The sequence below is a fragment of the Condylostylus longicornis genome, unplaced genomic scaffold (assembly GCF_029603195.1).
Source record: "Condylostylus longicornis isolate FDR11 unplaced genomic scaffold, ASM2960319v2 ptg000004l, whole genome shotgun sequence".
Taxonomy (NCBI): Eukaryota; Metazoa; Arthropoda; class Insecta; order Diptera; family Dolichopodidae; genus Condylostylus; species Condylostylus longicornis.
The window spans coordinates 21,195,637-21,408,534 of record NW_026577973.1 but is presented as its reverse complement, the minus strand read 5'-3'; the positions used below and the strand labels follow the sequence as shown (position 1 = coordinate 21,408,534).

At 24.7% G+C, this 212,898-nt stretch overlaps 2 protein-coding genes across 2 annotated transcripts; one reads left to right on the top strand and one right to left on the bottom strand.

Moving 5' to 3' along the window:
• Positions 1-38,322: 38,322 nt before the first annotated feature.
• Positions 38,323-211,337, bottom strand: LOC129614268 (protein Wnt-5). Its single transcript, XM_055528795.1, has 10 exons — positions 211,205-211,337; positions 155,120-155,671; positions 96,302-97,919; positions 89,039-89,123; positions 67,768-67,948; positions 56,819-57,176; positions 52,553-52,768; positions 41,705-41,807; positions 41,415-41,582; positions 38,323-40,049 (listed from the first exon to the last, which is right to left on the bottom strand). The coding sequence occupies exons 2-10, from the start codon at positions 155,227-155,229 to the stop codon at positions 39,862-39,864; spliced, it is 3,027 nt and encodes a 1,008-aa protein (XP_055384770.1). The 5' UTR covers positions 155,230-155,671; positions 211,205-211,337; the 3' UTR covers positions 38,323-39,861.
• LOC129614275 (metacaspase-2-like) lies at positions 71,276-74,802 on the top strand. Its single transcript, XM_055528807.1, has 2 exons — positions 71,276-73,502; positions 73,808-74,802. The coding sequence occupies exons 1-2, from the start codon at positions 71,320-71,322 to the stop codon at positions 74,223-74,225; spliced, it is 2,601 nt and encodes an 866-aa protein (XP_055384782.1). The 5' UTR covers positions 71,276-71,319; the 3' UTR covers positions 74,226-74,802.
• Positions 211,338-212,898: the final 1,561 nt, after the last annotated feature.

The following is a 212,898-nucleotide window of genomic DNA, read 5'->3' as shown; positions in this document are numbered from 1 at the left end:
TTAATGAAAACATTGGAATAAAATCTTTATATCAGTTATAATAAAAGAATGTTATCTATTTTAGAAGGTATAATATTCCGTTATATTTTCAATTCTTGTTATATCTAAATATTTTGCAGAAATCCAGAAGAAAGTTTAGTAATATAAAAGCTGTATACGAAAGCTTATTCATTATTATTATTATTATTAAGGGTTCTTATTGTTATTAAGGATTTTAAAATTCAATTTAATTTTTATATTTCTAATTTTTTTATGTACAGTGAGAGAAGAGTAATTTGAAATTTTAATTCCTTTTATGTATGTATTAAATAATAATTAATACAAGTTTTCTAAATAAATAATATTTTCTATATTATTTATTCTTTCTTTATATAAATTACACTTACTAATTATAATAAACTCGCTTAATACAATTCTCGTATTCAAATTACAATTTACAATTTTTCATTGTAATTTATTATTGTAAAATAATTTGATACTGATTTTAACAAGGTTAAAAATCAAACTTGAACAATTCTTATATTACTTAAACTTTCTTTAATTTTTTGTTTGATTATTTAGAAAAAAATTAAGTATCTCGATTCCTTTCCAGATGATATGGTATACAGTATCTACAGTATCCTTTTAACATTATTTATAATAGATTAATCTTCGATTTATCCGCCTACATATATATATATATATAGAGAGAGAGAGATTGTTTAATTTGTTACGCATATAGTACAATGATGGAGCTATAGAAGTACATCTGACTTCATTAGATACATGTTCCTGCTAATAAGCGAATTATCAGAACGAATGTGTTTTATTACTGAAAAGATTAAGAATAAATGATCTAATCAATTTATGTGAAAAGGTATTCGAAAGCGATCCAATTTTGATTAAGTTCTTTGTGACTACAGACTAAGTTCTTTGTGATTCTATAAAGAACGCTTGAAAGAGCCTTTCCATATATTCATAGTTCATAGTAGCTTTGCAAATTTCAACTTCCAATTAATGTTTGTATGTTGCATTTTAACATTTTATTTAAATTCTTAATAAGATTAATAATGTTCACTTTAAATAAAAGGAGCAAAGATACGTTAAGCACTAGTATTTGTGTTAAGGTTGAAAATCACAAAAACCCAACTTCGAACTTACTTGAATATAACAAATATGAGTACATGCAAAATTACAAATTTGATAATTTCAAATATTTAAATAAATATTCCGTTAAGTTCCTGCGCTTTCTTTTACGAGCGACAAATACATCATAAGTTATATAGAGAATAAACTTTCTTCTAAATTTTACGTAAAAACGAAATGTTTAGCTACATAATCGTTAGCAACATATTTGTTTACTTAAATATTATACAGAAATAACTCAAATTGTAAATGTCACTCATCTTTCTTACAGATTTTATTCATTACAGATTTTGTTTTTTACAGTTTCTAAAAAGCTTCAAGGTGCATATATGTATGTGTCGCAATATACATATGTATGTACATATTATGTACATAATTATTATTAAAAATGCTACTTGTTGCTTCACCTTTTGAATAAATTTCTTTTGTTTATTTATCAATACCTATAGATGTAGGCTGTTTAGATCCCATAAAATATAAACAATATAACAGTAATTAAAAATAGCAAAAAAAAAAAAAAAAAAACAAAACAGCAAAAAAACAATTGGAAAATAATCTTCTTTAGATGGAAGCTTGTTACGTCGTATATATGTGCCGATCAATTTAATCACTCGGAAAAGTTAATTATTGTGTGTATAGTAAAAGTTATTTTCAGTTTTCTTTTAAATAAGATTATTACATAATACATAAAAAATGAAATTCTTATTTATTAAACATATATGGGTATTTGCATAACTATATTTTCGAGATAGGATAAAAAAAATTTTAATTTTTTAAGGTAATCTAATTTTTAGGTATTTAGTCAAAAAAATCATTTTAAGGTTTTCCGTTGAAAAATATGTAGATAATAGAAGGTATGGTAATTTAAGTTTAATGAGTATTGTATCTTGAATCAAAAGAGTTAATGGATTCTTTTAAATAAACGAGCAAGTATTATAATAGGTTTAAGGAGAATGCACTGTTCAGCCCTTCAATTTTGCAGCGTATTTCAAAGCGTTTTATATTTTTTTTTTTTCATTTTATTTTTATTTGATGGTTTTGTTCAAAGATAAAATTTGTAATTGCGCTCTAAAATTTGTATAATGAGCTCTACCTTTTAAATCAAATAATTTTAATATGTTTGTGGTATTATTTAATTAATATTAAAGAAAGAATTTGGAGAATCAGAAGTTCCTTTCCTTAATTAATTTTCAAATCTACCATAGTTCCATTATTATATATGCCCAGCTCGATTCACGTAAGAATGGTAAGTCCGATATGAAAATATGAACCAAAATGATAGCTCAATAAATTCAAATACTCATTTTTTATAAAATTAAAAATTTCTCATTAAATTTTTTGAATATACAAACAATGTCATGCATTATTGTATGTGTAGCTTTTTTATTTAATAACTTCATCAGACATACTTATTTACCCCTTTTTTTCATACAATATTAATTGTACTTATCAATCACGTTTTTTAAAATTTCTGTTTTAAAAAGTTTAAATATTTTATATAAACAAAAGTACTTAACAGCTTTGTTCATATGATTGCAGCGCTACTTTATCACATAATATATATGTATAACTAATTACGAAGTGATTTTAATGAGAAATTTTGTTAAAGAAAAACTTTTGTATGCGAGCATATATTTCAATTAATATTATGCTTATATACAAAAATAAAAGATTTCATGACAAGGATTATAAAAGAAAATTTTTATTAGCATTATTTTAAGGTTTCTTAAATGCACGTTTGTATGTAATTATGTGTAAGGAAAAGTGAAAATAAAATATTTCCTAAGGAAATTTGCAAAATAAATTAGATTATCATTGTTAAATCACAAAATATAACAATAAAAGAGAAAAGAAGAAACAATTTTACCACATCTTAATTATTAGATTTGTCGTAAAAATCTTTCTACCGTACAAAATTTCATGATTTCTCGACAAGATAATCATTTTTAGTGTCCCAAAGGGAAGATAATTGATTTTAATATGAATAGCTTTAATATGATTCAAAAAAAGAAAAAAATAGGCTTCCCAATTGAAATAATATATTATATACAATTTTTATAAGATGCAGATAAATATGGTAACCACAAAAAGAAAAAACAATACCCAAAATCATACAGTCTTTATCATACAAATTTAATATCATCCCATCAGGTGTAGGCCCGTAATATAAATAGCGTCCAGAAAAAAAACAAAAACAAAAATTCTATAATAATTTTTATTTTCTTCCTTATTTTCTTTCAACGTCAGACCGTATAGAAAATTAAATTCTAAATAATATCTATTGTTCTTTAAAATTTATACACAAAATCATTTGGTTCCTATTATATTTGTGTAATTGTATGAAAATATACTATATATTGTATCATATTACATCTATTAAACTATATGTATATGACTTACGTATGAGTAGATATATGAGTGTATTTGTCGGTGATGATGTGTATATTTCGTACGATATTACGTTATGTCTAGAATTTTGTGGAAATCTGTGTTCTTTTAATAGTATATAACACTCAAAGAGTCTTACATTGTACTCCCAACTACATTATCCGTTATAAAGAAGCAGTTGGGAGAATTGGTTATACATACTTATTCCGGCAAGTTTCTTGTATTTTTGAAGGTAAAATAATTATCGGTAAATTTCTTGTATTTTTGAAGGTAAAATAATTATCGTGCATTAATATTCATTAACTAGTTTGATTTTAATCTTGTAAAAGCGAATTTTCATACAACACATATTCTGAACGACTTTTAATATCATATACTGAACAACTTTTAACTATGAATTAGAATTTTGTGGAAATCTGTGTTCTTTTAATAGTATATAACACTCAAAGTGTCTTACATTGTACTCCCAACTACATTATCCGTTATAAAGAAGCAGTTGGGAGAATTGGTTATACATACTTATTCCGGCAAGTTTCTTGTATTTTTGAAGGTAAAATAATTATCGGTAAGTTTCTTGTATTTTTGAAGGTAAAATAATTATCGTGCATTAATATTCATTAACTAGTTTGATTTTAATCTTGTAAAAGCGAATTTTCATACAACACATATTCTGAACGACTTTTAATATCATCTACTGAACAACTTTTAACTATGAATTAGAAATTAATATACGAACGCAATAACTGGCCTTATTTGATATTATTTTCTTATTAATAATTAGAATTATTCAAAATACAGGTGTAAAAGCGAAAACTTTAACTAAGCTACAGTCACATTAAACAATAAAAAAATTCATTTTAATAAAAAAAAGTACTTATATATTTTGTTTTATGAAATTAGGCAATCAAAAAATCTTTATAAATAGACATTTTTTTTTTTGTAAATGAGTCTCACTTCTCATAATAGAATATTTTTGATTTTATTAAACTTAGGAATACCGAATTTTTTTAATATTTTTAAATAATATTAAAAACAAAATTTATTTTATCTTGTAGTCACATATTATGTATACAATGAAAAGATTCCCTTTAGGACATTTTATGACATGATTATTAAATAAATTAGAACCAAACTAGTGCTTTTCAAAGGAGCATTTTTGCCTTAAACAAAGGAAAACATTTGTTTTTAAAGAACGATCTGTTAAATAACTAAAAATTAATTGGTTTCATTAATATACCAAAATTGCATACTTTGAGGGTGAACAAGAAAAAAAAAGTCGATAGAGGCATTAATATAATGACCGAATTCAGCGATTAAGCAAGTGAGTTAAGAGAAATAATTACATTTCTTATGTTAATTACAGATTGTTTTATTGATTTTATAGAAATTTGGAAAAGATTGCATACCGAGATAAAAAGCATCAAATATTCAAGTTTTACTAATTTCATGAGGCGATAATTTTAAGAAAGATGTGGGAAAAAAATTTTGTTCTAGCGAAATAAATTAGAAAAAAGAAAAAAAACAGGTTTTATATAACGATTAATTTCCATGACGTTGATGCTAAAATTTTTCTAATTCCGATGCAATTAAAAAGCTAAATTTTTTGAAAAGGGGAAAATGCTACATTATTTTGTATTTCTATGTAATTTCGGTTTTCTTTCTTAAGATTTGAAAACAGACACACGGACGGACTGAAAAATGAACGGAAACTTTCAATTTTTTTTTGTTTTTGGAAAAGTTTTAATAAAAACTTTGCATAAAGAACAAAATAATATACAAAACTAAAAAAGGACCTTTTTTCATCAAAAGAATATCAACAAATAGAAATTATTTGAAAATAATCTTTAAGTTTTCTTCAAAAAGATCTTCAAAATTGACAAAAAATTAACCTTATAAAATTTTATCTTTATTGTTATTAAAATAGAAATATCAACAAGAGAGAAAATTGAAAAATCAACAACTACCAACTATGCTGTTTTTGTGTTTTTTTTTTAAATTATATCCTTAATTGTGTATAATAAATATAAATACACTATATAATTATGCTGTTAGTTCATAAATTATGGTATCCTTACCTAAAATATCTAGGATTGAGTTTTTTCCTTTATTTTTATCTTAAAATAGTTAACATTATCATAGAACAGTTTTTAAAAATTAAATATTAAAATTATATAAAAATTATACCCAAAAATTATCCTTTATATAACATCCTGCTTACATTGTATGCACATATATATACACACCTGTATTGTAATTATTTCTTTAATTTCTGTACAAAAGTCTTCAAAGCAAAATTATCTATAGGAATATATTCTAAAAAGTCTTTGAGATTACAGTTGTGGTTTCAGGAAATTATTTTTTATTTGAAACAAAATTAATTAAATTTAATGAAAAAATTTTTTGCTCTAAATTTGATTTTTTAATTTTCAAAACATTTTCGAACAATGGAAACTAACAATATTATTTTTAATTTAAGAATCTCAGACTACTGTACATTTTTGAGAAATTCAGTTTGCATACCAGTGAATTAATGTAAATTTTTTACAACACCGGTTAATTCTATTATCTTTTTTCCACAAACTTATAAAATTTACCACTTTCGATTGTTGAAAATTTTTATAATTACCATTAAACTAATTTAATTTATAAAAGTCATTCACCCGTTTTGCATATTAAAAATTAAAATAATAAATTTAAAATTCAGTTTATTTTAATCAATAATTTTTATAATTACATTCTATAAGGAACAAACAATTATAGTTCCTACAGGCTACGAATTTAAATAGTCTAATTACTAAGTTTCACATATTATACGAGTATATGCATATACTAGTACACACTAAAATACTTGTATGAATATAGCTGCATATAGTTGCATGAGTGCACATTTTTTAGTAGTTTATTCACAACATTTAAAATTCACAGACATGATAGTTATGACATGTAAAATATGAGTTTTAATGTGGATAATCACACATTTATATGAATAAAGGAAATGCAAAATGGAAACTTAAATGGATTTTCCTTTATACACCGCGGGTATTATCAAGATTTAACAAAATTAAGGGGGTTTTTTTGAAGAGTTTAATATTTTTGTTACGGCATGAAAAGTAAGTCAATTTTATAGTAATAGTTAATGATTACAAGAATACAAAATTCTTAAGTGTTAAATTTTTTAATATTAATTAAGGTAACTTGAACCTTCCGTAATCCAGAGCCCAAGTTGTATTTATATTTTATTTCGTAACACAAAATCCTTTAGAATTTCTTTGATACAGGGTTTGAGTCTAAGAAATAGTCAAATTGTTTCCTAATAGTACCATTAATCTTGTTTTGTAAAATCCATCAAGTTTCCATAAATGATTTTAGATATTTAAGAATAATGTGACGGTATTTTCAATTCAACCTTAGAAGCCTTTATTTAACACTATAATGAAATGAAAGTAAGTGCATGTGGACAGTGCACGTGAACATTTACAAATTTAAATATTATTCTGAACGATATAATAATGATATATATTTCTAAATCTATATTATTTTTGTAGTACTGTTCGTTTGATCAGATGATTTGGAACTTAATTTATGCACGATATCCTTAATATTTGCCGATAGTTAGCAAAAAATAAAAGTTATCAGGTGCGTTAAAGAAAAATATGAAAAATATTCAGGATTTGCTGAAAAGAACCACACTTTTATGCTTTTAACCGTACAAGTACTAAAAATTTTAAAGCACGCGAGTACTTGTATCAATTCAATTAAAACGACTTATTTAATTGATAAGTACGAAATTACAGAAAATTCAATCATTAATTTTTATATTATAAGTTTGGTTTTAGAGAAAAAGTCGCGACACATCCGGTCAATGGTTTTAATAATAATATAACCGTTATTGATTAATAATTATTATACAGTGGGACACCTGGACTGGTGTTAAAACAAAATTCTTCTAAAATATTTTATTTTGAAATGTACTTCTCTGATGACCCTTCATTTCCTATTAACTTGTTCTATTTAGGTGGTATATACAATGACGTTTTCAGGTAAAAACTTTAATTGAAAATTTTATATATAATTGTTCTGTATTTTAAATTTTCAAAGGTTTTTTGTTACTCAGTTAACGTTCACTTATTCAGGAGTTTAGTTGCTCTTGTTTCACGCAAATATTTTTATTTCCGGCGCAAAAATTCATTATGTTTATAAAAATCTTAGTTTTTTGTTTATGTAACAGTAAAATTGTTTTCACTTATTCGGTATTCAATCAACAACATCAAGATGAAATTAAATTGAATGATGTTTCATATGCAATTGGTTTCCCGATAGACAAAACTTCTAATGGTGATGGAATTATTGCAAAGATAAAATTAGATCAGAGAGGATTTTTTCATTTATTTAACGTTCATTGTATGTACAAAAAATTCTGTTAGCTTAATTATTTTTTTATTTTAATTAAATATAATTTGAAGGCACAAACTAAACTAACACAATTTTGAATTTAATATTATTGATTTTAGATTTAATATGCTTTTTTGCTGCCAAAGGTAAATGGCCATTTATACCACCAGGAATGCAAGTTCAAGTTAGTGAAGTTGGAAGAACATTTTTTACTCGGAGTGATTATTTTATTAGGACATTTTGTAAAAAATATTTTACTGTTGATCAATGCTACAGACCTACAAATATGAGTAATATAAATTTTTTTCATCTTTTATAAGAAATATTTGTGTATATAATATTTAAAATAAAAATAATCTTAACTATTAACAGTAATTTAGACGAAAATTGTTAAATTATTTTCACGAAATTTATATTTCAAAAATAAGAAAAATTTTCTTTATTTTAATTGTATATTTCAGCTCCTGCTCCCACTGCTCCCCCTGTAATGACATCAGCTGTCCCAAGGAATACAGATATAGAAACAGTAACAGCAGCTCCAGAAACTGAAGAACCAACTACAATTTGCACTTGTTCTTCCTATAAGAAAACAAAATCACGTCCATCGTCAACAAAAGTAAATAAGGATGTATTTTATTTTGATAAAAATCAAATTGGTAATGTCAGTTCGGAAACTATAATTAATACAATAGAATTTTTACAAAGTTTTTTACCTCCCACAACAATTGCACCATCACGCAATGGAAAAAGAAAGAAAAAGACTAAAATTACTATTAATGTAAGCCCCCAGGAGGATTTTTCATTAACCTAATACATATAAAGATTATTCACATGTCTACTTAGAAAAACTTTTAATATAATTCAAACTTTTACCAACATCTTCTATTCATCATTTTTATATATTTTTTGTATTCATTCGAAACTCATGCAAAAAAAAAAGAATTTTTTATAGACTTTTTGATACAAGGACATCCATACCACTGTAATATTTATGTATGTATTTATATTGAGAAAAAAAACTTATAATAATATTTTAATTAAAAATGAATATTCAGAAAATTCAAATATTTTATGTTTTTTGAAAGAGAAAAGAAAACATTTTTTAGAAATTAAGAAAATTCTTGCAAAAAAAAAAAAAAATTATAATGAAACTAATTCAAATAAAATGGATTAATTGAAGACTCTTTTTAAATAATTTTGATATAAGAAAAACCCTTCAAGCAATCTTAAATTAAATTAAGAAAAAAATTTGACTCTTGGGAACTTATAAATGTGCTTAAATAAAATATAAAACATAAACTTATAAAATATACTTGTTTTAATTATGAAAGTTAGTATTCAGGAACGAAATCTCAATACAATAAATAATTGCTCCCTCAGCTCTTTGATGGACACATCAGGCAGCATACAATAACAGATTACGTCAAATTTCCCACGTTAATTGAGTTTTTAACAGAAGTTCTGTAAAATTCTTCCTGTTAGAGAAGCACAAAAAATTGTTTTTAGTTAGAAATTGAAATTAAAGGCAAATGAGTTGACGACTTAAGGAATATGTAATGAATTGATCAAGATCAAGGCCTGCAAAGAGAAAATCTTTACTTTGGCTATATGAGCCAATAAAAGGTTGTTGATTTCATATACCTGGATAACCTTTTAGTGCTTTTTCAATAAAATTGAAAAAATAATCGTCGGTCAATGCACCCCTATCCTTGGCAAGTTGACATTAATATTATTAATTTGTAATTTGGATATTATTTGAGGATACTGGAAAATACCCTAAAACCAATATTAAAAAAAAATTTCATTAAATCGTCATCTAATCGTTCATTCTAAATCATCTAAAAACAATCGTTTCATTATTTTATAACTTTTGCAATATTTGTAAATCAAACTACTTCTTTATATAAAAGAAATATTGAAAATATTTTTACCTTCAAATTATATTTTGGGAATTTATTGTTTTCTTGTCCATTATACTTTGAAACTTATCAACTTTATTCAGTTATTAAACTCCTACATTCTGCCAAAGTACTGTAACTTATAATGACATAATATTCCTGAAAGTAATAGTGTGAACTAAATTCTTTGAACAAATTGTAAAAATTGTCACATTTTCTAAAAAATAGTACACTGTCTTAAATATTTATGGTAACATTTGTGCATTTTCCAAATTCATTTTTATAAATACATTAAAAATTACAATTTAAAGCATTTTTTATCTAATATGCACCATATTCGAAATAAGAGTTCTAAAATATTTTACTCATATATAGATAACACTTTATTTATTTATTCATTTAAACGTTATATTCTTGCCATTAAAATTAATATATTAAAGTTTAAATATAAATCGTGTATGAAAGCAAAACTCGCCAAATTCTACCAATTTTGTACATTATCAGCGGAACTTTAGATTTTTATTTTTCATTAATCGACTGTAGTACTTAAAATTTTCACTTTATACATATATTTTTTTAATAATTAATAAATTGTTATTTAGAAACATAAACTAACTACAATTAGATATATTTATTTTTAATGGTAAATTTATGCAAGTGTTCTTCAAGTGGTTTTGTAATTATATAATATTACCATAAAACCCACTCAATCCTTTATTTGTAATGTTTCATTTAAAAATTCCTTAAATTTATCATAATCAAAATTTCTAATTAATTTTCCATTCAATTTTGTTATATTTAATTTACTTGAATTTTTTATATTATCATAATTGGCTTTTCTCCCACAATTAATTTCTTTTACTATAGATATTGGTTGTGTAGGTATTCTGTAAATAATTTAAAAGAAAAAACAATTATTTGAAAAATTAAAATTTGCATTTTCAAATTTATATTTTAAAATCTTACTCTGTTCCATTAGTTTGCATTGAATTGTTGAATATTTTTAAATTTAAACCTGCACCAAATATAATTAGCACTATAGCTAAACAAATTAGAAATGGAATCATTATCCTTTTAACCCACTTGTTACTAAATTAAAAAATTTTTGGTAATTTAAATATAGTATAAAATTATATTAAATTTCAACTATAATAATATAATAATTACCTATAAAGAAGAGATTTCTCTTTAAAAGTTTCCGTAACATTAAATGATTTTTTAGTCATTTTCATATCACTTCATTTTTGTCAAATGAATTAGTGCAAAATTTTCATTAAATTTATGCTATTGATTCGCGTATTCGAAAACTTACACAATATATGCAATATAAGGGCATTGTTCAGTTGAATTGTTGAATATTAGTACACTGTGTTTTTTTTTATATCTTATCTCTTAGAATAGAGATTTTTGACAAATGAATGCTAGTTTACAATAACGAAATACTTTTTGTGTTTGTACCATAGACATTGTAATAAAACGGGAAAAAATATAGTTGACCGTGTCAACTCTAAGATACCAGAAGGAGCCAAGCAATTTTAACGACTTTTATCAAACACATTGGCCATACTAATACATTTGCTTGTGTGAAATTTCAATATCACAGCTTTTTATAGTTTCTAAGATATAGTCAAAAAATTTTGAACTTGTATGGCAGTAACCAGAAGGAGCCAAGCAATGTGCTTGTGTGAAATTTCAATATCACTGCTTTTATAGTTTCTGAGATATAGCCAAATAGCTTTTGAAGTTATATGGCAGTTACCAGAACCAGTACCCCGATCATGTTGAATTTGAATATGGTTCTGGCACTTACTATAACAAATCATTTGCGAAAATTTGGTGGAGTTAGCTCAATTAGTTTTTGAGTTATCGTTGGGACAGACGGACAGACAAGGCTAAATCGACTCAGATCTCCACACTGATCAAAAACATACACTTGAGTCTATATCTCAGAGCATTATTTCTTAGCGTTACAAACGGTTAGGCAAACGGTAGCGTTACAAACGGTTAGTTTACACATGTTTAAATTTACCGTAAACTAAGCATTCTTCAAAAATTTTACTTAATAATAGATTTAAATACCGGAAACTTTTCAATTTTTCATTTATCACTTTAAAAACAAGTGTCCCTCAATTTATATATTAATATTTTAAAAGTCATTAACTTACAGTGCATACACTCAATTAAAAATTTTTTATATCAGTTTATTACAGAATGTACGGAAACTATAACACGAATCAGAACATTATTTCGTTCATATCCTATTCGAGTTTCTTAATTAAATTTCAGTGTATAATCATCTAATTAAAAATATATTAAATAAAAATATAATAACTGAATTTTGTTCCATAATTTCTGTATGTATATATATATATTTTAACATTTAATATAAGTAATTAAAATAGTAATTATATAGTTGAATATTTCAAGAGAAAAGCATATTTCTGATTAAATTATTGACTCTTATCAAGATCTCATATACAAACTATATTCATAATTTATTCGAATTGCTTGCTTAATTATTATAAATTTATTAGAATTTATGCGATAAATGAGTTCAAATAATAACACTGTATAGTATTATTTATATTTAATTCTACTATATAGACATTCATATTTACAAAGTTTGATTTATGAGACTAATATAAATTTTAACATAAAATGCAAAATAATTTATGATATTCAATTGATATTTATAAAGGCTGACGAATGACGATGTTGAATAAAATTAAATATTTTGGTAAATATGGTCTTTTATATACAGTGTGATTCAGAAAGTTATACAGCAACATATACCATTAGTATATCGAAAATGGTAAAACTTTTGTTCCGGACTGGTTGCCAAATCTTAAGGGCTTCCGAGTTCCAGGGATTTTAACGAATTTTCATGAAATTTTTACTTATCCAGGTTTTTTTGACTATGACTTCCGTTCTGAAAAAGATGGGGACTTCAAACAAACATTTTCAGAAAGGCCTAGTAAAGGGCTTAAAATAAACATGTTGCTTGATTCTATATTTTATGTATCTTCGGAATTCAAAGCATTCGAGCTTTAGGCAAAATCAAATTTTTCCCTTGTTTTATTTTCTCAGTTTTTTTTAACTGGATAATTCGTCAGAAATTTTTGAAAACCTTGAAATTTTTTTTTATGGAATTTTTCCCAGCTGTTTAAACTTTAATTTAAGTCCTCAAACATTAAAAAAATGTTTATATTACAGAAGATGTAGTACAAGAACAACATATATTGTGAGTCACAAATTCAATTAAAATCAAACCAGGTGTTGATAAAACTAAAATTAAATTCAATTTAATATTCCTTTATCAAAAAATTTTACAAATTTCTCAATACGAACACCAAATTCTCCTATGAAGCTCACCAAATTCTTAAAAAATTTATGCTTTTCTTTTAAATCTATTTCTATTCAATCGAATATTTCAAAATATTTGATTTACTGGAATTCCTCTTTAGTTGCATCAACCGTATGCCAATTTAGTTTTTGTAGAAATATGTTTGAAATTTATTAATTCCATCACATTATTTATTAATTATTTATCAGTTTCATAATTTTAGTATCATACCATTTACATACTCCATTTTGTTCAAAAAAATTAGATTTTCCTATTAAAAAAAATTTTTTTCAATTAAAATAAATGACAAAATTTATATGGCATGCCTTTAAAAATTCGTCCGAACTGGATAATTTTAATAACTTCAGATGCCAAATGGAGTCTGGATTCCGAAAATATTTTTTTCAAATTTTTAAAATGCACCCAATCTGAGAAAAATGCATTTAAAAATTTCAAACCATATAGGTACCATTTCTTATAAAAACTGGCAAAAATAAAAAACCTATCCATTTTCTTTACCAAGAAAAGTTTCAAAAAAAAATTTTTGATTACTAGATTTTTTTTTGTTTTTCCCAATACAAAGTTCTAGTTTTTCTTTTCAAAAATTTCAAATTTTTTAAATTAAATTTTTTATAAAAGTTTCTATACAATTTTGTTTCAATTTTATTATTATTTGCTACATTTCAATGAAAACGAAAAAATTAAAATTTTTTATCAAAACAACGTGATGTTCATCCCAAATTAATGACAGTTGATAATTACAGCGGTTAAAATAAGTCAAAATCAAAAATAGTGAAAAATAGGGGCTTTAAAATCTTTACATAGAAATGGCTTTTGCGTTACATCTTCTGTAACATAAAAATTTTTTTAATGTTTGAGAACTTAAATTAAATCTCGGAACTCGGAAACAATTGAGATTTCGCACCCAGTCTGGAACAAAAGTTTTACCCATTTTTGATCTTCTAACCAATGGTATATGTTGTTGTATAACTTTCTGAATCACCCCGTATATAAACTAACTAAGAGCTAAACTTTTATTTAATATCGGATAAAAAAATATTATTTGAAAATTCAAAAGTTATTTTTGATTTTTTAAAGAATTTTGTCCTGAATTTACATTGAAGATCATTGGTTGCAACAAAGTCGTGTGAAATACCTAATGGATATTAGATAAAGAACAGAAGTTTGTCTTAAAATAGGAATACAAAAATTTTTACTTAAATTGGTTTTTTTCTGTCACACCTCTTTTTACCAATATTACATTAAGAATTGTAATAAATATAATAATAAATAATGTAATAAGCGATTTAGCAGTAAGTTCGGTGATCGGTGACCACCTATTTTATTTTTCCAGTTTTCTCTGTTATCTTAATTCTTTTTAACCCGGACAAGAGCCACAATCAAAAATTATTTTATTAACAAATTAAATGCAAAATTTCAGCCTTACATACTTATTCAACAATTTCGTTGCAAATTCGTTTTCAGCACAAAAAATCTAATTTTCAAAGTTTTGAACCCTATGTACCTACTTACCTATGTATTAATATTAATACTTACCCTATGTACCGTACTTACCCTATGTATTAATATTAAATTAAAGTTTGAGTGCTACAACTAATGTACCCATATTTACTTAATACTTATACATATATTATAAATAAAATTCATTTAGTTTTATTTGGAATATTTTGTAATAAAAATTTTGGCATAACAAATAAAACATACTCACTTTCTTGCAAAGTTTTATGTAGCCCAAAAAAGAAAGAAAAATTTTAATCTTGAATTTGTTCATAGCTCAACATTATATTGATTCTTTTAAATAAAGGTAATCTCTTATATATAGTAGTAAATGAAAAATTACAAGCATCAAAGAACTCTGATTTAAGAACCCTAGAAGTAAATACAAATTTTCCAAATATATATGTAAGTACATATGTAGAAATTGCATAATTAGTATTTAAGGAAATTATTCAAGTTCTTATTGCTATAAACTTCCAAGATATTTAATATTAACAAAATGTTTTCTAATTAAGAAATTGCTCCATTTAATAAAATTGAAGTTGTTAACCTCATATTAATCACTTCAAGTTTTTTATTTTCATATTGAAATTTATTCTTCTTTAAAATTTCTAATTTCTACTCTTCCTGATTGTTACAAATTATTTTATTTATTTTATTTGATATTATGGTTTTTAAATTTTTTTCTTTTACTTTAAATTATAAAACAATTTACAATTTTAAAATTTATAAATATTTTGCTTATTGGGATAGTCATAAATGGGTTCAATTTTTTTAGATGATTTTGATGTTCTTTCAGGTAAAGGTGGAGGAGTGTTATGTGGACACTTTTCGTAATATATTCTTGATTGTTCTACTTGTAATTCTGCCTTCTTTTGATACTGCATAAGCTCATATAAATCAGGAATAAAGTAACTTTGATTTGTCATAAGACTAGAGTCTGAAAATCTTCTAACTCCATTTAAATTACTTAGAATGCTGAAAATATTTTAATAAAAATAAATTATATAAATAATATATGTTATCATAAAATTATAAATAAATATAAAGCTTGCCGTCTTAAATTTTAAATTGCATCTCAAACTTTCGAATTTTCTTGAAAAAATTTTTAAGAATTTAAATTAAATATGGAATTGAATCTAATACAAAAATTAATTTCGATAAAACTAGTGCTATGTGTAAGGTAGAACTTATCGTTTGAACAACTGAAAATACGATTCTTAAATAACAATCTTCAATATAAATTGTTATTCTCATTAATATACAAAAAATTTTTTATGGAATACAACACTTTTGCATACTTTTCGGAGGAAAAACGGAAATTAAAAAAAATGTTAACGTGATGGTTGAATTCGAAGATTGATTGAGTTAAAATAAAGTATTGTACTTTTTATTCTTATCAATTGGAAAAGCTTGCAGTTTAGTTAGATATAAGCTGCTGAAAATTAAAATTTTACTAATTTCGTAAGGGGGTAACTTGGATTAGGGAGAAAGTGAAACAACATTTTCTTCCAACAAAATAAATTATATATAAATCTCCAGAACGTCTTAAAATATCAGACTCCTACAACTTACCGTTTAAGAGAAAAATTCTGTTTAAAATTAGAAACGGGTATTGTAATGTTTCACTATTCTTTTTTACGATATTAGAAGCACATTGATACTTCTCTGCGTCTGCGGAATTTAAAAAATTTTCGTGATTTTTAATACAATAATTTGTTAAAAAATTGATTTGATGGGCTCATGGCGAGCAAAATTTTTCTTCTAGAGAAATGGGCTTCTCGCAAAAATCTATTTGTATATAAAAAAAATTTAGCTTTCTATCTCAAATGGTATAGAGGTTATCTAAACAGATCCACGATCGAACGGACAGAGTGATAACAAATGTAAAGGGGTTTTAAAATTTCTTCTTAAAAAAGTCATAATGTACAAACCTTTTATTTGCAATTTGAGTAATGAAACGTTCACCGAATTCAATATGTTTATTAAATTTTTCATCTGTTAATTTACTTGATTTCGGAGCCACCATAATACTTTTCTTATCCTTTTTAATTAATACAACTCTTGAGCTTCCTCTTAATAACGTCGGTTTACATCTTATTAAATAAAATGTAAGAATTGCTCCAACTCCAGTCAAAAAAAAAATACCAAATATTAGCAAGGACAAAATTAATGCATTTGCTTCACAAATTTTCGGCTTCTTATTTGAATCTGAATCTGAAAATTTCATATAAAGTGGTTGACAGTTGAATGGTGGAATTTCTCTATCATTTCTTTTTATTAAACAAAAAACGTAACTAGAATTTTCTTTTAAACCACCTATCTCCAAGGTTTTATTTATATTTAATTCACAGTTATTTTCAGAACCAACTTTGGCAGATCTTTCAAACCATAGAATATCCATATTGTATACTTTTTTATACAACGTAACAAGAACTTTAGTATTTGATATAGGTTTTACTACAAATAAAAGATCAGAATCGGCAACTTGACGATGGGTTGACGAATATTTATCACAATTTTTACATTGATTTTCACATTCGATAGTTATAAGGTTGTCATCATCGCCATTTGCGGTTGTTGTCGTTGACATAGTTGACGTTGTAGTAGTTGACGGTGTAGTAGTTGACGTTGTAGTGGTTGATAGTGTACTAGTTGACGTTGAAGACATTTGCTTAGTTGTAGATGTTGTTTTTTCAGTTTCTGGGTCTATAGGTGTAGATATTTCATTTGAATCGCATCCCAAATCAACTTTACTTATCTCTTTGTATATACAGCATTCAGGTGAATGACATATTACCTTTACACTGAACTTGCTCCTGTTTTTCTTATAAAATTCAACAAAATTTTTCAAATTACAATCACATTTAAATCTATTAGCGTTTAACACAATCTGCTTTATAGATGGTGATTTAAAAAGCTCAACTGGAATATTTACTAGTGGATTATTATTTAAATCTATACTTTTTAATTTAGTATTTTTTGAAAATGCTAAAGCATGAATTGAAGTTATTTTAGCGTGTTCTAAGCATAGCGTTTGAAGAGCACCCACATTTGCAAAAGTAAATTCATCGATAAGATCAGCTAAATTATTGAATGACAATTTGATATTTTCTAAATTTTCTAAATTAAGTGTATTTTCGGCCAATAGATTTTTTGGATCATTTTCTTCTAAACCAAATACACCGAAAAATTGAAAATCTTTTATTTGTGTATTTAAAGGAGCAAGCAAATTTTTCGAATTATATAAAACAGTGGTATAAATATGTAGGGAACTTAATTTCTTTAATCCTTTAAATGTTAATTCTGAGAAGTTAGTAATTTCACTTTTTTTAATAGAAATTTTTTCTATATTAACACTGATCGATGACCAATCATTTGGTGGAACTTTATCTTGAAGGGTATCCACTTCTAATTCTATATCTTTTGTCTGGTTCTGAATTAGGAGTAAAGAAATAACATTTTGCACAAATGAAATTTTTCAGAAAAACAAATCCAATTTTTAAAAAAACTATTTTTATCATTAAAAATTCCTAAACTTACCTCCATCTGTAATTCAAAAAATTGTTGAATTTCTGATATGGTCGCATTAGTACAGAAAACTTTATTCAAACTTCTTATTACGCATGCATCTTCGTTTTTTTCATTTCTGAGAAGAAAAATATAAAAAGGAAGTTGGTATATGTATAAAATAAGTAGATGTAAACTTATTAGTTGTCTGTACACTTCAGCAAGATCTCCGTGTTCTCACTCACAAAAAGTTCAGTTCCCGAGATTTGGTACATCCTAAAAGTTAATCCATTCGTGACTTAGCGGGAATAAATTCAAATAAAAAAATTTTATCAAAATCGGTTCAGCCGAACTTGATATGCATACGCAAAAACAAACAGACCGACAAACCGTTAGACCCTAATATCTCTAAAAATAGTTTATTTATTATATTCTGTCATGGAGAAGTGCGTTCCCACCGAAAACTGGATATGTTTAATGATACAATATAAATGTTCTATATTTCTTTAGAAATTAGCCAAAATTCGATATATGGATATGAGTGCTTGCAGTACTTTTTCGTTTTATTTTTTAATAAGAAAATTTTAGGCTGGCGTCATCGGGTTTTGAAACAATAACAATTTTATAATATTTGTTTTAAATTTTTTCAATATCGTTTTCGAAAAATTACTAGTTTTTATATTTTGTAAAGAACTTACTTTAATAGTTTACTTTTAAAAATGTATTCTAAAATTACTTGTAAGAAATATCGTTTTTTCCGTTTTCTATTATTGAAGCCTTTAAATTGTAAATATTTGCTATGATTAACATTAAGATTAAAGTAAATATCCTTGGTATCTTCAACCGATTAAAATTCATATTTCATGTCCTTAAATAAATTATGTACGTGGATCACAATTGCTATATATAAAATATGTTTTTTATTGTACTTTGATTTAAATTATATAGGACACGTATAAGAAAATATTACAAAATCGGGAAATTACTCGTATATTGAATATCAAGAGTAGAATTTCCCGAATCACAATGCAAAATTTAACTAATTTACGAATAATGACGGACAAGATATTTATATATTTTTTATTTTAATTATTGATATGAATTAAACTTATCGTATATAGTAATTAAATTTTTTATATTAGTTATGTATATATAGATTTTCCATCTAATATAGATAACTGTAATATTAACTGATTTGTTTTTCATTTACTTGTGCGTTTACGATAATTTTATAAATAGAATGAGTACGCACAAATCATCGGATACATACGTGCATATTTTCTAATCTGTAATACAAATAAATAGATTATAAAGAACTTCTGTGGCTATGTTGTATTCTGTGTCAAAATTGTTAACTATATATGTATGTGTCAAATAAAAGAAATTATTTTACTAGCAAAACTACTTTGAATTACCAAGTTCTTGAAACATTTGCCATAAAACAGTATTGTATTTCGCCTAATCTGGAATAATCCATTCGATCAGACATCGTAGCACTGCTCGTGAAAGACCTTTAAGGTTACATTCTTAATAACTCTTTACTTTAACAACATTTTATTAAATTAGTTTTAATTTTTGTATATTAATCAACCTATACAATACAAAATAAATTTAACAAATTAAATACAGAAAAAATCACACATATGCACATTTATTTTTATAATTTAAACTAAATTTACAAACTAATTTGCATACGGACCCCATTTTATTTCAGCCTTGTTTGTTTTTTCTCATTTGTTTCTCAATAAGTATTTCTAAACAAAGTTCTCGCCCATTTCAAATAGCACGAATAGCCTATTTAGTAGGATAAGCATAGATAGCCTCATTTTTAATAGAATCAGATGATTTTGATATTCTTTCTGGTAAAGGTGGAGGATATCGATTAGAAAATTTCTGAAAGTAGTTTTCAGTTTCATTTAATTCTGCTTTTTTTGGATATTGTATAGCCTCATAAAAATTCGGATTAATGTAACTTCGATCAGTCATAAGACTAGAATCTGATAATCGCCTTCGCTGTTTTATTTCTCTTAGAGTACTAAAAATATAATATTATGAAATTTCAGAATGTCTTCTGCAAATTATATTTAATATTACCTTTAAAAATCTTTAAATATTCTTACAAAAAAATTTTATTTACAATCATACCTGTTATTTGTCATTTGGGTGGAAATACTTTTTCCAGATGTCGTGCTGCTACTTAACTTTGCCGCACTTATTTTACGATAGTTATTAATTAATACAACTCTGGGACTTCCTTTCAATAGTGTTGGATTATATCTCAATAAATAATACATTAAAATAGCTCCAATAATAGGTGAAATTATAATGATGAAAATTAATATAAAGTAAATTAAAAAATCTACTTCACAATCATCAGGTTTTACTTCAGGATCTAGATCAAATATTTTCATGTGATATGATTGACAATTGAATGGTGATGTTTTGAAATTATTACTTTTTATTAAACAAAACATGTAACTAGAGTTTTCATTTAGATTACCTATATCTAGTGTTGTATTCATATCAAATCTACAACTAGACTCAAAATCATTTAAAGATGATAAAATATATTTTTCGTATACTGTTCTGTTAAACCAAATAATGTCAATATTTTCAATTGATTCAATTAATTTAATGCGAACTACATTGTAAGAAATTTTTTCGAATATAAAAGATGCGTCCAAATCTTTCATTGTAAGATATGAATCATTCGAATTATTAAAACTCTTATTTTTACAAGTGATATTTACCAAATTATCATCGTTATTTGGGAGTTCCGTAGTGGTAGGTAATGTAGGAGTTGACATAGTTGTAGATGTTGTTGTTTCAGTTTCATTTGAATCACATTTTAATTCAACTTCACTTATTTCCATATCTTCCAAATACTTGGGTTCATTACATACAAGTTTTGTTTTATCAAATTTAGTTTCTTTAAATTCTTCATAAAATTTAATAAATTCACGCAGATTACAATTACATTCAAGTTTATTGTGCTTTAAAAGAATTTTAGATAAATTATCGGAGTATATGAAAAGATTGCCAGGAATTTGTTTTAATAAATTATTTTGCAAGTTCACCAGTTCTAGTTTACGATTATTTGAAAACGCTAAAGAATGAATTGATTTTATTTTATTAGTAGATAAAATTAAATTTTTAACTTCTTCGGCATTTTTAAAAGTGAATTCATCGATAAAATCTTCAAAAGCATTATATGAGAGATCGATCGTTTGTAAAAGTGGAAATGAAAATATATTTTCTGCTAAAAGATCTTTTGGATCGCTTTCTTCAGGTTTATATTGACCAAAAAATTTAAATTCTTTTATATGTGAACTAATTGGAGCGAGTAAATTTTTTGATTTATATTTTGCATCGTTAGAAATGTATAATACATTAAGTCCTTTTAATCCTTTGAATGTTGATTCAGTAAATTTAGAAATTTTACCTTTCTGTAAATCTATTTTCTCTATATTCGCACTAACCGATGACCAATCAGTTTGTTCATCTTCATCTTTACAAATATCAATTACCAATTCTATTGGTTTAGTTTGATTCTATTTTTATAATTTTAGAAAAGAATAAATTTTATTGAAAATCATGGGAAACATAAAATTGGGATAGCAATAAGTTTGAATGTTACCTTCATTTTAAGTATAAAAAATTCTTGAATTTCCGATATTGTTACTGAAGTACAAAAAACCTTGGTTTCATCTTTTAATTCGCATTTCGAATTTGCATCTCTTTTTGTTTTTCTGTAAAACAAGAAACAAAAACATTTTCTCTTATTCGAGCAAGTATTACCACCTTACTTTCCTACTTAATGTTTACACGATAAAAGCTACAATTTAAAATCTCAGTCTGATTAAAGTCGTAAATCTCTAAACTTTGTTTCATGGCAAATGCTAATCAAATTAACAAGTAAATTTTTTTTAAAAAGAGCCGAAAATTAATTTAATGTATGGAATTTTTGAGCAGCGATAAGCTAATTTTTATTTTGAAGTTAAATTTTGTTCCCAACTGTTAAACTTTTATTCTAAAAGTCTAAGATTATTTCAGTCTAATATGTAAACAGTCATCAAATTTTAAATTTAACGTTTTAAAAAGATTTAATCATAGATTTTGTCGTATAATGTAAACAGTAATTTACAGATTGTAATTTTCAACATTTAATTGAGCTGAATTGGACATAATTTTATTAATTTTAACATTCATGGGTACACAATTATTAGGAAGTTTGTACAAAGTCACTAGAAAACTTCTTAAATAATATTTCAGAAAACAAAACTTTCTCTTATGAACCATTTATAGTTAAAATTTTATTATACAGTTCAAAATGTGGCTTCGAGCTATTTCGGTCTAGATTATTTACTTTAAAAGGGAGCGATCCAATTCAACTTTTAATTTGAATAAGGTATTATTATAAATTTTATATTTTAAAAATTAAATCACAAATCAATTACTCGTTATAAATTCCAATTATCCCATTTGATTTTGTTGCATCTGTTAATTTCATTATTCCTGTTATGATCAACAGTAAGGTAAATATCAATTTGCGCCCTTTAAATCTGTATAAATATTTTATATCCTTAAAGTACATTTCTATACTTTATATGCTAGCTATCTTCAACTCCCTTTATTTTGTGCAAAATTTTCTAACTTTTTATGCAAAACTGGCAAAATTTGACTTTTTAAGTTGTACATCTGTGCATACGAGTACATTATCGTTTTTCAATATAGTCCGCGTATACATTTCAATTTCAAAAATTATTAAAACTCTATTCAGGTCAAATGATAAAATTGAACTGATTGTTGATGATGAAGAAAATTAATATTATTTATTTTTAGTTATTTGTTTAATTAGATCTCAACTAAAAGTTTATTATAATTATCATATGATAATTTTATTTTTTATATATTTTCCACATGGCAGATAACACACGGGCTATCGATTAATTTATTTTTCTAATTGTTTCAGTAATATCTATTTGTTTATAAGTTTTATTACTTTCAACTAATTTAAAAGTATTTGCCCGAAATTGCCTTAGAAATTTAAAGTTTAAATGGAACGGAAATTATGAATCTTAGATTTGGAGAACTTGTTTTTATGTTGCACACATTTAATGAAAATATACAGTTAACTGAACTGATCAAATCTGCTGATCACACCTACAAGACTAATTTGTAGGCACGACATTATTGGAAAATTTTATATGTGCAATTTTACTTCAGTAGGCAGATTGTGCGACAAAAAGTCTTACTTTCCTTAATATATTCTTAAATTACTTACATATATGTTTTAATATTAGTTTATTAACTTTACTTAATTATTAATGATTAAAAATTCATTTTATATTCCCATTAAAAATATTTTAATTACACAATGCTTTCACAAATTTTCACAGAGTTCCTTTTACACTTTTAACGTTTCCATTTCTGTATATAATTTTTTATTTTAAATTTGATAACAACTGTCCTTCTATACCTACACGTCATATACACACTTGCATTAAAATTTATAAATTGCTTGCTTATTTGGGTATGCATAAATAGCCTCATTATTATTATCATATAATTTTGATCCTCTTTTAGGTAATGGTGGTGGAGAAGTACATGGAAATTTTTCAAAATATATTTCAGTTCTATCTGATTCTATTGTCTTTTGATATTGTATAGCCTCATATAAATTTGGAACAATATAACTTCGACAAGTTGTAATACTTGAATCAGAGAATCGCCTACGTTGATTTATTTCACTTGAATTACTAAAAATAAATAAGAAAATTTTAAAGGTATTTAAGGTATACATATTATATATATAATTCAATAATTTTATAATTCAAAAATCGTGAATGTATCAACTATGAAAATTGTTAAGAAACAAAAATTAATTATATATGAAATACCTTCTAAATGAAACACTTGTTGTAGCACTTTTTCCAGATCCAGTTCGTTTACTTGATTTATCATCACTTTGTTTTCTATTTGATTTAGGAGCCACCATGATACTTTTTGTATCTTTATTAATTATCACTACTCTAGGACTTCCCTTCAATAATGTTGGTTTATATCTTATTACGCAGTACATTAATACAGCTCCAAATATAAAGGAAACAATTACAAAAAATATAAGTAAAAAGAAAATTAAAGGATCTATTTCGCAAAAGTCAGTTGATACAGGACTGTTTTCAGTTAAAGATTTCATATGATATGATTGACAATTAAATGGTGAAATTTCTGTATTATTTCTTTTTATTAAACAAAACACATAACTAGAATTTTCGTTTAGGCCGCCGATTTCTATGTTTTTACCTAAATCTAATTCACAATTAGCTTCAAAATCATTATTCGTCAACATGTAATTTTCAAGTTTTGAATGCAATAATTCATCATCAACATTAATTTTTCCAGTTGCAGTTCTATTAAACCATAAAATATCCAAATTATTCAAGGATTTATCTAATGTGACAAAAACTTTATTATTTGATATTGTTTTTACTGTAAATGATACGTCAGCATCTTTAACCTTAAGACGTGATAGTGAATTATTAACACAATTTTCACAATTTTTATCACAGCTTATATTAATAAAGTTTTTGTAATCATTATTTGGTATTGTAGAAATTGTAGTTCCAATAGATGTTGCCATAGTTGTTAATTCAGTCTCCGGATCCAAACAGATACAATTTTCATTTGAATCACATTTTAATTCAATTTTACTTAATTCTGTGCCACTTAATGTTTCAGGTGAATCACATACTAATTTTGATGCTTTAAATTTAAAACTATTTTGCTTGTAATAATCAATAAAATATTTTAAATTACAATCACATATAAATTTATTATTAGTCAATGCGATTCGATTTATGTTGGCTGATATAAAAAGTTCACCTGGAATATTTACCAATAAATTATGACTCAAGTCGATCAATGCTAAATTGGGATTTTTTGAAAATGCTGAAGAATGAATTGAAGTAATTTTAGTATATCTTAAATATAAAGATTTAAGGCCTGGAATTTTTGCAAAAGTAAATTGATCGATGAAATTTGCAAAATTGTTGTAAGTAAATTCAATAATTTCTAAATATTCAAAACTAAATTGACTATCTGCCAAAAGATTTTTCGGATCATTTGGATCCAAATCTAAATTCACAAGACTTTCAAACTTGAAATGTTTTATATGTGAGCTTATATCAGCAAGTAAATTTGATGCATTATATTTTACTTCATTGAATATATGTAGTATACCCAATTTCCTTAAACCCTTAAAGGTTACATTTGAAAAATATGTTATTTCTCCTTTTCTTAAAATTATTTCTGCTATGTTTACACTGACAGCTGACCAATCCAATATGGGAAATTCATTTTTACAAATATCAATTTCTAAATTTACAGTTTGAGTTTGATCCTGTAGAAAAAAAAAACATTTTTTTTTTTAAATTAATGTTTTACGAAAAATTCTGGAAGAAAATTATAAAAAAAATTTAACAATTTTTAATGTTACCTTCATCTCTAGCTCGAAATATTCTATGATTTCTGATATTTTTGCTGAAGTGCAAAGAACTTTGTCCGAGTTTTTTAACTCACATATCGTTGATGGAATTCTTGCCGGTTCCGTCATACGATAAAAACTATAAACCAAGAAAATTGTAAAAGAAGATTTTTTGGGAATTGAAAACAATACAAATAAAAATATGCAATTTCTTACACAAATGACTTTTTGGAGAAATTTTATAGAAAAATATTAAATAGATTTGATTATTTTCTAATTCAAAAGTAAGTGAGGGGTTAGCCGAAAATTTAGGGAAATTTTCCGGACAAAAAATTTTTGGACTTCAAAATATTTTATGGTGTTAATTATTTTTTCTGTTCTCTTCTACGACTTGTTTTTAATAGTTCTAATAATAAAAAATTATAATTATTTCTTTGAATAGGTAATTCCAAATTTAATCGGAATCAATGTAGAGGAACTAAAAAAATTTTTTAAACGTTTGATCTAGTTCCATTTTATTATCATATAAAAAAATATTTAAAAAATTAATTGTATACAATGCAAAAGAAGTAACCATTTTTAATAAAGTTGGGTCAAATCAATGGTAAGTATTTCAGCAAGTGAAAATTCTGCTTTTAAATACGGTCTATGTATACCTATCACACTATTATTTTCGTTCATATACAAAGCTATTTCTAGGATTGCATATGTTTAGGATGATGCATATGCAGTCTTTGGAATTAAGCAAAAATTAACATAAAGAGGGGTTAACATAATCCTTGATTTTAAGAGTTAATTGTGTGAGTTAAGAAAAATAATTATTTTTTTAATGTCATGGAATTTACCGTTAGCTTTTTGTGTTTATAGAAATTTGAAAAAGCTTGCGGTTTCGGAAATATAAGGTGTCAAAAATTCGAAATTTACAAATTTCAAGAGGCGATAGCTTGAGAGGGGGTAGAGTTTAAAAAAAATTTTCCTCTAACGAAATAAACTATTTGTTAATGTCTAAAAGCCCCTAAAATTTCAACCTTCTACAGGCTGGGGTCTAGAAGAAAACCGAAATCAAAAATTTGAAAAAAAAAGACTTTAGATAACGGTAAATTTGAACGGCCATTTTGTTTTTCTAAAGTTTAACTATAGTATACCGCGCTAGGGGAAGGAAGCAAGCCGCTGCCATTCTGCGTTTGCAAAATTTCAAAAATGCTTATGGTTTCATTGAAACAAATATTTAAAAAAGGGCATTTTTAGGGTTTTCGGGTGGTTATAACTTCTAGAGGGGGGAGATAAAATTTTGTTCTACGGAAATAAGTTTATAATAAAGGTCTATGTAGATGTTAAATTTCAGCTTTCAAACTTCAAGGGTGTAGAAGTTTTGTAAACAGACAAACGGACGGACGGACGGACGGACAGACAGAGTGAAACCAATAAACAGTTTTTTTCAAAAATTTTTTGGAAAAGTGCTAAAAACAAAAGTAAGCAAATGAAAATTAAAAAAAAAAATATTTTTATTTATTAGAAATAAGCATAATCGGCCATTATATTTACATGTCGGCTATCTGGAATATGTACCACCTGTATGCGGGAATTTAAGGAAAAATTTTACTAAACAGGGTAATAACATACTGTTAAAAAAATTCCAGAAATCTTCTCACATTTTATTGCACGAATTTTCTGAAATATGGTTAACACTTCAAATTTTAAAAATGTATATGCATGAATGTATGTGTTTGTTTTTGGAAATTTGAAAAATAAGATTTTAATTTTGGAATTACTATTTCAAATTCATTAATTTCATTAGCTTATTACATGGGTGTATTAATGTGAACCATATGAAACATTATTACAAAAAAATTCTAGAGTACCAAATAACTGATTTGTTTGATTTAATAATTTGGACTAAAATTTATTTTAATGTCTCCATCTCTTCTATATTTGCTTTTGGATGAGCTCAAATCTAAATCGTAATGTGCTCAAATCATAACCGTAATCCTTCACAACAAAATAATTAACTTCTGCCGTATTTTATAGAAGCTCCGTCATTCTATACGGAACTGAAATATTAGCAATTGTAGTAGAGTTAATGAAATCACGCTCAAACTTTACCAATTTTAGTTTGAAATTTTTTTTTTGTATTTTAATCAAATTTCAATTTTATACACTAATATAAAATCACGAAATTACTTAATAGAATTTTTTTCATCTTCATCCTTTGGTGATTTTGATTTGAAAACACTAGGTATCACATTTGGTATGATTAAAATTAAAGTAAAACAAATTATTCCTGGTATCATCAAACGATTCGTGCATTTCATGTCTTTAAAATATCTACTCCTTCCAGATTTTTCAGAAGATTTTGAAAGATTTAAATGATGAATTTTCATAGTTTTCTTTTTGATCATTTCTTTTTTTGTAATTTTGAAATTTTTACCAATAAATTTAAGATTTTATATTACAAATAAAAAAAAAAAAACAATTTTTTCACTTTTGAATTTTTAGTTTTTCAATTGAATAAAATTTAATAACAGTAGAGAGTTAAAGGAGTATATTAAGTTACCGAATTAAACAATGAAATTAAACTAATTCGAGGGATTGGTAAGCCAAAGTATTTATAGGTGTCTTGTGTATTTTGTTTTCTGTAAAATATTTAATTAAAAATTATCATTCAATTTTCTATTTATTTATCGATTGATGGAAAATAGAACTGATATGTTTATATTTATTTACACCAAGATTTCAAGAGCATTTTTTTTATGCGCGGTATTGGAATTCCGATAAATAACTTATAAAATAATTTGATTACAATTTTGATCCTTACACACCAATTATTAATTTATTTAAATGATTGTAATAGTACGAGTACCTATAATAATTTTATATTCTAATACATTAATTGTTCATTGCCGATAAGAATGTTGTATTATCAGAACATGTTAAGTGATATACGTTCCACCAGCCTTGGTGTTATTAAAAAACGAAAATATTTCTAAAGCATTTATTTATTTATATGAATTTCAATTAAAAAAGTAATATTTAATAAATTTGTTTTTTTTTGCCTTAAAACAATAATTTGTCTTGAAATTTTTTTTTAAAACCACAAAGCCGCGAATTATGCTAATGAAGAAGTTAGATTATTAAAAACTACTACACATTAGACGTAATTTAATTTACAATTTTTTTTTGGCTCATGCATAAAATATGAACATTAAAAGTTTTTTATAAATGTCGGATTAATTGAACATATTACGTTTTGTGCAAAAGCTTATATTCGCTCACTTGCTAAACTCGGTACAGAGAAAAGAACAATAGGTACATTTCTCATTGTTTTTTTTATATATTGCATTAATATTATTTTTATATTTATATTGCTTAGAGAGAATCAAAAAGTGGTACAACTTTCGTACAGAAGAGGTTAAACAAACACTAAATAAATGTTACAAAACTTTTAAAGTGCTGCTAATACTCGTATTAAATGACAAAATTACTTTATCTTCAAAAAATGTTATTTGCTGAGCAGATTTAAAAACTTGTTAGAAAAAAGTAAAAAAGATTATTAAAGACTTTATTAAATGAGTACCTCCTCTTCCTGTATTTAAACCTATAAAATTAAGACAAGAATGTACCAGAAATATTTTGGCGTAAACTAGGTGTAACAGAAAATGCATTATCTGTACATATTTTTAAAAATTTGTCCGTTTTCGTGAAGAATCGACTTTACCACATTATGCAACAGCTGTAGAATATATATATATTTTCTGACCTTAATTTTAACATTTAAAATGCAATAGAAGTTGCGTGTGATTTCTTAAAGAATTTACTATAAATAACAGAATAAGACGACTTTGTATAATAATTCCACTTTAACAGACTGGATACATTTTGGATACATTTTTTTCTCGAAACTGGGTACATTTTATTTTTACCTAGTGGGAACACTGTTTATAGCTTCTGTTGTAAAGGTGAAAGGGGCTTAAAACAAAAATATTTTGTGGGACTAATAAATGGCCTAAAACCAAAATATTAAAATATTTTGTATTTTTTGTACTTTCGAAATGTACAGCATTCTACAATCGACTGAATTTAGATTATTATTGTAATACAAGTAAATTTTAGAGAAAAAATGTTTATGCTTTTTAATCATACATAAAAGCGACATATTTAAAATATTCTTAGAGTTATACCACTTTTAAAACTTCAATATGCTTCAATATACTATAAATTTATCTTTATTTTCTCTATTAATATTATTTGATTCACGTTATTTTAATTTCAATTATATTTTATGAATATTTTGTATATTATGTAGAAAATGTGGAAAAATTTTGAATATTTTAAAAAATATTTTTAACACATTTTATATTAAATAACTGTTATTCTTATTGACAACACTATAAATATCAGGTTCCTTTTCATCTGAAGGAATAGCTGGCAATGGGTCGTTTGAGTTCCTTTTGTTATTCTTCAGTGGTCCGATTTTTCCAATTTTTTCATATAAGTTAGCATCATAAATGTCAACAGTTCCAAAAGATAAATTCGATTTTTTCATAGAGTTCCTAAAAATTACAAAAAAAAAAATTGGGAAAAATTATTTTTTTAGTTTTATTGAATAAATAAGAACTGAAGTTATTAATATTATTATTTCTAAGAAGAGTGAAGAATTCTATAGAGTGAAAATGCATTATTTATAATTTTTATTGACCGCACTCCTAATTTTAAAGCGGTTACGTAATTTAATCACAAACTTAAAAATAGGCCTATAATATTCGCTAAGTTTTATAATTTACAATTTACATGTTCTGTTAAGGAATTCTATTTCATTATGAATTACTAATACAACGTGTAGTTGTTTAATTAATAAGTAATGCGCCTATTACACTAATAATCTTAACTTAGTGGAAATTTCTTCATACAACTGCAGAATTAATGGGTGACGTAATCAAAGGAACGAGTTAAAGGCAGAAAAATTACAAAATTTTTCTTCTCGAGCTGGACTCGAACCAGTGACCTACCGCTTTCTAGGCGGATTCTTTACAAACTGAGGTACAGAGATATGAAGAAATTGCCGACGAAACGTTCTTCACATTGCTTTGTACTATAATCAACATGATTTCTAAGTATTGTTTACGTTGAGATGCTACATGCAATCTACTGTTTGAAACACAATTATAATTCTATCTCATTTCCTTATTTGGTAAAACGAAGTTATTTTTTGCTAGAGTAGTCGAAATATTATAAAGTTTGATATTCTATATTAATAAAGAAAACTAGTGAAGCTCAGAAAACTCAATGACTTATTGCTCAAAAAATTTTAAATCTCATACCTTAAATTCATTGTATTTGATGATAAAGAACAGGTTTCTTCTTTAAAAGCAAATATTGATTGACGACCTTTTGGTAAAATCATAATGTTATCTGAAGATGTGTTTGATGGGCTTATAACTCTTTTGCTTCTTCCACGAAGTAAAGACGGTTTACTTTTTATAATACAATAAACAATAAATGCACCACTTACTATCGAAATCAATGAACCGATTATAATTGATATTATAGTAATATTATAGTGTTCCGACATTGTCCATAATGGTTTTGGAATCAGTGGTGTAAGAGCTTTTCTATAAAAAAATGTCCTGCAATTCAATGGTGACACCATAAAAGAATTGGTCAATTTTAAACAAAAAGTATATATTGATCCAATATTTAAGTGGCTCAATTCTGTTGTATTTGAAAAGGATCCATTACAACCCAATCCATATTGATCATAATTTATACACATTTTATTAAAATTTTTTGTTCGATTGGAAAACCAAATTAAACTTAAATCAGATTGTATTCCTATATCCTGAATTTCAACATGCACTTTGAAATCATCAATTTTTTCAATTTTAAATGGTGAATAGTTCAAAAAAATTTTTTTTGTTGAATTTTTTAATTGATTTTTGCATGTTAATTCAATGATTTCATCTTGAGCATTTTTTAGAGTTGTAATCTCTTCGGTGTATGGAAGTACAACTGGTAAATTTGTATGGCCAGAACTTTGATTAATATTTCCATTTCCGCAAAAGTTTTCTTCGAAAAGATTTGTTCCTATACGCTCTGTTGGAGACGAACATTTTATTTTTGTAATGGTAACATTAAAATTAATTATTGTTTGTTTTAAATTGCAATCACAATGCCAATTATTGAAATTAAGTTTAAGAACAGAAAGTTTTCGAATCGATTCACCAAATATATTTAGAGTAATTGTTTTCAAGTAATTATGTGATAAATCTAGTATTTCTATAGTTTTCGAAAGTGATTTGAAAATACGAGATGGTAAAAAATTTATTTGACAATTCGATAAATTCATCATTTTAATTTTTTCCAATTGACTAAAAGCCGACCAATGAATATTAGAAAGATTATTATTACTAAAATTAAGATATTCTATTGCGGTAAGTGGATAATACGAATCAGTAATTTTAGTAATATTTTCCGAACCAATTTGTAAATTCAAAACATTCACTGTAAATAAAACCGGCCATAAAAAGTCTATTGAAATTTTTTGGATAGGTGTCTTATGCTGGATAATGCTTAAATATTTTAATTTATTCATTCCTTGTAACATATTTCTGTGTAGTTCTGTTATTTGAAGATCCTGCAATTCCAATTCAATTAAATCCTTTAAATTACGAATTTCGAAGAGTGTAATATTAGATGAAAATATTTTAAGAATTGTAACATTTTTTGAACCAAAAAAATTCTTATTTAATGAGCTATTTTCAAACGTATAATTCGAAATTCCAACTTCCCAATCGTTACACGAATTGTCCTAAAAATATTAAAAATTATTAGTAATTCGTTAATAAAATTTACATTATATTTAAAATTCAAAAATTACATTTATTAAATTAATTTGCTCTTCCAGTTGATTGAATTGGCCATTTTTACAACAAATTTTACAATTACTTATGAAACAATCATTAGTTTCATCTACAGGTCCAACATACCTAAAAATAGAAAGTAATTAATAAATTATTTTAATAGTAATCCCTGTAAATTGTAAAACTTATTATTAATTGCCGACCGCATTGAATACAATAAGGGTGGTTATGAGATGGCAACAAATTTTACAACTCGAGTTTTCGGCTGGAACGAACTTCTCCATAGTAACAAGGCGGAAATAAACTATTTTTGGAGAGTTGTCGGTCTATGTGAGCACGCGTGTATCTCAAGTTCGGCTGAACCGATTTTTATTATATGTGGATTGATCAATTTTTGTAGTTCATCAGGCCAGCGGAACTGGACTTTTTTTCGGGCCAATTTTAGATTTTTGCCCATATAAAGAGAAATAATCAACCAATTTTCTTGAAATTTAATAATTTAAATTTGGAGTATTAAAAAAATAAACATATAAATTTTTTGGAACGATCGGGGCTCGGAAACCAAACTGGGGGCATTTTTTACAATATCTACCGAACGAATTGGCGGAATTTCTTGAAATTTAATTTTTGAGCTCTGTTTTCTGTTACTTTATTTCTGCTGTTACAAAAAATAACTGGCGAGCTTTTCAGGGAATTCTGAACTCTACTAAGAGCCAAATTTACATTTTTCTAGGTATGTTAACTTAAAGCATACTAACGGCTTAAAAATTGAAAAGAAGTGTTTAAAAGAAATTTTTATAATCGTCTGTAACATTTTCACTTAACTAGACAATACATATTGCGGTCAGCCATATCAGTTTTTTTTTATTTAAACATAAATGTTTAAATAAAAAAAATCTGGGCGAAATGTTTTTATATAATGGGTTACTGTCAAAGGTTATCAAGTCTTTTAAAAAAAATTATGTTGTGCGTAATTCATTGTTTTCTAAAATATTGATGCTACTTAAATTTTAAAAATTTACACAACACATCAAACATTTTTCATAATTTTTTTTTCACGTGGAGTTCACTTGAATTAAAAAATAGAAACCTGTCCAGTTTCCATTAAAGAAAATTCATGAACAATATTTAAACGTCGATTTACTTTAAAGTTTAACAATATAAATCGAATTTTTAATATTTTTAATCAAAAAATAATTGAAAATTAATCATTGAAATCAACATATTCGTCATTAAAATAAGTGGTGGTGCTTTGTCTATCAGTTTATTGTTACTAAAATAAATGTCCTTTATATATTTTAGCACATGCTTCTACTCTAAGTATAATCATATACCCGAGCCGATAACGATAGAGAAGTTCATTATCTCTATATATAAAGATATTAAATAATAAATTTGATTATAGATCATAAAAAATTTTTGTAGAATAATAAAATAATTTGAGGATAAAATATACACACATTAGAATTATTCTATAATACGTCATAAAAATTAATGTACATATTTATAATAAATAAGTGATAATTTAATATTGTAATTGCAATAATAGCGAAAATTCTATAGACTGTGTTTTTCAGATTCTTATGGAATATAAGTGTTTTTATATTAAGTAAAAAACATTTCTAACATTCTAATAACATTAAAATAATTTTTTATTCCTTTGTTAAGAATGTTAGCCATACATTTTTAATTTTTAGACTGTAAGACCGAATTTGGCTTTTAAAAACATTTTTATTTGTTAAACTTATAAATTTATTAATTTCAGTTATTGCTAGAATGGAAACTCAAAAATTTGTTTTTTAATTCTAAAATCGTATTTAGAAGGGCAAATAATTTATAATTATTTTTCTATTCGTTAATTTTTCATTAGTTTTGAAAAATTTAACCAAACTCACTTTTCTTGCTTTAATTGTGATTTGCATATATCGAAAACATTTATTGCAATAACCAAAGAATTAAATAAAATCGTCACTGTTACTAAATACAAAAAATTTTTAAACATTTTCTCACATTTTTATTACACAAGAATATTAATTCATTATTTAAATTGAAAATAACTTTACAAACAAATTTATAGAAATAATTTTTCGGCGTTAAAATTTGAATTTTGTATATATATAGAGAAAGCACCTCTTTTATTAAAAACTCATATCGAACTAGTCCAAAAAGCAAAAACATAAATTTATTCATGAAACATTCTAATATTGTTAAAATAATGTACAAAGTAATCTGTAAACAGTATCACTTGAAAATTACATGTTTGGCATATTTATTACACATGCTATTTTCAATGATAAGATAATAAGAGTGATAAAAGGATTTCCTTATGATAAAAAAAAAGGAAATTAATCGTTGCATTTACAAAAAACCATGGGATGTACAAGTTTTCCAATAATATTTAAAATTTCAAATGACATCCATCAAATTTATCACGCTGATATTCCAAACTCAATCGTAATACTGTGCAAATTATAGGCATATAAAGTTGCAACAGCTCAATGTCCAACTCCATTTTTTTAAAGTAAAGTTTTAATGAGTTTATAACAATTTTCTAATTTTTTTTGAAAATTCTCCTGATTTTTTTTTCAATATATATTTGGTACATTTCATTCACTGTCACTTTTTCAAAACGTAATATTTTAAAAGGAATTTGAAAATTTTATTAAATATTGAAATTAATTTTGAACACCAATTACAAATGAGAGTACATGTTAATAACACGTTACAAAAATGGTAGACAAAGCATGAAAATAATATCTGTACCCAAAATATTCCAAAAAATATTTTGCCTTATTTAAAACTTGTATACAAACATTCTATAAAAAATATTTCGTGTGAACACATACGAGTACTATGTATACATACAAGAGGAGACTTTAATACACCGATAATTTATAAGATAAAATTATTTATTTCTATATTTAGAATTGTATAATTAAATTGCATATGTTTTTGACAAAATCTAGCCAAATATATTTTTGATTAAAAACCAGATTAGTCAATTGAAAGTCAAAAATTTGAATAACACTCACACAAAATGTTTTAAGCTTTAAATTTGTTAACAGTTTTTCAATATTATTTCAATATTTAAAATTTGGAGAATTCAAATAATCTTGTAACTTATTTTTGTGCTAAGTAATTCATTTTTTTTTTTACTTCTGGTTACAGGACCCTATTTTATTGAAGGCTAAAAATTCCGGTAAACTTTTATCATCTTTCACATTAAGGTATTCTGGTCCTTATTAATATAGAAAAAAAACTGCTTTCTAACTTCGGTAGTGTAAATAAAATTACATTATTGAAAACAATCGACTATATTTTTGCAGTATTCTTGTAGAAATTGTGCAAGTGTCAATCTTATGTTCATTATAGTATTTTTTTATTGAAAATATTGCTCATTTTAAAATTCGGCTATAGACTCGATATTCAATTTGTTTGGATTCAATAGTAAAATGCAAGGAAGTTGACTTAGCAATAAATTAAAATTGAAAAGAAAAAGAGTTCTAACTAATAAATTGCTTTTCACGAAACGTATACATCTAAAAAATTTTGATAATGTTAAAAAAATATACACAACAGAAAAATAATAAAAAGAACTTATATTTTGAATCGGAAATATACACAAAATGTATACAAAAAATATTTATCTGTACAAACTACAACATAATGATATTTCGTAGACATTAACTTCAAAGCAAAACCTACTTTTGTAGTACATTACCGAAAACTACAATTTGTAGAAATATATCTTAATGGAATAAAAGAATATATTGTGTAAATATTTATGTAATATATTTAAAAGAAGCCCCTTAAATTTCAATCAAACACATATAGCGTTATAAGCATACCAAACATATGAATTAAACCGGAATTCTAACAATATAGTAATTGAAAAACAGCCTATAATATTATTTACGTTTTCGTTCGAAAATTAAATATCTACACTTAAAGAATCCTATACAGTGTTGTTAGTTTCAACTTGTTTTTCAGTAGCATTTTGTCTTAAAAAAAGTAGTACTCGTATGGAGAGCTTTAGCGTAGTTATTTGGTGTTATCATTAACATCAAACAAAAAGTAGGTACATTTTTTTTCTGTCGCTTTTTTTTAATGTCATTTTCAAGTGTGTAAAGCGCGAAATTAAACATTAACAATATAAATTTTTTTTGGAAAATAATTTTGAATTTTAGAAAAACAAAAACTATACATAAGAAAAGTACTTTTAGGTCTCCGTCACCTTTTTTTTTGGAAACTACATTTGTATAAAAAATTAAAAACCTTTTGAAAAAATGTGTCATTCATAAACTGACACACGCTTGTCGAATTCATTTTTGTTTGAAATTGATTTCAAATCAAATTTCGTTTATATAAAAAATTACATTTTTTCTCAATTTTTTAAATTCTAAGAACAACAAGTGCTGAATCGAATTTTGTAATGAATTACGATTTTACGGAATTATATTCAAAACAAATTCAATAAATTTCATATTAAAAATGATAACTTTTCTTTAATATGAAATTTTAACGTTAAACGTTTTTTTCGTCATATCGTTTTTCAAACTAAGTTTTAAATTTAATTTTTTCTTTGTTGTTCAATTGGTTTTTGTAACAATACAATAATGGCATTTTCATAACAAATGCAAATAATGACATTTTCTGTATAAAGGCAAAAAAGTAGTAAAAATGGCTTGGCAGTAGTATAGTAGTACGAAATGCCAAAATGTAGTAAAATACTACAATTGTAGTAAAATTAACAACAATGATCCTATAATTAATTCGAATAAATATTAAATATAAAAACATTATTCGGAAGTTCAGTATCGATTTATTATTTTATTTTAATAAATACAACCTTAAATAAAAAAAAAAAGAGAAAATTAAAATCAAATTAACATTATAAATTAATATTAGAAACTTGTAAGTTGTGTTCAGCTTTTTATGACTTAATATTTAAATATATTTAAAATTTCTTATATTTAAGTAACATTCACTTAAATCGCTTACAATTTAATACAAATAAAATTAATTTTTATTTGTTTTTGTTATTTACCTCTTATGTTTGTTTTTGTAATTTATTTATTTATTACTAATTATATTTATTATCTATTTGCAAATATTCATACATATCATGTATACATTTTAAAAAAAAGTATATAATATTATAGAATATTTCTTTAATCATAAAAACTGTATACATATATATGTGTATATATATATATATATGGATAGAAGGTAAATACATAGATTTTAAATAATAATTATATTAGATAGATTGTTTGTGCTTACATTTTAAAAATATATTAGTGAACAAAGTTTGAGTCAAGTTTTTTTTTTTTATTTTGTAGTACATAATAATTATATGTATATGTATATAATATGTATGTATACACATCATAATATTATAAAATTTTTGTTTTAATTTATAAAAACTGTTTATATATATTTTTTTTTAAATAAATTTTTTGTTATAAAGTAAAATACAATTTAAATATTAATACGAACAAAAAAATCTATAAAATTGCATTGATCATTTAGAAATTAGAACTAAAACTTAAAATTAAAATTTAATATTGTATAAAATTATGAGTTTATACAAAAAAAAAATACAAAACAATTAAAAATCACTGGATTTGTCTTATTTTCGATTGTTTATTTCTTAAATTTGATATTTATTTTATTTAATTTGTTTTATTATTATTATTTATTTATTAATATTTTATTACTATATTATGTACTTTAATTTATTATAATTTTTTTTTATTTTTCCTTTATTTTTAATTGTGTTTATTTGTTCTTTCCTTAAGTATGTTTGTTTTTTGTTTTTTATAAGTTATAATTTGTATATAGTAAGTTTCTACACATCTATAAATATATTATATTATATATTAAAGGTTTACAGATAGTTTACATTATTTTTGTTTTATTGTTTAAAAAAAAATTACAGGAAGTTTTATTTTGATTAATATATTTAATTTTTCTTTAATTTATTTTTAACAATATTCATTAACCCTTTCGACCCAGCTTTCGAGTAGTGTAATTAGTACATGTTTCACATTATCTATATATGTATATACAAAAAAAAACTGTCTCTGATGACAAAAAGTCGCATTAAAATTTAGTGTGCTGAATCATAAAAAAACGAAATGGTACAACAGAGAACCAAAAACAATGGTACTTTTAACTTTTAGGGATATTTGGACGTTACTGGTACATATGTGTGCCAGCTGTGTCGAAAGGGTTAAAACAAAGGTAAAAACAGAAAATTCGAAATGCAATCTAATTTATTTTTCGAAAAAGCAACTAAAATTGGGTAAAAGAATGATTTTTTTTTTTTGAAAAATATTTTGTGATTAATTTTTCGTAAATTGTATTGCGCATAATTTTCCGTAAATGGAATCCTTAATTATTTGAGAATTGAAAGATAAATATTTCAATTGCATATATGATTAAAATTTTCATTGAAAATTGTTACTGGGTATTTTTACTTTGAAAATGTAATTATAACCACAAATATTAAAAATTATTTTAAGATTTTTCAATCAAAAAATCAAAACAATTTTTGCAAACATTTCGTAACAGGCTTATGTTCAATTCCGACACAAACAATTTTGTAATTTCGATATTAAAAATTAGTGATTGATTAAATTTGCTAAAATAATTTTTGTATTTAGACGAAATTGTCGACTTTTATTAAATTAATATTATATTGTAGCTTCATCCTTAATATATTCGCATTTGAATGCTAGATATAATCCGATAAAATTCTAGCGTTCATATTTCAATTTAAGAAAATTATTTGAAAAAACGATTGCATCTCTAAAATTAAAGATTCTTAAATTTTTTTATTTTAATTAAAATTTTAATTAATTTTTCCAATATATTTTATTGTACTGAAAATTAATTTTAACTATATTGTTTGATATTTTTATTAATATATAATTTTCCCTTTTAAACTTCTTTAATCTTTTACTGTTGTTCTTTTTTACTATAAATTAATTTTTTTATGCCTCTTTATTTACCAATAAATTACAATATTTATTATATTATATAATATTAGGTGTAAAACTAATTTTTGCAGTTATACATTAATTATTAAAATTATTAATATTGTTACATTAATATTAAAATTTTTGAGTATTTTTTTTGTATTTTTTTGTCAATTTTTTTCCTCTTATTTTTTTGTAATATTTTATTTTATTGAACGAAAAAATTTTATTTTAGTATTTGTTTTTCATTTTAAAATATAAATTTATTATGTATTTATATTTAAATTTTGTTTTATAAATTAAAAAAAAAAAACGCTACATTTTTAAAGAAAAAAAAACTACTAAATAATTTGAATTTTATTTATTTACACGTGTGCTCTTCAAGCACTTTAACACAAATTTCGCATTTAACCTGGCAACACCAATGGAATTTACAATTACAACGTTCTTTAACAATTATATTTTTTGTATTATATCCTCTTCCACAACATAAAATTCCGCATCCATCAAGTCCTGATGAAGTTTTATTACAAACTCTTCCATGAGTACCTAAAATATAAAATAATTATTTATTTTATTTTATTTTACATGCTTAGCTCAAGCGCATATTACAATATAATATACACATCAATTTACATATTTAAACTTATTTTAGATTTAAAATAAAGATAATGCAAAAAATTACAGATATTCTAAAATTACAATACATGTATTATTATTAATTAATCGTCTAGAATCGTCTTATAAATTAAAATCCTCTAGAAAAAGGATCAATTATCTATAAGAAAATAAGTGTTTTTTTTATAGTGTCCTTTGAAATCAAGTATCTTCTTAAACTTGTTACACAGGTTCAACATTCTACTGACAGGTTCGTTTTTCCCATAATTAGTTTTATGAAATGGAACTATAAAAAAATCAGGAGAAAGAGACCTAACATTAGAATCGATGATGATCTTATTAAAAATATTGGGAGAGATCAAATCAGATTTCATATGTTGAAAAATTAATATCACGGTTTTTACTTAAAGTGGGTAAGTTAATCAATTTAAGTCTGTCCTCATAAGGAGGAAGAAAAATGGGATCCTTCCATATTCAAGATAGGAATGAACCGGAGACAAATATAGGGACTTCAAAATTTAATAAAACAATATATTAATAATATTACTTAAAAAAATGGGTTTTAATTATAATTTATAAATACCCGAGGAACTATATATAATATGAACAGTATTAACAAACACAAGTAAAAACGTTCCAATCAGTATAAACCGACCGAATTATACTCTGCACCTTGGTAATCTGAGTTTAAAATTTGTTTTTCAAATATCTAGAATTAGCTTTTATTGTTGTATACCAAGTATTCGAACATGTCAAACCACTAAAGAAACTGCAAGAATATGTCTGACCTAAAATTGGACATGCAATTGCCAAGTTTCATGAATCTAACTTTATTGATTTCCCAAATAATTAAAATTTGCTTTTGGAGTTGTATGGCAGCTACCTGAATTAGTCAAGTCATTCAAACAAAACTTCATGAACATTATCTAACCTGAAATTTGACGCCTTGGCGCAGAATTACCGTCAATGGAACAACTTGTGAAAATTTGGTGTCGATTGCGTTATTCGTTTTTGAGTTATTGTGCGATCGGACGGACATAGCTAAATCAACGCAAAATTTTACGCTGAGCAAGAATATATATACATTTTCATACCAGAGGCGACTTCTTCATGCAGTTACAAACTCCATACCAAAGTGAATTATACCCTTCGCAAAGATGCAAGGTATAAAAATAACAACAAGGATTGTGAATTTCGTTTCTGAAAAGGGAAAATTATTTTCCCTTAAATAATTTCTCATAAAAAATTTACTAAAACAAAAACCATTTACGATTTAACTTTATCATATACACTTACCAGGCCATTGAAGTTGTTTATTATTTCTACACCAATCAGGACTTTCATCTAAATAAACTAAATCATGTGCTGTTGGTACTTTATATCGTGGATCTTTGATTTGTAAACGACCACGTTTATTTAATTTTACTTCGGTTGCTGCATCAAATTTTTCACGCAAATAATCACCTGAGACACAAACCAATTTATTAATATTAAAAATTATTTAAGGTTTTTGTCAAAAATAATAATAATTATTTAAATATGTATAAAATACGATAATACAATTATTTTACGATATAATTACATACCAATTTCACGTATTGATGACAATTGTTGCCAACATGTTATCATACTGCATGAACCAGATACACCGTGACATTTACATGTAATTCTTGTTTTTTTAATAACGGCCTAAAATTACAAAAAAAAACAAGAAATTGAGCTCAAATTCCGATGCTACAGAACTGAATGTAATTATATTTATTAAGAAATATTAATTAACATTAAATAATTATAAAATATTTTAATATTATTAAAATCAAAACTAGCGAAAACTTCTGTTTCAAGAAAATTAATTAATGAAAACAACTATAAACACCGCTGGGCACATTTTAATCATAAATATTAAATTAGAATTAAAAAAAATAGAGTGCTATAACAATGATTTGAAGTGACATAAATTTAATATAGGCATGTTTGGGGAAGAGGTCGCTAAAAACTATATGAAAACATTATTTCCTATAATATTTTGTTTCCGAAATATTTTTATGTATAAAGGATATGTAAATAACATGCACATTATTCCTTTCACAATTTTCATATAGAATAAACAATTTAATTCCCTATACCTATCACTATAAAGCAGCCAAAACAAAAAAAAAATCCTCTATATTTTTTTTCTATATATAATTGGGAAAAAAGGAAAAATTAAAATAATTGAAATAAATAACGGTTAAAGACCTTAATATAAAGTAATGAATATTCCCCATTACTTTTTAGAAGGCAAAAAACTCTTCCACTTCAAATATTTGCACTACATAATTATACACGTATGTATGGATGTGAATATACCCATTGTGTCAAATATATGCATATGTGAGTGTTTGAACAAAAATAAATGATTTCTTCCAAAAAATACACTTGTAATATATTCACACTTATATCCATACATACATGTATATTTCTTATTTTTATGCATTTATTATATGAAGTACTACTTACTGTACAACTGATCTTAAGAATTCAATATAAAATATTTATATTTTGCACCCTAAAATAATATTTTGATATATTGTCCTATATTTTTTTTTGGAAATTTATATTCAAATATTTTAATTTTAATTTTAATAACAGAAATTTTAAATATCTATCGTTTTAGTACTCATAAATACAATATAATAGTACATGTATGTATGCAAGTAGCAGTTGTATAATATTTTGTACTTGTATATTATAATATGAACATACATACATCCACATATTATATATTAATTCATATTTTAATGATTATCCTTAAGTACTAACCTATTTTATTTTGTTCATAAATATTTGTGTGCCTAAGCAATATGTAAAATGAAATGATGCCAATGATATAAATCCCCAATTAGATAAAGTACATTTTTATGCAAAGTATACATTTTAATAATTTTGGATTTTAAGTGATTAGTAATCAAAAATCTGAAAAATGTTAAGTAAGTGCAAGAAAAATCTACATTATAATTTTCACTACAGTGTCGAAAATTTATTACTTCTGTTAATTAGATTCAAGTTTATAAAATAACAGCGTTTTTACTGTAGTGGTAACAAAATTTTTAAAAAAACCAAATTATTGGAATTTATATTTTACAAAATTTAGTTTGTAAATTTTGAATATAGGGGTTTCTAAAAATGTAATTTTGAACGCCAGAATTGCTAGAGTTTTAAGATTAATTGCACAATGAAATGTAGTGCATTTAAAGTTTTCCAAAGTTTGGCATTAAGAACTGCATTCTGAAAATCATTTCTTATTTGTATTTGACTTGCTGTTGATAAATAGAATTATAAATTGAGTACGGGCAAACAAAATTGGGTTCTTCATATTTTTTTTAAACTAACTGCAACGCTTTTAAAAGTTTCATTTACATATATAAATTAAATGTGTATATCGACAAATGTCTGCTCTGGGACTGCCGACAAATGTTCGCTACCTTAATTTGAGATTGGCGCTTTTTGGATCTCATTTAATTCGGGAACATAATTCTCATGGAGTTGGAAAATTTGAGTGCTAGCAACTCTTGTTCGAAAATTTTAAATTGTTATTTGAAAGGATATGAACATAAAATAATAAGAGGGTTAATACCGCAGGAAGAATTCAAGACCATGACGCGATAATTTCTCCTTCCCCGTTATTAGAAAGAAAAATGCAATAATACTAAATTGAAATTGTATTCTATGGAAATGCCAAACACTTTACAACTCATCACAAGATAACATTATCCACGAATTAATCAAGTCAATTAATTGCATTTATTTGAATAAAAATTTTTATTTAATTTATGTAATTTTTAACTTTCTTATAATATATTATATGTGTGTATATATATCTATCGGTGTATTATAAAGACACTACCACTATTAATTAATAAATAAGGAAAAACCTAACTATTTTTTTTATCACTATATAGAGCAACGTGCTATCGAATTTTTTTCTTTCTAATTGACCTACTAAAATTATATTCCATTCAAATATTTTATTCCAATTATGCAAACCATACATACATACACATACTAATTAAGTCAAAAGCCAAGATAAAATTTTACAATACAAGTAGACGTTTATTTTTCAATTTATTTACCAAAAAAAAAAAATTAAAAGAAATAATAATGAATCTCGAAAAACCCCTAAAAATTCACAAAAATCACATCATTTCATCATAAAATTTGAACTACATATATTTACATATATATATTTTTATAATATTATATAATATATATTTGTTTGCATTATGCATGTTTACAAATATATATATACATTCGGTGAATGCATCGGCAAGTGCATAAAAATACTCATATATGCCAAAAAACATGCTCATATTACACGTTCGGGTGCTATTATGAATATTTAATTTTGACAAATATACATAAGTTTTTATTATTATTTGTATATAGTATATTATGTTTGTGTATATATGTGTGGATTTACATATTCATATGTTATACCCATTCATTGCATATATATAGGCACATATAACTTTCTAGGTCATTTTGAAACTTATTTTTCATCATTTCTAAATGTTATTCATTTATGAAATGTGTTCAAATTTTTTTTTATTCATTAATAATAGGGTAAACATAAATTTGAATGAATCCTTTATCTTCTAAGTTTTGATAATTTTCTGTACAGTAGATTTATTTATTTTTTTCTCAAGTTAATTTTGAATCATAAGTTTTTGTTGATTTGGATTAATTTTGTTAAAATAAAAGATAATTTTTAAGTGGTAGGACATTAGTATGTGATATATTCATTATGTATGTATATAAATGTATACATTTGGATGTATAAAATGGTGCCATACTACTATACAACGGCACCATTAAAAATTCAAAAATAGAAAGGTAAAATTGCATTCATAATCTTAACAAATTCATAAATTAAAATTTTCAAAAAATTTTAAGTAGTATAGTAAATTTATTATGTAGTACTTATTGTTCATAGTATTCTGTTATAGTAATTTATTGTAAATTAGTATATTCATATACACTATACAAATTTGAATGATTGCTTTCAAATTCAAAAGTAAAAAAATTTATATTTTAGCACTCTAGTTCATATATATAATATATAATAATTTATTTTATTCAATTATTTTATAATTTTGGAATTCAAGCCAAATATTTAAGTAATGGCGAGCCATTGTTCATATTTATTATAAATAATTGAATAAAACCAATTAAATTATTCAAGCAGTAAAACTGCGTTCACAAGAGCTTTATGTTCTGCTGTGATCATTCGCTTGGAATAAATAGTTTACTCTCACAGCCACGGCATTTTTAAGTCTTTTTTCACCAGGCTTTTGTCAGTCAAAAATATCTGACAAAAATAAACTGAAAAATTATTTTGGCATACACTTCGACCTGACAAAAAACTATTCAAAAATTGCCTCGACACCCGTTCATAGAACATATTTTTATTATTTTGAGAGACTAACGGACAATATAGTGAAATCAGGAAAAAATTTTGCGCTAGAACGGAATTTTTCTGAATTTGAGATACCTGTTAAAATGATTCTTATATTTTTTTTGTATATGCTAAAATTTGCCGCGATAACGGGAACCATTTTAATAATTTTCTTTGTGACAGTAATATGTTAAGCCTTTTGGCTGACATGGTAGTAAGAGTCTTAATTTTTTTTAATACTTGAAGAAATTTCTCTATTATTGCAGCAAATTTCTAAAATAAAAAATTACATTTACACTCGCATGATTTTATATCAAAATTTCTCAAACCAGCTCAAACTATATATAGCGGTTTCTTTTGTCGAGAAGCCAATAGAATTGGAAATTTTTGTAAAAAGTAAGACAAAAAATTTTATTTTATTTAATAATCAAATTTCAATTTTTCTGAAATGTATTCAGGACAACTAATTTTGAGTCACTTCATTGAATATGGGCTATGAATGTATGGGCTCCAAATAGTCAAGTATACAGTTATGGTTTCTTAGCATATTATTTCATGTATAGCGAAAAGTCTAATCATTATTAGTTGATTCGTTTTCCAGAATAATTTGTACACCATGTAAAATTTGTAATGTTATTACTCTACTTCTTTTAACTGCACATAAAATTGAATATATAAAAGAATTAAATAACACTCCTATCATTTATAATATTTCATAATATAACAAGTATGTACAAACTATAAATTTGAATTTTGCCATTAACACAAGTGCGTGTAAAATAATTTACCACTTCATAATAAACATTCAAATTCAAATTAAAACTCATAACAAACAATATTCATTTTCAATTTTTTACATACAATTCAAACAGAATACGCAAATATTACTCACACATGCTTTACAACAATATTATGTTTAATATGTTGATGCACTTATGTAAATTCACTTAATTTTCAAAATATAAGTGCATCAATTAAACATCCTTTAATATTTTTTTTTTAATTGTATACATACAAGTTTATTTATTGGATTTGTTACTATTATTTTTGTTGCATGCATTTTCAATTAATTTAATAGTTCTTAATTTTGAAATTAAAAAATTTGTATTCAATTCGAAAAAAGGATACAGGATATAAGATGAAATTGATTTCTAATTGAAATAATTTACCAGGAATATGTAAATATATTATGTAGATATGTAAATTTAAATACACAATATTGGTAATTTGTATATACTAAAATAGGCTAAAACAATTTTACTATTGCATTTTTCTGATTATTACATAAATATTTTAATTTTGGTGATTATTTTGCTGTACATACATGCATCAGTTAATTCATTACATGTTTATAATTGTATAATAAATATAATAACTTGAATATTGTGATTAACAGTCAACTAAAATTGGATAAGACTAATGATTTGTAATGAGGCACTTTTCCCTCCAAAAAGTGAAAATACTGCTTGTAAAGGCGATTATTACTACGTTATTCAAATTAGTTTCATTTTATGCGAACCAAAATTTTTTTTTATAACACTCTTGCATATATTTAGGATAAGTAAAAAATTACTGAAAGAAGCATTGACATATTGATTGATTTGGAAGATTAAGTGATAATAATAATATTTTTTTAAAGCAGGATATTTACCGTTAGCGTTCTGCATTTATAGAAATTTCGAAAAGCTTTCAGTTTCAGAAATATAAGATAACGAAAATTCAAATTTACTGAAAAATTTAAAGGGGATCGAGTTGGAAAAAAATTACTTTTTTCTAACAAAATAAATTATTCACGGTAGAATAAGCTCACCACTACTTTTTTCCGTTTTTTTCGGAAAAAATTCGAATTTAAAAACCGTACAAAGTCCTAAAAAATTAAATTTAAGGGGGGGGGGGGGGGCGATAGGTAAAAATTTTGCTTATACGGGAATAAGTTTCTTGTAAAGATCAATTCATATATAAAATTCTTCGGCTTTTTATATTCAAGGGTGTAGAAGTTCTGTAAATAGGCACACAGGCAAACGAACATATGGACGGACGAATAGACGGACAAACAAACAGAGTGAAGCTAATGCCACTCCTTTTTCAAATTTTTTTTTTTGGAAAAATGCTACAAAAGGTATATAAATTAAAAGAATTTCAGTTCTAAAATAATAATATGACGGAGATTTAAAAATAAAATGATTTATTGCAAAAGTTTTTTTAGAGAAGAAAATTCAGAAGTCAAAAAGTTTTCTTTTATTTAAGAACGAATTTCAAATGTATGAAATTTTTGAGTACTTAAAATAAAACTTTAGAGATACGTAAAAATTTCTTTTGTTTTTTTTTTTTTTGGAAATATTCAAAATGTTTATGGTCGATTGTAAAAGTTGTGACATCAACATACGTTATTTTTATAATATTATTATCTAACATAAAAATTTCTTTGTCAAAATTCCAATCGGATAAAAATATTTTGTTTATGCATTCATCCTTACCAAATTTTGGTACTTACATGCATGTATATAGAAATTTCAATTAGAGAAAAACAAAATTACAAGAAGAAAGGAGAAATCATAACTGATTCTTATAAATGAATTAGGGTTAAAAACAATAATATACTGCGGTCTAGACTTATCTGGCAGCTGGCATCATCACCTGACATTGTATATATGCATATGAATAAAAAGTTTTCAAAGAAATTTGTATAGAAAATGGCAAAGAAAAAGGATTTAAAATCAAATGAGTTATTTTGGAACTTGTAAAATAAAGAAAATAGTTTTTATTTCATAATTTCTTGCTATGTAACCAATTGCAGTTGATTAAGAACTTAAAATATCAACGATAAAAAATCAAAATAATGAAATTTAGAGTTTTTAAAATGTCTTCAGTTACACAAGATATTGATAATTTGGATTCTTTTATTCCAATTCCAAACAATAAATTTAAAACAAAAATATTTATTATTTTATTTCGGAAGCTCGTGACAAATCTGTGATACACATTTGTAACTATTTCTATCAATGCCTTTCTCTACTCGAATGCCTTTCAGGCTAAGGTCATGTACGTTAGTATAATACAAATAAATCTGCTATCAGAAAGATTTTTAGAGAGGCAACATTTTTATGATTATGCAGGATAACAAGCCACAACATGAGCTATAAAATTATGATATGTAGCTTTAGAATTTGTATTGAGCTGCGCCTGCGTAGGCAAGATGAGTTGAGAAAGAACTTTAAAATTCATTAAAATGAAGAATCCTGTAAAGTTTCAAGCTTGCAGCCACAGTTAAACCTTATATTCTGTTAAGCCTCTCAAATTCCTTGAGTTCATTAGGTGAATTTATTTTAAGTGGATGCTATCTGAGAGAATGAATGCTTTGCCTTTAAAAGGAGATACTTTTGAGACTCAAGGGTGGCATTGCATCGTCAAAACAGTTTACAATTTAAATCAATTTAGCTGAATTTTATATTCTCAAAATAAGTTGCGAAACTTGTCAAATACTAAAAGTTATTCCTTCCAAATTTGGTATTGTATAAACAGACACTCAAAAATGAAAAGCACATTACATTTTAATAATGTCTTAAATACTTAATGATGTAACAAAGTACATATACCATTGTAAAAGCTCATAAAAAATTGAGAAATGCATAACATTTTTTTTATGATCTTTGCAGATCCTGCATAATTTTAAGAAGAAAGTCAAAGGAAAAGGTATATAAAAAGAAAATTTTCTCAACAATAATTTTTTTTTTGCCTTTCCAAAAAGTTGAATTTTTTATTCATTTTTTTTATTCCTTTTTTGGATAGTTTATTGTTTTTGCTGCCTTTGACACTAAGTTAGAACTTAAGTACATACTTCATTAAAATGAAAAATAAAAACAAAAGTAACTTTTTAGTTTTTTTTCTTCAAATAATTTTTCTTAATCTCATACAAAATATCTGTAAGTATAACGTATGCATTTTGAGTGCCAAGATTTTCTTTTTTGTCTTAACAAAAATTTCATTTGTTCGGCTTTGTAATTTTTATGTGTGCATTTGAAATGAAAATTTTTCGAAAATATTATTTAAATTTGTTTATAATTTTATAGGAAATCACACTCTATTTTTTTTGGCTTTTTAAAGTAGTTTATAAATTTGCAATTTTCAGTTTAAATTGCTTACAATTACAAAACCAATTACAACATTTAAAAAGAACATTGAAAATATTTTAGTACGAAGTTTTAAATAAGTTCCGCAAAAGATTTCCAATTATGCAATTTTAAGGACACTGCGCACTATATTTTAGGGAAATCTGGCCCCTCAAGCTCAGGTCTACAAGCAAACTATTAAAATATTTACTACTAGTACATAAATACAAACAAACATTTTAATTGGGTAAAAAATAAGTTAAAAAATTAAGGATAAATTTTAATTTTTATACAAAATTCAGAAAATTAGAAATAAACAAAGCATTTATTATTTGAAATTTCAATTCCAATTGGATATTGAATACCTTTATTTAAGCTTTAAAAGTGCAAGAGCTCAAGCAAATTTTGAAATGTTAAAGATCGTATTTGCGATCCTCTTTAACATTGGCTTATTTCTTAAATTATAAAGCAATTTGTACTATTCAGTTACATTATTTTCTAATAAAAAACAAAAATATTAAAAATTTCTTCTGAAAATTATGACAAATTTTTGTTCTGGAAATACATACATACATATATAGTTGTAAGTTACATACATACAAATTTACGATAATACATGAAACATGCATACATGTCGTACAAAGAAAAACAATTCTAAAATCAATTTTATACTATTGAACAGCTTCTGAACGAAACAAATTGCAACAATTTCCCTAAATTGATGGTGCGGATTATTTTCACATTTTTAACCACAAATTAAAAGCAATTTTTTATATAACATATAAAAACGTTGTTTCAGGACACTTTCAATATCGAAATTTTTGTATGTGTACAACATTATGTAAAAGGATAAAGAATGCGATGACAATTTAAAACAATTTTCTTATAAATTGTTTTTGTTTTACTTTTCCTAGATTTGCTTTTTTCAATTTTTTTTTTTTTTAATAAAGAAATATCAAATGTCGTAGACGACCGTGCGACATATAGTATAAGAACAAGAGTACTTATATAAAACGTTTTTAACTTGTATAGTTTTTATTTAAAAATGAATAATGCAAACCATCTATCATCTACGTTATACATACATACATGTGCATATGTGTGTCTGCAATATTATAGAATAAATAGTATTCAGAGAACAGAGAGATTTAAAAGTATTTTTTTTTTCCATAATATTAGCAATATAATTTTTGTAATAAAAATGAAATTTTTTGAATAATAACTTTAAGTGAAAAACTTAATAAATTTATATGTCAGGGTTATAATATAAAATTTTTTTTCAATTTTAAATCTTAAGCATTGTAAATTTCAATCAGAGTCATGTGAAAATGACTTTGAAGCTCATGTATTTTTGTAAACATTTCTAATATAATTTTTAAGAATCTTGTGCCTATATTATGTCTTGCATGAAACTAAATTATGTACATAAAATTTCTTTTTAAATTGAAATGCTTGCTATTAATTTTCTTTTTCAAAATGAATTGCATATATCTATGATCCATTTTTTAGGATCCATTAATTAATTTCCATGTAAAACATGGATAGTTTGGAATTTAATTCTATTCTTTAAATTTCAAATTATTCATGCCATTAAATGATTTAGTTTTTTGTATACGCATTTGCAGGGTGACTCAGAAAAGTATTGGTAAGAGGATGAAAAATAGGTAAAATTTTTCAACGGTACCAAATATCAACGGTTTCCGAGATTTGTACAAGGATTTTAAGGAATTTTCAGAAAATTTTGTTATACCCAAGTTTTTTTCTTATTTAATTCCCGTTCTGAAAAGATGGAAGCGGATTTTGGCAGGATTAATCGGGCATTTAAAATAAGTTGTCACATTACTTGGTTATTCATATACTTTAGGAGATACTTACTTTAAGCATTTAACCTCTAGAGAAATTCAAATTTTTCTCAATTCTTTTTCTTTCTTTCTCCCGACAATTTATTATAAAATTTTTTAAAACTCTAATTTAAGCCATCAAGCATAGGAGCAAAAGTTTTACCCATTTCTGATTTTCTAACGAGTCCAACCAATAGTAGTATACTAAAACTAAATTCAGTATTAAAGATAATGCTCATTAATTCATAATTTTAAAAGATAATTGATCTCCATTTACACTAATGAAATTTTTAAATAAAAAAAGCCACTATATCTAATTTAATTGTGAGAAATTAATATTAAGAATTATGTAATCATTTGGAATACAAAAAACAAATACTCATTTTGCCTAAATTTAGGCGTTATGAAAGAAAATCGAATATTTTAATAAGTAATCATAAATTTAGGTAATTAATTACATTAGTATGAGTATTTCATGCATACAACAAGTTTTTAAAAGAAAAATATCTTTTCAGTTTATGTTTACTCCCTTTGTTCACAAATCATAAAAAAAAAATATTGAAATTTTTATGCCCCTTAGCTTTAAGATTCATTTTAACAGTTTAATTTTATATTCTTTGTATTTTAATTAAAATTTATATAAAGCTGTTTTTTCGCTCTCTCTCTCTCTTTCTTTATGTTATTTAATTTTTTCAATGCGAAATAAAATTACAGAAAAGAAAAAGGCGAAAAAAAGCAAAAAATAAAAAAAAATGAAAAAACTTTGTTCATTTATACACTTTACTAATTAATAATTTAAAAACAACAGGTAAAAGACCAACATATAACAGTACCTACACCTTTGCTCTATAATTCATATCAATGTAATGTATTTCAATATAAAATACACTATATGCACATAAGTACATACAAAATAATATTGTATAAATATACTTATGGTAATATCATCTGAAAGACTATGAGAGAGAATAAAAATAACGACAATCATAACAAAAACAAAAAAAGAGAAAATTTTAAGATTAAAAATATTTTAATTCAATTTTATCTCACCCTTCGACCAGCTTCATTATTATGCAAATTCATTAAACTTCGAGCTTTCGCAGACATTCCATTTTTAAATCGTCCACCTCCGAATTGTGTTGATGGTGCACCAAAACTTGTGCTACTCCCAGCATTACGTTGACTTTTTTTACTACCATACATACCAGAATAATGATGATCTATAGCAAAAACTTTTGAATTCATTATCTCTCGATTAATTTTCTCCTAAAATAAATCAAAATAAGGTATAAGTATGGTATAATAATATTAGGTCTTAAGAAGATTCAATTCAATTTAAATTAAAAATTCTACTTTTAATTAAAAAAAATCTAATGCTTTAATTACATAAAAAGATAATAAAATATGTTTTTTGTTTATAAAATTAACAAAGTTTTGTTATGTACTCGCTTATGTCACCTTTTAATAATTAAAAATATTTTGAAAGTAAGAAGATTTCAAAAAGAATTCTTGTGGTAATTGACTCTAATTTTATATTGCTGAAGATTTGCATTATGAGTACAAAATATTTCCGGAAAGTCAGTTCTGGATTTTATACACAAGCATTAAAAACGAAGGCATAAAAACAAAATAAATATAAAAAACTGTTATACAAAAAGAGTTAAAATACACCAAACAACCAGTTTTTTTGTAAAATTTAAAAATAATGCTAAATTTTGGCAAATTTGCGACGAATATAAAATTTGGATGACATATGATATAAAAGGATGAAAACTGAAGGTTTCAAATGTATATTAAAACAATTAAGTCAAAGACGACGTGATCATGGGATCAAGTTGTATTTAAAGTATGGCTATACTTCTGAAAGTCTTGTCAAAAGTATAACACACCATACAACATAATTAATATTATAATTAATTACCAAAAAATTTAAAATAAATTTTTTTCGCGACCCTGTAACTAAAGTGTTTTAACCCAAAAAATTCAGTTTCTCAGATTTCAGGGAAAAGATCTTTCGAAACACTCTACACTTATACAACACTTTTACGAAGCGCAATAAAATGCATTCGAAAGTCATTAATTGTATTACAGTTTACATCGATTTATATTTTGAATTCTTTTTCTGTTAAGTTAATTAGACTTTCGTCACAAAAATCCGATTCTTAAGTAGATACATATGTATATGAAAAATTACAAATATTTAAAATTATTTGAAAACTCGGCATTTATAGCAAAATTTCCAGTTACAATTATTATAATTCGAGAATTAAGGTCATAATTTAACGGAAGATAAACTCACATTCAATTTCAGCAAAACTTCTCTTTAAAATTGATCTCAAAAACCTCTGATAAACTAATATGAATTTTTTTTATAAAAATTTTAAGGACTTCCGAATTTATTTTTACATTTTAAAATTTAATTAACAACTTATTATCAAGAAGTGGTTCTACAATACTCAATAGAGAATTAAATACAACATCATATAAATATACATATAATATGAAGGAATGTGTACATATAAAAGGCTTTGAATAAAAATTATTGGTTAGCATTCATCAGTTTTAAAAAGTTAAAATTCAAGAAATAATAATTAACTACAATTTCTTTATGATAAAGTTTTACATTCACATTTATTAAATGGAGCATGTTAATTCGAAATATTTATGTATATTTGTATGGCTTTAATGATACACGTGCAAAAACTAATACACATGTAACTTGAACTAAAATCTTATATTAACTGAGGTAAATTAATCGATTTAAAAATATCCTTTTTAACATAATGTATAACATTATGTTAAAAAGGAACTTAAGTTCGAAAGAACTTTTTACACGAAGGAAAAAACTGATTTATGATTTTTTAAAAAGAGCATCCCCAAAAAAAAATATATTTGTATATGGTACATACATATATTATGAACTACTTATATATCTTTTTGAATTTAATTTCTACCTTTATGTGTATGCATAAATACTAGAGTGTAATGTGTATAGGTTAAAAAGCAGGCAAGCAAAGAGAGTAAAAAAAAAAATAGAGGAAAAAAATTTCCTTGTTAACTTTCATTTCCGTGTTTAGGAGAAAACACATAAAAAAGATAAAAAACGAAAAAACCTATTGCAGTTGCCTTTTTTATGACCTCAGGGAATAAAAAAAAAAGTTTAAATAATTAAAAAAATTCATCATATTTTAAATGTATGTGTACATTTACCTATTTAACTGAAGGTTGAAAAGTCCTCTAAGTAAATAAGTGTATACACATAAATAAGTTTTGTATTATACGTGCATATATGTATGCCTGATAGTAGTTGTAGCTTAAGGCTATTACAAATATACAAAAACTAGAATCTGAGATTCGAGTGATTTTTGATAAAGGAAATTTGAATGAGATGTAGATTTCTTTTAGTTATGTAATAGTTATTTTAGTTATATAAAAAGCGCATATATGATTGGTTTTTTAAAATGCATAGGTTGTGAAATTTTTTTCATAATAAAATGTCAGGTTGTATAGCTTATTATAACTAGAGAAATCAAAAAAAAAAAATCAACACTTTAAATTAAAACCTAATCTTAAACTCATGTTTATGGGGACATTTTCGCGATACTTAGCACTAGTTTGAAGAATGTGTATACCTGCACATATACTTTTGTTTAGAAAAGAATGGTTTTCAATACACAAAAGGAAAGAAATATTAAACTACAATAAAATGAAATAATTGTTCTCAAAAATGAAATATTTTCAAATAATAAGTTTCATAAAGCCCCAAAATTTTATTGTAAAAGCTATGAAAGACAGTATTCCTTACTGTTCAAAAACAAAGTTTTCAAACCGACTTCAAACTATACTTAAATCCAAAACTAAACACTAGATTATCAAAGAAAACCAATTTTATTTTTATATTTTGGTTTTTTGATGTTAAAATTTCTCTTTAAAAATCAACGTTATATCAATTTAAATATTAACAAACGCACATTGGAAATATTCATCGTCAAAGTGTATGAAATACTTGTTAAACTAATTTTTTTTTTTTTAAGAAAATTATTAATATGCACTCAACTTATTTGCGTCATAAATTTTTACTTAACTATTCTTTGAACTCTTGGTATGGTTACTTATATAATTTCATAATTACGTCACTAAAAGAACATCATATTTATTTCTAATTAGAATATACAATATTAGTTTAAATTAGAGTAAGAAAATTTTCTTTACCATATTTGCTCAATTTAATAGACAATTACCCAGAAAATTATTAGAGACAATGCATATTATTCAAGTACACGAATAATTTTATGCGGATATTTTGATTTGCGTTGCGTCGCTTTTATTTGTATTCTCTCTTGTTAGAATTTCTTAATATCTTTGTTTTTGATATATTGTACTTCAATACTAGTTTCATCTAATTTAACGTAAGGCAAATAAATATTTCTTAGAGTATATGAAATTTCAAAAGTGCAAAATATTTGGCACTAAGTTCTGACAAATACTATAATAAACAGAGATTTTGTAAAAACTACTAATGGCTTTGTTGAAATTTTTTTTATATACTTATTGTAATTTTTGTTGCTTTTTGTTTGTATAACAATATAAGAAATTCAGGGCATTTCGAAATGTAATTTAATATTGTTATTAAGGATTACTTTCTTTTCTTCTATGCATAAAATAAAATAAAACCGAGCATATATAAATATTTTTTTTAATTAAAATACTGTCGTATGTATCTATGGCTCTTATTACTTTACAAAAAATTTTATGTACAAAATTACATAATAATTAGTAATTTACTGCCATAGTGTAATAAATATACGAGCAAAACTTTACATTTACAAAATGAAATTGTATATTTGTATATACATATGTATATAGGCAGCTACATATTTATTTTTTATTATTTTGTTATCCTTAAATTGTTTTCAACTACTGGTACAGAGCGAGATATTAATTAGCTCAATTAAAATAATTTCAACAATTAAAATAATTTCCAACAAAAAAAAAAATACTTTTTTTTTAAAGTCATTAAAATATTGTCAGTATTGTTGTTGTTGGAGTTCTTCCTTATTTTCATGCAATATAATTGAAAGAGAAACATTTTCTTAATTAAATATTTTCATTTAAACTTTAAGCACAATAATAATTTCCTCTTTGATTCACAAAAAAAAAAAAAAACAAGGATATTCACAATTTTTTTTTCATTTTCATCTTTCTTGTTCTTTTTTTGTTTTGTTATCTTCTTTTTATTTTCTTATTATTGTATTTTATTTATTTCATTTGTTTTGTTTTTTATTTCATTTTTTTTTTTTTTTGGGTTTTTCTTACTTGTAATTCGAGCATTTCCTTTTCTTGTAATTTTGAATTTAATATTTCTTTGGTAATTTTCTCTTGTAGTTCCAAAAGTACTTCGGGTTTGAAATGATTCATATTATTATTATTATTATTATCGTCATTGTAATTTGGATCTTTAGCAGTTCTGTTATTACCATCGGTTGTTATAGATCCTCCTGTTGTAGAAATTGTTGTACCATTAATTGTCGTACCATTTGTTAATTGTGTTATACCACTACCGTCTGGTAAATATTTTTCATCTAATTTATTTTTTGACGGTGGAACCGAAATTAATCCTCTTGTACCACGTTTACGTTCCTTTTCTCTAATATCTATAAAATCTTGAGAAAATCTGTAAAAGAAAAAAAACAAATTTTTATGAATTTTAAAATGAAAATTTATTTGGTTTTTGTTATGGAAGGGTTATTCTGTGGTTCTTACTGAAAACATTTTAAATATTTTATTTTAACTTAATTTTTTTTTGTTTTAAGTCGTAAAATAATTTTAGAGAATCTCGCGTTTCGCTGATATGAAACAAGGATAGAAATTTAGTAGTGTTGAAGTGAAAAATTTGTTTAATCGAAAAATCAATATTCTGTGTAAGCCTAATTATTTAATTTAAAAACTTGTAATTTTATAACAAATATCTTTATTGAGAACTTCGGAACTAATTCACTTATAAGTACTTTTATATGAAGTAACAGAATTGTGGGTAAGAAGTAGAGGTTCCTGTTGATTGTTTTTTTTATTGAAATTTCGTTATAAGAGTTATGGCGAATGTTATAGATCTGTAAGAACATATGCAAAATGAATATTTATTAATTATAATTCAGATTGAAGAAAATTGAATAATAAGAAAACCTTGTTGAAATTAGATAAGAGAATGCAAAATCATCCCTTTTTAACGAATTTTAAATAACTGTCGGGAAGCAAGACCAAACAATAGATTTCACCCGTCGATAGTTCACAATCAACTAAAATATGGTTCAGCCAACCAATCAACTTAATTTTAATATGCAAAAAGATATTGCGTAACGTACAACTTATATAACAACATTTGGTTGGGAAACAGCAGCGCACAGTTTGCCCACACATTAACACATGGTCTTCCCTAAAAATTCACGGTTTTTTTCGTATGGCTAAAAAAGAATTAATATTTATGTTTGCAGCGTATAAATACGTTGTACTTACAGCTTTTCTACATTTAAAAATTCGACTTTTATTAAATACGTAATAACATTACTCCATCAGATTTTAAGTAATAGCATGTTATTACTTTTAATATTCTGAATTAAATTTACTACTTTTTGAGCATATAAAACTCAATTTATCCAACATATTTTGTTATATCAAAAATTCAAATGATTCAATTGAACAAAGCACAATAGTTTTTCCCCCAATGAAGTTCGTAAAATGTCAATAGAAATGGGAATTAAAATTAGTAATTTCATACCAATTACAACTTATTACAAAGATTTCACTTTTTATTACCACGGGGGTATTCTTATTTATCTATTTATAATGATAAAATTTTGTGAAATTCGGAATTTTCTTTGTTACTCAGTGAAATATATGACTAAATCGATCGAATAATTTCTGTCGACTTCTTTGCAGACAATAGGAGACGTCATGTTCCGGCATCAAATTTCACAATTCAAGTTTTCGGTGGAATTCGTGGGGATGCTTAAATAAGTATCAATTTGTGTGTCTGTGTAGGCAATCGCATACCTCTATTTCGGTCGCACCTGACCTATTTTTGAGACATATCATAACTAAACGTTTACTAAGGGTCGATTGTACACTTTTGATAATTTTTAGAAAAAAACTAAACTTATTATAAAAATCGGATGGCATATTGAGGGTAGCCTCTACTATGAAAAGGATGTTTCTATTATTCTACGTACGATGTTAACAAAAAGCTTACTAGCGGTCTTAAAAATGAAAACAAATGTTTAAAAAACGTTTCCATTATGTTGCGTAACATTTTTAAAAAACCAAAAAAAAGCATTTTGCGGTCGATTATATGCTGACCACATCTTACATATATATTTCCATTCTTGTACTTTGATTTCTGCATAAAACAAAAAAAATTACTTTTAAACAACGTCATTTAGTTCCGGGGGGAAAAAATTTTAAAAATATTCAAGACAAAAATTTGATCGTGATGATGAAACTTTAATTTTCATTTGAATTTTTATGATAACTTTATGGTGTGAGTGTTTTTCACATTTCTTCTTCATCAAATACTTAAGTCCATGGAAAATTAAATGAAGTTTTATAAAATTTTATAAATAGAGATAATTTTAGTATCATAGACACACAAAAGATTATCCTGAATAAGTTTTTCTTGTCCTTATGGTTTGTTATGCCTTTCTTTTTTTGTAGAAAAAAAAGTTGTGGACAATTTGAATGTCTTTTTTTATTCTGTTTCGTTTTTCTTTTCATGCTTTGTCGTAATTTACATAATAACATTCGATGAAAAGGAAGGATAGAAAGGATATAGAGATTAAGTTGATTAATTTGATAGATAATAGAGACGCGGCTAATATAACTTTGAAGAGAAATGAATTTTTGTCGTCTTTCTTTTTTAGAAAACAGAAAAAGAGAAAAGAGAATATTCAACAAGCAAAACAATTCGGCTACGTATAATAAAAAAAATTAGACTTAGGTTTAGACTCTTAAGTTTTTAAAGAATTTGCAGACAAAAAAAAATTTTAATTTATTATTTAAATTTAAATACAATAAAAAAAAATTTTTTTTCGCATAAAAAAGTTTGAGTATTGTAATTCGAAAAAAAACCATTGGAAAATTTATTGAGTACCTCTTAAATTGAAGTGTCCTGCAAATTATACAATTGTTTGTCAAATACGGTTGCAAACCTGCACAATAAGAGTTGAATAAGGAAATATGACCTTGTTAGTGGAATAATAAAATTTTTCATGTACGAGTATATGAGAGTTTATTTGCATACAACATGGAGCATATTTGTACTTAATTCTACATTGTGTAAATTTTTCCATTTTCATTATAAAAAATTCTACGATTACCTTAAAACATCTTCCATAAATTTTTATGCACTTAATAATTTCACTTTATTTTGAGATTAAAGCTCAAAAGAAATACATAATACATAAATAAAAGATTTGTTAGGCTACAGTAGTGCGAGATGCGGAGACACACCTACCTTCTCTCGAAGCACTTCGTAATTTTTTGAGCCTTCAAACGAAACGAAATTCTCGATGAATTTATTAAGCATAATGAATAAACTTCCTTAAATTTTATTGGCATCTAAAAAACACCGAATTCGCCACTCACTCTCTATTGAAGTTGCAGAAAACTGGAATTTTATACGGAGGCTCATACTAGTACAAAAACCACAAAAATTTTAGAACTTGCAATTTTTATCCTCCAACCGTTTAAATTAGGAAACAGAAGTTTATACAGATAAGAACAAAAATAATATTATATAGATTTTTGCAACCTCATCAATAAAAATAATTACCCTTGATACCGAGCATGTTCATTGTCATGTTGAATTCAAAATTTTCTAAATGCACATTTAAAAATTCAACTGCACATTAGCATTGATATAAAGTACGTCTAATTAATGTCATTATCAAATGAAGCACTTACAAAAAAAGGTAAAATCCACATATTTTCCTTAAAATTTAGAGTTTGTAAAGTTAAGGCTTAAAGGCATAGCGTCAAAAAACTTAAAGTTTAACTCTTCATGATATTCCAAAAATTTTATACAGTGCGACTTATATAATCGCAGTCTTAAAAACATTGGTACTTAATATAACTAACATAAATTCAAAATCATATAGGCATATTATAAAACACCCAAAAAATATATTCTGGAAATATTTCAAATATTCTCAGTGAAAATGAATATCAAGTCACATATGTATTCCCATTATATTGCACATGAATGAATCGTTCATACACGTCCGCATAAGTAAGGTACACCCATACATAAATTATATATGTATAAAAATACGTTTCATATCGCCGTCTTCAGTATTGTATTGAAAATATACTCATATGGATTTCATACAATCGAACTCATAAAATATACAATGTGTATATAATAAAATATCTACCCTTACATAAAAGGCACATATTTGTTAAGTTTTGTAAATTTATTGAATAAAAATCGAACAAATAGAATAATATGACTATTTAAAATTTGATAATAGAGGTTTTTCCCCCCTTATAACAAAAAAGGAAAACAATAATGCCCAAAAAAACAAAAACACTTGTAGCGTTAGCATAACTTTTATAAAAAGAATATTGCACCAAGGGAAAAATTTAAACCAATAATATATTTTATGTTCTAAATCAATATTTGAATTATAGTGTAATCAGTTTTGATGATTTCAGAAATGCTTATAAATTTATAAATAATACAAAATTTATTACAGGAGTGAAATATGTGTTTGGAGAAATAGAAATACACATTGGAATTCTATGCAAGCGTGTTATAAGCTGTTTAAAGTGTCAAAATAAATCTGAAAAATTTAAATATAAAAAAAATCAAAAGTACAATACATCGAGCAGGATAAAGGATATAAAATGGGAACAACGTATACTAATTTGCTGGCATAAGAATGATTGATGAAGAAATTGATGATTGATGATTAATTTGTAAAATTGCCCAGGAGAAGAAAGCCAGGAAGCCTGGCATGTATAAAGTAAAAAGTGACGTATAAATTGGCGGCCGTCACAAATCAAATAGCCAAATTAAAGGCAGTTATTGGAGGTTATGGTCTTTTGAGAGACATCTTTACTTTTGAGTGATTCAATCCTGTCAATAGCGTTGTATGGTGCGAGGGTGCGTGCACAAAATTCTCTCTATAAAGGGTACTGCATTAAGTGGTCAAAATCAGTATATGTATATAACATAAAGTAGGAGTTGAGCGTATTAGAAATATGTTATGGGGACTATTCAAATTACAGTGCTGAAATTTTGCATAAACGAATAATAATTATAGCCATTATTTTAATAAAAAATCTTAATTTTAATGTTTTTATTGAAATGTAACAAATAATAATAAAATTGAAACTAAATTTTATACAAACTTTTTAATTAAAAAACAAAAATTGATTTTAAAAAATTTGAAATTTTTGAAAAGAAAAACTAGAATTTTGTATTAGGAAAAACAAAAAAAAATCTAGTAAGCATAAAAGTTTTTATCGAAACTTTTCTTGGTAAAGAAAATTGATAGGTCTTTAATTTTTGCCAATTTTATAAGAAATGGTCCCATATGGTTTGAAATTTTTAAATGCTTTTTCCTCACATTGGGTGCAATTTAAAAATTTGAAAAAATAATTTTCGGAATTTAGACACCATTTGGAATTTAGTAAAACTATCCAGCTGAAACGAAGTTTTAAAGGCATGCCATATAAATTTTGACATTTGTTTTAATTGAAAAAAATTTTTTTTAATAGGAAAATTTCATTTTTTTGAGCAAAATGGAGTGTAAATGATATGATTAAGTTAATAAATAATTAATAAATAATTTAATGGGATTAACAAACTTTAAACATATTTCTACAAAAGCTTAAATTGGTTTGCGGTTGATGCAACTAAAAAAGTGTTCCAGTAAAGCAATTAATTTGAAATATGCAAATGAATAGATATAGATTTGAAAGAAAAAAAACATAAATTTTTCTTCCGAAGTAGGTGAATTTCATAGCAGAATTAGGTGTTCGCTTTGAGAAATTTGTAAAATTTTTTGATAAAGGAATATTAAGTTGAATTTAATTTTAGTCTTATCAACATCTGGTTTGATTTTAATTGAATTTGTGGTTTTTTTGCTACATGTTTTATACCATAAAAAATTTTTTAATGTTTGAGGAAAGTGTTTGAATTCTATAAAAAAAAATTCAAGGTTCAAAAAAAATTTTTTTTACGAAATTATCCAGTTAGAAAAAATAAAACAAGGGAAAAATTTAATTTTCCCTAAAGTTCGAATGCTTAGTATTCGGAAGGAACATAAAATAGAGAATCAGGCAGCATGTCTATTTTAAGCCCTTTACTAGGGTTTTCAGAAACTGTTTGTTTGAAGTTCCTATCTTTTTTAAAATGAAAGTTATAATCCAAAAACCTTGAATAAGTAAAAATTTCGTGAAAATTCGTTAAAATCCCTGGAACTCGGAAATCCTTGAGATTTGGCACCCAATCCGGAACAAAAGTTTTACCTATTTTCGATCTTCTAACCAATGGTATATGTTGTTGTATAACTTTCTGAATCATCCTGTATATAAAATTGTCCTATTCATATAAAAAACGAGAAAAATAGAGTTAACCTTGTCAACTCTGTGATACCCGTACGAATTGTTCTATGTGCGAATAAATATGCCATAATTGACTATGGGACAGACTATGACTTTAAATTGCCGTACTACAATATTAATTTATGCAAATTTTCAGTGTTGTGTTTTTCAAAATACTGTGTGTCAAACTATTATTGAAGTTGTATGGCTGCTACCAGAAAGAGCCAAGAAATTTTAACGAATTTTATGAAACACATCGGCCCTACTAATATATTTGCTTGTATGAAATTTCAATACCATTGCTTTTATATAGTTTCTCAGATATAGCCAAATAACTTTTGAAGTTGTATGGCAGGTACAAGAAGGAGCCAAGTAATTTCAACGACTTTCACACTATTTGGCAATACTAATATATTCGTTTGTGTGAAAGTTCAATACCCCAGCTTTTATAGTTTCTGAAATATAGCCAAATAAATTTTGAAGTTGTAGGGCAGCTACCCGAACCGGTACCTTGATCCTGTTCAATTTAAATAGGGTAGCACTTACTACAATAAATCATTTGTGAAAATTTGGTGAACTTAGCTCAATTAGTTTTCGAGTTATCGCTGGACGGACGGACGGACTGACGGATAGACAAAGCTAAATCAACTCAGAATTCGACGCTGATCAAAAACATACACTTGAGTCTATATCTCAGAGCATTATTTCTTAGCGGTACAAACGGTAAGGCAAATTAAGTATACTCTTCGAACATACGTTCGTACGTGTATAGACAAGGTTGTATGAAACAGTGTGGCAGTTACAATAAATGATAAAATCAATCATTCGTACGGTTATCACAAAGATGGCACAGTCAACTTTACCTATTCTCGTTATATACCTATACCTATTATTCACACATGAAATAATTCCGAATACATATACATATACTCGTATAACATAAATAAATCATATCATTAGATAAAATATTTAATACGGCCTCTGGCGTATTTTCATAAAATTACATTAGTTTAATTTTAACCTTAATCATATTAACACCAAAAATCCTCATATATATGGACACAAATAATTCAATTCACATTATCCAGAACTATAAATAATTCAAAATAAAATTTGCTATTAACAAATAGATTTTTATGACTAACAAAAATGTAAAGGTACGTATAATTTTAAAATGATGTATAATCAAGTTGTAGAGGATGATATAGCGCATCGAAAATTTTGAGATAGTTTTAAAATTAAAAATATTCACGCATATTGAGATTTTCTTGAAAATACAAGTCGTTTAAAATCAATTGTAGCAATAGAACAAGTTTACATAAATTTCTATTTGAAGTAAAATTTAACTAATTTAAATATTGCGCCTTAGTGATTAGATTTAATAATTCTTACATTAAAATATGAAAATTTTTTATTATAAGAAAAATTTAAATTTTCTGTTTAGAATGTCATTGCTTTCTTTATGACACTGAAACTTAAATTTGATTGATCATTATTTTCAAAAAGTCATATCAAATTTTATTTTATCCTTTAATCTAAACAAATCTTTTACATTAATAGAGTGGGTACGTACGTAATACTCTTTTGTTAATGTTTTTTTTATTCACGTGGATTTTTTTATTCACTCAACGGATGTTAAAGATTTATTTCTTGCTTTATAACACTAAATACACAAAAATGAATTTAGATCTACTATGGGAAAGTTTTGTAAACAAAAATAAACAAGATAAATGCATTTATGCCTATGCAAATAAAATATTTTCATTTGAAATTAATTTAATAAATTTCTTAAAATCGTAAACAGATCACTTAATTGTTTGGAAAAAAATCTTTAATTCAAAAATTTCGAAAATTTCGATTATTTTTCACAAAAATCTATAGTTTCGTCTTAGAAACGTATACATGACTTATTTGTCATACGTTTGATGTATATGGGAACTTAATATAATTCGGAGTCAACATTAGCAATTATTTAAAACATTCAAACTGACAAAGTTAATCGTGTCATTATACAATTTACGCGGCCGCTATTATCTCTTAAAAGCACCTCTTTATTTGATTTTGATATTTTAATGATACCTTAGAGTAGACATCGACTTTTGAATTAAAAGTTAGAATAAACCCATCCGTTGACAATTTTCTTGCACACTTATGTTTCTTTGTTATTGTTGACTAAATTACCTTTTACCGTTTGTAAGAAAATAAAAACGCACAAGCACACAATTTAAATACACTTTTGTATCTTGTATTTTCTTTCACATATCAAACGCGATATGAAATAAAAGGATAGTTTAATGGGTATAACAATATATTCAACATGCACATGTATTGATTGCCAGATGTGCTTAACTCTTATCGACTTTTTCTTTAATTATCATGTTAGATGGTTAGACAAAATTTTTTTTTGCACTCTTGCGAATTTGTTAAATTTGTTGGGGTTTTGAATTGTAAAATGTAATGGAAATAGTCACATTCTTCAATTGCTGTAGGGAAAACATTTTTGAAAAGAGCTGCTAAATACAATTACATTTTATTACAATACGTCTATCTTTACATAATATATAATTGCTCATAAAGCGTATTTTACATTTAACTTTATTAAATTTTCTTATGTAGAAATAACGTAAAGAGTTTTTTAAGTGTTGGCAATCCTTGTTTCCAATATATACATATATATGTATATAAAGAATATAACATTAAAACATATACATTTAAACACAATTTATTTGTAGTATGTTTGAGCTTTTACAGTATCAGGAGTTCAAATTTAAAGGAAGGAAATTATTGCATATTAACAATTTTATTGTTTACTCATTTTTAGTAATGTGTACATTTTGTTCTCAAGGATTTTAAAATAAATATAAATATAATATTAAATTAAGGACTTGGTTAACAGTCAATTTTATAAATAATAATGCCAGAGCGAGTACAAAGAAATTTATTGGCATTGTTTAGTATTTATATATTTTGCAAATATATACAAATTATAGTATTACAGAGAAATATTGGAATAAATTGACAATATTAAGAAAATCAACATTACTTTTCGAGCAGGCCAACTCCATCAAAGCTACATTTCTATTTTTACCAAATGTCAATCGGATCAGTACAGTTATTTAAGTTTTTGGTTCGACAATTCGATAAGCAATTAATTTCACGTCTTCATCTCAGAAATCATGTATTTTTAGATTATTACTTTTCGGAGAATGATATTCTGATAAAATGATCAAAAAGCTTTTTCAAAATTTCCCAATTGACCATCTAATAATAAGTTGCTGCCAAAATATACACATTCAAGGTTCACATTGCGGTTTAAACAATATTTACATGAAATTTTTAGGCGATTTTCTAAACTTCTAATTTTATAACCAAATATTAAAACAATCACCCATTACTAATAAAAATGGGTTTCAAGGCTTTGAACAAATTCAGGGTTCATAATACTATTTGTGCAAAGAGCCAAAAAATTTACTTCTCAATCTAACATCCCTTAATCTTATTTCTCGTTTTTCCTCTATTTTTTTTTTGTCAAAATCTAAAAAGTTTAAAAAATTGTGTATGATTCGAAAACGAAAACATTACTCAAATTTTAAGATAATTAGTATTTAATGGCATGATTGCTTTAGAGTTTAGAAGTTGCAAGGATATTTTTTTTTTCTTAGTAGAAGCTAATAGTCCTTTAAAATGAAGAACTTTCAAAAAAGGTTATTATTTTTTTTAACTTCTTGTTGAATGTGATATATTTTTATACGTGTATAATAAAATGCACAACAAGTAAGCTATACAAACAATACAAGTACCTACATATACACGTACGTTGAAATAAAAGAATATGCAAAATATTTTAGTAAGCTTTTGAATTAGAAGTATGAATATGCTTATACCACGATGAGTACGTACAAGTGTTACGTACATACAAACAAATACACGAACTTATTTAGGTATTAGTTTGTCATTTTTTTTATTATAAAATGATTCATTTGATTGGAATGAACGAAGAAGAAATGTGTCACCCAAAATTCATTATATTGACGGATCGATTAATTTACCTTTCGTCTAGACAGTAACTTCGATGTCACGAAAGGTGTGAGTAAATGTTTTGTTTATAAAAATCACTCTTTTAAAAGATTTTTCTTTTGTAAATGAATTGCCATAATTAAAATACATTTTTTTTATTATAAATTGTAAACTTCAATACTCATATACACTTATATAATATTTATCTATATTTAAATTCCTAAAATATGAAAATCAGATGGAGCATATCCCCCATATAGAAATACAAAGATAATGTAATTTATAGCCACTAATTAAAGCTTTTAAATTTTTGATATCGGTATATGATATTCTAATATAATATTTAAACTTGATTCAAAACAAATTAGGAGCAAATCAATACGGTTTAAAGAACATTCACCTTAAAAATAACTTAGGTCAATAAAAATCAATATTTTTGTTAGAAAGCTTGCTCACAGAAACCATTTGGTTATATAAAATATTTTTTGATTTAGTGGAGGCAGGTTTTTTTTGGAAATATAAGATGAGCAAAAGTAGATGAATTTTTGGAACTATAAGATTAACAGGTACCTAATTTTTAATAATTACTTATTGTATTTATATGCCAAACAAATTCTAAATTTTTGTTTAAATTTTTTAAAACTTACTTGTAAGCAAATTCTAAATCATCTCCACATCCACCCCATGTCCAATCGTCATGTAATTGTCTGGGTCTGGAACTTTTTGAACATCCGCAAGATGCAAGCTGACCATCTCTACATGCACGTGCAATAAAACTTGTAACTGTTGCTGCAGCTAACGCATGAATAAATGCCATCTCCGGTGAACCTGAAAATTAATAAAATTTTAAAATTATTATTAGATTTATTATAATTAAAAAAATTTTGATTTTTATAAAATAAAATTTATTCTTTCTCTTGTTCTTCGTCTCTTCCTTAATTGTACTAGAATAGAAACTTAATCAAAATTATCGCGATCACATTTACTTAATATACAACATTAAGTAAGCTATACTATTTAAATCGTTTGACTTAAAAATTTTATTATTTTCAAATTCATTTTAATTTTCAAAACACAAAACTTTATCAACATCTAAATTTACCCTCAACTTTCCAAAAAATAAAGAGTAAAGCATTATAGGGATATAAGTATATAACGTATGTACCAATTTTTTTACCCTTCGTTAATATACGCAAAGCATATCCATCACACAAACACAATTGTATATGACTGTGTATTTTATGCCTCGTTTTCTTGTTGTATTTTGTAAATAAATAAACATTTTAAAAAATTTCCCAACATAACATGGAGTATTTGGAAGTTAGTATATACTTGTACATATATATGTATATAAAATGTTTAAATGGTAAAAAGTCAAGTATCCTGTTTAAATTATAAGAATGGCTTGTTGAATTTTGAGCTAAAGTAAATATTAGCAATACTTTGGGTAATCAAATGCTATATACTACCATAAGCGAAAACATCTGCATCTGCATTAATAAAGAATTTTATACCATATAACCAAGGCTATAGCATTTCATTCTTTATAGCTTACTCCATCATTCAATTTTCATTTACGCATTTAACAATTTGTTAGTTATACGTCCTTGTTATCCTTTTTACTTCATGTTTTTCTTCTTCTAATATTTTTTTTTTGTTGATCTTAGTTGTGATTGTTTTTTTGATAAAATAAGCATAAAATATTTTTGTATACCGAATGAAATAAAATAGAACGAAATATCTAAACTCGAATGGTGTGTATAATTTGATAAGGGTATATGTATAAAAATATTATATATTGTTTCGTTTATATAGGCGGATTATAGACCTATTGCACACGAATATATTGAGTAAAAATGAGAATAAGGAAAATCTATGAGTACCCATATGAATATCATATAGAAAAAAATTTATTCAATCATTATTATTGGATGAAAAAATTGACTTTTCGTATTAAATATTACGGTGGCGGATTTATTTTGTCACTGTTACAATTTTGTGGTATATACAGATAGATAACTAATATATATAAAGGAAATAAATGTCTAATAAATATGCATGAAGAAGTAAAATGCATAATACGTCATTTTATTACAATAAAAATATTAATTTACAATATTTAAAATTATGAAACTTTAAGAAAATTTTTAAACAATGACCAATTTTCGACACTAGAAAATATAAATCATATATGATTATATTACGCATTGCATTTTACCTTTGATTTCTTTTGGCTTGTGTAAGTTTTTTTTCGAAATTCCTCCAAAATATATGCTATACAAAATGGTAATAAAGGAACGTTACATTCATGCTTATATTCTAATAGAACATCATCTCATTATCCGACAAGCTGCGTAAACATAAATTTTTCACTCAAAAATGCTAACACTTAACATATAACATAAAAATTGGAAATAAGTTTTTTTCAGTATGGTAAGGGTATGATGTAGAAGTCTTAATTTTTAGCAGTTTTTTGATAAGTAATTTATTTTTTTAGTATTTGTCTTTTACCTCCATCTCCTTCAAAGCAATCGGCTCTAAAAATTTGTAAAACTTGAACAGTATACTTTCAAAACTGTAAGCATTTTCAAATTTTTACGAAAGCAAAAAACTTACGGTAATATACTAATATAGCCACGCCATCAAGAAATATAATTATTTACCTTAATTTACTTACTTATATAGCAGTAAAATTCGACCACCATGTTAATGCCTCTTTTCATTTTTTTTGCTATTCTCATCCGAAATATATGCAATAATTTGATATATTTTGGAATTAAAATATAATTTGATATATTTTGGAAATAAAAGTATGTATTTTCACTTGCTCAAGCGAAAAGTGCTATTTTACAAACCATTGATTTGATCCGATTTTGTTTATATTTTAAAATAGTGTTATCAAAAATTGTTTTATGAATTTAATTCATAATTTAATTTCTAATAATTTAACATTTTTTATACGTATACTAAAAATTATGCAAATTTTTCCTTACATATATACATACATACAAACGTGCGTAAAATATAAAAATTTCATATATCTAAACTATGTTTTTTCATTGGCCCCGCATTACAAAATCCAATTTACATTAATTAATTTTTAGATGATATGGTGATATTGAATACACTTATTTTATTATATTTATTGTAATGTTATTTCCAGTTATACATAGCTCGTATATGTACTAACCACTTATTCAATAACTAATATTACCTTTTAACATTATGATCTTTTCTATTTTTCACATTTACATACATACATAATATATTTACAAATTTTAATAGTTGCATGTAGATTCGCGTTTCTAAAATTCAAAGTAAAAAATATTTGCACGACATTTTATATAATAAAAATGTAAACACTTTAAAGAGCTAGTTTTATATACGACATTTTCATATACAAAATATAATGTAGGTACCAATGCATTAATGAATTATAGTATTTAAAAATTATAAAAAAAAATTAAAAATGAATCAAACCAAAAGTACAAACATTTTTACCAAAACGAGCATTGCTGTTTTACTGGTTTATTAAGTTAACTGGTCTACAATAAATTTTACCATAATTTACCATAACAGTTTATAAAGAAATTGGATTTTTTTTTTTTTTGAAACTCAACATTTCCTATCTTATATATTTAAAAGCTTTAAAAATTTTATGAATTCTACATTTTAGTTTGTTGATGTCTACATAGTGGACTACTTACAATATAAAATTATATTGTATACATAATTGTGGATTGAACAAAAAAAAAATAATAAAACGAAAATAAAAGTTCTTCAAACTTTAGTTTCCAAAATCAGATTTTTCTTATTTAAATTATTTAATGAAAATATAAGCATTTTTTACGTGATCCAATATCTATAATTTTATTTATTGTATAATACGGTTACCGTAAAGCTAAATTTTTTTTAAAAATAAATATAAAATTGTATATATGAAGCAGCAGCTTCTATATGGCTGAAAACTTTTTAAGTCAAAAGAAAAACAATCTAAAATATGTTGATTTAATTTAATAACTCGCTTAACCACATAACTGAATTTTATTTTCATTATTAACTTTGTAAAAATATATTATACATTTTCATATTATAAATATAGTGTATTTCCGCCAGAAATTCTTTAGTCTTTTTTTGCATTTCTGATTAGTCGTATCGGTTTAAAATAAAAATTTAACTTGAAAAAAAAAGAATAAAAAATGAGTTTTTCGCGCGCAATTCTTATTTTTATGTTTTTCGGATATTTCACTTTTCTACCTTGTTATTGTGCACCCCTAGAAGATAATTCAACAGCTAAAAATAATTCTGATACCGAAATTTCAACACCAATTGAATTTAATATTATTCCAAAACCCGGTGCTAACGGTGAATTATTAGTTCCTGTTAAAGTTTTATATGATGAAAAAAATGATCAAGAGAATATTAGAACTACTGCAGCAAAAATTGAAACAAGTTACATTAATTCAAGTGAATTTAGAAAAAAAACTGGTATTGCTTTAGAAAATATTGATATTGATATTGCGACTGATAAAAACAATATTAATGAAATTACAAGCATTGAACCAGAAGATGAAGAAAAATCAACTAAAACTCAAACTGGATATATAGATACAAATTTATTTAGAAGAAAAGTTGATAATAATTTAGAAAATAGTTCTGGTAACATTGATAATATTATAACAACAACCAATATTCCTGAAATTGAAAATGAAACTGAAATTTTGATTTCAACTAGATTTCCACCTAGATTAGTAGAAGTAACCACAGACACCAAGCCAACTGTTGATGATGAAAGTATTGTCAAAACTACTGAAAATATTCCAATGGAATCAATCAAGAATAGTGAAGATTCATTAGTAATAACACAATCGAATGAAGAGCAAATTAATACTGAAAACATGTTACCAGAAAATGTTATTATTAGTACGCAACCGATTCTACTAACCACTTTAAATTTAGAAACTACTGAGAAAACTTTAAATATGGAAAATAATATTAAATCGACTACAGAAAATACACTTGAAATCAATCAAGACTCCAGGAATACTTTAATTGAAAATTCCAATATTAATATAACTATTCATTTAGTTCCGGAACATACCAGGGATCACAATAAAATTGAAACAAAAGAAATGGTAAGAAACGTAAATACAGAAAATTCTCTAAACTTCAATTTGAATATTGTCACACCAAATATAATTGATAACTTTTCGGTGACGTCAACAGAAAACCCAACTGCGATTAATTCAATAACAGCTACAACAGTTTTGAATAAAGAACAAATATTTACAGAATCAGTGGATACTGCTTCGGTAAAAAATATGGAAGACATTACAATTGTAAATACACCATTTACACCTATTGATCAAACGCAATTACCCAACACTGAAAAAACAACAGGAAAAGAGTATATTGTCAGTACAATACTCCCATCTTTAGATACTGATTCAACAGTATTAAGTAATACAGAAGATATGAAGAATATTCTGACTATCGAAAATACTAGTACTACAAATCAAGGAATGTCTCCTACAGAACAAATACATGTAGAGAGGATAACCGATTCCAGTACCCGTACGGAAAATATTCTACCTAAGGACCAAACAACTTCATCTTCAAGTTCAACGGATTCAAATGATATGGAAGGAAATACAAAGTTGAATTTAAATGAAGAAGATGTTAAAACCACAGATAAAGGTACTTCAACTATTTATTCAACAATATCAGGCTACATAGAGGGAACTACTAATGTTAAATTGACCGACGGAGATATTAGTACAAATACTCAATTATTATCAACTACTGAATCTCTCAATTCTATTACTACAGAGAAAGTAACATATTTAAGCCCAGTCGTTCCAGATACAACGACATCAATTAATAAAATTCAATTAATTACTGAAAATCCCGTTTCAATTGATGTTATAAATTCTATTACTAAAGAAAATGAACTTTACAGCAATACTATACCCGAAAATAATGATAATCAGCAACAACACTACTCACAAAAAACTCATTTTATTAACAAGCCTGCGGCACTTAATGTAATTCCATTAAATCCAGTAAAACAAAGTACAGCTATAATTAATACTAGTAAAACTAGTTCTGTATCAACATTTGTGGGTGGTGGTGGCGGTACCGGTTCAAAATCAAATATAACAAATGAAAACATTTTGGAAAATAAAAAAGATCATATTTTAGATATACCAAATATTATATTTTATCCAGAATTAAGCATACTAAATAAATCGGATGATTCAAATCAAAATAATACAAAAAAATTTATGACACCTGTTAAATTTTTAGCACCTATAAGAAGAACGTTAGATTTTGGACATTCAGTTATTGTCAAAGGCATAACTGGTGGAGAAAATTCTTATGGGTAAATATTAATTTGTTTATTTTTAAATAATGTGTAGAGAGCGACTGTTTAAAGTTGTTAGCAATTAAAAATTTTGCTCAAAAATACATTTTTAACAATAGCAAATGCGGCAAATTTTTAATTTCGAGAAAATAATCTTAAAATTCTCGATTAATATAAATAATTTTAAATTATTAAGATCGAACCATAGTAGATTAGTTGTGATTTATTTGAAATGAATCACTAGTTAAGATTGGCATGCTCTTAAATATTAAATAATATTTATTAATTTTTCACTAATTTAATGCTTTAAAATTATTTTTTAGACCAAGCATCAATTTAATGAATGGAGATTGCCATTGGAATCAACGTCATGATTGTGATTTAATATTAAATATATATGTTAATTTATCGAATCCAATCGATCAAGTACAAAGATCATTTTATAATGCCGGTCAACGAAAATATCATGAAATTGAAACATATGGTGGTGCACCATTTGAACCATATACTGATTTTGAAATTGAAATTATACCAAGAACTGATTTATTTGAAATCAAAGTTAATAAAAAATATTTTTGCAGTTTTACATATAAAATGCCATTAGCATTAGTTAATCATGTTCTAATATCAACTGGAGGTGAAATTTATTTCGTTAGAATAGAATATTTAAAGAAAAGTTTAGATGGTATTGAAAGACCAGTTGGTGGTGAAGTTCTAATTAATAGTTTAGAAGAAAATTGAAAAAAAAATTTTTAATGATTATACGTAAATAATGTAAATGTGTGTATTTTATTATAATATACCTACTATGTATGTATTGTAAATATATGAGAACAGTTAAAATTTAATATTTTTAATTATTTTTTTTTATTTCTGTTTTTCTTCATGCTTTTTGATAATTTATGATAATATTTATTTTTATATTTTTAATGTACATATATACGAGTAGTTGTTATAATTTAGTACATGTGTATGACACACTTACATAATATACATAAAAATTAAAATTAGAAATGTCTTTGAAATGCAATAATATTAAAAAATAATTATTGAATTTAAGTTGGCAAATGAAAAATAGTAGTCATATATGTGTATGCAAATATTATGTATATATAAAATGTATGTGTATGCAATTGTTAATGTTAAAACTAGTCAGTCAGCAGTTAAATTGCTTATTTTTTTTTTTTTTTGTAATTTTCTCTTTATATTATAAAAATGATAAATGCCTACAATATTTTGCAAGTAAAGGCAACTTTTATTTAATAATTTTGTAATCACAAGGTCTTTAATAATATACACGAACTATTCAGAATGTATTTCGTCTTGATTTTTAAACTTGTTTTTTCTTTAATAAAAATGTAAATATTATAATATAGATTATTATTTTAGATTAACATGTTTTATATATATATATAAGTTTAGTTACTATAAATAGTACAATTTTATGTTGAAATATTTAATATACAAAATGTATATATGTTTGTGTATATACTCATAATTTGTATGTTGATAAAATTGGTTTTATTCTTTATAAAAATCTACTTTTATTTTTATAACCATATCAAACATGTTGCAATCACTTTGCAACCTTGAGAAAATGTTGTATCACGTGAAATTTTTGTATACAAACGTATTATTATGAGAATATAAAATATTAAACAAGTATTTTTTAAAATACTCAAAATATACATATATATACGTAATATATTCAGATATATATACATACATATATGTATGTTTGTATATAATATGTATATGAAATATGTAAATATGAATTTATTATAAAATTTTAAAGTGAAAATTTTTGTTTTGCTTTTATTGATAAATTTCAGTAATGTTGAAAGAAAAATATCTATTTTATTTTATTTCTTTTATTATGAATTGTGAGGATTATAATGTACTACATATGTTCATGTATGTTATATTATAAATCTAAATATTTTGTGCCAAGAAATTAAAAAACTAACACAAAAAACAAGAGAAAAAAGTCAACACCTACATTATATTAACTTTTTTGATGGCATATCAAAAAAGTTCTTCTTATTAATTTTAATTTTAAGTAAAAAGAAAAATGATGATTTAAAATTAATTTAAGATTTTACAAAATAGGAAAGTTATATTAAATTTTAAATTCCCTTTTCTAATAGAAAATGTAGCACTATATACACATTTCTATATATTTAAAATTGACAATATTATTAATGTTTTACATTTTTTATAAATAAAATAAAAGTGTTAAGATTGCCATACTCAATTTTTACTCAAAAAAATATGTGTTTAAAAAAATGAATGTGTCATATCTTTTAAAGTTATTTAAATTTATTAAGAAATCATTTAAGGTAGTGATTTACTATATGGAATACTATCATACAAGTATACATTTAATATTCCCATTTAAAATAATTAAATTCAGCAAAAATATGGTTTTACGACAATCAAGTTTAAATTCATAATTATTTCAGATTTATTTCATTAAAAAAAAAAAGAAATAAAAAGCAAATTTGTATTATTAGTGATTCTTTTTTAAGATAAAAAACAGCTTTAAATTTAATGCAACAAATTGGGAACAAAAATCAAATTAATTTTATTGAACAAAACTTATGGAAATAATTTTGAATTCAGAATTTTTGTGTTTATAATTTTAAAAATTAAAAAAAAAGTCATAAATTTCGGTTTTAATAATGTCTTCCGGTAAAAGTAATGATGAGTTAGTTAGAGATAAAACCAAAAACACATAATGTGTGATTATCGAAAAAAATGTCATAAACTACACGAACATTTCAGTAAAATTCAACTTGTTATAATTTTTCTCGAATTTCGGTCTCAAATTTTATAATTTCAAAACATATACATATATATAATATATAAATATATATATATATATATATATATATATATATATGTATATGCACATAAATGAGTGCAAGTGTGCCTTTTTTATTAAAATTTAATTTTATTCTGTAACTTTTATATTTTTTCGTTTTATTTTAAATCTTATGATTTCATTTAGCACAATATTTAGTTTGAATCAAGTTTCAATTTCCCCGTCTTAAAATATAATTTGATGTCATTTTGATTGATCGATAATATTTTAAAACTAATAATTTAAAAGATTGTATTCATGTTTATGTACATGTACATATAAATTTGTTATATATTTTGTGAGAAATGGAGAAATTTTAGAGCTACGTTATGAGAATTTATTTTTTAATTTGCAGTCGAATGCTGTAAAAAATAAAATGAAAAATTTTTTGCGGTTAATTAAATCATTAAAATAAAAGGAAAATTTAAAATCAGAATAGGCACAAAATTGTGGAATTTATATTTAAATTATTAGCAGAGGGTGCGCTGTACGAACACAACTAATAATGTTGAATGAAACCAATGGTTTGTAAAGTACCACTTTTCCTTTAACAAATGAAAATACTTCTTTTAAAAACAATCTATGTAGTTAGTACATTTTTAAAATTATTTTAATTCCTATACGAGTACATTTAAAAATTGCATACATTCAGGATGACCAATATAATTATCTTTGAAACAAAAAATGTAAAGAGACGCGTTAACATAATGCTCGAATTTTTAAGGGTTAAGTGTGTGAGGTAAGAAAAATAATGATATTTTTTAATGGTTCGGCATTTTCCGTTAACTTTCTACATTTATAGAAATTTGGAAATATAAGGTGCCAAAAATTCAAATTTCCCTAATTTCATGGGGTGATCACTTGAGAAGGGGTGGAGGTGGAAAAAATTTTTTTTCTAACGCATACACTATTTACAAATATCTAAATGACTCGTAGAGGTTACGGTTTTAGAAAAACCATTTCAAAGTTTTGAAGGGACTATAACTACTAGAAGCTTACATAGTTGTAAAATGTTTAGCAAATGAATAAGTCAAATGTCACACATGATTTTTAATGTAACAGAGTAATTACGTTTCAGTCGATCTAAACCAACTGAATTATATCCTGCACCTTTACAATATGGAGATAAAAACTTGTAAAACTTTTAAAATTAATTTTCATGGTTGTGTAGCAGCTACCCGAAACTGTCAAGCCATACCACAAAATTTTTACGGATATACCTGACCTATAATTGGACACGTGACTTACAAAAATTTTATTAATCTGATTTAATTATTTTTCCTAATATTCAACATAAGCTTTTGGAGTTATATGGTAACTATCCTAACCTGCACATTAAAATTTTCACAATATATTGTTTAGTTAACAAACTCCATACCAAAGTTCGTGAAGGGTATACGAAGGCGCAAGGTATAAAAAATACCTATGAGCACGATGTTGAGCATTTAAAATGTTTATATACAATGTCTCTGAAATTCATATAAAAAGTATGTTATTGTTACACAAACAAATTTTCTTATGTACGAATAGGAAATTCTAACTTTAAAAAATAAAGTAAAATATGCAATGATTAATCAATCAAACAATATTGAATTTACCGTATTCATGTGTTTGTTTTACTTCCACTGAATGAATTTAGATTTTTGACTTATTTTACAATATGATAAAGAAAAGTATAAATATAAATTTATTTCAATGACATAATTTTAATTTACCTGTAATTCGGATTATAATTTCTGATTAAAATATTTGAAAATTTTATTTCAACTATACGAATATTACATTTATATTACAGACTATTATTCTGATTGTTTATATAGATGTAGGTGCTCTGAACTTCCTAGAATTCAAATAAATTTTACATACATCATATTCTTGTTAAATATTTTTAAATAAAATTAGATTATGATACAAAATACACACAAATACATACACGCATAATATTTTTGCTTAGTACATATTTCTTTACAGATTTCTATCCCGTTTAGGATTAAAAAATCCTATTTGTATTTATGTTTATTACCAAAGGCATAAGTGGTAATAAATAAAGGTAGAATACATACATATATAAATTTATTTTTTTTTAAATATTTTCATTAATTTTAAATTACTATTGCTTGATACATTATCTTTTAAAATGAGTTTAAATTGGTTTAGCTCTTATTTACCTTAAAATACATACATACACAACATATTGTATATATCCTGCATTTATTATAAAAGTTATATTTATGTTAATGTATATTATTATAACAACATAAATATAACTCAACCATATTTAATATACTTAATATCCTAATATTTACTTTCATTATTTATTTATTAAAAACAATATTAAAAACTCTTCCTGAGATTCTGCTCCTGAATTTTGGGAATTAAATTTCTATATACATATGTATTTTTTCAAGCATAAATAACTTTAACTTTCCCTTTTGTTTTTTCCAAAAAAAATTGAAAAATAGACAAAGAGAAGAACAACGTTCATTTTTTGTTTCTCTATTAATAATATTAGTTTCACTTTTATTTTAAAAATTCTATTTTGTAATTTGAGATATTTTCTAAAATAATTTACATAATAATAATTTTGAATTGAATTAAAAAATATTGTCGATATGAAATTTTATCAAACAGCTGTTAAAATTATGATTGATTGCAATAAAATTTAAATAAAAAATGTGGATTATGTAATTATTTTTAATTTTTAATAACAATTAATGCGTTTTCCTATGGAATCAATTATTTGATAAATGTTTTTGGTTTTGTTGCTGCCTATCTAAAAGCTTTTCAAAATTCACTAGAATTACTATATTTTGCATGATAAAGAAATTACGAATTATGGAAGATGTTATTATTATTACTAAGCAAAAGTATAGTGCAGGAAAAGTTACTCTGTTATTAATATTTTAAGAAATCAATTCTAAGAAATATTAGTCCATATATACTAAGTAGGAATCATTCTGATTTAAAATCTATACATTAAAAATAAATTAACTACAATTTTAAATTAACAAGCACTTATTTATAAGTCCCATATGAGAAACTATTGTTAAAAATCTAATATAGAAATCATGGCTGAGTTATACAATAAGGGCACGAAACGATGATAAATCGTCAATGAGTTTATAAATCGAATAGTTCTCGTATATAACATGAAATCTATGACAGAAACTTTCAATTGGACTATTCGTCTTATAAATTTTGACTATACATACATATACATATACCTATATAATACAAAATGTGTGCAACGTTTGTTTTTAAATAACCGAAAATAAAATGCTTCATTTAATTATTCATATATTATCACAGTGATTCACATCTATAAAAATTAAATTTTACAATTTGGTTTGAAAAAAAAAAAAACAAAAAAATGATTTTCTTTAAAAATTACAAGAGAATTTTAAATAGAATAAAGTTGGGTCAAACCAATGATTTGTATTGTAGCACTTTTCCCTTCAACAAGTGAAAATTCTGCTTTTAAATACAGTCTAAGTATTTAGTCTATCCACCACACTATTAAAATTATTTTCATTCATATACAAAACTATTTCAGAGATTGCATATATTAAGGATGATTCATACATGCAGTCTTTGAAATAAAGCAAAAATTAATATAAAGTGGGGTTAACATAATGCTCGATTTTAAGGGTTAATTGGGTGAGTTAAGAAAAATAATTATATTTTTTAATGTCATGGAACTTCCCGTTAGCTTTTTGCGTTTATAGAAATTTGAAAAAGCTTCCGGTTTCGGAAATATAAGGCGTCAAAAATTCAAATTTTACAAATTTCAAGAGACGATAACTTGAGAGGGGGTTGAGATGGATAAAAATTTTCTTCTAACGAAACGAACTATTGGTTATTATCTAAAAGCCCCTAATTTCAATTTCAAGCTTCTACAGGCTGGGGTCTTAAAGAAAAACGAAATCAAAAATTTGAAAAAACAAAACTTTAGATAACGGTAAATTTGAACGGCCATTTTGTTTTTCTAAAGTTTAACTATAGTATACCGCGCTAGGAGAAGCAAGCCGGTGTCTTTATGCGTTTGCAAAATTTCAAAAATGCTTATGGTTTCATTGCAACAAATAATTAAAAAAGGGCATTTTTAGGGTTTTCGGGGGGTATAACTTCTAGAGGGGGGAGATAGGTAAAAATTTTGTTGTACGGAAATAAGTTTCTAGTAAAGATCTATGTACATACAATTTCAGCTTTCTATCTTCAAGGGTGTAGAAGTTTTGTAAGCAGACACACGGACGGACGGACGGACGGACGGACGGACGGACGGACGGACGGTCGGGCGGGTGGACGGACGGACAGAGTGAAACTAATAAGCACTTTTTTTCAAAATTTTTTTGGAAAAGTGCTAAAAATGAATATTCTATGGTACAAATGACAATTATTTGATTCATGCCTACTATAAGTTGCTATAGCCACTAAATAGGCTAGTTTCAATAATTTTTATCAATCATTCTATGAAAGTATAAGTTTGGCAAGAACACAAAATACATTCTTAATGGTCATAAAACTTTTGTCATTAGTTTTTATAATCACTTATTAGAAAAAATGTGAAATTTTGTTCACACAGGATAATAGCTAAAAAGTTCAAATTCCAAGAACTCCAATTCTTTAATTATGACTTGCCCATTGTGAAGAATACCGATATTTTATGGTTTTTAAGTGGTCAACTACTAGCATCTTCAAAATTGTAGCGTTATACTTCATTTCTATACAAATAGGTTTTTCATAGTGTCGAAACTGAGTTTCTGATTCAACCTCGTATTTATTACGAAAAATTTGTAATGCATTGAAATTTTAAATGTACTGTATATGAATTACAAAAGCTTCCTACTAAAATTTTGAAAACAAAAAAAGTTCTAAAAATGTTTAACATCAAAAATTGTGATTTCAAACGTGGGACAAATCACATGCTTCCCCCAAAAAAAAAGAAAAAATAAATATTACTTTTACAGTTTTTTAAAATAAAAAAAAACATGAGAAAAAAAATAACAATAAATGAGCCCTCATTATTTTCAGAGATACATTCGCAAAAATAAAAAAAAAAACCAAAAGGACAGAAAAACAGTAAAAGGGTGCAAGTTTGAAGAACGTTCGGTTTATTTAAGCATGAAATACCCGTTTTTCTATAGCCATTCTATTTTGTTTTATTATACGTTTTAAATGAACAGACTTTTATACAACATCAAATCAAGTTACATGGAATATTTTTAGACCCTTGTCTTTTTTCTAATTTAACAATTAGTTGCGGTATGAAATTATGATTACTGTTCTACTATTGAATAAATCCTTCATGGTGTAAGCAGTACGCTGGTTTTTGTTTTTGTAGTATTTTTGTCCTGCTTTTTTTTGTGTCTATTTATTATGTTTTTCTATTTTTTTGTGTTTAAAATTTAGGTTTTCAAATCTTCAAATTAAAATGCGCCATCATTTAACATGTACTGTTTTTTTTCATTGTTCCTTTTGTTGTTAAATGTAGGTTTTTAGAATTGAGTTGTTTTTTTTCTAGGCTTTTGTTGAATTTAGTTTTCTATCATTAAAATTTAAAGAAATCTGGAATGAAAAACTTAAAGTAACAAAAATTTAACCTAAATTTTTAGTGGTTTCAATTTAATTAATAAGTTATTTGAATTTCAGAGAACATTTAGATAAATGCATTAGCAATTGTTAAAAAAATTGCAAATAAATATTTAGTTATTCATAATAGAATTTTTCAGCAGAGTCAAAAAGGCAATCGTTATTTTTTATTCCTCAAATATGATCCCAAGAAAACATTGAATACAGACATATTTTAATAAATATTATTAAGATTTTATGACAAAATCTACCCGTTACAAGGTCAATATTGTTTTAAATATTATTATGCAATCATTGCTGAAGAATGAGCACATTTATTAATATTTTTTAATTCTTACTTAATATTTGTTGAACATGTGTTAAATTGGAAACATTGCTCGGGCGCCAGTTTGTATGAGTGGTTTGGACTCCGATAGCGCTGCAACAAATCATACTAACAAGTAGAAAAAGAATTAAAATACAAAAAATCAAGCACCAACACAAGCACCAGTATTTCTACAAATTTCTGTGGTGAAATAAAAATTTGATCAATCATCAGCTGCTAAATTAAGTTCACATATTTATTTTTAAAAAAAATCCAAAACTTTTTAATAATCTCATAAAAAATTGCACATAAAAAAATATGGAAATTCTTTTTTTTCCATCTTATTAAAATTAAAAATATAAAATGTAATAAAAGAAAAAAAAATAAATATTAAAAAATAAAATGATTTTTGGCAACTTTTGTGCCACTCATCAAACCTCCTACACCTTTTCAATTCATTCCCTGTGAATAATATTTAAATATGTCTTTATAAATTTTTTTTTATACTCAAAGAACTTGTATTTTTCAAACATTCAAAATAATTATGAGTTCAAATTGTGTTTACATTGCATAAAATGAAATGAAAATTTTTTGAATACATATATATGTATGTATATATGTAATAATATATAAATGTGCACTGCATATAAAGAGACAAAAGCAAAACATTTCATATATACTTAAATCTCTTTTTGATTAAAAAGAAATTTGGAAATTTTTGACGTTATTATAAATTCTATTAATTTATTTAATCCTTAATATAAAATGTTTTAAGAAGGATAATTATTATGAGTGTTTTATTTAGTGTATAAGTGTAGTTGCATGAATATTTGTGTTATTCGACAGTTTTTGGTAAAAAAGAGTCATAATATTAGGTCTGATACTGAGTGAATTGAAAATTTCTATAAAAATATGAAATTTTCATAATTAAGTAGGTAAGCAGATTCTCAAGTTACCCTTTTTTAGGAAAATTTCTTAAAGACATTAATTTCTTCAAAAGTTTATTTATAGAAGCAGTTTGAACAGTTTCAAGAAAATTGAATGACATCTTCCCAATTATTTTAATTTCCAAATAAATTTCTAAATCGAACGCATCTAATATTTTAAATGCTCAAAAGAATTTTCTGAAACAAGCGACAGAACATTTAATCATTTTCCATATTAACTATTATGACATTTTTTATTAAATTTATTTTTAAAAAATTATATTGAAATTTAAACTTTCTACAACATTTATACAACCAGTCGAAGACATATTTCAAAACATTTATACAAATATAACCAGCACGTATGTACATATTAATGTGTACACATACCAGATATCTATACTGAGAAAAAAACGCATATCTAAAGTGGTCATACACCATTTTGAAGATCATATTTTTGCTTTGGAAATAAAATATTTGATAATTCTTATATTTTAACTCAAATTAGAAATAATTTTTATTTTTATAAAACATGAACGTATTTCAATACTTCTTATAGTAAAATGCGCTAAAATTTTAATTATATGAATAAAATAAATTCGCTAATTTTTATATGTATATTGCACGCAATAATGATATACAGGCAACTCTTTTAACAATAGCCCTTAACTTACCAAATTACAAAGAATATATTTTTAATGTGCTATATATATTTCGCAATTCTTCGAAAAATATTTTGAATTTGGCTGCAAATTATATACAAAATTATTATAGCTCATTTAGAAATTTTTTTTATTCTAACTATATAATTTATTTTCTTAAATAGCTCGAAAGTATAACTAATTTAAAAATAGTATATTTCTAAATCTGTTTTAGGCTATATTGAAAATAAAAATAAAAAGGTAGGATAAAAATAAAGAGATAGGTATAAAGTGGGTGTCGTGATTTCGGATTTAGTTTGTGTCTGTTCTGTTTAAAAAAAAATATTTAATTTAAATAAAATTTTTATCAGTGTATGTGCACGTAAATATGTTAATATTTATATAAAAATCTATTAAGAACATTTTTCTGAAAATCTAAGGTTCCCATTATAATATTTTGTATTTAAAAGAGATTTTTCCTAACGATAAATTAAACTTACGTATTAGTTTCAACACCATGACAAATAGGTTTGGAATAAGGAAAAAACAAAATAATACAATAAAATTCAATAAATGGGATGGAAATAATTAAAATCGAAATCATATACGGGGTTTATGGTTTTCTCTCACTCTCCTTTTATTCATAATATTTTGGGTTTTGTATATGATTTTATCAAATCAAAGAAAATTTTAGACACATTTCCTATGTATATAAAATTGTATAACCTTCTGATTTTTGGCCACTTACATTATGTGTTGTATACCTTCTTACAATAAAATATATAATATAAAAAGGGTGTACCCGTCTGTAGACTTATTAGTAGCCTATACGGAGAATTAGATTATCTCAGGAATGTTATGTATAAACTAGAATGATAAGTAAACATGAAGTATAACTAGTCTAAACTAAGTATCTGCAATTTTCCTATTTAATTTTTTAAAATACCTAATTGCTTTGATACAATAGTTTTAGTGGATCTTAAAATTTAAAAAAAAAAAATAAAGCATACTTATTTCGTATATATTGGCAATGAAAATATTATTGAATTTTTATATTGCGCAGAAATTGAAATTTAAAATGAAAATTTTCTATTTAATTTTTATTTACCTTCTTAAACATATTGTGATATATATAAATTCAATTGTGTATTTGTTTGTATATCAATTTTTTCATATAATACGCATATTACATATTATAAATTAAAGTCACAAATAAAATGTTACAATGATCCTTTATAATATAGAAAATGTTTTCACGGTAAATTATTAATTTTTTTTTTGTTAGACAATATTGTATATCAGACTCTATAATATTATACGATCCCTTTTTCTTCCTGATTTTTATTTATATATAGTTTCTAAATAATTTATGTACGTTTAAATGATACGGTGTACATATAGACCATATACATAATATGTACCGAAAAAGTCTACACTTTGATTTTAGATACACTCGAATCAATGAAATAGTATACATGTATGATGAAATAAGGTGTGTAACAACATGATATTTGAATTCGACCAGAGTCGATTTTATTGCATCGAATATATTAGCGAATTTCCTTTAAGCAAATACAAAAACAAATTGTTACCAAATGACTTCTTATTTACAACCTTATTTTTAAATGATACAACAAAAATCTTGCATACTTTCAGGAGAAATAAAATTAAAAGAAACATTGTTATGAATTTTTTATACGTGTTCATTTTGAACTTAGAAAATACATTATGGTAACCAAATTTTTTAAAAATTTAATTTCTTCAAAATTTGGCAAACGGTAAATCAGAAACAAGAGAAAACACAAAATGTTATTTATTACTACATATTATAGATATGTCCTTTACAAGCTTTTAAGATTTTAAATTTTTATAATTAATATTTATAACACTTTGAAAAAAAAACCTGTTCACAATTGGTTTTCAAGAGTGAAGTTGCCACAAGGACATTTGCCGCTGCTTTAGAAGAATTTCCATGACATTGTGGCAATAACTTATAAGAATCATAAAAAGTCACGGGTTTTGCTCATTTTTGGTATTCAAGAAATGATTTTGATTTCTATTGAATCTGAAAGAGTCAAAGCTCCATATTGAGACATTTATATAAAGAGTAGTAGTTTTCAGTTAGAAAAAAGTGAATTGTATAAGTATCGCATGACCAGAAAAATGGGTGCCCAAATAAATAGAGTGCGAAACTATTAAGCATGATTTTTTTCTAATTTGATGAAAATGTACCAAAAATTACCACGCCTTTTTCGAATTTTGAAAGTTCATGTCCGACACCCTTCCATTTTATAGTATTTTTCGGATATGTATTTCGAATATAATAGGAATAATAAGAATGTAGCTAATAGGGAATACCGGAATTTAGTTAAAATTTCGGTATGTCAAACAACAAATTTTATTTTTAAATCACATGCGTTCGCGCTTTTTATATTATATTCACAAATCGTCAAATATATTAATGATAAAATAGAAAAGATTGTTATTAAAAGAAAAATCAAAACGTATTGCATCCCTAATCAATTAAAACTTTAAGTTAAAAAATAAGATTTTGCTAAAATTGAATTATTTCTAAGTACACATACATTTAGGATTAATAAATATCGAAAGCACGCACATTAATAAAAATTTATAAGCTCCCACTACAAATGGAAATTATAACTATTAGAGGAAAATTGTAAGTCCAATATAAGAATTCATTTCATAAAAAGAAAGAAAAGAAATTCTCTTTCTAATTAATCAATTCAATTAAGAATTTATCATAAAAACATTTATCCTTTGTCCTTTTAATTTTTCCTTTCAGAACTTTGTTTTTAGTGAGCATTGTTTGATTTAATGCTAGTAGATAAGTACAAAACGTATAGAATATATAGTAAAATGTAAATATGTATGTATAAATGTGCGAAATATATATATATTATAATATATTCGAAATTTTTTCTAACTATAATTTTTATTAAATGCCCTTCTTCTGAAAAGCAATATTTAACAAGAATTCCCATTGTAATCATCAATTAGGATGAAAATACATAAAATGTTGTTCGCCTTTAAGAGGATTAAAATTTTTTTGTTGCCGTTTTTTTCTCTGTTCTTTCGATATTATTGAAAGAAATTTGCCTTTTTCTTATTTTCAATGGTGTTTACATCTTGCTTTTATGCTTATTTCTTAATACTCGTATCAAAGTTCCATATTTTTTTTTCTCTTTGTGATTTCTTACAACAATTTCAATATGAAATAATATGCCTTGTTTTAAATATATACATATACGCATCTATGTACATAATTACGTATGAAATATATTATACATTTTAACAACTTTTAGTAATAATGAATGCGTTCTTTAGATGGTAAGCGTAAATATTTCCATTGTATGTGAAATCTTTTCAATAAACATATTTTTACATTTTATGTACAGTGAATTTCTTTTGTCACAAATATTTCTGGCATTACCATTATTAAATTGATAATATAATTTTAATACCAGGGTTTAGAAATTCTAAAATCAAAGTTTCATTAAAAGAAAATTTTGAAGAAAAACTTGATTACGTAGTAACACGGCAAAATGCCTATCTTATTTTATTATATGTAATATTCAAGCTTTCCAATAATTGTGACGTTAAAGAGCAACAAAATTCAATTACGAATATCTCAAATTTTTGGAACAATTTTTTTTAAATTAATACATGAAATCTCCGTATCATGAAAAAATTATACAAGGATTTTATTAATTTTCTTCAGTATTGTGTTATCGATTATTTTAATAAATCGCTGACTATTGACTAATAGTTCCCAAGTTCAAAATACTATTTAGAGAAATATTATTATAGGAATGCTATTCATAATTAAATAGCTAATGATTATTCACAACTTTATCTGTAAAATATTTAATAATCACATAGCATTTATCAGAAATGCATCATGTTTACAAATCCTATAGTTGTGTTTCAAACGAATATAATATCTTCAGTTTTATTAAAAGAAACTTCTTTAATTTTTTCTTTTCTCAATTATGATAACTTATTTTTAATAAAAACATAACAAAGTCAAGACATTTTGAATACTATACAAATGGATATCTTGACATTGTGACATTGTGCTATTACTGTCATTGTTACTATAAAGCACAAATACATACACATTATATAAAAATAACAATACTCAAAAAAAAACAAAATGAAACATATTTCATGCATCTTTTGAATTGATTTCCATAACTTTAGTGTAGTCACATTCAATCAAAATTTTGTTAAGAATATCCTGTCAAGGATATTTTATTATATTTGCTCATTTTCTTGGATTTTATTTGCTCTCTTTTAGTTTTTATAAGTGATGTTGTATAAGCTTTAGTATGAAGCACTTAGTTTTTACTTGAGAATAAATTTTTAAATTATTTGAGAACGAAAGCAAAAACAACGAAAGGACAAAGAACAAAAAACAAAAAATTTGAGTAAAACAAAGAAACAAAAATCTATTTGAATATTTTGCCTTTTATTGACATTTAGGGAAGTTTAAATCCGATTATTTGCATCAAGAAAATATTGTGAATTTCATTTTTGTCTTAAACATTATATATACATATAAAAAATTGAGAAATTATCAGATCATTTTAAAAAATAAAATTATAAATGCTGAGAAATTACAAAATATCAGCTTAATGTCGCGCAAGTAAGACATGGTCATTAAAAAATTTTGTATAAATAGGTTCTAAGAAATTTTTCTCTGAAAGTGTAAGGAAAAATTATATAAAATTAGAAAGAGTTATTAAGATTTTAAAATATAATGTTAAAAACAAAAGATATTAAATTGAATTTTAGAATATTTTTAGAATTCATTTATGTATGTAACGTTTTAAATATAATTTCAGTTATTACATTAAAAATTAATATAGAAATTTATTAAATTCTAAAAATACTTTAATAAACAAAAAATACTCAGTTTTTTCTTAAAACTTTTAAGCATATTGGAAAACTCGGTTATAGGCTTTCAAAAGCTCACACAAAATAGGAAAATTTTAATAAATAAGTTTACAATAAGGTTTCGCATTAAGATGTAATAAAGAAACTAAAATATAATTTTCTAATCCCAATTTATTTCCTCAGTTTAAGTGTAAAATTATCAGTTCAAAAAATTTTTAAAAATATATTAAAATATTAATGTTATCACAATTGTTCTTAAAATTTATTCCAAAAGAAATCCGTAATAATTTTAAAACATATTCTATCTTACTTACCAATACTTGACATTGGACCAAAAACTGTATTATCATCAGTTGTACTACAATTCCATCTACGATTTTTAAATTGATGTTGACATTCCTATTGGACAACAAAAAAAAATAAAATAAATAATAATATTGAATCAAGGTGAAAAAATAATATTTTATTTTTTTTTCCAATTCGAAATAAAAAAAAAGTGCATTGCTTTTTAAAATTCACAATAATATTCGAATTAAACAAAACGATTATTAACTAAAAACAATAATTCCAATTGTATTAATTAGTATCCTTTTAATTTTATTCTTGTTTTGATAATTTTACGATTGGAATAAATAAATTCCAATTAACCATAAATAGCTGACAAATTAAAATTTTAAATTAAATATAAAAATAATACAATATAAATTTGCAACTATCATTGCTTATATAAAAATAAATTATACAATACAAGAGAGTTTTCATGGTGTAACAACACAATAATGATGACGATGATAATATAATATACAATGTGATACACAAGATTATGTACGCACATAATATTTTTCATAAAACACTGTAAACCTAACATAATATCCTTATGCATACATGAATACGTATAATATATACGAATGCATGTTAACATATACACATAAAATATATAGAACTGTTATCATTTTTCACATTAACCCTCCGTGAGTTCAAAGTTTTATTACCCTTATTGTAATTATTTTAACCCTTCCTATTCTTTATTATTTTGTAGTTTATATTATATAATATATAAATGTATGTATGTATGTTATGAACGTATGTATAATATGAATGTATATTTATGATTATTACAATATTATACAATATTATTTTGCAAATGGAAACAATACGAAAAATACGAGTTTTTGAACTGCAGGTTATTTTTTAGTAGATTTCACTTTATCTGTAATTGTTGAATATTTTACTTTTTATTATTTTTTTTCTTGTTCCTCTTCTTCTTTTTTTTGTTTTGTGTTTTTTAACTAAATCTATAAAATCAAATTACTGTGCAATTGCAATTTTATATCAACAAATTTTAATTTAAATATTTTTCGATTGAATTCATTAATAGACCATACCATTTTTACTTTATATACATACTTCATATTTACATATGTACATATGTACATATATGTATATTATGTATTTGTTATTGTACGAATAAATTAAAATATAGGCCAGGAGCTCTTTTTCATTATTGATTATCAACCTATTTTGATAGTAACTGTGGTGAAATTAATATTGCTACATAATGTGTTTTTTTTTGTGTCTCTCATATTTTTTGTAGGTTATTATAAATGCCATTTTATGAAAATGTCCCACTGTGAATTGATTTATTTGCTCCTCAGGCATAGGTATTTATATATGTAAAAGTAGAAATTTATTGTAAAAATTATTATTGTTATGTAGGAAATAAAAGGCGGTTAAATAAAACACGTTAAAAAATAAAAAATATTTATGGGAACATTAGCTTATTTTTTTTGGAAAATTTTGACGTACATATGAGTATTTGAATTATGGAAAAGAAGATGGTCAGATTCAACTATTAAATTAAGTATGCAAATTATATAAAATATTTAAAAAAATAATAATCTTTATTTTCGAATACGCAGCGACTAGTATATTTTATAGCTATAGGTATTTTTGTATAAAACCTTCAAATTTTTTGTTTATTAAAACAATTAAAAAAATTTGTCGAATTTCTCACTATTTCCCTTCTATACAAATAAATTGTTTATGGAAATTTTGTTAAGGAGTCGTAAAACTTTTAAGTAAATATTTGTTTAGTATACCAATAATATTATCCTTCCAAAGATTTATATCTTGAATCTAGTTTATAGCATATCTTTCTTATGGGTACCAATAAAGTTAAATTTTAAACTTAAATTTTATAAAATTAATAAAAAAAATTAATATAAAATTAATATGATTCCTGGGCAATAACCACTAACATAATAGGTCCACCCATAAGACGCTTAAACTATTAAAAAGTTTTGTAAGGCGAACTTCTAAATAATTAAGTGTCGATTTCTGAATTATTTTGCAAATACAAAATTCATTATTAGGACTTGTAAAAAACCAATTTTAAAATATTATAATTTTACTTATTTCTCGATTTTATTCAAAAAATATTAAAAAACTTTAATGACTGTTTAAAATCCCATTGCGTAGGACAAATTTTAAATTGTTTAATTGAAAATCAATAGTGGTAAAAATATATTTTAAATTTTTAATTCTGAATTGTAGTTAAAATTACTTTGTTTAACCACTATAACATTTATCACTCTCTTGGTCTACAAAAAGAACTAAAAAATAATAATAATTAAATGGCAGAACCGAGGGTTACAAAACTTCACAACTGATAAAAGATCTTAAAATTTTGTATATAGATGGTACAATAAAACCTCAATAATCTAAACTATCAAGATAAACGTCATTAAAACCAAGAGATTTTAATCTTTTTGCTTTAAAATACAAACGTTTTGGTATAGCAAGAGAGTATCCTTGTCTTCTAATATGCAGTAGTACCGTACTAATACACTAGCCAGCAATTCACAATTCAGGCGCTCTGCGCATTAATAGTCGATGCAACATTACTCATCTTTTCACTCTATTTTGATATTAAGTTCGCTTTTGCTTTTAAAAATTTTCTTAAAAATTAAACATTTCAATCGCGATTTACTCGAAACGACATGCCGAGCGCTTCAACTATAAGCTGATTGTATATTAATATCGCATTATTGCATTTTGGAAGTCAAGTAAAATTATGTTTGTAGAAGAATTTCAAATAATAAAACAAAATATGCGAATGACAGAAGAACTCAAATGCGATTGACAAAACAATTTCTATAAAATTAATATTTCAATTTCCTATTAAAATAAATTAATATTTGTTGCATTACAATCTCCGAATAACAGGATCAGGCAGTTTTTAGATCAATAAGTAATTTTTTTTGGAATTGTTATAAAAATTATTAAAATAAATTGGAAATGAGAATGACATATTTTGAAAATATATAAACAATTGTACTATACAGTGCTACTACAAATCAAGAACTCATTTTCGTCCCAAACAGCTATATGTAAAAATTTCAAATTCTATCGTATATCGAAAAAGGTCGTATATAGTCGAACATATTATTTATGTATCATGATCCAAAAGTCAATAGTACACTCTTCCCAACTTGTTCATCACAATAAAACTAAAATCATAATGCTAAGCTAATACTGAAATGAAGTTTAACATTTCAATAATTAAATAATTTCAATATCTTGAACTTGTACTGTATTTTTCATCCATATATGTATTTGTAATAATGTGTTTTTAAATACATACGTACGTTATGAATGCATGTGCATTAAAGAATGCAAAAAGCAAAAAATTGAAAAAAAAAAAAAACAAATAAATAAAAAAATCAACGCAACTTGCACAATCTGAACCAACAAGAACAACCATTAAGCCAATAACAATAATAACTAAAGAAAAATATGCAAATGAGAATCTTCACTCATTACACGTGAATCACCATTATGACAATATAACAGTGTGTAACCTTACCATTAAAAGAACACCCCAATTATTTTGCCTTTTTTCCAAACTTTTCTTTTTGTTTTTATTTTTTGTTTTGTATTGATGTTATTGTTTTATTTTTAACCCTTGTTAAATAATCAGAGCCGTGAGCATTTTTACTCACGTGCCATTCGAATTGGAAATTTGTTCGATATTACTAACTTTGAATTTATTTTTAATGTATGTATGCATGTATGTAGTTGGAAACTTCTTTTCGTTTTAAATTTTTATATTTTTTTCATTTTCTGTTCGGTTTGATTTTTTTTTTTTACATATTATTATGCACATTGTTTGGACAATAGTTTGTATTCAATATTATAAAAGTAATAACAATAAAAACAATAAGTAGCAGAAAAGAAAAATGCATATATTCAATACGATTTCATGGTCATACACTTCAATTCACATTGTGTGGGAAATCGGACATAAGAATTAAAAAAATAAAATAAAAATTTTATTCTAAATTTTAAAATGAAACTTTTTTCATTTAAATAATAATGTTGTACATACATACTTACATTGTATGTGTACATTATGTGCATACATTTTTATTTTTTCATATTTTTTCATCTTTTAAATGAAAATTAAATACATTTCTGGTGAATGAAATGGTATTTTTATAGGGGCACTTAAATCATAAAAAATAAAGCTTTTAAATTGTGTATGAAAACGAAAAAAAAATGAACTATTGAATGGTTTTTAAGAGTCTTGAAGGAATTTGGAAAATTTTAACGCAAAAATTGTAAAAAAAAAAAAACAGAAATTGGTTTCTATGCCATTCTATTTTATATGTAAAATAAAAACAAAATAGATATAATGTATGTATGTATTTAATATTGTAAATATAAATTTAAACAAATTAAATTAAAAAAAATAAATAATTTTTAAAATGTTTTTTTTTTGCTGCCTAAAAATAGCACACCCGGATTTAAAAAATCTCAAAGTCAAACATTGGATTTAATAATTGTACTCTGTGGAAACTTGATTTTATAATCAGAAATTATTTGCCATGCAGAAAATTGGCATGCAGTTACTCCAATTAATTGGATCGAAATTTTATCGATAACTTAATGAATGCAGAAAACATTATTCATTTTACATTTATGAAGAGAAATTGTGTTTTTTTGTATAATGATGGTGAGAACAACAGGAATACAAGAAAGAATCAGAAAGGTAGCCAATATAATTAAAAGAAATTTGAAGAATTATGATCAACGAATGACTTTTCAACTTCAATTTGGATACACTTTTATGTAGAAACAGTATATTTTATATTCTCACGATAAAAAAAAAATTATGAATTTTTATTAACATATTAATATTAAAAGAATATTTGCCTTAAAATTTCAAATTCCTTTCAGCACACTATAGGTATTTAATTTATTTTTAATGATTCCAGTTTTTTGCTATTAATATTTTTATTATTTCCATTTTTATGAATTTTTGAAGAAAATAAAACACAATTTCTTGCAGCAAAATATCAAAAGATAAGAACAAAAACACACGCCTTTCAGTCATTCATTCATAAATAAAAAATAATATGACACAATCTTAGTGATGAAAATTTCAAAACAAATAAAAAATGTTTAGCATTGTGTACGCCAAGAACTCGTTTTTATTATTGTTTTAAAAATAGAAAAATTATTTTATTCATAATAGGTGTAGTCAAAAGTAGTAAGTCAAATATATCAAAAGTCAAAAGTAGTAATGTCAAAAATATATTAGTTAAGTTTTTAAAAATTGCGTTTAATTAATGTTATTTTATAATATAGCGATGAGTGATGTGAGAATCACTAAAGGAAAAATTTCGAAACACAAAAATTGCAAATGTAAAGTGTTTGTTACTAAAGGTCTAATCTTTCTACACTTTGTAATGTGAAGTTATTTAATGCAATTATTTAATATGAAATTTTTAATTATTCAATGGCATTTACTTATTTTGAAAAATCCCATTTGACAGCCGATAGAAGAAAATGCAGGATAACGGAATATAAGCCTATTTTAAAAGGGAATCATTTGTTTCCATAAGGTAAAAAGAAATAAAAATTTTGTACTTTAATACCATATTAATTATTTAATTTTAGTTTTTATGGTAAAGTCGCAAAAAGTTATGGGTCCTTTATTGATCCATCAAATACGCAACTATTACGGATCTTATTGTTTTTTACCGACCGCATTGCAAACAATAATTGAGGTTGGCCACAAATTTCAGATGTCGAGTTTCTGTAGGGAAGCATTTCTCCATAATAGGGAAGCATATAAGTAAACTATTTTAAAAATAGATGTCTGTCTGTCGGCCTATCGGAATGTAAGTATATTTTGACAATGTTATGAATTGATCGATTTTTGGTATGTATCAAACTTCAGAAACTGTACTGTTTTGAGTGCCGACTTTACATTTTTGCGTATATAAAGAGAGATAATCAACCAATTTCTTTGAAATTTAATGTTTAAATTCGGAGAGTTCAATTTAATGGAGAGTTAAATTTTATTAGGAAAGTTAATAAATTTTTTGGAAAGATTAGGCGTCACAAATCGAGCTACATGCCGATTTTATATTTTTAACCATATCTACTAAAATAATTGATGCAATTTCTTGAAAGTTAATATTTGAGTTCTGGTTTTTACCAAAATTAACTGGTAGCGGGTGGCACAAAGCGAAATTCTTCTAAGAGTTAAATTTGCACTTTTATAGGTATGTTAACTAAAAGCTTACTGGTATCCTTAAAATTGTAAAGAAATGTTTAGAATGCATTTTCATAATCTTCTGTAACACTTTCAATAAACTAGACACTATACATTACGGTCGGTTATGCCTTGATCATATCAGATTTTTTCGGATAAGAAAATGTAAGCAAAGTCAACAATTCCGTATGTATGTATGAATTTAAATCAAAATTTATAATAGATAAAAGTTAAATTAAAAATTCAATGAAAAGTTTTTACTTCCACTCAATTCATTAGACTTTAATTTACTATTAAATAATTGATGATCAATAAATTTTTACAACCAATAAATTTTTGTAATTAAAAATTTTTCTGCTTTTTCTATAAGTACACCTTGAGGCGTTGACAATATAAAAGTAATTAATAATTTTAATCCTATGTGTGTATAATGGATTTGATGAAAAGAAGAAATATTTGCAATTCAATAAAAAATAAAACTCAAAACGTCAATGGTAAAATGTTCAAATATAATAAAATTGGCTTTCACTTTCCCCATTCTTTGAGATTTCTACAATATAACTAATACTTTCATTTTGTTACCAACTTTTATTATGGTTTTTTAAAATAATTTTCCAAAAATACGAATACGAACCATATAAAACTTGTTCATATGTATTTGAAAACATTAAAATACAATCAAACAATCTTAAACAATTTCCTGGATATTTGTTCGGAAAAAACAAAACTTATGGACACTTTAAAGTTATGTAACGGAAAATCAGCAAAATTAAAATTTAAAATGTCATCAGTACTACTACAATCGTAATTTTGACAGAATACGCTTTAAAAGCATTATTACAAATTTTGCAAATTCATTACTAAAACATGAAATGCATAATTTATAGAAAATTTTAATTTTGTTTTTTCCAACCTATAATTTCATGTTTTCTCTCTAGAACTTTACTTAACCTCGAATCTTAAAGGAATTTAAAATTCGAGGAATCTGTTAGAACTATGATATCAACGAAATTACCTGAATTGCAGCACGTGCACCTCTACTTATAGCTGGCATAATATTTGTATGCATTACACATAATTTTTGTTGACCATAAGTCATACCATCAACTTTATGACACAATTCAGGATTTAGATCAATTGGTTCTTTGTATGGTGCTATAGTTGATGTAGATTGATTATTATTAAAAAATCCTGTGTTTGAGTTACTGCCACTAGCGCCAACTATAGCTAAATTACTATTACCAACTGGTATAATAAAATCTCTATTAGGGCCTCCATCATAGTATGGAGAACCAGGTGCAGAAAATTTCATGTTAACACCGGCATTTCTCCGTTTATGATGACTGCGAATTGTTCTCGACAATTTCTGTTTATCACTATTTGTTGAACCAGAACTTAAAAGCCAATTTGGATCAATATCAGGTGAAATACCACTATCTTCATTGTTACTTTTTTTCCCCGCATGCTGAAATTGGGAAGATAAACTTGCAGCAAATGGTAACGTTTGTGTATCATTATAATTTGATTGCATTTGATTTTGTTTCCGTCGCTGTCGTTGACATCTTGGAGAATCAACATTTTTACAATTTTGTTGTCGTTTTTTATTATTGCGTCTTTCACCATTTCTTGGACCCTTAGAATTGTTACGTTTTTGTGCTGGTTTGGGTGTTGTGGTCGTTGTCGTTGTTGTAGTCGTTGTTGTAGTAGTAGTAGTTGCATTTTTTCTTCTATTTTTTCGCCGTGATGCAATTCGATCTCTTCTTTGTTGCTCTTCCGCCCTCCGTCTTTCTGCTTCATAATCATCCAAATCATCATCATCTGGTGGCGTCTGATCATTTAATAGAAGTACTTGAGGAATAATTGTTATTTTTTCTTTTCCAAAATAGTCTATTGCCATATCATCATGATTGTCATGATCAGACTTTTCTCGATCATGTTTCATTTTACTAAATTCAGATTTATATAAGGTTGTTACTGGTGCCGAGTATATAGGCTTTTGGGTTATTGAACTAGGTGGTGGACTTTCAAATGGATTTGTGATATTGCGCTCTTTTTGTAAATTTGGAAAAACTACAAATTTACTTTGGAATGTTTTATCATTTTTTGTTAAATTTTGTAACATTAAAATATGATTTTTTAAATCTTCAATATTATTTGATGAATCTGAATTTGAAATCAATGACATTGGCTGAGCGGCCGGTGTTGTAGTTGTCGTTGTTGTAACTGTTGTTAATAAATGTGCTTCTGCTGAAGGATTTTTTAAGGCCATTGGAACAATAAATTTTCGATCTTCATCTGTCAAACCAGGAAATCCCTGATTTGCATCATTTGGATCTTCTTCAAGTAGTTCTATTTCTTTTTGATCCATTTCTTCTGCAATTGGATCTTCAGTCATACCACGTCTCCTACTACCAGCTGGAGTTGTTGGCACTTTTTTTGTTAAATTTGCCATTACATATCCAGTTGTAGAATTTCTTAAATCAATTGGTTTAATAAAGGCACCAAGCTTTTGTAAACCTTCTTGATGCATTAATGCTTGTTCATCTTTGGTTATATTAAGTGGAATACTATTATTTGCCAAAACTTCTATATCCGCTCTGAATTCTATAAATGGTGATTTGATACCCAAACATCTAAAATAAAAAAAAAACATTAAAATATTTTTAAATATCACATTTAAATTAAATATTTTAAGGTTAACTATTCATAAATATGACTTAGTTCAATAGGAAGCGCATGTACATACATAAATGTATACAATATCGGCGAAGAACTAAGGAAATCTAGATAATATTTGAAATCTAAATATCGTCGGTTAAGAAGCAGAAAGCATTAAGTCAGGAAATTGTGTTTTGAGTTAATTCAATTTGAAAAAATCGTAAAATTGTAAAACTAATCAATTAGTGCAATTCGATTGGTCTCTTTAATTTATGGATTTATAAACTAACTATATTCTGGATTTGCATGATTTTTGGCCACAACAAAGGTTATATTATTCTGATTTAATTCATCTATGAAATCCGAATTCTCAAAAAATGCACTTAGTGCTTTCTGCTTTTTAACCGACGATATGCTCCGCAAATTTAAAATTTAAAATTTATATAAATTAATTTAGTAACATCTAAATTAAATGTAGTATAAAATAAATCTTAATCTTAATTTACCATAAGTCAGAAAAGCGGGTAAAAAACTATTCACAAAAAGAACAAATACTTTCTTGGGTCAGTGAAACTTTTTAATTTTAATTATACTTTGTGAAAATTGAGAAATTTATAATTATTTTCTAATCTCATTTAATATTTATTTTACTTTTGTTAAATTTTTACCACACTTTTATAAAAATTTTAAATTACTTTAGATTAGCATGATTATTAGGTCAGAATAAAACTAAAAGAATTTTTATTAGCTTAAGAATAATTTTTTTTCATATTGCATTATGCAAAGCTATCATCATTATGCATAATTGAATTTTAAAAAAATATGAAAGTTTTTACTGCAGCAAAATTATAACTTTCTAAACAGTTTTAAAATATTTCATTTCACTTAATAACTGTATATGTAATTTCCTTGATCGAAATAGAAATGCTGAATTTTTAATTAATTTTAAAATAAAACTAAAAACAATTATACACAAATATACAATATGTATGTACATACATATATAATTATTTAAATAAAAAGGAAAGACTTCTATTCAAACCTATAAGACGATAATTAGTTCTTAAACTGTTCCGCTCATAAATTCTTTATTATGATTAAATAAAACTTTTTTGCTGGGTGTTTAGGCTCTGAAAAACACTGCAATTATGAGAAAATTCATGTGTTATCTAAGTAATTTGTAAGCTAACGTAATCTAAGAAATTTCAGTAATACAAAGACTGGCTTGCTCTTGTCATTAACTGACATTGTCATGTCATTAAAGAGATGTCCTGGTTGATGTTGAACCTTAATTTTTAGAGCTAAGAAAAGAATCTAAGCTGTTTTTGAATTTAATTTTTCTTCTAACGTTAACATCGGTTAGCTTGTAAAAATTCAATTCCATAACATTCGTATCAAAAATGAAAAAAAAAATTAATTTCGTTTAATTCGAAAAAAATATTTTAAATCAATTCTAAAATGGTAAATTTTTATTCACAAATTTAAGATACAATTTCTCTTAAGTGCTATTGACAATACGAAAAATTTTAACATTAAATCTATGATAAATTCTAATAACTGTTCACATATTAAACCGAAATTATCTAATGGAATCAGATTTTTCGTCAAAATTTTATAATTTTTAAAAAAAAATTATAAATAAAATAAAAATCAACTGCTCACTGTTAAAATTCGCAATAACACTTTCATCATTATACTTAAAAATCTGACAGTGAATTTGATAAGAATAGAGTAAAATCATAAATTTTAGTATAGTACCATAAATAACGAGCAATTTTATGAGTTTGCACATTAATTGGTATATAGATTTCTTATACTGCATTTTATTTTTAATCTACATGTGCGCATATAACAATATTTGAGAAACACTGAATAAATTCAAAAATAATCTACTAAAACCGAAAGAAACAATATTTATTACCCTACAAACATATTATTACCAAAAAATCTTTACTTATACAATAAAGAGGAAACAATAATTAGGGCCGTCTATTAAATTAGGTTTTTTTATCAGTACCAAACAAAAAGAAATATGTGTACATGCATGTGTATATTAAAGCCAGAAAAAAATAATAAAAAAAATCCGAGTTAGCGTGATGAAAATTCCGACAATAACTGAGACGCATAACACATATAATAACAATGTACTGCAAACAACATTAAGTCATTACATTACAAAAGTCCACAAAAAAAAAACTTAGAATAAACAACTTAAATTCTTCACAAAAAAAAATTTTTTTTCTTATAATTTTTTCTTTTAATAAAAACCCATAAATAAAAATTTTTCCCTACTATATACATATTATATATAGACCTTTAATATTCAGATGGTAATTGATGCATTCAACCATTAGCTAAAGTTATGAAAGCACACTCAAAATGTATGAAAGAGAAGAAAATATTATCACTTAAGTATGTGACTGATGTCAATCACAATTTTTCAAAAAAAAAAACATGTTTTTTCCTTCAATTTTAAAATATTAACTTTGCCAGAAAATAGTGTGAATGTAATATAGGGCCAATTTTATAAAATAAATACGAAGAAACGGAAATTTATACACAAATACACATTCAAACCAAGCACAAATATTGATGTAAATTTTACACATGTACACATATTAATAAATTTGATTGAAAATTATTTCAAAATATGTGTACAACAAGAAAACACCACATAGCACCACTAAGGAAAAGGTGTGTTATTGCAGTAATATAGTCCAATTATAATTAAAACTCATCGCTGCCATTTTTCAAACTCGCCATCGTATTTAAAAATTTACTTTTCGTTTATAATATCTAAGAAACAATGAATAAACAAAATTTCAATTACAATTTTGTATTGCAACACTTTCATACAGTATGATTCACTCATAGTGATTTTTGTGTAAATGCGAAATACTCGATTTATCCTTTGAGGAATCAATTAAGAACAAACTGTCGTAAAATTCGAATATGCTTTAGCCAAGATTATCCAATTCATTGACCAATTGAAAAATCTTGGAAAAACAATCAATTTCATTGATTTTCAAATTGTTTCAATGTAATTTAATTTTTTCCAAAAGGATTATTTATATTTTGTAAATACATGTCGATTTTATGAAGGTTTGGCAAGTTTTTAATACATTGATATTAAATTATCATGAAATTAGGAGCGTTTTTAATTTTCTGTGCGTTCGTCCGTCTGTACATCCGTTCATCCGTGAATATGTTTACAAAACTTCTACACCCTTGAAAATAGACAACTGAAATTTCATATGTACATAGATCTTTACTAGAAACTTATTTCTGTCGAAGAAAATTTTTACCTATCTTCCCCCCTCTAAAAATTAAAGCCCACAAAAACTAATAAAAATGTCATTTTTTTAACTTTTTATTGCAGCGAAACCACAAACAATTTTCAAATTTTGCAAAAGCGGGAAAGTAGTGAATGGTTTCGTCTACCACGGATACTATATTTGAACTTTAAAAGAATAAAATAACCGTTAAAATTTACCGTTATCTAAAATCTGTCTTTTGCAAATTTTTGATATCGTTTTTCTTCTAGACGTCAGATTGAAGGAGTTTAAAATTTCAGCAGCTCTTAGACACTTATATAAAGTTCAGTTCGTTATAAGATATTTTTCTTCCACAACCACCCCCTCTCAAGTTATCGTCTCTTCAAATTTGTAAAATTGTAATTTTTAGCAACGAATATTACCGAAATTGCAATCCTTTTCAAATTTCTATAAATGCAGAAAAATAACGGTAAATGTCATGCCATTAAAAAATATGGCATGGCTTATTTTTCTTACCTCGAGCAATTAACCCTTAAATTCGAGGAATATGTTAACGCTTCTTTAAGTTTTATTTCAGAGATTGCATGTATTGATTATCCTAAATGTAGGCAATTTTTGGAATATATTCGAATACGAGTATGAATAAAAGTAATTTTAATAGTTATAGTAGGTACATAGATTTGAAAGCAATATTTTCACTTGTTGAAGCGATTAGTGCTACATTACAAACCATTGGTTAGACCAAACTTTATTAATTAATATTTTGATCGGTACAGCCAAGAGTTTTCGTAACGTCGTAATTTCAAAATTCCCCCTTTTTTTTAAATATTTTATAAGATTTCTATTAAAAGATAAAAAGAAATATAGCAGATATTAAATCATAAAAAAAATATTACAACCATACATTCACATACGTATATGTATTTATATTATAATGTCCGCATTGAGGTGAAAAAGCAAAAGAATATTGAAGCAATTTGCTAAGATCAAATGTAAATACCTACACACATTTTATATATAATAAAATATGTATATTATGTATGTAAGCATTTGATGTTATTGAACTTCAATAATAATTTTTAAATTAAAATGTATTTTTACAGTTAAGGTAAGTGTTTTTTTTTAATTGCACTCATAAACAATTGTTAACCGTCATTTTTTTTATCATGTATAATCACAAATTACAATAATAGAAAGTTATTGAATTGGAAATGTGTATACATATAAATATACTTATACATAATGACTTTGGACTATATATACTTAGGTATGTATGTACTATGAACGTGTAATATAAATATATTAATTGATTTTAATGTCAACGATTAATTTCAAAAATCAATATTAGCTCTATATAGCACGGCTCTGTGGAACATAATATATTTAGTGATAAAAGAATAGAAAATTAAAGACAAGTATTATAATATTCAATTTGAAACTAAAGATTTAATGTACACAAAAATAAATTGTAAAGAAAAAGTTTAATTAACCCAAAAAAAATATTGTTTTCCCATTTACTGATACACACATAGGTTTTTTTAAACCTAAGTTTTCTTCCAATTATTACTCTTTTCTTTTATCTTCATTCAATTTGCAATTTGCATGTTGAATTTAAACATTTGGCAGTAGTGGTCTAAAACAAGAATTTGCACCAAAGTTATTTTATTTGGATCATCACTTTAATTTAATGATAAGCTCTACTACCACTAGAATGGATGAATCTCTCAAGTACAATTCAAGTAAATTCATGAAATTTATATACAAAAGGAACTCAATTTTGAAATAAAATTTTTATTAAATTATTCAATTTGCCTTTAAATGCATACAATTATATATAATTAACGTCAAATAAAAAAAATTCCATATGAAAATGACGAAAAAATTTCTATACAAACAAATTCATCTTTAATTTCAAAAAATTACATATAAAAGAAGCATGACAATCATGAAAAATTCGCTCTTGTTCTATTGAAAAAATTCAATTAATTGTTTATAAAAGAGCAGTTTTATCTTGAAAAAAGAGAAAATAATTAAAAGCCAGGGATATTTTGCATAAATTATTTTCAATAATATTCCAAAATATTGCATACCTTCCGGATGAGAAAAAGAATTAGAAAAAGAAGTATTGACATAATGGTCAAATTCCATGTCTAGTTCAATCATTTAAGAGTTAAGACAAATATTTATAATCTTCGATGACAAGTAATTCGCCGTTTATTAGGTTTTGGCATTTATTAAAATTTAGAAAAGATTGCAGTTTGAAAAATACAAGATATCGGAAAATGAAATTCTGTTAACGAGAAGAAGAAACAGCTCGTCACTTTTCTGCATTTGAGGAATAAATAATTAAAAAAATGGCATTTCAAGACTGTGAGGGATTATAAGTAAAAATTCTCTGAAGGTATAAGTAAAAATGTTCTTGTACAGGATTAAATTTAACGTAAAACATCAGAAGTTATAAACCAAAAAACAAAAACTTTCTGTTTTATATAAAAGATGTAGAAGTTTTGTAATCAGACGGCAGATAAACGGATAGACAAAGTGAAATTAATACACACTTTTTCTCCAAATTTCGTTGAACACGTGCTAAAAACCAAGATTAAACACAATTTTCTCTAATTAAATTGTTTTCTGTTTTTTGTGCTTATGATATTATATGAGAATAAAAGCAACAATAAAATGTCTAAGATTATCCTAAGAAAATTTTCTAAAGGTGCCATAATTACTTTCTGTAATTTTAACTTCTGCAAAAGAGAAACTTTTTTTTTTGATTATTTTATTTTTCTTGTCTTTTTTTTTACATACTAGAGGAGCAGAGATAAGTGAAAACATTACAAAACTTTTAGCTCTTTACTTTGTTATTATTTTTATTTATTCATTTTTTCTTTTTCTTCTCTTGCTGCATATTGAATTAATCAAATATCCTTTCTATAACAACAGGAATTATATATATAGAACAACGAAAATAAAATAAAAGGAAAATTAAAACATACGATATTCTGACATCCTCAAAACATTTTTGGTTTCATTTTCTTTTTTTAACCATACATAAATATTTATCTATATTGTATAGGAGTTGGCAGACTTACTTTATATAGAAATTCGTAGTTCATAAGCGTTATAAAGAATTCTCTATAAATTGAAACATAAATTTACAATGACTTTCTTCTACGAAACTTCAGAATTTGCCAGTCAAAAGTCGTAGTTTACGGAAGTATTTACGATTTTAAGATGCTCGCGGAACTTTTCTAATTCTGCTATATAGTTAGAATGTTATTCGCAGCGGTAATTTTCTCGATGTATATGAATTGATAGTCAGTAATTATGCGAGATGAAAACTGTCTGATTTAACCTGTTGAAGATAGGTCTAACTGCTTCACGTCTCTTTTTTGTTAATTCAAAAATAGAGGAAAAGTCAATTTAACGAAATAAATGAGTGTGTGAAATTTATTTTTAGTTAAAATTTCATCTGAGTTCAGATTTCAACAGGGTCATAATTTTATATATGTATAACTTGTTTTTTTATGCGCAACAATTTCTCATCATTTGGTAATCTTTGTATAATAAATTCACCTACGTCGTTTATATGGTTATGATAAAACTAAAACAAAAAAAAGGTTAAAAATAAATTTTTAGCGAAATTTGAGAAAATACATAGGTACATACATACATATGTATAGAATTTGCATACATACATATATAAAAAAGTAACTCATTTAAAATAAACAATAGCAATTTTCGCAATGTGTTAAGAATTTCAATATTAATCTGAGGAAGCCTCAAGCATATTACAATAAAAAAAAAAAACAGAAAAAAAAAATGGCAATAACAACATTAAATTCACATACATGTATACAATTGCTGTATGAGCATTTATGAACATGTTGCTCTTTCAACCATATGATGAAATGATGATACTTTTTTTTGTGTGTTCTATAAAGTAAAGACAAGAAGGAAAAGAAAGAAAAGGATACGTCTACTAAGCATCTGAGATTTACTCGACACGTCGATTTTATTTTCGTGCTCCTTGTTTTTTTTATTATTTTCGTGGTTGGTTTTTGTTTTTTTTTTATAGCCATTTTTATTTTCAACTTTTCAGTTTCAACTTTTTTTTTTATCGTACTTTTTTTTTGTTGGTTATTTAACAGCACATATATGATGAGATTTGATATTAATGTAAGCAATGTGTGTATACAAATCTTTTTTTTTTGTTCAAATATCATGTACAAAATAAAGAGTGTATGTCTGTAAAAATAGTAAATATTAAATCTAAAAGGATGTGTATAAAGAATTCATCAAGTGGTTTATGGCTCGGAAATAATTCTTTGTACATAGAATTGGGAAAAATCATACAAAGATGTACACTTGTATAGCGTCTATACTTTTCGTTAAATATATAAACTTAAATATTTGTATGTAATACAATATATTTTTTAAGGATTAAAAAAAATAAATAAATATACACAAAAGGATAATCGCATATGTATGTAATCACGTATTTTCTTTATAGAAATATAAACAAATTTGAGTGAAAATAGTTAGAAAAGAAAAAAATATTTTTTTTTGTTTAAAAAAAAATTTATATATATATATGTATATATACATAATGTATATATGTATTTATCTAATGTGCATATTGTATGAAATTTTATATTTTTAATATAAGTCACTAGAGCTACCTTTATTTTTGATTCATTTTGAACAGAGTAAACAAAAAATTTTTATTTTAAATTCTTATTAGCAACTTCCATTTAAGTTTTGTGAGCTAAAGTTGCTATTTCCCTCAAATACAAACACTAATCTACTTAATTAAAATATCTTTTAAACAGAGGCAGTTTTATGTTTGAAACAGACGATATTGGATTAAATGAAATCAGAATATAGCTTAGAAAAAACTTCCTGAATTAATAACTGAATTTGAACCGAAATTTTTACACATACTCGTAACAAATTGATGATTAGAACAGACTTTCCCAATTTTTCAATTTTGAAATTAAATAAGCTAAAATAAAATTTTAAAATATTTTATTAAAAGACAGAAATTTTCTTCGATTAATTCATTCTTCGTTTTTTTTTGTAAATTAAAATTTATCAAATAATATTATTGAGAGTATGTGGCAACTCTAATATAATAACAAAAATAAAAAACTAAAAATAAGAATTTTTTCTTTTTTTTCCTTTAAAAATAAACAACAACCACAATAGCAAACAATAACAAAAATTTAGAGTAATAATGATAGTAAAAAATTTTGATTTTATTTCTGTTAAAAAGAGGTTACCTAATACCACAAAATATTTGTAATGTTTTAAAATGTTATGCATGTAGATAAGAATGTGGGTAAATGTTTAAGGTGGCAAAGACAAGGGAAGAAAAATAAAATTGAAAATATTTTTAGTGTAAGTGTAATAGATAGAAACCCCAAAAAAATATTTTTCATATAATAAATAAATATTTAAAGTTTTTTGGTTGCATTTTATACCAATGATATTATTACATATATTTATACATATAAATATACAACAACATAGATACACTTTATCCTATAAAAGAAACAAGTGAATAATGCGTGATTCCATAATGGTGTTTACACATTTATTTTAGTACACTTATGCTCCGATTTACACCAGAGTTATAAACGTAAAAATTCAAATTAATTTGGCTTGGCCGAGGATTTCGACATTTCTTTTGACATTTTTATTTTAGAAATATAAGCAAATATTTCTGGAAAGGAACCATAAAACATTTATTTAAAACAGTCATTTGCCATCCACTTTTGCCATGTAAATTTTACACTACAGATAGTTCATGTTTATTTTACACTGATGAACAATAATGTCAAAACTATGAACGTAAAATGTTTTATTAATTTATTAACCAATAAAAACATTATTGCAATATGTCTAACAAAAAGCTCTAAAAATTTTTTCTTAATATCAAAGAGAGTGATCATCGGGACTCTAGTACGTATTGCAATCACTCTGTAGGAAGAACCACTATTCAAATTAAAAACACCAACCCTTCCAATACATTATCTCAATCGAAATTTTTTTGAACCTACTTCTCATACTAATATTGTAATACTTCTCATACCAATCTTGTAAGCGTTGCTGCCATTACCCACCCGATTATATTCGATATATCACGATTTGTTATATTTCAGTGCAATCTTTTTTCAGGAAGCTATAATTGATAAAGTTAAAACACGTAATTAAAAATTTATTAAAAATTAAGTTTACTATATCACTAATTCGTTGGGAATCATCTTTAAATACACGATTATCATTTTGAAATACATTAGTTGTCATACTGATTAAAATATTTCTTTAACTTTTTCATTTACTTCAACTTGTTTATTTATGCTTTAAATTTAGTGCAAAGAGAAATGATCTAGTGTGGGTTTGTCTTCACCACATTTTTGACAGATAATCTAGTTCGAAGTTCGATGAGGCCTGGACACACTAGACATTATTCGGAGATTTCGGTAAAAAAATAGTGCGATAAATTAGTTCTTAGTACAAAGTTCGATGCGTTCGGAGACAGCCTAAATAAGATCTGCCAATTTCAAACTTTTCTTTTGTAATCGAAAATTCTGCTAACAAATTTTGAACAAGGTTTATAAAAATTTTCATAAGCTTAATTAAATAAGTCAAAATATATATTTTTGAAAGAAACATTTTATTTTTCTAAAATTTATTCAAAATATCGTAAATTGAGGTTAATGTCGGCAAAAATTCTTATTTCGTTATTTTTTTACTAAACGTTTTGTTATCATTTTTGTCTACCTTTTTTAATTTTCTTCTGGAATTTTTTATTCTTAACATACTTCTCGTATATTGTATGTATTAAGAATACGGTATCTAAATATCTTGTAGGTTGTATGCAAATGTGTGAAAATACTATTTCTTCAAATATGCTTGTAAGTACATACATATATACATATACACACACTATATAGTATTATAAATTCGAATATTCGTACGCTATATTCTTGTTTAAATTTATGTAGTAAACTTTATTCGAATGACTGCACTGAAGATATTTGAATATATTTTTAAGCTTCACTGAATTTTAGAAGTTCTTCCTTCTTATTATTGTTTTTTTTTTTGTTATGCTTATTCATATGTAAGTATAATGAAATGGATTCGAAGGAAAAAGTTTTATTTTTTAAGTCTTTCTTTTATTTTTTTTTTCTTCTTTTATCATTTTGGTGTAAGAGGACATGATCGTGATGTATATGAAATTAATTGAAGTGCTTTTATTTATTGTTCTTTATTTTAATACCATGATGATGGTAAATATATTATATAAAAAAAAACAAAAATGTTAAAACTAGTAAAATTTTTTATACTTTTACATAATAGTCTTACTTCATCACTTTTACACATTTCTACATAATTATACAATTACATACACAAATGTACATATGCACATCCCAGAATAACTTGTGCATATATAGAAAAAAAAAAGATTTACATATTTTAAATATTCTTTTATTGAAATTTACAATAATGTATAAGATTTTTACTTAAAAATGATTACTTAATCCTGAAATTAAATATTTCATGATTTTAAAAATACAAAAATAGATGAAACAACAATTTAGTCGTAGCATACAATTGCCATCACTATCAGAGGAAGACAGGAAAGCACATTAAGTAATTTATGACGCATGTTACAAAAATGTTGCAAAGAGAATCAAAAACTGAAAATGGGGTTGTGATGAATTATCTTTTGGAGTAAACTTTAACCTAAGCCAATTCAGAAACTTACATACGTTCGGGCGGATCTTTTTATGTCTGTATATATAAGACTCTGCAGCAAACAAGTCAAAAAGAACAATGTCTGCTAACATAAAAGTAGCAATTCCATATTGCTTCTCTCAACGAAAAACAAACCATTAGTAGTTTGTTAGGGATCTAGTAACCATCTTATCGCCTAATTAACTACTTCTCTATTAACGACTAGTGTATTAGATTTGTAGTTTATTAAGGGATAAGATTTAAACAGCTAATTATAAAAGGAGATCTACAAGAGAACGGAGACTTGGGTAACAACGAAATTAAGTTCACAAAACAATCGGGTCTTTTCACTGGTCTTATAAAAATTTTTTAGTTTTATAAGGCACCACGGTAAGTCTAGATGATTATAGGAATCCAGCCAAATGTTAATAAATATACAGAAAAAGGCTAGTGACATTGACTAGAGCATATAAACTCCTTCAAATTTTATTTACTGCAACCATTTTCTATTTTCATTATAATATTCCATTATTAACCTTCATTTTTCAGGAATAGCATTTATTTCATAAGCATAAATATAATTTTTTATAATTCTTTTTACAATTACAATTTCAATTTAATTTTTTAATTCTTTATGTGGTAAACAAATATTATTTTTTAATTTTATTACATATAAATTCAAATAATTGGAACCACCTCTTTTTTTAAATAACTTTTTTTAATTTGTTTTCTTATATATACTTGCTAACATGTAGATATAGAAAATCACAAGATCTTATCAATTTGAAATTAACCTGTTTATTTAACTTTTCTATTTTTTAATTCTTCTTGTCACGCTTATATCAAAATGCGCGTAAATTGAATTGAAAACCTTTACCTTGACTTCATTCTAAAACTGATTTTTACATAAGTTCATAACAGAACTCTACATACTACTTATATATATGCATAATGTATAGCAATATTGTATATCTACAAAAATTTTTTATTATGTGTATTAAGGCTGACCCGGCAATAACATGTCCAAATTGTTTTGAAATGAATAGTTTTAATTAAAAATAGTGTTTACCAAATGAAAAAAAAATTAAGTAACATTTTTATATCCGTAAAAGAAAAATTGATAATAATAGGTATAAAACAATATATATATATATATATATATATATATATATATAGAAATATTAATTGTAATAGCCGTGTATGATCAACGTAGTGTTACCAGATTGTTTTGTTTATATGGTACTTTAAAATCTGCAAGGTTGTTGGAATGTTAGATTTTTAAACTGTTTATATTATTAAAGCATTGCGCTGCCTTACTGTGTTGTATTTGTATATTTTAATGGAATATTTTAAAGGGGTGGCCCCTCCTACAATGCGAACTGTATCGAAATTACAAAAAGTTTTTAAATTCCGCAAAAATAATGACACCCTCCTCTACTCTATTAATTGAATTATCATAATTAATTGAGTTTAAATTTATTTAATTGCCATTAGTTTATTATAAAGAAAAATTTTCAAGGTTTACTAGCTTACTATCTCTTAGTAAAAGGTACCATATAGCTTATAGTCTAATGTAGCTTATAGTTTAGCTAATTCTTATTATTTGGTAATACTTTTGATAATTGGTCTTTTATTGTTTTTAGAAAAAAGAATAAAATTTATTAAGTAATTTAATTTTAAAATCATATATCCAGGTGTTGCTTTGTATATTATCATGTACATACATAATTACTTAAAAAAAGCAATTTTTTTTCTAAATTGATTGGTAGTAGATCATTGCTGTTACCGCCCTCTTAATTTCCTTTTACGATTAAATTTTGATTGCAAAAGATTGAATGATGTTCAACTAAGAATAATAACATAAACATAGGCTCTTAATTACATGAATTTACTTATCAAAGAAAGAACATTTTAACATTTAAATAATTGCAAAGAAATTATGTACATACATATTGTAGGTATATATTTATATATTTGCCCGTATAGGATAGCAAACAATTTAAGGCTTTACAGCTCTGTCAGTTAAACCAAAATCGTTAGAGAAATGATAAGATGGGTTTTAATCGTGTTAGTCGGTTGACATGACTTATTGTGACGTAACAATTAGTGGATAGGCAAAAACTAAAAGAAATATCAAGATAATTATTGAATTAGACGGCGAAATCTGTTGAAAAATATATTTACATTTTACCAACAGAAAGAACATTTCGTCCTAACAAAATAGTTAACAACTTTGCCGCGATTTAGCGGGTTTAAACAATTTTACACAACAAGACGTTAAATATAGCTACTTTTATTAAGTTTATATATAATTTAGAGAGGAAGATGTAAAATAAAAGTCAGATGTAAAGACGGACAAAAGAAAGTATAAGACTAATTTAAATAACATTTTTGTAAAATTTTTCTAAAAGCCAACAATATGAAAACTGAATACTAACATGGCTTAACTAAAATTTAGCTAATATGAAAAACTTGTCGAACAGACTATAAAATCTTAATTTTAATTAAAAATCCCTTAAAAATAAGTAAAACATTTCAATTAACCATAAAATTGTGTTATAAAAAATAGATGTAGTTTCCTGCCATTATTTTGCATAATGGCAGAAAAATGAAATGATGAAAAAACTATTTCGGTCAACACTATTACATACTCAGTCTTTAAAAAAGGTATGATATAGAATATAGAGTGGCTATTTGGTAGAATATAGAGTAGTATTTTTTGATATAACCGTGCAGCGTAAAATTTTTCTGCTTTTCAAATCCAAAAAACTTCTATTTTACTTATAAACTGTTAAACTTAATACCTTAAAAACAAAAAATTTAACAAAAGAGTTTAAGATAAACTTATTTTAATTATTTATGTATCTATCATTTGAAATAGTTACCCATATAAATCCATTAGTTATTTTACATAATTTTTTTATTAAATTTTTTTGGTTTCTTTTAAAGAACAAAATATTTTCTATTATACAATTTAGGAGCATAAACGTAACATTTATGACTCAGATAAAATTGAACACAACAAAAAAAATTTCTTTATAAAACTTTGTTAGTTTGCCTCTAGTGTTTCTATATTAAGTGTTTATGTTTCAATTTACAGGATCTACATATATCATATATCATACGTTATTACCATTTGTAGTCGTATTTATATTTAAATGAAAAGATAACTTAATTTCAACACCATAAATCAAATATAATATTTCAATATTGTTAAATTAATTGGATAACATTTTCATTGTTATTTACTTATTTATGCCTCAGTATAAATACAAATTTAATTTCCGCCTTTACAAGAAAAATTTGATTAATTCAATTAGCTTGATAAAAAAAATTACAAACTTGTATTCAATATACAAGAAAATATAAACGAAGCATGCATACTAACAAATAATAACGTACGGGTGCCTGTAATTTGTTTTTAAGTTTATAACATTGTTTTGCTAGACTTGAAATTTTTGGTAAAAAATTATGGTAACAAATGCAGCAGCTAAGTGACATTTTTATTCAATTGACATTTTGTGAAATTAAAAAAGCAGTTTTGTGTAAAATTATTTCATTTCTTTCATTTTTTAACTTCTTAAGTTGGAAATATTAATTTTATTTTTACTTTCTCATTTTCAAGTTTTAAAAACATTTTTGGAAAACTGACCTCTTTATAAACAAATGACAAACCGAACAGAATCAATTTTGACGTTGACAATTTTAATAAATCACGCATGAAATGACAAATATAAAAATGTCTTTCAATGTAACGGAAGACTGAAAAACGGAATTTTATGTTTAAACTCTTTAATTTTTTTCCTAATTAGTTCCAGAATATTCCGCAATTCATATGAAATAATTTTTTACATGATCATGTTTTAAGTACAACTCGGCATTATTCAACAACAATTTTGTTTGACACAAAAATTGTAAAGGAAATTCTTTTTTTAAAAATTAATTAGCAAAATCTGTAAAAAACAATCAAAGAACTTCAAACTAAATTAGCAAATTTTTCATTTAGTATTTCGAAAAGATTTTGCTATTCAGTTCATGGCAAAGACATCTTTTAATCATTTATAAAAAAACTTACAATTTTACAGAAGATTATGAAAAATACCTTTTGAACACATCCCCTGAATTTTAAGAAAGTTGGCAAGCTTCTAGTTAGCATACCTGAAAAAGTTAAATTTGGCTCTTTAGAGAGTTTAGATTTATGCCACTCGAATTCCCTTGAAAGCTCACCTCACCTCAGTTTCGGTAACAACCAGAACTCAAATATTAAATTTCAAAAAATTTCATCAAATCGGCCCCCAATTTGGTTTCCGAGTCCTGATCTTTCAAAAAAAAATGTAGATTCATTGTTTTACTATTCCAAATTTTAAATAATTAATTTCAAGGAAATTAGTACATTATTTCTCTTTAGATCTGTAAAATAGCCAAAGTAAACTCACACATAAAGCTTTATGAAAGTTCGTTTAGCGAAACTTGAGATACACGCGTGCATACACAGGCCGACAGACTGACAGACCGACAAACCGACGTCTCTCTAAAAATAGTTTTTTTTACGCTTCCCTACTATGGAGAAGTGCATTCTCACCGAAAACTCGACAGCCAAATTTTGGTGCTATCACATAATATACCCTACTATATGCAATGCATTCGATAATATGATTAAAAAAACCCTAGAATAGACTACAACATTTCTAAGTAAAATTGAATAATTTAAAAAAAATATATATATAAGTATGTAAGCAAATTCTCATTATTACTGAATTAATACGTTTTATAGTTTTTATTTTATTGCTCGCTTAAAATAATGATAAGAAACCTTTTAAAATTCCTCAATTTTTATCTACTAAGATTTTTAATACAGAAAATTGACAAAAGAACCAATTTCCAATTATACGACATACTCTTGCATATACGTTATGTATTGTAAAATCGAACACAAAGATACAAGCTAAAGTAGGTGAACATAAAATTCTAATGCTTACTTTATAACTTGAAACCAATAATGATAAGAGCTAATGAAATTCTTTTCTGATATCCAACGTTCTTAATGATACCTTTGCTTATACGAAAAAGGGACTAAAATTTATTTAAATTCAGTTTTTGTTGTTCTTTAATGTTTCCGAAATTTTTTAAGCCTAATAAACGTTTTTAAATAAAACAGTCAAGCTAAATAAATAAAACTATTGTTTTAAAACAAGAAGAAAAAGAGCGAGAGAAAAAAAAGCCTACACAACAAGTTAATAATGGAAATGGCGCCAGTTTTTTTTTATATTTAACTAAAAATTGTTAACACTTTTTATTAAAGTCATTAATAAATATAAAAGCCAAAAGATGCGTTTTTTATAATAATTTTAAAATAGTAAAAAAGAATTATTAATTGACTTGATTTTTTGTTAAACAATCATTAAAATTAAAACATAGAGAAAAATACCAATATTTTATCAAATATAGTCAATAAAAGCACGCAATGCGATTACATGAGAATCATTATCATGTTATACAACTGCGGGACACATAAACATTTTAACATATGAACAAATAGAGAAATTAGTTTCACAATGATTTTATTGGGTTACTTATTATAATATTTATAAGGCTATAGAGGACCCATGGAACAAACAAAAGAGTGACACAGAATGCTGTACGTAATAAAAACTAAAAGTTTATGTTAACAAATTTTTTCCACAACTTTTTTACTTTATGAACGTTATTTCGATTATTGAAAGACTATAAAGTTGTTGTCGTTGATATTTTAACAAAATGTTCGCTTATTTTAAAGGAACTGCTTTTCTTCATGCTAAAATTCTCTTTAATATCTTTTCCATATTTTAAGGTATACCACTAAATCTGAATTCTAGTTCCCCGCTCCCGTATTTTTAACCCAAATTATATGAAAAACTAGTAAATTTTTTTCTGAATCAAAAAGTAAATTACTGCTAAGTTTAAACCTCAGTTAAGGACAAGTTTTGTTTTACAATCTTCATAAAGCAGATTAAAATTTACCTATAACATAATTTTTCAAATAAGTTATAACAAAGTGGAAAAAAACCAAAAAGAAGATATTATCAAAGTTTAAAAATTTTCCCATTCTGTTTTTTAAGATCAACTATAAATAAAAAAACCAAAACACTATGATTAATATGCACCACAACCCTAATTGCATAAAAATGAATTTGGCTACAACTAAAAATTAAAATTTAATAAATTTTCCTTTAAAAGTCCAAAAATATGCAATTGTTTTACAATTATTACAAGGAGAAGGTTCACAAAATAAATATCAAAACCAAAAAAACTACTCTGTAATTTTCTCAGAAACAGAAGAACAAACTTTTTCTGTAAATTTACGCAAATGCATTTTATTAGTTATCAAAAAGAGATTAGTAATTTTTTCTTTACTTTATTAACATTTGCATTGGTTAAGTCGAATAAAATTGTTGAAAGATTTCTCTGGTCAGATATAGTAAAGGTAAAACAAATCAAGCTAACAATAAGATACTTATAAGTACTTATAAAAATTATATCATAAGTACAAAGCTCAAAAAAAAAATTTAAAAGTAATTGTCGTCTAACATAAAAGTGTTTAAACACTGTCACAATCTTTGACTTTAGGCATACAGTACGAAAGACCAAATTGGAAAAATTTTACTAAAGAATACCGTGATCGTACAATGCTAACTAGCTAGTTTTATATAAAGTTGAAGCAACGTTACACCTGAAAAATTTTGAAAAATATGTTTGTATAGGACTCAAATGAAGGTCTTCAAAAATAACAATTACAATGTTACAGTTAGTCTAAATTTGCCAACTTTTTAATTACCATTTGAATTGAAAATCAAAACGACGAGAAGCAAATCAATTTCTAACTTGACAAACACCAAGTATAAAAATATTCAAATTTATCACAATATGTATTGTTAGTTCTTGATATAGGCATAAAGAATGAATCAGTAATTTTATAACATTCTTTAAAAAAATTTTGTTGAAATATAAAAATTAAGACGAAATAGCGTTATACGAGTACGTATGCCATTGTGAAAAATAAATAACATTGTAGACTCTAGAAAATAAAGACAAATTTATTTAGTAAAATTTTATTTAAATACACGCTTTTTAACTAATGTGGTTTTAATTTACCAACATACAAACAGATTAACATGATAAAATTGCAATTTAGTTTTAAGAATCTAAATAATTCCAATACTGCAAAATCCATTACACCACATTATATTCAACAATAGAAAGAGTCTGATGATTATTATACGAGTATAAGTAATTACCAAAGCACTTGTTTTCATGGTAAACATAAACAAATGCACAAACATACAGAATCTTGAACGATTTGTAATTTTTGCAATCGAAAGTAATATAGTCCACATTTAAACTAAATTAACATTTATACAAAATTTCTTATGGAATTATTTGGGAATTTTAGCACACAATAATTTTGATTTAAATCGAAAATTGCAAAAGAATTTCTACTCCTTCGCTTTCTCGAATTACTCACGGTGATATTTTCCCAAATACGCTCAATTTAAATTATTAACATCTTGGAAAAATTGTTAATAAAACTATTTTGGTTATGCCGTTTTTTATTTTTGGAATTTTACGAATTTGTCAAACTTTTGACAAAATCGTACTTCTTAAAATACTGCTTTTAAAAAAGCACTAAAACAATCTACTAGATTAGTTATTTCATTAATATACCTAAATATATCAAATTGTGGCATACATTCAAGATGAGAAAAAGAAATCTTAACATGATGACGGTTCAGTAAGTAAACCAAGACAAGTTATTAAATTTTTGGTGGCATGGCACTTACTGTTAAATTTTTGAGTTATAGGTATTTGGAAGAGCTTGAAATATCGGAAGTATAAGACGCAGAAAATTAAAATTTCGGGAGGCCACATTTTGGGAGGAGCTGGAAGTTATAAAAATAAATTTATTTTAACGAAATAAACTATTTAGTAACATCTGTTTAGACCCCTACAACTTTTTGTCTAGAAGAAAACCCATATAGAAAATTTAATAAAAAAAACAGGTTTTAGATATCGGTTAATTTCAATTGCAATTTTTTCATTGTCAAATTTAACTTCGCTGTTTGGCGATAGAAGAAGTGTTTGTTGAATTTAAAAAATATTTTTTGGTTTCGTTACAATAAGAAGTCAAAAAAGGCATTTTTAAGAAGTATGCCTTTCAGCATTTCTTAAATGGCGTAAAAGTTTTGTAAACATACACACTGGCAGATGGACGAACTGAATAATAAACACTTGTTCAAAGAACATTTATTTTTTTGAAAAGTTCAAAAAATTAAACATTTCCAAAGAAGTTCTTCAAAATATTTAAAATACAATCTAATTTTTAATGTATTCGATTTTAATATATACATACAAACATTAAATTTTCGAATAGATATAATATGTATAAGAGCTTTCCATATGCCTAATTGCAAAATATCAGTTAAAAATAATTAGATTTCATTTTTGAAAAAAATTTTAGTTTAATCAAAGCAATTTTTAACTTAAACAGGTTTATTACTTACATTTTGAACTCAAAAAATTAAACCTTCACAAAATATAATAATAGAACAGTCATAAGTCGTGATTGAAAAAAAAATTGGCTCAAAACTTACGGTTATATAGCCTGAAGCTTTTTAGATAGAAAAGAAATATATAAAAGTTTCAAATCTTTAAAGAAGAACATCAAGAATTTTCTTATTTAAAATTACACCCGTAAATCTCTGTAAATCATTATAAGCAATAAATCTGAATAATATAGTAAATAGTAAATTTTTGTGTAACATAAATCTTAAAAATAACAAGTTTTCCAACCGTACAATAAAAGTATGGATCTTTCCGTGAATCCAGTTCAATAGATGAAAATTTGAAAAACTAAAAAGTTAATTTTAATTTACTTATATCTATTATGGAGTTGGTATTCTGGAAAATACAATACAAATTTTCAGGATCAAAATTGGTGCACAGGGTGTCCCATAACAAAGTGCGCTGCTATATGCCATTGTATTGGCCCTCATGAGTAGGCAAAACTTTTGTATCGAGACGTATTCACAGCTCAACAGATTCGGAGTTACAGGGCCTTAAAATCAATTTCCACTGATTTTTTTCCTTTTTGCAATTTTAAGTATAACTTCGCGACAGTGCAAGACAGGCACATTAACAAATATGTTTTGGGAAATCTCAGAGTAAGAGCGTTCTTATGAATATCTACATTGGTAATAATCTGATCAGATTAGACAGGATGAGACATCCTGTATAATTTTTAATGTAATAAAAATTTTTTTGTATGTATTTCATTAAAAATTAGAGGAAATTTTGTATTTATTTACTTTTCTTTTACAACAAAGTAATGAAAAATATTAAAATATTGAAAATGAATTACTTATACAAGTTATTTTAGACCTTTAAAATGTCTTCTAGTATCAAAGTCATCATTATCAGTCTGACCTATTGTCAACCAAATTTGCAATAGCAGAATCGGAAACGTAATTTTCAATTCAAGATTTACTAGTGAATTTTAATAAATTTCAAAGAGTAAAATTTTATATCTTTTATAAATATTTAAATAAATTTTACAAAACAATTTCATACATATAGACTTTTTATGGTAACATCAAAAAATCATGAACCATATTAAGAATCAGAAAAAAAAATTAAATAATTATCATCACTTAATTTAAACTTCAAAATGTCTGTAAAAGTTCAGCACTCTTTGAATCACACTCTATATGTAAAACATTAAATATTGACGTTTCTCCTATTATAGGTACTTTTTTATAATATTTTTTTCAATTTTTTTTTTATCTTTAAAGTTGACTGATAAAAAATTTCAAAAATATATCATACACACATACATACATGTATATAGTTTAAGTTCTAAAACATCTTCTTCCCATAATATTAAGTATTTGCTTTTTGCATTAAAATATAATTGTAAATATAAACATGAAACCCATAAAGTTAAGATTTGCACTAAAAGCTATTTTGCTTTAGGTTAATTTGCTTAAGAATTATTAATGTTCTTAATAAATTTTTATAACAATGTTTTTATTTTTTCTTTTGTAAATTAAAATTGAAGTCTCACGATTATACGACACCATATTATATTCAATGGAATATGTATATACATATATTCCCATACATCCATTCACATATAGATTTAAATGTTGTTTTGTTGTACATTTCTTCTTTACCTAAATATAATCTTAAGTTTTATCACATTCTTTATGTATACATGTATGTATATGCATCCTTTCATCTTTTTCTTTTGAATTCTAAATTCGCTAAAGAAATGTTAAAAATGCATTAAAATTTACTTTTAAAGCAACACATTAAATACGTGTTACTGTTACATATTTATAATGATTAAACATGCACATACTAACAAACAAAATGCAAAATATTAGAAAAATATATCAGACAATTTTGCACATTTTCGTAATATTTCAAAGGATAAACAAGGATTTCTTATATCTTAATGCTCTTAATGCTTAGAAATGTAAAATTTGTGTAAAATAATGTAGGTACTACAAATAAAATTATTATTTAAGAATAACATTTACAATATTATGATTTAGCTATATACATATATATATATATGTACGTGTAAATAAGCGCAAAAATTCTTCATTTGGCGTATTCCAAGAATTATTAAGTATAAAATCCACTGATTACTATAATGCTTCACAAATTTGTAACATTTAATTTGGGTGATACGTAATAAATTTTTATTTAATTTTTGAAATTCAAATATAAGAACTAAATAACAATTGCATAGGTGAAAAGGGTGCAGATATACTCGTTTCAGAACTATAGCATGTTGAAAAAAAAGTACTAGATTTTTCCTTCATATAAGTATAAATAAATGCTTATAACTTCGGGACCATACAATATGCATTTCATATAAAACAATGATATAAATTTGTTTTTGAATTTAAAAGTCTGAATTTGATTACAAAATAAATACTTTGACTCAAAACGCAATATGTTAAGAGTGAAAACCCTCATAATTAAAAATTTGTTCGCGTTTTGAATTTTCGAATTTTTTTGTTACAAATATTAAAAAAAAATGATAATAACCGCATGTATTGCGCATAAGAGTGTAACTCAAAAAACCACAGTCGCACAACTTGCAAAACTAAATATTTATGATAATTATCATTATATAGAAGAGTTTTTAGAAAGTGCCAAGCAATTATCATAATTAAAATAGTAATTGGCCGATATCCAAAGTATATGTGTGTCTTGAGATTGTGATGATTTATTTTGGTTGAAAAACATTTTAACGCGTCATGTTATATGAGTTTGCTTATAAAGAAGAAGAAATAAATAGCTTATATACTTTTCCAGTATAAAGAAAAATTTAAAAAGATTTCCATACTTTTTTTTTGGTTTTTCTCTTTTCCATTTTTTTTTTATTATTTTCTTCTATCTCATAATAATAATAAAGAAAATCTTTTCAAAAATTAAATGGAAATTTCTAAATATTTTTTTTCTAACATTTTTGCTTTCGGAATATGAAATGAGTTTAAAAATCATTAAAAAATTACTTTTGTACTTGAAGTGGAATAAAAAGAAAGTACCTATACATATTTTTTTTGCGGTCTTAAGATAAAACAAATGAACTTTATGGAATTCGGCCATTGAATCAATCAGAAAATAACAAACAAATAAAAATTTTGTACTAACTATCAAAGAGAACTAAAATATCAAAAGAAGTTGATGATTTTGTTTTTTGTCTATTTATGTTTGTTTTAAACCCTTTTAAATATAGCGAAACGAGCTCATTAATAATAAACCGCAACATCGCGCATCATCTAATGATATTCAAATAAGAATTGAAAAAACAAAAATTGATGTGATCGGCAAATAACAGACCGCTAAGTGCATTTTCTGATTATTTGAAAGTCAAAAATTTAAACATGCCAGCAGACTTTTAGTAAACATACCTAGAAAAATGTAATTTTGGCTATTAGTACATATTAATTTTCTGCAATTCGAATTCACTGGAAAATTAGTCAGTTATTTTCACGATTGCAAAAGCAGACCGCTCTAATGGTCACCCACTTATCATTAAAATTAGTTTATCTACGTTTTCCTATCATGGAGAAGTTGTTTTTCGATGACTCACTTTTACTTCTCCATGAGTTCTATTCAATTGATATACGAAATTTGGAACCATCACGCAACCTCCCTTATTGTATGCAATGCAGTCGATTAAAATAAAAAAATTTGAAAAAACTAAAGAAAATGTGAAAATTGTATTATTCTCCCTCCAACAAACACACACACTCATACGTCCCTATTTGAATTTGTCATACATTACAATTTTCTTGAGTTTTCCTTTTCTTAATTTTGTATTATGAAAATTTCCACAAACATGTGATAACAAAATTTTTATTCTGTTTTCACTTTTCTTTTTTGCAATATGCGCTGCTATTCATTTTTATGTATTTTGTTTTTTTTTTATATTTCCATCTCTTTCTCTTATATTCTTTTAATATTTCACAATATGTAATTTCTGTGATATACAACGAAAGTAGGGCTTCCCTTCACCCACTTTACATCTGCTTCAATCGGCTTATTTTAAAGTTTTAGCAGCTGTTCCTCTTATGATATTTTTGATGTCGGCTGCCATTCTCTTGCACAAGAGTGACAAAATATGTATACAATAATATGTACATAAGTAGAAAATAAAAAAATTAAAAGCAAAAAGCTGCTATATATCATAAAAATATTTAATATTATAATATGTATTATAATTTAAATATACATAATATACAATGTATGTATGTATGTATGTAAAACGAAAAATATTATGCACGTCTTTTATCGATCATATTATAAACAACGACAAGGTGACCAATAAATCAGTGCATTTTTTAAGGAAATGCACAAAAATGAAATGTTTTACACATTTTTCATAAGTGATTTCTAGATTTTCCAGTGATTTTTTTGAAAAATTCGTTTCTTGTGTGAAATTTTCAATAATATTTATAATTACGCCAAAACCGTTGGAATACTAATTGTTTTTCTCAGAAAGGGTAAGGCCTTATTTAATAAAATATAAATTTACAAACAATTAATTACAATATAGAAGAATGTCAAATTACAAGTCAAAAATGTTTGGTTTTCAGGTATTTACAAAAAATTTCTAACTATAAGATACCCTGTTACCTTGAAAACAGGTACAGTTATTAAATATACTGTAGGAAAAGTGAAAATAATGAATCGGATAATTGCAAAAAGCATATGAAACTTTCTAAAGTTTCTAAAATGACAAGTACTTAACTGTGCACTTATTTACGGATCACCTTCCAAATGCATTATATACTCTTGTATATCATAACATAGTTGCACATAAATATACATATTTACATATGTATATGTATATAAAAACCCAACAAAAATATGATATGTTGAGAAAAGAAAATCCAGGAAAACAGCAAAAATATTTATATATCATAATGTGATCACGTTGGAAAATCATTCACTAAACCAATATTCACAATTCTTTATAAATACAAATCAAATGAATTTATGCCATAAGATATATGCACATGCATAATATGTTGAATATAATGTATATATACATATATGTATGTATATTCAATGTATGTTAATTTGGTGACGGTTGGGTTGATGCAATTCTTCATCTTGGCATTTTGATTATGTTTTTACAAACACAGCATAACATCATATTAATATAGCATATCTATCTTTCATTCTCATATTGTATTCAGGGTATTTTAAACACTATAGTCTTTTTAATTTCTTTTTATTTTATTTTGTTTGCCTTTTTGTTTCTTTGCTTACTTCCTTGCTCATTTATTCCCCTACATTTTCTTCTTCTCATATAGTGCTTGTTGAATTTTTCTTCTTGCCATTGTTTGTTGTAAAGTGAAACTTAAGTATTTATACATATACTTACACACGCACACATATATACATATATACATAAATACGGCATGTTAAAGATTCGAAAATTGTCATCTATCAAAAATAAAAATTTTTTAAATAACAACATATTAAATACTTCTTTAGCAGCCAGCTATCAGCTATCTGTCTGTGACGATATTTTTATAAAGTACAAAATAAAAATATAATAAAGAAAATAAAAATTAATTTTATTTTTAACATTCTATTCTTCTTGTTTTACATGAGTATTTTTTTTTTGGTTTAACAAAGCAAAGTGTTGTAGGAAAGACCGTTTATATAATATTTTTATAGAAGTGTCAGCGATGATAAACCTTATTTTTGTTTCACACAATTAAAATTTTATTCTCTTCTTAAATAGGGTTTTTAACTAATCTCATAATCCTAGAATTCACAAATTTGATTAACACCGATTTCGCATTAAAATTTGCGTTATTAAAATTTCAGCGTTAACGCAAGCGACATACCGAAATTCTACAGCACAGTAATACTGCATTTATTGTAAAAATTTTTAAAACAATTTTAATCAAGAGCTTTCACTCAACAATAATTAACATAGAAGTTCTAACATAGTAGGCTTGAACTTAAAATTCTAATCCGATGAAGTTTCAATTTGATGGGATTTGTACACTTAAAATACAGGAACCAATTTTTTGATTCTTACAACTGCATTAACCGCATATTATGTTTGAAAAACTTAAACAGAATTTAGAGATCATTTATTTTATCCTTCGAAATTTCGTTCTATTTCCATGATCAAACATTTAGAAAATTTTAATTGAATCAGAAATTAATTTAAATTTAATATAGTTTGGCAATAATTTAATAACCCAACAATATTTTAACATTACAGACCCTGGATCATGAGTTCTTATTAAATTTCAAATTTTAAACAAAAAGAAATTTAAAAATTTTTATCTTAGTTTCTTCAGTTTTTTTAAAACGCCTAAATCAAAAATCGTAAATTTTAGTATACGTTGTTTCTCTAATTATGGATAAAACTTAATTTCTTCTCACATTTTTAACACGTGCTTCTATAATAAATTCAAAATAATTTTTTCCAAAATTAAATTCAAACACATCGCAAAAATATTTACAAAATTCCAAATAAAATACAGACAAGTTCAAAATTATTGTTTATTATAGTTTACACAATATTTTATGACCGCTTTAAAGTTGAATGACTTCTGATAATCACTAAAGTATATATTCGAATCATATACTATTAGTATAAGATTTAATTAAAATTATTTATTAAATTTATATATGACACAAGTGGACATAATATAGAAGTTCACTAGTTCTGATATGCGTGGTTAAATTTTATATAGAGATGAGAGAACGTGTAGAAATTATATTTGATTTTTTTTATGTTATTAATTTTTCAATAAAAACAAAATTCTTGATCTGATGATGTGTTTTTAAGAGCATTTTTGTGTTAATAAGATAAAAACAAAGACAAGACTAAAATAAAGTTTATTAGTTTCGCTAATAAATTATATCTGAAGAAAAAAAAATAAAAAGAAAACAAAAAATAAGTATAGGGCTTTGTATAAAAATTCATTTAATTGGTAAAATTAATTTAAGTATTCATTTTTTTGCTTTTTTTTTTATACCCAAAAAAATTCTTTAAAATTTTTCATATTAATAAGAATTTATTAGCTTTATAAATAATTTTTTGAATAAATATTTTGAAATTTATGGAAACAGATCAAAAATATAGAAACAGAAATTCAAAATTTCATCTTAAATATAGTTTTTTTTATCACACCTTTTGCGAAAATATTTACAAACTTAAATATATAATTTATCAGCTTACATACAAGCATTATTTTTATTATTATTTTTATATTTTGTTTATTTAAATTTCCATAAATTCTATTGGATTAAGTAAGTATAAGTTTTAGTGTCCTGGAAGCACTTGAGAAAGGAAAAATAAATATGAATTCGAATAAAGAAAAGAAATTTTATCTCTCCTAAAACACTTCGAATATTTTCTAGACACTAACATGGTTTGTATACAGTGTTCCCCCTCGTTAAAAATAAAATTTATCCAAAATGTATCCATCCTCGTAAAATAAATAGAATTATTACACTAAATCGTCTTATTAGGTACAAACTAACTCATAATTAATGTTAATTTATTCAGCAATCTGAGTGTTATTATAGTAACTAGTTAAATAGAAATAACATACATTTTATATTGCATTATAATTGTAAAAGTTGGGGTTAAAAAATATAAGTTCTATAGATTCTAAAATATGCGCTAAAAACGTGTGATTCATCATGAAAAAGGGCAAATATTTAAAAAAAATATGAACTGCCTATGCATTTTACACCTATAGCTTACACCAAAATGTTTCTGGTACGTTCTTATGTGAATATTCGAAATTTGAGCATTGGTTTTGAACATTTAATATAGTATCTTTCTTACTCTCTCTAACAAATTCGTAAAACTATTGTAGTAAAGTCAGCAAATAATACAGTTTTTTGAAGGAAAAGCAATTTCTGCAATTCGTATTAGCAGCACTATGATAGTTTTGTAATATTTTAGTGTTAAGCAAAGGAATGTACCCATATTTCAGCAAAATTTTCAAATGTATCCGATTCCATTTTTCTTTAAAGCAAAACTGTATCCAAGTGGGAACTCTGTTTATGTAACGTAGCCGCATAGTAAATTATGAATATTATATTCGAAATATGAATTGGAATTTAATTAAGTTTTTGTTTAGTTTTGCCTTAAAAATAAATGCAAATGCAATTATTATTTGCAATTCAAGCACAAATTAGGGAATAAAGCGTGAATAATGCAATTGTACCAATAGCATATTCAAAATCGAATTTAACTACATATATTCCAAGAAGTGCACATTTTTTTTTAATTTAATTTTGCAGTAAAAAATTTTTCCATATCACATAATTTTTATTCTTACAGTTTCTTAAAACGTTCTCCCTTTTGTACTAAGTAAAATTAATCTAAATTTGTTAAGATTTATATAATTTGGCTTACTTATTGTTTGGAAACTTACAAAATTTAAATTTAATTTTTGTTCAGATGAAAAAATGTCAGTAAGCTAAAATTTTGAACTTACACTATAAAGACTCATTATAAAGGCAGTTTCTTCTTATACTATAAAGACTTCATTTTATTAAGCTAGAATATCTTTTATCAATGGTTTTAAGAATTTTCCAATTCTTATACAGCAAGAGAACTTGATTTATACCTATAACTAATATCGCGAGCCAATTTTCTACTTCATTACTTACTATACCGAACTATTAACATACAATTTAAAAAACTACTTGTTTTATATTTATGTATGACACCTTGAAAAAAAATATGTTAATAATTATTGAATAAATTTCGATTTGAAATCAAAAAAAGCAATAAAATAAAAATTCTAATAGTAATTTTTTTAGCTCACCTTTCTATTTTTAATTATTTTTTATTTTTAATTAACCACAACGGCATGTAAAATAGTATAAATAAACAAGCGTAACAAATAATCGTTTACGATGAATGTTATACAAAGTATATAATAATGTATGTATATATATACTAGTACATATATACTAAGATGATACCTTGGAGTAATAAGCAAAATAGAATTACCAATTTTATAAGGTAAAGTAAGGTAATTTCGTCATGTTAAGGGACTTTTTCGGTTTTTTAACGATGTATTTCGAATAGTTAATGTGTGTGCAATAAAAGTATCATTTTTTGTTAGTTTGGAATGTTGACAAAATTATTTTTAACTTTTTCAGACAGTTACTTTGTGAATTTTTATATTTTTTTAAATTTTAAAATATCTCCAAAAGTCATGTAATTTCGTCAGCAAAAACTTTGAGTTTTTAATTTCGTCATGTGGAGTTGCTAATTTCGTCATGGCAAAAAAAACTAGGTTTTAATACAGTTCATTGGACTAAAATAAAAAATAATGCAAATTTAAACTGTGTATATCATAATTAATAACTATCCAGTAACAATTTTGAAAAAAAAGCATGACAAAATTTGAACAATTCAAAAACTATGTAAAATTTTAATATCGTCAGCACCCTATTTAAGTACTACATTCCACCGCCTCACAAAATATGATTGTAAATAAAATTTTAGTAAAAGTTAGTTTTAAATTTAATAGTTTTTTTAGATATTGTACAGAACTGTTATATTTGTCAAATTTAACATTTCAATTTCCGTTTTTCTCGTGTTTTTATCATTATTTGTAGAAAAACTTTGCCAATCTACATTTTTCGTTACTATTAAAATAGATTTTACCGGTGATACCTGAATAAAATATGACTGACGAAATTTTATATTTTGGCTAGAAACACTGCAAATAAAAGTTCTGCATTCAATTTTTTTTAATATTTTAAGTTTCAAAAGTAAATATTCATATTTTAAAATGTTTTAATAAACCACTCAATTTCGTCATTCTGACGAAATAATCTCCAACTCCAAAAAATTTGGTTGGTAATTTCGTCACTTAACTTTTATTTTTTACTATTTCACTTTTTCAATTTTTTTCTTATTAATAATGTTTTTTTAAGTTTAATTTGTCAAAATATAAGCAAATATGTAAGAAATTACACATATTTCAACAGATATACCCTTAAGAAACTTTCTACTTTTCTTAACGAAAACACTAAGAAAAAGCAAAAATTTGCCCCGGTATTTTTTTCAGTAATTAAGAATGTCTTTTAAAATTAATTTATTCTAATTTTTTAAAATTTAAAAACGGATCTTCTCACTTCACGTATATTTAAAAACAAAAATGTTTAAAGTTTATTGAAAATAGATGGGGTTTCCTAATATTTGGCAAATATGTGAAGGAAGTGCGACCTATGACGAAATTAAATGCACTGACGAAATTACCTTACTTTACCTTACTACTTGTGCTTAATTCATACATTTGTTTAACATTTTCACATCACATAATTATAATACAAAACATACATACACCTAAAAAGTAAATGGAATATTTATTGTCCTCCCCAATTTAAAACTACAATTGCAATTCAATTTACTTGCCGCAACATTTGATTTTATCTTTTAAGCATGCTTTTTTTTTAAATAATCGAATCGACTATTTATAATTCAATTGTATATCGAATTCATCTTCAATGAACATGTGTAAGTCTTTGACCTAAATAATTTCTAATATTCGCAGATCTTCTAAAGAACAGTAAACTAAAACTTGTATGTAAAGTTTCGTTTTTGAATTTATAACCATTTGTGTGTATATGGGAAAAAAAGAAAACCGCAAAGGATTTTGTATTTTTATTGAAATTAATATCAACTATTTCTCATATTCTCAAAACCGTACTGACATTACAATGATTCGTTTTATCTTTCAATAATTTTCTATTAATACTAAAAAAAAAAATTCCTATAATGAATTTTCGTATAGTTGTTATAGACAACTGCATAATATTTTTGTTATTATTTTTATGCATAACCAACTATATTCATGTCGTAAGGCAAAAAAAAAGCAGAATTTCGAAATTAAATTTTTTTACAAAACATTCTTGTTTTTTTATTTTTTTTGTGTTGTTGTTATGCTCCACGCCTACCGATCATAAATCTTTAGGCTTCTTCTCAACCTCTTTTAAACATTTTTGTATGTAGTCATGGTATTTTTCAAATTTTCTTATTTTATTTTTGTTTTATTTGATTTTTTCTTTCTCTTTTTTTAATGTTTACTAAACATGTTGTTATCTTTGTAATTTCAATGGTCATTAATTAACTGCTTTTTCAAGTACCATCTTTAATTGAAGTAAAATCACATACTCTCATGTACTATAATTTTATAGTAAAGAAGAATATTGATTAACTTACCCAAAATATTAAAGAAAGAGTAATAAAGAGAGATAGACATAATGATGAAAGAGAGAAAGAGAAAGAACATAGAAAAAATATTTATAAATCACTACTTTTCTACATTATTCAATCAGTGTTTTTATTTTTTTCATACCGCATATATCGATTCAATTAAACAAATCATTAGTCCAACTCTAACATTAACCGTCTGCACATGATGTATACGTATGTGCAATGTGCATGTTCAATTTTATGCATGTAAGTAAATAAAAAATTTAAAATTTACAGTGTCGAAGAAAAGTTGAATAGTCAAATGAAGGCCACACACTATAATAATAAAATTTATTACATTTATTTACAAAACTTTATTACATAAGTAATTAAAAAATTTTAATAATAATCTTTGGTATTGGGGTACATTGTTATGCAGTCATACATTATTCAATTAATTAATATTATACAATTTTTAATGTTAATTAATTTATTGAAATACAAATAATTATAATTGAAAAATTTCGTTAATGTTGTTGAATGATATTTCGGCCATATTCAAAGAAATAAATTACGTAAATTTTCACGGCACACATTTTTAAAATTAAATTATAAAAAACTGAACCACATAAAAAAAAAACATAAGAAAATTGTTAGACATAAATTAGAAAACATATAAAGCTCTCAACAAACATTGCTCTAAGAAGCCCCCTGTTCTATGTAACTATGTAATGGATACGCAAAATAAAAGTAAATTAGGTATCGAAAAAATGGAGCACACTTTTCTTATACATGTCATATAAATGTTCCAAAAATAACCAATTAAATAATTTAGCATATATTTTCAGCAATAAAGTGCTAGTTATTAAGTTTTTTCCCAAAATGCAGCATAAAAATGCTATGTTTTTAATAATATGGGAACACTTGTTGAAAATTAACTTTTGCACAGAACTTTAAATTGAAATTTTCAAACAAACGTCAAAGCATGTATTGATATTGTACAAATTGTATTCCAAAATGTATCAAAAGCGATAGCAGTTTTTTTACAATGCAAAGGTATTGAAAGCTCAGAGGCGGCATTACTAACCAATTAATACCGTATTTAAACTCTTTATAAAGCATTATTGAAGTCAGGGTGTTTAATGTATTGATATTTTATATTTTTAATCTTAACTCAACCAATTTTCACATATAGTTCACCACAGTAAATGAAGATACCGTATTTGGATGTGATAAGGGCGATGATTTTGATAGCAACCATACAAGTTATTTATAGACATTATTTTCCGTAACATAATCTTTGGGTTTTTATGCGAGTTGTAATAACTGCCATGCATATGTACAAAGAAAACACAAGTTTATATACATATATGAGTACCACAGAATTGAAAAAATCATCTCTACATTTTCTTGTTTTTATTAATTATTGAAAACATTCCAAATATTTGAAATGAAACTACTTCGCAATTTATTTGCAAAACTATAAATTTATATTATAAAAAATAATTTTTCATGTGACCTTACTTTAGTAACATACTGTAAATGCAATGACAAATCTTAAAGAGAAAATTATGTGCTTTATTTACGTATTAACTTAATGTAAACGAATATTGAATTACTCGAGTAAATAGTCGAATAATGTTCATAAAATAAAATCGATTCGAAATTTAAATAAAATTTTAGAGATAATTAATATTTTATAATTGATAAAAAATTAAGAGAGAGAGACCCCATCCGAACATCTACGTGAAGCCCTCGCACTAGGCTAACAAATCGGCAGCCCCTAAATAAAACATCGCGAAACCCCAATGCGATCCGATCCTAAAAATCATTTACCCGAACCAACCAATCTCCCTGGCGAACCTCAAAAGTCGCGCGGGAGACTTCCCTGAACATTTCCCCCAGGCCACCATAAAAGAAAACCCCAAGAACACGCCTCCACCTCCGCCATATCTCTCCACCTCCGCCAGGTCTCTTAGCCATTTTCCCCAAGAGGCAATGTACCGTCAGCATCCCCACCAGTATGCCTCAGCATACCTTTAAGTCACGTTATTCTGGTCACCGCAAATGGATGAGCCTCCGCCCACAAAAAAATATAGCTAGCAAAATCTAAAAATTTCACAATACAAACTACGTTGGACATTTTTAAGTTAATAATGCCCCATCAAAATACAATGAATGATGAATGGTGGTACGCGGTCGGGTGTGCAATGTCGCGTGTATATGATATGAACTAGTGATATTCTGAACATTAGAAACAAAATTTATTTCATATATTTTGATGTTACTTTCGCAATTTCGCACTAGTATGCCCTTTTTAATTTTAATCTTATATGTTGTTTTTTTGTAATATCAAAAATTTATGACTTAAAAACAATAATTATCTAAAAATTAAATTCTATAAGTCATTAACATACTATTAAATATTTATAGTGAATGCTCATAATTCGTTAATTAAAAACCTAAAAGATTTTCACTTTTTTCAAAATTCGCCCACAAGAAAAGCATTCAAATTAATCATTCACTTTCACTAATTAATTATTTACAACTAATTAATAATTTTTTTCTTTTAATTATAATAATTTTATTTAAATAAAAATCTATACTAATAAAATTACAGTATTACTTTAATTTTAGTAATGAACACTAACCTACACTAATTAATTTATAAGAAACTTGCCTACTTAGCGAACGTCTACTACAAAACAATTAATATTAAACCATAATAATGAAAGAAATTAATTAAAAAATTGCTTAATAATCAAAATTTAAAAAAATATACAAAGTTTATTTTCCAAAGGATGTTTATAAATTAAAACAAACTATTTGAGTTTCACAATGTCCTTCAGTTCGTAGGCTCCTCTTTCTATTTGTAAAACTTCTTTGTAACAAAGCATTATTTTACAAAATATAATTGAGTTTTGTATTGTCAAAAAATATTTGTACCTCTGTATATTAAAAACGAGGCGCTCAGAAGTAAAACGGCCTAAACTCCCCTCTCAAAGTTTTCAACGTTTGAAATAATTTTTTTTTTTTAACTCTTATCGAAAAAAAATCAAATGTTCGTTATATTCGTTTTTTTTTCTTTGGTCTAAGTTCAAATTTAATTTTTGTGGATTAGAAACGATATTTCACAATCGCGATATATGATAACATGGTAATTTAACATCAATTTATCGAGAAAATAAATAAGGGAATTCTGTTATCACCCAGCGATTCAGAAACTCATAGATCCAACGTGTCATTTCCCTTAATGTATACAACAGCATATTTATTATGAATTAAATTTGTCTTACCAAAGATCAATAAATAATGATTCAAAGAATGATGAACGTATGAAACAAAAATTGCTAGTACACTAAATCACACACTCAATCAGTCAAGGGAGTATCTTCAGGACACAAAACAGATATTTTTTTATAAATAAATGAATTTTTTCAAGAAATTTTAGTCAAATTTATTTTAAAGCAAAAATGTTATTAAACGGGAAACTGTTTTTGAACAGAAAATCAAATTATCTGTTTGTAATCATTTTAAATTTTGTATTTTTCCCTAAAATTATGCAATAGTGAAAAAAATTAAAAATTTTGAAATTAATTCAATGAAAATTGTTTCTATTCGTTTGTGTGAAAAGAAAAGTGCTACCGTACAAAATAATATTTTAACCCGAGTTTAGCATAGGTCCTTTCATATAATATGGGCGGCTTTTTCCATCAACTATATTAACTTGATGACCATGAACATTTCAAATTTTATTTTTGTTAAAGAAAGATTACTCAGGAATTTGAGATTATCTGTGTAAAATGCAAAAAAAAACTCAATGAATAAAAAGTTTTTTTTTTATTATTTTCGTTTCAATTTTCCATTTATTGTTTTATTTCATTTCATTCGACTTTTATAGAAGTCTCAATGAATTGCAGAACTGAATACACATTTATTAGCCGGATAGACGAAAAAAAAATTTTTAATATTATTAAGTTACATATTATACGCGTATGTGAGTGTGTGATTTAATTATTGAATGAATAATAATAAAAAGCATATACAATATAGTAAATTACAATTTAATATGATTTCTTATCGCTTATAAACAGTTAATAATCATTAAAATAATACATTTTTTTTTTTGTTTTTCTTTAATCGAAAAAAAAGTTTTTATCATACAAAGCGTTTCTTTTTCTCTTGAATTTGTTTAGACTCGAATATAGGAGATTTGTAATTTTGGTTGTTGTTGTTATTGTTGTTGCTGTTACTTTTTTTTTATATAAAAATTTTAAGGTTTTCTGCCTTAAGCAAAAGATCAACATTGCCGTTAAAGCAGAAATTTGAGTACACAACAATCATATCCCGTCAAGGCATCATTTTCGATAAATTTATAGTTTTATTTTTATATTTTTCTTGTTTGTTTTTTTTTTATGTTTAAAATAATAAATAAACAGCGAAAAACTTAATAATAAAATTTAAATACATATTTATATGTATATATATGCACATTTTAAATTCAATAATATTGAAAGAAAAAAACGTTCTCAAAAGACTCGCTGAAAGAAATTAGTATATTTGTTGAAAAAGTTCAAAGCTTGATATTTTACAACAATAAATTTGGGGCAGATCCATTGTTTAAAAATTAGAACTTTCAGCATGTAGCAAATTAAAATGTTTTTTTTTAAAAACAATTGATTGCATACCTTCATTATTATAGAAAAATATATAGAATTATTGCATAAATTTAGGATGACAAAAAAAAATTAAATTAAACGAAGCTTTAGTACAGTCCTTGAATTCGGCAGTTAAGTTAGTGAATTAAGACAAATAATTATATTTTTTTATGGCATGATATTTGCCATTACCTTTTTGCTTCTAAAGAAATTTAAAAACCTTTGAAGTTTTAGAAATACGAGGCGCCGATAATTTTACAAACTTCAAGAGTCAATAACAAGGAAAAAAATTTTTTCTATTGAAATCAATAATTGTTTACCTGTGTCTATTAAAATTTTAGGCTCCCAAAATTTCAATGACCGCTTTGTCATTATATGTTTGACTATGCTCTTTCACGATTTCGATCTACCGTCAATATTTTTCTGAGTTTGCAGAATTTAAATGTACCAGAATAAATTCAATATCGATATCAAAGTATGCGTTTGTGGTTTCGATACAACAAATAATCAAAAAATGGCATATTTATGGCATATGGCTCACAACTTTTAGTGGGCGACGCTTTTTTTTATAGAATACCTTTTTTTATATAGAAAAAGCTTTCTAAAAACGATCTTATAGAAATTATAAAAGAAATTAATCTATGTTCCTTAAATGATGTAGAATTTTTTTAAATGTATACAAGAAAGGTGAGACGAATGGAGATAATGCAACTAATAAGCTCAATAACTTTTTCTCAAATTTTGTTTTTTTGAAAAATCGCTAATATATAGAGCACCTGATAAAAAACATTAGGAGTTTTAAGGCTTTTTATAAAAGTATATAGGAAAATTATTTAAAACCTAAAAAGAATCGATAAAATAGTTCACACCATTCGTTCTTACTACATATCAACTTGACACATAATGAAAATGTAATGAATTTCGAAAATAAAAGTCTCATTATTACTCTTCTCTACGAAGTGTTCTTTTCAAGTGTTCACGAAGTGTTATTGAAAGAAGACCATTCATTCATGACTCAATTCCTACATTATGTGCCCAAATGCAATACATAAGACTTGCTAATGCGGTTGTAATATCAGTATCAAGAATCATTCCCCATCTAAAATTCTCGCCAATAATCATCAACTAAAGCGTTTCGTCCAACAACTTTCCAAAAAACAAACTCTTTTAATTTGCAAAAAGATTTTAATATTATAAATTTTCTAAATTTGTAAAGTAACTTGCAAAATGTATAGATCTTCGGTACCTAAATTTTTATATATGATTGTATATAAGTAAATTTAATTTTAAATAATAAAAAGATCAAAATAAAAACACAAAAAAAAATAAAATAAAATAACTTTGGTGAAAACGAAACCATTTAATTCGAATCGATTTCAAAAAAACAAAAAAAAGTATACTAAATAAGCTATGAATGAAGGGACCTTAAAAATCTCAAATTTAATTTTATAGCCGTGAAACAAATAAATTTACAAATTTTATAATATTCTTTTTACAAAATATTTTCTTACATTTAACCAAAAATATTATGTTTAAATGTATATATACATATGGGTAGATTTGTAGTTATGTATTCATGAATATGAAATTCACTATATATGTACAACATAATCTTGTAACTTTTATGTTCATACAAACGTACATATTATAGTAGATATGCCAATGATGATAAAGAAAAAACATTTTTTACTTTTTTTTCCAAAATTATCTTGAAAATTTGACATAGATCTTTATAGAAACTTTAAATACATTTCAATGTAGGCACAAATATACAAACGTAATATCATGTGCATCACATGCATATTTATTATGTAGGTAATTTAATCGAATTGTTTAATATGGTAATCTTCGCTTAAAACAAATCTCTGACAAATTATTTATTTATAATTTAGTATACATATATATGTAAATATGTATATTGTAGTAAAGAATTTTTAAGTTTTAAAAATAACTATTAATCAAGTTACGGTAAGATATAAAAATTTAAAAAAAAAAAATAAAAAATTAAAAAATAAAATTCGAACATTCAAATTAGTGGGTTGTAAAATAGTACATTTCCATCCAATAATACATTTCCTTGTTAAGTTAAGAACTTGTATATTTATAAAACTTTAAATCACAACAATGCAACTGAAGATCTTCTATTGCATATATTCAGGCGAAACCTTACAGTAGAATAATATTTTTTTATGTACATATTTTTTATAGCAAAAAAACCGTTAAATGATCGGATTCAATTGAGATAAAAGAACTGTTTAACATTCTTGCTTTCTTAGAAGTTCATAATGTCGAAAAAATAGAGGAACAAGAACTAAAATTTTGAAAACTTTTGATGAGCAATAAACTGAAAGGCTAAAAGTGGTAGAAAGTTTTATGTCAAGAACAAGAAAGTTTTATATTTTTACATCAGATGAATGAATCAAATTTTATACAAAGAAATTTTTTTCGATACAATAACTCCAACTGGGTATTGAAGAATGACATGAATTCCCGTGAAGATCAAAATAACTTGAAAAAATAACGAAATGGTTTGAAATTCCAATTTATTTGAAAATTGAATCTGGCAACGTTACAATTCTTCATATTTTTTCGTGTAAAAGAAACAAATTGTAACCGTTCGCCCACAAAATTTCAAACTTCTATTTTAAATAACGCATAGTTTTGTAAACATACTAACAGACGGACATGCAGGGTAAGATTACCAGTCACAATTTTTAAATTTTTTTTTTTTAAATGTGCCAAAAAATAACATGGAAAAGCCATGTAAAATCTAAATATGACCATAAAAATAAACTTTTAAACTGTAATTTTTTTTTCAACCAAATTTAACTATGGTATCTTGGGGTCTTATCGTTTTTCTTAAATGTTTTTGGATCTTCGGATTAGATCTAATAAAATTGATTGTAAAATTCAAAATTTAAATTGTATGCATTTCTGTTTTTATTTTTTAACAATTTAAGTGGCATAATGTGTATTTTACATAATTAGACACATGTGTAAAATAAAAAAAAAAATTAAAAACTATTTTCGTACTAATCAAGATTTTTAATTGCTATTAAAAGTTGTTTTACTATTTTCGAAAATTTTATAACACTGTTAAGATTTTAATAAATTTTAATGATTTCCGAAATTCATTTTATGTTAATTACGCAAATTACTATATTCCCGTTTTATGAAAGGTATTCGGGCACATACATTTTTTTGTTAAATAAAAATTGTAAATTTGTTAAAATTAGAAAGCTTTCATACAAGAATTTTGACCAACACTCAAATTAACACTGCACAGGCTAATACTATGCTTAATTACGTTTAAGTTTTCCTGAATTCGAAACGGATGATTGCCAAAATATTTTGAATTTAAAATCGCATGGTTTTAAGTCATTCAGATTATCTTGAATTGCTTTTTTTCATAACGCAAAAATCGTACTCATTATTACGAATTTTTTGAAGTTTTTCAAATAATCATTATATTTTCAAAGACCTGATGCACTTTTAAACTAAGACCAAAACCAATGATTATAACTTTTCAAATATTCTCGTACAAAATAAGCACTTGAAATAATTCATACGTAAAATATTCATATATAGGTGCATACATTGATTTTATTTACAGATTTAAAATTAATGTGCTAATTTATTATTTGGACATCTTGAAATGGCATCTTAGATATAGCAACATATGATGATATTCTTTTGTAATATTTGATTTTACATATACGCCTATAATATAACGTGGGCGAAATTAAACTTTAAGACACATAATTTTTCTGAATTTTCATGAAGAGGTGTGAAAAATTATAATATGTAAATATAATTAATTTTATTAAACCATCATTTAGTTTCATCATCATTCAATATGATACGAATTTAATATCGTATATAAAAGTGTACAAATACATTTAGACAAAAATTAATACTTGTGTATTAGAAACTAAAATTATTACCGAATTTTATGTATGAAACATAAGTAGTGAACGAAATAAAACATTACAGTATAGGCAATAAATTAAAACAAGTAAAAACAACGATTTAGTAAACCTTACAAGACTGAATTACAACATGGCAATTTAATGGCAAAATAATTTAACGAAAGCAGCACAAATTTTATTTAATTAAATATCTTTATTAGTGCTTGTAATATTCCAAATTGATTTTGAAAGTAGTATATGGCAACTAGAACGTAATTAGCCAGCTGAACAAGATTTTTGAGATGTATTTATAAATAATATTGTCAACCTTTTAAATTTCATTAAGTTACTTTAACTACTTCCAAAATATTGAAATATGATATAAAATCGAAATGAGATATGTATATGAATCTATAGAACTTATCAGACCATTCCAATACAATTTCTATGTAATAATATCTGGACACAAATGACTTCCGAATTTCATGAAACTAGCTTTATTATTTTATCTAAATTAAAATGTTTAAAATAAGCTTTTTGGGGAGGCATGGAATAACTGCACCATGATCACACATGTTTATAAAACTTCACATTAAAATTTCATACTGCATTTAGTTTTGAAATATTAAAAAATTTAAAGTGTTTAAAAATTAGAGCAAAATAAATAAAAAACTCAGTGAAACACAAACATATGAAGTGAAAGGATTTTTTTTTTTGTTTGTAAAGTGATAATACTCACTTTTAGAGAAAAAAAATCTATTTAAATTGTCAACAGCATACTCTCTTTTTTAAATGATTTTATAGCGGCAAAAAATCATTCACTATTATTAAATAACGCAATAACAACCGCACCATTCAATTCATATTGATCTACTAAAATAATGTATGTATGGTTTGCACAGATGTTTATACAAGAACACATAAATTTTATCTATGCAATTGTAACAGAACAGCTATATAGATTTTTAAAAACAACACCTTTAAAATATACATGAATACAGATGTAATTGTATACATATATATTAAGGTCATGAGTATTACATAATACCTGTATTTTATGAATTGAATGTCTAAATACCTTAAATAATCACCCAAAATGAATATAATGCTCGTCAATCATCCTTTTACGTTTTTTTTTCTCTGATACGGATCACAGTGTTTTTTTTTTGTTGTTATTTTTGGTGTTATGTTTTTTTTGTTTTTCCGTCAAACTTATCTGATGCATTTGGTATTTTTTTTTCCAACTCAATCTTTTCATATAACAAACAATAAAAGAGAACTCGCTTACTTTCAAATCTACTGAACTGAAGCAAATGAAGAAAGAAAAGAAGTTGTCATATTTCAAATTTCAATTTCCAATTCCACCTAATGACAACAATTTAATTTTTTTTTTTTTTTGATAACGTAACGAAAACGAAAAAAACAAAACGAGAGCACAAAAATAAAAAAATTGAAAAGAAATTTTCATGCATTTATTTTTAAAAAATTCTTCAACGCATTACAAAATTCCTGTTTCTATTTATAATAGCGATTTTAAAAATACTTAATAGAAATAGAATTTTGGGCCAAATTTCTAGAGACTATTTAAAATTTGGAATTGAGTTTCTATACTAAGTTGTTCAGTAATAAATTTTAATTATATTTTCGTTTATTATGTTATTAATTATATTAATTATACTTATAAATTCAATAATTCAAATTTGGCCAATTGCGCCGTGATTATAACACCGATGCTTTACAATATTTAAAAAAAAATGTTAATGTAAAAGTAATTGCCCATATATCCCTAATATTCAATATTGAATAGCAACAAGAATAAACAATAAATATCAATAGCCTTTAGGGACTGATCGTCTATCTCGCTGTTTTCCTCGGCAAATCAGAAGAAAGTGAGTAACTACCATATATTTGTATAAAGTAATTTTCAAGAGTGAGAAGAATTATTTCGTGTTGCGTATCACATTTTTTTCTAAAATATATACAAAATTTATTCACTTTACTTTTGAAAGTGAGACGTTCAGTCGATAATTTGGGAAGAAATGCAAATACCCAATTGATAAAATGAGTAATCTTATTTGAAAAATGAAATATGCATAGAAAATACTGAGAATTCTGATTTGAAAGTGAATAAAAAAAGAGTAAAAAAGCGAGATACACGATTAGTCTGATATGCACGATATAAAGGAAAAAGTACGCCAGCTTAGTCATCGTGTACTTATTTAACTTAATGACTGATGAAATTGAACTAAAATTATTAAAACTTTTACTAAATAAGAGTAAAATTTCATATTTTTAAATATTAAGGCATCTGTTCCGATCCAACCCAATATTTTATACTTGCAGTAAAATTTTATGTATTCAAAAAATAATTTGTATTCTTTTGCATATAATTAAAAATTCTTTAAGACCAACAGAACGTGTAAGGCTCTAAATGAATTCTTAATAAAATCCGAAAACAAAAACAAGTCAACTCTTAATGTTGTTCAGTTGAACCAGATATGCATGATAATGTACAACTAAATAATAATATAATATATCAAAAGGAAATGAATTGACGATGAACTGAAAACTGTTGCACATTGCATTCTCTTAATGGAAAGTTTAATTATAAAAACTTATTTTTCTTTGGGAAAACTTAAATTTCAGCTCTGTGCCCTTGTTTTCGTCTATTTTATAGAGAATAATAAATTACGAAAAAAATTTAAGTTATTATATAATAAACAATCAATTTATCTGTGCTTGAATCAAAAACTTATCAATAGATTCTAAGTTTACATTCATAATCGACCTCGCAGTTCATAGTGAAATTAATTTTCTTAAAAAATATTTCAAGAATATTTTTAGTACAATAGCATTACTAAAAGACGAAATGATAAGAGCAAAATTATTTCATATTTAATAATAGAAATTTTACATTTAATAAAAATTTAATTAAAAAAAGAAAAAAAAATTCAAATTATTTTATAAGTGATAAAAATTTTTTGATAGAAAAATTTATTTTTTATTCCCATAGATAATGAAATGAATACTATAGTCAATGAATGCCAGCTATAAGATAGGATTAAAATTCATGATAGTTTATATTTAAATCAACAGGTTGTAAATTATAATTTATGTATCTATACCTAATAATATGTATAATATGTACATTTTCCTTCTATATACATACGCATTATATTAGTATGTATTTAATATTGAATATCTTACAGTTGGTTTATTAAAACACTTTTGTAAATAATCTACCTTTTTATCTGAATACAATTTTTTTTTTTTATTTTTCGGGATTTTTCATATAGGTATCAAAAAAGTATTGAAATAATAATATAAAATGAATATTGAATATTACATTGGACACTCTATTCTAAATTAGGGACTATAGAATTAAAGTTAACAAAAAAAAAAAAACGAAGAATACAAGATAGATAGAAAGCAAAAGATCCGCTATATAGAAATCACACCTTTAATGGACATTCCTTGAGTTATTAATTCGGCTGTCATCTTATAATAATGATTGTTATTATTCATTTAAGATCTATCAGATATTTTCTATTAATATTTAAAATTGAAATTCTTTTAATTTGCCTTTTAAATATTGAAATTTTTATCTACTTATATATGTATACAACCTTATAGTACACATATAAAATACACAATTTATTTTACAGGTTATGTCAGTAATAAATTGACGTAAAATAGTCGTGACAATTTTTTTTTTTATCATTTAAAAAGTTCAACTTCTTTTACCAAATATTTTTGATTCTTCTAAATTTTATAGATGGTATGTAGACTTTAGCAAAGAAATATTTCGATTCGAATTATTGAACGAATGAACGAACTAACCTCGATTCTTTCGGTCTAATTGACAAAATGTCAGTTGTATATTGACAATATATTAAACGCATTTGACAAAAAAAAAATTCAGCAGGAAATTATTTAAATGGTGCCATTCTTTATCCCTCTTCTGCTGTATTAAGTATTTTCTAATTTTTTTAATTAAATTTTTTTTTCCAATACAATTGTTCATTCTTTTTAATTGAATTTTATCATTTCTGTCGCTATACTTTAAAATATCTCAAAAATTTCAAAATATTAGTTAAAGTTGTCATCTGCCAAAATAAAATGACTGGATGATGGATAGAACTTGGTACAATTTTGAAAGCAACAACAAACAAATGATTAACTAACAATTTGCAAGCTCAATACTGAAAACTTTCTTCTCGCTCATCGAACATAAAAATGAATTAAAAAGTGATGTCGTACTTTTCTAATCGAATTTGTAAAAAGTTTAAATTGTAAAATCAGGTTTTACAAATAGTCTTGCAGCTGTTAATATTCTGAATGCAGCTCTAAATATTCTGCTTACAGCTTTAATATATTTTTTTGGTAAAATTTTCTTGATTCATGAGAAATTATTATAGAAATATCAGCTCTTCTTAAACAGTGATTCACAGAAGTAGCATGACTAGCATTGTATCAAAAAAAATTGTAATTTCACCAATATTTCAACGTAAGTTCCGTTCCGATATTAAAATATTTGAAACTCAAAAGAGTTTTCCGTGAGTAAAAAAACTAATAATATCTTCTTCTATATGTGGCCGTGAATTATACTTAAACATCTTGTATACATTGTATATATTGATTACATATATAAATCTTTTGTAAATTATTAAATTCCCTCTTTTACATTGCATCTGAAGATGTTTGTCGTTCTTCTACTTTTTCTTTGTATATTATTAAAATGCTATTAAAGAAATATTTATACCGTGTTTTGTTCAATATTCAAACTTCTGTAGAAATATTAAAATGTTTTCAAAAGCTATATATGTACACATTATTCTCTATAAAAAGAAATAACATTTCACTATACTAGTATAATAGAAATAAAAGATTAGTTATACTTAAGCTTAAATCAAATTTTTCCGGTTTTAAAAATAAAAAAATTCGATTTTTATTGGTGTTGTATATATATGTATGTATCTTTGCTTTTATATTTATATTATATTAATTTAATATTATAATATTAAAAATAAAATATATGCCCGATAAATACTATTAAAAATATAATTGGAGGAAAAAACAAAATATTTTTAGAGATAGGGCGCTGTCAAATATTTCAAACAAATTTCTATGCAAATTAATATTCACCCAATCTACGGAAAATTGGGTAAAATTTAAGTTAGTAATATACACGGATAGCACGAAGTGTGAAAATAAAATTTTAAAATTAAGTAGAACGGTTGTTTGGCGGTCCGATATTTATCCATTTTCAAAGAATAAGAATTTAAAATTTTTATTTTTTTTCACACTGAGAGTAAAATTCCCCTTTTCAAGGGTACGAGAGATAAATATTATTTTAGCAACAAAAAAAATTATAATCAACAAATAAGATTGTATTATTGCAAAATAAACAGTATATATTGGCTTCAAGTTTACCATTTCGGAAATTGTAAAACTTTGATTAGAAAAAGAAAGTCAATCTTATTTTCTCCAACACAGGTAAGCTGCGAAAATGCGAACAATCAACCCACATGAAATACTCAGATTAATCGGAAAATCTGATCGCTGATTTATTTGAGTTCCCACTGTTTTAATGACGGGAAAGCTCTATAGATTTTCTCCGGGATAATTGTAATGCTGCGAATATATTACTCCGATATTTAAAACGGACGTTTAAAATTTGATATTACAATCAAGTCGGCTATCTCCCGTCAGTATAAAACGTGCTTTACTCTTTAATCTTGGACTAATCTGAACAATATTTAAGGTGTAAAAGCATTTAACCAAAATTAATTTAATTTATTATACATAGTATAATAATAATATTGCCTACATATAAATATAAAAATTATTATTATGGTTAAATAGAATAAACTTGTATATATATTGCTATACTTATACGATTTTTTAGTTTTTGATGAAAAATTATGAGATAAAATAATTTATAATTTAGAGAAAACGTTTGCGTGGAACAATCTTTTGTATTTGACTACTTAAAACTTTAAAAATCGACATAATTCAAAATATTCGACCTATTACACAAAAAAAAATCAAAATAGAGAAAAGAAAAAATATGTAAAACACAATATGGTGTTTGGTAACTCCATATACATAAATATTTCAGAAGAAAAAAAGAAATTTCTTCACCCACAAACCACACTATTAATTTGTTTTTTAAATGAATTAATAATTTTGAATTTTCGTAACAAATTATATTAAAATTGCATTAACTAAGACTCGCATATTGTAAAACTATATGTATATAATTATGTATGTAACTATATTTGGGTGTAGACATGCCCATTGGGAATTGACCATCCTGACTTTCTTGATCTACTTAATATAAAATATTTTATTTTTATTTGAAATTTATAAAAAAAAAATTCTAGTAAATGTTCTATAAATCAACACGATTGCGAGTTAAGATCCCATTATGTGAATTTAATTTTAAATTATTAATTTCATTAAATTGATTTTAAAGAATTTATCTAAAAAAGTCCCAACTTCACACAGAAATGGTAAAAATTAAAGTTCTTACTTCCTTTAGAAGTAAGATGTACAAATAGTTTAACTAATTTCTACACCTTATAATGAAACTACATTTGGTTTTGTAAAACACTATAAAATATTTGTTTTATGTCAAAAAATTTTCGATCGCAGTGTGTATTTTCGTAATAATCTTCAGAAATTTCTATTCAGCTACTCTCATTAGTTTAACGAAAATGTTGCAAAAAGTTACGAAAATCTCTTTTAAAAATTTATTTCATATTTAAAGTAAAATAGCAATCTCTTTGAAGTTGCCAAATTGTAAACTTTTTTGTAGAAGTTTTATGAAAACTTTATTACTTAGGCTAGGTGTTCTTAAATTTCAAATAATTCCGTTGTTAATTTTCATGAATACTGCTAAGAATGTAAACATTTAATATAACCCTAATGAATTCGATTTCTAAATCCTGATATTTCCGAAAAGTATTTAAGTTTATTGTCTTACATCAGTACCGGAACATAAAATATACCGAGAAAATTTTGTTGATTTTTTTCTATAATCTTTTAATAATTGTTGTTATGCATTTAACAAAACAAGTTTTTATTTGGTCATAGTAAAGGTGCAGTTGTTGATTCATGACGTACTCCAAAAGTTGATTCGCCCCGTGGCTAAATTTAACTCATATAATACAATTCTCATTAAAATCGATTGACTGACAGAGTAAATTCAAAAATTATTTAAATACGATTCCTTAGCATCAAGATATGCATTTCCGCCGAGAACTTGCGAAATTTAGTTCCATTTTTCATAGATGCGAGGCTATCATTAGCTCTAAAATTAGATTGCATATTATGATGTCGGTAAAAATTTAATACACTAAAAACTGAATCCATTACTAGTTCAATTTCAAATTAACTTTAAAATTCTATTGATTTAGTGTGAGTTAATCAATTTTTACAATGCCTTACTTTTAATAAGCAAAATAATTTTAATTGAATATTTCATTGCCATACTCCAAAAAACCGCAATATATTTAATGAATTAATTTAACTGTTTCTTAACCAACTTCTATTCAGAATATTAAGTACAGAGATCTAAATCTAAATTAACTCAACAGTTGAACGAATATGCCAAAAATAATTATTCTTCGATTTTTATCCACTCAATATCTTAAAATCAAAATAATTATCAACTTAAATTAAGATAACAATCAATTCAAAGAAAAAAAAAAGTTCATTAACCTTTATTATGTTTTTCTTTCGACTTCATTGAAAATTCAATTTCAACCTTATTTCTTATTTATACGAGTATTTTATTAAATTGCTTAATCAAGTTGAACATACGCGAACACCTGGATTTCATGTTGTTTAAATACATTTGATACATGCACATGAATTTGGAAAATAATTATTTACAAGTGACTATCTTGAATTTTTAAATTTACGTTACATTGCAATAAAAATTTACAAGGTTATTTATTAAGTTGAGAAAATAGAAAATTTTGCATTTGTATCTAGGTATTTGATTAATGTAAGTATTATTTAAGATTATTAATTTTAATAACCAAATGTACTAACAGACTCATATTAGAGCTAGAACAAAATACTATTAATTAATAGCCAAAATCTTAACTACAAGCTAAGAAAATTAATTACGATATACAAAAGATGATAATTTCATGGTGCATACTTAAAATTTTGAATTCACAATAAAATAATCAAATTAGTAATTTAGAAAATTAATAAAATTAAAAAACCGTATGAATATTGCAAATTCAACTGTAAGTACACTATTTTATTAAAAATAATATGTATATGTATGTATATAATGCATGAAAATAAATAAATAAAATTTTCGAATACTAATTAGATATTCTCTTTATATTCAATTAAACTTCGATTTCTTTTTGAATTTAAGAAAAAAGGAACAAAATATCACACCTACATAATGTATGACAACATTTAATTATAATTATTTTTTAAAAAACTTCACATTATAATTAATTAATTGTGCAGTAATGAAATAGCCACCTATTTTCTCCTAACATTACTAACAATTTATAAGTGTTTCATAAGTGGATTTATGGATCGCATACAATAAGCGAGGTGATGTGGTGGCACAGAATTTTGCATATTCAGTTTTCGGTGGAAACGCTCTTCTGCATGGTACGGAAGTGTAAATAAACTATTTTTAGAAAGGTATCAGTCTTTATGGGCCTGTCCGTTTGTCGGTTTGTGTGTGAACGCGTGTATCTTAAGGTCGGCTGAACCAATTTGAATGAAATTTTGTATGTGACTTTATTTTGACTATGTCACAGTATGATATATGATTTTACATTTTTGCACATAAGAGAGATAACCATCATAATGCCTTCAAATTTAATATTTTAATTCGGATTGTTAAATAATGAGCCTAAAAATTCTGATCTAAATTGGAAAGAATCAGAGTTCGGAAACCGACATTTTTAACCACATCTACGAAACTAATTGACGGAATTTCTTAAAATTTAATAGTCCAAAACTGACTGACGAAACTAACACAAAGCGAATTCACATTTTTCTAGGTATGTTAGCCAAAACCTTACTAACTTCTTTATTAACTTCCTTAAAAGAATTGCTTAAAAGACATTTTCTTATAGACGATTATTTTGTATTAGGCAGTTATTAGTACTTGATACATACATGCTTTTCCATAGCTTTTTTAACTGCACAATTTTCCATAACAATAATTAAGATTTTACGCATTTCTTTGAAAATCGAATTTTTTTTTTTAAATTTTAGATCGATATTTGCTGAAGTTAATTTTTTAAGAATTATTAAAACCATGTTTATAAGTTTTGGTAGCACAATATGTGTTAGAACAATATTGACAATGAAATTTTTGGAAAACTAATTTTAAATCTGGATATAAGCATCGTATTTCTACCTTTAATATTATAGTCTTTTATTTATAGTCCATACAAGCATTTCCAGTTTTAGCAAGCAAACTTAGGAAAACAACTCATATATTCATGCGTATTGTAAACATATAGTATATATTTTGTAAAGAAACGTACTTAAAGGAGAAATATGTTGACATAGATAATTATGTTTTGAAAAATTATATAATCTGTCAAATTATTATATAATTATTTTGGACCTACCTATTTTGCATATGTAATTATTATATTTATATTTCAAAACAAATTATGTATACCAAACATTATAATATTGGATCAGTCATATTTAAAAACTAATTTCTTAAAATGGAATTTCCATAAAAAGATTCTCTGTTTGGTTATTTGATATCTCGTGGACACATTTTTGTCATCGTAATCATTTATTCAATACTTTATGCTCGCACATTTACATATCTTCAAGTCAAGTATATAAATATGAAAATAGTTTTATGCTCGCTTTCCTTACATAAATGTAAACCATATGATTCCAATGTAAGTGTTATTTTCGAATGTAAATATTTTATCTAGTAGATGTATGGCTAAAAAAAAAGAAAAACAATCATAAACACTGAAAAAAAATATTTTTTTTTTATAATATAGGAAATTTTTTGGTGAAGTTTTTTTTTTGTACTCTTGAAAACAAAACTTTATTATTTCATTGAAGAGTTGATATAAAATTCAGATCCAATTTTATACACAAATAATAATGTATTTGTATAAAAATATAAATTTATATCGTGGCCAGCGATTGTACATACTTAAGTAACTTAAGTGAAAAAATATTCAAAATAAAACAAAAAATTCAAAATAAAAAGGTAAATAACGTTAAATTGTTTATGTACTTGTTTGGGCGACATATGCGCATATCGTACGTCACTATAAATATTCACATATACACACACATATATTTATGTAACAGAAACGACCATAAAATGATCATATCTGCATTTTATGGTCATCATAAGTGAGATGGTCGATGTACTTAAGAGCTCATTATAGAAAAAAATCTTCGTTGTGTTTTTTTGGTTTTTGTCTTTTAGTATACAATTTGATGACTTGATAGTTTACGATATTTAGTTTACTGGTGTATAATCGCAATGTCTGTTTTCAATTAACATGAAGAGTTTTATGTCATCCAGAACTGAAGAAACAAAATTCAAATTTTTTTTTCTTTTAATTCAACTTTAGTAGTAGGTTATACTCGTACGTAGAAGGTTTGTTCATTCAAATTGGAAGGAGAAATAATGATTGCTATTAAATTTATTTTATGTAATACCAAAAATGTTAAAACTAGAGAATTTTATAACTTAATGCATATAGAAGTGTATTTGGAAATTAGTTGAAACTGCTACAAATATAACGTCACTTGGAAAAAAATTAATTTTCATACAATATCGATATAATGTAAAATCATGCAGTGCAGTATATAATATGTAAAAGCATGTGCACATTGAGAAAAAAAATACCCCTTCTTATATCCTTATTATACGTATTCGCCTAAAATAAAAAATAAATAATATGGTAAATAATTTCAGGGATGATTCTTTGATCAATTTCCAGCAAAAAGTTGTGTGTGTGGGAGGGGGGAGGTGCAGATAGTAAGCGTATTGCCCATTGTTGAACACATTTAACACGTTTTACTGGCAAAACTATTAAGGATAAAGGAAAATATTATATAGGTTAACTTTAAAATCTCATCGTAACGCATCGAAAAAAAATAATTAAAATTTTCGAGAAATTTCGATTTTTGTAAAAACAAAAATTCTGACTTTGACGAGCTGTATTTCGAAAACTATTGCTCAAATCAAATTAATTGTAACGCCAAAAATAAAGAACAATCAATCGCCTGTAAGGTAAGTTAACTAATGGTGTTGTATGCTTCCGAAGTATTATATATACGCAGGGAAGGTCCGGTACCTTTTTTTTCAATAGGCTGTAGCTCGAAAATACAATTTTTTACTGGAAATTGATGAAAGAATTATCCCTGAAACTTCTACAATAAAATTGCTACAACTTCGTTTTAAAAACCAAATGAAAAAGACCAAACGTCAACTCAAATTGCATTTTAAAAAAATAAGATTACAATCCTCAATTTGTATCAAATCGAAAAAGTAAAGGGGGAGATGAATTTATGGACCAATATAGCCATATTATAATATTGTAGTTTATGATCAATAAGTCCTACAATTTCTATAAACTTAATTTATTACGAATTACGACTAAATTCTAAATATCCTAATTAAACAAGTTAAATTTTAAAATTATTTGACATTCTCTTTTAGTGAATCTATTATACTATGGCCTTAAAAATACTACTACGTATTTAGTACATATGAAAAATAAATTACTTTACACACACATTCGTACATAAAAATGTAAAGATTCTAAACACATAGCTAACCATAAATGGACAGAAGTTTTACGATAGGCATTCAAAAAACTAATTTTCAAGTCATAAAATTTAACGTTTTTCATTGACATTTCTTATTTTCTTCTTTTTCTTGTTTTTCGGTAAGTGGATTATAAATTTCTCATTCACTTTGTATACCACATCAAATCTGAATAACCAAATTTTGTGTATTTAATTGAAAATTTTGTAGGAATTAATTAATTTTAGCGATAGTGAAGGTGTCCAAGAAAAAAAAAATCAATTTTTAAATACAAAACTGTTGAAATTTCCTTAAACGACTGACAAATCATTGCAATTATCTAAATTTTTTTTTAAATCTCATTTTTCTTGATTTTCTTTTTATTATACTTTCACATTTACACGTTATTTAATTATAAAAAAAAACAAAAAATTATTTAATTTAAAATGGAATAAATTATCAAATTAATTAAAAAAATTTTTAGAGTGTATGTAGGTGTAAATGGTGTGGGTAAAAATTTTAATTCCTTTCACTTTTTGAAATAAGGAAAAAAAATTTACATAATTAAGATGACCTAATATAAGTGTATTAACAGGACAATGCTATCAAATTCAAGTCTTATTCACTCACCTTAATTTCCAATAAATTTTTTTTACAGAAATTACTTGCAAACTAGAACAAGGAACTGCTAAAATCCGAATCTTACAGAACATCTTCAAGTAACTATATCAATTTCTTTGATTAAAATCATATTTTAAAATTTCATTTAGAAAAAAGATACTGTAACTTTTCTAATACTTGTTTCAATGAAATATATTATACGATTGCTAAGGAAAATTTAGAAATCTCCAATTCAAATTCAAAATATGCATATGGTGTCAAATTCAAGATTTATTGTACATATTATAAATCAACCAAACACTAAAAAATATTCTTAAAAAATGTTTACTTAGAAAAACACTAATTATAATATTGTCATTGATAAGCAGAAACGCAAGAATGCGAAGTAGCATTTGCACATTCTGTTCAGACATGCTAATTCTAATAATTTTATATACATACATATATAATTTTAATATTAATGATTTCATTTTAACTTTTAATACTTTTGTTGCCCCCTTTTGAACATAATCGTAATATTGGATCTTTCAAGTCATTCATGCATTTAATTTAATCTAATATACAAGCAATGTGTACGGACATAATTGACATTTTTATTGAAAACCCGTCGATTAAAAAACTATATCGGCATTGTATGACGTTCATACATTTATTCATGTTAAATTGCATTACTACATCACATTTCGAAATATTTTGTATATATATATGTATGTATATATAAATATACAATAACGTCATTAAATTTAGTTATAATGCTCATAAATTTTCATTTTTAAAATGACATTTTCGCAAAATATTTCAAATATCAAAAAAAAGTTTTAAAAGTTTAACCCGAATAAAGTAAGAAAAAAAAACATTTTTTAATGGATACTGTCAGTGCACTACAGGATCTCAAATATAATATCATAATTACTCCAATAAAAAAAAAAGGAAAAACAAAATGAACCGTTAAGATAAAAATTTAATATTATGCTTTTGAAAGTGTGCATTGATTGCGTGAGGCTGCAAGGCATTATTTGAAAAGCTGCTTAACGAAATAACGCGGTGTTTTTTAGTTTTTTATTTTTACCTTATTCTCATTTTCTTTATTGTTCATATTTTTGTGATGATCATTCGTGTCGTGATTCAAGTATATTTTTTTTTCTTATTGCATGTAATGTATACTTATTTACATATATACATAAACACGAAATATATCTACTTATTTGAGTTTGTTCCTTTTAATTCAATATAAACTTCGTACAATGCTCTTAAATTTTCGCAGATGTACATTTAAAATAAACTAAATCGTTAAATATACATTCATATTAAATGCTCATACATACTTTTCATATTATGTATACATGTCTTATATACCATATGTACTGTAATGAACACACAAATTATGAAATTATGTCAAAAAATTAAAATGTGCAATGTTACACTGAAAGTATTGTAACTCTTTCGTTTTTCGTATGTTGTTTACTGAAGTGTATGTGTTTGATCAGCGTCGAATTCTTAGTCGATTTAGCCATGTCTGTCCGTCCGTCCGTCAGTCCCAACGATAACTCAAAAACTAATTGAGCTAAGTTCACCAAACTTAAATGATTTATAGTAGTAAATGCCAAAACCCTATTTAAATTGGATATGATCGGGGTACTGGTTCAGGTAGCTGCCTTATTACTTTAAAATTTATTTGACTATTTCTCAGAAGCTATAAAAGCTGTTATTAAGCTAAGCTATAAAATTAGTTGGGCAAATGTGCTTGATAAAATTTATTGAAATTGCTTGGCTCTTTCTGGCAGTGGCCATACAAGTTCAATAGCAGTTTGGCCGTTTTTGAAAAAATATTGAAAACACACTAAGTACTGAAATTTTTCATAAATTAATATGGTAAATTAAAGTTATAGTCTGTCCCATAGTCAGCTATGGCATATTTATTCGCACATAGGATAGCAAATTCGTACGGGTATCACAGAGCTGACACGGTCAACTCTATTTTTTCTCGTTTTAATTTCATAAAAATAGTTTCTTTCTGTCCGTTCGTCCGCTTGTCTGGCGGAAAAAAAAGCTAAATTTCATATGTATATAGATATTTAACAGACAGAAAATTTTTACCTATCTTCCCCTAAAAATTATAGCCCCCCAAAAAATTTGAAAATGTCATTTTTTAACTACTTATTGCAGCGAAACCATATAACCATTTTTCGAATTTTGCAAAAGTGAAAAAATACTAGCTGGCTTCTCCTTTAGCGGCATACCATAGTTAAACTTTTAAAAAAACTAAATGACTGTTAAAATTTAACGTTATCTAAAAACCCATTTTTTCTAAATTTTGATGTCATTTTTCTTGTAGACTTTAGAAGAAGTTTTAGCATCTCTTAGAACTTAATATTTCGTTTCGTTAGAAGAAAAATTTTTTCAATCTTCACCCCCTCTCAAGTAATCGTCTCTCGAAATTTGAATTTTTGGCTTCATACCTATATTTCTGAAACTTTTCCAAATTTCTATAAATTTAAGATACCGGTAAATGCCATGTCATTAAAAAATATAATTACGAGTATTTTTCCTTATAACTCGCGCAATTAACCATTCGTCCATTATGTTAACGCCTCTTAAGATTTTGTTGTTTTCTTGTTTATTTCAAAGATTGCATACATAATTCATCCTAAATGTATGCAATAATTGAAATATGTTCGTACATAAATGAAAGTAATTTTAATAATGTAGTATACAAAGATTGTTTTTAAAAGCAGAATTTTCAATAGCTGAACTGAAAAGTGGTACATTTCAAACCATTGGATTGACTCAACTTTATTTTTGCCTTATTTCATCGAATAAAATTTTTAATAATTTGGCAAAGCTTAAATAAATTGTTTGGGAAAGACTTTGTTTAGCATGCGTAACAATAACTGTGTTAAAATTATTTGATTTTTTGAATTTTTCTACAAAATGACATTCTGAATTTAAATTTCCTACAAATTGCTTTAAAATGCCAATATATTTTTAAATTATTTTGAATTTAAATCAATTGCTAAAATTTGCGTTTGCATCATCACAATAATTGACTCCTGGTTACAAAAAATATTAATTATACTTTCTTCTCGTAGATGCTTTTGTTAACTCTTGCATTATAAACTAATTGAAAATGTTACATAAAACTGCATCACAAATAATGCATCAGTTCACATGCATCTTAAACTTTTCCCGTTGTGTATTCAAAGAATTTTTGAATTTTTTTTTTTTGCGCCTTAACGCTTTTGTCATAAAATTTTAAAAATGTTATAAGGCAACTTAATTTCATAAAGTTTTCAATTTCCTTTTTTTTCCTTTTAAAGAAAAATTATTTTTATCTGATCTTAATTTTCAAGTCAGGTTTTGTTACTTTACTTTCATAGCAAAAAAAAAAAATAAAACAAAAATGTGAAAAGACTTAGTGAGTGACAAAGAAATTTTTAACCTAAAAGCTAAATTTGCGTTCAACAAACTGGAAATGAGTTTATCGATTATTATAAAAATTAAGTACTTAAGACATTTTCATTTTAAATTTTTTCACTATTTACCATACTTTTCATTAGACACGATTATATTTTCTTATTTTAAATACCCATTTTATGGAATAAGTTGGCATTTTTATCACTATAAGTTTATAATTGCATTTAACATGTTAAAATATCTTAACATTGCACATATTAAACATGTATGTGAATCGATTTTAAGAAATAAGTGATATAAGTTGAAATGTCAATCTAGTATCTTATACAAATATATGACTTAATCACAATTTTCACGATGGGACTTCTTTTAAAAAGTGCACCACAAAGTGATATTTATTTTTATTTATCATTAACACTTTAAGAACATTATAAACACAAATCATTTTTATTAATTCGTTTGCGTTTACAATAACTATATTATCTTTCTTAGAATAACCTCGAATATTGCATTTTATTAAAACAATGAGGCTTACTAATAGAAACAAATCGATGATAGTGATATTTTGCCAGAAAAAGTTCGATATTATTATTGTAAATACAAACTAATTCGTGGAAACGGTTCGCCTATTTAATAAACATCAGTCACTTATTGATTCGACACTCAGAATAAGCATCAGTGTCCAGTAATAAGTTTCAATACATTAGGTCTTACAAAATTTAATTATTATTTAAAACAATCATAAAAATAAATATAATTTATTTGTATGAACGTCGTATAAATACGGGCGAAAAGGCAAATTTTTCTTTTTTGCAAAACATTTAAAAATTTTCATTAATAATATCACTGCCTATTCGAAAATCAAATTTCATTAAAGTTTTTAAATGTTGAATATTCGTAAAACAAAATGGTTATGTTATTGTCTTATATTTTAAGAAATTTATTTATATTATACACATTTGATCGAAAAAAAAAATAATAAAGCGAACAAAATCAATGCAATCAGCATTTTATTTGAAAATGGTTTATTGTAAAAATAAGAGCGTTGAAATCAGAAATGTGATACTATTGATATTTTTTTATATATATTTTCTAAAATAAATAAACAAATCTATATTTACTTAGCGATTAAACAACTTTCATTTATTAATTATTTCCTTTAATATGATTTTAGTTTTTGCTCAGTTTTAAGTCATCGCATGTGGGTAATTCATGTAGGTACCTACACCTACCTACGTAGGTACATACGTATACAAGGCTAATTTGTTGTAATAAATGTTTCATTAAATTCAAATTTCTGGAATATTTTCGTAAATAAGTATAGATATAGGTAGGCACCCGTCGCGTATATACGTATACCTACCAATTATAGAGTTTTAATCCAAGTCCCAATCTAACTCTTCAACTTCGAAAAAGCTCTACGATTTTCTATAAAATTAAAATTAAAATGTAAGGGACTTCACATCTTGAATTAAATTTGGACATGTATTACACAAAATGTATTAATGTCCGTAATCTACCAATTGTTTGCTAAATTATGTATTTATCTCGCCAAAAATGTATTAATATCAAAATCCTAGAAAATAACTTCTTTCAGTCAAACGCAACAGTAAACTTAAATACTAATTAAACCTGCTGTTTTCGGCTACAAATAGAAATGTAGCTCTAATGTTCAATGTGTGTACAAAGATATGCTATTGCATATATTCTGAAACCATTGGCTTTAAATAAATTTAAATTTAAGTAAATCAAATTAACGCAGGTTTCATTTCTTTCTCAAAAATAATCCAATTCTTTTATACAAAAGTATGCATATAAACATAATGACTGAAAAACAGTCAATGTCTAAAAATTGAATGGAAATATATCTTGCACCCACAGTTTCTAATTGATTTTACAGAAGTTATAGACCAATTCGAGATATTAATATTATATGTTACGAATATAACGTATAAAACTTCATAATTTTGCAAATTATTTATAATTAACAATAATGTAATGAAAATACTTACATCCATGTGGGAGATCCTTGTAATCCATTGACTGCAATACAATTGCATATAATTAAGATAAATGCATTAATCCATATCAGAGAAAAATGTTTTCTTTTCAAAAATTCCATCTTCTTTGTTTGAATTTTTGATTCCTGTTTTCTGTTTTTTTTTATTTTGTGTTTACAATCTCTTTCCAATTTGAGCTTGATAGCCGCTCCCTATCTTTAAATATTCTCTGACTTGCGTTTTTTAATTATAGCAAACAAAATGCCTTTTTTATTTTCAATATTTATACAACATCATATTGTGTTATCGATTTTAATTTATGTATTTGATTTTATCCTTTAAGATTATCCACCATGTATTTTATATAAATTATGTTTAAATTTTAACTGAATACTTATAAGTACATGTGTATGTACAGCATGTACATATATTTATGTAATATTTTTCGCTTTTTTTAGAAAACAATCTTCCTTCAATGGTTCACATTTTTGTATTTCCTTTTTGTTTTTATAATAAAAAATTTTCTTATATTAAAGCAATTAGGTTCCACTTTATTACCATAATCTGAAAATAATTTTTTTAAATGAATTCTCAGCTTATAATTGATTGTCGAATATTTATTGATTTTTGAATGAAAATATTATTAAATGAATGCTTTGGTTTTAAAAAAAATAAAACAGAAAATCTAATCTCACTAGATTTTTATTTTTTAAGACAAAACACTTTTGCAGGCGAATAAAGTCTACATTCACTTTTAATTAAAATATTTTTAAGCTCTTCGCAATGAAAAAAGTGAAAGATCATTCTAGTTTAAAACCACAAATGGAAAATCTAATATGAATTTGTAATCACTTTGTTCCACTAAAATCATCTCTTCAGATTTAATCTTTTCTTCTATTACTTTACTTCTTGTAAATTAGAAACCACTTTCTGCTGAACGAATATCTGGAAGCAAAAAACAAAATTTAATTTAGTAGACAAGGAATTAAAAATTAATATAAAGAAATAATCAGAATTCTATAATAAAAATTATTTTTAGTGGGCTGCCGCTTAGTGCCATAAAAGTAAAATTTTTATTATACTTTCGCATATGTGTAAGTACATATGTGTAAGTACATATTTCGCATATAGTAAGTACGAGTACATTTCCAGATTAATGGGTGAGTACAATATATTATTATATATTGAAAAGGAAATTCAAGTATAATTTATGTATTCTATTGATTATTCCTAATAAAAACTCACTTATTCCAATAAGCAACTACATATCTGTTATTGTTACAAATATGAGTTTAAGTTAAAAGCTAAATAATTTTAGACTCATAAAATACTTATTAATCTGAAAAAGTAACTAATTTAATACACTTATGATACTAGTAATAATACTAGTGTCATAAGTATACTAAACATGTAATAGTGAAATTAAGGAATTCCGCTTATAGCGATCTAAAAATTTATCACACGTATGCAAATTTTGTGAAGTTACTTGAATCAAAGGACTGGCGTGTCTTAAGGCAGTATTCTGGGCCCTATATTATATGTGCTTTATACAAATGATTTGCCAAATTTAGGGAATGTAACTGTGGCTACATTTACAGACGATACAGCAATATTGACAGTACGATCTAATGTTGAAAAATCGACAAAAAAATTACAGGAAACCAGTAGCAATATAAGTAAATGGACTAAGAAACGAAAAATAATGCTAAATGAAAGTAAATCTGTACATGTAAATTTCACAAACAATTTAGTAAGCCCATCAGAATTGAATTTGAATGGTATTATGGTATCAATCCAAAACACAGAGCAATACCTAGGTATGACTTTGGATGTCATGCTCAGATGGAAAAAAAATGTGAAGAAGAAAAGAATAGAATTAAAAAACAAATATAGAGAAAAGTATTAATTTCTAGATCGCAAATCTAGATTAGCAACATACAATAAGATGTTGGTATTTAACCAAATGATAAAGCCTATATGAACGTATGGCTTGCAGCTATGAGGTTCGACACACATCAAATAAAGTCCTTTGTGATATTGTTGGTGCTCATTGATATGTTGGAAATAGTAACATTCATAGGGATTTGAGGGACTTCAGTCAGGAAGCATAGGGCGCATTTGGCATGTAAATATTGGGGTCTCTCGATTCATAAGGGAAAGGGTTAGAACAGAAAGACTGAAGCAAACGATTTACGATCTTACGATTTACATTAAAGTGTACCTTCCTTCATGAATTCTAAACACAAATATACGATAGAGCAATGCTAATGGTTAGTTAGTTTGACTAGTTTTGAGAGTTTGACAGTTTGGGACCGCCTAACTTTGTCTTTCGATGATTTAAAAAAAAGACGTTTAAAAATTTTTTGGCATATCAAAATTATCAGATTTATAAATTGATTCCAGCGTTTAAGTACTTTTGCTAATCCACAGAAAACAGTTCCAACTTAACCCCTTCTATAAATCGACCTAAAGAGTAAAATTTTTGATTTCCAACTTCATAAATAGGTTTAAATTTATTGTTTGTAAGTACGTAATAAGTTGGTAGCCATTTAAAAAATAAACATAAATAAATTTTTAATAGCCTATCTAGGTTTATTCGAATAACATTATAAAACATTAAACTAGGTGCTCCACTTAACTAAAATATTTCTATTTATTTATACTAAACGAATGCATATCATTTCAAATAAAAAATATTTTGTTCTTGAACTTTTTTTTTGCTTTGTTTTTTAATGCAATGTAATAATTTTTAAGTTTCCAGCTTGACCATTTTCAATTTTAATCATACTTAGATGACCCAATTTAAATTCAAAAGAAAATGTTTTAAGTTTTTGAATATTCTATTTATTTTAAAAATGCTTTTTAAATTCAATAATTATGATTTTCACATTTATTGATGTAGAAATATGAAATTTAAAATCCTTAATTTCAAGTCTTAATGTTAAGAGTATACTAATTATAGGTACCTACCTATATACTCTATTCTATCAATCTCTTAATATTCTTTGCATTTTCCTAATTATCTTAGATACGCTATATGAATAGTTATACTAATTCAATTTTCTGGCCCAATATAGCATACTTAGCTAATATAATTGGATTTCTAGACCAACAAATATTCAAATATTATTTTTAGAAAATTTTTTTAAATAAAATCTCGATTAACCTAGAAATTTACCACTCTATATACATGTGTCCACTTTTAACAAGTACCTATGTACTTATCAAAATTAAAATTCTTTAGAAACTTTTAATTAATATTCGTAAGAACATTCAAATATTAAAACTCAATAATAATTATATTTGAATATTTATTGCTAATAAACGTAACACCGAATTTTTACCCCGGTATTCGAGGCCACAAGGCAAGGTTTTGTGGTCATTAGTACAAATAATACAAAAATAGTTTTTCCGCTTTAATTTGCACAGGAGTAGGTCTGGAAAATTCTTAAGTACAACTCTTAATACCAAATACAACAGTCATAGGATCTGAAGAATTCTCCATGATTTTAATAATGTTTTTGAGGTTACTGAAACTTTATTAGTCTTTACTATTAACAATACAAAACAAATTTGTCTATCAACGGCTATTTAAGTTCATAAAATCCATAAAAAAGGTTTATGTTGAATCAGCAAACTTCAATTTTCATAGTTTAATTTATTGATGATGTATGGAAACGGAAAAACAACTTTATTTAAAAAGAAAAATTTTTATTTCCAATATCTTTTTCCAATTTAATAATAATTTTTTCAAAATGGTACTTTTTTATATAATTTGAATAATACGCTTAAAAAGCAGGGTGATACAAAAATTGTTTATTAAAATTTACTTCTCCGATTTTTGGATGCAATATTATACAAATGTCCACAAAGTTACTTAAAAAAATTATAAAGATCATAAAATTTTCGGAAGAACTTTAAATAGTACATAAGAATCAACTGAAGGTTTTGGACGAACCCGTATGAATTATGATTAAAAACAAGATGATTTCGTTTCATTTGCTACTTATGATTTTCTGACATTATGTAACATTTATGTAAAAGAGTTTGAAATCGTTGTATGGGCAATTTTGAGTTTTAACTTAATTTTTGATTCTTTATTTAACTGAAGTAGGTGCCTGTTTAATATTTTACAATATGCACATGTACAAATTTTTTGTTGAATTATAAGCTTCATCTCCACGTATTAAAAGTTTTAACACCATTCAATCAATAAAGAGAAAATATTGTTCTATTTGAGCGCCTGAAAAATATTGACTAACACAACTTATTTTCAATTCCTCCTTCCCTCTGAATTGTTTTTTTTTCACTATTTTTATTATTTATTTATTAAGATTTATAGAATTAGATTAACGTTTTGGAAAAGAAAACTCACTTGAAATTAAAATCCATATACACACATACATACATGTTTGTATATAATGTAGAGAATTTCTTATTGTAATGAATTAAAGGAATTGCTGAGAATAAATGAAGGAAACAAAAATATAACCAATTTCCAAACTTAACAATGCAGACATACTGGCGCTAATCTACTCTCGTTAATAGATTTTAAGTAAAATATTTCGATTTTTTTTGTTCTTTGTTTTAATATTTTTAGATTGGAATATTTTAAAATTGAAAAAAATAAAGTTGGGTCAAACCAGTGGTTTGTATTTTAGCACTTTTCCCTTCAACAAGTGAAAATACTCCTTTTAAATACAGTCTTTGTATACTTATCACGCTATTAAAATTATTTTCAGTCATATACAAAATTATTTCTAGGATTGCATATATTTAGGATGATGCACACATGCAGTATTTGAAATAAAGCAAAAATTAATATAAAAAGGGGTTAACATAATGCTCGATTTTAAGGCTTAATTGTGTGAGTTAAGAAAAATAATTATATTTTTTGATTTCATGGAATTTACCGTTAACTTTTTGCGTTTATAGAAATTTGAAAAAGCTTGCGGTTTCGGAAATATAAGGTGTCAAAAATTCAAATTTTACAAATTTGAAAAGGCGATAGCTTGAGAGGGGGTCGAGATGGAAAAAAATTTTTCTTCTAACGAAATGAAGCATTTATTAGTGTCTAAAAGCCTCTAAATTTTCAAGCTTCTACAAGCTGGGGTTTAGAACAAAACCAAAATCAAAAATTTGGAAAAGAAGGACTTTAGATAACGGTAAATTTGAACGGCCATTTTGTTTTTCTAAAGTTTAACTATAGTATACTGCGCTTGGGGAAGGAAGCCACTGCCTTTCTGCACTTGAAAAATTTCAAAAATGCTTATGGTTTCATTGCAACAAATAGTTAAAAAAGGCCATTTTTAGGGTTTGGATTTCAGCTTTCTATCTTCAAGGGTGTAGAAGTTTTGTAAACAGACACACGGACAAACGGACGGACGGACAGAGTGAAATTAATAAGCACTTTTTTTCAAAAATTTTTTGGAAAAGTGCTAAAAAGAGAACAAATAGATTTAATTTTTTTTTATTTTATTTCGAATCGATTGATAAGTATAATTTTACGAGTATTAACACATAAACTTGACCTATTATGGTTAAGTAGTTTTATTAAAATTTATGTACATACATATGTATGTAATTCTAATATATAAGAAGTGAAGTTGTTACATAGTTGTGTGTGTATTATGCGTACTTGGCTTGTTTAATTATTTTAATTATGTGTATATGATTGGTTTATTGTATTTGATTTAAAATTTTCGATTTACGATTTCATGCTAAAAGTTATATAGCTAACTTCTACACTAAAATTCAAAAATTTTATGTACCAAGTGTTTATAAAATATACATAGGTATAATTGGACGTCTAAGAAGATGAGTGCATAAATTAGTTATTGTTGGTTCTTAAATTTAAATTTGTAAAATAATTTCTTTCGCAAAAAAATATGCTTAAATACCTACATAATACTAAAGAACTGCTACCATTTTTACATTTGTGTTTTTTACTAATTGAGTAAAAATATTATAAATTTTGAGTTTTCAATTTTTACAGAATACGGACAAGACGGCATAAGCCCCCAATTTAATTTAAAAATCCAAACAAAAATGGCAATAACTTCTTACAATACTTTTACGGTTGCGCTCAACCACTAACTCAATCGACTTTTAAAATCATGTAATAAATTCATATTATTGCACAATTTCATATACTTCTTAAGTTAAAATTACACTGCCTAACTTAAGGCAACTAAGGTATGCAATAGAATTACAAATTATCGTCAACAAAATTAATTAATTATTGTAAAAAGTTTTCTTTAAATTTTTCCTAAAATTAATTTTTATGAATAATTGCTTAAGTTAATAAATTTTTACTTTTTTTAATTAAATAAATAATGCATTTTATGAAATGAAATAGCAAACGAAACCCTCCCACTTTTTCTTAATATTATGTAGAAATTTTTTCTCATAATCATTTTGAATTAATAACTGTTGAGTTCTAAAATTTAAAATTATACAGTAGAATTGTAGTAGTTTTTTGTATTAAAAAAAATTCTTTAAGAATTCTTTAATATTTATAAAAAATTTTATAATCATCATTGTGTAAAATGAAGATTAACATTATTTTTCAAAGAATGTTATAATTAACATTTAACATTATTTGAGAGTTTTTGAACAAAAATATACTGAGAATATTCTTTTAAATTCTCAGTATCATCTGAAAAAAGAGGAAAGAAATGGTCCTTTGTTCTAGAATGAACACACCAAAAAAAAAGAAGAAATTAATAAAAAACGTAATAATTGAAAAAGATGAAAAATAAACGTAACCTATAATTTTAAATTTTGACATTTATAAGTTTTATGTTTCGCCTTTTTAAAACATAAATTCGTTTACAAATATATAAATATTGTATATGTATGAATATACATCAGTGTATATTCGAGTATTTATATTTAATAAAAAGTTGCATTCAATATATTTTCTTATTTAGTGATTCACAAAAGGCAATTTTTTCTAATTATCAACACCTTTCGGTTAAAAAATTATTAGAGAAGAAAAATTCCTTTAAAAATTTTTCTTATTTTTTTCTTTTCTTTTTCTAAAATCCCTTTGAAATTTGGTCCTCTTTAATAACAAAAAAAAAAAAAAACAAATATTTTGTGTTGCGAGGAGCGAGCGAGTGTCTTATTTTTCGCCTTGTAGATTTTGAGGTTCATCATTTTAAACCAGTTTTAATTCGTTATTTCTGTTTCGTTATGCTGTTATTATATTATTTTTGTTGCTATTAATTTCCTCTAAAAATAACAAACTATTCATATACATATATAGAAATATACCTTTAAAATTATATAGAAACCTCTAATTTTTCCTCCCGTACTACAACGAAAACTCATGCACGCATACACATATACTTAACTGAAAAAAAAATTATTAAAAGGTAATGAGTACCGCTCGTTTGGTATAGTAAAACTTTAGTTTTCTTGTTGTTTTTCTGATTATCTTATACAAAAAGAAAAACCAACTACTATTAAAAACCTAAATAACTTTTATGTAACGTAAAGTAAACATATTTTTTTAAAATTGAAAGAAGTACAACGAGGAATATACGAGTAGATCAGTTTAAAATCATTTATTGATTTTATTATATGACAGAGAATTTTTTTCATTCTACAATGACAGAGAAAAAAATTGCATTTATGTAAATGGAGAACAGTAAAAGAGTTTATGCTAGCGAATCAAATGAAAACTGTATTCATTAAGCCTGTGAATTTTAAATTTTAAGACTTAAATTACTTGAGGGAAATGTGCTTTTTTTCATACCACGGGTTTTAATAACTACATTTGTGTGCAAGTTTTTAATAAACCTCAATGCATTTCAGGAAAAAAAAATTAATTTTAAAGTTCTTTTATTTTAAACAAATAAAAATCGATTTGAAATCGTTTTATTTAAGTAATTATGTATGTATGGGTGTACATATATTCAAATGAAACAAACCTTATAATAAATGTGTAAAAACGAAATGAAGTAAACAAAATCTTTACTGTCCATCTAAAAATAATATCCACATGGTCACTTAATACATTATTTACGTTATATACATAATAAAAACGAGATAAAAACGAGTATGGTAAAAAAAACAAATAATCTGGATATATAAAAAGTGTATTAGTAAAGGCCGAAATTCAGTAATTGGCATGTAAACAATTTGGCACGCATCGTAGCTCTTAAATTAAAAAAGTTTTTCACTCTTCAGTCTTAAGAAATCATCGTTTTCTTAGTTATTAAGGTTTACACTTTTCTATTCTGTTTTTGTTTTTCAGTTTTTTTAACGTGATTTCGTTATGAATCTTCTAATCCGTAGTCAAAGATGAATAAGTATGTAGGTATGTATAAGAAATAAGAAAATACATTAATACATACATACAAGTGTGTAAGGAACAAAACAAAAACGAGAGACAAAAGTAAAAAAATTAAGGTGGTACTTAGACATCTTACAGATTTACTGGTTCAGAATTCCTTTTACTGCTTCTTTTTTTTTTTGTTGCACAGCGTTTAGAAAATTTTATTTTTTAAATCGTATTTGTCTCGCTTTTAGGCTCATTTTAAATACAATATGTGAAGATCCCTTCATTTATATGTGCGTTTTGAAATATAAGAATCAATCTTACCAGATGATACCAAAATTACCAAATGTGCAACATTTCTTTAATAGAATTGAAAATTACAACAGAATATAAAGAAAATTTTACACAATTGTTAAAAAAATGTAGCTATAACGTTTATTTTAAGTTAGAAATTGGCTTCTATTTTAAAATAGTTTTTATACTTTAAACATAATAAATATGAATCTTCGTATAATTTTTGAAATTGCTCAAACTGGGCGATTTCCTTTTTATACGTTTGCAATATACGTAACAAAGGAAATTAAAAAGTTATTAGTTTCGTAAAAAATTAGTAAATCGGATATGATCGGGGTACTGGTTGGGGTAACTGCCATAAAACTTCAAAATTTATTTGACTACACCTCAAAAACTATAAGAGCTATAGTATTGAAATTCCGAATAAGCGAATATAATATTAGGGCTAATGTGTTTAATAAAAGTCATTGAAATTGCTTGGCTCCTTCTGATAGCTGCTTTTTCTAATAGTAGTTTGGCCATATCTTAAAAAATATTGAAAACACAGTTCTGAAATTTTGCATAAACTAACATGGTAATACGGCAACTTAAAGTCATAGCCAGTCTCATAGTCAGCTATGGCATATTTATTCGCACATAGGATTAAAAATCCGTACGGGTATCATAGAGTTGACACAGTCAATTCTATTTTTTCTCGTTTTTTGAATGAAATTACGTGTATTTTTAATTATTTTACAATCAACAATATTATTTCAATCAATTCAGTAGAACCTTTTGATTGAATTTAATTGAAATAGAAAATATTAATTTTATTTAAAAAAAAATCTTATTTAATTAAAAGCAAGAATTCCTTTTATTTTATTTTAAAAATTTTTGGAATTTTTAAATCAAATATTTAAAAAACTTAAATTTCAAAGTCAAATAAAACTCTTTTCGTTTTACTTTCATGTTTTTAATTTTGAGTTTTGTAAAGAGCATTTTTTTAATCTTTTAATGAATCGTCATTTCGCAGACAGTATTTTTTTTTCCTTGTTTTCCACCAGTAACAAATTTAAAATATTTTCCATTCCATTTTACAACATTGAAAATATTTTAAATGAGTAGCATTCTTAAAAAAAAAAGATTAATAGCAATAAATTTCAAAATTATTTCATTATTTATTGTATAGGACTCAAAAGAATGGCATGCATTCAAATATAAATATGCAAATGATTTTAAAAATATGCAGTGTGTCTGTCCTTAGAAACTAAAAACATGTAATTAATTTGTTTACATAATGAGGCATTTGCCAAGATTATTAAAATAATTCTACTTTTCTATACTGTCGCTGATTTTTCGGAAACTGGCAACCCAATTTTCCTTATTTTAAACATATATCGTATCATTTAAAACACAATATAATACAAAGATAAAAATCATTTAGAATTGAATTTACTTTAGGATCAACTGATAAACACAGGACTGATCCAAAAATTTTACCAAAGTATAACAAAAATTCGAAAAAAAATTTAACTACTTACTTTATATACGTTTTAAAGAGATTATTTATTAGGGTGTGTTGTAGTTTACCGGTAACTTTTACTCAGGTAAAATAATTTGTTATAAAAATTATTTTTTAAATGCACAGAAATGAAAACGTGCGTATATTAATACATGAATGTGTTGCAAGATCATAAATATAGTTGCTATGTACATACACATAAGGTTATGTATATTATGAATTGTATAGAGATATTGTATAGCCATAGAATGAGAAAAATAATGAGATATGATTTGTAATCTCTTTGTTATAGCTCTGACGTGGTTGCTTTCTATATGTTTGCCTCAAAAGGCAAAGTAAGTATTAAGTAAAGAAAAAATTTTTTTCTTATTCATATGCAACTTTAATATATTTTTTTTCTTAAAAATAAATAAAATAAATGAATTTTTTATTTCAAAACACAAATTAGTTGAAAGGTTTTGCATGAATTATAAAATAAAACAGGTTTATCTTCTTTAAAATTCTCTAGAATTGCTATATATTCTATTTATTCCGCTGCACTTCATTTACCAAATGCGTGGAAAATCTATAAATTATTATTAGTTTAGAATATTTGTAGAATTTAATTTGATTCCAAAAGATAATAATAATTTTTAATATCGTAACAAATGTCAAAATAAACAAAAATGTGAAGCAAAATTGCATTGAATCTTTACGCATGAGCTAAAATATTCTTGAATAAAAAAATTTTTAAAACGGACTCAAACATAATATATCGATGGATGAGTTCACAATACTTCCTTGAAAATTAAAATTGGAAAGTGGTAGAATCCCCAAAGTTCATCAGTTTAATAAAATGTTTAAACCTGTAAATACTGTTATGCGTAAAGAAAATTTTTCAAGGCTTATGAAGTTTGAATTCAAAAAAAGTAACTATAGAAATTAAATATAAATTTTGTTGAAGTTTGTTAATTTATCAAAAAAAAATTAAATTTACTTATAGTTATTTCGGGCTATATTCTTTCGTGCACGGCCAGCCATACATAACAAAAAATAGTTAACATTGTTAGCTTCAAAACAACAAGTATTGCTGACTTATCAGACCTATAGAATATAATCAGAAGGTTCCAAATCACCGACATTAGAGACCAATTATTAACTGGTCAATTATTTGAATTCAACTTATCGCCAAAATTTTATTTCCATAATTGAATTGGTTATGGTCAGTATATATTTATGTATATAGTTATTAACACGGGAATGATCTTTAACAAACGAAATACGTTTGTTAAAGATCATTCAATTAACCGATACAATCTGACTTAAATGTTGTATTTTTCAAGATATGCTAATCATATAGGCCAAAAAAGGAAGTCAGTGTAGGAAATCATTCGATTATTAAACTCTTTATAATTTGCAATTATTAATAATGTTAACTATTATTAAGAAATATTTTTAATTTACACTAAACTAGAAATTGTAAATAACTTTTATTAACATTTCTGAAAGCATGATTAACGATCAAACTTGTTTAAATCTCTTGAAACCTAATTTTTTAACCTTATGTGCCGTCATTATTCTAAATTCTGAAGGTAAAATAGTATGTTATGACAAAATATAAAAGTGAAATAAATTATAATTGAATTAATTTCTGTTAAATGTAAATCATTCAAATTAAATCCATAAATCCACTGCAATGCAGTAATTAAACTGCAATAAATCCTTATTTTACCCTTTATATTTTATTTCTTACACATGTACTTTTTTTTCTTATATAATCGCATAAAATTAAATATGTAACATAAATAATTTACATATCGCTAATAATTATGTAAATTGGAAAAAAATTTACTTTATGAAGTTTCACCATAAATTATCAATATGCAAAACAAATAAAAATTAAAAAAATTCTGACATAAAGGTCAGTCATTCAAATAAATAGTTTGGCGCCATCGATAAAATCACTATTCTGATAATGACCATCAAAATGATTAAAGTGTTAAGTGAAAAATAACATTTTCAGAAAAACAACAAAAAAAAGGAATTTGCATTCATTTAACACGAAGAAATTTAAATCTCTAGAAAACTTATGCTTATAAATTCATTCGCTTACATTTCTAATTCTGTCACGATATCAATATCCAAGTTGTATTAATTTAATTCACGTTGAACAAGTAGCTGAGATAAGAGGGATTAAAAAACATATATATGTTTACAAATTAAATGCATACGTACTTGCATAATACATGTAACATTAAATATAAACTGAGTTCATTTGCGCTATATATAAAATTTCAGCTGTATATGATTTTGATTTATTACGTTTATTACCTAATTGACATTAAGAGTAATTGAAGTATTAAACTATCTTTACTCATTTTACCATGTAGTATGCTAATTAAAGAATTTCAAAAACTTAAGATTATTCAGAAATTAGAATTTCAAATTATTAATGAACCTGTTATTAAAGTTATTTTGAGGAATTTTATTTTACGCTCAAGAAAAAAATACATAATATACGTGATATAATTCAGATTATTAGATCTATTATTCTCATATAAGTCAAGTATATGTATTTGTATAAAATGTGATTGTAGATGCAAGTAAACACAAATATTATATGAAAAATCGGTGTCGACTATAAGGCGGTTAATGTTGTTGTAATTTATTCCTATAAAATATTCTTACAAGGATGTTCTTATACCCTGTACCTTAGTGAAGACTTTTTTATCCGTTCGATCGCAGAACAACTCACAAATTAATAATACAAATATCATGCAAATTTTCACCATTTTTTTTTTTTTTGCAAAGAACGGTTACTATAATTGTAATTGAACCAATTCGGACAACGGATACAGGTAGCTGACATACAACTAATAGGAAATGATTTTTAAGTATTCAAAAAACTAATAAAGATATTAATATGAAATTTTGTAAAAGTGTGTTCGGTTACATTTTAAATATCCGGAAAAATAATAAAATTAGATTCATAAAGCCTGCCAGTTGTGGGCTCAATTATGACTTAAACATATTCTTGAAAATTTCGTGAAATGGAGTAAAAGCTCAAGTAACTGTTATACAACTTTAATATTAAATATTTGAAAATAGCTGCATGATGTTCACGCGTCATGTGTCCAATCATATCTGACAAATATCCGTAACAAGTTCTTGATATTAGTTGATCTAATTTTAAGGGAACTATAACTGTATACATTCCTGTAATACCAATAATCTAAATCTATATTAACCAAGTAATTTTACAATCAAATATTTCAATATTACAATACTAACAATCAAAATTATGTACATACGTAAGTATAAACATATTAACTTCAAAATTGAACTGTAAATTTTTAGATATCTATTACATAGCTTAACTGCTAACATCACTTAACCTTATAATCCATTTCATTTTGAATTAATATTTTTTAAAAGGATATTTGAATAGTGTTGAACAATGAAATTTGAGAAGCTTACAATATTTTTTTGTTAGGTACTTTGGATACACGCAGAAATAAAGAATATTAAATAAATGTTTTTACACTTTAATTCTACAATAAAATAACAATGTTTCGTTTTTCTTCAAAATTATTTTTATTTGATTCCATTGCTCAGGTGTACATTACCGAAATCCAATTATCCATTTTGCATTTTATTATATTAAAATAATATGATTGTTTTTTATTTTTTTTTATTTTTTATATTCGAATTGCTTCAAATATAACTTTCTATTCTAACTTTTTTCATCAAAATATAAATATGTACATACTCGTATATTTCTATAAGTACCTACACATTATACATAAATATTTTTAGCAATAATATTAAAAATGTACTCGTATTTTCTTTTTTGTTCTAAAAACGTTTTAACCAAGTATAACGACTTCTTAAAAGATTTTTCAACAAATCTTACCAAAACCGCATATTATTAAAATTTTCCAAAAATTAGTTATACAAAACAAAATAAAAAAAAAACATTTTTAATAAATTTTAAATACACATTTATACACATAATATAGATGTACATGTGTTATAGGTATACTTATACAATATTTTTTGCACAGTGCCATTAAGAATTCATTAAACAGCTCCGAAACAACAAAAATAAAAATTTTAATGTTCGGCACTTTTCGAAATAGTCAAAAATTTAACGATTATTTCCGACGCTGATTTTTCATTTGACTTAATAAATAATTGCGATGTACCTGGGTTGATTAACAAAAAGAATTAGAATTTCTACCAAGCATCAGAAATATACTAAAAAATCTTAATGGAAATCTATTTATCAAAAAGAAAAATTCAATAATTAGTCTAACGGATTAATTCACATTGCATAGAACAAAAACTTCATAAGGATTAAATAAAGTATTCCCTTCTCATAGAAAGAGAAATATTACCCTGCAATGTTGCAATATGTCTAACAATCAAAACAGTGCAGTTGCTTTTAAAATATTAAAGTGAAGCAAAATTTATTGTTCATACATACGAGTACCTTCATATTTTGTGCCTTGTAGATATCTGATAAAACATTTACCGATATTATTGTCCGGGCCAAAATATGCTCAATCTAAACCCCACTGCATATTTTAAATGTTTACTTGTGCATAAACATATGTACGTATATTTACTTTTAATTATTATTTTGACAATTCGTTTGCTATAAACATTTCTGTAATGAAATTACTAACAATTTATTTAAACCTTTCAACTAACAATCAGCTGTAATTTTTTACTTTGAAATTTGAATTTTTGCACTAGATCGTTCACATAATAGAGTACTGACTTGATTAATTCAAACATAACATTATTGATCAATAAAATCCCAAAATTCGTTGACGCACTGTGTATTAGGTATATATGCAAACTTTGTTTTATGAGGTTAATAAGAGCAAAAAAAAAATAAAAGCAATTCTTTTTTGCGGTTACGGCAATGAAACAAACAATATAAAATTTTAAATTCGTGTTATAAAGATTTTACGGTTTTCTTTTAAGTCAAAAGGTCTATTACGTACATTTATCTACATATATACCTATTGGTACATACATATGTATATAAATATTTTGTAGTTGTGCCAAAAGAAATGTTATGCGTAATATGGTTCTGGTTAAGTACATACAACACATTTTGACACTCAGTTAAAAAAAAAATGAACGATGAATTAACAATTTATTAAAAATATAAATTGCGTTTTACAAAATATTTGTTAAATGTTGCGAGTTCATTCTATTTCTTATATAAGATTAAACAACGTTAATTATAACGGAAATTCGATTATCTAAATTTTATTAAATTTGCAAAAATTTGAAAAGAATTCCACATGAATAGCTAGCCACTGACTTCAAAATGTGGAAAATTTTAGAATTATCAAAGAAATTATTCAAAATCAGAAACTATGTATTTCAATTAACCGAAATCTTTATCGAAATTCAAATATTTTTGTAATTTCCCAGAATATTTGGAATCGTATGAAGTTTTTGCCATTATCGCTACCATTATTATTAGAAAGATGTCATTACTACTGGAATAATTATTTAAAAAAATTACTTATTGGAACTTAAAAGTCGCGGTTTATAATAAAATTGTGCAATTCGAAGGCATCTACTGCAACATAACGTAACTGACGCAGCACTTGATAATTTCAGAATCAAATAAATACGAGTAGTTTTCAAAATTTTGATTTTCTATACACTCACACAAAAGGAGGAACACTAAAATGACTTAAAAAAAATTTTTTGTATTATAAATTTATTAAAAGAAAAACTAATTTTTTCTCAATAAAATTTCTATTAAGGTTTTTTTGGTAAATTAAAAGGAAAACAAGAAAAGCTGAAAAAAAAAAATTGAAAAGCTCCTGTCAAACGTTATATTTTAATCAAATATTTTTTCCTGTACAAATATTTGCTATATGTGTGCAATATATGTATGTATGCATATAACAAGTATACACTTACATACATACGTTCATTTAATCATACCATAGACAAAAATTCTTTGAAAACCTAATTCTTAGCTTTTTTTTAATAATATAACATTTTTTTTTTCTCTATTTTCTATAATATTAATAAGGTATTGGGGTTCTTCTCTTATGAAACCCCTTTTTGTGGCTTTTTTGGTTTTCATTATTATAAAACAAAAATTCAATTCTTACAAAACTTATATATGAGGAAACAAGTTAATAATTTTTTGAATTGAAATAAATTTTTATGTTTGTTTAGGTGGAGGAGTTTTATCTTTTAATAAATTAAAAAGAACTAAAGTGTATGTATAAGTATAATCTTAAATATTTCTAAAAATATACATATATGTATACAAATATGTATTTATAAATAAATTAAAACAACACTAATTCAAATATCTAAGGGCATTATAGTTATAAGGATATGGCTCGTGTGTACAATATTTATAATCCTTAAAATTCATATATGTATGTATAATATGTGTACAGTTTTAAGCTTTTTAAAATTAAATAATCTTTATAAGTAAAACAAGAATATTTAAATAGAAATTATTATTATTTTTGAATATTATCATAAATATATGATAAAAGTATACATATGCACTTATATATAAAATTTTTGAATTCATTTTATAGATGAAGAGATCTATAAATTTATATATTTTTATATATATATACATGCTTATATATACACATATAACACGTAAATATTATATGCAATCATAATATGGTATTAAAAATGATTTTTAACTGCCTACATCGATATCGATTAAACTTCGATCATTATTTTATAAATATATATTTTATAGGTTGATTGCCTTAACTACATATACACAGCCCCGGATTTATCATACATGCAAAGTATGCATTTGCAATGGGCGATAAAAAATAGGGGCGCCATTGAAAACTTAAAAAACCCCTAAATTTAAAAAAAAAAAATTTTCACCCAAAAAAAAGGATTCCAAGTTTTTTTTTATACATCAATTTATAGCGAAATTAACTTAATAAAATCTACCTACATGTAAACATAATATTTTGTTCCTACACATATTTTCTATTTGCACCATATAACAAAAAATGTTCACAGAATTAAAATTACTCATACATTTCTTTACTCTACACTACTCTTTCATTCTTATTTTTTATGTATTGTATATGCCTATAAACACAGAATATTATTTCACACAGTTGTATACATTCATATATATAATCGTTCATATATATAAGTGAAATCGTCTCATATAATATACATACATATATAGAAGCAATGTACGCAACAAATAAAAATATTCAAAAATACACATGTACACATAATTTATATTGTCTAATATGAATAAGATTAACACTCATGCGTACACATATAATTATCTCATAAAGCAAAATTTTTATTTTGCTGAGATTGCTCCCTATCAACACTCGCTCGTACACATATAATTATATCACAAAGCAATGTTTTTATTATGCTTAGTGGCTACACTCGTTCGTACACATTATATTTAAATTGTTTCATACATGCAAAATTTTATTTTTGCTTAGTTGGCGCCCACTCACCAAACAAACAAACACATTATTATAATGTATTACTTTTCTGTATACTATTGCATTAGTAAACAACAAGAACAAAACAAAAAAAACACAAATTAAGAATGAGAATAGAAAGAAATTAGAAAAAGAGAATGAGAGCAATATTCTTAAATGATGGAAAGCATAGCTTGATATTGAGATTGTGTATACCAATATTTTGTTTTTGTTTAACAACAAAAAATTTTGAATGAATTTTAAAATTACATGATCGTTATGAATTTCTACTACTATGTTCTGCTTTCGTTTTTGAAAAAACTGTTATCAATCACAGAATTAAATTTTAATTGATAAAATCTACTACTTATATTGAATTGAAAAAATGTTGTTTAATAATCAAGTGAATGTTAAGAATTTTTATGCTGAATTGATGTAGTGTAAGTCATCCAAAAAATAAGAGTAAAATGAAATGGCGCATAATTTGCTTCACACATTTATCTCCAAAATTAAAACAGTTAAGCAAAACGACATTCTGAAATTTCAAAACCACGAGCCTATAAATACCAGTAAATGCATTTATTTTAATAAAATCTAAAAAATATAATGAACAGTATAAAAGCTTATAGCTATGTACATGAAAAGCTTAGTTTTTAAGTCACAAATTTTAGAACGAAACTTTGATTTTCCCTAAATTTTTGAATGCAAGTCGAAACTTTTTTTATACGCTGCTTCATTTCTCAGGCGATTTGTGAAATAAAAAGCCAAATTTTACGAATAAAAATAAAAATAATTATAAAAATAAAAATAAAATTACGAATAAAAATAAAAATAATTTTTTACTTTTTTTCATATTCAAATAAGCTTTGAAAAAGTTCATTTGATATAATTTTCATAGAACCTTTTACAATAAGTTTCACTTACGTCAAAAAGTAAATTTTTTGGTTGTTAAAATCAAAAAATCAAGTTTAAGTGATTGATATAAATCTGATCATAACTTCATAAAAAAACGTACAGTTAAATAAATTACCTTGTTTTTGAATTTATAAAACAAAAAATTGAAAGTTTAGTTCCAGACTTTAATTCTATAATTCAGCACAATAAGGTTACAAGAAACTGCTTTATGATGCACAATGTGCAATGCCTATTAAATTTTGTTCACAGTAATAAAATAGGTGAAAAGGTTGAAGGGGGGGGGGGGGCGCACTTTTTAGGAACCGCTTAGGGCGACGAATACATCAGAACCGCGCCTGCATATACATATATGTACAAACATGCCTAAGTGTATATATTTCTTTGGAATTGTAATGTTAATATTATATAAACTTTTATATTTTTACTTAATTGGGTTCAATATAGTATATATGTTATTTTTTTCTGTAAATCTCTCAGAAAATATTAAAACATATATGTATGTGTATTAATATATATACATACATATTATAAAAATTTAATTAGATTTATTAAAGAAAAAAATAATTTTATTTAAATATTGAACATTTAGTAAGAACATGATTAGAAATATTAGCAATTAAGAATAATGTGTAATTTTATCTCAGTACATACCCTAATAAATTAATCTTACATTAAACTTTGTAATATGAGTACAAAAAAATTAATTTTGTGCATTAAAAATCTACTTACATATATATTTTTAATTTATCTGAAAAAAATGCAAATTATTTCTAAGATTATGTTAGATTAAAAATATTGTATTTTATTAATACGTGCATGCATATACATACATACATTATTATAGTTTCGGTAAAAAAGCAAATAGGTATATGAAATATTTCATAAGTGATTATAGGAAAAATTTTAAAGTTTTCATCGCAAAGATTATGTTAGAAAATTTTTTATGTGAAGGATATTGTTAAAATTTTTAATTTGCTAGAAAAAGTCTTGTCTTGGAATCCTACCTCTCTTTTCTTCCAAAAAATTTTTGTACCTAATAACTTAAAAAGACCTGACCATTGGAGCAGTGGTTATGGCACTGGTGCTTTAACCAAAGTATCTCGGGTTCAAATCACGGTCAGATCGCTATAAAAAATTATATTCAATATTATAAACTTAATATACATACAATACTAATAAATACATATTATACAAGTAATTTTAAATATTCGTAATATTCGATATTAAAAACTAAGAAAAAAAACCGTAAGTATTAATAAACACTAAATATTCAATACAGTTAAAACTACGGCAGTACTAACTCTATGACGCTATGAAACTAGAGCATGATATCATGCACTAGCCCCTATGCTTTAAAAAAAAATTCAAAGCAAATATTATACAAAACCTAATGAATTAAATGAGAATACTCAAAAATTTAACAAAAATATTTTAATTGAAATAATTTGGACACTGCTCTGGTTAGACTTCCCATCAGGGCAGTGAAATATATAGTGTTCAGAACAGTGCCCTGATATTTACCAGAGCAATGATTCGGAATATAACACATTAAGCATTTGCTTTTGTACATTATTTCACTGCGAAATAGCTATTTCGGAAAATAATATAAACTTCTTGGGGATCAGATATTACATGCGTATGTATGAGCATGGCATTGAATTAGCGATATGAGAAAATAATAAGTGACTCAAAGATATTTGAAAAGTTTAATAGCGAAAAATTTGAATGAAAAATTTAGGTAACGCTTGCTTACAAATCCAATTTAACTATAATTTTAGGTATCAAGAGACGTATACGCGATATTTAAAACTTGCATTTAATTCTTTAACCTCCATCAGACCTAAATTATATATAGAGATTTTAACAGGTTCATTCTCTATGCTCAGAACACAATTTCTTTAAATTTGCAGTTAAACAATTAATTAATAATCCACTCTTAAATTTAATATAAGTACATACATATGTATACTTATACGTACGTAATATATAGTACAACTATTATAAAACATTCTTAAAGAATTTTCTCAAATTTTGAATTAAAATAATTTAAAATTAATCAAATTTTACTTAATGAAATTTTAATTTAAAAAATATTTAAATCGTAATAGTTTTGACAGCTTTAAAACGTGTGCAAATGACAATATTATCGTAATAATTTTCTGATTTTTATTTAACATTAAATTTTAAATCGTTCATGTATATAAACACATTTGAAATAATTTTTTCTTTTAAGTTTTTAGATATTTTAAATGATGGAAAAATTCTAATTCGAGGATTGCCATATTTTATCAAAAATATGTCCATACATATTATATGAGTATGTACTCTCCTGAATAAATTTTACAGACCATCAATTATTAACTATTAAGTGTTAATTAACAAAAGGTCTGTACCGTGTTTTTAAGCTTAATGACTTACATAATTAACTTGTTTTTTGAAATAGAAAGAATTGTCGTCCTCTTTATTTAAATATTTAAATAAGTACAGTGTCATCGTGCATTAATAAGGAAGCACGTATAACTAAATTTTCTTAGAAATTGACTTTACTGGAAACAAAAATGTCTCACAAAAATTTTTGAGTACTGCGCTTCGCAGATTAATTTAATCAACTTAGAATTTGAATGTTCTTAATTGACTCAAATTTTGCTGCATTATAAATGTAAATACGAAGATTTTAAATGTGCTTTTATCTCGAATTTGTAGTAGTACTTTTATACTATTTTTCCTTGTTTTTGCAACATTTTTGTTGAAAGCAATATTACTTTAAAGAAACGAAGAAAAATAAATTTTTATGAAAAATTATTAAATTTTTAATTTCATTGTTTTAGAAACCATATTGATAATTGAGCAAAACTTATTTTTTAACATATTTTCAAATTTCATTTACCTTTTTCTAAAAATCAGATTTATTATCAAGGGTATTATAGTATATAATAATGAAGACAAGAACGGATGGTTACCTTATTAAATTTACTTATAAATTTTTATCCCTTTTTTCTTTAAAATTGTAATAAGTAATATGTATGCATTTTCCCCCTTTACAGAAAGTATTAAATTTCAACTAAATGTCAAAATACATTTTATAATAGTTTTCATTTCGCTTTACATCATATTATATGTCATATACATACCTACATACATATACATACGTACATCATGTAAGTATATAAAATTTATATATAGATTCAAATAATATGATGCTATTCGTGAATATTATAGAAATGCTCTCATGCACATAAATCAATAAGTGATAATTTTTAATCGCATCTGTAGTATAGAGTAATACGTTTATGTAGTATGGAGCAACACAACAACAGCAACAGCACCTTCTTCAAATATACTTTGTGTTATTGTTTTATTTTTGTTTTGTTTCTTTTTGTATTTACTACCAGAATAATGTACTTTGTACATATTACACTTTTGTATTTACATAAATATTAAGTATACGTTTGTTATTATAATGTACTGTATTTTCTCTTATACTGTAAATCCATGCACAATATCAAACATTTTATTCTCCTTTTCAATTAATCATTTTATATGGGGTTAAACTTGTTATGTGATTAGCATTAGCATTCACTTATTATAAAGTATACGAGCGAACAAAATGAGTTTGCGATAGGCAAAAATAATAACAAAAAAAAAATCAATTTTAAGAGTTTAAAAATAAAAAAAAAAATTTTTTTTTTGAATAAATATTGAAGAAAATAATTATTATTATTTATTTGCATACGAAATTTTTATATACTTACATATGTACATGTAATATAAAAGTACCACTTTTGAGCCATATACATATATACATGTACATATATATGTACATTTGTACATATTTATGTATATTCATTCGAATATTGTAATTTCACACTGCAATTTTAGATTTATGTACACATTTTCAAAATAAAATTGCAGTTTACGCATACCAGTGTACTTATTTAGCATAAAGGTCACAAAATACATCTTTCGGAATTAAAAAATATGATATTGATTAATTTTAGATTTAGATTTTTAGTTGAAAAAACCACTCCTTTATATTTTCATTTTATTATAAACCTTGAACTTTTTACGAGTTTACATTCATGTTGTTTGTACATATAAGTACATATTTTAAATGAGATCGTATTACGGTCATAACATAAAAATTTTAAGTTGATTTCATAAAAATATGTTGCATTAATGAGAAAAAAATATAAATTTAAGACTGGTTTTATATTTTTAACAATACTTCAAAATGTTATACACCCAAATATTTTTCAAATACATGATATTTATTTAAACTTTACTGTTATACTGCTTGTACGTTTGTTATAATTGAGTTCAGAATGTCTAAATTTTTTGTCCAGTAAAATTACTATTACATTACGGTATTATAGAAATATTACGATATTAAGGGAAAACAGGTCGACAAGAAAGAATGTAAATAATTAGCCACCAATTTCTTACATATAAATTATATTCGAAATAAAAATATTTAAATTGTTATTTTTTAAGATGAAATTCCTCGTATCCAAAAAAGATAAGTACAAATTAAAAATGAAAATATAAAATCAAAATGCAATTGAAAATCTTATTTTCTTTCAAAAAAATGAAAAAGCCTAAGTACTTTTATTTAAAAAAAAGACTCCCAAAAGATTAAATTTAAGTAAATGAACAAAAAAAAAAAAAAATAAATAAAAAAGAGAGAATTATTACAGCAGAATAAGTCCGGATTCCCTCTATTTCCTTATTGTAATAATTTTCTTCTTTTTTTATATTTTTATCAAATTGACCATTAATTTGGATTTATGAATTTCATGTTGAAAGTCAATTTGGATCCTTTTATAAAATAATAAAAAAAAAATTATTTGCATGATTTAACTCAAAAAACGTTAACGTTTATAGCATTTTTATTCAAAAAATATAAAATTGTATATAAATACATAATATATGTATGTATATATATATATAAAGAAAAGTGAAAGGATACTGAATTAAAAGATATCCTTTTTTTCTTTATTTCTCCTTCTTTTGTGGCAATAACAATTTTTTTTATTCGTCTGTGCATAAAATATTAGTCGTCTCCTATTGTGGCTTAGTTTTCTTTTGCCTTTTTTCTGTAATAAAAATTGATTGGAATTATATAATCGGCCGGTATAAGTACCGCATTATACCGAACGATTGCATAAGTTTAATTTGAATAAATTTTTACAATTTAAAAGAGTTTACATTAAAATATTAAAAGGTATAATGAAATATTTTTAATTGAAATTCGTTTATAATGTTGAAACACATAACAATTTCTCGTTAACCGTAATCCCTATCGCAAATTTTAGCGTACGGCTCCGCAGATATTACGAATATTGTATCCAAATATGTAATTTATTTTGAATTCAGAGAATTATCGAATGGGTATACAAAATTTGAAAATTTTAATTTAGTTTCAGAGTTGTTTGTTTGATATCCCGCCCAGAATTAGACAGTGTCCGTTTTTCTTGCAAGTTCATCACTCGCCTCCAACAACCTTCTGATCTCGAAAAATTCTGCTGTACCATCTCGATAAACCACACAAGGGTTCGGGCACTTAATTTTTGTCAAATAACTAAGACAAATACAAATATTTTATCAGGTCTAATTATGACAGCTACCAGAAAAGCCTTTCAATTTAGAATTCAAGATTTTAAAGTATTAGTACAAGTAGAAAATAGAACGGTAACATAAGCAGCAAAATTATTCAAAAAATTAATTAAAATTATTTATAAATAATCATTAGCAAAATGAATGTTAATTATATTTGCAACGTTTGTATTTGACGAAAACAATTAACTATTTTTTAATTCATTTTTACTGTGTTCAATATTTTCTAAGATATGGCCAAACCACTACTGAAGTCTACTCCAGAATTTCAACGAATTTTATCAAAAACACTGGCCCTACTAATATATTCGCTTGTGTCAAATTTTAATATCACAGTTTTTACAGTTTCTGAGATATAGCCAAAAAAAATTTGAAATTATATGGCAGCTTCCAGAAGGAGCTAAGCAATTTCAACGAATTTTATCAAAAACACTGGCCCTACTAATATATTCACTTGTGTCAAATTTCAATATCATAGCTTTTATAGTTTCTGAGATATAGTCAAATAAATTTTGAAGCTGTATGATGCTACCCGAACCAATACCCCGATCATATCCAATTTAAATAGAATTCTGGCATTTACTATAGTAAATCATTTGTGAAAATTTGGTCAATCAGTTTTGAGTTATTGCTGGGATGGGCGGACCGGCGAACGGACAGACAGACAGACAGACAAAACTAAATCGACTTAGAATTCGACGCTGATCAAAAACATACACTTGAGTCTATATCTCAGGTCATTATTTCTTAGCGTTACAAACGGTAAGGCAAATTTAGAATACCCCTCGAATATACGTTCGTACTGGTATAACTAGTGGTTACCAACTTTAACTAGCTCAGTACTTATGCTTAATCATTAATATTACTTATTGCCCCAACTGTTGAATATATAATTGTAAGTATCTTATTATTGCTCTTAATTTTTTGTTTTATACAAACGGAAATATGTATATATATATATATATATATATATATATATATTTTCCTCCTTCTTTTAATTCATCTTTGTGAATTTGTGTTGTTGCAATTCTTTCGAATTCACAATTATCTGGTTTCTTATAAAGTAATGGAAAACAATATAAAAAATAATGAAAATTACTTAAAAAAATAAGTAAACCATAAATAAGTGAAATCTAATTAAAAAGTTCTCGAATAAAAAAAAATTCAATTCTTCAACAATCCAAAATCATAAACACAAACATACATACTACTTACATTTTCTTATTTTTGCACTTTAACTTTTAATTTTCCGATTTTATAAATGCAAAAATTCTTTTATATTTAAAAGCTTCTAATTTTTGTTATTTTTAATATTATGGAAGTTATTTTATTTTCTTCCTTCTTAAAAATTGTTATTTTTTTTTTCCTTTTGTTTTTTTTTTTTGTAAGTAAGTAAATATAATAAATTTTAATTTTCCTGTTAAAATTTAACCAACGTTGCCAAAATAAAGCACATATATATACTAACATAAAAATATTTATAGAATAAAAACAAAAATTTAGAATTCATTATACTTAAGTATATTTGTATATATACATAAGAAATCTTCTTTGTTCAATGACCTCATAGTATACATTATTATTAAAGAATGTAGTACATTTACATAAAAAATACATTCTACAATCATTTTATACAATATACATATATGTGCATATATATATTTTTAGGGAAATATAATACGTAATTATTATTATTATGTATGTACATATATATAAGTACAAATATATACATATATAAAGTATGTAATCATGTACGTTTATATAGAAAGAAGACATTTAGCATAATATTCTTTTTACTTAATCCCCCAAAAATAAAATTTTAGCAATTTTAAATCAACATCCACATATAGTTAACAACAACAAAAATATTAAAAACGACTTAGTATTAAACTTAAGTATAGTATATTACCTATTAGTCTTAATAGAAATAAAATCAACCACATGATATTTCTGGAAGCTAGAACTGTTAGCAAAAGCAATAAAAAGAAAAAAAGAAACTAATTAGTCGTTAAGTAGTCTTTTTTATAATAATAAAAAAAAATCTTCAAATAAATAGGGGCTCATCTATTCATATGTCAAAATCAAAACAAACCCTTCAAATATATTTAAAAAAAAAATAAAATAAAAATTAAAAAAAAATCATCTAAAAGACGAAAAATTTCTCTGTGTTGTTTTCCTTGTTCCGAAAATAAAAAAAAAATTAATATTCTATATACTTATAAATATATATATGCAATATGTATATATATATTTGTTTATGTATAATAGACTAATAAAAGTCCTTCAAGGTTTCATCGTCTTAGGGTGCCGTATTATCTCATAAAATGAAATTCTGAATGTAATAAGGATACCAAATAATAAAAAAAATACAAGAAGAATTAATTAATTACACTTAAAAATGGTTTGTGAGAAAAGTACTTCTTCCTTTTAAAATTGTAGGACTACACTTAAAATAGCAGAAACATAATATCTTTCGGGATTAAATCAACAAGATGATTATTGTACGGTACTGTAAAATTATAAATTTTATAATATAGTAGCCTTTCGCCCAGTTAATATTTTGTAGTAAAATAAGTAAAAATATTGTAGAATGTTCTAACAAACTTCTAAATTTAATAATTTAGCCCCAAAACTCTTTGTATAAAATTCAATTATCAATTTCATAAATTTTGATTCTTCACTTTTATTCGATTCTGGCATATTTTTGGCACAATGTAGTTATTTATAAATCAATTGAGCAGCTCGATATTAAAAAAAAATGCAGTTTATGTTCATACCACGTCTAAATTTAGAACGACTATTAATTAATAATTTAAAAATTTTGTAAAAATGACGTTCAAAATTTTGTTAAAGTCAGACAGTCAAATAAACTTAATTATCATATTTTTTCTATTTCTATATTATAATCTATGACAAAATAAATTTCCTATACATAAAAACCATATTCAATAAGAATTATTAGGGAAATAACACAGGGAAAATCAAACAAAATGTAATATGAGATTGAAGAAAAATAAAAACACAAAAATTTTACGTTTACGTTATTCACGTTACACCGCAAAGATCTTTTCTTTTCTCATTTTAATATTATCTCATTGTTGTTACCGTCTCATTGCTCTTCTCCTTTTTGGTGCAAAACGGTTCCCTAAGTCTTCGTATATAATATGGTACTTAAAGAAAACAAAAACAAATGAAAAATTTTGTTTTTTTTTTTTGTAAATTAAAAATTAAGAACGAAATCTTATAACTTTGAAAGAAAAACAAAAGAACTCCTACCTTAACAATTAAATCACTACTTTTACTGCTATTCTAATATAATAAGATTTCCTGGAGTAGCTCTAGTAGTTTTATTGTAAATATACATTGTACATAATATGTATTTATATAGTGTAGATATAAAAAGTAACTGTAGTAGCCCGTAAATACATTTAGATTTAACCTAAATACTATTAATGTACTCTTATATCATGTACAGGGCGATACGCATCTGGTAATAATGCCCTTGTGGAATAATTCATTAAAGTTTTTTTGGATGAAGTTTTTCGTGAAACAAAATCGGGAAGAGGGGTTGTGGGTATACCTTCTGGCCATCTAAAAGTAGTTTTGAAGGGTTAACGAAAATCATATTGAAATTTTCCGTCTGCAAATTCGTAACAATCTATAACAACTACGAAACTGTCAAAGCTAGAGCAACAAATTGTTCGAAACTTTTTTTCTCAGTTATCTCTCCTACATAACGTGGTACCTGTGGTTAAAGTACTAGCTGCTTAAATATGAAATTTTGAATTAGAAAACTGACAATTTTTTAATAAAACTTAATTATCTCACGAACTATTTGTATTTAGCACTTCAAAAAAATATACCGCCAGCCGAGCGAATATCTTTTTTTCCACCAAAAAATTATTCCAGACAAGAGATTTAATGCCAATTCTGGACCATCCTGTATATATTAAATACAGCATGTAAGTAGGTTTAGGTGTACAAAATACAATTAAATTTGTCTTACCTTTTCTTTCTTTTAAAATGAGGGTTCATTATATAATATAACCTTTAAAAGTCCTTTTACTTAAATAATTGTGCTTCATATTCAATTTGTTGAATGGTAAATTTTTATGAACAAGTAAAGAAATACATTTATTTTATACGTGTATGTAAGAACACCATGTGTTTTACATTAAATATGTAAAATGTAAATATATCTACAAATATTCACATACAAAAACAAATACATGTACAAGTATATTGATGATGTGTAAAAGAAATTTAGGATGCAATTTTATTCTTCATCTTTTCATCTCCTAACAATCAAAACATAGCACATACACAGGGTATTTCAGAAAGTTATACAACAACACCATTGGTTAGAATATCGAAAATGGGGAAAACTCTTGTTCCAGACTGGTTGCCAAATCGTAAGGGTTTCCGAGTTCCAGGGATTTTAACGAATTTTCATGAAATTTTTACTTATTCAAGGTAAACGCAAAATTTTTTTTAATGTTTTACTTATACTTGAACTTTAAACAAACAGTTTCAGAAAGGCTTAGTAAAGGGTTTAAAATAAATACGCTGCCTGATTCTGCATTTTATGTACCTTTGGAATACTAAGCATTCGAACTTTAGGGAAAATCAAATTTTTCCCTTGTTCTATTTCTTCATTCACTAGATAATTCGTAAGAAATTTTTGAAAACCTTGAAATTTTTTTATGAAATTTTTCCCAGTTGTTTAAACATTAATTAAAGTCCTCAAACATTAAAAAAAAATTTTGTGTTACAGAAGATATAGTACAAAAACCACAAATATTGTGAGTCACGAATTCAATAAAAATCAAACCAAATATTGATAAAACTAAAATTAAATTAAATTTAATATTTATCAAAAAATTTGGAAAAATACGAATTCCTTATCCAAAAATTGTACAAATTTCTCAAAACGAACACCAAATTCTTCTATGAAATTCACTTAGTTCGGGAAAAATTTATGTTTTTCTTCTCTCAAATCTACTTCTATTCAACTGCATATTTTAAATCAATTGCTTTACTGGAACACCTCTTTAGTTGCATCAAGCGTATACCAATTTTAGTTTTTGTAGAAATATGTTTGAAATTTAATAATCCCATTAAATTATTTATTAATGTTTCATAATTTTAGTATCATACCATTTACATACTCCATTTTGCTCAAAAAAATTAAATTTTCCTATTAAAAAAAATTTTTTTCAATTAAAACAAATTTCAAAATTTATACGGCATGTCTCTAAAAATTCGCTCCAGCTGGATAATTTTAATTACATCAGATGCCAAATGGTGTATAGATTCCGAAAATAATTTTTTTAAATTTTTAAATTGCACCCAATGTGAGAAAAATGCATTTAAAAATTCCAAACCATATAGGTACCATTTCTTATAAAAACTGAGAAAAATTAAAAACCTATCAATTTTCTTTACCAAGAAAAGTTTCGAAAAAAAATTTTTTGGTTACTAGATTTTTTTTTGTTTTTTTCCAATACAAAGTTCTAGTTTTTCTTTCCAAAAATTTCAAATTATTTAAAATCAGTTTTTGTTTTTCAAATTAAAAGTTTGTATAAAATTTCGTTTCAATTTTTTAATTATTTGTTACATTTCATAAAAACATTCAAATTCAGATTTTTTTATCAAAAGAACGGCTCTTCAAAATGTCAACTGTTTTTTCAAGTGACTATTATCACCAAAAATTAATGATAGTTGATAATTACAACGCTTAAAATCCTTGCCTTTAAGGATTTTTAAAATCTTGACATTGGTTTTTGTGCTACATCTTCTGTAACATAAAAAATTTCTTTAATATTTGCGGACTTAAATTAAAGCTTAAGCAGCTGACAAAATTCTATAAAAAAAAATTCAAGGTTTTAAAAAATTTTTTACGAAATTATCTAGCCGGAAAAAACTGAAAAAATCAAGGGAAAAATTCTATTTTCATTAATATTTCGAATGCTTGGTATTCCGAAGGTACATAAAATACAGAATTAAGCAGCAGTTCTATCTTTTTCAGCACCGAAGTTATAATCAAAAAAACCTGCATAAGTAAAAATTTCGTGAAAATTCATTAAAATCCCTGGTACTCGGAAACAATTGAAATTTGGTAGCCAGTCCGGAACAAAAGTTTTACCCATTTTCGATCTTCTAACCAATGGTATATGGTGTTGTATAGCTTTCAGAATCACCCAGTATAAATATGTACGTATACACGTACATATATTTTCCAACATACCAAACTGTATAATTATCTCTTAAGTGTCGGTTTGCTATAATTCAATTCATTAAAAGGGCTTGTGGTAATTGATCGTCATACAGTTGATCGATAAGAATAATTATTCGGAATGCATTGTAGCGCACAGTATTAAACTTCATTCTTTCGAATAAGTTACGCGGAATTGTGGAAATGTAAAATAATATACAAAAAAATTTTAAGCATTTTCTCCGAAGCAATCTTCATTTCTGAGATACTTATTTCAAAATTTGTACTTAGTAGAAATTTTTGGGAATTCTTAAAAACTCCTTATATTTTTTAAAGTAAGCAAGCATATAAGAGTTTTGCACATTGAAACCACAATTATTGCACTTTCAACTATAAGGTCATGAGTTCAATTACATATCGATCAATTGCATAGTTATCAATTGCCAGACGATAATTTTTTCAGACCCTGTATACAAACGTACACCAATTTTTAAAAAGAAGAAAGATTAAAAGTTTTAATTATTTTGCATCAAAAAAGGTAAATCTAGTTTAAAAAAAGAAACATAATCAGTAACACAAAAACGGTAAGTAGAGGAGTGATTTTTATAGGTATTGGATATATGAAGATTATTAGCAATAGATTTTTATAAGAATGAATTAGCAATAGATTTTTGTATCTCTTATATCATTCTCTAATATAATATTAGAAAACGTACAAAGAATTAAGGATTATTTATAGGCTATACATGAAAGCAAAATTTATTATGTATGCAGTAGTTTTTCTGTTATACATATAGTTTTTTTTCAAGTATGAAATAATAGTAAATCCGTATTAAAAATTTGAACAAAAAACAAATCATTACAGTAATCCTTGTAATATAGAAACACATTATCCGATTTAAAATTAAACAGAACTAACCAGAAAATTTATTCTTTATTTTAATATATGTAGGAGAGCATAATATTAATTTTAAATTTATTTGTTCTTTATAGGGATTCCCCTGCATACATTTTTACTTTTTCAATGAATTTTACAAATTTCAAGAGGCGATAACTTGAGAGGGGGTGGATATGGAAAAAAATTTTCTTCTAACGAAACGAACTATTGGTTATTGTCTAAAAGCCCCTAAAATTTCAAGCTTCTACAGGCTGGGGTCTAAAAGAAAAACGAAATCAAAAATTTGAAAAAAAAAAAAGACTTTAGATAACGGTAAATTTGAACGGCCATTTTCTTTTTCTAAAGCTTAACTATAGTATACCGCGCTAGGGAAAGAAAACCGCTGCCTTTCTGCGTTTGCAAAATTTCAAAAATGCTAATGGTTTCAGCAAATAGTTAAAAAATTCCATTATTAAGGCTTTTGGGGGGGGATTAACTTCTAGAGGGGGGGAGATAGGTAAAAATTTTGTTTTACGGAAATAAGTTTCTAGTAGTGATCTATGTACATATCAAATTTCAGGTTTCTATCTTCAAGGGTGTAGAAGTTTTGTAAGTAGACACACGGACAGACGGACGGACGGACGGACAGAGTGAAACTAATAAGCACATTTTTTCAAAATTTTTTTGGAAAAGTGCTAAAAATATCAACTACAGTAGACTCGCATTTATATTAAGCTGAACACATATAAACTATCAGCTAAATGAACAAAAAATTATTGACTGCTCTGTTATATACGAACTAAAGCACACTTATATAAACACAATGTATATTTTGCATAAACTCCTATAATGAGAATAAAGCTGTCTGTGGTATTACGGAGTCTTGAGAATAAAGATATCTGTGATGTTTTGACACAAAATGCAAAACTGTGTATAATGTTGACAATGTACCTGAATATGTCAAAAGTATAAAAAATATATTCAAGGATAACATATAAGGGCTTAAAGTGTTATTTTAAAATCAATCAGAAAAACATTTGTAAATCATTTAACTGGACTTCATCTAATATAATTTAATTCATGTGTATGTACGAGTATAAGTATTACAGTTTGGAATTAAAACGTATACTTTATGATCTATTAAAATATTTAAAATTTTGTAATTATTTTTCTTTGAATCTTCAAAAACGATGGAGATTCTCGCTTTCAATCTCCAAATTTGAAAGCATAATTTCAACTTAAGATTCTAAGAAATTCTTTTAAAGAAAATTGTCTTTAATATGAAAATTTTGAAATCTTTTTACCTAATTGAAAAATTCTTAAAAGCAACATTATTTATTCAAAGTAATAATTAATATTTTTTTTTTAAATTTCGAAAAAATGCTTAAAAATAAAACATTAAGGTATATTAAGTAATTGTTAATAACAATCATACTAATAACATAAAAAAATTTTTAAATTTTCAAATTAAAAATTATTTCCGACAGAAGTTATTGTATAATAAGTATGTACGTACAATATTTTGATAAGAAATTTAAAACTCAGCAAATTAATTCAACGATAAAATCTTTAGGATATAAGGTAGACAATAAATCTTAATTTTAAAATTTTCCATATGAGTGAATCATTAATAAATAATTATGAAAATACAACTTCATATAATACAATATGTATACAGGGTGATTCAGAAAGATATACATCAACGTATATCATTGGTTAGAGGACCAAAAATGGGTAAAACTTTTGCTCCGAATTAGGTTTGAAATCTCAAGAGTTTCCGAGATACCTTCTGTGTATTAACGAATTTTCACCAAATTTCTACTTATCTAAGTTTTTTTGATTATAACTTCCGTTCCGAAAGAGATAGTTTCTGAAATCCCTAGAACCCATTTTGGACCCTCAAACCAATGGTATATGTTGTTGTATACCTTTCTGAATCACCCTGTATATATATATATGGGCACATTTTTATATTGCGCTATTGTATTGCTTTATAAACATAAAACGAGAGTGTTGGCATAATTTTCTTGTATATACGATTACAATACCCGTTTATTGTTGCATATATAGTACATGCGTATAGTATCTATAAGTATGTATATTTATATCTACATATATTCCATTAACAAGTATAATAACATGTAAGCGAATCGATATCAAATAACCTCACCAATAAAAAATAAACTTTTTTAGAACATGAATTTGAAAAAGTTCATTTGATTTTATATTTTTTTTTTTAATTTTTATTTTATTACATATTTGCGTTAGTAAATTTTTTTTTGTTACAGGAAATATTAAGAAGCTTTAACAACCAATATGTATGTATATATATTTTTGAACTTAATTAACGATAATGAAGCGGATTTCCCTATTTATAAACATTTCTTAATTAGGATAAAGATATTATATCATACTGTGATAACGATTAACGAAGTTGCAATTAAAAAACAATATCATTGCTTGGAGCTTTAAAAAATATATTTCTGGTCGGCTTAGCAAAGGAAAAGTCTATCATATGCATATGGGTATAAAAGTGTAGCAAACAATTAGAAATAAGTATGTAAGTTAGAAATTATAAAAGTTAAAAATTGGGGAATTAAAAAATCGAAATAATCAAACAATTTATATCAAGAAGTTGATCAGTTACTCGTATCTAATAAATTAATAATTTATTACTCGTATTTAGAATAATACTCGAATCGTCTATCTAATAAATAGAGCCGAAGTATAGAATATAAAGTGAATCCGTTCTTTATAATAAATAATGTGGAATTAATCAGCTAATCTAACCCGAAAGTTTATCATAATTACATAATTTCAAAGACTAAGGTTAAACATAAATTTTTTTCCAAATTTGTTGAGCCAAGAATATAAAAATCTCATAGACAAACAAAAAATTCGAAATGGCAAATTTGGTGCGACCTTGATATTTTCCCTATTATATGTAAACAATACGAACAAAATCCTCTTATAAGTGTAATTTCATTTGGAAATTATTTTTACTTTACGAAATTTTATTCTACATGGTTTAGGTACAGGAATGGTTGTAATTTTATTTTTAAATTTTTCGCTAAGTTTTTGAACCCAAGTTTTGCTATAAAAATTGAACCTATCCCCATCCCATTAATTCTCAATATCTTGCTTAGTGACATAATTTTAAGAACTCATTTACTCATTTTAAGAACAATAATATTTTAGTATTTATTAATCAAATTTAAAGAATTTTGCAATCTACTTTGCTACTACTTATATCATATACAGATTAGTTATCAACCCCTTAAGAACTAAATATTGAGTTCGAAATGCGCCAACAAATGAATTCCATCAATTTGACTCCTTTTACGACTCACTTCATATTCATTTATCATAATAAAACTATTTCTGTCAACAAGTGTAAAACATTCCCATTATCTTTTTGCCAGTTAAAATAATTTTTATTCAAAGGTCATAGGTATTTAAAATAATATTCATTATTTGTATGGCATTAAAATCTGTAATATGTCTTGCATATACTTACAACTCATATAATAATAATCAATTAAGTAACCTCTTTTGTGTCATAAAAGCATGTATATGAATATTTACACCTTTTTGTTTTTTCCTTTACTTTTATTCTCGTACATTTTTATAATGAAAGTAAGTGTATTCAAGTACTTTGTATACACGTACCTTTTCTGAAACCATTTACAATTTTTAATCCTTTTGTTGGTACAAAATTGCTAATTTGTATATAATTAACTATAAAAATAACGTTGTCACATATATTATATATATATACCTATTATTATTCGATTTTATTATAATTATGTACATACATGTACTTACACGGAATGTAATATGTACATGCATATGAATGTATTTAAATGTTTTTAATTTATTATAAATAAATGATTATATTAAAATAATCATTGTACATAATATCGTTTTTTATAAGAAATTTTAACTTACAAAAGAGTTTTCTCACATTTTTCTTAATACCACGTGTATTGTTATACACAATACACCTGACCCTAAAATAAATCTGTTATTTTATTAGCATATAATTTTGCATACATTGCGGAGGATTGCTGCAAAATTAAAAATTGCATGTCTGTCTGAGCGCTAAGTAATCATTTTTCTGAAAAATTTTATGGTAATTTTTACTTTTATAGAAATTCGTTGGACCAAAATATTGTCAACAAAAATATAAAAGACCGAAACTTGACATTTTGAAAAAATTTTTGGAAAAACGATCTCTATTGAAAAAAAATGTTCTTATTTTTAACATAAAAATTTGTAAGTACTTATATAAATTTAAGAGAAACTGCAGAGTATAAAAACTTTATATTAACATAAAGCTTGAATTTTATCGCTAATTAATTTAAAAACTGGCATTAAATACCATGAAAACTAGAAGCGTTATCTCACACCGAAAAATTGATATAAGTTTATTTGACAGCGGGATATTTACTTGCAGCTTTTAATAATAGTCTTCCATACCTGATTTTTTATAAAGTCTTCCATTTTGTCTTCCATTTGATTTTTTAACGAGATTTTTTATAAATCACGTTAAAAACTTCTACGTAATTCGAGAGTTAGGTGTACATATAGTTACCCAGTTTCTGTTATTGATGAGGATAATAACTACTTACAAGAACAACAACATAAAATGACGCTGTTTGATGTTTTCTTTTTGTTTGTTCGCATGTTTGTTTGTTGCTTTAGTTGCTATTTAAATTTTTCTTTTGTGTTTTTTTATTTTGCCCCCCAATATTTAAATAATCATAAAATTTATGCAAATTTTTTAGTTACACATATTTAGCGCATGTGATTAAAAAAAAAAACAACAACATTTTTACACCTTTAAAAGTTCTTTTATACTTAAAACATAATAAAAGCGGCACGACATTTGGTTTATACTTTGAAAAAAAAAATCTTTTTTTAGATTTTTTCCTGTTATTAAACAATATTTTATACTTTAAGAAATAAGCTAAAAATAAAAAAAAATGTAAAGGAAAATGGAAAAATTAAACAAATGGTTTTTTTTTTTGGATAATAAAAGAAAAACCAGGAAAAACAAGAATGTTATGAATTGGGGATTATAACTGGTAATACGTGAAAAATCTTGAAAATTACTTAAATGTTAATGGGAAATGTAGGTAGGTACATAAGTAGATATATGTATATATACATAAAACCATAAAAGTGTGCTAAAGTTAATGCCCTCTCTGTGCATTGTTTTGATATTTAAAATATCTTATATATACATTTACATTTTATGTATATACATGCATATTTATTATTTATTTTTTTTAAGTACATAAAAGGAAAATAAATAAATAATCATGGGAATATTAGCATCATAATATGAATTGAATTTATTTGTAGTTCGTTTAATTCAATGAAGAAAATTGTATATAGATATATACAGTAATATGAAGAAGTCTTATTGCTATACTCACCATACCCATTATTCACCTACATTAAAAAGTATAATTGTAAAGAAGAGAGGATAAAACTAAATGAAATATTTTTCGGAAAATTTACTTTAATATTTTCTTTAATTCTTTTAATGTTTATGATCATTTAAGCATATTAAGTTAGAACAACATTTAAGGTTGTATATACTTAAAATATATACAAATTTAGAACTGAAAATGAATAGTAAACCCGTTTAGAATAAAATGAAAAATCGGTATAATAAAAAAGTAAATTTTAAGATAGATTGATTGTTTGTATATGTGAACAGTGAGCTTGAATTTAGTTATAAATATAATATTGTAAAATAAAATTGTCGAATCCATATTACCGAAAATCCAAAACCATTTGTGAAAACGTCAAAATTCAAATGAAAGAACTTAAATATGAGAGGTGAAATAAAAGACCTCTGTAAAAAAAAAAATTAAATTCTCTACATAGTTAATAATTATACAAGTACTCTCGATTTCATTTACACGAATTTCAATGAATTCAATTTTAAGTTGTGCCATTTGCATCTCAAACAATTTCCATTAAAATTCGTTATAAAGGTCTTTAATGAATTATTTATCTTGGACAAATATTATAAGTTTGAACTTATTCACATGCATTCATTCATGATTCATACATTCCCTCTACTTAATTCAAAGCTTAAAATTTAATCTTGTAACACTCTTTATTATTTCACTGTATGCATAGTACTTAAGAAAATTTAATAATTCTTTATCAGAACCATACGAGTAATAAAATTTTCTCTTTTATTATATAAGTAAAAAATCGTTTTTATTAAATTTTTTATTACATATAAAAATAAATACTAGCTATTCTTGCGTTCAAAAATGGCACACACAACAACTCGAAATAAAGTAAAATTAATTTTATAACATTTTTTCACATATATGCCAATTGCTTGAGTGCAGTTGATTTAAGTACGAGAATGTTCTTAATATCGTAAGGATCAACTATTCCATATTACCTGCCTTCTTTTAATTTTCTTTTATAATTACTCAAATTTTTAGGTACGTGCCACATACATTGTGTGTTTTTTATTATTATTATTTTTTCGTGCAGTTTTCCTTGTTTATTTTAATATTATTATGTTTTTAAGTGCACGGAAAATCAGTTATTCATGTTTTCTTTTTTCTTTTTTTTGTTCTTACGGTTGAATTTTCGCAATATTATTATTATTTTCTTACATACATACATTTATAGCTACGAGTACATTCGTTGTATTATAGAATGAGTATAATAACAAACTGTTCAACATGTAGCTTGTATGTAAGTTTGTATGCATACATATATACAATTATGCACGTATATATACTCATTTAATTAAACAACAGGTGATTCGAAAGTATTTTTACTTTGTTTAATTGAATGTAAATGGGTGTTAAACGATGGAAACTTAAGATTAAAAACAAAAAAGAGGAAAAAATGGGAGTATTATGAGAATACAAAAAAAAAAATAAAAATTATGCAAAGTGATGTCGTTTTAACAATAAATTTTTTTTTTGTTTAAAAAAGAAAAATCAACACAATGAAAACTGGTGCAAGGAACTATTAATTTTTTTTGGGTAAATCAAATTGTTGATTACTGCAATTCAGATTTATAATTATTTTATGTATGTATATACATATGTATATGTATGTAATAGTTGTGAATGGTAGAGTTGACCTAAATTTATATACTTACAATTTTATAAATTTTTAAGTTATATTGGGTTGCAAAATATTTAACAAAATTAATATTTTATTTTTAAACAATAAATTTAAATTTCGCCTTTCATTTAAGAATGAATTTAATAGATTAATTTTGAATTTGGAATTAATTTAGAAACTATATACATATATATTGAAGCAACAGTATATGAAATTTCGATAATAAACAGTGTGACCGGACAATATTTTCCTTTAAAATGATTAAAATCTTGTGAATGCGCTTTGTCAAAAAATTTCAAAAGTTATGTAATCGTATATTAAAATATTTAAGGCTATATACAATATTATCAAAGTTAAGTACAAACTAGATGCACAAAAAAGTCACTATATGAAAAAACAAAGTACTTTCAAAGAAAAAACCATATAACTGTATTGAATCATTCTTTCGTTTAGAGGTATTCACCGAGTAGCTACACAGTTAACTCTACACCTATTCCCATTAATGTTAAATGTTAACATTTTTCCATTGAACTACAAAGTTCACTTATATCGTAGTACTTATTGCACAGGTAAAAGTGTTGCTTCTTGTCACATTATTATGAATATCAAATTCAACCACAGTATTTAACAAAATCCGAGGAGTCTGCACTATTGGATATGAATAAATTTGAATGGGTTTCTAAATCAAAATTTTTATGAGAACGTGAGATCGGAACTGCAAAATTAAAACAAAAATCTTTGATATTATTGTTAAGTATAAGAATAATGAATTTATATTCTTCCTTTATGTTCCTATATATTCATATATATAATATGTACATACATACATATTTAAAAATAAATCAAAATTACTAAGTACTCAAGCATTTCTTATGAGTTTGCAAAAACTTCACTTCTCAATTTTATAAAATCAAAAATAAGTATAATATAGTTTGAGAAATTTTCAGGGATTTATGAAATTAATCATAATATACAATCATATAGGTACTTATTGGGATAAGTGAATTCTAAAGAATACATACATATCTACAAGGACTTAAGAAAATAAAAGCTATAAAACTACGATAATTGTAAATTGTGCAATGTAATCATGTATCGTATTATATTGTGTTTTATATAAAATTTTAATACTATAGCACTTCAAGATTATACAAAAATTTAAAATCTTTCTTACATACTAACAAATTGTTATACATATAACATATACGAGTACTTAATAATATAATAATACAAATTGTATGTTATACAAGTATGAACATTATTTTCAACAATTTAAACTTCTTGTTAAAAAATTAATGTTAATAATAAAAAATTCTGAAGCGCACTTAAAAGTAACACATTTATTAAAGAAAGAAAAAATTAGCAGAAGAAAAAGAAAAATAATTTTTCCATGGCAATATAAATTTTAAGAAAACGTCATAAGGATTCAACGTATCATATATCATACGTGTAGTGTAAGTTACACAACATTGTCACAAGTACAGAATATTTTTGTTCTTTTACTTGTTTTTATTTTCTGTGTTGTGTTATAAGATCTGTCTACTAAAAATTGTCTCCTTGTAAAATGCATCTGAGAATATTTTCATACACTTAATTTAAAATAATTCAAAAATTGACGTACACACACATATGTAATAAATGTACAAAGGTATGTATATAAACAAACTAAGTTGTTGAATTAAATTTTATAAGCCAATTTTTTTTTATTTCATTATTGTGTTAGTAAATTTCTATTAAAGACTTTTTCAATCAAATGAATTTGCTTTATTTCTATGTGAAACCGTAAAAATAAATCTTAAATATCCAAAAAAAAAATTTATATAAAAAAGAATTTCCGATCGCATAAATTCACTTAAGGCTGAATATGTAATGATATGATTTATGTATGTGCAAAGATGTAAGTTCGACTCTTCGGCACTTAATAACAAGATCATTTATTTAAAATTTATTTAAGAGAATGACAAATAAAACGCTAACCTTTACTTGCATTACAGACTACAATCGACATTGTCGTAAATATCTTTTCGTTTATGTTAGTCAAGCTAATAAAAATATTTCATACACATACCTGATGGGAACCTGATTAATATTTTATATTCCTTTCAAGTGATTACAGAACACATCCCTTGTAAATGTAAATGTAATTCTATCCTCACGGGCTTCAATATTTTGAAAATGAAAAGAAATTATTGATAAATTTAAAGAAAAGATTGGTTGTAACCGGGAGGTGACACAGAAGATAAACCGTCTCAAATGCCATTGTACATACATATATACATTATTACTTTTTTTTTCAAATAGAAATATATTTTCGTGTGATATGGAATGCCCAGTAATCAAATGAATGAGGTATCTAATTATGAAAGATGACAGAAATAATTTTACAGATACTTTGATTTTTTCTTACATTAATTTATGCTTTTTTTGTTGCATATTGGATTTAGATTACCTTTGCAATAGTTTTCATGCGTTGTTTTTAAAAATTTGAAATTATTTTTTACAATATATTTAGCTAATTTAAAATTTTAATACCTTTTCCAAATTGATTTTATTTATTTACTAAGCAGTTGACCTTTTTCAATACCAAAAATGAATGATGATTTTTGATAAAATACTAAACGCCACCCCTTACGTTACAAAAAAAACTAATTTGACAATTAATATTTTATAATGACAAATAAAAGTCGCTCCCTTATATTAAAGCAAATATTTTAAAATACATGCACACATACCTTATTGTTACCAGAGTTAATTGATATTATACTTTTTTTTTTTTTCTTGCCTCCTAAATAATATAATCTTTTGATGGCCGTAAATAAAATGTTTACAATTCTTCAACGAAATAAAATATTATAGGTGCCTGAATGTATGATTAAAGTCATTATGCATTTTATGTCATCAAAATAACTTTTACTTTAAAGAATAAAATAATAGCTATAAAATTTTAAAGTATGAAGCATATATGCATTAAACTTCATATAATAATCTTGAAGCTTAAAAAAATGGTATGAGATTTACATTTATTATAATTAATATATATTTATTGAATCAGAAGCATTCAGCTGCATATAACATGAACATGAATGTACACTCACGTACACATACACTTGTAGAAAATTAAATGTCAAGCTCTGAAACTTAAATTAGAAAGTGTATATTAATCTTATAAAATCCATAAAATAAGAATTTAAGATTTTATCAAATGAATTATTGAAAAAATGTGATTTAAGCATTTAACCATTGTGAATTAATTAAATACATTATGAATATTTACGACATTCTATTATATGTATATGCATATGTATGTTCAAATGAATTTTAAATATAATGTTATAAAAGAATAAAATTGTAATTCCTGACTAAAATATTGCTGAAGCATTAAACATAAATATTTTATTGTCATATTTTAATTTTAATATTTTTTTTATTTTATTTAAATTATTAATCTTTCTTTTCTAGTAATGACAGCTCTCTATATCAAAGTCTTTGCAGCTTTAATATAGAGAGCTGTCATTACTATAATTTTATTTATTACACTTTCATAAATAATTTTAGCTTTGCAAATGCTTAAATATAAGTACTTAATATAATTTTTATTAAAACCACCTTTAAACTTCATATTTTTACTTTTTGTGGATTTATATCTGTGCCATTTTATAAGACTAAGTCCCGATTGCTTACAAATTATAAAAAAAATCAGCAACTATTAAAAATCAACGATGTTTCTTTAAAAAATTCACTATCCTTATAATATTGACAATTTTTCTTAAGCAAAATTAATAAATTTTGATTAAATTCAATATTTAAATGTAATAGGATTTTAATATTAATCAAATAACAAATATGATCTTATACATACATACATAATGTATGTACATACATATATTCAATTACGCTAAATGTTAAAGCATAAAAATAGGGTTGGAATAATAAAAAAGTCAGAAATATTTATGTAAGTATTCAAAATTCATTAATCACCCATAAATCTCTGTTTTGTGTGGTTTCTTTAATTAAACTGCATGTGTTAATAGTTTAAAGATTTTTTGTTTTCTGCTTGCTATTTGTTACCCATAAATATAAAGTGAATTTCTCGTCTAAATCAATTATCTATTAAATTATTTGTGTCTGGAAGCTCCCATAATATATCTAATAAAACCATATATGTATAGCTAGTTATATAAAAAATTTTTTTCTTATATGAACTAAATTGTTCTGTCTGGGAACTTTTTTTTATAATTAGTATCACATTTTTTTTTCTTTTATATATGTACACAAGTGTATACATATGTGAAATTGAAAAAACAAATAAAATGACGATATTTCGTAGCACGTGACATAGTTTCTGGCCTGTAACTACTTATTTGTAATAAGATAGAAAAACTTCATTGGATCAAATTTATAATAGGAAAATTTTTTTTTGTGACATTTCTATAAAGATTTAATTTTGTTATCGAATGTACACAATCAAAATTTTTATATTCGAGTCTCCGTTTTGCAACAAAAGAGTCATGATCTTGATATTTTTAAAAATTTCAGAAGATTCTATTAATATTTTCATAACTTTACAAAATGAGTGTTTTAAAAAATATTCTATTATGTATACAATACATTAAGTATTCTATTGAGCATTAGGTGAGTCTAAGTAAGTTATGGAATTATTGTATAAATTTACCAAAATCTGTTAACTTTTAAGGAAATAACTGCTAAAGTTAAATCAGGCTTAAAAAATTAGCAGTTTTTCATTTTATATTATAAATTCAAATTTTAAAATATTCTGAGAAAAGCTTTATATTTTGAATTGGTTTGTCGAAATGTTTCAAGAGGAGACTCCTTCCTTGCGTTGAATACAATTTGAATATTTTTCATAACAACTTAAAATTTTAATTTTACAATTTATATACGTAACACTCAATTTTACTTATTCTATCAAAAAGTTATCATTTTCACTGCCCATTTTCGTTTAAATGCCACTGATGGGAAATTGCATAAAAAGTATATTTATGAATGTACTGTTAATATGCACTAAACATTATTGCTTTATCGCATCGTATATACAAAAATTTTTATTCAATAATTTCTTTTTTTTTTGTTTGAATGGTGTTAAAAATAAAATATACATCATTTACTTTAACACTACTATGCTAATGGCTAGATCAAATGAACCATTAAAATTATAGTGTAAAAATAACATCTGAAATTTTATTAAGCATTTGATGCTTTCTTCTCAAAAATTATATAATTTTAAATGCACACTTATTAATATACATGCATATATACAAATACTAGAGCGATGGGTATCTACATGTAATATAACCATAAAGTACGTAGCCGAAGCATATATCCACATATACATATACATATATGTATGCAATAATATCAAACTTTATTATATAAAAATTTTTATTAAATTGGAATGCTTATCACTTAAGTTTTTCCTGACAGCTTTTATACACTATGTAAACGTTTAAAGAAAATATATTTTGTGTTTTTTTCTCTTTACGCTATGGTGTTATTGAAAATTTTTATAGCAGTAATAAACATGACTTGTAAAATAAAAACTTCAATAAAATGTGCGATCATTTCCTTTTAATAGCTTACACACACACTGCACAAGCAGCAGTGACATGAAAATGTGTTAAGTATAAGCGTAATTATGACATTCTTATACATAATACTCAATCTATGCAGAAGTAAATAAATTTTTATAATTGACTAACAAATATTCGGCATTTCATACATAATATCCTGAAAAGCGTTAAGTTTCTACAGTTGCAATATTTGGATATAAGTATTTGCAAAAGTTCCAATCATTAAATTTTATAACAAAGTTCGATTGGTGAACTTTTGACACAAATCCTATAATTTTATACACATAAAAATCCATTGAAAAAAACAGATACTTAATTTAAGTAAAATTTTATTGTGCATACAGTATAAAAGAAATTCACGTTGCAAAAGTATATTATAGCTATATTTAATTTCAATATATCACATTATGTATATACATACATATACAAATGGAACTGTTTATGTCGGGAAACATACAATACATGTTTAGCTTTTGATTTCCTAATTTGAATTTGATAATACGAGTATCTATTTATTTCATACTGAAGTAGTATATGAAACTTAACAATTTCATTACATGATAACAAGGTATAGCAGCAAATTTAAATTAGTATATTAATGCAAGATTTATAATGGCTTGTTCGTTTGCAGATAAAAACTTTTGACTTTGTTAATAAACTCGTCGAGTTCTTAAAAAGTTATAAGGGTCAAACAAAAGTTCAGCTTCAAGCATAAACAAAAATTTTAAGCTATAGAGCTATGGCAAAATTTTCTAAATAAATTTATGTGAAAGTGATATTCTTCAAATTTAAACTCTGCAAAAAAAATTATTATTTTTTAATTATAACCTTAGAAGTTGCAATAAATAAATAATGAAAATTTAAAAAAAAATTTCAAAGAAATCTTGGTATTTAGCCATAGCATCTTGAAATTCAAAATTTCAAATGCGCTAGGTAATAGGCTAGGCGCTAAAAAAAATTAAGCCGACAATTTAGCAATTACATTAATAATATGGCATTCTTAGGTTCAAAAAATTATTAGTGTGTTACTAAAAAGTTTTTTATATTTTAAGTAAAATTTTATTTTAAAAATCAAAACAATTGTATGTCACTTAATGTTCTAACATAATTAAATATTTTTTCTAAAATATCCAAAATATTTTTATGTATGTGCATGTATGCATTAACTGTGAAATGTTCGCACACAACAGAATCATCATTAATTTTGTTTTTATTTTAATTTCGTGAAAATGGGCAAATAAATGCGTTACGATACATTAATAACAAAATAATTAAGAGACAAGGTGACAAAAAGTTCATGCATTCACTTAAGTCACTTGAACAATTTGTTAAAAAGTGCGCCAGATTTTATTTTTTTAAATAAAACAAAAAACATACAAGAATTTTGATTTTCTTTTGACTTAAATGGCAAAATTTTATTTTTATGCAATATTTTTGCCCATGATAAAATTAGATTTTCCGCTATAAGTAAAAAAAAAAACCTATTGGAACAAACATTCTTTATAGAAGGGCAAAACAGCAATAAAAACGAAGAACCCAAATAATGAAAATTCCAAAAATAGTTTATCTACCGCTTCGAAATAAAGCAACATGATATTAAAAGCGAAATATAACAAATGTTTTTGCAATTTAATGTACATTCGTTTGATTTTTTATAATTTTTAGTTATAAATTAATTAAATTTTTATGGAAATGTGCAAACATATGCTAACTTAATTGAAGTGGGTCGCAATTGTCTTACAATGTGTTATCCTTTAATCTTAATTGTGATTCTTCATTTACTTTGTCTCATTTTATATCCGTAAAACAATACTTAATTGCTATACCACAATTAAACTCGATCCCGCCTTGTGAAATATTTAGATTATGACAATGTTCTTAATAGGCATTCTTGATAAAAAATTTTCTATCAGTATCTGTGTGCGATTTCTTATACCACACCAGAGTAAAAAGACCTTTTGAAATTTATTCAGTTTTCTATTTAATGCCCGACTTCCATAAGAAATTATAATTATAAGATAGAGCTGAAAACATTTAATTCGTTAGTTAGTTTATATCAAACTTTGGGTCGATAAAAGTTTTTATTATATGTGCTTACATTTAAGGAGTCTTGTAATGCACAAAAAAAACTACTTATAAAAAATAAATACTGCATGTTGCACGCAATATCAAAAATAACTTGAAAAATGATATAAAAAATAAAGTTTCAAAATTTTCTTTAAGAATTATGTAGGTACAAGGATATTCATTTAATAATAAATATATTTAACATCAACATTACAAATTAATAAAATTTGCAAAGAGGTAAACTGTTATACTCCATCTACGTTATACTGTTATACGATATTACATTAAAACTGTTATGCTGTTATAAAATTTGAATTTTTCTCGCTTCAAAAAACATTCCTGCTAAAAGTATAGCTATAGTATTTTCCTGTTCTTAATTTTCACAAGGAAAATTTCAAAATTTAAATTTAATTAAATGCACAAAAAAGCCTATGAAATGGTCTGTGTCTCATAATTTATATTAAAAATATGCATACATATACATTAAAATTGATCAACTAAATCCGAAAATGCTGAAAAACTCTGTGCTAACAAACTCTTTGAATTATTAATTTTTGAGTAACTTTTACATATACTTCATTTAAACATAGCAACAAACCTTTGTAAGAAGTTTCAGTAAAGGGAAGTGGAGAAAATATTTTAGAATGAGGACTGTAAAATCATAAATAATTTCTTTCGGCATGATCAAATTTTATTATAAATATTTGACTTTTATGTCAGTCAAAATTATGAAAGCGATTTCAAACAAATAATTTATATTATGGCATAATTGCAAATTTATCGAGTTTTATCTTTACATTATGTTAATTTCAGTTTATTTCAATGATTAATATTTTCGAAAGAGTAAAAGGGCTTAAATTTAACTGCATTGCAATTGTTCGAAAAGAACACCAAAAAATTTTTATAGTGTTACATTTTTCAATTAAAAAAAACAACATTGAACAGCCAAAAACGTGTAAAACACGAATATTTTTTAAATGTGTTTAATTTAGTCGGACCTTTTATGTTTGATTTCTGACTAAGTACATCTAGTTTAACAAAAACAAACTTTTACTCTAACTATTATATAACTCATATTTTATAGTTCTCAAAAAGTTAATAGTAATTTTCAATTATCCTTTTAACACAAAACATTATTTTTGTAAATATACTGATCTATACATTTCTATAGCTTTTATTTACATACAAAACCTAACACAAATGTGTATGAGTAAAATATTTATCAAAAAACATAAAATACTTAATTATTATTAATTATTGTGTTTTATTGATTAGTTTGCAATATTCATTACTAAACTATTCACCATAAATATACTTTTATTTACATATTTAAGAAAAATATTTTCAAAAAACAATAACCAAAGTAAATATTGTATTGTACAATATTATCGAATGTCGATTAATTAATTTTATGAATGTTTTCTTTTAGAAGGAGGAAAAATATAATAAGCTTTATATTTCGAAACAATATCGTCATGAACATACTACTTACCTAGGTATTTAGTATTGAACTCAATAACTTGAAAGTTACATAGCCTAATTCAAATATTTCAAATATTGTTAAAATTTTTTTAAAAGAATTCAAGAGTGCCTATTTACTATAATATATACATACTTATAATTCATATTTTTTTGGAACTTCAAATTGAATCAACCAACAAATCTGTACAAATTTGCAAAAATCCAATAAAATTACAATTTTTATTTAATCCAACAATATATCATATTTTACAATATGAGGATTTCCAAATTTCAAAACAAAATCTAAAGGTATTATTGAAGCATTTCTATAGCACTTTTCACAAGTTGCTTACTCGTATTAAGCTAAATTTACAGAATTTTAAGAATTCAAAATTAGAAAATCAATCTTCAATTTTAAATAAGCACTCCTTAACTAATAGATGTTTCATTTTAGTTATTTAGATTAATTATTTTGTAATTATAATAATTGAAAACTTTAAAATTTATAGTATGAACATAGGTCCTGAAGACCTATGAACATGAAGACCTATGATAGACCGTCATATACGAGTAATATATGCGAAACTGCACTAATATGCGGTTCTATCCTACTTAACAACCTATTCTTATTCTGAAATATAAAACTCACTTTATATTTTTAAAAAAAAACTTTCATTAGTTTATAAATATATTTTAAAAATATTAAAAATAATATAGGACCGACACAAGGACCTTAAAATAAATAATGAACATTTTCTGAACATATTAAGTAAGTATTATGAACAAGTCACAATACATAATAAATACATAGTAAATACATATTTACTAAAAATAAATATTATCATTAATATTATGAATAAAATTTGATTTTAATTCTGAAATCTAAAAATAATAATAATGAAAAACAAAAAAAAAATAAAAATACAAAATATGTCTGCCTTTTTCATACATATATGCGGAAGTGTTAAAATGTATACACGCAAATACACTTATAATTGCATAGGTTCTATGAAAAACTACAAAACCGAATATTATAATATTTGGTTTTCTATATAAATAAAATTAATTTTCACATTTAATATACTCAAAATTTACATTTGTATGTGCTTATGTAGCATAACAAAAAATATCAAATATAAAAACATATGCACCTCAAAATTTTTATGCCATAAGCTGACTGCAATAAGTCTCATTAAAAAATAAATGGGTGCAAAGTGGTATTTAAAGAATTTAATATTTTTTTTTTGTTTATGATTTTTTTATATTTTACATTTTTAACAAAATTATAACAATATTTGTATGAATAATGTCCAATTAATAAAGTATATACCAACGAAAGAAAAAAAAGAGATTGATATGGTCAATATATAACCGATTGCACAGTGTATTATGTGATTTGAGAAAGATGCCGCACAAATTCTTCGTATTTTAATCAAGGTTGATTACGTTTAGTTAATAACTACAACTATTTGAATTTTGTTCATACTACTTAGCTTCATACTGTTCGATTTCCCTCAAAGGACCAATGTTCGTAACTAATACCGTTGGAATTGAAACAGAACTAAAATATTAAATTTCAAGTAAGTCCATTCATTACAGTTTCTTGAACATGTTTAAAATATATAAAATAGGCCCCTAATAATCGTTCAGTTTCCTAGCCCTATGGTATTTTCCAAAAATCTACTATAGTTCATAGTTTTTACAACCGTAGAGTTGATACATTAAATTTCAAGGAATTCATTAACTATTTCTCTGTTAAAACCCAAAAATGAAAGTTGAAACCATATAGTTAAAGTTTAACACTTAGTTTCAGCTCAAAAAACTAGTTGTTTTTCCATGTTTTCCGTGATATATATAAGTATATTAAGAAAAACGGTTGAATATTATTTTGAAAATTCTGATATATTCCAAAAGTTGATTAATCGTTTTAGCCGAAATTTAATTACACGAGTGCGCACGCAGACAAAATTAGAATGCATTACCAAACAAAATATAGTTTACTAAAGGCTCTTTCGCATAGAGGAATGCATTACCACCAAAAAATTGACATACGAAGTTTGTTACTATCACATAACCTCCCTTATTTGTATACAATGCGGTCGGTTAAAATAAGCCATACAGAATTCACAATATTAATGTACTTAATTTCGTTCTATTTTTTTTTCTCTTAATATTTAACAATTAATAATACTTACTGCAACAATTAATAATGCTTATAAAAAAAAATTTAGTTATGTCACGACAACTATTACATTTTACACTTTTACTTTATTATATTGTATTTCTAAGTATGTACAAATATAAATCATACTTTAGGCATTTGATTAAACGTTTATAACATTTACAGCGTTATGATTTAGAAATTAAATAAAATAATATTTTTAATACAAATAAATAAATTATAAGCCTTAAAGGTGGTAAAACAAATGTCATTGAAAAAAAATATTGTTATAGAATTTCGATCGACCACAAGTTCTAACTAAATATCGATTATAAATTATTCAAAGCTATTTAAAATAATTAACAAAAGCTACTTGTTTAAAAGCAATTATTCAATTTTAACAAAAAACAAAAATTTATTCAACAGATTTTTAAACTGTTTCAAATTTTATAATTAATTAATTACACATTGAAATTTTAAGAAGGTTCGCTTTTTGAATGTCTAATAACATTACTCTCAAATATACTTTAAAAATAATAAAAAGTGTTCTAATTCTACTTTTATGATTAATTTGGGTTAATAAGTATTTCTTTAAATTTGAAATTTCTAAAGTGTTGCTTTTATTCAATTTCAAAATTATCTTAAATATTACATAATGTCGTTAATACTCGTAACTCATAAAAATTTAAGTTAATAATAATATTAAAAGTATAGGAATTAAATACAGTTATCAAAGTTAAATGTAGTAAGTATATGAATAATTATAGCATAATATGTAAACTCACTTTTTTAAGCTGTAACTTAAAGTATTAAATATATTATGTTAATAATATAATTAATTTTTCGGGATTAAGAGAAAAACTGCAAAATCTACAATGAAACTGTAATAATTCAATATTTCCCACTAATTCAAAACTGTGTTCATTATAATATAGTCTCGCAGTAATTACTTATTCATGTATGAATTGAACTCCTCAACATTAATAATATAGCACATATTTCAATATGGCAGGGTTACTAATTTCTTCTCCTTACTCAACATTATTCTACAATTTAAAAGTAAAAACATAAAATAATATAGAATAACATGACTCTTATTGAGAATTTTAAAAAATTAAACTTGAATTTTATTGTGAGTTGTTATGAACCATTTTCCTGTTGGAACACTTTAGAAATCTAGCTTATTATTTACATTCGACCATATTGTAAAACTGAATCCTTTTCAATCATGATTAAAATATTTTTCTTAAACATAATTACGTATAAGACGCTCAAGCTTTCTGCTTCAAAATAAAAACATAAATTATATGAGCACATTTCAAACATACCATCACCTCTTTAATACCTTGTCGTAATATTTAATTACAAATGGAAAAAATAAATAATTCAAATATATTTTAATCAAGAAATTCAATTTACAATATTGGAAATTTTAATTATAGAATTTGTTTCTTCAATTCTCCAAATTCATTAACCTAAAATTTACCTAATCTTAAAACCTAAAGAAATTTTTTTTTAAATTTTACAATTAAGTGTACATGTGTATATATATTTTTTTACTATACCCTAAAAGTCAATCAACTTAAGAGTATTAAATCCAACACAAACAATTTTTAGGGTACTATATAATATGTGTATGGAAGTATAATTAAATATCTTGAATTATAAATCTACTTACAGCTGCTTAATAATAATGCAAATGTTATATTTTTGCTAAATTTTTGTATAATAGATTGATTGCTATTGCAATATGTATATGTGTGTATATATGTACTTTTGATATAAATTTAAAAATTGTAAAAGGACTTCTAATTTAAATGTATATACATATATATATGTATAAAGAACAGGTGTTTCTATAATATTATATTCTATAAATTAAACATATTTTCATGCTTATATAACCCTATCAAAATATTTTTTTTACAGTAGAGAACATAAGTATTTTAGCCAATCAATCAAAAATATTTTAATCAAAATTTCGCATTTAATAAAGAGACCCACCTACATACATTCTCTCAAAATATTAGGTAAAATATTTTTATTTATTTTTAAATTTTATTAAAATTAAAATAGTTTTGCTAAAAATACTTTATTATTATTTTATTAATTATGATTTTTTCTTTTAAATTCTTTAGCTATAATATTGCGATAATAAAGTTTCAATAAAATTTTCCATTTCCCTTCTTTAATTTATATTAATGACCTAAAATACACACACATATATATAATATACATATTATATATATTTTAATGTTGAAATATGTTTTAATAATCTAAAAGATTATAATTTTGAATATTTATTCAAAAAAAAAAAAAATAATAAACTCTTTTGTACCTTGATATTTTAAAAATCTAAATATTTTCGTATTTCTAAATTCCCTAAGGAATTGCGATAATACCAATATCAAAATCGAATATAATAGTAAGTATATAAAATAATTTTGTATACTTGTTTGTAACAATGATTGTTTAACAAACTAGTTCAGACTTCTATAAATATTTATTTTTGAGAAATAACATTAAGCGTGCCGGCGTCACATAAATGTTAATTTTACAATATAAATGCATAATTATTCTCAAAACCAAAATGGGCAGAAGAGTTTGGAGCAATATAACTAGACTGAACAACTAGAATGAAACCAGTAATTAAATAATAGCAAAATTATAGAATTCCAGTTTTAAATTATATGTCTACTATTATATGTCTACTTAGGTACCGTTGTGACTTGCTCAGTACGCTAAGAAATTTCTAAAAACTGCGCTTGCTTTATAGCGAAGTTCTCCCCCCCTTTATAACAATGAACAATGTGGAATAAGCAATAAACAATGCACAATGAAAATAACAAACAACTTTTTTGTAACATTATCATGCTGAATGCAAGATTAGTCATAGACTTAAAACTTGGAATTGAAATTAATTTCGCTCTTGTTGGAAAACATTAATGAAAAAAATTAGAAAAGATTTTTTATTTTTTTAAAATTTAGTTTTTTTTTTAAATTGTTAATGACACTCCTGCTTTCCAGTGCTCATTGCATATATTGTAATTCCGGCACTGTGTCAGCTTAATATTTAACTTTCAGACTATTATATTTGAAATATTTTCTGATATTTTCTTCTAAAATAATTTATGTAGACACAATCAACTGTTATACAAGTTGCAAATAATTATTTAAATTATTTAAGATAAAACAAAAAATTTTCTTTTCATCATAATAGTAAAAAGATTAATGTTCTTTGATTTTAAAAATCTTAATAATATTTTTCGAATTTCAAGGTACTCGTATTACTCGTAGTATGTAAAAAGTAATCAATAAATTACGCAGCCAATGAAACTTTAAAAATAAATTATATTTTATGATGATGATATAAGTCGTAATTTACATAAAATTAATTTAAGTACTCATTTAATAAGTAGTTGTAATTACTTTACTAATGAAAACCTTGAATTTTTTCAAACAAATTTCTCAGTTTAAAATTTTAAGCATAATAAGTATTAAATTAGCTTCATAAAGTACATACATATACTGAGTTTTTTGACGTAGATTATAACGTAGACGTAGATTTTATTGTGAATTTGAAGGATATTTTCCGTTTTTACTTGAAATAATCATAACTAAATACTAAATCTATGTTTTTTTGGTTTTTCTTTTGTTTACGAAATATTCTTAATGCATATGTATAACAATAAGAACTATAGCCCAATAATTTTCATTTTTTTCTGATTTATTTCAAAGTTTAAAGAAATTTGTATAAAAACGTTTGTCATAAGTTTTTGGTATACAAATTAATATGACAGGATAGTGTTAAATATCTTTAATTGTTTAAAACTGAGTTTAATATGACGCAGTTGAACATAGAAATACGTATGAACTTCTAATTTTAAAGTTCCGATTATAACTAAACCGTGACTTTAATTAATTGTATAATTAAACAGTAACAGTAAGTATAAATCATCCAATACTAAAATAAACAATGCTTTCAAAATTTTTTTAAATTCAGCTCTAGTTTACATATTTCAGGTTTATTTAAAGTTGGTAGAAAACAATATTGTGGTATTACATGCATAGAACAGAATGATGCCCAAATAAAGATGCGTTCCTATACTTTTATACAATCTAGCACTAAAATCATTTAGAATTTTAATCAAACGAATTTAAAACAAATATTTACTTACTACTCCTAAGTAAGTGTTGATTCAAGACCATCTTTTAAAAGGTAAAAATATTTTCAAAATAAACTCGATTCAATAATATTCTAAATTTTATTTTTTATTAAAATAGATTTTTTTTAGATTTCCTTTAAATCTTTTACTTGAATTTCATGTTTATCAATATATTTAAGTAACATAAAATTTATTAGAAATCATTTTGATTTTACCAGTTTTAATAGATTTATGAGAATAAAACTATAGTACTTATAAGTATGTTAAAAACTTAGCAATAACAATTATATAATTAATAAAAATGTTACATAATTCACAATTAAAATATATAACAATTTTAATATAATTAAATAATTAACTATAATTGATCTCAATAATATTTTTAATTTCACATTGCAAGTGCTTGTTTCTTTTAGATTATAAATTAAGAATATTCTTCTTTTCTAAATATCCTGAATAATAAAATATTATTAATATATAAATACTATAATTGTATACTATTATCATATACGTGTTAAGGTACTCATAAAAAACATTTCAAAATAATTCAATGTTCCGAATTACTAATATAACGTGTAATTGTTTAATTAAAGTATTGAGCCCATTAAACTAATAATATTAACTCAATGAAAATTTCTTCATACAACTTCAGAACAGATGGATGATGTAGCCAAAAGAAACGAGTTAAAAGCAGAAAAACTAAATATTCTATTAAATTTACAATTTAAAATGCTATACTTAAGTATTCAACTGTGATAAACGCTTATCTTTTCTTGTTTTTAATTTAAAATCTTTAAAAAAAAAATACTTAATCGGTATTATTAAATATAAAATACATTTTGTATATACAAACATATTACGAGGTTCATTCATTTAAAAATGAACACCAATAAAAAGATTTTCCATACCTGTAAAATTATTCGAAAACAATTTGTGACAAAAGCATCATATAATTTTTATTAATTATATTTTTTTTCTTAAATATACTTACTTATATATTTATTATTTGTTTTATTTTTTTTATATCCAAATTGAATTTATAATCCAATAATTTGCATTACTTATATTGTTACATTTATTAATTAGTTTAATTTATTTTTGTTCAATTCAAAACTATTTTATTGGACTTGTACACTTGTATAACACAATAATAAGAGCACAAATAAAGAATTGTTTTAAATTTTTTTTCTTTCTCTCTTAAGAGTTTTATACGAATTATTTTAATATAATTAAATAAATTAATAATTTTATTCTGTTTTAGTTTTTCTTAAACAAATATTCTTTTTTGCAAACTTTAAAAGATTTTCTCTTTTATTTCTTTACTATGCCATAAAGAAATTTTCTATTTTTCCTTTTAATATCTAAGGATTATAATTCGAAGAGCTGCCAAATATTTTTAGACTCTTGATTATTTTTTTGTTTTATTTTGTTATTTTCTTAAAACAAATCGGTTTTTTTTGCTATTTTTATTATAATTTTTCTTTTAATAAAATATAATCCAAGAATAAACAAACCGACAGAAAAAAAATACTCTTATGTTTTATTTTATTTCACTTTTTTTTTAATTTTCAATTTTCAAAATGAACACTAAGAAACCAAAAAACAACAATAGAATGAAAAAAAAGGATATTAAGAGTACAAAAATAAAGTAAAAACGAATTTGCGAAAGAAAAGTAAAAAAAAGAAATACTTTATTTTTTAACGTCGAGTAGAAATCACTGTCAAAAATTTTTTCGTTTTGCTTTTGTTTTGTTTTTGCTGCTTTTTTTTCTATAATTTCATTTCGGAAGTTGCAAGAATAATAATATCCTTTTTCCTATATATTATTAAGAGAAAAAGAGAAAAAATAATAAAAATGTAGCGGAACTTGTATAAAGAATGAAATTTTCTGAAGCACAAATTTTCAAATTAATCACCACTTTATTATAGTGACAACATTTTGTTTTACATATGATTCAAAAGAAACAAAAAAAAACAAAACATAAAAATAAAATCATGAAAAAAATAATTTACATATTAAATAAAAAAAAATATAATATTAAAATATAAATAAATTTTTAAAAAATTTAAAAAGTATTCGGTTGCAATAAAGAATTTGAAATCAAATTGAAATTATTAAATAAAAATATTTTAATTTTCAAGAAAAATTTAAATTTTTTTTTTAACTTTAAATCCAATTAATTCTTCATATTCAATTATTTAATTATTTTTTTTTTTTTTTTTGTAATTTAATAAAATTAATAAAAATTACTGCCGTCGGATTAACCGCGATGCAAGTTGTTACTATTGTAAAATAAGGAAAACAATAATAATATTTATGATTGTATTGTGAAACTATACATATATATACAAATATAATAATATTTATTATGCTCAAACTTACACATACACACAACACTAGAAATAATAAAATTTTATGTTTTTTTTTTTTGTTTTTTTCTTTTTACAAAAATTTTCTATTTTCTAGAAAATTATTTTACACACCGAAAATTAAACCGAACCGAACACGTGCGCAGTTTGTAAACAACTGATGAATTAAAATGAAATCAAACAGAAAGAACTACAACATCTACAACATTGAGCAACAAAACAAAATTAAACAAAAAAAAAATGGTAAGAATAAAACGAAAATATTTTAAAGGTAAAAGAAGGAAAAAGAAAATATTTTATACAATGTTTAGCAACATGTTGATATTATTGTAAAAAAATAATATATAAACATTTTTACATTGAATAATATTAGGAAAAGAGAAAAATGATACTTTAATAAATGTTGGAAATGAAATCCTCTCATACATAACTTTTGATTTTCTTTTATAATTTTCGATGTTGGCTTATACTACACCTTTAATATGCGTGCAACAAATATGCATTATTCAGTAGCATTTAGTGTATGTGTTGTCATAAAACAATTCGAACAGAAGTACAAATTTTTAAAAAATTTTGTGCAAGTTCAAAACTACCTCGATCTGGTTATTAAAATTATTCTGTACGAGTATTATAGCAAAAATTAAGCAAAAATTATGAATAAATTCGCAACTATAGAATCAGTTAAGGAACTTTTCGCTCTAGCACTTTAAGAAATGAGAATTGTGATAATTTCACTTCCGTCGATTGCAGCCGAACCTGGCCAGACAAGTGATAGCATTCCAGATTCCTGAACGTATAACATCATCTAAACAAAAAAAATTGTAGTTTGTTAAATTTTCATTCAGTACCTTCTGTATTTCTTACTAACCTATGTAACATAATATATATTGTCTGAATATGAATAACAAGACTCTTTAAATTTAAAAAAAGTTTTGTTTCATTAGTTTTTTATATTTTGACCAATCGCTGTTACTAGCTCTATTTATACTGATTTATTTTTGGCAATGAACGACATTTTTAATTCTTTAAATAACTGTTAATATTAGTTGGTAATTTATGGTAAATTTTTTAAAACTACTAAAATCTATGAAATATCAGTTGCAGCTATGCAAACTAAAATTATGTGTTTATCCCTTTTTCGGTATGGGGCTGATTTCCAAAAATCTCAGTGAACAAAAGTTTTAAAATTCACCTGATTCTATGCTAGATCACTTCGCATATTTTTATATGAGCCGGCAGATTTTTTAAAATCTTTTATAGAAACTGTTTTAAAATTTTTTCTAAACAACTTCACAAATTTCGCGATGATCAATATGAGTGTCTTATGGCAAACAACTAATAATAAAAATTTTTAATTTCATTTTTATATACATACATATATAACTCAAAAATTTTAATGTTTAATAAACGGAAATTTATTATTAAAATTTAATTTATCCAGCAACGCAACGCATACTTATCATAACAACACACTTTTGCAGTAGCAAAACATAAATGAATGTAAAATAAATTGTGTTGTTAAGTGAATGCTAATTTATTCTGCAACAATGACAATATAATGCAAGTTTGAGATAAAACAAGTATTACAACATTATTACCAACATCGAACATGAATTATTTAAAACGTAAATACATTTATAGATCCAGTTAATACAAAATGATAAAATTATATACAGCCATGTTTGTGTCTTCTCACTCAAAATGTTA

What these genes read in the sequence shown, in the direction of transcription:
- LOC129614275 (XM_055528807.1), top strand. Translation starts at nt 71,320, where the DNA reads ATGAGTTTTTCGCGCGCAATTCTTATTTTTATGTTTTTCGGATATTTC. An exon ending in GGTGGAGAAAATTCTTATGG is followed by an intron (nt 73,503 to 73,807) that starts GTAAATATTAAT and finishes ATTATTTTTTAG; the next exon opens with ACCAAGCATCAATTTAATGA.
- LOC129614268 (XM_055528795.1), bottom strand. Translation starts at nt 155,229, where the DNA reads ATGGAATTTTTGAAAAGAAAACATTTTTCTCTGATATGGATTAATGCA. An exon ending in GTGCACGTGCTGCAATTCAG is followed by an intron (nt 89,124 to 96,301) that starts GTAATTTCGTTG and finishes GTTGTCCAATAG; the next exon opens with GAATGTCAACATCAATTTAA. An exon ending in ATAATGAAGCTGGTCGAAGG is followed by an intron (nt 41,808 to 52,552) that starts GTGAGATAAAAT and finishes TTGTAATTTTAG; the next exon opens with GCCGTTATTAAAAAAACAAG.